The 277,930-nt window shown below is 44.4% G+C and overlaps 2 protein-coding genes and 2 long non-coding RNA genes across 4 annotated transcripts; all 4 read left to right on the top strand.

Annotated features, from left to right (window-relative positions):
• The first annotated feature begins 40,474 nt into the window (after positions 1 to 40,474).
• Positions 40,475 to 95,645, top strand: LOC149456724 (uncharacterized). Its single transcript, XM_089684547.1, has 4 exons — positions 40,475 to 40,668; positions 46,409 to 46,518; positions 75,032 to 75,141; positions 95,625 to 95,645. Exons 1-4 carry the CDS (start codon positions 40,586 to 40,588, stop codon positions 95,643 to 95,645), a joined length of 324 nt encoding a protein of 107 aa, XP_089540673.1. The 5' UTR covers positions 40,475 to 40,585.
• A 2,115-nt stretch (positions 95,646 to 97,760) lies between these two features.
• On the top strand, positions 97,761 to 152,034 carry LOC149456723 (uncharacterized). The gene is made up of 4 exons (XR_016313819.1): positions 97,761 to 97,955; positions 103,668 to 103,777; positions 130,654 to 130,763; positions 152,009 to 152,034. It is a non-coding gene; the product is annotated as an uncharacterized LOC149456723 (long non-coding RNA).
• Positions 152,035 to 154,151: 2,117 nt separating this feature from the next.
• LOC149456722 (uncharacterized) lies at positions 154,152 to 181,361 on the top strand. Its single transcript, XR_016313818.1, has 3 exons — positions 154,152 to 154,343; positions 160,083 to 160,192; positions 181,336 to 181,361. It is a non-coding gene; the product is annotated as an uncharacterized LOC149456722 (long non-coding RNA).
• Positions 181,362 to 182,436: 1,075 nt separating this feature from the next.
• Positions 182,437 to 263,009, top strand: LOC149456721 (uncharacterized). The gene is made up of 4 exons (XM_089684546.1): positions 182,437 to 182,569; positions 188,296 to 188,405; positions 215,591 to 215,700; positions 262,917 to 263,009. The coding sequence occupies exons 1-4, from the start codon at positions 182,487 to 182,489 to the stop codon at positions 262,935 to 262,937; spliced, it is 324 nt and encodes a 107-aa protein (XP_089540672.1). The 5' UTR covers positions 182,437 to 182,486; the 3' UTR covers positions 262,938 to 263,009.
• The last annotated feature ends 14,921 nt before the right edge of the window (positions 263,010 to 277,930 follow it).

Genomic DNA, 277,930 nt, shown 5'->3' with positions numbered 1-277,930 from the left:
AGACAGCAGCAATGGGAGGCCGTACAGGGACCCATGAGAGACTCTGGACCTAGCAGCAGCATGAGGAGGCGGTATATAGGGGCCTATGGCAGATTAGGGGCCTGGCAGCAGCTATAGGAGGCCCGTTATCTTGCAGCACCCTATGTCAAAAAATTCAACACAACAGCAGTGTGAGGAGACCTGAAAGTGGCACATGGCAGAGTGTGGCGATGGAGACAGCAGCAATGGGAGGCCGTACAGGGACCCATGAGAGACTCTGGACCTAGCAGCAGCATGAGGAGGCAGTATATAGGGGCCCATGGCAGATTAGGGGCCTGGCAGCAGCTATAGGAGGCCCGTAATCTGCCAGCACCCTATGTCAAAAAATTCAACACACCAGCAGTGTGAAGAGACCTGAATGTGGCACATGGCAGAGTGTGGCGATGGAGACAGCAGCAATGGGAGGCCGTACAGGGACCCATGAGAGACTCTGGACCTAGCAGCAGCATGAGGAGGCGGTATATAGGGGCCTATGGCAGATTAGGGGCCTGGCAGCAGCTATAGGAGGCCCGTTATCTTGCAGCACCCTATGTCAAAAAATTCAACACAACAGCAGTGTGAGGAGACCTGAAAGTGGCACATGGCAGAGTGTGGCGATGGAGACAGCAGCAATGGGAGGCCGTACAGGGACCCATGAGAGACTCTGGACCTAGCAGCAGCATGAGGAGGCGGTATATAGGGGCCCATGGCAGATTAGGGGCCTGGCAGCAGCTATAGGAGGCCCATAATCTGCCAGCACCCTATGTCAAAAAATTCAACACACCAGCAGTGTGAAGAGACCTGAATGTGGCACATGGCAGAGTGTGGCGATGGAGACAGCAGCAATGGGAGGCCGTACAGGGACCCATGAGAGACTCTGGACCTAGCAGCAGCATGAGGAGGCGGTATATAGGGGCCTATGGCAGATTAGGGGCCTGGCAGCAGCTATAGGAGGCCCGTTATCTTGCAGCACCCTATGTCAAAAAATTCAACACAACAGCAGTGTGAGGAGACCTGAAAGTGGCACATGGCAGAGTGTGGCGATGGAGACAGCAGCAATGGGAGGCCGTACAGGGACCCATGAGAGACTCTGGACCTAGCAGCAGCATGAGGAGGCGGTATATAGGGGCCCATGGCAGATTAGGGGCCTGGCAGCAGCTATAGGAGGCCCGTAATCTGCCAGCACCCTATGTCAAAAAATTCAACACACCAGCAGTGTGAAGAGACCTGAATGTGGCACATGGCAGAGTGTGGCGATGGAGACAGCAGCAATGGGAGGCCGTACAGGGACCCATGAGAGACTCTGGACCTAGCAGCAGCATGAGGAGGCGGTATATAGGGGCCTATGGCAGATTAGGGGCCTGGCAGCAGCTATAGGAGGCCCGTTATCTTGCAGCACCCTATGTCAAAAAATTCAACACAACAGCAGTGTGAGGAGACCTGAAAGTGGCACATGGCAGAGTGTGGCGATGGAGACAGCAGCAATGGGAGGCCGTACAGGGACCCATGAGAGACTCTGGACCTAGCAGCAGCATGAGGAGGCGGTATATAGGGGCCCATGGCAGATTAGGGGCCTGGCAGCAGCTATAGGAGGCCCGTAATCTGCCAGCACCCTATGTCAAAAAATTCAACACACCAGCAGTGTGAAGAGACCTGAATGTGGCACATGGCAGAGTGTGGCGATGGAGACAGCAGCAATGGGAGGCCGTACAGGGACCCATGAGAGACTCTGGACCTAGCAGCAGCATGAGGAGGCGGTATATAGGGGCCTATGGCAGATTAGGGGCCTGGCAGCAGCTATAGGAGGCCCGTTATCTTGCAGCACCCTATGTCAAAAAATTCAACACAACAGCAGTGTGAGGAGACCTGAAAGTGGCACATGGCAGAGTGTGGCGATGGAGACAGCAGCAATGGGAGGCCGTACAGGGACCCATGAGAGACTCTGGACCTAGCAGCAGCATGAGGAGGCGGTATATAGGGGCCCATGGCAGATTAGGGGCCTGGCAGCAGCTATAGGAGGCCCGTAATCTGCCAGCACCCTATGTCAAAAAATTCAACACACCAGCAGTGTGAAGAGACCTGAATGTGGCACATGGCAGAGTGTGGCGATGGAGACAGCAGCAATGGGAGGCCGTACAGGGACCCATGAGAGACTCTGGACCTAGCAGCAGCATGAGGAGGCGGTATATAGGGGCCTATGGCAGATTAGGGGCCTGGCAGCAGCTATAGGAGGCCCGTTATCTTGCAGCACCCTATGTCAAAAAATTCAACACAACAGCAGTGTGAGGAGACCTGAAAGTGGCACATGGCAGAGTGTGGCGATGGAGACAGCAGCAATGGGAGGCCGTACAGGGACCCATGAGAGACTCTGGACCTAGCAGCAGCATGAGGAGGCGGTATATAGGGGCCCATGGCAGATTAGGGGCCTGGCAGCAGCTATAGGAGGCCCGTAATCTGCCAGCACCCTATGTCAAAAAATTCAACACACCAGCAGTGTGAAGAGACCTGAATGTGGCACATGGCAGAGTGTGGCGATGGAGACAGCAGCAATGGGAGGCCGTACAGGGACCCATGAGAGACTCTGGACCTAGCAGCAGCATGAGGAGGCGGTATATAGGGGCCTATGGCAGATTAGGGGCCTGGCAGCAGCTATAGGAGGCCCGTTATCTTGCAGCACCCTATGTCAAAAAATTCAACACAACAGCAGTGTGAGGAGACCTGAAAGTGGCACATGGCAGAGTGTGGCGATGGAGACAGCAGCAATGGGAGGCCGTACAGGGACCCATGAGAGACTCTGGACCTAGCAGCAGCATGAGGAGGCGGTATATAGGGGCCCATGGCAGATTAGGGGCCTGGCAGCAGCTATAGGAGGCCCGTAATCTGCCAGCACCCTATGTCAAAAAATTCAACACACCAGCAGTGTGAAGAGACCTGAATGTGGCACATGGCAGAGTGTGGCGATGGAGACAGCAGCAATGGGAGGCCGTACAGGGACCCATGAGAGACTCTGGACCTAGCAGCAGCATGAGGAGGCGGTATATAGGGGCCTATGGCAGATTAGGGGCCTGGCAGCAGCTATAGGAGGCCCGTTATCTTGCAGCACCCTATGTCAAAAAATTCAACACAACAGCAGTGTGAGGAGACCTGAAAGTGGCACATGGCAGAGTGTGGCGATGGAGACAGCAGCAATGGGAGGCCGTACAGGGACCCATGAGAGACTCTGGACCTAGCAGCAGCATGAGGAGGCGGTATATAGGGGCCCATGGCAGATTAGGGGCCTGGCAGCAGCTATAGGAGGCCCGTAATCTGCCAGCACCCTATGTCAAAAAATTCAACACACCAGCAGTGTGAAGAGACCTGAATGTGGCACATGGCAGAGTGTGGCGATGGAGACAGCAGCAATGGGAGGTCGTACAGGGACCCATGAGAGACTCTGGACCTAGCAGCAGCATGAGGAGGCGGTATATAGGGGCCTATGGCAGATTAGGGGCCTGGCAGCAGCTATAGGAGGCCCGTTATCTTGCAGCACCCTATGTCAAAAAATTCAACACAACAGCAGTGTGAGGAGACCTGAAAGTGGCACATGGCAGAGTGTGGCGATGGAGACAGCAGCAATGGGAGGCCGTACAGGGACCCATGAGAGACTCTGGACCTAGCAGCAGCATGAGGAGGCGGTATATAGGGGCCCATGGCAGATTAGGGGCCTGGCAGCAGCTATAGGAGGCCCGTAATCTGCCAGCACCCTATGTCAAAAAATTCAACACACCAGCAGTGTGAAGAGACCTGAATGTGGCACATGGCAGAGTGTGGCGATGGAGACAGCAGCAATGGGAGGCCGTACAGGGACCCATGAGAGACTCTGGACCTAGCAGCAGCATGAGGAGGCGGTATATAGGGGCCTATGGCAGATTAGGGGCCTGGCAGCAGCTATAGGAGGCCCGTTATCTTGCAGCACCCTATGTCAAAAAATTCAACACAACAGCAGTGTGAGGAGACCTGAAAGTGGCACATGGCAGAGTGTGGCGATGGAGACAGCAGCAATGGGAGGCCGTACAGGGACCCATGAGAGACTCTGGACCTAGCAGCAGCATGAGGAGGCGGTATATAGGGGCCTATGGCAGATTAGGGGCCTGGCAGCAGCTATAGGAGGCCCGTTATCTTGAAGCACCCTATGTCAAAAAATTCAACACAACAGCAGTGTGAGGAGACCTGAAAGTGGCACATGGCAGAGTGTGGCGATGGAGACAGCAGCAATGGGAGGCCGTACAGGGACCCATGAGAGACTCTGGACCTAGCAGCAGCATGAGGAGGCGGTATATAAGGGCCCATGGCAGATTAGGGGCCTGGCAGCAGCTATAGGAGGCCCGTAATCTGCCAGCACCCTATGTCAAAAAATTCAACACAACAGCAGTGTGAGGAGACCTGAAAGTGGCACATGGCAGAGTGTGGCGATGGAGACAGCAGCAATGGGAGGCCGTACAGGGACCCATGAGAGACTCTGGACCTAGCAGCAGCATGAGGAGGCAGTATATAGGGGCCCATGGCAGATTAGGGGCCTGGCAGCAGCTATAGGAGGCCCGTAATCTGCCAGCACCCTATGTCAAAAAATTCAACACACCAGCAGTGTGAAGAGACCTGAATGTGGCACATGGCAGAGTGTGGCGATGGAGACAGCAGCAATGGGAGGCCGTACAGGGACCCATGAGAGACTCTGGACCTAGCAGCAGCATGAGGAGGCGGTATATAGGGGCCTATGGCAGATTAGGGGCCTGGCAGCAGCTATAGGAGGCCCGTTATCTTGCAGCACCCTATGTCAAAAAATTCAACACAACAGCAGTGTGAGGAGACCTGAAAGTGGCACATGGCAGAGTGTGGCGATGGAGACAGCAGCAATGGGAGGCCGTACAGGGACCCATGAGAACCTCTGGACCTAGCAGCAGCATGAGGAGGCGGTATATAGGGGCCCATGGCAGATTAGGGGCCTGGCAGCAGCTATAGGAGGCCCGTAATCTGCCAGCACCCTATGTCAAAAAATTCAACACACCAGCAGTGTGAAGAGACCTGAATGTGGCACATGGCAGAGTGTGGCGATGGAGACAGCAGCAATGGGAGGCCGTACAGGGACCCATGAGAGACTCTGGACCTAGCAGCAGCATGAGGAGGCGGTATATAGGGGCCTATGGCAGATTAGGGGCCTGGCAGCAGCTATAGGAGGCCCGTTATCTTGCAGCACCCTATGTCAAAAAATTCAACACAACAGCAGTGTGAGGAGACCTGAAAGTGGCACATGGCAGAGTGTGGCGATGGAGACAGCAGCAATGGGAGGCCGTACAGGGACCCATGAGAGACTCTGGACCTAGCAGCAGCATGAGGAGGCGGTATATAGGGGCCCATGGCAGATTAGGGGCCTGGCAGCAGCTATAGGAGGCCCGTAATCTGCCAGCACCCTATGTCAAAAAATTCAACACACCAGCAGTGTGAAGAGACCTGAATGTGGCACATGGCAGAGTGTGGCGATGGAGACAGCAGCAATGGGAGGCCGTACAGGGACCCATGAGAGACTCTGGACCTAGCAGCAGCATGAGGAGGCGGTATATAGGGGCCTATGGCAGATTAGGGGCCTGGCAGCAGCTATAGGAGGCCCGTTATCTTGCAGCACCCTATGTCAAAAAATTCAACACAACAGCAGTGTGAGGAGACCTGAAAGTGGCACATGGCAGAGTGTGGCGATGGAGACAGCAGCAATGGGAGGCCGTACAGGGACCCATGAGAGACTCTGGACCTAGCAGCAGCATGAGGAGGCGGTATATAGGGGCCCATGGCAGATTAGGGGCCTGGCAGCAGCTATAGGAGGCCCGTAATCTGCCAGCACCCTATGTCAAAAAATTCAACACACCAGCAGTGTGAAGAGACCTGAATGTGGCACATGGCAGAGTGTGGCGATGGAGACAGCAGCAATGGGAGGCCGTACAGGGACCCATGAGAGACTCTGGACCTAGCAGCAGCATGAGGAGGCGGTATATAGGGGCCTATGGCAGATTAGGGGCCTGGCAGCAGCTATAGGAGGCCCGTTATCTTGCAGCACCCTATGTCAAAAAATTCAACACAACAGCAGTGTGAGGAGACCTGAAAGTGGCACATGGCAGAGTGTGGCGATGGAGACAGCAGCAATGGGAGGCCGTACAGGGACCCATGAGAGACTCTGGACCTAGCAGCAGCATGAGGAGGCGGTATATAGGGGCCCATGGCAGATTAGGGGCCTGGCAGCAGCTATAGGAGGCCCGTAATCTGCCAGCACCCTATGTCAAAAAATTCAACACACCAGCAGTGTGAAGAGACCTGAATGTGGCACATGGCAGAGTGTGGCGATGGAGACAGCAGCAATGGGAGGCCGTACAGGGACCCATGAGAGACTCTGGACCTAGCAGCAGCATGAGGAGGCGGTATATAGGGGCCTATGGCAGATTAGGGGCCTGGCAGCAGCTATAGGAGGCCCGTTATCTTGCAGCACCCTATGTCAAAAAATTCAACACAACAGCAGTGTGAGGAGACCTGAAAGTGGCACATGGCAGAGTGTGGCGATGGAGACAGCAGCAATGGGAGGCCGTACAGGGACCCATGAGAGACTCTGGACCTAGCAGCAGCATGAGGAGGCGGTATATAGGGGCCCATGGCAGATTAGGGGCCTGGCAGCAGCTATAGGAGGCCCGTTATCTTGCAGCACCCTATGTCAAAAAATTCAACACAACAGCAGTGTGAGGAGACCTGAAAGTGGCACATGGCAGAGTGTGGCGATGGAGACAGCAGCAATGGGAGGCCGTACAGGGACCCATGAGAGACTCTGGACCTAGCAGCAGCATGAGGAGGCGGTATATAGGGGCCCATGGCAGATTAGGGGCCTGGCAGCAGCTATAGGAGGCCCGTAATCTGCCAGCACCCTATGTCAAAAAATTCAACACACCAGCAGTGTGAAGAGACCTGAATGTGGCACATGGCAGAGTGTGGCGATGGAGACAGCAGCAATGGGAGGCCGTACAGGGACCCATGAGAGACTCTGGACCTAGCAGCAGCATGAGGAGGCGGTATATAGGGGCCTATGGCAGATTAGGGGCCTGGCAGCAGCTATAGGAGGCCCGTTATCTTGCAGCACCCTATGTCAAAAAATTCAACACAACAGCAGTGTGAGGAGACCTGAAAGTGGCACATGGCAGAGTGTGGCGATGGAGACAGCAGCAATGGGAGGCCGTACAGGGACCCATGAGAGACTCTGGACCTAGCAGCAGCATGAGGAGGCGGTATATAGGGGCCTATGGCAGATTAGGGGCCTGGCAGCAGCTATAGGAGGCCCGTTATCTTGCAGCACCCTATGTCAAAAAATTCAGCACAACAGCAGTGTGAGGAGACCTGAAAGTGGCACATGGCAGAGTGTGGCGATGGAGACAGCAGCAATGGGAGGCCGTACAGGGACCCATGAGAGACTCTGGACCTGGCAGCAGCAGGAGGAGGTGGTATATAGGGGCCTATGGCAGATTAGGGGCCTGGCAGCAGCTATAGGAGGCCCGTAATCTGCCAGCACCCTATGTCAAAAAATTCAACACACCAGCAGTGTGAGGAGACCTGAAAGTGGCACATGTTTGAGGCATGATTCATGGCGGATTTAGTCAGTTGTGTCAGGAACTGGTGGTTTGAAATCCAGACTAATCCACGCCTGATTCATTTTCACAAACGTGAGTCTCTCCACACTTTGGGTGGACAGTCGTGTCCTCCGCGGAGTTACAATACCTCCTGCCGCACTAAACACGCGCTCCGATGCCACGCTACTGGCCGGGCATGACAGCTTTTCAAGGGCAAATTCAGCTAGTTGGGGCCAAAGGTCAAGTTTCGTTGCCCAGTAGTCAAGGGGATTGTCTACCTCGGTTGGCAGGGTGCTGTCCAAGTAGGCCCAAGCCTGTTGTTTGAGCTCCTGCTCCAGGTCCACCTGATGCTGCTGCTGCTGCTGCGGCTGGTTAGTAGTTTCCTCACTGCGCTGGTGAAGAAAGCTACTCATCATCGACTGCAGACTGAGGCAGCCGCTGCTGGTGGAGCTGCCACTGCTCCTACCACCCCACCCCTCCCCTGCTGCCTTGCCAGCAGAACACGAGCGCACAGGGCCCACAGTGTCTGAGGATGGACGTTGGCGCACAAAGGCAGAGACCAACTGACTATATAGGTGGTTTTTATAGTACGTAATTTTGGCCTCCCTCTCAGCAGGTGTGAAAAAGGCCACCATTTTGGACCGGTAGCGAGGGTCCAACAAGGTGGACAGCCAAAAGTCATCCCTCTGTCTAATGGTTATTATTCGGCTGTCGCTACGCAAGCAACCGAGCATGCTATGGGCCATTTGTGCCAAGGAATGCGAGGGACTCCCTGCCTCCATCTCCACAGCATACTGCCACGGTGCGTCTGGGTCCTCTGTCTCCTCCTCCTCCTCCTCTACCAGATGCTCCTGCTCCTCCACTCCTGTCCGCTGAGTGGAAAAACTACCCATTTCACTCAATAATTCCTGAGCACAAATGTCCTCCTCTACCTCCTCCTCTTCTTCCTGTCCTGCCCCCACAGGGGTCATGTGGCGTTGAGATCTGTGCGCCACGTCTACCGCACCCTGACCAGCCATTGTTAACAGCATTTGTTCCAGGACGTGCAACAGAGGAATGACGTCGTTCATCCCATAGTCCTGCCGACTCACGAATAGCGTGGCCTCCTCAAAGGGCCTGAGCAAGCGGCAGGTGTCACGCATGAGCTGCCAATGGCTGACATCTAAGTTACACAGGGGAGTACCTTTATCCGCTTGTAACATCAGGAAATCGGTGATGGCCTTTCGCTGCTCGTAAAGGCGGTCTAACATGTGTAGGGTTGAATTCCACCTTGTTGCAACGTCGCAGATCAGGCGATGCTGTGGAATTCCGTTCTGCCGCTGCAGCTCAATGAGGGTGTTCTTTGCGGTGTAGGAATGGCTGAAATGCATGCACAGTTTACGTGACATTTTAAGGATGTCTTGCAGTGGGATGGTGGATTTTAGGAACCGCTTGACAACCAGATTGAACACGTGAGCCATGCATGGCGCATGGCACAACCTTCCTTGACGCAGAGCAGACACCATGTTCTTTCCGTTGTCGGTCAACATGGTTCCGATTTTCAGTTTGCGCGGAGACAGCCATCTGTCGATTTCTCTGTTCATTACACTCAGAAGTTCCTCCCCTGTGTGACTACGTTCGCCAAGGCATACCAGGTGCAGCACAGCGTGACACCGTTGCGCCCTGCACATGTGATATGCCGGTCGGGTAATGGGACTTGGCACGGGGGTGGCGGCTGAGGACACGGCGGAAAAAGAGGTGGTAGAGGCGGACATGTTTGCTGGACCAAGGACGTGCAAACGTGGAGGCAAAAGCGTCGTGACCTGTCCAAGTTGCTGGTGCGGCTGTGCCGGCACCACGTTCACCCAGTGGGCCGTAAATGACATGTACTGTCCCTGACCGTAGTTACAGCTCCACACGTCGGCGCTGCCGTGCACTTTGGCAGAGACCGACATGCTCAAAGACTGGCCCACCATCTCTTCTACATGTGAATGCAGGGCTGGCACTGCCTTTTGGGCAAAGAAATGACGGCTTGGCACTCTCCACCGCGGCGCGGCACAAGCCATCATTTCTCGGAAAGGTGCTGAGTCCACCAGTTGGAAAGGGAGGGACTGCAGCACCAGCAACTTGGACAGGAGGACGTTCAGCTTTTGCACCGTCGGGTGCGTGCTCGCAAACTGTTGTCTCTTGGAAACGGATTCCAAGAAAGACTGTTGATGGAATCCGAGAAGAGGAGTAGCAGGAGAAGGAGCATCTGAACGAGCGGAAGATGCCAACGAGCGACAACTCCCCTCAGCAGAGGTGTTGGAGCCTTGACTGGCTGATAGAGGGCGATTGACGACGTCGGGTGACGGAGCAAGTAACGGAGCGGGTGATGGAGCGGGGGCTGGGGCAGGCAGAACCGCCGTATCTTTATCACGGTTTTCCCAGGCCACCGAATGGTGACGCTGCATATGCTGACGCAACGCTGTAGTCCCAACATGGGCCCCCTGGCCACGCTTGCATTTCTGGCCACATAGTCGACATACGGCTACGTTTACTTCCTCGGGCGGCTTGACGAAAAATTGCCACACCACCGAGTAGGAAACTTTGCCCCCGCTACTCCTCACTGGCTGACTGCTACTTCCTCCGTGCGCACCGGCACCACTACTGGCCGTGGTGGTAGGCTGCAGTGGAGCTGGTGCTCTACTCCATGGACGTTTGGCTCCACTGACACTGATGCGACCCTGCTGCCTCCTGGGCAACCCACCGACTGTTTCGCTCGCTGCCAAGCTGGCACCCTCTTCTCCTGATGATGCGGAAGATATTGCCTGATGACGACGAGGCAGCCAAGTGCGATCAACCTCCTCATCATCAAGTACGGTCTCCGCCTCACTACTAGCCCCCTCGGCTGCGTCTGGGTCAGGAGACAGACCTGTCTCTAGACCGGCTACAGAGCCACTCTCCTCGCCAGTACTTCTTCGCCTGGCTGCTGAAAAGGCGGATGTCTCCCCCCGTTCCTGACCGCCCTCTGTTAGCTCTTCCTCACTGTACAGTGGGGCTGAGCCCACAGCATGCGATACTTCGCTTGGTGAGGGAACAGCAAAGGACAGGGGCAGGTAGAGGACATGTGATTTCAGTGGGCTTGCTCCCGGGCCATGCCAACTAACGGTTGTGTCTGACGTACCCACCGACCGTTGGCTGTAGGTGTCAGAGGTGACCTGGGAAGAGGAAGACGACCGAGCCAACCAATCAATGACGGCAGGGTTGTCGGTGGAGACACGACCGCTGGATGACACCGGGAGCACTGGCCTCTTGCTGCGAATAGTGCTGCCTCGACCCCTTCCTCTGCTGCCACGTCTGCTCGCTCCTAAAACATTGCCTCCTCTGCCACTCCTCTGCATGTTGTCTGACATACTCTTTAATTCAACGATTATGTGTCCCTGAGTAACAATTCTGTGTCCCTGAGTAACAATTCTGTGTCTGTGCGAGTAACAATTCTGTGGCCCTAAGTAACAGTTCTGTGGCCCTCAGTAACAGTTCTATGTCTGTGCGAGTAACAATTCTGTGTCTGTGTGAGTAACAATTCTGTGGCCCTCAGTAACAGTTCTGTGTCCCTGAGTAACAATTCTGTGTCTGTGCGAGTAACAATTCTGTGGCCCTAAGTAACAGTTCTGTGGCCCTCAGTAACAGTTCTGTGTCTGTGCGAGTAACAATTCTGTGTCTGTGCGAGTAACAATTCTGTGGCCCTAAGTAACAGTTCTGTGGCCCTCAGTAACAGTTCTGTGGCCCTGAGTAACAATTCTGTGTCTGTGCGAGTAACAATTCTGTGGCCCTAAGTAACAGTTCTGTGGCCCTCAGTAACAATTCTGTGTCTGTGCGAGTAACAGTTCTGTGGCCTTCAGTAACAATTCTGTGTCTGTGCGAGTAACAATTCTGTGTCTGTGCGAGTAACAATTCTGTGGCCCTAAGTAAAGTTTCTGTGGCCCTAAGTAACAATTCTCTGGCACTCAGTAACAATTCTGTCTGTCCCTGAGTAACAATTCTCTGGCACTCAGTAACAATTCTGTCTGTCCCTGAGTAACAATTCTCTGGCACTCAGTAACAATTCTGTCTGTCCCTGAGTAACAATTCTCTGGCACTCAGTAACAATTCTGTCTGTCCCTGAGTAACAATTCTCTGGCACTCAGTAACAATTCTGTCTGTCCCTGAGTAACAATTCTCTTGCACTCAGTAACAATTCTGTCTGTCCCTGAGTAACAATTCTCTGGCACTCAGTAACAATTCTGTCTGTCCCTGAGTAACAATTCTGTCTGTCCCTGAGTATGAATTCTGTGGCCCTAACTAGCGTTTCTTTGTCCCTAAGTAACAGTTCTGTGGCCCTGAGTAACAATTCTGTGTCTGTGCGAGTAACAATTCTGTGGCCCTAAGTAACAGTTCTGTGGCCCTCAGTAACAGTTCTGTGTCTGTGCGAGTAACAATTCTGTGTCTGTGCGAGTAACAATTCTGTGGCCCTAAGTAACAGTTCTGTGGCCTTCAGTAACAATTCTGTGTCTGTGCGAGTAACAATTCTGTGTCTGTGCGAGTAACAATTCTGTGGCCCTAAGTAAAGTTTCTGTGGCCCTAAGTAACAATTCTCTGGCACTCAGTAACAATTCTGTCTGTCCCTGAGTAACAATTCTCTGGCACTCAGTAACAATTCTGTCTGTCCCTGAGTAACAATTCTCTGGCACTCAGTAACAATTCTGTCTGTCCCTGAGTAACAATTCTGTCTGTCCCTGAGTATGAATTCTGTGGCCCTAACTAGCGTTTCTTTGTCCCTAAGTAACAGTTCTGTGGCCCTGAGTAACAATTCTGTGTCTGTGCGAGTAACAATTCTGTGGCCCTAAGTAACAGTTCTGTGGCCCTCAGTAACAGTTCTGTGTCTGTGCGAGTAACAATTCTGTGTCTGTGCGAGTAACAATTCTGTGGCCCTAAGTAACAGTTCTGTGGCCCTCAGTAACAGTTCTGTGGCCCTGAGTAACAATTCTGTGTCTGTGCGAGTAACAATTCTGTGGCCCTAAGTAACAGTTCTGTGGCCCTCAGTAACAATTCTGTGTCTGTGCGAGTAACAATTCTGTGTCTGTGCGAGTAACAATTCTGTGGCCCTAAGTAAAGTTTCTGTGGCCCTAAGTAACAATTCTCTGGCACTCAGTAACAATTCTGTCTGTCCCTGAGTAACAATTCTCTGGCACTCAGTAACAATTCTGTCTGTCCCTGAGTAACAATTCTGTGGCCCTAAAAACGTTTCTGTGGCCCTAAGTAACAATTCTCTGGCACTCAGTAACAATTCTGTCTGTCCCTGAGTATGAATTCTGTGGCCCTAACTAGCGTTTCTTTGTCCCTAAGTAACAGTTCTGTGGCCCTGAGTAACAATTCTGTGTCTGTGCGAGTAACAATTCTGTGTCTGTGCGAGTAACAATTCTGTGGCCCTAAGTAAAGTTTCTGTGGCCCTAAGTAACAATTCTCTGGCACTCAGTAACAATTCTGTCTGTCCCTGAGTAACAATTCTCTGGCACTCAGTAACAATTCTGTCTGTCCCTGAGTAACAATTCTGTGGCCCTAATAACGTTTCTGTGGCCCTAATAACGTTTCTGTGGCCCTAAGTAACAATTCTCTGGCACTCAGTAACAATTCTGTCTGTCCCTGAGTAACAATTCTCTGGCACTCAGTAACAATTCTGCCTGTCCCTGAGTAACAATTCTGTCTGTCCCTGAGTATGAATTCTGTGGCCCTAACTAGCGTTTCTTTGTCCCTAAGTAACAGTTCTGTGGCCCTGAGTAACAATTCTGTGTCTGTGCGAGTAACAATTCTGTGGCCCTAAGTAACAGTTCTGTGGCCCTCAGTAACAGTTCTGTGTCTGTGCGAGTAACAATTCTGTGTCTGTGCGAGTAACAATTCTGTGGCCCTAAGTAACAGTTCTGTGGCCCTCAGTAACAGTTCTGTGGCCCTGAGTAACAATTCTGTGTCTGTGCGAGTAACAATTCTGTGGCCCTAAGTAACAGTTCTGTGGCCCTCAGTAACAATTCTGTGTCTGTGCGAGTAACAATTCTGTGTCTGTGCGAGTAACAATTCTGTGGCCCTAAGTAAAGTTTCTGTGGCCCTAAGTAACAATTCTCTGGCACTCAGTAACAATTCTTTCTGTCCCTGAGTAACAATTCTCTGGCACTCAGTAACAATTCTGTCTGTCCCTGAGTAACAATTCTGTGGCCCTAAAAACGTTTCTGTGGCCCTAAGTAACAATTCTCTGGCACTCAGTAACAATTCTGTCTGTCCCTGAGTATGAATTCTGTGGCCCTAACTAGCGTTTCTTTGTCCCTAAGTAACAGTTCTGTGGCCCTGAGTAACAATTCTGTGTCTGTGCGAGTAACAATTCTGTGTCTGTGCGAGTAACAATTCTGTGGCCCTAAGTAAAGTTTCTGTGGCCCTAAGTAACAATTCTCTGGCACTCAGTAACAATTCTGTCTGTCCCTGAGTAACAATTCTCTGGCACTCAGTAACAATTCTGTCTGTCCCTGAGTAACAATTCTGTGGCCCTAATAACGTTTCTGTGGCCCTAAGTAACAATTCTGTGGCACTCAGTAACAATTCTGTCTGTCCCTGAGTAACAATTCTCTGGCACTCAGTAACAATTCTGTCTGTCCCTGAGTAACAATTCTGTCTGTCCCTGAGTATGAATTCTGTGGCCCTAACTAGCGTTTCTTTGTCCCTAAGTAACAGTTCTGTGGCCCTGAGTAACAATTCTGTGTCCGTGCGAGTAACAATTCTGTGGCCCTAAGTAACAGTTCTGTGGCCCTCAGTAACAGTTCTGTGTCTGTGCGAGTAACAATTCTGTGTCTGTGCGAGTAACAATTCTGTGGCCCTAAGTAACAGTTCTGTGGCCCTCAGTAACAGTTCTGTGGCCCTGAGTAACAATTCTGTGTCTGTGCGAGTAACAATTCTGTGGCCCTAAGTAACAGTTCTGTGGCCCTCAGTAACAATTCTGTGTCTGTGCGAGTAACAATTCTGTGGCCCTAAGTAAAGTTTCTGTGGCCCTAAGTAACAATTCTCTGGCACTCAGTAACAATTCTGTCTGTCCCTGAGTAACAATTCTCTGGCACTCAGTAACAATTCTGTCTGTCCCTGAGTAACAATTCTCTGGCACTCAGTAACAATTCTGTCTGTCCCTGAGTATGAATTCTGTGGCCCTAACTAGCGTTTCTTTGTCCCTAAGTAACAGTTCTGTGGCCCTGAGTAACAATTCTGTGTCTGTGCGAGTAACAATTCTGTGTCTGTGCGAGTAACAATTCTGTGGCCCTAAGTAACAGTTCTGTGGCCCTCAGTAACAGTTCTGTGGCCCTGAGTAACAATTCTGTGTCTGTGCGAGTAACAATTCTGTGGCCCTAAGTAACAGTTCTGTGGCCCTCAGTAACAATTCTGTGTCTGTGCGAGTAACAATTCTGTGTCTGTGCGAGTAACAATTCTGTGGCCCTAAGTAAAGTTTCTGTGGCCCTAAGTAACAATTCTCTGGCACTCAGTAACAATTCTGTCTGTCCCTGAGTAACAATTCTGTGGCCCTAAGTAAAGTTTCTGTGGCCCTAAGTAACAATTCTCTGGCACTCAGTAACAATTCTGTCTGTCCCTGAGTAACAATTCTCTGGCACTCAGTAACAATTCTGTCTGTCCCTGAGTAACAATTCTGTGGCCCTAATAACGTTTCTGTGGCCCTAAGTAACAATTCTCTGTCCCTGAGTATGAATTCTGTGGCCCTAACTAGCGTTTCTTTGTCCCTAAATAACGATTCTGTGGCCCTCATTAACAAGTCTGTGTCCCTGAGTAATGGTTCTCTGTCCCTAAGTAACTTTTCTCTGTCCCCAAGTATCGTTTCTGTGGCCCTAACTCTGTCCCTGTCCCTAGTACAGAGCGGTCTGCCGCTGTTCAATGACTGCAGGCAAATGAAGAATTCCAAAATGGCCGCTATTTATAGCTCGACCATTACACAGTGCTGGCTGGCTGGCTGCTGATTGGCTGATGCGATCACATGTCGTTGAGGAATGCATTATGGGTCAGCGCGCCTTGTCTGCGCGCCTTCCCAGACATCCCCGCTCCGTCGCCGCACATGTCAGCCGCCATTTTCTGAAAAATTTCGATTCGCGCGTCCGAATTAGGCTATTTTTCGGATTCGGCACGAATCGAAATTTTTCCGATATTCGACTCGAATTCCACTTCGGATACTTCGATTCGCTCATCTCTAGAAATAATGAGCAAAATCTCTCAGAGCAACACAATTCATTTCCTCGCCGCTCACAGCAATCTCAGCAAATGAGCCACAGCTGCTGGGAGAGCTGACACCTAGTTTACAGTATGCTAATGAGGTCACATGACCTTGTTTTGGCTGTAACCCACAAATTCACAATTTAACTCCTTGCTGCCCAAGGACACTTTGGACATTTCTCACACACTTATTAATATCAGCATTTTTTTGGTAGAATATTTCTTAGAATACTCAAACACGATATATTTTCAGAAAGCAGAGAGCCTGGAGAATAAAATGGTGGTTGTTGCAATTTGTTATGTTGCAGATGTTTATAAAATGCAAATTTTCAGGAAAGAAATACATCCATTAATGCATTAAATGCATTTTAGTGCACACAAACAGAATATAGAACCCATTTTTTTGGTAAAATGTAAAAGATGATGTTGAGTTGAATAAGTGTACACCAAACATGCCAAGATTTAAAACTGTACACACACAAAACAATTTTTGTAAATCTATTTTATTTAAATGTATTTATTACTTTTAATAGTTTTTTTAAATCAACTTTATTGTTGTTGTGACTAGAGATACATTTCATTGATGATACCTAAAGGACCAGTCGGAAAAATCCTAAATTACTAAGACTTGAGAGTATGACATCTGATTGGTGGATGTGTGATGTCTGCAGTCATTATTATTTCCAGATCAGCTCTGTATGGGGGAAGGGGAAGGTCAGAGGGCTCATCAGAACCTCTATATTGTTTTGTATCACATTGGTGTCACTTCATCACAGAACACCTTACCACACCCCCTGCTCCTCCTTCTCTCCACCCCATCACCGCCCACATCCTTTTATCCAGACCTACACTGCACATCTTTCACCCCACCCACTACCTTCTATTTAGTCCTACATTGTACCACACTGCCCTTCTCCTCCCATCCAAACCTGCACAACACATCGTCCGCCCCTCCCTCTACACCACACCACACCACTCGCCTCTTCACATTTAGACCTGCACAGCACATCTTTCACTCAGCTCTGCCCAAAGTTCTTAGGGTAACGGCCCTTCGCTCCCCGCCTACTCACAGATTCTACACAGCAGATAAAAAAAGTGCATTTATTTATTTTTGGAACCTGGAAAGCATTGCACCATCGATCAGCAGATTGCTGGTGCCATGCAAGACTCCTGCAGACTGTTAATGTATCTGTGTGCCCGTACATCCCGTAGAGGCAAGCAGATACAGTCTGACAGGAAGGCTCAATGAACTACCACAGCGCTGCACAGCACCGTGGTAGTCCACTAGAGAACTACAAGCCGACAGCCACAAAGGTTGTCCAGAATTGTAGTTCATTCATTCACAGAACTCTTTGAATGATGCGGTTGTGTGGGCGGAGCCCTGCATTTAAAAAGCGCTGTTTTTAAAAAGTGAATGCTAATATGGGGAACTTCTCCTCCTACTGCTGTCACAGGGAGTGTGGGGATTGGGGAGCAGCTGCAGGATCTGTGGTCCACCTGTGGGCTCTGTAGTCCACCTTAAGCACCACTGATCTCAGCTCTGCTCTCTGCACCAGTATAGAGCGCAGAGTGCCATGGAGACACCTACACAGGGGGCCATTCTCAGCAGTCCACAGCCTTCCTGGGTTGGGTGACAATGGGTATCATTCAACCCAGAAGACTGAGGTCATCTTGTGGCATAAAAGAGGTATAGCAGGGACATTTCAAATTACAATTTCAAATAATCTGAGTATATAATCTTCCTGAACAATTTTATATTTGGATACCCTGGATATTGTACTGTACTACAGCTTCATTCCAAGAGAAGCTCACCCCACAACCCTAGTGGTAGAATCTACTGCTTGATCCCTTCCCCATAGGTGTGTGTTTCCTCTTTGGCCTGGGCGACCCTTCCTTCCCTTCCTGTACACTGTGTGTCCTTTTTGTGTCTCCCCTTTGATCTTTGTCTTTGCTTCTCTGCTCTTTCCTCTGTCACAGGACAGTAGCTGTTGCCTTCAGTACTGGCCCCCAATCACGGTTTATCAATGCACCTTACACATTGGTCCTTTGCTGACTTGCTTGGCCTGTGAGTGCTTAAATAATATGTGGGAGCGTGTATGTCTAAGCTCTGATTATAGGGTGCCACCTGTGTGGTGCTTTGTTAGATTTTCACTATTCTGTATGATACTACTTTAAAATCCCAAATAAGTATAATCTTAAAAGAAAGAAAATATAGCCTGGAAATGGGCTTTAAAGGAGAAGTTCACCTTTTAACAAAAAAATTATAAATGTACTTTTTTTGTAGGTTTTTTGTTGTGTTTTGGGAACCTGGAAAGTATTTCCCCAGCGATCAGCAGATCTCTGCTGCCATGCAGGACTCCTGCAAACCTGTCAGTGTATCTGTGTTCTCGTACCTCATACATGCAGGCTGATACACACTAACAGGAAGAATCAATAAACTACCAGAGTGCTCAACAGCACCGTGGTAGTTCATTGAGAACTACAAGACAACATCTGCAAAGGCTGTGGGAACTTTTAGTTTTCCCATTCACAGAATATTGTGAATGAGTAACATGGATGGGCGGGCGGAACATGTTTGTTTGTTTTTTTTTTTTTAATTGTGACAGCTATCACGGGAATAAGATCTCCTGCTGTCAAAACAGTGTTCGGAGGTGGAGTGGTGGCAGTTCTTTCGTAACACATTACATGTTACACCCTGAATATGGGTGTAACATGTTACAGAAGGTGAATCTATCCTTTAATGTACACCAGTCATATGAAATGTCTAGTACTGCTTCCCTTCTGGAAAAACTATGTGTTGGCCTCTGTCTGGTTTTAATAATTTTGCATCAAAGACCACGTGTGCTGAAAATGGATGACTAAACATGTTCCACGTCAATCAAAAAACTCTGAATTGTTAGCATTCACATAACAGACAAGGAACTGCTGATTCTTATGAAGGGAGCAAATAAGAGAAGGGTTTAGGGGTTTTCATAGACTTTAACAATATTAGATGACATTCATTGGTAGAAGTTAGTACATTGCAGCAACAGGCAAGACAAGAAGCTAAAACAGCAGAAAGAACTTTATTCTGGATCTAAATCCTATAAGGATCAGGGCTACGAGGGGTTTAACCCTGCTACATTCTAATAGGTCCATATAAAGGATTTCAATTTCTCAAGCAATATTTTAAACATGTCTTTGATCCAAACCAATAGGAGCGAGTCAGAGAAGAAATGCAATGAATACTCTGCGACTGACAGTGTCCTGTGTTGGGTTGTCATTCCTGGTCAGAAAGAGATACAGAAAAATGCAGACGGCACTAACGCCTTGTCTACCAAGGTATGTTTATACAGTGGAGGATGGGACTGTAGTAATTGTGCTATTAAGAAAGGGGGGAGATTGATCTCCTCTGCACTTAATGAACCTGGAAGCAACATGCATTATGCAGGAGAAATATTGGGGGTCTAATAGACCCCTGATGTCTACAAATAGAGGACCTTCTAATGCCCCCCAATCCTATCATATAGGGGACTCGTTTAGCCCCCTTGAGAGAGCAATAAAGTTTAGAGAAAAAAATATATAATAGAAAAAATAAAAGTGCCCCCATACACACCTGAATGCAAACATAGGGAACAGGTATGTAGACATAAATTTCTCCACACGTGTGCGGTATCACCAGGAATGTTGGCATAAGAGCAATAATTCTACAGTCATAATTCATGTTTAACTGTAAACTGATAACCTATAAAGGCTTCCAAGGTGTCACTTAAAGACAGTTTGGGGTACTATAGTTTTATCCATGTTATCCACTATAGATTTATCCATGTTATCCACCCTCGATTTCAGTCTATCTATAGCAGCAGTGGCAATTTTCTTGATATACAGTAGGATGCCTCAAGTGTGGCCCCTCGCTTCACTAAAGGGCCGCATGCACCTGCGGGGCCACAGGTTGGGCATCGAGAGACCTTCAACTCACCACACATTACAATCTGAATACACAATCTTGTACAATCTCTCTTTTAAGGTTTACCAATACTTTGTCATATGAGGACAAACTATCCATTCATGTTTTATCCAATCAGGCAGACCCTTGCACTACATAGGTGTTGGAAGATCTATAGGAAATTGTACAATCAGATTGTAATATGTGTTTTAAAGGGTAACTCCACTTTGTGGGGAAAAAAATAACAAATAAAAAAAAATAATAATATAACGTAGAGTTATACATACAATACAATTGCGACACAGGTCATATTGTAATTGAATGATAATAAAATTGACCTTACCTTTTCAATCTGCAGTTCTGTCATTTTCTGTAAATTGCAATATGGTAAACTGGAGGTGTCCTGTACACAGATGGTGTATAGAACGTCCCCCAAAAACATAATTTCCTGCTTGTGTGATTGGCTCACGGATATTCCCAGAAGTCTGCACTAAGATACAAGTCAGATTTTGGACATCCCCTTTACTAATCTTTGCACATTGATTTTGTTCTTTTAGCCTGGCCTGGTACAAGTGGGGAGTTGGAGAAGTTCAGAACGGAGTGTTTGTGCCCAATGTGTGCTATGATAAATCCAGCCAGGCGTCTGCCTTCTGCTACAACAACCTGTAAGTACTACTCATCAGAAACATACTGATTCAAATCCAAAATCAAGGCAATTTCACACTTTTAATATGGCGACACACATTTACTGCTGAATGTTTTCATCGTCTAAGACCCTTACAAACAAGACACTTAAGGTTCCCTTTTTCATGAAAAAGGAAAAGGTGAAGGAACTTCAGGCATCTTGGGCACCCCTCTGGATTTGCTGCACATAGCGCCCAGAGCTGCCAATGTAGCGGTCCATACACCATGGGTGAGTATCCATCATAATGTTAGAAATGGTAAGCATTTGTTAGTCAGTGTGACCATGTGACTGCCCTGACCAATGAGAAGCACTTTTTTCTTCTGGGACACCTTACTAGAAGAAGAAGCCTCAGTTGCACTTCTTATTGGTCAGCACTGTCCATCCATTACTATGGATACATAGTACATGAGCTGTGTATTGTGATATACGGACCGCTACAGGAGCAGCATGGGGGCTGCTATGTGCCACTATGTGCAGTGGGGTCTGGAAAGTTGTCCAGGAAATTTGGATTTAGTCCAATTTTTTCATTTTTCATGAAAAGGTACACTTACTCTCTAAAGAGACCCTGTCACCAACCTAAAAAAAGTAGTAGCACAGAAAAAGGTATTTTTCTTACTCATTGTTTTGTTTGGTTATAATAAAGCTGAACTCCAGGTTTTTGCATAGTAACATTAGTCCAGCTTGGACCAAAGTCAGTATGCATATTCCATACCTGGTTGATCCCTGTGGAAGCAGAAATCACTACAGTAGCTGCCATGATCTTGCTGTCTTCCAGATCCCATGCTGAGCAGCTGCCCTGCTGCATAGTGAACATAGGGGGTCACTTGCTTGGCATGGACACCATTCAGAGAACAGTTTGCACATTCTCAGTGCATGCAATGTGTTCTCTAATTGAACAAGTTGGAGAGGCACCTTTGTGATCTCCACCTCATCTAATTGTGAAATATGCTTCTGAACGTCCTAGAAAATTCCACTACTCCAGGAAGAGTCCATTCCTGAGCTCAGCTCCCTCCTTCCTTACGTGTCATACCCCTCTACTCTATATCTAATTACTGTCTGTGCTGGCCTAGCTCCTCTGGCCCCCTTCCTCAACTTCCTACATAGCCTTTTATGTAGCAGCTAGAGGAAGAATGAAGGGCAATACTATAAATTGTCACTTAGGTGACAGCTCTGACTCTGCTGTGGATGCTGCCATCACATCCAAGAGGGTGGGACCCAGCACTAGTTTCGGGGCTTTTGAATGTCTACACAAGGGAGGCTATTACAGGCAAATAACATGCTTAAAACACGTAAAATAAAAAAAATCCTATGGAAAATATTTTGTTGAAATGAATGGTCTGGTGACAAAGTCTCTTTAAAGTTTATTTCAAGTTAGTTTTGGATAGACTGGGAAGTGGTTTGAGCCTCTGTTAGGCTTTTATTGCTGTGAATCACTGGTAAGATTTTTTACTCGCTTATGGCGGTTCACACCATGAATAACACAGGAACGCACTGTATGCAAAACGCACTCTATTTGCGATCTGCAGCGGGTGTCAGTTCAAAGTTAATGACATCCCAAACGCAGGTTGCAAATGTAGTGTGAAATAAAGATAAATACAGTATTGCGCTCACAACCCTTCAATCTAAACATCTAAACAAATAAAAATGTGTATTGATAAACATAAATGACTGTATTTGTGAATCTTTAAGAGTCCACTTAAATAAACAATATGCATAGGACAGTGAAAAAACTAATAAATAAAATAAAAATGAAAAATATATGATTCTGTATAATAATAATAATGTCCCACAGAAACAGTGACTTTGTGCTGAAAAATCTTCAATATCATTAAATCGGTGACTGCTTGTGCCTCCTCCCTCAAGTGAAGATATGCGCTCACCTCATAGAAAGCCTGCAATTAGGCTATTAAAGCTTGCGGTTCACCTCCTTTGGAACCTACTTGTTTAAGAACTCCTGTTTGTGAGATATCCATGGAATGCGACATGTGCTATGGAAAAAATCTCCTCTCATGGGGTGCCCCTCCAATATCTTCCTGTCTTCATGCGGTTCTCCATAAACAAGAAAAATCCTGACATGGTGCTTTATCGTTTTAAAAGCTTTAATTATGCTGACAGGTGGCACTCACATAAATTCGTATAGTGGTAGTGCAAATATATTCCAGACCGCCGCTGACTACCGGAGCTGTGCGCTCGTGGTCCGATAACCGGACTGACTCCCTCCGAGTGACCGGAGGGAGTCAGTCCGGTTATCGGACCACGAGCTCACAGCTCCGGCAGTCAGCGGCGGTCTGGAATATATTTGCACTACCACTATACGAATTTATGTGAGTGCCACCTGTCAGCATAATTAAAGCTTTTAAAACGATAAAGCACCATGTCAGGATTTTTCTTGTTTATGGAGAACCGCATGAAGACAGGAAGATATTGGAGGGGCACCCCATGAGAGGAGATTTTTTCCATAGCACATGTCGCATTCCATGGATATCTCACAAACAGGAGTTCTTAAACAAGTAGGTTCCAAAGGAGGTGAACCGCAAGCTTTAATAGCCTAATTGCAGGCTTTCTATGAGGTGAGCGCATATCTTCACTTGAGGGAGGAGGCACAAGCAGTCACCGATTTAATGATATTGAAGATTTTTCAGCACAAAGTCACTGTTTCTGTGGGACATTATTATTATTATACAGAATCATATATTTTTCATTTTTATTTTATTTATTAGTTTTTTCACTGTCCTATGCATATTGTTTATTTAAGTGGACTCTTAAAGATTCACAAATACAGTCATTTATGTTTATCAATACACATTTTTATTTGTTTAGATGTTTAGATTGAAGGGTTGTGAGCGCAATACTATATTTATCTTTATTTCACGTTTTTCACATTGGTAGTTATGTGCTAGAGGTTTGCGATCCAACAACAGGAATTTTATTATTTGGCTCGCAAGATTTCTTTCAAATAATGCAAATGTAGTGTGTTTGTCTGAACCGAATCACTTGGTACTTTTGTTTTGTTTGTTGTCCGATTGCAATGTGTTTTAAAAAGCACTACTTTTTGCACTACAGTGCAATTTTAGCCAATTCAAAATGAATCCGATGAAATAGCACAGCACAGAACTGCATGTGAATGCCTTCCTGTACGAATCATATGCAGGCATGGTGTGAACCGGCCCTAATAGAGAAGTATGGGCTTTTTTTCCCCCAATTATACTTACCTAGGTATAATCCGGTATATATTAGTTTATTTTATTATATAGTATTGCGCTGCATTTTTGTATATAATTATTTGTATGTGGGAACACTTTACATGTTAGATGAATAAAAAAACCCAGTGGTGATTAAATACCGCCAAAAGAAAGCTCTATTTGTGTGAAAAAATTATAAAAATGTAATATTGGTACAGTGTTGCATGACCGCGCAATTGTCATTGAAAGTGCGACAGCCCTGAAAATGGGCCTGGGCAGGAAGGGGGTGAAAGTGCCCGGTATTGAAGTGGTTAAACACTCCACAGCTGAGTAATCTCCATTCACACCATGCCTGTTGGGCTTTGTTGTGCAATGCAGCGGCAATCTGAAAACCATTGTTCCCAATAGGCCCAGTTCCCACTAATGCACTTTGGGTGGCTGTGCACCGGGTGACAATGAAACCGGCTGCATTTAGAGGGTTAGCTCAGCTTTACTAAAAATCTGCCTATGCAGATAAGGGGCGTCCGTAGGTAAAAACAAACTGTGTGCCTCTGACTAAAGCTGAATAATGCCCTTGCTATAGGTGTAGGCCATTTACATACCACATGAGGCCTGACTGGAATACTCCCAGGGCGTTGATAGGTGAGGCCTAGTCGTTACCGTGCACCTCCTACATCACAGGAGTGAGGTCTCCAGCACTGAGCTCAGAGCTACTGCATCAGGGAGAGGGAGCGCATGTGAGGGGGTTTGGAAAAGAGAAAAAGCTCATTCCTGTGATGGAGGAGGTGAGAAATAATGACTAGGCCTCGCTTAGCAACGCCCTGGGAGTATTCCAGTCAGGCCTCATGAGGTATGTAAATGGCCTACACCTATAGCAAGGGCATTATTCAGCTTTAGTCAGAGGCACAGTGTTTGTTTTTATCTACAGACGCCCCTTATCTGCGGTAGGCAGGTTTTCCTGTAAGCCCGGTTCACATATATTATTATTATTATTATACAGTATTTATAAAGCGCCAATAGTTCGCTCAGCGCTGTACATTACAAAGGGGGACAGAACATGTGACAGAACAATAACAATACAATGCAGAACATGAGGGGATTGAGGGCCCTGCTCTTTTGGGCTTACAATCTAGGAGGGAGGGGATGCGGACTAGATGCGTTTTGAACCTCATCCGATTTGCATAACGTGAACCAAACCAGTTTTCTATGGAGCCAGTTCACATATGTGAGGGCCGGCCGCAGTGCAATTTTAGAAGGAGTCAGGTACAATTTTCAGTCTTTTTTAACCGTTTCCATACCGGGCACTTTTACCCCCTTCCTGCCCAGGCCATTTTTCAGGTTTCAGCACTCTCACACTTTGAATGACAATTGCGCGGTCATACAACATTGTACCCAAACTAAAATTTTATCATTTTCTTCACACAACTAGAGCTTTCTTCTGGTGGTATTTAATCACCGCTGGGGATTTTATTTTTTGCTAAATTAACAAAAAATTAACAAAAAATTTTTAAAAAAAAACCCCACGTTTTTCTTTGTTTCTGTTTATAAACGTTTGCAATAAATAATTTTTCTTCATAAATTTAGGCCAAAATGTATTCTACTACATGTCTTTGGTGAAAATAACCCAAATTAGGATGTATTATTTAGTTTGTAGCAAAGTTATAGAGTTCACAAACTATGGGATAGATGTGAATATTGATCAGTCCTGAAGTACTGACGGCCAATCTAATTTCTTGAGGTCCAAGAATGTCAGAATAGTAGATATCCCCCAAATGACCCCTTTTGGAAAGTAGACAGTCCGACGTACTTCATAAGAGGCATGGCGAGTTTTTTGAAGTTGTATTTTTTTTTTGTCATAATTTTTCGGAAAATTAAAAAATTTAAATAATTATTTTCACTATTTTTTTTTTTACATACTGTCACCAGTGCAGTACAGCGTCGTCATATAACTGGCATGGCGGTGATCAGGGACACTGGCTGGTGACAGTATGAAAAAAAAATATAGAATTGTTTTTTTTTTTTCATTATTTTTAATTTTTTATTACATTTTTTTCCTTTTATTTACGATTTTTTTCTTCATATTTCACTATGACCAAAGTAGTACAATTTGCATATAGCAAAGAATTACTTTGCTATAAGCAAGCATTTACCTGAATGACATCGATTCATTCAGGGTTTTTTTTTTTTTTTTGTGCTTAGCTGTGATTTGGCCACAGCTAATCACATGACACAGCTGGGCTGTGATTAGCCCAGCTTGTGCATGTGATTGCTGTGACCAATCACAGCTAAACACACTAGTATACAATGGATGGCATGAATGAAGCCATCCATTGTATACAACTGTCATGTGACCTGCTGTGATTGGTCACAGCAGCTCACATGGTACCGGCAACGGGGCTGGTACTCAGATCTGTCATCGTCCGTCTCCAAGGTACACAGCCGGTGACAGATAACACCACTGCGCGGCTCTGCAGGCGCGCAAACTGCGCATGCCCGGGAGGACGTCATATGGCGTCCACCCGGAATGCTAATGGCTTTTGCCGGCCGCCATTCAGCCATTGGCCGGGCAGCTAATGGTTAAAAATCGCACTGAAACCAGCCCCGCACATATGTGAACCCGGTCTAAAGGTGAACTAACCCCTTAAACGCAGCTGCCGCATACTACAATGTGTCACAGCGCCCTGCAGTGTAAGCCCTGGGTAACACTCATGTAATCTGATGCCTTCCAGAACGCATAGATTGGCATGTGAAGGGAGATAACATGGCTTTCTATAGAGGTCGTTCACACCTACACGCTCCAAACGCAATGCAATTTCGAAGGCCTGGTTCACACCTATGCATTTTTCAGTGCGTTTTCAGTTTTTGCAGAAACGCACTGTAGTCCATTTAACATGGTTTCCTATGGGTCATGTTTATTTCTGTGCGCTTTTTGAAAAGAGTCAGGGACTTTTTTCCCCCACGGCAGGTTGCATTTTTGGTTCCATAGACTTCTATAGATACGCATGAAAAACGCTTGCGGTTTTGTTGATTTTTTGTTGGTTTCTGCCACATGACAACATACACCTCCCAAAAATGCATCAAAAACTTGTGTAAAAAAAATGGGAAAATAATCAGCTGCATCCTGCATATGTGTGAACCCTGCCTAAAAGGGTCCTGTGCGTGTTTGGTGCGATGCAGTGCGTTCTTGAGCCCCATAGACTTGAATGGAAAAAGCAGTGAAAACACATAGGTGTGCAAAGCCATGCGATTTCATTGTGAGATACACCTCTTTCTAATGTCACAAAATTAGCCAGAACAGAAAGCGCAGCAGAATTGCTTCTTAAATCGCACTTGAAAACGCATAGAAATCCCACCACATCAGTGTAACCAGGGCTAAAAAAAATATATATATTTTCCCTTGTGTTGCGGAAAACGAGCACATCGGATAAGTGCGTTTAACATGCGTCAGTGTGGGCTAATTACAAAGCAAGCACCCTCTCTATTTTTCTTCAACTTAAATAAGGGCGTGTGCGTTTAGGTGCGTTCTGGTGCGTTTTTAATGCGTTTTACTGTCGAGTTCAGTGCAGAAAAATGCAGCATGTTCTACTTTTTCTTTCTGGAACTGGAGCGCCCTGGAACCGACCTCACTGGTGTGAACGATGCCATTGGAAACCATATAACCTACTATCCATGCGTTTTTGATGCAGAAAAGAATGGACAGCATGTGGTGTGAACTTGGCTCTGACACTAGCTTGACACCTATGCAGGTTGCGATTGCTGCTTTTTTCCTCCATGGTTTGCGCTTTTCACATGCGTTTATGATGCAGTTTGCTTTTTTGGGATGTGTTAATGTTGCTGGGGGGAGGTGTCTGCTGTCATGCAGGAAACTCAGCAAAAACACGCGTACATTGCTTTTGCTTGCGTTTTTGATGCGTTTCCTTTGAAGTCTATAGAACCACAAACACAACCTGCTGGGGGCAAAAAAAGTCCCTGACCCTTTCCAAACAACGCAGCCACTTGAAAATGCACATAGGTGACCCAGACCCATAAGGAATCATTGTAAATGGACTGCAGTGTGTTTCTGAAAAACGGAAAGCGCGTTGGAAACGGCGTCGACGTGAACCTAGCCTCAAGATGATCTGCACAAATCTCGGCACACTTTCAGTCTCCACCCCCCTTCATCTATGTCCAAGCATTACTGATAGCAATATGTGATGACACCAGGGGGCAATGTTGGGTTGGGGGGCCGTGTTTTTTCTTTTCGGCCCCGTGTTTGGCGGCCTCTCACCCTTCCTCTCTCCATAGATGGGCCCAGGGGCGGACTGACAACTCATGGGGCCCCCGGGCAATAGGGGATCATGAGGCCCCTGTGCCCTTGCCCACACTCAAAGCACACTCAAGAAAGCCTATAAAAGGTACCAGGGGCATTTAATGGGGCCCCCTACTGACCCCGGGCCCTTGGGCAGGGCCCGAGTGCTCTAATGGTCAGTCTACCCCTGGATTGGCCGGTTTTCTGGCAGTCTATGAGTGTGAGACACTGCGAGCCAGCAATTAGGGGGGTGTTCAATGGCATTTTCCTGTTCTGTTTGGAGAGGGGGGTTCCCTGTGATTTCTCTCTTTGCCTCTGCATGGCTTCCATCAGTCCAGGAGGAATAGTATCTTAGAATTGACCTTTCATCTCATCTTGTGATGTAACAGGAGCAAAATCTCCCCCCGCCGGGGTCCGATCTAATACTACAAAGGGGCATGTGCAGTTGCTGAAACCTGGGATCGAACCAGGGACCACTAGACCTTCAGTCTAACGTTCTCCCAACTGAGATATTTCAGCTTCTTGATGCCCCAAAGGATTTGTAAGTAGGATCATAATGATGATACCCAGCAGCAGGTACAAGTGGTTTACAACCACTTTAACTATGTCTGTTGGGACGCAGCGTCTGCATGGACACAGCCGCGGTTCCCAATTTTGACATTCATGCAGGGGAAAGGGAATCAAACCCAACCCCAAACGCACCTGCACCAACCCGGATATCAAATTATGAGCAATGGCTGTGTCTGTGCAGCCACTGAGTCCCAATAGACATGAATGGCACTGTGTGGGATGCACAGGTATTTCGTGCATCCGTGTAAGGCAGTGGCATTCATTTCTTATGGGTTTTCTTGTGTTGTTTTGGGGTTTTTTTTATTTCTTGTCTGTTTAATAGTTTTGGATAATCCCTGTGGCTGCAGCGTCCGACTCTTGTTCGATGATGGTAGTTGTCCTTGGTTGTTTAGTTTCCGTAGTGGCCCATGTCTGCTTGATGTCCACGGTTGCTTGGTTTGGGTTGTCCATGCAGCCGCTGCTTCCCAACAGACATGAATGACACTGTGTGGGATGCACAGGTGTTTTGTGCATCTGCGTAAGGCAGTGCCATTCATTTCCTATTTTTGTTTTTCTGTTTTTTGTTCTTTTGTTGCTTCTTTGTGTTGTTTTGTGGTTTTTTGGTTTCTTACCTGTTTAATGGTTTGGATAAGTCCTGCACAGGCTGCAGCTTCTGACTCTTGCTCGATGTTGTTTTGGGTTTTTGTCCATGGTTGTTTGGTTTCATTGTTGTTGTCCATGGATACTTGGTTTTGGTTGTCCACGGTTACTTGGTTTTGGTTGTCCATGGTTGCTTGGTTTGGGTTGTTGTCCATGGTTGCTTGGTTTGGGTTGTTGTCAGTGGCGTCCCTAGGTGGATGTAAGCTGCACCCGCTCATTTTTTTGAGACAGATAGAGCTTTCTTTTGGTGGTATTTAATCACCTCTGGGATTTTTATTTTTTCCTAAACAAACTAAAAACCACTGAAAATTTTGAAAAAAAATGTTTTTTCTTAGCTTTTGTTATACAATTTTGTAAATAAGTGATTTTTCTCCTTCACTGATGTGCGCTAATGAGGCTGCAGTGATGGGCACTGATAGGCTACACTGATAGGTGGCACTGATGGGCACTGATGAGGAGGCGCTGGTAGGTTGCACTGATGGGCATTGACAGGCATCACTGATGAGTACTGAAAGGCAGCACTGATACATGACACTGATACATGACACTGATACATGACACTGATACATGGCACTGATACATGGCACTGATACATGACACTGATACATGACACTGATACATGGCACTGATACATGGCACTGATAGGCGGCGCTGATAGGCAGCACTGACTGGCACTGATAGGTGGCACTGACTGGCACTGATAGGCGGCAGTGACCGGCACTGATTGGCACTGATAGGCGACACTGACTGGCACTAATAGGCGGCACTGATTGGCAGCACTGATAGGTGGCACTGATTGGCATTGATAGGTGGCACTGACTGGCACTGATGGGTGACATTGAAAGGCAGATCAGATAGGCACTAATATGTGGCATTGATGTGCACTGGTATGCACTGATATGTGGCATTGATGTGGCACTGATGTGCACTGGCACTGATGGGCATTGGCACTGATGAGCACTGACAGGTGGCACTTCTGGGGCCACATTGATCATCAGTGCCCTGATGATCAGTGTACATGTCCCCTCCGCCAAAAGCAGATTACCGTCTCTCCTCTCCTCTCGAGCTGTCAGCGTGACAGCTCGAGAGGAGAGAAATGCCGATAACCGGCATTTCCGTGTTTACATGTGATTAGTGGAGATTGGACACAGCTGATCACATGACCGAGCCAACATCTTCGGCTCTTTCCGTGATCCGCTGTGTTCGAGGGACACAGCGGACCGGTGATCGCCGCGCTGCGCGCTCCCTGAGCCGCGCATGCGCAGTGAGAATGGTAGGACGTCATATGACGTCCTATCAGAACGAGAGAACCACCTTGCGCCCGTCATTGTACTATAGGGCGGGCGGAAGGTGGTTAATGGTCTGGATAAGTCCTGCACAGACTGCAGCTTCCGACTCTTGCTCGATGTTGGTTTTGGTTGTTGTCCATGGTTGTTTGGTTTCGGTTGTTGTCCATGGTTACTTGGTTTTGGTTGTCCACGGTTACTTGGTTTTGGTTGTCCATGGTTTGGTTTTGGTTGTTGTCCATGGTTACTTGGTTTTGGTTGTCCACGGTTGCTTGGTTTTGGTTGTCCATGGTTGCTTGGTTTGGGTGGTTGTCCATGGTTGCTTGGTTTGGGTTGTTGTCCATGGTTGCTTGGTTTGGGTTGTTGTCAGTGGCGTCCCTAGGTGGGTGCAAGCCACACCAGGTGACACCAATCGCACAGTGTGACACCCTGGGGCATATCTGCCCCCAGGCAGAAGGGACAAGGGACCAGGGCTTGGCAGGTCAGGAGAGCTTGTCATAGCTCGGGTGGGAGGCAGGGTTTAGGCAGGGGGCGGGCTCAGCAAGTCTTGAGCAGGGAAGGTGGGCTCGGCTTATGCCATCCTGAGTTAATGGCAAGTCGGCTGTTTTACCCTCTCTGATTCCCTGCTGCACCCACTGACATCGATAGGATCTAGCAGGAAGCCGAGACCCGGACTGAGCATTGCAGCTAGGCTCCGCCCACCCGGCCTCTATTCCATTCACTGCATAGGGCCAGAGGACGGAGCCTAGAGGTCAGCTGACCGTGAAGAGGGGGTGCAGGAGAGGAGACCATCACTGCATGTCAAGTATCAGTGCAGTCGCAGACACCACGGACTCAAGATAAGTGCTCCATTAATTGTCAAATAGTCCCCCTTCTCTATCTCTCTCTCCCCCCCTCCCCCCCCCCTTTCTCCTCTCCCCCCTCTCTGGTTGTTGTCCATCGTTGCTTGGTTTCATTTGTCCATGGTTGCTCAGTGTCAGTAGTTTTCCATGGCTGTCCATTGGCTGCAGCTTCTGACTCTTACTCTCATTGTCAGTCAATGAAATAAAGTTTCTTCCTTGCCTCTATTGGTGTTTTATGAGCCTCTTTGTTGGACATTTGCATGGGACCCAATGCGGATGTCGAGTTGAGAGCACCGGATGTGTCCATGCAGCCGCTGCTTCCCAACAGACATGAATGACACTGTGTGGGATGCACAGGTGTTTTGTGCATCTGCGTAAGGCAGTGGCATTCATTTCCTATTTTTGTTTTTCTGTTGATTTTTGTTCTTTTGTTGCTTCTTTGTGTTGTTTTGTGGTTTTTTGGTTTCTTGCCTATTTAATGGTTTGGATAAGTCCTGCACAGGCTGCAGCTTCTGACTCTTGCTCGATGTTGGTTTTGGTTGTTGTCCATGGTTGTTTGGTTTCGGTTGTTTTCCATGGTTACTTGGTTTTGGTTGTTCATGGTTGCTTGGTTTTGGTTGTTGTCCACGTTTACTTGGTTTTGGTTGTTCATGGTTGCTTGGTTTTGGTTGTTGTCCACGTTTACTTGGTTTTGGTTGTTCATGGTTGCTTGGTTTTGGTTGTTGTCCACGTTTACTTGGTTTTGGTTGTTCATGGTTGCTTGGTTTTGGTTGTTGTCCATGGTTACTTGGCTTTGGTTGTTCATGGTTGCTTGGTTGTTGTCCACGTTTACTTGGTTTTGGTTGTCCATGGTTACTTGGTTTTGGTAGTTGTCCATGGTTGTCCATTGAATTGGTGTTCACTGATGGCATCATCAAACTGTCATTTATGTAGGAAAAATTGGTGAAATTCTCCTGTTCTTTTGGTGATATTACATCATTCCGATCCTTGCGGTCGATAATTTTATCTAATTTGACTTGGTTATATGATGAATCCTTGGGATTCTGAAAGAGAAAGAGGCATTAGTCACTATTTCTAATTGATACAGAAAATGGTAACAAAGCATGGTGAACCCCAACTACCCCCCCCCCCCCATTGCAGCAGATAACAGTAAACAGGCTTCTTCCACCCTAGCTCCCTCTAGTGGTCAGAAGAAGCATTACACTTCATTACCCCACATTGTCTAACCGAAAGAATAAATGTAGTATTTTCAAGCTTAGGCCTTGATTGTGGTGGCTGCATTCGTTTTAATTGCATTTTACGGGTTAAGCACATTTTCTGCAAGTATAGGACAATACCTGGTAATCCAGACACAAATCCAGTGTCCTCGTAAGCTCCTGTGCACTGAACTAAGATCTCAAACAATATTATCAGCTTTCTCAGCTATTTTCTGTGAACTACAAACCAACACCCCGGTGTGCAATGGAGATAAAGAGAGGTGCAGGTGTTTGTAGTCCTAATCAGAAAAGCAGGCTAGGGTGACAATGCTGCTTCTCCATAGATACAGTACAGTAAGTGAGTGAACGTTGTCACCCTTGGGCAGGAAGTGTGCAGCAGGAGAGATTTATATGTAAAATAAATCAGGACTAAGCTTTGCACCTGACCTATCCACAATAATCATCTCCAGTAATAAGCAGAATTGATTCAGACCAGGCTGGATGATTGTGTAATGATCACAAATTCATAGACAAGTCTGAAAATTCTGTAACAACAAATGTCTCAGCGCTGAAAAGCCGGCCGCTGAACATCTCCAATCCCTTTAATGTGGTTGAACTCCATTATCTGTATACTTACTGGTTTTGATGGCATGCGTAGCTTTCTTCTATCTAACTCCGCCCAGTTGATGGTGTTGAAGAACTGGCATCTCCTGATGTCACTGACTTGGTATTTTCGCTCATCTTGGTCTTTCCACAGAAGCTGTAAAGAAGAATAAAATATAATGAGACACAGAAGGAGCAAATAATAATAATAATAATAATAATAATAAATAATAAATAACAATCTCTGAGCAATAGAGAAGCTTAGGCTGTGTGTATACTTACTGTAGTATAATAATAATAATAATAATAATAATACTTACTCTCTTTAGGAGGTCACAGAGGTCAGATTCAAAAAATTCCGGATAATCTGGATCCATGGTGATGATCTTATTTTTCACTTTTTTGATGGTGTCTGTGCCCTTGTTGAAGGGGTGTTTGCCAGACGCCATCTCGTACACTATTACTCCAAGGGAGAAATAGTCAACCATGGTGAAGTAATCCATGTGTTGCAAGACCTGTAGAAACACAAGGGAGAAAAAATTGTATGAGACAAAGATGACAACATAGTGACATTTGTGAAGTATGAAGCTCATGGAGGAATGAAATCGTGATCAAACAGCATGAAATTGAGGTGGAGCTTGTGAACATTGGAGGAGAGGGGCTTAAAGTGGATGAAAAGTCAAAATATTATCCCCAGAACAGGTATCCCCATTTCCCCTTTACTCTTGTTCTGGGATGAACTGTAACATCTTACGATTTTTCTCACTGACAATGGTCACCAGTACAAATAGAGGAGTGAATCTACCCAATGGGGACGCAGACAGCAAAAAATGTTTAACAGTCTAAAAACGTTCCCTACTCCTACCAAACAAAAAGCAAAGATTTGCCTAGAGGTACGCTATAACTGTCCATTTTAAAGTAGTTGGATGAAGGTATATGGACTCCAATAGCTCAATAGTCACACTCGCTCTCCGTGTTTAAGAGAAGAAGGAAAACAGCAGGAGAGCAATTACTGAAGGTTTTACCCCATTTGTATGTGTGAATCGGGCTGGACCGATCTATCCATCCACACCGGGCCTCATTGTCCCCTACAAAGAAACTCCAACACTGCTGCAGGTCTCAGAACTCCCCACCTTTTGTTGGGGCTATTGCTCTGTCCTGGAAATCCATTGAAAGCAACTGGGGCACCAGTGGAGACATTCTTCATTTAGTGAAAGTGGAGCATCCATTTATTTCTTCTCTATATCCAATGATGATAAATGGTATATCTTGATAAATATTACAATTAAGTCTGATATTAGACTTATACTTACTTCTGGGGCCATGAAGGCTGGTGTCCCCGCATAACCACTGATTCTCTTCGATTCGGTGACTCCTCTCACTGCTGTTCCAAAATCTGCAATTCTGGCATGGCCGTCGCTGTCTAAGAGGATGTTTTCCGGCTTCAGATCTCTGTGAACGATCTCTTTGGCGTGCAGGAATTGCAGGCCGCATAGAATTTCCGCTGTTAAATTCCTGATAGAGAAAGAAATACATATATTAGCACTGAAAATCTTAACAGACCAGCTAAAGATGAAGTGACTTTTACGTAGAATTCATAGGGGTATTGATGGATGGGCTTAGTTGGAGGGGCCTGGCTAGGTCACATCCTGTCCTCAGTGATCAGCCTCTCCCAACTCCAAAGTGACCCTGACATCAAACTTACCTTAATCTGTTCACTTGTAGTGGAGCTGAAGAATTTATCAGTTGATAGAGATCCCCTTTACTCAGATACTCCATAACAAAGACAAGATGAGTCTGTAAAAAAGATGAAAACAGGTTAGATTATAGACATTCACTTTGTGGAGGAATATATGGAGACACGCACACCGGCATACAGTGCAGCGTGGCATCTTTACTAAGTGCTTCCTGAGGGAATTCTGAAAAACTGCACATAGAAGAAATGTAAGCCGCCATCACTGGACTACTTTTATCACAATATTAATTTTGTCTTGCTGTAAGGGTGATCCAGTGACTTCCATACTTTGGTTCACCATCCTAGAAGATGCATGTAGATCAGGAGTCCTGACTTCTGTCTTGCTAGCTGCAAACTTGTCCTTGCTGAGTGACTCAAGGTTTTGAGGTCAGAGACAGCCAGGCAGCTATCAATGTCTAAAGTCAGTAATGACAGCCTCTCAGTACATGGTTTCTTGAAGGAAAGCCTCTACTCTGTACAGTTTACTTCACTAATCTCCAGCCTTGTAAGAAGCACGCTAGAGTTCCTCTCTTACCTTTACTGCATTCCTCTGATCTACAGCCAGAGCCCCCAGAAAAGCATGGTGTGGGAATCAAGTGAAGTTTCCTTCTGCCTCTTTAAATTTAGCACTTAGTGCCTAGAGGACTAGCTGACAGGTCCAAACACTGTCATCTCATTGGGCAAAGGGATGCTTATCCTTGTGTAAAGTTTTGACTCCCAAAAAAGTCACTATTTACATAACTATTGTAGGGGGTCTGTATCAGTAGTGGAGCACAGTACTGGGAAGAGAAGAAGAAATTAGTAGATGAAAATACTTACCTCTATCTGGAATGTCCCATACAAATGGGTAAGATACGGGTTCTCTCTGCATTCTTCTAGAATGTTTCTTTCATTAAAAGCAGCGCAGGGATTAGAAAGCAGAAGTTTCTTTTTTCTGATGATCTTCACTGCCACCTTTTGGCCAGTGGTGGTATGGGTGGCCAACGCCACTTTTCCATAGCTCCCCTGTCCAATAACCTTATGGAAGGCAAAGCTTTCCACAGATAGTTTGTGTGACTGGCTGTTGCTGACACTGCTGGATGGGACCAGTTCAGTTTTTGCAGCCTCAGTGCTGGATAGGCTGTCTTCACTTTGCCGGTCCTCCTCAGTCATAGATGGTGTTGTTGCCTCCCTGTCACTGGTGGATTGAACCAGTGCAGTATTCTCACCCTCAGTGTTGGAGGTGATGACTGCACTTTGTTGTTCCTCCACAGTCTTAGGTGGTGTTGCATCTCTGTCACTGGTGGATGAAACCAGTGCAGTATTCTCACCCTCAGTGTTAGATTGGGTGACTGCACTTTGTTCCTCCACCTTCGTACGTAGTGCTGTTGCATCTCTGTCACTGGTGGATGAAACCAGTGCAGTGTTCTCACCCTCAATGGTAGATGGGGTGACTGCACTTTGTTGGCCCTCCACAGTCATAGATGATGTTGTTGCATCTCTGTCGCTGGTGGATGAGACCAGTGCAGTGTTCTCACCCTCAATGGTAGATGGGGTGACTGCACTTTGTTGGCCCTCCACAGTCATAGATGATGTTGTTGCATCTCTGTCGCTGGTGGATGAAACCAGTGCAGTGTTCTCACCCTCAATGGTAGATGGGGTGACTGCACTTTGTTGGCCCTCCACAGTCATAGATGATGTTGTTGCATCTCTGACACTGGTGGATGAGACCAGTGCACTGTTCTCACCCTCAATGGTAGATGGGGTGACTGCACTTTGTTGGTCCTCCACAGTCATAGATGATGTTGTTGCATCTCTGTCGCTGGTGGATGAGACCAGTGCAGTGTTCTCACCCTCAATGGTAGATGGGGTGACTGCACTTTGTTGGTCCTCCACAGTCATAGATGATGTTGTTGCATCTCTGTCGCTGGTGGATGAAACCAGTGCAGTGTTCTCACCCTCAATGGTAGATGGGGTGACTGCACTTTGTTGGTCCTCCACAGTCATAGATGATGTTGTTGCATCTCTGTCACTGGTGGATGAAACCAGTGCAGTGTTCTCACCCTCAATGGTAGATGGGGTGACTGCACTTTGTTGGTCCTCCACAGTCATAGATGATGTTGTTGCATCTCTGACACTGGTGGATGAAACCAGTGCAGTGTTCTCACCCTCAATGGTAGATGGGGTGACTGCACTTTGTTGGTCCTCCACAGTCATAGATGATGTTGTTGCATCTCTGTCTCTGGTGGATGAAACCAGTGCAGTGTTCTCACCCTCAATGGTAGATGGGGTGACTGCACTTTGTTGGTCCACAGTCATAGATGATGTTGTTGCATCTCTGTCACTGGTGGATGAAACCAGTGCAGTGTTCTCACCCTCAATGGTAGATGGGGTGACTGCACTTTGTTGGTCCTCCACAGTCATAGATGATGTTGTTGCATCTCTGTCACTGGTGGATGAAACCAGTGCAGTGTTCTCACCCCCAATGGTAGATGGGGTGACTCCACTTTGTTGGTCCTCCACAGTCACAGATGATGTTGTTGCATCTCTGACACTGGTGGATGAAACCAGTGCAGTGTTCTCACCCCCAATGGTAGATGGGGTGACTGCACTTTGTTGGTCCTCCACAGTCACAGATGATGTTGTTGCATCTCTGTCACTGGTGGATGAAACCAGTGCAGTGTTCTCACCCCCAATGGTAGATGGGGTGACTCCACTTTGTTGGTCCTCCACAGTCACAGATGATGTTGTTGCATCTCTGACACTGGTGGATGAAACCAGTGCAGTGTTCTCACCCTCAATGGTAGGTGGGGTGACTGCACTTTGTTGGTCCTCCACAGTCATAGATGATGTTGCATCTCTGGTGAATGGAACCAGTAGATTGTTCTCACCCTCCAGGGTGGTGTTGACGCTCAGAGATAGTGTATTGTTTTCTCCTGGAGAGGGAAAAAAATGTTATTTTCTTTTTGTTATACAAATTTTTGGACATTTAAATGTATTTTCTTTAACATATGTATGTGAGTGTCATCTGTGTCATGAAAATAATTTGTGTTGAACGTTTGAAAAATATACGTTCTATACATATGGACGATATTGTTGTTGTCACCCTGGGAGTCCATTCTCAGCACATGGCTTTTTCTGCCAGAACACGTGTATGCTAGTCTTATGAAGCCCCCATGACATCCGTAACAGCTATTTACCCCCTAAATATCCAGACTTAAACTTTGAGGCCACCAAGAGATAGACATCACAATGTGATCTCTCACAACGCTGAGAGCTTAGTGCCAAAGACCACTGATCTGCTAGAAGGGGGGGGGGGGGGGCGCCATATTGGTTCGATATGTATGCAGGCTGTGCTGTCTGCTTAGTAGTGCTTGTTCTTCAGTGTTGCTTCCTGTCAATGCCATTTCACCATTCTGCTAAATCCTACATAATAATGATCCCAGTATTCTGTTTTTGGTTCAGTTTCAGTAGATATATATATATATATGTTGGCTTTAGAGTCCTAATTCAAAATGGTGATGGGATCCAACTGTCAGTCTGTTGTGTTCACTCCTGGATGCTGGGCAGCCAATCCTGCACACCTGATACACGTCTCCTGCAGACCAACTGTCATCTGTTAGAGTGGGCAGTGACCTCCAGGTATGAACTGTCCCCCACTGGAAGTTCCCTGTATTGGCAGCCCCAAATTTTGGATTTTTCTAACGCTTTCTAACCCGGGGCCAGCAGTCATCAGGGACAAATAAAAAGGTTGAATCTCATTATCGATGACAAAGCATTAAACTCTGACTGAGGCTCTAACCCTTCCCTCTTCTATTCAGTGACCTCTCCATGTGTAAATAGCAGTGACCCCAATAAATCTATGTTTGGGTGACAAAATCTCCCTTCAGTGCCTTGCATTATAGTTAACAAATATACTACTTACTTTCAGCGTCATCCTCTCTGGCTTTCGATTTAAAACAAGGGCAGATGGTGTGTAGAATTGCCCTGAACCCCCGCCTAACTGCCTTACATGCACCCCTACAGGGGGCTTTGTGCTGGTCAAGGGCCTGGCGGTCCCCTGTTAAGGGTTCCACTTTTGATCGCATAACTGAATCTTCTTTGTTGGTATTCAGAAGATCCTTTGACTTTCTAAATGTTCTCTTGCAATGAAAACGCTTCATTATGAAATAATGAGAATCGTCTCTTAGAGCAACAGAATTCGCTTCCTCTCCACTCACAACACTCCCAGCGAATGAGCCTCAGCTGCTGCTAGAGCTTCTACTAGAGTTTCCGCCAGGGTGGTCACATGACCTTTTGGCCACGCCCCCTTTTTCAAAATTTAACCCCTTGCTGCCCAGGTACAATTTTGACATTTTTCACACACTTGTTAATATCAGCATTTTTAGAAATTAGTGTATACATGGATATAGATATAATTTTTTTTTTTTGGGTGACAATATATTTCCGTAAAAGTGGGGACATGATATTGGTTCATTATGTATGCAGGCTGTGCTGTCTTCTTAGTGGTGTTTGTGCTTTAATGTTATAATAATGATCCCAGTATTCTGTTTTTGGTTCAGTTTCAGTAGATATATATATATATATGTTGCCTTTAGTGTCCTAATTCAAAATGGTGATGGGACCCAACTGTCAGTCTGTTGTGTACACTCCTGGATGCTGGGCAGCCAATCCTGCACACCTGATACATGCCTCCTGCAGACCAACTGTCATCTGAAGGAGTTGGCAGTGACCTCCAGGTATGAACTGTCCCCCATTGGAAGTTCCCTTTATTGGCAGCTGCAAATTTTGGATTTTTCTAACGCTTTCTAACCCGGGGGCAGCAGTCATCAGGGACAAATTAAAAGGCCGAATCTCATTACCGGTGACAAAGCATTAAACTCTGACAGAGGCTCTAACCCTTCCCTCTTCTATTCAGTGACCTCTCCATGTGTAAATAGCAGTGACCCCAATAAATCTATGTTTGGGTGACAAACAAAATCTCCCTTCAGTGCCTTGCATTATAGTTAACAAATATACTACTTACTTTCAGCGTCGTCCTCTCTGGCTTTCGATTTAAAACAAGGGCAGATGGTGTGTAGAATTGCCCTGAACCCCCGCCTAACTGCCTTACATGCACCCCTACGGGGGGCTTTGTGCTGGTCAAGGGCCTGGCGGTCCCCTGTTAAGGGTTCCACTTTTGATCGCATAACTGAATCTTCTTTGTTGGTATTCAGAAGATCCTTTGACTTTCTAAATGTTCTCTTGCAATGAAAACGCTTCATTATGAAATAATGAGAATCGTCTCTTAGAGCAACAGAATTCGCTTCCTCTCCACTCACAACACTCCCAGCGAATGAGCCTCAGCTGCTGCTAGAGCTTCTACTAGAGTTTCCGCCAGGGTGGTCACATGACCTTTTGGCCACGCCCCTTTTTCAAAATTTAACCCCTTGCTGCCCAGGTACAATTTTGACATTTTTCACACACTTGTTAATATCAGCATTTTTAGCAATTAGTGTATACATGGATATAGATATAATTTTTTTTTTTTGGGTGACAATATATTTCCCTAAAAGTGGGGACGTGATATTGGTTCATTATGTATGCAGACTGTGCTGTCTTCTTAGTGGTGTTTGTGTTTTAATGTTATAATAATGATCCCAGTATACTGTTTTTGGTTCTGTTCAGTAAATATATATATATATGTTGCCTTTAGAGTCCTAATTCAAAATGGTGATGGGACCCAACTGTCAGTCTGTTGTGTTCACTCCTGGATGCTGGGCAGCCAATCCTGCACACCTGATACATGTCTCCTGCAGACCAACTGTCATCTGAAGGAGTTGGCAGTGACCTCCAGGTATGAACTGTCCCCCATTGGAAGTTCCCTCTATTGGCAGCTCCAAATTTTGGATTTTTCTATCACTTTCTAACCCGGGGACAGCAGTCATCAGGGACAAATTAAAAGGCCGAATCTCATTACCGGTGACACAGAAAGCATTAAACTCTGACAGAGGCTCTAACCCTTCCCTCTTCTATTCAGTGACCTCTCCATGTATATATAGAGCTACTACTAGAGTTTCCTCACTGTGGTCACATGACCTTGTTTTGGCTGTAACTGACAAATGTCATATTTCGGCCACACACCTTTGTCAGAATGTAACCCCTTGCTGCCCAGGGTCAGTTTTGAGATTTTTCACACACATGTATTTTGTTTTAGGGGGGGAACGACAATCCGTATATTTCCCTACAGTTCCGTGCATTATAATTGACTACAATTATTTTATTATTTTACAATAATTGACTAGACAATTATTTATCTACCATCAAGTCACTTGTGGCCTTTTTTCTGTATACTGTGATAGTACTTATTTATATGACGTTGAGATTTTTCACACACGTTAGAAGCAGAATTTGTAGCTATCCTAATGTAATATCTCACTGCGCTAAGATCTTTGTGCCAAAGACCACTGATCTGTGATAGCCCCTAGGGGACGCCATATTGGTTCATTATGTATGCAGGCTGTGCTTCCTGCTTGGTAGTGCTTGTTCTTTAGGCCTCATGCACACAGGTCATTTTTGTAGCCCCTTTTTGTACTGCTTCCAGACGGCCCTCCATGTTACCCCATGTCTCCATGCTCACATAGACTTTTAGAAGCTTTTAGTAGCAGTAACATTTACCCGCAGGAAAAAAACCCAGCACCAGCGCATCCAGGAGCAGCAGCTTTTTAGCAATAAAAACGCTTGGTGCGTGTAAATGCATCTAAATGCTTGTTAACGCTAGGCACGTGTAGCGCTTGAGCATTCATTTATTTCAAAGGCCAGGATAAATTATTATCCTGGCTAATGAAATGAATTAACGCCCAAGTGCTTGACGCTTGTAAACATGCCGAAACGCGTGGAAAAGCGTTAGCCTCTTTGACAAGCATGAGGTTTTTTTCTGCCAAAATGCTGCTGCCAGGAGGAGGAGTGTTTTAAATATGTCCTTTGTACACGAGGCCTTCATGTTGTTTCCCCTCAATACAATTTCACCATTCTGCTAAATCCTGAATAATAATGATCCCAGTATTCTGTATTTGGCTCTATTTCAGTATGCAGCAGTTTGTGTATTTATATACCTTGCTTTCACAGTCATTGTTCAAAATGCTGATGGGACCCATGGGTGTTCCATCAGGGCTCTCAGGGGTCACAATTATGACCCCGCTCATGCTTTAGGGGGGCCCGTGATGTCTCCCTGTCACTATCATGAGCAAAGAGGAATCCAGAGCAAAGCAGAAGCTCCAAGCTTTTGGCTCCATTTTGAAGTCCTGAGCCAGAGAGTAGCGGAGGAAGGGTGGGGTGAGGCCAGCCCTGCTAGGCGGAGAAGTGTCAGTACTGACAACCAGGCGGGGATGGACACCGAGCTATCATCAGGCTGAGCGAGGGGGAAGGAGGAGGAGATCACCGTCCAGGAGCTGGTACTCCTGTCTTTGGGGAGGTAAAAACAATACCACACACCACCCTACCCCTCCCCACAACTCCTGCTGACACTCACACAAAAATTCTCACAAAATCCTGTAACACCTCCTGAGGGGCCCCCGAGGTACTGCGGGCTCCAGGGGCTGCAGATTTGACTGTGACAGTTTGAGCAGGATGAGAAGTGGGGAATCTGGATGGGTTTTCTCCGGGTACTCCGGTTTCCTCCCACACTCCAAAGACATGCTGGTAGGTGAATTGACTCCTGTCTAAATTGGCCCTAGTAAGAGCAGCTGATACACCTGATACATGTCTCCTGCAGACCAGCTGTCATGTGAAGGAGCGGGCAGTGACCTCCAGGTATGAACTGTCCCCCATTTGAAGATTCCCCTCTATTAGCAGCTCCAAATTTTGGATTTTCTCATCACTTTCTAACCCGGGGACAGCAGTCAAGGGTAAACATTGAGAGGCTGAATCTCACTTACAGTGACACATGAAGCATTAAAACCTGACAGGGGCTCTTAATCGTCCTCCTCTATCCAGTGACCCCACAATGTGTATATGCTTCCAAAACTGAAGTGGTCTTTTAACCCCTTTTTTCATGACTTTTTGCTTTTGAAGCCTTGTTGCATCCATTTTGGGGACTTTGATTGGATAGTGGCAGTCAGCAGATCTTCCCCTCATTTACAAAGATCTGGAACAACTGCACTTGCAGAGTGCACAGTCTATTCACCTTTAGTAAATCACCCCCGTTGTGTATATAGCAATGACCCCAATAAATATATATTTGGGTGACATAACAACATATTTCCTTACAGTTCCTTGCATTATAATTGACAAATATTCGATGTCCCCTCTGCGTGTTTCTCTTGGGTTTTGTCGGTGAATTTCAGGGGCAGGTAGTGTGTACAACTGCCCTGAACCCCTGCCTGATGGCCTTACATACACCCCTATGAGGGGCTCTGGACTGTGCGAGGGGCTGGTGGTCCCCTGTTAAGGGTCTCAGTGAATCTTATTTGTTGGTTTTTAAAAGATCCTTTGACTTTTCATCTTTTTTCTTCCAATGAAAGTGCTTTATTATGAAATAATGAGCAAAATCTCTCAGAGCAACACAATTCGTTTCCTCGCCGCTCACAGCAATCTCAGCAAATGAGCCACAGCTGCTGGGAGAGCTGACACCTAGTTTACAATATGCTAATGAGGTCACATGACCTTGTTTTGGCTGTAACCCACAAATTCACAATTTAACTCCTTGCTGCCCAAGGACACTTTGGACATTTCTCACACACTTATTAATATCAGCATTTTTTTGGTAGAATATTACTTCTAATACTCAAACATGATATATTTTCTAAAAGCAGAGAGCCTGGAGAATAAAATGGTGGTTGTTGCAATTTGTTATGTTGCATGATATTTGAGCAGATGTTTATAAAATGAAAATTTTCAGGAAAGAAATACATCCATTAATGCATTAAATGCACTTTAGTGCACACAAACAGAATATAGAACCCATTTTTTTGGTAAAATATAAAAGATGATGTTGAGTTGAATAAGTGTACACCAAACATGCCAAGATTTAAAACTTTACACACACAAAACAATTTTTGTAAATCTATTTTATTTAAATGTATTTATTACTTTTTAATAGTTTTTTTTAAATACACTTCATTGATTATACCTATAGGACCAGTCGGAAAAATCCTAAATTACTAAGACTTGAGAGTATGACATCTGATTGGTGGATGTGTGATGTCTGCAGTCATTATTATTTCCAGATCAGCTCTGTATGGGGGAAGGGTAAGGTCCGAGAGCTCACCAGAACCTCTATATTGTTTTGTATCACATTGGTGTCACTTCATCACAGAACACCTTACCACACCCCCTGCTCCTCCTTCTCTCTACCCCATCACCGCCCACATCCTTATATCCAGACCTACACTGCACATCTTTCACCCCACCCACTACCTTCTATTTAGCCCTACATTGTACCACACTGCCCTTCTCCTCCCATCCAAACCTGCACAACACATCGTCCGCCCCTCCCTCTACACCACACCACTCGCCTCTTCACATTTAGACCTGCACAGCACATCTTTCACTCAGCTCTGCCCAAAGTTCTTAGTGTGATGACCAGGGGTGGACTGACAACTCATGGGGCCCCCGGGCAATAGGAAATAATGGGGCCCCCGTGTCCTTGCCCAAACTCAAAAAAGCCTATGAAAAAGGTACCAGGGGCATCTCATGGGGCCCCTAACTGACCCCAGGCCCTCGGGCAGTGCCCGAGTTTCCAAATGGTCAGTCCGCCTCTGGTAATGACCCTTCGCTCCCCGCCTATTCACAGATTCTACACAGCAGATAAAAAAAAAGTGCATTTATTTATTTATTTTCGGAACCTGGAAAGCAATGCACCATAGATCAGCAGATTGCTGGTGCCATACAAGACTCCTGCAGACTGTTAATGTACATGTTATACCCTGAATATGGATGTAACATGTTACAAAAGGTGAATCTATCCTGACACCAGTCATATGAAAAGTCTGGTACTGCCTCCCTTCTGGAAAAACTATGTGTTTGCCTCTGTCTGGTTTTAATAATTTTGCATCAAAGACCATGTGTGCTGAAAATGGATGACTATACATGTTCCACGTCAATCAAAAAACTCTGAATTGTTAGCATTCACATAAGAAGCTAAAACTGCAGAAAGAACTTTATTCTGGATCTAAATCCTATAAGGATCAGGGCTACGAGGGGTTTAACCCTGCTACATTCTAATAGGTCCATATAAAGGAGTTCAGTTTCTCAAGCAATATTTTAAACATGACTTTGATCCAAACCAAAAGGAGCGAGTCAGAGAGGAAATGCAATGAATACTCTGCGACTGACAGTGTCCTGTGTTGGGTTGTCATTCCTGATCAGAAAGAGATACAGAAAAATGCAGACGGCACTAACGCCTTGTCTACCAAGGTATGTTTATACAGTGGAGGATGGGACTGTAGTAATTGTGCTATTAAGAAAGGGGGGAGATTGATCTCCTCTGCACTTAATGAACCTGGAAGCAACATGCATTATGCAGGAGAGATATTGGGGGTCTAATAGACCCCTGATGTCTCCATATAGAGGACTTGCTATTACCCCCCCCCCCCCCCCCCCAATCCTATCATATAGGGGACTCGTTTAGCCCCCTTGAGAGAGCAATAAAGTTTAGAGAAAAAAATATATAATAGAAAAAATAAAAGTGCCCCCATACACACCTGAATGCAAACATAGGGAACAGGTATGTAGACATAAATTTCTCCACACGTGTGCGGTATCACCAGGAATGTTGGCATAAGAGCAATAATTCTACAGTCATAATTCATGTTTAACTGTAAACTGATAACCTATAAAGGCTTCCAAGGTGTCACTTAAAGACAGTTTGGGGTACTATAGTTTTATCCATGTTATCCACTATAGATTTATCCATGTTATCCACCCTCGATTTCAGTCTATCTACTGTATAGCAGCAGTGGCAATTTTCTTGATATACAGTAGGATGCCTCAAGTGTGACCCCTGGCATCCCCAAAGGGCCGCATGCACCCGCTGGGCCACAGGTTGGGCATCGAGAGACCTTCAACTCACCACACATTACAATCTGAATACACAATCTTTGTACAATCTCTCTTTTAAGGTTTACCAATACTTTGTCATATGAAGACAAACTATCCATTCATGTTTTATCCAATCAGGCAGACTCTTGCACTACATAGGTGTTGGAAGATCTATAGGAAATTGTACAATCAGATTGTAATATGTGTTTTAAAGGGTAACTCAACTTTGTGGGGAAAAAAATAACAAATAAAAAAAAAATAATAATATAACGTACAGTTATACATACAATACAATTTCGACACAGGTCATATTGTAATTGAATGATAATAAAATTGACCTTACCTTTTCAATCTGCAGTTCTATCATTTTCTGTAAATTGCAATATGGTAACCTGGAGGTGTCCTGTACACAGATGGTGTACAGAACGTCCCCAAAAAACATAATTTCCTGCTTGTGTGATTGGCTCACGGATATTCCCAGAAGTCTGCACTAAGATACAAGTCAGATTTTGGTCATCCCCTTTACTAATCTTTGCACATTGATTTTGTTCTTATAGCCTGGCCTGGTACAAGTGGGGAGTTGGAGAAGTTCAGAACGGAGTGTTTGTGCCCAATGTGTGCTATGATAAATCCAGCCAGGCGTCTGCCTTCTGCTACAACCCAAACTGTAAGTACTACTCATCAGAAACATACTGATTCAAATCCAAAATCAAGGCAATTTCACACTTTTAATATGGCGACACACATTTACTGCTGAATGTTTTCATAGTCTAAGACCCTTACAAACAAGACACTTAAGGTTCCCTTTTTGATAAAAAATGAAAAGGTGAAGGAACTTCAGGCATCTTGGGCACCCCTCTGGATTTGCTGCACATAGCGCCCAGAGCTGCCAATGTAGCGGTCCATACACCATGGGTGAGTATCCATCATAATGTTAGAAATGGTAAGCATTTGTTAGTCAGTGTGACCATGTGACTTCCCTGACCAATGAGAAGCACTTTTTTCTTCTGGGACACCTTACTAGAAGAAGAAGCCTCAGTTGCACTTCTTATTGGTCAGCACTGTCCATCCATTACTATGGATACATACTTTGAGCTGTGTATTGTGATATACGGACCGCTACAGGAGCAGCATGGGGGCTGCTATGTGCCACTATGTGCAGTGGGGTCTGGAAAGTTGTCCAGGAAATTTGGATTTAGTCCAATTTTTTCATTTTTCATGAAAAGGTACACTTACTCTCTAAAGAGACCCTGTCACCAACCTAAAAAAAGTAGTAGCACAGAAAAAGGTATTTTTCTTACTCATTGTTTTGTTTGGTTATAATAAATCTGAACTCCAGGTTTTTGCATAGTAACATTAGTCCAGCTTGGACCAAAGTCAGTATGCATATTCCATACCTGGTTGATCCCTGTGGAAGCGGAAATCACTACAGTAGCTTCCATGATCTTGCTGTCTTCCAGATCCCGTGCTGAGCAGCTGCCCTGCTGCATAATGAACATAGGGGGTCACTTGCTTGGCATGGACACCATTCAGAGAACAGTTTGCACATTCTCAGTGCATGCAAAGTGTTCTCTAATTGAACAAGTTGGAGAGGCACCTTTATGATCTCCACCTCATCTAATTGTGCAATATGCTTCTGAACGTCCTAGAAAATTCCACTACTCCAGGAAGAGTCCATTCCTGAGCTCAGCCCCCTCCTTCCTTGCATGTCATACCCTTCTATTCTATATCTAATTACTGTCTGTGCTGGCCTAGCTCCTCTGGCCCCCTTCCTCAACTTCCTACGTAGCCTTTTATGTAGCGGCTAGAGGAAGAATGAAGGGCAATACTATAAATTGTCACTTAGGTGACAGCTCTGACTCTGCTGTGGATGCTGACATCACATCCAAGAGGGTGGGACCCAGCAGTAGTTTCAGGGCTTTTGAATGTCTACACAAGGGAGGCTATTACAGGCAAATAACATGCTTAAAACACGTAAAATAAAAAAAATCCTATGGAAAATATTTTGTTGAAATGAATGGTCTGGTGACAAAGTCTCTTTAAAGTTTATTTCAAGTTAGTTTTGAATAAATTGGGAAGTGGTTTGAGCCTCTGTTAGGCTTTTATTGCTGTGAATCACTGGTAAGATTTTTTAATCGCTTATGGCGGTTCACACCATGAATAACACAGGAACGCACTGCATGCAAAACGCACTCTATTTGCGATCTGCAGCGGGTGTCAGTACAAAGTTAATGACATCCCAAACGCAGTTTGCAAATGTAGTGTGTTTGCACCGAATCACTTGGTACTTTTGTTTTGTTTGTTGTCCGATTGCAATGCGTTTTAAAAAGCACTATATGGGCTTTTTTTCCTCCAATTATACTTACCTAGGTATAATCCGGTATATATTAGTTTAGTTTATTATATAGTATTGCGCTGCATTTTTGTATATAATTATTTGTATGTGGGAACACTTTACATGTTAGCTGCAATATTTGTTTATATTGATTTGGATAGGTCATATTGCACTGTAGGTTTTCACTTATTAGTATTCTATCAGTAAGAGGGGGAAATGTAAGCTCTGCCCATACAGATGCAGAAATTGGCTTCGTTTATTACAGGTATTTATATATCGCCAACCTGTGCTTCCCGGGTGCACGAAAACACCAAGATTGGACGCACGGGCTGGATGCCCAGTGTACATGTAGGGTTCTTACGTATCAATTTGGGGGGACATAAAATGACAGTAACAATGGCTGCTTATACCAGTGAAATTCACTGGTATAAGTAATCAAAGTGAGTCAAAAAATGTATTGCTCCGGTCACAGTATGTTAAACAAAATAATAAAAAAAAAATGTAATAAAAGAATTGAAAAAAAACCTTCTTTTTTGTGTTCATACTGTTACCAGTCAGTGTCCTTGATCAGTACCACACCCGTTAAATGATGACGCTTTACTGCACTGGTGAAGGTGTATATATATATATATTAAAAAAATGTACAACTTCAAAAAACTCACATGCCCGATAGTTTGGACTATGTACTTTACAAGAAGGGTCATTTGGGGAATATTTGTACTGTCTGGAGTTTTGAGATCGTCCGTCAGTACATCAGGATTGATCGATATTCAGATATAGATCCCATAGTTTGTGGACTCTATAGCGTTCCTAAAGACAAAATAATATACACAGATTTGGGTTATTTTCACCAAAGAAATGTAGCAAAATACATTTTGGCCTAAATTTATGAAGAAAGATTATTCATTTGCAGAATTTTATAACAGAAACAAAGAAAAATGTGTTTTTTTTTCATAATTTTTGATCTTTTTTTCATTTATTTTTCATTTATTTAGCAATGAATAAAAAACCCCAGTGGTGATTAAATACCGCCAAAAGAAAGCTCTACTTGTGTGTAAAAATTATAAAAATGTAATATTGGTACAGTGTTGCATGACCGCGCAATTGTCATTGAAAATGCGACTGCCCTGAAAATGGGCCTGGGCAGGAAGGGGGTAAAAGTGCCCGGTATTGAAGTGGTTAAACACTCCACAGCTGAGTAGTCTCCATTCACACCATGCCTGTTGGGCTTTGTTGTGCAATGCAGCGGCAATCTGAAAACCATTGTTCCCAATAGGCCCAGTTCCCACTAACGCACTTTGGGTGGCTGTGCACCGGCTGACAATGAAACCGGCTGCATTTAGAGGGTTAGCTCAGCTTTACTAAAAAACTGCCTATGCAGATAAGGGGCGTCCGTAGGTAAAAACAAACTGTGTGCCTCTGACTAAAGCTGAATAATGCCCTTGCTATAGGTGTAGGCCATTTACATACCACATGAGGCCTGACTGGAATACTCCCAGGGCGTTGCTAGGTGAGGCCTAGTCGTTACCGTGCACCTCCTACATCACAGGAGTGAGGTCTCCAGCACTGAGCTCAGAGCTACTGCATCAGGGAGAGGGAGCGCATGTGAGGGGGTTTGGAAAAGAGAAAAAGCTCATTCCTGTGATGGAGGAGGTGAGAAATAATGACTAGGCCTCGCTTAGCAACGTCCTGGGAGTATTCCAGTCAGGCCTCATGAGGTATGTAAATGGCCTACACCTATAGCAAGGGCATTATTCAGCTTTAGTCAGAGGCACAGTGTTTGTTTTTATCTACAAATGCCCCTTATCTGCGGTAGGCAGGTTTTCCTGTAAGCCCGGTTCACATATATTATTATTATTATTATACAGTATTTATAAAGCGCCCATAGTTCGCTCAGCGCTGTACATTACAAAGGGGGACAGAACATGTGACAGAACAATAACAATACAATGCAAAACATGAGGGGATTGAGGGCCCTGCTCTTTCGAGCTTACAATCTAGGAGGGAGGGGATGCGGACTAGATGCGTTTTGAACCTCATCCGATTTGCATAACGTGAACCAAACCAGTTTTCTATGGAGCCAGTTCACATATGTGAGGGCCGGCCGCAGTGCAATTTTAGAAGGAGTCAGGTACAATTTTCAGTCCGGTTCAGGTGCGATTTCCAGTATCGCACACTTTAAAAATTTGCACCCGAACCCCAGAACGAATTTGCACAAAACTCTTTTTAACCGTTTCCATATCGGGCACTTTTACCCCCTTCCTGCCCAGGCCATTTTTCAGGTTTCAGCACTCTCACACTTTTGAATGACAATTGCGCGGTCATACAACATTGTACCCAAACTAAAATTTTATCATTTTCTTCACACAACTAGAGCTTTCTTTTGGTGGTATTTAATCACCGCTGGGGTTTTTATTTTTTGCTAAATTAACAAAAAAAGGCCAAAAATTTTGAAAAAAAAACACGTTTTTCTTTGTTTCTGTTATAAACGTTTGCAAATAAATAATTTTTCTTCATAAATTTAGGCCAAAATGTATTCTACTACATGTCTTTGGTGAAAATAACCCAAATTAGGATGTGTTATTTAGTTTGTAGCAAAGTTATAGAGTTCACAAACTATGGGATAGATGTGAATATTGATCAGTCCTGAAGTACTGACGGCCAATCTAATTTCTTGAGGTCCAAGAATGTCAGAATAGTAGATATCCCCCAAATGACCCCTTTTGGAAAGTAGACAGTCCGATGTACTTCATAAGAGGCATGGCGAGTTTTTTGAAGTTGTATTTTTTTTTTGTCATAATTTTTCGGAAAATTAAAAAATTTAAATAATTATTTTCACTATTTTTTTTTTTACATACTGTCACCAGTGCAGTACAGCGTCGTCATATAACTGGCATGGCGGTGATCAGGGACACTGGCTGGTGAGAGTATGAAAAAAAAATATAGAATTGTTTTTTTTTTTTCATTATTTTTAATTTTTTATTACATTTTTTTCCTTTTATTTACGATTTTTTTCTTCATATTTCACTATGACCAAAGTAGTACAATTTGCATATAGCAAAGAATTAGTTTGCTATAAGCAAGCATTTACCTGAATGACATCGATTCATTCAGGGTTTTTTTTTTTTTTTTGTGCTTAGCTGTGATTTGGCCACAGCTAATCACATGACACAGCTGGGCTGTGATTAGCCCAGCTTGTGCATGTGATTGCTGTGACCAATTACAGCTAAACACACTAGTATACAATGGATGGCATGAATGAAGCCATCCATTGTATACAACTGTCATGTGACCTGCTGTGATTGGTCACAGCAGCTCACATGGTACGGGCAATGGGGCTGGTACTCAGATCTGTCATCGGCCGTCTCCAAGGTACACAGCCGGTGACAGATCACACCACTGCGCGGCTCTGCAGGCGCGCAAACTGCGCATGCCCGGGAGGACGTCATATGAGGTCCACCCGGAATGCTAATGGCTTTTGCCGGCCGCCATTCAGCCATTGGCCGGGCAGCTAATGGTTAAAAATCGTACTGAAACCAGCCCCGCACATATGTGAACCCGGTCTAAAGGTGAACTAACCCCTTAAACGCAGCTGCCGCATACTACAATGTGTCACAGCGCCCTGCAGTGTAAGCCCTGGGTAACACTCATGTAATCTGATGCCTTCCAGAACGCATAGATTGGCATGTGAAGGGAGATAACATGGCTTTCTATAGAGGTCGTTCACACCTACACGCTCCAAACGCAATGCAATTTCGAAGGCCTGCTTCACACCTATGCATTTTTCAGTGCGTTTTCAGTTTTTGCAGAAACGCACTGCAGTCCATTTAACATGGTTTCCTATGGGTCATGTTCATATCTGTGCGTTTTTTGAAAAGAGTCAGGGACTTTTTTCCCCCACGGCAGGTTGCATTTTTGGTTCCATAGACTTCTATAGATACGCATGAAAAACGCTTGCGGTTTTGTTGATTTTTTGTTGGTTTCTGCCACATGACAACATACACCTCCCAAAAATGCATCAAAAACTTGTGTTAAAAAAAAATGGGAAAATAATCAGCTGCATCCTGCATATGTGTGAACCCTGCCTAAAAGGGTCCTGTGCGTGTTTGGTGCGATGCAGTGCGTTCTTGAGCCCCATAGACTTGAATGGAAAAAGCAGTGAAAACACATAGGTGTGCAAAGCCATGCGATTTCATTGTGAGATACACCTCTTTCTAATGTCACAAAATTAGCCAGAACAGAAAGCGCAGCAGAATTGCTTCTTAAATCGCACTTGAAAACGCATAGAAATCCCACCACATCAGTGTAACCAGGGCTAAAAAAAATATATATATTTTCCCTTGTGTTGCGGAAAACGAGCACATCGGATAAGTGCGTTTAACATGCGTCAGTGTGGGCTAATTACAAAGCATGCATCCTCTCTATTTTTCTTCAACTTAAATAAGGGCGTGTGCGTTTAGGTGTGTTCTGGTGCGTTTTTAATGCGTTTTACTGTCGAGTTCAGTGCAGAAAAATGCAGCATGTTTACTTTTTCTTTCTGGAACTGGAGCGCCCTGGAACCGACCTCACTGGTGTGAACGATGCCATTGGAAACCATATAACCTACTATCCATGCGTTTTTGATGCAGAAAAGAATGGACAGCATGTGGTGTGAACTTGGCTCTGACACTAGCTTGACACCTATGCAGGTTGCGATTGCTGCTTTTTTCCTCCATGGTTTGCGCTTTTCACATGGGTTTATAATGCAGTTTGCTTTTTTTGGGATGTGGTAATGTTGCTGGGGGAGGTGTCTGCTGTCATGCAGGAAACTCGGCAAAAACACGCGTACATTGCTTTTGCTTGCGTTTTTGATGCGTTTCCTTTGAAGTCTATAGAACCACAAACACAACCTGCTGGGGGCAAAAAAAGTCCCTGACCCTTTCCAAACAACGCAGCCACTTGAAAATGCACATAGGTGACCCAGACCCATAAGGAATCATTGTAAATGGACTGCAGTGTGTTTCTGAAAAACGGAAAGCGCGTTGGAAACGGCATCGATGTGAACCTAGCCTCAAGATGATCTGCACAAATCTCGGCACGCTTTCAGTCTCCACCCCCCTTCATCTATGTCCAAGCATTACTGATAGCAATATGTGATGACACCAGGGGGCAATGTTGGGTTGGGGGGCCGTGTTTTTTCTTTTCGGCCCCGTGTTTGGCGGCCTCTCACCCTTCCTCTCTCCATAGATGGGCCCAGGGGCGGACTGACAACTCATGGGGCCCCCGGGCAATAGGGGATCATGAGGCCCCTGTGCCCTTGCCCACACTCAAAGCACACTTAAAAAAGCCTATAAAAGGTACCAGGGGCATTTAATGGGGCCCCCTACTGACCCCGGGCCCTTGGGCAGGGCCCGAGTGCTCTAATGGTCAGTCTACCCCTGGATGGGCCGGTTTTCTGGCAGTCTATGAGTGTGAGACACTGCGAGCCAGCAATTAGGGGGGTGTTCAATGGCATTTTCCTGTTCTGTTTGGAGAGGGGGGTTCCCTGTGATTTCTCTCTTTGCCCCTGCATGGCTTCCATCAGTCCAGGAGGAATAGTATCTTAGAATTGACCTTTCATCTCATCTTGCGATGTAACAGGAGCAAAATCTCCCCCCGCCGGGGTCCGATCTAATACTACAAAGGGGCATGTGCAGTTGCTGAAACCTGGGATTGAACCAGGGACCACTAGACCTTCAGTCTAACGTTCTCCCAACTGAGATATTTCAGCTTCTTGATGCCCCAAAGGATTTGTAAGTAGGATCATAATGATGATACCCAGCAGCAGGTACAAGTGGTTTACAACCACTTTAACTATGTCTATTGGGACGCAGCGTCTGCATGGACACAGCCGCGGTTCCCAATTTTGACATTCATGCAGGGGAAAGGGAATCAAACCCAACCCCAAACGCACCTGCACCAACCCGGATATCAAATTATGAGCAATGGCTGTGTCTGTGCAGCCACTGAGTCCCAATAGACATGAATGGCACTGTGTGGGATGCACAGGTATTTCTTGCATCCGTGTAAGGCAGTGGCATTCATTTCTTATGGGTTTTCTTGTGTTGTTTTGGGGTTTTTTTATTTCTTGTGTGTTTAATAGTTTTGGATAATCCCTGTGGCTGCAGCGTCCGACTCTTGTTCGATGATGGTAGTTGTCCTTGGTTGTTTAGTTTCCGTAGTGGCCCATGTCTGCTTGATGTCCATGGTTGCTTGGTTTGGGTTGTTGTCCACGGTTGCTTGGTTTGGGTTGTCCATGCAGCCGCTGCTTCCCAACAGACATGAATGACACTGTGTGGGATGCACAGGTGTTTTGTGCATCTGCGTAAGGCAGTGCCATTCATTTCCTATTTTTGTTTTTCTGTTTTTTGTTCTTTTGTTGCTTCTTTGTGTTGTTTTGTGGTTTTTTGGTTTCTTGCCTGTTTAATGGTTTGGATAAGTCCTGCACAGGCTGCAGCTTCTGACTCTTGCTCGATGTTGTTTTGGGTTTTTGTCCATGGTTGTTTGGTTTCATTGTTGTTGTCCATGGATACTTGGTTTTGGTTGTCCACGGTTACTTGGTTTTGGTTGTCCATGGTTGCTTGGTTTGGGTTGTTGCCCATGGTTGCTTGGTTTGGGTTGTTGTCAGTGGCGTCCCTAGGTGGGTGCAAGCTGCACCCACTCATTTTTTTGAGACAGATAGAGCTTTCTTTTGGTGGTATTTAATCACCTCTGGGATTTTTATTTTTTCCTAAAAAAACTAAAAACCACTGAAAATTTTGAAAAAAAATGTTTTTTCTTAGTTTTTGTTATACAATTTTGTAAATAAGTGATTTTTCTCCTTCACTGATGTGCGCTAATGAGGCTGCAGTGATGGGCACTGATAGGCTACACTGATAGGTGGCACTGATGGGCACTGATGAGGAGGCACTGGTAGGTTGCACTGATGGGCATTGACAGGCATCACTGATGAGTACTGAAAGGCAGCACTGATACATGACACTGATACATGGCACTGATAGGCGGCGCTGATAGGCAGCACTGACTGGCACTGATAGGTGGCACTGACTGGCACTGATAGGCGGCACTGACTGGCACTGATAGGCGACACTGACTGGCACTAATAGGCGGCACTGATTGGCAGCACTGATAGGTGGCACTGATTGGCATTGATAGGTGGCACTGACTGGCACTGATGGGTGACATTGAAAGGCAGATCAGATAGGCACTGATATGTGGCATTGATGTGCACTGGTATGCACTGATATGTGGCATTGATGTGGAACTGATGTGCACTGGCACTGATGGGCATTGGCACTGATGAGCACTGACAGGTGGCACTTCTGGGGCCACATTGATCATCAGTGCCCTGATGATCAGTGTACATGTCCCCTCCGCCGAAAGCAGATTACCGGCTCTCCTCTCCTCTCGAGCTGTCAGCGTGACAGCTCGAGAGGAGAGAAATGCCGATAACCGGCATTTCCGTGTTTACATGTGATCAGTGGTGATTGGACACAGCTGATCACAGGACCGAGCCAACATCTTCGGCTCTTTCCGTGATCCGCTGTGTTCGAGGGACACAGCGGACCGGTGATCGCCGCGCTGCGCGCTCCCTGAGCCGCGCATGCGCAGTGAGAATGGTAGGACGTCATATGACGTCCTATCAGAACGAGAGAACCACCTTGCGCCCGTCCTTGTACTATAGGGCGGGCGGAAGGTGGTTAATGGTTTGGATAAGTCCTGCACAGACTGCAGCTTCCGACTCTTGCTCGATGTTGGTTTTGGTTGTTGTCCATGGTTGTTTGGTTTCGGTTGTTGTCCATGGTTACTTGGTTTTGGTTGTCCACGGTTACTTGGTTTTGGTTGTCCATGGTTTGGTTTCGGTTGTTGTCCATGGTTACTTGGTTTTGGTTGTCCACGGTTGCTTGGTTTTGGTTGTCCATGGTTGCTTGGTTTGGGTTGTTGTCCATGGTTGCTTGGTTTGGGTTGTTGTCAGTGGCGTCCCTAGGTGGGTGCAAGCCACACCAGGTGACACCAATCGCACAGTGTGACACCCAGGGGCATATCTGCCCCCAGGCAGAAGGGACAAGGGACCAGGGCTTGGCAGGTCAGGAGAGCTTGTCATAGCTCGGGTGGGAGGCAGGGTTTAGGCAGGGGGCGGGCTCAGCAAGTCTTGAGCAGGGAAGGTGGGCTCAACTTATGCCATCCTGAGTTAATGGCAAGTCGGCTGTCTTACCCTCTCTGTGCTTCCCGGAGCGCTGATTCCCTGCTGCACCCACTGACATCGATAGGATCTAGCACAGCAATGGGCAAACTACGGCCCGCGGGCCGTATACGGCCCGGCGGACCTTTTAATCCGGCCCGCGGAGCTAGGCTCCTCTCACAGTCCGCCCTGAAGTCCCCAAGTCCCCCCTGTGTCAATTCACTTACCTTTGCTCCGCGCGCTCCTCTCGCCGTGTCCCGCGCCGTTCCGGTGTAGCATGAAAATCTGTCCTATGAGGATCTGTCCCCCTCGACGTATCTGCGCATGTGCCGGAGATCGCCGATTGGCTGCTAATGCCTGAAACTGGCACATGCGCAGATACGTCGAGGGGGACAGATCCTCATAGGAGACAGATTTTCATGCTGCACCGGAACGGCGCGGGACACGGCGAGAGGAACGCGCGGAGCAAAGGTAAGTGAATTGACACAGGGGGGACTTGGGGACTTAATATGGGGGATGAATTAATATGGGGAATGAATTACTATATGGGGGATGAATTACTATGGGGGATGAATTACTATATGGGGATGAATTACTATGGGGGATGTATTACTATATGGGGGATGAATTACTATGGGGGATGAATTACTATATGGGGGATGAATTACTATGGGGGATGAATTACTATGGGGGATGAATTACTATATGGGGGATGAATTACTATATGGGGGATGAATTACTATGGGGGATGAATTACTATATGGGGAATGAATTACTATATGGGGATGAATTACTATGGGGGATGAATTACAATGGGGGATGTATTACTATGGGGGATGTATTACTATATGGGGGATGAATTACTATATGGGGGATAAATTACTATGGGGGATGAATTACTATGGGGGATGAATTACTATGGGGGATGTATTACTATGGGGGATGTATTACTATATGGGGGATGAATTACTATATGGGGGATAAATTACTATGGGGGATGAATTACTATGGGGGATGAATTACTATATGGGGGATGAATTACTATGGGGGATGAATAACTATGGGGGATGTATTACTATATGGGGGATGAATTACTATGGGGGATGAATTACTATGGGGGATGAATTACTATGGGGGATGAATTAATATGGGGGATGAATTACTATATGGGGATGAATTACTATGGGGGATGAATTATATGGGGGATGTATTACTATATGGGGGATGAATTACTATGGGGGATGAATTACTATGGGGGATGTATTACTATATGGGGGATGAATTACTATGGGGGATGAATTACTATATGGGGGATGAATTACTATATGGGGGATGAATTACTATGGGGGATGAATTACTATATGGGGGATGAATTACTATATGGGGGAAGAATTACTATATGGGGGATGAATTACTATGGGGGATGAATTACTATATGGGGGATGAATTACTATGGGGGATGAATTACTATATGGGGGATGAATTACTATAGGGGGGATGAATAACTATATGGGGGATGAATTGCTATATGGGGGATGAATTGCTATATGGGGGATGAATTACTATGGGAGATGAATTACTATATGGGGGATGAATTACTATAGGGGGGATGAATTACTATAGGGGGGATGAATTACTATTGGGGGGATGAATTACTATATGGGGGATGAATTACTATATGGGGGATGAATTACTATGGGGGATGAATTACTATATGGGGGATTAATTACTATGCTTACTATGGGGGAATATTACTATACTTACTATGGATGACACATACACATAATTCATCTACTCTTGGTCCGGCCCCCGGGTCCAATATATGAACCCATTGCGGCCCTCGAGTCAAAAAGTTTGCCCACCTCTGATCTAGCAGGAAGCCGAGACCCGGACTGAGCATTGCAGCTAGGCTCCGCCCACCCGGCCTCTATTCCATTCACTGCATAGGGCCGGAGGACAGAGCCTAGAGGTCAGCTGACCGTGAAGAGGGGGTGCAGGAGAGGTGACCATCACTGCATGTCAAGTATCAGTGCAGCCGCAGACACCACGGACCCCAGATAAGTGCTCCATTAATTGTCAAATAGTCCCCCTTCTCTATCTCTCTCTCCCCCTCCTCTCCCCCCCCCTCCCCCCCCTTTCTCCTCTCCCCCCTCTTTGGTTGTTGTCCATCGTTGCTTGGTTTCATTTGTCCATGGTTGCTCAGTGTCAGTAGTTTTCCATTGTTGTCCATTGGCTGCAGCTTCTGACTCTTACTCTCATTGTCAGTCAATGAAATAAAGTTTCTTCCTTGCCTCTATTGGTGTTTTATGAGCCTCTTTGTTGGACATTTGCATGGGACCCAATGCGGATGTCGAGTTGAGAGCACCGGATGTGTCCATGCAGCCGCTGCTTCCCAACAGACATGAATGACACTGTGTGGGATGCACAGGTGTTTTGTGCATCTGCGTAAGGCAGTGGCATTCATTTCCTATTTTTGTTTTTCTGTTGATTTTTGTTCTTTTGTTGCTTCTTTGTGTTGTTTTGTGGTTTTTTGGTTTCTTGCCTATTTAATGGTTTGGATAAGTCCTGCACAGGCTGCAGCTTCTGACTCTTGCTCGATGTTGGTTTTGGTTGTTGTCCATGGTTGTTTGGTTTCGGTTGTTGTCCACGTTTACTTGGTTTTGGTTGTTCATGGTTGCTTGGTTTTGGTTGTTGTCCACGTTTACTTGGTTTTGGTTGTTCATGGTTGCTTGGTTTTGGTTGTTGTCCACGTTTACTTGGTTTTGGTTGTTCATGGTTGCTTGGTTTTGGTTGTTTTCCACGTTTACTTGGTTTTGGTTGTTCATGGTTGCTTGGTTTTGGTTGTTGTCCATGGTTACTTGGCTTTGGTTGTTCATGGTTGCTTGGTTGTTGTCCACGTTTACTTGGTTTTGGTTGTCCATGGTTACTTGGTTTTGGTAGTTGTCCACGGTTTCTTGATTTTGGTAGTTGTCCATGGTTGTCCATTGAATTGGTGTTCACTGATGGCATCATCAAACTGTCACTTATGTAGGAAAAATTGGTGAAATTCTCCTGTTCTTTTGGTGATATTACATCATTCCGATCCTTGCGGTCGATAATTTTATCTAATTTGACTTGGTTATATGATGAATCCTTGGGATTCTGAAAGAGAAAGAGGCATTAGTCACTATTTCTAATTGATACAGAAAATGGTAACAAAGCATGGTGAACCCCAACTACCCCCCCCCCCCATTGCAGCAGATAACAGTAAACAGGCTTCTTCCACCCTAGCTCCCTCTAGTGGTCAGAAGAAGCATTACACTTCATTATCCCACATTGTCTAACCCAAAGAACAAATGTAGTATTTTCAAGCTTAGGCCTTGATTGTGGTGGCTGCATTCGTTTTAATTGCATTTTACGGGTTAAGCACATTTTCTGCAAGTATAGGACAATACCTGGTAATCCAGACACAAATCCAGTGTCCTCGTAAGCTCCTGTGCACTGAACTAAGATCTCAAACAATATTATCAGCTTTCTCAGCTATTGTCTGTGAACTACAAACCAACACCCCGGTGTGCAATGGAGATAAAGAGAGGTGCAGATGTTTGTAGTCCTAATCAGAAAAGCAGGCTAGGGTGACAATGCTGCTTCTCCATAGATACAGTACAGTAAGTGAGTGAACGTTGTCACCCTTGGGCAGGAAGTGTGCAGCAGGAGGGATTTATATGTAAAATAAATCAGGTCTTAGCTTTGCACCTGACCTATCCACAATAATCATCTCCAGTAATAAGCAGAATTGATTCAGACCAGGCTGGATGATTGTGTAATGATCACAAATTCATAGACAAGTCTGAAAATTCTGTAAAAACAAATGTCTCAGCGCTGAAGAGCCGGCCGCTGAACATCTCCAATCCCTTTAATGTGGTTGAACTCCATTATCTGTATACTTACTGGTTTTGATGGCATGCGTAGCTTTCTTCTATCTAACTCCACCCAGTTGATGGTGTTGAAGAACTGGCATCTCCTGATGTCACTGACTTGGTATTTTCGCTCATCTTGGTCTTTCCACAGAAGCTGTAAAGAAGAATAAAATATAATGAGACACTGAAGGAGCAAATAAATAATAATAATAATAATAATAAATAATAACCACATGCCGCCCAGCCACTGTATAAATACGGCGGCAGGGCGGCACGGCTGGGAAAAAGCACGTTTTAAAACGTGTGTTTTGTAAACAGGTAGGGGGCGCGCCGCCGCCCTACCTGTCCCGCCGATCACAGCCGCGGATGTCAGTCGCCGGGTCACAGCCAGTCCTTACCGGCTATATCCCGGCGATCGGCGGCAATCGCTGACAGAGCACAGCTGCAGTAGCTGTGTTTTCTGTCAGTTCCCTGACAGCTACAGGACACGCTGAACGGGACAGAAGAGTTTCTCTCTCCCGATCAGCGGTGTTCCCTGCAGTACACACCCCCGCCCCCAGTAAAACACTCCCCTCACACAGTTAACCCTTTCCCTGAAAAATAAAGTGAATCCCTTCCTCCCCAATGCCATTAGTACAGTGTCAGTGTTTTGTTTTTTTTGCACTGATCACTGTATTGGTGTCACTGGGGATGTCAGTGACCCCAAGTCAGTACCCCCCAATGTCAGAATGTCCACCGCAGTCCCGCCATAAGTCACTGATCGCCGCCATAAGTCGATGATCGCCGCCATTATTAGTATAAAAAAAAAACTAAAAATCCCAGTATCTGTCCCGCCATTTGTAAACGCTATAACTTTCATGTAAACCAATTAATTTACACATATTGGGTTTTTTTTTTAGCAAAGACATGTCGCAGAATGCATTTTGGCAGAAATTTATGACTAAATTTGATTTTTACATTTTTTTTTTACTGGACATGTTTTATAGCAAAAAGTCCAAAATATTGTTTTTTTTTTCCTCAAAATTGTCAGTCATTTTTTTTTATAGTGCAAATAATAAAAACCGCACAGGCAATCAAAGACCACCGAAAGAAAGCTCAATTTGTGGGGAAAAAAAAGATGTAAATATCATTTATGTACCGTATTGCATGACCGCGCAATTGTCCGTTAAACTAGCGCAGTGCTGTATAGCAAAAAAAGGGCGTAAATTGCAGTATTTATACCATAGTTTGTAGACGCTATAACTTCCACACAAAGCAATCCATATACACTTATTGGGATTTTTTACCAAAAACATGGAGCAGAATACATTTTGGCCTAAATTTATAACCAACTTTGAGTTTACTATATATTTTTTATAGCTGAAAGTAAAAAATATTGTTTTTCTTCAAAATTTTTGGCCTTTTTTTGTTTATAGCGTGAAAAATAAAAGGCGCACAGGTGATCAAATACCACCGAAAGAAAGCTCTATTTGTGTGAAAAAAAGGACGTAAATTTCGTTTGGGTGCAGCATTGCATGACCGCGCAATTATCAGTTGAATCAGTGCAGTGCCGAGTAGCGAAAAGAGGCCTGGTCATTAAGGGGGGTAAATCCTCTGGAGGTCAAGTGGATAATAAATAACAATCTCTGAGCAATAGAGAAGCTTAGGCTGTGTGTATACTTACTGTAGTATAATAATAATAATAATAATAATAATAATAATAATAATACTTACTCTCTTTAGGAGGTCACAGAGGTCAGATTCAAAAAAGTCCGGATAATCTGGATCCATGGAGATGATCCTATTTTTCACTTTGTTGAAGGGGTGTTTGCCAGACGCCATCTCGTACACTATTACTCCAAGGGAGAAATAGTCAACCATGGTGAAGTAATCCATGTTTTGCAAGACCTGTAGAAACACAAGGGAGAAAAAATTGTATGAGACAAAGATGACAACATAGTGACATTTGTGATGTGTGAAGCTCATGGAGGAATGAAATCGTGATCAAATAGCATGACATTGAGGTGGAGCTTGTGAACATTGGAGGAGAGGGGCTTAAAGTGGATGTAAACTCAAAACGTTTTCTTGGTTTTTTTTTTTGGACGAAGCAGAAAAGTGTCAAATACTCCTTCTAGGTTATTATTTGTTTTTGGGTTTTTTTTGCTGTCTACCACTGGGGACATTTCTTTTCACCTTCTGTTCCAGAAATGCAACAGGAAGTTATTTAGAAATTTCCCTGTGTGGGGAATTCTCTTTTACAGAATTGTCCCCAGAACAGGTATCCCCATTTCCCCTTTACTCTTGTTCTGGGATGAACTGTAACATTTTGGAATTCACTCTTACGATTTTTCTCAATGACAATGGTCACCAGAACAAATAGAGGAGTGAATCTACCCAATGGGGACACAGATAGCAAAAAATGTTTAACAGTCTAAAAACGTTCCCTACTCCTACCAAACAAAAAGCAAAGATTTGCCTAGAGGTACGCTATAACTGTCCATTTTAAAGTAGTTGGATGAAGGTATATGGACTCCAATAGCTCAATAGTCACACTCGCTCTCCGTGTTTAAGAGAAGAAGGAAAACAGCAGGAGAGCAATTACTGAAGGTTTTACCCCATTTGTATGTGTGAATCGGGCTGGACCGATCTATCCATCCACACCGGGCCTCATTGTCCCCTACAAAGAAACTCCAACACTGCTGCAGGTCTCAGAACTCCCCACCTTTTGTTGGGGCTATTGCTCTGTCCTGGAAACCCATTGAAAGCAACTGGGGCACCAGTGGAGACATTCTTCATTTAGTGAAAGTGGAGCATCCATTTATTTCTTCTCTATATCCATTGATGATAAATGGTATATCTTGATAAATATTACAATTAAGTCTGATATTAGACTTATACTTACTTCTGGGGCCATGAAGGCTGGTGTCCCCGCATAACCACTGATTCTCTTCGATTCGGTGACTCCTCTCACTGCTGTTCCAAAATCTGCAATTCTGGCATGGCCGTCGCTGTCTAAGAGGATGTTTTCCGGCTTCAGATCTCTGTGAACGATCTCTTTGGCGTGCAGGAATTGCAGGCCGCATAGAATTTCCGCTGTTAAATTCCTGATAGAGAAAGAAATACATATATTAGCACTGAAAATCTTAACAGACCAGCTAAAGATGAAGTGACTTTTACGTAGAATTCATAGGGGTATTGATGGATGGGCTTAGTTGGAGGGGCCTGGCTAGGTCACATCCTGTCCTCAGTGATCAGCCTCTCCCAACTCCAAAGTGACCCTGACATCAAACTTACCTTAATCTGTTCACTTGTAGTGGAGCTGAAGAATTTATCAGTTGATAGAGATCCCCTTTACTCAGATACTCCATAACAAAGACAAGATGAGTCTGTAAAAAAGATGAAAACAGGTTAGATTATAGACATTCACTTTGTGGAGGAATATATGGAGACACGCACACCGGCATACAGTGCAGCGTGGCATCTTTACTAAGTGCTTCCTGAGGGAATTCTGAAAAACTGCACATAGAAGAAATGTAAGCCGCCATCACTGGACTACTTTTATCACAATATTAATTTTGTCTTGCTGTAAGGGTGATCCAGTGACTTCCATACTTTGGTTCACCATCCTAGAAGATGCATGTAGATCAGGAGTCCTGACTTCTGTCTTGCTAGCTGCAAACTTGTCCTTGCTGAGTGACTCAAGGTTTTGAGGTCAGAGACAGCCAGGCAGCTATCAATGTCTAAAGTCAGTAATGACAGCCTCTCAGTACATGGTTTCTTGAAGGAAAGCCTCTACTCTGTACAGTTTACTTCACTAATCTCCAGCCTTGTAAGAAGCACGCTAGAGTTCCTCTCTTACCTTTACTGCATTCCTCTGATCTACAGCCAGAGCCCCCAGAAAAGCATGGTGTGGGAATCAAGTGAAGTTTCCTTCTGCCTCTTTAAATTTAGCACTTAGTGCCTAGAGGACTAGCTGACAGGTCCAAACACTGTCATCTCATTGGGCAAAGGGATGCTTATCCTTGTGTAAAGTTTTGACTCCCAAAAAAGTCACTATTTACATAACTATTGTAGGGGGTCTGTATCAGTAGTGGAGCACAGTACTGGGAAGAGAAGAAGAAATTAGTAGATGAAAATACTTACCTCTATCTGGAATGTCCCATACAAATGGGTAAGATACGGGTTCTCTCTGCATTCTTCTAGAATGTTTCTTTCATTAAAAGCAGCGCAGGGATTAGAAAGCAGAAGTTTCTTTTTTCTGATGATCTTCACTGCCACCTTTTGGCCAGTGGTGGTATGGGTGGCCAACGCCACTTTTCCATAGCTCCCCTGTCCAATAACCTTATGGAAGGCAAAGCTTTCCACAGATAGTTTGTGTGACTGGCTGTTGCTGACACTGCTGGATGGGACCAGTTCAGTTTTTGCAGCCTCAGTGCTGGATAGGCTGTCTTCACTTTGCCGGTCCTCCTCAGTCATAGATGGTGTTGTTGCCTCCCTGTCACTGGTGGATTGAACCAGTGCAGTATTCTCACCCTCAGTGTTGGAGGTGATGACTGCACTTTGTTGTTCCTCCACAGTCTTAGGTGGTGTTGCATCTCTGTCACTGGTGGATGAAACCAGTGCAGTATTCTCACCCTCAGTGTTAGATTGGGTGACTGCACTTTGTTCCTCCACCTTCGTACGTAGTGCTGTTGCATCTCTGTCACTGGTGGATGAAACCAGTGCAGTGTTCTCACCCTCAATGGTAGATGGGGTGACTGCACTTTGTTGGCCCTCCACAGTCATAGATGATGTTGTTGCATCTCTGACACTGGTGGATGAGACCAGTGCACTGTTCTCACCCTCAATGGTAGATGGGGTGACTGCACTTTGTTGGTCCTCCACAGTCATAGATGATGTTGTTGCATCTCTGTCGCTGGTGGATGAGACCAGTGCAGTGTTCTCACCCTCAATGGTAGATGGGGTGACTGCACTTTGTTGGCCCTCCACAGTCATAGATGATGTTGTTGCATCTCTGTCGCTGGTGGATGAAACCAGTGCAGTGTTCTCACCCTCAATGGTAGATGGGGTGACTGCACTTTGTTGGCCCTCCACAGTCATAGATGATGTTGTTGCATCTCTGACACTGGTGGATGAGACCAGTGCACTGTTCTCACCCTCAATGGTAGATGGGGTGACTGCACTTTGTTGGTCCTCCACAGTCATAGATGATGTTGTTGCATCTCTGTCGCTGGTGGATGAGACCAGTGCAGTGTTCTCACCCTCAATGGTAGATGGGGTGACTGCACTTTGTTGGTCCTCCACAGTCATAGATGATGTTGTTGCATCTCTGTCGCTGGTGGATGAGACCAGTGCAGTGTTCTCACCCTCAATGGTAGATGGGGTGACTGCACTTTGTTGGCCCTCCACAGTCATAGATGATGTTGTTGCATCTCTGTCGCTGGTGGATGAAACCAGTGCAGTGTTCTCACCCTCAATGGTAGATGGGGTGACTGCACTTTGTTGGCCCTCCACAGTCATAGATGATGTTGTTGCATCTCTGACACTGGTGGATGAGACCAGTGCAGTGTTCTCACCCTCAATGGTAGATGGGGTGACTGCACTTTGTTGGTCCTCCACAGTCATAGATGATGTTGTTGCATCTCTGTCGCTGGTGGATGAGACCAGTGCAGTGTTCTCACCCTCAATGGTAGATGGGGTGACTGCACTTTGTTGGTCCTCCACAGTCATAGATGATGTTGTTGCATCTCTGTCACTGGTGGATGAAACCAGTGCAGTGTTCTCACCCTCAATGGTAGATGGGGTGACTGCACTTTGTTGGTCCTCCACAGTCATAGATGATGTTGTTGCATCTCTGTCACTGGTGGATGAAACCAGTGCAGTGTTCTCACCCCCAATGGTAGATGGGGTGACTCCACTTTGTTGGTCCTCCACAGTCACAGATGATGTTGTTGCATCTCTGACACTGGTGGATGAAACCAGTGCAGTGTTCTCACCCTCAATGGTAGGTGGGGTGACTGCACTTTGTTGGTCCTCCACAGTCATAGATGATGTTGCATCTCTGGTGAATGGAACCAGTAGATTGTTCTCACCCTCCAGGGTGGTGTTGACGCTCAGAGATAGTGTATTGTTTTCTCCTGGAGAGGGAAAAAAATGTTATTTTCTTTTTGTTATACAAATCTTTGGACATTTAAATGTATTTTCTTTAACATATGTATGTGAGTGTCATCTGTGTCATGAAAATAATTTGTGTTGAACGTTTGAAAAATATACGTTCTATACATATGGACGATATTGTTGTTGTCACCCTGGGAGTCCATTCTCAGCACATGGCTTTTTCTGCCAGAACACGTGTATGCTAGTCTTATGAAGCCCCCATGACATCCGTAACAGCTATTCACCCCCTAAATATCCAGACTTAAACTTTGAGGCCACCAAGAGATAGACATCACAATGTGATCTCTCACAATGCTGAGAGCTTAGTGCCAAAGACCACTGATCTGCTAGAAGGGGGGGGGGCGCCATATTGGTTCGATATGTATGCAGGCTGTGCTGTCTGCTTAGTAGTGCTTGTGCTTCAGTGTTGCTTCCTGTCAATGCCATTTCACCATTCTGCTAAATCCTACATAATAATGATCCCAGTATTCTGTTTTTGGTTCAGTTTCAGTAGATATATGTATATATATGTTGGCTTTAGAGTCCTAATTCAAAATGGTGATGGGATCCAACTGTCAGTCTGTTGTGTACACTCCTGGATGCTGGGCAGCCAATCCTGCACACCTGATACACGTCTCCTGCAGACCAACTGTCATCTGTTAGAGTGGGCAGTGACCTCCAGGTATGAACTGTCCCCCACTGGAAGTTCCCTGTATTGGCAGCCCCAAATTTTGGATTTTTCTAACGCTTTCTAACCCGGGGCCAGCAGTCATCAGGGACAAATAAAAAGGTCGAATCTCATTATCGATGACAAAGCATTAAACTCTGACTGAGGCTCTAACCCTTCCCTCTTCTATTCAGTGACCTCTCCATGTGTAAATAGCAGTGACCCCAATAAATCTATGTTTGGGTGACAAAATCTCCCTTCAGTGCCTTGCATTATAGTTAACAAATATACTACTTACTTTCAGCGTCATCCTCTCTGGCTTTCGATTTAAAACAAGGGCAGATGGTGTGTAGAATTGCCCTGAACCCCCGCCTAACTGCCTTACATGCACCCCTACAGGGGGCTTTGTGCTGGTCAAGGGCCTGGCGGTCCCCTGTTAAGGGTTCCACTTTTGATCGCATAACTGAATCTTCTTTGTTGGTATTCAGAAGATCCTTTGACTTTCTAAATGTTCTCTTGCAATGAAAACGCTTCATTATGAAATAATGAGAATCGTCTCTTAGAGCAACAGAATTCGCTTCCTCTCCACTCACAACACTCCCAGCGAATGAGCCTCAGCTGCTGCTAGAGCTTCTACTAGAGTTTCCGCCAGGGTGGTCACATGACCTTTTGGCCACGCCCCCTTTTTCAAAATTTAACCCCTTGCTGCCCAGGTACAATTTTGACATTTTTCACACACTTGTTAATATCAGCATTTTTAGAAATTAGTGTATACATGGATATAGATATAATTTTTTTTTTTTGGGTGACAATATATTTCCGTAAAAGTGGGGACATGATATTGGTTCATTATGTATGCAGGCTGTGCTGTCTTCTTAGTGGTGTTTGTGCTTTAATGTTATAATAATGATCCCAGTATTCTGTTTTTGGTTCAGTTTCAGTAGATATATATATATATATGTTGCCTTTAGTGTCCTAATTCAAAATGGTGATGGGACCCAACTGTCAGTCTGTTGTGTACACTCCTGGATGCTGGGCAGCCAATCCTGCACACCTGATACATGCCTCCTGCAGACCAACTGTCATCTGAAGGAGTTGGCAGTGACCTCCAGGTATGAACTGTCCCCCATTGGAAGTTCCCTTTATTGGCAGCTGCAAATTTTGGATTTTTCTAACGCTTTCTAACCCGGGGGCAGCAGTCATCAGGGACAAATTAAAAGGCCGAATCTCATTACCGGTGACAAAGCATTAAACTCTGACAGAGGCTCTAACCCTTCCCTCTTCTATTCAGTGACCTCTCCATGTGTATATAGCAGTGACCCCAATAAATCTATGTTTGGGTGACAAACAAAATCTCCCTTCAGTGCCTTGCATTATAGTTAACAAATATACTACTTACTTTCAGCGTCGTCCTCTCTGGCTTTCGATTTAAAACAAGGGCAGATGGTGTGTAGAATTGCCCTGAACCCCCGCCTAACTGCCTTACATGCACCCCTACGGGGGGCTTTGTGCTGGTCAAGGGCCTGGCGGTCCCCTGTTAAGGGTTCCACTTTTGATCGCATAACTGAATCTTCTTTGTTGGTATTCAGAAGATCCTTTGACTTTTGAAATGTTCTCTTGCAATGAAAACGCTTCATTATGAAATAATGAGAATCGTCTCTTAGAGCAACAGAATTCGCTTCCTCTCCACTCACAACACTCCCAGCGAATGAGCCTCAGCTGCTGCTAGAGCTTCTACTAGAGTTTCCGCCAGGGTGGTCACATGACCTTTTGGCCACGCCCCTTTTTCAAAATTTAACCCCTTGCTGCCCAGGTACAATTTTGACATTTTTCACACACTTGTTAATATCAGCATTTTTAGCAATTAGTGTATACATGGATATAGATATAATTTTTTTTTTTTGGGTGACAATATATTTCCCTAAAAGTGGGGACGTGATATTGGTTCATTATGTATGCAGACTGTGCTGTCTTCTTAGTGGTGTTTGTGTTTTAATGTTATAATAATGATCCCAGTATACTGTTTTTGGTTCTGTTCAGTAAATATATATATATATGTTGCCTTTAGAGTCCTAATTCAAAATGGTGATGGGACCCAACTGTCAGTCTGTTGTGTTCACTCCTGGATGCTGGGCAGCCAATCCTGCACACCTGATACATGTCTCCTGCAGACCAACTGTCATCTGAAGGAGTTGGCAGTGACCTCCAGGTATGAACTGTCCCCCATTGGAAGTTCCCTCTATTGGCAGCTCCAAATTTTGGATTTTTCTATCACTTTCTAACCCGGGGACAGCAGTCATCAGGGACAAATTAAAAGGCCGAATCTCATTACCGGTGACACAGAAAGCATTAAACTCTGACAGAGGCTCTAACCCTTCCCTCTTCTATTCAGTGACCTCTCCATGTATATATAGAGCTACTACTAGAGTTTCCTCACTGTGGTCACATGACCTTGTTTTGGCTGTAACTGACAAATGTCATATTTCGGCCACACACCTTTGTCAGAATGTAACCCCTTGCTGCCCAGGGTCAGTTTTGAGATTTTTCACACACATGTATTTTGTTTTAGGGGGGGAACGACAATCCGTATATTTCCCTACAGTTCCGTGCATTATAATTGACTACAATTATTTTATTATTTTACAATAATTGACTAGACAATTATTTATCTACCATCAAGTCACTTGTGGCCTTTTTTCTGTATACTGTGATAGTACTTATTTATATGACGTTGAGATTTTTCACACACGTTAGAAGCAGAATTTGTAGCTATCCTAATGTAATATCTCACTGCGCTAAGATCTTTGTGCCAAAGACCACTGATCTGTGATAGCCCCTAGGGGACGCCATATTGGTTCATTATGTATGCAGGCTGTGCTTCCTGCTTGGTAGTGCTTGTTCTTTAGGCCTCATGCACACAGGTCATTTTTGTAGCCCCTTTTTGTACTGCTTCCAGACGGCCCTCCATGTTACCCCATGTCTCCATGCTCACATAGACTTTTAGAAGCTTTTAGTAGCAGTAACATTTACCCGCAGGAAAAAAACCCAGCACCAGCGCATCCAGGAGCAGCAGCTTTTTAGCAATAAAAACGCTTGGTGCGTGTAAATGCATCTAAATGCTTGTTAACGCTAGGCACGTGTAGCGCTTGAGCATTCATTTATTTCAAAGGCCAGGATAAATTATTATCCTGGCTAATGAAATGAATTAACGCCCAAGTGCTTGACGCTTGTAAACATGCCGAAACGCGTGGAAAAGCGTTAGCCTCTTTGACAAGCATGAGGTTTTTTTCTGCCAAAATGCTGCTGCCAGGAGGAGGAGTGTTTTAAATATGTCCTTTGTACACGAGGCCTTCATGTTGTTTCCCCTCAATACAATTTCACCATTCTGCTAAATCCTGAATAATAATGATCCCAGTATTCTGTATTTGGCTCTATTTCAGTATGCAGCAGTTTGTGTATTTATATACCTTGCTTTCACAGTCATTGTTCAAAATGCTGATGGGACCCATGGGTGTTCCATCAGGGCTCTCAGGGGTCACAATTATGACCCCGCTCATGCTTTAGGGGGGCCCGTGATGTCTCCCTGTCACTATCATGAGCAAAGAGGAATCCAGAGCAAAGCAGAAGCTCCAAGCTTTTGGCTCCATTTTGAAGTCCTGAGCCAGAGAGTAGCGGAGGAAGGATGGGGTGAGGCCAGCCCTGCTAGGCGGAGAAGTGTCAGTACTGACAACCAGGCGGGGATGGACACCGAGCTATCATCAGGCTGAGCGAGGGGGAAGGAGGAGGAGAGCACCGTCCAGGAGCTGGTACTCCTGTCTTTGGGGAGGTAAAAACAATAGCACACACCACCCTACCCCTCCCCACAACTCCTGCTGACACTCACACAAAAATTCTCACAAAATCCTGTAACACCTCCTGAGGGGCCCCCGAGGTACTGCGGGCTCCAGGGGCTGCAGATTTGACTGTGACAGTTTGAGCAGGATGAGAAGTGGGGAATCTGGATGGGTTTTCTCCGGGTACTCCGGTTTCCTCCCACACTCCAAAGACATGCTGGTAGGTGAATTGACTCCTGTCTAAATTGGCCCTAGTAAGAGCAGCTGATACACCTGATACATGTCTCCTGCAGACCAGCTGTCATGTGAAGGAGCGGGCAGTGACCTCCAGGTATGAACTGTCCCCCATTTGAAGATTCCCCTCTATTAGCAGCTCCAAATTTTGGATTTTCTCATCACTTTCTAACCCGGGGACAGCAGTCAAGGGTAAACATTGAGAGGCTGAATCTCACTTACAGTGACACATGAAGCATTAAAACCTGACAGGGGCTCTTAATCGTCCTCCTCTATCCAGTGACCCCACAATGTGTATATGCTTCCAAAACTGAAGTGGTCTTTTAACCCCTTTTTTCATGACTTTTTGCTTTTGAAGCCTTGTTGCATCCATTTTGGGGACTTTGATTGGATAGTGGCAGTCAGCAGATCTTCCCCTCATTTACAAAGATCTGGAACAACTGCACTTGCAGAGTGCACAGTCTATTCACCTTTAGTAAATCACCCCCGTTGTGTATATAGCAATGACCCCAATAAATATATATTTGGGTGACATAACAACATATTTCCTTACAGTTCCTTGCATTATAATTGACAAATATTCGATGTCCCCTCTGCGTGTTTCTCTTGGGTTTTGTCGGTGAATTTCAGGGGCAGGTAGTGTGTACAACTGCCCTGAACCCCTGCCTGATGGCCTTACATACACCCCTATGAGGGGCTCTGGACTGTGCGAGGGGCTGGTGGTCCCCTGTTAAGGGTCTCAGTGAATCTTATTTGTTGGTTTTTAAAAGATCCTTTGACTTTTCATCTTTTTTCTTCCAATGAAAGTGCTTTATTATGAAATAATGAGCAAAATCTCTCAGAGCAACACAATTCGTTTCCTCGCCGCTCACAGCAATCTCAGCAAATGAGCCACAGCTGCTGGGAGAGCTGACACCTAGTTTACAATATGCTAATGAGGTCACATGACCTTGTTTTGGCTGTAACCCACAAATTCACAATTTAACTCCTTGCTGCCCAAGGACACTTTGGACATTTCTCACACACTTATTAATATCAGCATTTTTTTGGTAGAATATTACTTCTAATACTCAAACATGATATATTTTCTAAAAGCAGAGAGCCTGGAGAATAAAATGGTGGTTGTTGCAATTTGTTACGTTGCATGATATTTGAGCAGATGTTTATAAAATGAAAATTTTCAGGAAAGAAATACATCCATTAATGCATTAAATGCACTTTAGTGCACACAAACAGAATATAGAACCCATTTTTTTGGTAAAATATAAAAGATGATGTTGAGTTGAATAAGTGTACACCAAACATGCCAAGATTTAAAACTTTACACACACAAAACAATTTTTGTAAATCTATTTTATTTAAATGTATTTATTACTTTTTAATAGTTTTTTTTAAATACACTTCATTGATTATACCTATAGGACCAGTCGGAAAAATCCTAAATTACTAAGACTTGAGAGTATGACATCTGATTGGTGGATGTGTGATGTCTGCAGTCATTATTATTTCCAGATCAGCTCTGTATGGGGGAAGGGTAAGGTCCGAGAGCTCACCAGAACCTCTATATTGTTTTGTATCACATTGGTGTCACTTCATCACAGAACACCTTACCACACCCCCTGCTCCTCCTTCTCTCTACCCCATCACCGCCCACATCCTTATATCCAGACCTACGCTGCACATCTTTCACCCCACCCACTACCTTCTATTTAGCCCTACATTGTACCACACTGCCCTTCTCCTCCCATCCAAACCTGCACAACACATCGTCCGCCCCTCCCTCTACACCACACCACACCACTCGCCTCTTCACATTTAGACCTGCACAGCACATCTTTCACTCAGCTCTGCCCAAAGTTCTTAGTGTGATGACCAGGGGTGGACTGACAACTCATGGGGCCCCCGGGCAATAGGAAATAATGGGGCCCCCGTGTCCTTGCCCAAACTCAAAAAAGCCTATGAAAAAGGTACCAGGGGCATCTCATGGGGCCCCTAACTGACCCCAGGCCCTCGGGCAGTGCCCGAGTTTCCAAATGGTCAGTCCGCCTCTGGTAATGACCCTTCGCTCCCCGCCTATTCACAGATTCTACACAGCAGATAAAAAAAAAGTGCATTTATTTATTTATTTTCGGAACCTGGAAAGCAATGCACCATAGATCAGCAGATTGCTGGTGCCATACAAGACTCCTGCAGACTGTTAATGTACATGTTATACCCTGAATATGGATGTAACATGTTACAAAAGGTGAATCTATCCTGACACCAGTCATATGAAAAGTCTGGTACTGCCTCCCTTCTGGAAAAACTATGTGTTTGCCTCTGTCTGGTTTTAATAATTTTGCGTCAAAGACCATGTGTGCTGAAAATGGATGACTATACATGTTCCACGTCAATCAAAAAACTCTGAATTGTTAGCATTCACATAAGAAGCTAAAACTGCAGAAAGAACTTTATTCTGGATCTAAATCCTATAAGGATCAGGGCTACGAGGGGTTTAACCCTGCTACATTCTAATAGGTCCATATAAAGGAGTTCAGTTTCTCAAGCAATATTTTAAACATGACTTTGATCCAAACCAAAAGGAGCGAGTCAGAGAGGAAATGCAATGAATACTCTGCGACTGACAGTGTCCTGTGTTGGGTTGTCATTCCTGATCAGAAAGAGATACAGAAAAATGCAGACGGCACTAACGCCTTGTCTACCAAGGTATGTTTATACAGTGGAGGATGGGACTGTAGTAATTGTGCTATTAAGAAAGGGGGGAGATTGATCTCCTCTGCACTTAATGAACCTGGAAGCAACATGCATTATGCAGGAGAGATATTGGGGGTCTAATAGACCCCTGATGTCTCCATATAGAGGACTTGCTAATACCCCCCCCCCCCCCAATCCTATCATATAGGGGACTCGTTTAGCCCCCTTGAGAGAGCAATAAAGTTTAGAGAAAAAAATATATAATAGAAAAAATAAAAGTGCCCCCATACACACCTGAATGCAAACATAGGGAACAGGTATGTAGACATAAATTTCTCCACACGTGTGCGGTATCACCAGGAATGTTGGCATAAGAGCAATAATTCTACAGTCATAATTCATGTTTAACTGTAAACTGATAACCTATAAAGGCTTCCAAGGTGTCACTTAAAGACAGTTTGGGGTACTATAGTTTTATCCATGTTATCCACTATAGATTTATCCATGTTATCCACCCTCGATTTCAGTCTATCTATAGCAGCAGTGGCAATTTTCTTGATATACAGTAGGATGCCTCAAGTGTGACCCCTGGCATCCCCAAAGGGCCGCATGCACCCGCTGGGCCACAGGTTGGGCATCGAGAGACCTTCAACTCACCACACATTACAATCTGAATACACAATCTTTGTACAATCTCTCTTTTAAGGTTTACCAATACTTTGTCATATGAAGACAAACTATCCATTCATGTTTTATCCAATCAGGCAGACTCTTGCACTACATAGGTGTTGGAAGATCTATAGGAAATTGTACAATCAGATTGTAATATGTGTTTTAAAGGGTAACTCAACTTTGTGGGGAAAAAAATAACAAATAAAAAAAAAATAATAATATAACGTACAGTTATACATACAATACAATTTCGACACAGGTCATATTGTAATTGAATGATAATAAAATTGACCTTACCTTTTCAATCTGCAGTTCTATCATTTTCTGTAAATTGCAATATGGTAACCTGGAGGTGTCCTGTACACAGATGGTGTACAGAACGTCCCCAAAAAACATAATTTCCTGCTTGTGTGATTGGCTCACGGATATTCCCAGAAGTCTGCACTAAGATACAAGTCAGATTTTGGTCATCCCCTTTACTAATCTTTGCACATTGATTTTGTTCTTATAGCCTGGCCTGGTACAAGTGGGGAGTTGGAGAAGTTCAGAACGGAGTGTTTGTGCCCAATGTGTGCTATGATAAATCCAGCCAGGCGTCTGCCTTCTGCTACAACCCAAACTGTAAGTACTACTCATCAGAAACATACTGATTCAAATCCAAAATCAAGGCAATTTCACACTTTTAATATGGCGACACACATTTACTGCTGAATGTTTTCATAGTCTAAGACCCTTACAAACAAGACACTTAAGGTTCCCTTTTTGATAAAAAATGAAAAGGTGAAGGAACTTCAGGCATCTTGGGCACCCCTCTGGATTTGCTGCACATAGCGCCCAGAGCTGCCAATGTAGCGGTCCATACACCATGGGTGAGTATCCATCATAATGTTAGAAATGGTAAGCATTTGTTAGTCAGTGTGACCATGTGACTTCCCTGACCAATGAGAAGCACTTTTTTCTTCTGGGACACCTTACTAGAAGAAGAAGCCTCAGTTGCACTTCTTATTGGTCAGCACTGTCCATCCATTACTATGGATACATACTTTGAGCTGTGTATTGTGATATACGGACCGCTACAGGAGCAGCATGGGGGCTGCTATGTGCCACTATGTGCAGTGGGGTCTGGAAAGTTGTCCAGGAAATTTGGATTTAGTCCAATTTTTTCATTTTTCATGAAAAGGTACACTTACTCTCTAAAGAGACCCTGTCACCAACCTAAAAAAAGTAGTAGCACAGAAAAAGGTATTTTTCTTACTCATTGTTTTGTTTGGTTATAATAAATCTGAACTCCAGGTTTTTGCATAGTAACATTAGTCCAGCTTGGACCAAAGTCAGTATGCATATTCCATACCTGGTTGATCCCTGTGGAAGCGGAAATCACTACAGTAGCTTCCATGATCTTGCTGTCTTCCAGATCCCGTGCTGAGCAGCTGCCCTGCTGCATAGTGAACATAGGGGGTCACTTGCTTGGCATGGACACCATTCAGAGAACAGTTTGCACATTCTCAGTGCATGCAAAGTGTTCTCTAATTGAACAAGTTGGAGAGGCACCTTTATGATCTCCACCTCATCTAATTGTGCAATATGCTTCTGAACGTCCTAGAAAATTCCACTACTCCAGGAAGAGTCCATTCCTGAGCTCAGCCCCCTCCTTCCTTGCATGTCATACCCCTCTATTCTATATCTAATTACTGTCTGTGCTGGCCTAGCTCCTCTGGCCCCCTTCCTCAACTTCCTACGTAGCCTTTTATGTAGCGGCTAGAGGAAGAATGAAGGGCAATACTATAAATTGTCACTTAGGTGACAGCTCTGACTCTGCTGTGGATGCTGACATCACATCCAAGAGGGTGGGACCCAGCAGTAGTTTCAGGGCTTTTGAATGTCTACACAAGGGAGGCTATTACAGGCAAATAACATGCTTAAAACACGTAAAATAAAAAAAATCCTATGGAAAATATTTTGTTGAAATGAATGGTCTGGTGACAAAGTCTCTTTAAAGTTTATTTCAAGTTAGTTTTGAATAAATTGGGAAGTGGTTTGAGCCTCTGTTAGGCTTTTATTGCTGTGAATCACTGGTAAGATTTTTTAATCGCTTATGGCGGTTCACACCATGAATAACACAGGAACGCACTGCATGCAAAACGCACTCTATTTGCGATCTGCAGCGGGTGTCAGTACAAAGTTAATGACATCCCAAACGCAGTTTGCAAATGTAGTGTGTTTGCACCGAATCACTTGGTACTTTTGTTTTGTTTGTTGTCCGATTGCAATGCGTTTTAAAAAGCACTATATGGGCTTTTTTTCCTCCAATTATACTTACCTAGGTATAATCCGGTATATATTAGTTTAGTTTATTATATAGTATTGCGCTGCATTTTTGTATATAATTATTTGTATGTGGGAACACTTTACATGTTAGCTGCAATATTTGTTTATATTGATTTGGATAGGTCATATTGCACTGTAGGTTTTCACTTATTAGTATTCTATCAGTAAGAGGGGGAAATGTAAGCTCTGCCCATACAGATGCAGAAATTGGCTTCGTTTATTACAGGTATTTATATATCGCCAACCTGTGCTTCCCGGGTGCACGAAAACACCAAGATTGGACGCACGGGCTGGATGCCCAGTGTACATGTAGGGTTCTTACGTATCAATTTGGGGGGACATAAAATGACAGTAACAATGGCTGCTTATACCAGTGAAATTCACTGGTATAAGTAATCAAAGTGAGTCAAAAAATGTATTGCTCCGGTCACAGTATGTTAAACAAAATAATAAAAAAAAAATGTAATAAAAGAATTGAAAAAAAACCTTCTTTTTTGTGTTCATACTGTTACCAGTCAGTGTCCTTGATCAGTACCACACCCGTTAAATGATGACGCTTTACTGCACTGGTGAAGGTGTATATATATATATATTAAAAAAATGTACAACTTCAAAAAACTCACATGCCCGATAGTTTGGACTATGTACTTTACAAGAAGGGTCATTTGGGGAATATTTGTACTGTCTGGAGTTTTGAGATCGTCCGTCAGTACATCAGGATTGATCGATATTCAGATATAGATCCCATAGTTTGTGGACTCTATAGCGTTCCTAAAGACAAAATAATATACACAGATTTGGGTTATTTTCACCAAAGAAATGTAGCAAAATACATTTTGGCCTAAATTTATGAAGAAAGATTATTCATTTGCAGAATTTTATAACAGAAACAAAGAAAAATGTGTTTTTTTTTTTCATAATTTTTGGTCTTTTTTTCATTTATTTTTCATTTATTTAGCAATGAATAAAAAACCCCAGTGGTGATTAAATACCGCCAAAAGAAAGCTCTACTTGTGTGTAAAAATTATAAAAATGTAATATTGGTACAGTGTTGCATGACCGCGCAATTGTCATTGAAAATGCGACTGCCCTGAAAATGGGCCTGGGCAGGAAGGGGGTAAAAGTGCCCGGTATTGAAGTGGTTAAACACTCCACAGCTGAGTAGTCTCCATTCACACCATGCCTGTTGGGCTTTGTTGTGCAATGCAGCGGCAATCTGAAAACCATTGTTCCCAATAGGCCCAGTTCCCACTAACGCACTTTGGGTGGCTGTGCACCGGCTGACAATGAAACCGGCTGCATTTAGAGGGTTAGCTCAGCTTTACTAAAAAACTGCCTATGCAGATAAGGGGCGTCTGTAGGTAAAAACAAACTGTGTGCCTCTGACTAAAGCTGAATAATGCCCTTGCTATAGGTGTAGGCCATTTACATACCACATGAGGCCTGACTGGAATACTCCCAGGGCGTTGCTAGGTGAGGCCTAGTCGTTACCGTGCACCTCCTACATCACAGGAGTGAGGTCTCCAGCACTGAGCTCAGAGCTACTGCATCAGGGAGAGGGAGCGCATGTGAGGGGGTTTGGAAAAGAGAAAAAGCTCATTCCTGTGATGGAGGAGGTGAGAAATAATGACTAGGCCTCGCTTAGCAACGTCCTGGGAGTATTCCAGTCAGGCCTCATGAGGTATGTAAATGGCCTACACCTATAGCAAGGGCATTATTCAGCTTTAGTCAGAGGCACAGTGTTTGTTTTTATCTACAAATGCCCCTTATCTGCGGTAGGCAGGTTTTCCTGTAAGCCCGGTTCACATATATTATTATTATTATTATACAGTATTTATAAAGCGCCCATAGTTCGCTCAGCGCTGTACATTACAAAGGGGGACAGAACATGTGACAGAACAATAACAATACAATGCAAAACATGAGGGGATTGAGGGCCCTGCTCTTTCGAGCTTACAATCTAGGAGGGAGGGGATGCGGACTAGATGCGTTTTGAACCTCATCCGATTTGCATAACGTGAACCAAACCAGTTTTCTATGGAGCCAGTTCACATATGTGAGGGCCGGCCGCAGTGCAATTTTAGAAGGAGTCAGGTACAATTTTCAGTCCGGTTCAGGTGCGATTTCCAGTATCGCACACTTTAAAAATTTGCACCCGAACCCCAGAACGAATTTGCACAAAACTCTTTTTAACCGTTTCCATATCGGGCACTTTTACCCCCTTCCTGCCCAGGCCATTTTTCAGGTTTCAGCACTCTCACACTTTTGAATGACAATTGCGCGGTCATACAACATTGTACCCAAACTAAAATTTTATCATTTTCTTCACACAACTAGAGCTTTCTTTTGGTGGTATTTAATCACCGCTGGGGTTTTTATTTTTTGCTAAATTAACAAAAAAAGGCCAAAAATTTTGAAAAAAAAACACGTTTTTCTTTGTTTCTGTTATAAACGTTTGCAAATAAATAATTTTTCTTCATAAATTTAGGCCAAAATGTATTCTACTACATGTCTTTGGTGAAAATAACCCAAATTAGGATGTGTTATTTAGTTTGTAGCAAAGTTATAGAGTTCACAAACTATGGGATAGATGTGAATATTGATCAGTCCTGAAGTACTGACGGCCAATCTAATTTCTTGAGGTCCAAGAATGTCAGAATAGTAGATATCCCCCAAATGACCCCTTTTGGAAAGTAGACAGTCCGATGTACTTCATAAGAGGCATGGCGAGTTTTTTGAAGTTGTATTTTTTTTTTGTCATAATTTTTCGGAAAATTAAAAAATTTAAATAATTATTTTCACTATTTTTTTTTTTACATACTGTCACCAGTGCAGTACAGCGTCGTCATATAACTGGCATGGCGGTGATCAGGGACACTGGCTGGTGAGAGTATGAAAAAAAAATATAGAATTGTTTTTTTTTTTTCATTATTTTTAATTTTTTATTACATTTTTTTCCTTTTATTTACGATTTTTTTCTTCATATTTCACTATGACCAAAGTAGTACAATTTGCATATAGCAAAGAATTAGTTTGCTATAAGCAAGCATTTACCTGAATGACATCGATTCATTCAGGGTTTTTTTTTTTTTTTTGTGCTTAGCTGTGATTTGGCCACAGCTAATCACATGACACAGCTGGGCTGTGATTAGCCCAGCTTGTGCATGTGATTGCTGTGACCAATTACAGCTAAACACACTAGTATACAATGGATGGCATGAATGAAGCCATCCATTGTATACAACTGTCATGTGACCTGCTGTGATTGGTCACAGCAGCTCACATGGTACGGGCAATGGGGCTGGTACTCAGATCTGTCATCGGCCGTCTCCAAGGTACACAGCCGGTGACAGATCACACCACTGCGCGGCTCTGCAGGCGCGCAAACTGCGCATGCCCGGGAGGACGTCATATGAGGTCCACCCGGAATGCTAATGGCTTTTGCCGGCCGCCATTCAGCCATTGGCCGGGCAGCTAATGGTTAAAAATCGTACTGAAACCAGCCCCGCACATATGTGAACCCGGTCTAAAGGTGAACTAACCCCTTAAACGCAGCTGCCGCATACTACAATGTGTCACAGCGCCCTGCAGTGTAAGCCCTGGGTAACACTCATGTAATCTGATGCCTTCCAGAACGCATAGATTGGCATGTGAAGGGAGATAACATGGCTTTCTATAGAGGTCGTTCACACCTACACGCTCCAAACGCAATGCAATTTCGAAGGCCTGCTTCACACCTATGCATTTTTCAGTGCGTTTTCAGTTTTTGCAGAAACGCACTGCAGTCCATTTAACATGGTTTCCTATGGGTCATGTTCATATCTGTGCGTTTTTTGAAAAGAGTCAGGGACTTTTTTCCCCCACGGCAGGTTGCATTTTTGGTTCCATAGACTTCTATAGATACGCATGAAAAACGCTTGCGGTTTTGTTGATTTTTTGTTGGTTTCTGCCACATGACAACATACACCTCCCAAAAATGCATCAAAAACTTGTGTTAAAAAAAAATGGGAAAATAATCAGCTGCATCCTGCATATGTGTGAACCCTGCCTAAAAGGGTCCTGTGCGTGTTTGGTGCGATGCAGTGCGTTCTTGAGCCCCATAGACTTGAATGGAAAAAGCAGTGAAAACACATAGGTGTGCAAAGCCATGCGATTTCATTGTGAGATACACCTCTTTCTAATGTCACAAAATTAGCCAGAACAGAAAGCGCAGCAGAATTGCTTCTTAAATCGCACTTGAAAACGCATAGAAATCCCACCACATCAGTGTAACCAGGGCTAAAAAAAATATATATATTTTCCCTTGTGTTGCGGAAAACGAGCACATCGGATAAGTGCGTTTAACATGCGTCAGTGTGGGCTAATTACAAAGCATGCATCCTCTCTATTTTTCTTCAACTTAAATAAGGGCGTGTGCGTTTAGGTGTGTTCTGGTGCGTTTTTAATGCGTTTTACTGTCGAGTTCAGTGCAGAAAAATGCAGCATGTTTACTTTTTCTTTCTGGAACTGGAGCGCCCTGGAACCGACCTCACTGGTGTGAACGATGCCATTGGAAACCATATAACCTACTATCCATGCGTTTTTGATGCAGAAAAGAATGGACAGCATGTGGTGTGAACTTGGCTCTGACACTAGCTTGACACCTATGCAGGTTGCGATTGCTGCTTTTTTCCTCCATGGTTTGCGCTTTTCACATGGGTTTATAATGCAGTTTGCTTTTTTTGGGATGTGGTAATGTTGCTGGGGGAGGTGTCTGCTGTCATGCAGGAAACTCGGCAAAAACACGCGTACATTGCTTTTGCTTGCGTTTTTGATGCGTTTCCTTTGAAGTCTATAGAACCACAAACACAACCTGCTGGGGGCAAAAAAAGTCCCTGACCCTTTCCAAACAACGCAGCCACTTGAAAATGCACATAGGTGACCCAGACCCATAAGGAATCATTGTAAATGGACTGCAGTGTGTTTCTGAAAAACGGAAAGCGCGTTGGAAACGGCATCGATGTGAACCTAGCCTCAAGATGATCTGCACAAATCTCGGCACGCTTTCAGTCTCCACCCCCCTTCATCTATGTCCAAGCATTACTGATAGCAATATGTGATGACACCAGGGGGCAATGTTGGGTTGGGGGGCCGTGTTTTTTCTTTTCGGCCCCGTGTTTGGCGGCCTCTCACCCTTCCTCTCTCCATAGATGGGCCCAGGGGCGGACTGACAACTCATGGGGCCCCCGGGCAATAGGGGATCATGAGGCCCCTGTGCCCTTGCCCACACTCAAAGCACACTTAAAAAAGCCTATAAAAGGTACCAGGGGCATTTAATGGGGCCCCCTACTGACCCCGGGCCCTTGGGCAGGGCCCGAGTGCTCTAATGGTCAGTCTACCCCTGGATGGGCCGGTTTTCTGGCAGTCTATGAGTGTGAGACACTGCGAGCCAGCAATTAGGGGGGTGTTCAATGGCATTTTCCTGTTCTGTTTGGAGAGGGGGGTTCCCTGTGATTTCTCTCTTTGCCCCTGCATGGCTTCCATCAGTCCAGGAGGAATAGTATCTTAGAATTGACCTTTCATCTCATCTTGCGATGTAACAGGAGCAAAATCTCCCCCCGCCGGGGTCCGATCTAATACTACAAAGGGGCATGTGCAGTTGCTGAAACCTGGGATTGAACCAGGGACCACTAGACCTTCAGTCTAACGTTCTCCCAACTGAGATATTTCAGCTTCTTGATGCCCCAAAGGATTTGTAAGTAGGATCATAATGATGATACCCAGCAGCAGGTACAAGTGGTTTACAACCACTTTAACTATGTCTATTGGGACGCAGCGTCTGCATGGACACAGCCGCGGTTCCCAATTTTGACATTCATGCAGGGGAAAGGGAATCAAACCCAACCCCAAACGCACCTGCACCAACCCGGATATCAAATTATGAGCAATGGCTGTGTCTGTGCAGCCACTGAGTCCCAATAGACATGAATGGCACTGTGTGGGATGCACAGGTATTTCTTGCATCCGTGTAAGGCAGTGGCATTCATTTCTTATGGGTTTTCTTGTGTTGTTTTGGGGTTTTTTTATTTCTTGTGTGTTTAATAGTTTTGGATAATCCCTGTGGCTGCAGCGTCCGACTCTTGTTCGATGATGGTAGTTGTCCTTGGTTGTTTAGTTTCCGTAGTGGCCCATGTCTGCTTGATGTCCATGGTTGCTTGGTTTGGGTTGTTGTCCACGGTTGCTTGGTTTGGGTTGTCCATGCAGCCGCTGCTTCCCAACAGACATGAATGACACTGTGTGGGATGCACAGGTGTTTTGTGCATCTGCGTAAGGCAGTGCCATTCATTTCCTATTTTTGTTTTTCTGTTTTTTGTTCTTTTGTTGCTTCTTTGTGTTGTTTTGTGGTTTTTTGGTTTCTTGCCTGTTTAATGGTTTGGATAAGTCCTGCACAGGCTGCAGCTTCTGACTCTTGCTCGATGTTGTTTTGGGTTTTTGTCCATGGTTGTTTGGTTTCATTGTTGTTGTCCATGGATACTTGGTTTTGGTTGTCCACGGTTACTTGGTTTTGGTTGTCCATGGTTGCTTGGTTTGGGTTGTTGCCCATGGTTGCTTGGTTTGGGTTGTTGTCAGTGGCGTCCCTAGGTGGGTGCAAGCTGCACCCACTCATTTTTTTGAGACAGATAGAGCTTTCTTTTGGTGGTATTTAATCACCTCTGGGATTTTTATTTTTTCCTAAAAAAACTAAAAACCACTGAAAATTTTGAAAAAAAATGTTTTTTCTTAGTTTTTGTTATACAATTTTGTAAATAAGTGATTTTTCTCCTTCACTGATGTGCGCTAATGAGGCTGCAGTGATGGGCACTGATAGGCTACACTGATAGGTGGCACTGATGGGCACTGATGAGGAGGCACTGGTAGGTTGCACTGATGGGCATTGACAGGCATCACTGATGAGTACTGAAAGGCAGCACTGATACATGACACTGATACATGGCACTGATAGGCGGCGCTGATAGGCAGCACTGACTGGCACTGATAGGTGGCACTGACTGGCACTGATAGGCGGCACTGACTGGCACTGATAGGCGACACTGACTGGCACTAATAGGCGGCACTGATTGGCAGCACTGATAGGTGGCACTGATTGGCATTGATAGGTGGCACTGACTGGCACTGATGGGTGACATTGAAAGGCAGATCAGATAGGCACTGATATGTGGCATTGATGTGCACTGGTATGCACTGATATGTGGCATTGATGTGGAACTGATGTGCACTGGCACTGATGGGCATTGGCACTGATGAGCACTGACAGGTGGCACTTCTGGGGCCACATTGATCATCAGTGCCCTGATGATCAGTGTACATGTCCCCTCCGCCGAAAGCAGATTACCGGCTCTCCTCTCCTCTCGAGCTGTCAGCGTGACAGCTCGAGAGGAGAGAAATGCCGATAACCGGCATTTCCGTGTTTACATGTGATCAGTGGTGATTGGACACAGCTGATCACAGGACCGAGCCAACATCTTCGGCTCTTTCCGTGATCCGCTGTGTTCGAGGGACACAGCGGACCGGTGATCGCCGCGCTGCGCGCTCCCTGAGCCGCGCATGCGCAGTGAGAATGGTAGGACGTCATATGACGTCCTATCAGAACGAGAGAACCACCTTGCGCCCGTCCTTGTACTATAGGGCGGGCGGAAGGTGGTTAATGGTTTGGATAAGTCCTGCACAGACTGCAGCTTCCGACTCTTGCTCGATGTTGGTTTTGGTTGTTGTCCATGGTTGTTTGGTTTCGGTTGTTGTCCATGGTTACTTGGTTTTGGTTGTCCACGGTTACTTGGTTTTGGTTGTCCATGGTTTGGTTTCGGTTGTTGTCCATGGTTACTTGGTTTTGGTTGTCCACGGTTGCTTGGTTTTGGTTGTCCATGGTTGCTTGGTTTGGGTTGTTGTCCATGGTTGCTTGGTTTGGGTTGTTGTCAGTGGCGTCCCTAGGTGGGTGCAAGCCACACCAGGTGACACCAATCGCACAGTGTGACACCCAGGGGCATATCTGCCCCCAGGCAGAAGGGACAAGGGACCAGGGCTTGGCAGGTCAGGAGAGCTTGTCATAGCTCGGGTGGGAGGCAGGGTTTAGGCAGGGGGCGGGCTCAGCAAGTCTTGAGCAGGGAAGGTGGGCTCAACTTATGCCATCCTGAGTTAATGGCAAGTCGGCTGTCTTACCCTCTCTGTGCTTCCCGGAGCGCTGATTCCCTGCTGCACCCACTGACATCGATAGGATCTAGCACAGCAATGGGCAAACTACGGCCCGCGGGCCGTATACGGCCCGGCGGACCTTTTAATCCGGCCCGCGGAGCTAGGCTCCTCTCACAGTCCGCCCTGAAGTCCCCAAGTCCCCCCTGTGTCAATTCACTTACCTTTGCTCCGCGCGCTCCTCTCGCCGTGTCCCGCGCCGTTCCGGTGTAGCATGAAAATCTGTCCTATGAGGATCTGTCCCCCTCGACGTATCTGCGCATGTGCCGGAGATCGCCGATTGGCTGCTAATGCCTGAAACTGGCACATGCGCAGATACGTCGAGGGGGACAGATCCTCATAGGAGACAGATTTTCATGCTGCACCGGAACGGCGCGGGACACGGCGAGAGGAACGCGCGGAGCAAAGGTAAGTGAATTGACACAGGGGGGACTTGGGGACTTAATATGGGGGATGAATTAATATGGGGAATGAATTACTATATGGGGGATGAATTACTATGGGGGATGAATTACTATATGGGGATGAATTACTATGGGGGATGTATTACTATATGGGGGATGAATTACTATGGGGGATGAATTACTATATGGGGGATGAATTACTATGGGGGATGAATTACTATGGGGGATGAATTACTATATGGGGGATGAATTACTATATGGGGGATGAATTACTATGGGGGATGAATTACTATATGGGGAATGAATTACTATATGGGGATGAATTACTATGGGGGATGAATTACAATGGGGGATGTATTACTATGGGGGATGTATTACTATATGGGGGATGAATTACTATATGGGGGATAAATTACTATGGGGGATGAATTACTATGGGGGATGAATTACTATGGGGGATGTATTACTATGGGGGATGTATTACTATATGGGGGATGAATTACTATATGGGGGATAAATTACTATGGGGGATGAATTACTATGGGGGATGAATTACTATATGGGGGATGAATTACTATGGGGGATGAATAACTATGGGGGATGTATTACTATATGGGGGATGAATTACTATGGGGGATGAATTACTATGGGGGATGAATTACTATGGGGGATGAATTAATATGGGGGATGAATTACTATATGGGGATGAATTACTATGGGGGATGAATTATATGGGGGATGTATTACTATATGGGGGATGAATTACTATGGGGGATGAATTACTATGGGGGATGTATTACTATATGGGGGATGAATTACTATGGGGGATGAATTACTATATGGGGGATGAATTACTATATGGGGGATGAATTACTATGGGGGATGAATTACTATATGGGGGATGAATTACTATATGGGGGAAGAATTACTATATGGGGGATGAATTACTATGGGGGATGAATTACTATATGGGGGATGAATTACTATGGGGGATGAATTACTATATGGGGGATGAATTACTATAGGGGGGATGAATAACTATATGGGGGATGAATTGCTATATGGGGGATGAATTGCTATATGGGGGATGAATTACTATGGGAGATGAATTACTATATGGGGGATGAATTACTATAGGGGGGATGAATTACTATAGGGGGGATGAATTACTATTGGGGGGATGAATTACTATATGGGGGATGAATTACTATATGGGGGATGAATTACTATATGGGGGATGAATTACTATATGGGGGATGAATTACTATGGGGGATGAATTACTATATGGGGGATTAATTACTATGCTTACTATGGGGGAATATTACTATACTTACTATGGATGACACATACACATAATTCATCTACTCTTGGTCCGGCCCCCGGGTCCAATATATGAACCCATTGCGGCCCTCGAGTCAAAAAGTTTGCCCACCTCTGATCTAGCAGGAAGCCGAGACCCGGACTGAGCATTGCAGCTAGGCTCCGCCCACCCGGCCTCTATTCCATTCACTGCATAGGGCCGGAGGACAGAGCCTAGAGGTCAGCTGACCGTGAAGAGGGGGTGCAGGAGAGGTGACCATCACTGCATGTCAAGTATCAGTGCAGCCGCAGACACCACGGACCCCAGATAAGTGCTCCATTAATTGTCAAATAGTCCCCCTTCTCTATCTCTCTCTCCCCCTCCTCTCCCCCCCCCTCCCCCCCCTTTCTCCTCTCCCCCCTCTTTGGTTGTTGTCCATCGTTGCTTGGTTTCATTTGTCCATGGTTGCTCAGTGTCAGTAGTTTTCCATTGTTGTCCATTGGCTGCAGCTTCTGACTCTTACTCTCATTGTCAGTCAATGAAATAAAGTTTCTTCCTTGCCTCTATTGGTGTTTTATGAGCCTCTTTGTTGGACATTTGCATGGGACCCAATGCGGATGTCGAGTTGAGAGCACCGGATGTGTCCATGCAGCCGCTGCTTCCCAACAGACATGAATGACACTGTGTGGGATGCACAGGTGTTTTGTGCATCTGCGTAAGGCAGTGGCATTCATTTCCTATTTTTGTTTTTCTGTTGATTTTTGTTCTTTTGTTGCTTCTTTGTGTTGTTTTGTGGTTTTTTGGTTTCTTGCCTATTTAATGGTTTGGATAAGTCCTGCACAGGCTGCAGCTTCTGACTCTTGCTCGATGTTGGTTTTGGTTGTTGTCCATGGTTGTTTGGTTTCGGTTGTTGTCCACGTTTACTTGGTTTTGGTTGTTCATGGTTGCTTGGTTTTGGTTGTTGTCCACGTTTACTTGGTTTTGGTTGTTCATGGTTGCTTGGTTTTGGTTGTTGTCCACGTTTACTTGGTTTTGGTTGTTCATGGTTGCTTGGTTTTGGTTGTTTTCCACGTTTACTTGGTTTTGGTTGTTCATGGTTGCTTGGTTTTGGTTGTTGTCCATGGTTACTTGGCTTTGGTTGTTCATGGTTGCTTGGTTGTTGTCCACGTTTACTTGGTTTTGGTTGTCCATGGTTACTTGGTTTTGGTAGTTGTCCACGGTTTCTTGATTTTGGTAGTTGTCCATGGTTGTCCATTGAATTGGTGTTCACTGATGGCATCATCAAACTGTCACTTATGTAGGAAAAATTGGTGAAATTCTCCTGTTCTTTTGGTGATATTACATCATTCCGATCCTTGCGGTCGATAATTTTATCTAATTTGACTTGGTTATATGATGAATCCTTGGGATTCTGAAAGAGAAAGAGGCATTAGTCACTATTTCTAATTGATACAGAAAATGGTAACAAAGCATGGTGAACCCCAACTACCCCCCCCCCCCATTGCAGCAGATAACAGTAAACAGGCTTCTTCCACCCTAGCTCCCTCTAGTGGTCAGAAGAAGCATTACACTTCATTATCCCACATTGTCTAACCCAAAGAACAAATGTAGTATTTTCAAGCTTAGGCCTTGATTGTGGTGGCTGCATTCGTTTTAATTGCATTTTACGGGTTAAGCACATTTTCTGCAAGTATAGGACAATACCTGGTAATCCAGACACAAATCCAGTGTCCTCGTAAGCTCCTGTGCACTGAACTAAGATCTCAAACAATATTATCAGCTTTCTCAGCTATTGTCTGTGAACTACAAACCAACACCCCGGTGTGCAATGGAGATAAAGAGAGGTGCAGATGTTTGTAGTCCTAATCAGAAAAGCAGGCTAGGGTGACAATGCTGCTTCTCCATAGATACAGTACAGTAAGTGAGTGAACGTTGTCACCCTTGGGCAGGAAGTGTGCAGCAGGAGGGATTTATATGTAAAATAAATCAGGTCTTAGCTTTGCACCTGACCTATCCACAATAATCATCTCCAGTAATAAGCAGAATTGATTCAGACCAGGCTGGATGATTGTGTAATGATCACAAATTCATAGACAAGTCTGAAAATTCTGTAAAAACAAATGTCTCAGCGCTGAAGAGCCGGCCGCTGAACATCTCCAATCCCTTTAATGTGGTTGAACTCCATTATCTGTATACTTACTGGTTTTGATGGCATGCGTAGCTTTCTTCTATCTAACTCCACCCAGTTGATGGTGTTGAAGAACTGGCATCTCCTGATGTCACTGACTTGGTATTTTCGCTCATCTTGGTCTTTCCACAGAAGCTGTAAAGAAGAATAAAATATAATGAGACACTGAAGGAGCAAATAAATAATAATAATAATAATAATAAATAATAACCACATGCCGCCCAGCCACTGTATAAATACGGCGGCAGGGCGGCACGGCTGGGAAAAAGCACGTTTTAAAACGTGTGTTTTGTAAACAGGTAGGGGGCGCGCCGCCGCCCTACCTGTCCCGCCGATCACAGCCGCGGATGTCAGTCGCCGGGTCACAGCCAGTCCTTACCGGCTATATCCCGGCGATCGGCGGCAATCGCTGACAGAGCACAGCTGCAGTAGCTGTGTTTTCTGTCAGTTCCCTGACAGCTACAGGACACGCTGAACGGGACAGAAGAGTTTCTCTCTCCCGATCAGCGGTGTTCCCTGCAGTACACACCCCCGCCCCCAGTAAAACACTCCCCTCACACAGTTAACCCTTTCCCTGAAAAATAAAGTGAATCCCTTCCTCCCCAATGCCATTAGTACAGTGTCAGTGTTTTGTTTTTTTTGCACTGATCACTGTATTGGTGTCACTGGGGATGTCAGTGACCCCAAGTCAGTACCCCCCAATGTCAGAATGTCCACCGCAGTCCCGCCATAAGTCACTGATCGCCGCCATAAGTCGATGATCGCCGCCATTATTAGTATAAAAAAAAAACTAAAAATCCCAGTATCTGTCCCGCCATTTGTAAACGCTATAACTTTCATGTAAACCAATTAATTTACACATATTGGGTTTTTTTTTTAGCAAAGACATGTCGCAGAATGCATTTTGGCAGAAATTTATGACTAAATTTGATTTTTACATTTTTTTTTTACTGGACATGTTTTATAGCAAAAAGTCCAAAATATTGTTTTTTTTTTCCTCAAAATTGTCAGTCATTTTTTTTTATAGTGCAAATAATAAAAACCGCACAGGCAATCAAAGACCACCGAAAGAAAGCTCAATTTGTGGGGAAAAAAAAGATGTAAATATCATTTATGTACCGTATTGCATGACCGCGCAATTGTCCGTTAAACTAGCGCAGTGCTGTATAGCAAAAAAAGGGCGTAAATTGCAGTATTTATACCATAGTTTGTAGACGCTATAACTTCCACACAAAGCAATCCATATACACTTATTGGGATTTTTTACCAAAAACATGGAGCAGAATACATTTTGGCCTAAATTTATAACCAACTTTGAGTTTACTATATATTTTTTATAGCTGAAAGTAAAAAATATTGTTTTTCTTCAAAATTTTTGGCCTTTTTTTGTTTATAGCGTGAAAAATAAAAGGCGCACAGGTGATCAAATACCACCGAAAGAAAGCTCTATTTGTGTGAAAAAAAGGACGTAAATTTCGTTTGGGTGCAGCATTGCATGACCGCGCAATTATCAGTTGAATCAGTGCAGTGCCGAGTAGCGAAAAGAGGCCTGGTCATTAAGGGGGGTAAATCCTCTGGAGGTCAAGTGGATAATAAATAACAATCTCTGAGCAATAGAGAAGCTTAGGCTGTGTGTATACTTACTGTAGTATAATAATAATAATAATAATAATAATAATAATAATAATACTTACTCTCTTTAGGAGGTCACAGAGGTCAGATTCAAAAAAGTCCGGATAATCTGGATCCATGGAGATGATCCTATTTTTCACTTTGTTGAAGGGGTGTTTGCCAGACGCCATCTCGTACACTATTACTCCAAGGGAGAAATAGTCAACCATGGTGAAGTAATCCATGTTTTGCAAGACCTGTAGAAACACAAGGGAGAAAAAATTGTATGAGACAAAGATGACAACATAGTGACATTTGTGATGTGTGAAGCTCATGGAGGAATGAAATCGTGATCAAATAGCATGACATTGAGGTGGAGCTTGTGAACATTGGAGGAGAGGGGCTTAAAGTGGATGTAAACTCAAAACGTTTTCTTGGTTTTTTTTTTTGGACGAAGCAGAAAAGTGTCAAATACTCCTTCTAGGTTATTATTTGTTTTTGGGTTTTTTTTGCTGTCTACCACTGGGGACATTTCTTTTCACCTTCTGTTCCAGAAATGCAACAGGAAGTTATTTAGAAATTTCCCTGTGTGGGGAATTCTCTTTTACAGAATTGTCCCCAGAACAGGTATCCCCATTTCCCCTTTACTCTTGTTCTGGGATGAACTGTAACATTTTGGAATTCACTCTTACGATTTTTCTCAATGACAATGGTCACCAGAACAAATAGAGGAGTGAATCTACCCAATGGGGACACAGATAGCAAAAAATGTTTAACAGTCTAAAAACGTTCCCTACTCCTACCAAACAAAAAGCAAAGATTTGCCTAGAGGTACGCTATAACTGTCCATTTTAAAGTAGTTGGATGAAGGTATATGGACTCCAATAGCTCAATAGTCACACTCGCTCTCCGTGTTTAAGAGAAGAAGGAAAACAGCAGGAGAGCAATTACTGAAGGTTTTACCCCATTTGTATGTGTGAATCGGGCTGGACCGATCTATCCATCCACACCGGGCCTCATTGTCCCCTACAAAGAAACTCCAACACTGCTGCAGGTCTCAGAACTCCCCACCTTTTGTTGGGGCTATTGCTCTGTCCTGGAAACCCATTGAAAGCAACTGGGGCACCAGTGGAGACATTCTTCATTTAGTGAAAGTGGAGCATCCATTTATTTCTTCTCTATATCCATTGATGATAAATGGTATATCTTGATAAATATTACAATTAAGTCTGATATTAGACTTATACTTACTTCTGGGGCCATGAAGGCTGGTGTCCCCGCATAACCACTGATTCTCTTCGATTCGGTGACTCCTCTCACTGCTGTTCCAAAATCTGCAATTCTGGCATGGCCGTCGCTGTCTAAGAGGATGTTTTCCGGCTTCAGATCTCTGTGAACGATCTCTTTGGCGTGCAGGAATTGCAGGCCGCATAGAATTTCCGCTGTTAAATTCCTGATAGAGAAAGAAATACATATATTAGCACTGAAAATCTTAACAGACCAGCTAAAGATGAAGTGACTTTTACGTAGAATTCATAGGGGTATTGATGGATGGGCTTAGTTGGAGGGGCCTGGCTAGGTCACATCCTGTCCTCAGTGATCAGCCTCTCCCAACTCCAAAGTGACCCTGACATCAAACTTACCTTAATCTGTTCACTTGTAGTGGAGCTGAAGAATTTATCAGTTGATAGAGATCCCCTTTACTCAGATACTCCATAACAAAGACAAGATGAGTCTGTAAAAAAGATGAAAACAGGTTAGATTATAGACATTCACTTTGTGGAGGAATATATGGAGACACGCACACCGGCATACAGTGCAGCGTGGCATCTTTACTAAGTGCTTCCTGAGGGAATTCTGAAAAACTGCACATAGAAGAAATGTAAGCCGCCATCACTGGACTACTTTTATCACAATATTAATTTTGTCTTGCTGTAAGGGTGATCCAGTGACTTCCATACTTTGGTTCACCATCCTAGAAGATGCATGTAGATCAGGAGTCCTGACTTCTGTCTTGCTAGCTGCAAACTTGTCCTTGCTGAGTGACTCAAGGTTTTGAGGTCAGAGACAGCCAGGCAGCTATCAATGTCTAAAGTCAGTAATGACAGCCTCTCAGTACATGGTTTCTTGAAGGAAAGCCTCTACTCTGTACAGTTTACTTCACTAATCTCCAGCCTTGTAAGAAGCACGCTAGAGTTCCTCTCTTACCTTTACTGCATTCCTCTGATCTACAGCCAGAGCCCCCAGAAAAGCATGGTGTGGGAATCAAGTGAAGTTTCCTTCTGCCTCTTTAAATTTAGCACTTAGTGCCTAGAGGACTAGCTGACAGGTCCAAACACTGTCATCTCATTGGGCAAAGGGATGCTTATCCTTGTGTAAAGTTTTGACTCCCAAAAAAGTCACTATTTACATAACTATTGTAGGGGGTCTGTATCAGTAGTGGAGCACAGTACTGGGAAGAGAAGAAGAAATTAGTAGATGAAAATACTTACCTCTATCTGGAATGTCCCATACAAATGGGTAAGATACGGGTTCTCTCTGCATTCTTCTAGAATGTTTCTTTCATTAAAAGCAGCGCAGGGATTAGAAAGCAGAAGTTTCTTTTTTCTGATGATCTTCACTGCCACCTTTTGGCCAGTGGTGGTATGGGTGGCCAACGCCACTTTTCCATAGCTCCCCTGTCCAATAACCTTATGGAAGGCAAAGCTTTCCACAGATAGTTTGTGTGACTGGCTGTTGCTGACACTGCTGGATGGGACCAGTTCAGTTTTTGCAGCCTCAGTGCTGGATAGGCTGTCTTCACTTTGCCGGTCCTCCTCAGTCATAGATGGTGTTGTTGCCTCCCTGTCACTGGTGGATTGAACCAGTGCAGTATTCTCACCCTCAGTGTTGGAGGTGATGACTGCACTTTGTTGTTCCTCCACAGTCTTAGGTGGTGTTGCATCTCTGTCACTGGTGGATGAAACCAGTGCAGTATTCTCACCCTCAGTGTTAGATTGGGTGACTGCACTTTGTTCCTCCACCTTCGTACGTAGTGCTGTTGCATCTCTGTCACTGGTGGATGAAACCAGTGCAGTGTTCTCACCCTCAATGGTAGATGGGGTGACTGCACTTTGTTGGCCCTCCACAGTCATAGATGATGTTGTTGCATCTCTGACACTGGTGGATGAGACCAGTGCACTGTTCTCACCCTCAATGGTAGATGGGGTGACTGCACTTTGTTGGTCCTCCACAGTCATAGATGATGTTGTTGCATCTCTGTCGCTGGTGGATGAGACCAGTGCAGTGTTCTCACCCTCAATGGTAGATGGGGTGACTGCACTTTGTTGGCCCTCCACAGTCATAGATGATGTTGTTGCATCTCTGTCGCTGGTGGATGAAACCAGTGCAGTGTTCTCACCCTCAATGGTAGATGGGGTGACTGCACTTTGTTGGCCCTCCACAGTCATAGATGATGTTGTTGCATCTCTGACACTGGTGGATGAGACCAGTGCACTGTTCTCACCCTCAATGGTAGATGGGGTGACTGCACTTTGTTGGTCCTCCACAGTCATAGATGATGTTGTTGCATCTCTGTCGCTGGTGGATGAGACCAGTGCAGTGTTCTCACCCTCAATGGTAGATGGGGTGACTGCACTTTGTTGGTCCTCCACAGTCATAGATGATGTTGTTGCATCTCTGTCGCTGGTGGATGAGACCAGTGCAGTGTTCTCACCCTCAATGGTAGATGGGGTGACTGCACTTTGTTGGCCCTCCACAGTCATAGATGATGTTGTTGCATCTCTGTCGCTGGTGGATGAAACCAGTGCAGTGTTCTCACCCTCAATGGTAGATGGGGTGACTGCACTTTGTTGGCCCTCCACAGTCATAGATGATGTTGTTGCATCTCTGACACTGGTGGATGAGACCAGTGCACTGTTCTCACCCTCAATGGTAGATGGGGTGACTGCACTTTGTTGGTCCTCCACAGTCATAGATGATGTTGTTGCATCTCTGTCGCTGGTGGATGAGACCAGTGCAGTGTTCTCACCCTCAATGGTAGATGGGGTGACTGCACTTTGTTGGTCCTCCACAGTCATAGATGATGTTGTTGCATCTCTGTCACTGGTGGATGAAACCAGTGCAGTGTTCTCACCCTCAATGGTAGATGGGGTGACTGCACTTTGTTGGTCCTCCACAGTCATAGATGATGTTGTTGCATCTCTGTCACTGGTGGATGAAACCAGTGCAGTGTTCTCACCCCCAATGGTAGATGGGGTGACTCCACTTTGTTGGTCCTCCACAGTCACAGATGATGTTGTTGCATCTCTGACACTGGTGGATGAAACCAGTGCAGTGTTCTCACCCTCAATGGTAGGTGGGGTGACTGCACTTTGTTGGTCCTCCACAGTCATAGATGATGTTGCATCTCTGGTGAATGGAACCAGTAGATTGTTCTCACCCTCCAGGGTGGTGTTGACGCTCAGAGATAGTGTATTGTTTTCTCCTGGAGAGGGAAAAAAATGTTATTTTCTTTTTGTTATACAAATCTTTGGACATTTAAATGTATTTTCTTTAACATATGTATGTGAGTGTCATCTGTGTCATGAAAATAATTTGTGTTGAACGTTTGAAAAATATACGTTCTATACATATGGACGATATTGTTGTTGTCACCCTGGGAGTCCATTCTCAGCACATGGCTTTTTCTGCCAGAACACGTGTATGCTAGTCTTATGAAGCCCCCATGACATCCGTAACAGCTATTCACCCCCTAAATATCCAGACTTAAACTTTGAGGCCACCAAGAGATAGACATCACAATGTGATCTCTCACAATGCTGAGAGCTTAGTGCCAAAGACCACTGATCTGCTAGAAGGGGGGGGGGCGCCATATTGGTTCGATATGTATGCAGGCTGTGCTGTCTGCTTAGTAGTGCTTGTGCTTCAGTGTTGCTTCCTGTCAATGCCATTTCACCATTCTGCTAAATCCTACATAATAATGATCCCAGTATTCTGTTTTTGGTTCAGTTTCAGTAGATATATGTATATATATGTTGGCTTTAGAGTCCTAATTCAAAATGGTGATGGGATCCAACTGTCAGTCTGTTGTGTACACTCCTGGATGCTGGGCAGCCAATCCTGCACACCTGATACACGTCTCCTGCAGACCAACTGTCATCTGTTAGAGTGGGCAGTGACCTCCAGGTATGAACTGTCCCCCACTGGAAGTTCCCTGTATTGGCAGCCCCAAATTTTGGATTTTTCTAACGCTTTCTAACCCGGGGCCAGCAGTCATCAGGGACAAATAAAAAGGTCGAATCTCATTATCGATGACAAAGCATTAAACTCTGACTGAGGCTCTAACCCTTCCCTCTTCTATTCAGTGACCTCTCCATGTGTAAATAGCAGTGACCCCAATAAATCTATGTTTGGGTGACAAAATCTCCCTTCAGTGCCTTGCATTATAGTTAACAAATATACTACTTACTTTCAGCGTCATCCTCTCTGGCTTTCGATTTAAAACAAGGGCAGATGGTGTGTAGAATTGCCCTGAACCCCCGCCTAACTGCCTTACATGCACCCCTACGGGGGGCTTTGTGCTGGTCAAGGGCCTGGCGGTCCCCTGTTAAGGGTTCCACTTTTGATCGCATAACTGAATCTTCTTTGTTGGTATTCAGAAGATCCTTTGACTTTCTAAATGTTCTCTTGCAATGAAAACGCTTCATTATGAAATAATGAGAATCGTCTCTTAGAGCAACAGAATTCGCTTCCTCTCCACTCACAACACTCCCAGCGAATGAGCCTCAGCTGCTGCTAGAGCTTCTACTAGAGTTTCCGCCAGGGTGGTCACATGACCTTTTGGCCACGCCCCCTTTTTCAAAATTTAACCCCTTGCTGCCCAGGTACAATTTTGACATTTTTCACACACTTGTTAATATCAGCATTTTTAGAAATTAGTGTATACATGGATATAGATATAATTTTTTTTTTTTGGGTGACAATATATTTCCGTAAAAGTGGGGACATGATATTGGTTCATTATGTATGCAGGCTGTGCTGTCTTCTTAGTGGTGTTTGTGCTTTAATGTTATAATAATGATCCCAGTATACTGTTTTTGGTTCAGTTTCAGTAGATATATATATATATATGTTGCCTTTAGTGTCCTAATTCAAAATGGTGATGGGACCCAACTGTCAGTCTGTTGTGTACACTCCTGGATGCTGGGCAGCCAATCCTGCACACCTGATACACGTCTCCTGCAGACCAACTGTCATCTGTTAGAGTGGGCAGTGACCTCCAGGTATGAACTGTCCCCCACTGGAAGTTCCCTGTATTGGCAGCCCCAAATTTTGGATTTTTCTAACGCTTTCTAACCCGGGGCCAGCAGTCATCAGGGACAAATAAAAAGGTCGAATCTCATTATCGATGACAAAGCATTAAACTCTGACTGAGGCTCTAACCCTTCCCTCTTCTATTCAGTGACCTCTCCATGTGTAAATAGCAGTGACCCCAATAAATCTATGTTTGGGTGACAAAATCTCCCTTCAGTGCCTTGCATTATAGTTAACAAATATACTACTTACTTTCAGCGTCGTCCTCTCTGGCTTTCGATTTAAAACAAGGGCAGATGGTGTGTAGAATTGCCCTGAACCCCCGCCTAACTGCCTTACATGCACCCCTACGGGGGGCTTTGTGCTGGTCAAGGGCCTGGCGGTCCCCTGTTAAGGGTTCCACTTTTGATCGCATAACTGAATCTTCTTTGTTGGTATTCAGAAGATCCTTTGACTTTTGAAATGTTCTCTTGCAATGAAAACGCTTCATTATGAAATAATGAGAATCGTCTCTTAGAGCAACAGAATTCGCTTCCTCTCCACTCACAACACTCCCAGCGAATGAGCCTCAGCTGCTGCTAGAGCTTCTACTAGAGTTTCCGCCAGGGTGGTCACATGACCTTTTGGCCACGCCCCTTTTTCAAAATTTAACCCCTTGCTGCCCAGGTACAATTTTGACATTTTTCACACACTTGTTAATATCAGCATTTTTAGCAATTAGTGTATACATGGATATAGATATAATTTTTTTTTTTTGGGTGACAATATATTTCCCTAAAAGTGGGGACGTGATATTGGTTCATTATGTATGCAGACTGTGCTGTCTTCTTAGTGGTGTTTGTGTTTTAATGTTATAATAATGATCCCAGTATACTGTTTTTGGTTCTGTTCAGTAAATATATATATATATGTTGCCTTTAGAGTCCTAATTCAAAATGGTGATGGGACCCAACTGTCAGTCTGTTGTGTTCACTCCTGGATGCTGGGCAGCCAATCCTGCACACCTGATACATGTCTCCTGCAGACCAACTGTCATCTGAAGGAGTTGGCAGTGACCTCCAGGTATGAACTGTCCCCCATTGGAAGTTCCCTCTATTGGCAGCTCCAAATTTTGGATTTTTCTATCACTTTCTAACCCGGGGACAGCAGTCATCAGGGACAAATTAAAAGGCCGAATCTCATTACCGGTGACACAGAAAGCATTAAACTCTGACAGAGGCTCTAACCCTTCCCTCTTCTATTCAGTGACCTCTCCATGTATATATAGAGCTACTACTAGAGTTTCCTCACTGTGGTCACATGACCTTGTTTTGGCTGTAACTGACAAATGTCATATTTCGGCCACACACCTTTGTCAGAATGTAACCCCTTGCTGCCCAGGGTCAGTTTTGAGATTTTTCACACACATGTATTTTGTTTTAGGGGGGGAACGACAATCCGTATATTTCCCTACAGTTCCGTGCATTATAATTGACTACAATTATTTTATTATTTTACAATAATTGACTAGACAATTATTTATCTACCATCAAGTCACTTGTGGCCTTTTTTCTGTATACTGTGATAGTACTTATTTATATGACGTTGAGATTTTTCACACACGTTAGAAGCAGAATTTGTAGCTATCCTAATGTAATATCTCACTGCGCTAAGATCTTTGTGCCAAAGACCACTGATCTGTGATAGCCCCTAGGGGACGCCATATTGGTTCATTATGTATGCAGGCTGTGCTTCCTGCTTGGTAGTGCTTGTTCTTTAGGCCTCATGCACACAGGTCATTTTTGTAGCCCCTTTTTGTACTGCTTCCAGACGGCCCTCCATGTTACCCCATGTCTCCATGCTCACATAGACTTTTAGAAGCTTTTAGTAGCAGTAACATTTACCCGCAGGAAAAAAACCCAGCACCAGCGCATCCAGGAGCAGCAGCTTTTTAGCAATAAAAACGCTTGGTGCGTGTAAATGCATCTAAATGCTTGTTAACGCTAGGCACGTGTAGCGCTTGAGCATTCATTTATTTCAAAGGCCAGGATAAATTATTATCCTGGCTAATGAAATGAATTAACGCCCAAGTGCTTGACGCTTGTAAACATGCCGAAACGCGTGGAAAAGCGTTAGCCTCTTTGACAAGCATGAGGTTTTTTTCTGCCAAAATGCTGCTGCCAGGAGGAGGAGTGTTTTAAATATGTCCTTTGTACACGAGGCCTTCATGTTGTTTCCCCTCAATACAATTTCACCATTCTGCTAAATCCTGAATAATAATGATCCCAGTATTCTGTATTTGGCTCTATTTCAGTATGCAGCAGTTTGTGTATTTATATACCTTGCTTTCACAGTCATTGTTCAAAATGCTGATGGGACCCATGGGTGTTCCATCAGGGCTCTCAGGGGTCACAATTATGACCCCGCTCATGCTTTAGGGGGGCCCGTGATGTCTCCCTGTCACTATCATGAGCAAAGAGGAATCCAGAGCAAAGCAGAAGCTCCAAGCTTTTGGCTCCATTTTGAAGTCCTGAGCCAGAGAGTAGCGGAGGAAGGATGGGGTGAGGCCAGCCCTGCTAGGCGGAGAAGTGTCAGTACTGACAACCAGGCGGGGATGGACACCGAGCTATCATCAGGCTGAGCGAGGGGGAAGGAGGAGGAGAGCACCGTCCAGGAGCTGGTACTCCTGTCTTTGGGGAGGTAAAAACAATAGCACACACCACCCTACCCCTCCCCACAACTCCTGCTGACACTCACACAAAAATTCTCACAAAATCCTGTAACACCTCCTGAGGGGCCCCCGAGGTACTGCGGGCTCCAGGGGCTGCAGATTTGACTGTGACAGTTTGAGCAGGATGAGAAGTGGGGAATCTGGATGGGTTTTCTCCGGGTACTCCGGTTTCCTCCCACACTCCAAAGACATGCTGGTAGGTGAATTGACTCCTGTCTAAATTGGCCCTAGTAAGAGCAGCTGATACACCTGATACATGTCTCCTGCAGACCAGCTGTCATGTGAAGGAGCGGGCAGTGACCTCCAGGTATGAACTGTCCCCCATTTGAAGATTCCCCTCTATTAGCAGCTCCAAATTTTGGATTTTCTCATCACTTTCTAACCCGGGGACAGCAGTCAAGGGTAAACATTGAGAGGCTGAATCTCACTTACAGTGACACATGAAGCATTAAAACCTGACAGGGGCTCTTAATCGTCCTCCTCTATCCAGTGACCCCACAATGTGTATATGCTTCCAAAACTGAAGTGGTCTTTTAACCCCTTTTTTCATGACTTTTTGCTTTTGAAGCCTTGTTGCATCCATTTTGGGGACTTTGATTGGATAGTGGCAGTCAGCAGATCTTCCCCTCATTTACAAAGATCTGGAACAACTGCACTTGCAGAGTGCACAGTCTATTCACCTTTAGTAAATCACCCCCGTTGTGTATATAGCAATGACCCCAATAAATATATATTTGGGTGACATAACAACATATTTCCTTACAGTTCCTTGCATTATAATTGACAAATATTCGATGTCCCCTCTGCGTGTTTCTCTTGGGTTTTGTCGGTGAATTTCAGGGGCAGGTAGTGTGTACAACTGCCCTGAACCCCTGCCTGATGGCCTTACATACACCCCTATGAGGGGCTCTGGACTGTGCGAGGGGCTGGTGGTCCCCTGTTAAGGGTCTCAGTGAATCTTATTTGTTGGTTTTTAAAAGATCCTTTGACTTTTCATCTTTTTTCTTCCAATGAAAGTGCTTTATTATGAAATAATGAGCAAAATCTCTCAGAGCAACACAATTCGTTTCCTCGCCGCTCACAGCAATCTCAGCAAATGAGCCACAGCTGCTGGGAGAGCTGACACCTAGTTTACAATATGCTAATGAGGTCACATGACCTTGTTTTGGCTGTAACCCACAAATTCACAATTTAACTCCTTGCTGCCCAAGGACACTTTGGACATTTCTCACACACTTATTAATATCAGCATTTTTTTGGTAGAATATTACTTCTAATACTCAAACATGATATATTTTCTAAAAGCAGAGAGCCTGGAGAATAAAATGGTGGTTGTTGCAATTTGTTACGTTGCATGATATTTGAGCAGATGTTTATAAAATGAAAATTTTCAGGAAAGAAATACATCCATTAATGCATTAAATGCACTTTAGTGCACACAAACAGAATATAGAACCCATTTTTTTGGTAAAATATAAAAGATGATGTTGAGTTGAATAAGTGTACACCAAACATGCCAAGATTTAAAACTTTACACACACAAAACAATTTTTGTAAATCTATTTTATTTAAATGTATTTATTACTTTTTAATAGTTTTTTTTAAATACACTTCATTGATTATACCTATAGGACCAGTCGGAAAAATCCTAAATTACTAAGACTTGAGAGTATGACATCTGATTGGTGGATGTGTGATGTCTGCAGTCATTATTATTTCCAGATCAGCTCTGTATGGGGGAAGGGTAAGGTCCGAGAGCTCACCAGAACCTCTATATTGTTTTGTATCACATTGGTGTCACTTCATCACAGAACACCTTACCACACCCCCTGCTCCTCCTTCTCTCTACCCCATCACCGCCCACATCCTTATATCCAGACCTACGCTGCACATCTTTCACCCCACCCACTACCTTCTATTTAGCCCTACATTGTACCACACTGCCCTTCTCCTCCCATCCAAACCTGCACAACACATCGTCCGCCCCTCCCTCTACACCACACCATACCACTCGCCTCTTCACATTTAGACCTGCACAGCACATCTTTCACTCAGCTCTGCCCAAAGTTCTTAGTGTGATGACCAGGGGTGGACTGACAACTCATGGGGCCCCCGGGCAATAGGAAATAATGGGGCCCCCGTGTCCTTGCCCAAACTCAAAAAAGCCTATGAAAAAGGTACCAGGGGCATCTCATGGGGCCCCTAACTGACCCCAGGCCCTCGGGCAGTGCCCGAGTTTCCAAATGGTCAGTCCGCCTCTGGTAATGACCCTTCGCTCCCCGCCTATTCACAGATTCTACACAGCAGATAAAAAAAAAGTGCATTTATTTATTTATTTTCGGAACCTGGAAAGCAATGCACCATAGATCAGCAGATTGCTGGTGCCATACAAGACTCCTGCAGACTGTTAATGTACATGTTATACCCTGAATATGGATGTAACATGTTACAAAAGGTGAATCTATCCTGACACCAGTCATATGAAAAGTCTGGTACTGCCTCCCTTCTGGAAAAACTATGTGTTTGCCTCTGTCTGGTTTTAATAATTTTGCGTCAAAGACCATGTGTGCTGAAAATGGATGACTATACATGTTCCACGTCAATCAAAAAACTCTGAATTGTTAGCATTCACATAAGAAGCTAAAACTGCAGAAAGAACTTTATTCTGGATCTAAATCCTATAAGGATCAGGGCTACGAGGGGTTTAACCCTGCTACATTCTAATAGGTCCATATAAAGGAGTTCAGTTTCTCAAGCAATATTTTAAACATGACTTTGATCCAAACCAAAAGGAGCGAGTCAGAGAGGAAATGCAATGAATACTCTGCGACTGACAGTGTCCTGTGTTGGGTTGTCATTCCTGATCAGAAAGAGATACAGAAAAATGCAGACGGCACTAACGCCTTGTCTACCAAGGTATGTTTATACAGTGGAGGATGGGACTGTAGTAATTGTGCTATTAAGAAAGGGGGGAGATTGATCTCCTCTGCACTTAATGAACCTGGAAGCAACATGCATTATGCAGGAGAGATATTGGGGGTCTAATAGACCCCTGATGTCTCCATATAGAGGACTTGCTAATACCCCCCCCCCCCCCCAATCCTATCATATAGGGGACTCGTTTAGCCCCCTTGAGAGAGCAATAAAGTTTAGAGAAAAAAATATATAATAGAAAAAATAAAAGTGCCCCCATACACACCTGAATGCAAACATAGGGAACAGGTATGTAGACATAAATTTCTCCACACGTGTGCGGTATCACCAGGAATGTTGGCATAAGAGCAATAATTCTACAGTCATAATTCATGTTTAACTGTAAACTGATAACCTATAAAGGCTTCCAAGGTGTCACTTAAAGACAGTTTGGGGTACTATAGATTTATCCATGTTATCCACCCTCGATTTCAGTCTATCTATAGCAGCAGTGGCAATTTTCTTGATATACAGTAGGATGCCTCAAGTGTGACCCCTGGCATCCCCAAAGGGCCGCATGCACCCGCTGGGCCACAGGTTGGGCATCGAGAGACCTTCAACTCACCACACATTACAATCTGAATACACAATCTTTGTACAATCTCTCTTTTAAGGTTTACCAATACTTTGTCATATGAAGACAAACTATCCATTCATGTTTTATCCAATCAGGCAGACTCTTGCACTACATAGGTGTTGGAAGATCTATAGGAAATTGTACAATCAGATTGTAATATGTGTTTTAAAGGGTAACTCAACTTTGTGGGGAAAAAAATAACAAATAAAAAAAAAATAATAATATAACGTACAGTTATACATACAATACAATTTCGACACAGGTCATATTGTAATTGAATGATAATAAAATTGACCTTACCTTTTCAATCTGCAGTTCTATCATTTTCTGTAAATTGCAATATGGTAACCTGGAGGTGTCCTGTACACAGATGGTGTACAGAACGTCCCCAAAAAACATAATTTCCTGCTTGTGTGATTGGCTCACGGATATTCCCAGAAGTCTGCACTAAGATACAAGTCAGATTTTGGTCATCCCCTTTACTAATCTTTGCACATTGATTTTGTTCTTATAGCCTGGCCTGGTACAAGTGGGGAGTTGGAGAAGTTCAGAACGGAGTGTTTGTGCCCAATGTGTGCTATGATAAATCCAGCCAGGCGTCTGCCTTCTGCTACAACCCAAACTGTAAGTACTACTCATCAGAAACATACTGATTCAAATCCAAAATCAAGGCAATTTCACACTTTTAATATGGCGACACACATTTACTGCTGAATGTTTTCATAGTCTAAGACCCTTACAAACAAGACACTTAAGGTTCCCTTTTTGATAAAAAATGAAAAGGTGAAGGAACTTCAGGCATCTTGGGCACCCCTCTGGATTTGCTGCACATAGCGCCCAGAGCTGCCAATGTAGCGGTCCATACACCATGGGTGAGTATCCATCATAATGTTAGAAATGGTAAGCATTTGTTAGTCAGTGTGACCATGTGACTTCCCTGACCAATGAGAAGCACTTTTTTCTTCTGGGACACCTTACTAGAAGAAGAAGCCTCAGTTGCACTTCTTATTGGTCAGCACTGTCCATCCATTACTATGGATACATACTTTGAGCTGTGTATTGTGATATACGGACCGCTACAGGAGCAGCATGGGGGCTGCTATGTGCCACTATGTGCAGTGGGGTCTGGAAAGTTGTCCAGGAAATTTGGATTTAGTCCAATTTTTTCATTTTTCATGAAAAGGTACACTTACTCTCTAAAGAGACCCTGTCACCAACCTAAAAAAAGTAGTAGCACAGAAAAAGGTATTTTTCTTACTCATTGTTTGGTTTGGTTATAATAAATCTGAACTCCAGGTTTTTGCATAGTAACATTAGTCCAGCTTGGACCAAAGTCAGTATGCATATTCCATACCTGGTTGATCCCTGTGGAAGCGGAAATCACTACAGTAGCTTCCATGATCTTGCTGTCTTCCAGATCCCGTGCTGAGCAGCTGCCCTGCTGCATAGTGAACATAGGGGGTCACTTGCTTGGCATGGACACCATTCAGAGAACAGTTTGCACATTCTCAGTGCATGCAAAGTGTTCTCTAATTGAACAAGTTGGAGAGGCACCTTTATGATCTCCACCTCATCTAATTGTGCAATATGCTTCTGAACGTCCTAGAAAATTCCACTACTCCAGGAAGAGTCCATTCCTGAGCTCAGCCCCCTCCTTCCTTGCATGTCATACCCCTCTATTCTATATCTAATTACTGTCTGTGCTGGCCTAGCTCCTCTGGCCCCCTTCCTCAACTTCCTACGTAGCCTTTTATGTAGCGGCTAGAGGAAGAATGAAGGGCAATACTATAAATTGTCACTTAGGTGACAGCTCTGACTCTGCTGTGGATGCTGACATCACATCCAAGAGGGTGGGACCCAGCAGTAGTTTCAGGGCTTTTGAATGTCTACACAAGGGAGGCTATTACAGGCAAATAACATGCTTAAAACACGTAAAATAAAAAAAATCCTATGGAAAATATTTTGTTGAAATGAATGGTCTGGTGACAAAGTCTCTTTAAAGTTTATTTCAAGTTAGTTTTGAATAAATTGGGAAGTGGTTTGAGCCTCTGTTAGGCTTTTATTGCTGTGAATCACTGGTAAGATTTTTTAATCGCTTATGGCGGTTCACACCATGAATAACACAGGAACGCACTGCATGCAAAACGCACTCTATTTGCGATCTGCAGCGGGTGTCAGTACAAAGTTAATGACATCCCAAACGCAGTTTGCAAATGTAGTGTGTTTGCACCGAATCACTTGGTACTTTTGTTTTGTTTGTTGTCCGATTGCAATGCGTTTTAAAAAGCACTATATGGGCTTTTTTTCCTCCAATTATACTTACCTAGGTATAATCCGGTATATATTAGTTTAGTTTATTATATAGTATTGCGCTGCATTTTTGTATATAATTATTTGTATGTGGGAACACTTTACATGTTAGCTGCAATATTTGTTTATATTGATTTGGATAGGTCATATTGCACTGTAGGTTTTCACTTATTAGTATTCTATCAGTAAGAGGGGGAAATGTAAGCTCTGCCCATACAGATGCAGAAATTGGCTTCGTTTATTACAGGTATTTATATATCGCCAACCTGTGCTTCCCGGGTGCACGAAAACACCAAGATTGGACGCACGGGCTGGATGCCCAGTGTACATGTAGGGTTCTTACGTATCAATTTGGGGGGACATAAAATGACAGTAACAATGGCTGCTTATACCAGTGAAATTCACTGGTATAAGTAATCAAAGTGAGTCAAAAAATGTATTGCTCCGGTCACAGTATGTTAAACAAAATAATAAAAAAAAATGTAATAAAAGAATTGAAAAAAAACCTTCTTTTTTGTGTTCATACTGTTACCAGTCAGTGTCCTTGATCAGTACCACACCCGTTAAATGATGACGCTTTACTGCACTGGTGAAGGTGTATATATATATATATTAAAAAAATGTACAACTTCAAAAAACTCACATGCCCGATAGTTTGGACTATGTACTTTACAAGAAGGGTCATTTGGGGAATATTTGTACTGTCTGGAGTTTTGAGATCGTCCGTCAGTACATCAGGATTGATCGATATTCAGATATAGATCCCATAGTTTGTGGACTCTATAGCGTTCCTAAAGACAAAATAATATACACAGATTTGGGTTATTTTCACCAAAGAAATGTAGCAAAATACATTTTGGCCTAAATTTATGAAGAAAGATTATTCATTTGCAGAATTTTATAACAGAAACAAAGAAAAATGTGTTTTTTTTTCATAATTTTTGGTCTTTTTTTCATTTATTTTTCATTTATTTAGCAATGAATAAAAAACCCCAGTGGTGATTAAATACCGCCAAAAGAAAGCTCTACTTGTGTGTAAAAATTATAAAAATGTAATATTGGTACAGTGTTGCATGACCGCGCAATTGTCATTGAAAATGCGACTGCCCTGAAAATGGGCCTGGGCAGGAAGGGGGTAAAAGTGCCCGGTATTGAAGTGGTTAAACACTCCACAGCTGAGTAGGTTCCATTCACACCATGCCTGTTGGGCTTTGTTGTGCAATGCAGCGGCAATCTGAAAACCATTGTTCCCAATAGGCCCAGTTCCCACTAACGCACTTTGGGTGGCTGTGCACCGGCTGACAATGAAACCGGCTGCATTTAGAGGGTTAGCTCAGCTTTACTAAAAAACTGCCTATGCAGATAAGGGGCGTCCGTAGGTAAAAACAAACTGTGTGCCTCTGACTAAAGCTGAATAATGCCCTTGCTATAGGTGTAGGCCATTTACATACCACATGAGGCCTGACTGGAATACTCCCAGGGCGTTGCTAGGTGAGGCCTAGTCGTTACCGTGCACCTCCTACATCACAGGAGTGAGGTCTCCAGCACTGAGCTCAGAGCTACTGCATCAGGGAGAGGGAGCGCATGTGAGGGGGTTTGGAAAAGAGAAAAAGCTCATTCCTGTGATGGAGGAGGTGAGAAATAATGACTAGGCCTCGCTTAGCAACGTCCTGGGAGTATTCCAGTCAGGCCTCATGAGGTATGTAAATGGCCTACACCTATAGCAAGGGCATTATTCAGCTTTAGTCAGAGGCACAGTGTTTGTTTTTATCTACAAATGCCCCTTATCTGCGGTAGGCAGGTTTTCCTGTAAGCCCGGTTCACATATATTATTATTATTATTATACAGTATTTATAAAGCGCCCATAGTTCGCTCAGCGCTGTACATTACAAAGGGGGACAGAACATGTGACAGAACAATAACAATACAATGCAAAACATGAGGGGATTGAGGGCCCTGCTCTTTCGAGCTTACAATCTAGGAGGGAGGGGATGCGGACTAGATGCGTTTTGAACCTCATCCGATTTGCATAACGTGAACCAAACCAGTTTTCTATGGAGCCAGTTCACATATGTGAGGGCCGGCCGCAGTGCAATTTTAGAAGGAGTCAGGTACAATTTTCAGTCCGGTTCAGGTGCGATTTCCAGTATCGCACACTTTAAAAATTTGCACCCGAACCCCAGAACGAATTTGCACAAAACTCTTTTTAACCGTTTCCATATCGGGCACTTTTACCCCCTTCCTGCCCAGGCCATTTTTCAGGTTTCAGCACTCTCACACTTTTGAATGACAATTGCGCGGTCATACAACATTGTACCCAAACTAAAATTTTATCATTTTCTTCACACAACTAGAGCTTTCTTTTGGTGGTATTTAATCACCGCTGGGGTTTTTATTTTTTGCTAAATTAACAAAAAAAGGCCAAAAATTTTGAAAAAAAAACACGTTTTTCTTTGTTTCTGTTATAAACGTTTGCAAATAAATAATTTTTCTTCATAAATTTAGGCCAAAATGTATTCTACTACATGTCTTTGGTGAAAATAACCCAAATTAGGATGTGTTATTTAGTTTGTAGCAAAGTTATAGAGTTCACAAACTATGGGATAGATGTGAATATTGATCAGTCCTGAAGTACTGACGGCCAATCTAATTTCTTGAGGTCCAAGAATGTCAGAATAGTAGATATCCCCCAAATGACCCCTTTTGGAAAGTAGACAGTCCGATGTACTTCATAAGAGGCATGGCGAGTTTTTTGAAGTTGTATTTTTTTTTTGTCATAATTTTTCGGAAAATTAAAAAATTTAAATAATTATTTTCACTATTTTTTTTTTTACATACTGTCACCAGTGCAGTACAGCGTCGTCATATAACTGGCATGGCGGTGATCAGGGACACTGGCTGGTGACAGTATGAAAAAAAAATATAGAATTGTTTTTTTTTTTTCATTATTTTTAATTTTTTATTACATTTTTTTCCTTTTATTTACGATTTTTTTCTTCATATTTCACTATGACCAAAGTAGTACAATTTGCATATAGCAAAGAATTAGTTTGCTATAAGCAAGCATTTACCTGAATGACATCGATTCATTCAGGGTTTTTTTTTTTTTTTTGTGCTTAGCTGTGATTTGGCCACAGCTAATCACATGACACAGCTGGGCTGTGATTAGCCCAGCTTGTGCATGTGATTGCTGTGACCAATTACAGCTAAACACACTAGTATACAATGGATGGCATGAATGAAGCCATCCATTGTATACAACTGTCATGTGACCTGCTGTGATTGGTCACAGCAGCTCACATGGTACGGGCAATGGGGCTGGTACTCAGATCTGTCATCGGCCGTCTCCAAGGTACACAGCCGGTGACAGATCACACCACTGCGCGGCTCTGCAGGCGCGCAAACTGCGCATGCCCGGGAGGACGTCATATGAGGTCCACCCGGAATGCTAATGGCTTTTGCCGGCCGCCATTCAGCCATTGGCCGGGCAGCTAATGGTTAAAAATCGTACTGAAACCAGCCCCGCACATATGTGAACCCGGTCTAAAGGTGAACTAACCCCTTAAACGCAGCTGCCGCATACTACAATGTGTCACAGCGCCCTGCAGTGTAAGCCCTGGGTAACACTCATGTAATCTGATGCCTTCCAGAACGCATAGATTGGCATGTGAAGGGAGATAACATGGCTTTCTATAGAGGTCGTTCACACCTACACGCTCCAAACGCAATGCAATTTCGAAGGCCTGGTTCACACCTATGCATTTTTCAGTGCGTTTTCAGTTTTTGCAGAAACGCACTGCAGTCCATTTAACATGGTTTCCTATGGGTCATGTTCATATCTGTGCGTTTTTTGAAAAGAGTCAGGGACTTTTTTCCCCCACGGCAGGTTGCATTTTTGGTTCCATAGACTTCTATAGATACGCATGAAAAACGCTTGCGGTTTTGTTGATTTTTTGTTGGTTTCTGCCACATGACAACATACACCTCCCAAAAATGCATCAAAAACTTGTGTTAAAAAAAAATGGGAAAATAATCAGCTGCATCCTGCATATGTGTGAACCCTGCCTAAAAGGGTCCTGTGCGTGTTTGGTGCGATGCAGTGCGTTCTTGAGCCCCATAGACTTGAATGGAAAAAGCAGTGAAAACACATAGGTGTGCAAAGCCATGCGATTTCATTGTGAGATACACCTCTTTCTAATGTCACAAAATTAGCCAGAACAGAAAGCGCAGCAGAATTGCTTCTTAAATCGCACTTGAAAACGCATAGAAATCCCACCACATCAGTGTAACCAGGGCTAAAAAAAATATATATATTTTCCCTTGTGTTGCGGAAAACGAGCACATCGGATAAGTGCGTTTAACATGCGTCAGTGTGGGCTAATTACAAAGCATGCATCCTCTCTATTTTTCTTCAACTTAAATAAGGGCGTGTGCGTTTAGGTGTGTTCTGGTGCGTTTTTAATGCGTTTTACTGTCGAGTTCAGTGCAGAAAAATGCAGCATGTTTACTTTTTCTTTCTGGAACTGGAGCGCCCTGGAACCGACCTCACTGGTGTGAACGATGCCATTGGAAACCATATAACCTACTATCCATGCGTTTTTGATGCAGAAAAGAATGGACAGCATGTGGTGTGAACTTGGCTCTGACACTAGCTTGACACCTATGCAGGTTGCGATTGCTGCTTTTTTCCTCCATGGTTTGCGCTTTTCACATGGGTTTATAATGCAGTTTGCTTTTTTTGGGATGTGGTAATGTTGCTGGGGGGAGGTGTCTGCTGTCATGCAGGAAACTCGGCAAAAACACGCGTACATTGCTTTTGCTTGCGTTTTTGATGCGTTTCCTTTGAAGTCTATAGAACCACAAACACAACCTGCTGGGGGCAAAAAAAGTCCCTGACCCTTTCCAAACAACGCAGCCACTTGAAAATGCACATAGGTGACCCAGACCCATAAGGAATCATTGTAAATGGACTGCAGTGTGTTTCTGAAAAACGGAAAGCGCGTTGGAAACGGCGTCGATGTGAACCTAGCCTCAAGATGATCTGCACAAATCTCGGCACGCTTTCAGTCTCCACCCCCCTTCATCTATGTCCAAGCATTACTGATAGCAATATGTGATGACACCAGGGGGCAATGTTGGGTTGGGGGGCCGTGTTTTTTCTTTTCGGCCCCGTGTTTGGCGGCCTCTCACCCTTCCTCTCTCCATAGATGGGCCCAGGGGCGGACTGACAACTCATGGGGCCCCCGGGCAATAGGGGATCATGAGGCCCCTGTGCCCTTGCCCACACTCAAAGCACACTCAAAAAAGCCTATAAAAGGTACCAGGGGCATTTAATGGGGCCCCCTACTGACCCCGGGCCCTTGGGCAGGGCCCGAGTGCTCTAATGGTCAGTCTACCCCTGGATGGGCCGGTTTTCTGGCAGTCTATGAGTGTGAGACACTGCGAGCCAGCAATTAGGGGGGTGTTCAATGGCATTTTCCTGTTCTGTTTGGAGAGGGGGGTTCCCTGTGATTTCTCTCTTTGCCCCTGCATGGCTTCCATCAGTCCAGGAGGAATAGTATCTTAGAATTGACCTTTCATCTCATCTTGCGATGTAACAGGAGCAAAATCTCCCCCCGCCGGGGTCCGATCTAATACTACAAAGGGGCATGTGCAGTTGCTGAAACCTGGGATTGAACCAGGGACCACTAGACCTTCAGTCTAACGTTCTCCCAACTGAGATATTTCAGCTTCTTGATGCCCCAAAGGATTTGTAAGTAGGATCATAATGATGATACCCAGCAGCAGGTACAAGTGGTTTACAACCACTTTAACTATGTCTATTGGGACGCAGCGTCTGCATGGACACAGCCGCGGTTCCCAATTTTGACATTCATGCAGGGGAAAGGGAATCAAACCCAACCCCAAACGCACCTGCACCAACCCGGATATCAAATTATGAGCAATGGCTGTGTCTGTGCAGCCACTGAGTCCCAATAGACATGAATGGCACTGTGTGGGATGCACAGGTATTTCTTGCATCCGTGTAAGGCAGTGGCATTCATTTCTTATGGGTTTTCTTGTGTTGTTTTGGGGTTTTTTTATTTCTTGTGTGTTTAATAGTTTTGGATAATCCCTGTGGCTGCAGCGTCCGACTCTTGTTCGATGATGGTAGTTGTCCTTGGTTGTTTAGTTTCCGTAGTGGCCCATGTCTGCTTGATGTCCATGGTTGCTTGGTTTGGGTTGTTGTCCACGGTTGCTTGGTTTGGGTTGTCCATGCAGCCGCTGCTTCCCAACAGACATGAATGACACTGTGTGGGATGCACAGGTGTTTTGTGCATCTGCGTAAGGCAGTGCCATTCATTTCCTATTTTTGTTTTTCTGTTTTTTGTTCTTTTGTTGCTTCTTTGTGTTGTTTTGTGGTTTTTTGGTTTCTTGCCTGTTTAATGGTTTGGATAAGTCCTGCACAGGCTGCAGCTTCTGACTCTTGCTCGATGTTGTTTTGGGTTTTTGTCCATGGTTGTTTGGTTTCATTGTTGTTGTCCATGGATACTTGGTTTTGGTTGTCCACGGTTACTTGGTTTTGGTTGCCCATGGTTGCTTGGTTTGGTTGTTGCCCATGGTTGCTTGGTTTGGGTTGTTGTCAGTGGCGTCCCTAGGTGGGTGCAAGCTGCACCCACTCATTTTTTTGAGACAGATAGAGCTTTCTTTTGGTGGTATTTAATCACCTCTGGGATTTTTATTTTTTCCTAAAAAAACTAAAAACCACTGAAAATTTTGAAAAAAAATGTTTTTTCTTAGTTTTTGTTATACAATTTTGTAAATAAGTGATTTTTCTCCTTCACTGATGTGCGCTAATGAGGCTGCAGTGATGGGCACTGATAGGCTACACTGATAGGTGGCACTGATGGGCACTGATGAGGAGGCACTGGTAGGTTGCACTGATGGGCATTGACAGGCATCACTGATGAGTACTGAAAGGCAGCACTGATACATGACACTGATACATGGCACTGATAGGCGGCGCTGATAGGCAGCACTGACTGGCACTGATAGGTGGCACTGACTGGCACTGATAGGCGGCACTGACTGGCACTGATAGGCGACACTGACTGGCACTAATAGGCGGCACTGATTGGCAGCACTGATAGGTGGCACTGATTGGCATTGATAGGTGGCACTGACTGGCACTGATGGGTGACATTGAAAGGCAGATCAGATAGGCACTGATATGTGGCATTGATGTGCACTGGTATGCACTGATATGTGGCATTGATGTGGAACTGATGTGCACTGGCACTGATGGGCATTGGCACTGATGAGCACTGACAGGTGGCACTTCTGGGGCCACATTGATCATCAGTGCCCTGATGATCAATGTACATGTCCCCTCCGCCGAAAGCAGATTACCGGCTCTCCTCTCCTCTCGAGCTGTCAGCGTGACAGCTCGAGAGGAGAGAAATGCCGATAACCGGCATTTCCGTGTTTACATGTGATCAGTGGTGATTGGACACAGCTGATCACAGGACCGAGCCAACATCTTCGGCTCTTTCCGTGATCCGCTGTGTTCGAGGGACACAGCGGACCGGTGATCGCCGCGCTGCGCGCTCCCTGAGCCGCGCATGCGCAGTGAGAATGGTAGGACGTCATATGACGTCCTATCAGAACGAGAGAACCACCTTGCGCCCGTCCTTGTACTATAGGGCGGGCGGAAGGTGGTTAATGGTTTGGATAAGTCCTGCACAGACTGCAGCTTCCGACTCTTGCTCGATGTTGGTTTTGGTTGTTGTCCATGGTTGTTTGGTTTCGGTTGTTGTCCATGGTTACTTGGTTTTGGTTGTCCACGGTTACTTGGTTTTGGTTGTCCATGGTTTGGTTTCGGTTGTTGTCCATGGTTACTTGGTTTTGGTTGTCCACGGTTGCTTGGTTTTGGTTGTCCATGGTTGCTTGGTTTGGGTTGTTGTCCATGGTTGCTTGGTTTGGGTTGTTGTCAGTGGCGTCCCTAGGTGGGTGCAAGCCACACCAGGTGACACCAATCGCACAGTGTGACACCCAGGGGCATATCTGCCCCCAGGCAGAAGGGACAAGGGACCAGGGCTTGGCAGGTCAGGAGAGCTTGTCATAGCTCGGGTGGGAGGCAGGGTTTAGGCAGGGGGCGGGCTCAGCAAGTCTTGAGCAGGGAAGGTGGGCTCAACTTATGCCATCCTGAGTTAATGGCAAGTAGGCTGTCTTACCCTCTCTGTGCTTCCCGGAGCGCTGATTCCCTGCTGCACCCACTGACATCGATAGGATCTAGCACAGCAATGGGCAAACTACGGCCCGCGGGCCGTATACGGCCCGGCGGACCTTTTAATCCGGCCCGCGGAGCTAGGCTCCTCTCACAGTCCGCCCTGAAGTCCCCAAGTCCCCCCTGTGTCAATTCACTTACCTTTGCTCCGCGCGCTCCTCTCGCCGTGTCCCGCGCCGTTCCGGTGTAGCATGAAAATCTGTCCTATGAGGATCTGTCCCCCTCGACGTATCTGCGCATGTGCCGGAGATCGCCGATTGGCTGCTAATGCCTGAAACTGGCACATGCGCAGATACGTCGAGGGGGACAGATCCTCATAGGAGACAGATTTTCATGCTGCACCGGAACGGCGCGGGACACGGCGAGAGGAACGCGCGGAGCAAAGGTAAGTGAATTGACACAGGGGGGACTTGGGGACTTAATATGGGGGATGAATTAATATGGGGAATGAATTACTCTATGGGGGATGAATTACTATATGGGGATGAATTACTATGGGGGATGTATTACTATATGGGGGATGTATTACTATATGGGGGATGAATTACTATGGGGGATGAATTACTATGGGGGATGAATTACTATGGGGGATGAATTACTATATGGGGGATGAATTACTATATGGGGATGAATTACTATGGGGGATGAATTACTATGGGGGATGTATTACTATATGGGGGATGAATTACTATGGGGGATGAATTACTATATGGGGGATGAATTACTATATGGGGGATGAATTACTATGGGGGATGAATTACTATGGGGGATGAATTACTATGGGGGATGAATTACTATATGGGGGATGAATTACTATATGGGGGATGAATTACTATATGGGGGATGAATTACTATATGGGGATGAATTACTATGGGGGATGAATTACTATATGGGGATGAATTACTATGGGGGATGAATTACTATGGGGGATGTATTACTATGGGGGATGTATTACTATATGGGGGATGAATTACTATATGGGGGATGAATTACTATGGGGGATGAATTACTATGGGGGATGAATTACTATATGGGGGATGAATTACTATGGGGGATGAATAACTATGGGGGATGTATTACTATATGGGGGATGAATTACTATGGGGGATGAATTACTATGGGGGATGAATTACTATGGGGGATGAATTAATATGGGGGATGAATTACTATATGGGGATGAATTACTATGGGGGATGAATTATATGGGGGATGTATTACTATATGGGGGATGAATTACTATGGGGGATGAATTACTATATGGGGGATGTATTACTATATGGGGGATGAATTACTATGGGGGATGAATTACTATATGGGGGATGAATTACTATATGGGGATGAATTACTATGGGGGATGTATTACTATGGGGGATGTATTACTATATGGGGGATGAATTACTATATGGGGGATGAATTACTATGGGGAATGAATTACTATGGGGGATGAATTACTATATGGGGGATGAATTACTATGGGGGATGAATAACTATGGGGGATGTATTACTATATGGGGGATGAATTACTATGGGGGATGAATTACTATGGGGGATGAATTACTATGGGGGATGAATTAATATGGGGGATGAATTACTATATGGGGATGAATTACTATGGGGGATGAATTATATGGGGGATGTATTACTATATGGGGGATGAATTACTATGGGGGATGAATTACTATATGGGGGATGAATTACTATATGGGGGATGAATTTATATGGGGGATGAATTACTATATGGGGGATGAATTACTATATGGGGGATGAATTACTATGGGGGATGAATTACTATATGGGGGATGAATTACTATGGGGGATGAATTACTATATGGGGGATGAATTACTATATGGGGGATGAATTGCTATATGGGGGATCAATTGCTATGGGGGATGAATTACTATGGGGGATGAATTACTATATGGGGGATGTAAAAACAATCAATAGTGTTTTGTGCATCTGCGTAAGGCAGTGGCATTCATTTCCTATTTTTGTTTTTCTGTTGATTTTTGTTCTTTTGTTGCTTCTTTGTGTTGTTTTGTGGTTTTTTGGTTTCTTGCCTATTTAATGGTTTGGATAAGTCCTGCACAGGCTGCAGCTTCTGACTCTTGCTCGATGTTGGTTTTGGTTGTTGTCCATGGTTGTTTGGTTTCGGTTGTTGTCCACGTTTACTTGGTTTTGGTTGTTCATGGTTGCTTGGTTTTGGTTGTTGTCCACGTTTACTTGGTTTTGGTTGTTCATGGTTGCTTGGTTTTGGTTGTTGTCCACGTTTACTTGGTTTTGGTTGTTCATGGTTGCTTGGTTTTGGTTGTTTTCCACGTTTACTTGGTGTTGGTTGTTCATGGTTGCTTGGTTTTGGTTGTTGTCCATGGTTACTTGGCTTTGGTTGTTCATGGTTGCTTGGTTGTTGTCCACGTTTACTTGGTTTTGGTTGTCCATGGTTACTTGGTTTTGGTAGTTGTCCACGGTTTCTTGATTTTGGTAGTTGTCCATGGTTGTCCATTGAATTGGTGTTCACTGATGGCATCATCAAACTGTCACTTATGTAGGAAAAATTGGTGAAATTCTCCTGTTCTTTTGGTGATATTACATCATTCCGATCCTTGCGGTCGATAATTTTATCTAATTTGACTTGGTTATATGATGAATCCTTGGGATTCTGAAAGAGAAAGAGGCATTAGTCACTATTTCTAATTGATACAGAAAATGGTAACAAAGCATGGTGAACCCCAACTACCCCCCCCCCCCCATTGCAGCAGATAACAGTAAACAGGCTTCTTCCACCCTAGCTCCCTCTAGTGGTCAGAAGAAGCATTACACTTCATTATCCCACATTGTCTAACCCAAAGAACAAATGTAGTATTTTCAAGCTTAGGCCTTGATTGTGGTGGCTGCATTCGTTTTAATTGCATTTTACGGGTTAAGCACATTTTCTGCAAGTATAGGACAATACCTGGTAATCCAGACACAAATCCAGTGTCCTCGTAAGCTCCTGTGCACTGAACTAAGATCTCAAACAATATTATCAGCTTTCTCAGCTATTGTCTGTGAACTACAAACCAACACCCCGGTGTGCAATGGAGATAAAGAGAGGTGCAGATGTTTGTAGTCCTAATCAGAAAAGCAGGCTAGGGTGACAATGCTGCTTCTCCATAGATACAGTACAGTAAGTGAGTGAACGTTGTCACCCTTGGGCAGGAAGTGTGCAGCAGGAGGGATTTATATGTAAAATAAATCAGGTCTTAGCTTTGCACCTGACCTATCCACAATAATCATCTCCAGTAATAAGCAGAATTGATTCAGACCAGGCTGGATGATTGTGTAATGATCACAAATTCATAGACAAGTCTGAAAATTCTGTAAAAACAAATGTCTCAGCGCTGAAGAGCCGGCCGCTGAACATCTCCAATCCCTTTAATGTGGTTGAACTCCATTATCTGTATACTTACTGGTTTTGATGGCATGCGTAGCTTTCTTCTATCTAACTCCACCCAGTTGATGGTGTTGAAGAACTGGCATCTCCTGATGTCACTGACTTGGTATTTTCGCTCATCTTGGTCTTTCCACAGAAGCTGTAAAGAAGAATAAAATATAATGAGACACTGAAGGAGCAAATAAATAATAATAATAATAATAATAATAAATAATAACCACATGCCGCCCAGCCACTGTATAAATACGGCGGCAGGGCGGCACGGCTGGGAAAAAGCACGTTTTAAAACGTGTGTTTTGTAAACAGGTAGGGGGCGCGCCGCCGCCCTACCTGTCCCGCCGATCACAGCCGCGGATGTCAGTCGCCGGGTCACAGCCAGTCCTTACCGGCTATATCCCGGCGATCGGCGGCAATCGCTGACAGAGCACAGCTGCAGTAGCTGTGTTTTCTGTCAGTTCCCTGACAGCTACAGGACACGCTGAACGGGACAGAAGAGTTTCTCTCTCCCGATCAGCGGTGTTCCCTGCAGTACACACCCCCGCCCCCAGTAAAACACTCCTCTCACACAGTTAACCCTTTCCCTGAAAAATAAAGTGAATCCCTTCCTCCCCAATGCCATTAGTACAGTGTCAGTGTTTTGTTTTTTTTGCACTGATCACTGTATTGGTGTCACTGGGGATGTCAGTGACCCCAAGTCAGTACCCCCCAATGTCAGAATGTCCACCGCAGTCCCGCCATAAGTCACTGATCGCCGCCATAAGTCGATGATCGCCGCCATTATTAGTATAAAAAAAAAACTAAAAATCCCAGTATCTGTCCCGCCATTTGTAAACGCTATAACTTTCATGTAAACCAATTAATTTACACATATTGGGTTTTTTTTTTAGCAAAGACATGTCGCAGAATGCATTTTGGCAGAAATTTATGACTAAATTTGATTTTTACATTTTTTTTTTACTGGACATGTTTTATAGCAAAAAGTCCAAAATATTGTTTTTTTTTTCCTCAAAATTGTCAGTCATTTTTTTTTATAGTGCAAATAATAAAAACCGCACAGGCAATCAAAGACCACCGAAAGAAAGCTCAATTTGTGGGGAAAAAAAAGATGTAAATATCATTTATGTACCGTATTGCATGACCGCGCAATTGTCCGTTAAACTAGCGCAGTGCTGTATAGCAAAAAAAGGGCGTAAATTGCAGTATTTATACCATAGTTTGTAGACGCTATAACTTCCACACAAAGCAATCCATATACACTTATTGGGATTTTTTACCAAAAACATGGAGCAGAATACATTTTGGCCTAAATTTATAACCAACTTTGAGTTTACTATATATTTTTTATAGCTGAAAGTAAAAAATATTGTTTTTCTTCAAAATTTTTGGCCTTTTTTTGTTTATAGCGTGAAAAATAAAAGGCGCACAGGTGATCAAATACCACCGAAAGAAAGCTCTATTTGTGTGAAAAAAAGGACGTAAATTTCGTTTGGGTGCAGCATTGCATGACCGCGCAATTATCAGTTGAATCAGTGCAGTGCCGAGTAGCGAAAAGAGGCCTGGTCATTAAGGGGGGTAAATCCTCTGGAGGTCAAGTGGATAATAAATAACAATCTCTGAGCAATAGAGAAGCTTAGGCTGTGTGTATACTTACTGTAGTATAATAATAATAATAATAATAATAATACTTACTCTCTTTAGGAGGTCACAGAGGTCAGATTCAAAAAAGTCCGGATAATCTGGATCCATGGAGATGATCCTATTTTTCACTTTGTTGAAGGGGTGTTTGCCAGACGCCATCTCGTACACTATTACTCCAAGGGAGAAATAGTCAACCATGGTGAAGTAATCCATGTTTTGCAAGACCTGTAGAAACACAAGGGAGAAAAAATTGTATGAGACAAAGATGACAACATAGTGACATTTGTGATGTGTGAAGCTCATGGAGGAATGAAATCGTGATCAAATAAGCATGACATTGAGGTGGAGCTTGTGAACATTGGAGGAGAGGGGCTTAAAGTGGATGTAAACTCAAAACGTTTTCTTGGTTTTTTTTTTTGGACGAAGCAGAAAAGTGTCAAATACTCCTTCTAGGTTATTATTTGTTTTGGGGTTTTTTTTGCTGTCTACCACTGGGGACATTTCTTTTCACCTTCTGTTCCAGAAATGCAACAGGAAGTTATTTAGAAATTTCCCTGTGTGGGGAATTCTCTTTTACAGAATTGTCCCCAGAACAGGTATCCCCATTTCCCCTTTACTCTTGTTCTGGGATGAACTGTAACATTTTGGAATTCACTCTTACGATTTTTCTCAATGACAATGGTCACCAGAACAAATAGAGGAGTGAATCTACCCAATGGGGACACAGATAGCAAAAAATGTTTAACAGTCTAAAAACGTTCCCTACTCCTACCAAACAAAAAGCAAAGATTTGCCTAGAGGTACGCTATAACTGTCCATTTTAAAGTAGTTGGATGAAGGTATATGGACTCCAATAGCTCAATAGTCACACTCGCTCTCCGTGTTTAAGAGAAGAAGGAAAACAGCAGGAGAGCAATTACTGAAGGTTTTACCCCATTTGTATGTGTGAATCGGGCTGGACCGATCTATCCATCCACACCGGGCCTCATTGTCCCCTACAAAGAAACTCCAACACTGCTGCAGGTCTCAGAACTCCCCACCTTTTGTTGGGGCTATTGCTCTGTCCTGGAAACCCATTGAAAGCAACTGGGGCACCAGTGGAGACATTCTTCATTTAGTGAAAGTGGAGCATCCATTTATTTCTTCTCTATATCCAATGATGATAAATGGTATATCTTGATAAATATTACAATTAAGTCTGATATTAGACTTATACTTACTTCTGGGGCCATGAAGGCTGGTGTCCCCGCATAACCACTGATTCTCTTCGATTCGGTGACTCCTCTCACTGCTGTTCCAAAATCTGCAATTCTGGCATGGCCGTCGCTGTCTAAGAGGATGTTTTCCGGCTTCAGATCTCTGTGAACGATCTCTTTGGCGTGCAGGAATTGCAGGCCGCATAGAATTTCCGCTGTTAAATTCCTGATAGAGAAAGAAATACATATATTAGCACTGAAAATCTTAACAGACCAGCTAAAGATGAAGTGACTTTTACGTAGAATTCATAGGGGTATTGATGGATGGGCTTAGTTGGAGGGGCCTGGCTAGGTCACATCCTGTCCTCAGTGATCAGCCTCTCCCAACTCCAAAGTGACCCTGACATCAAACTTACCTTAATCTGTTCACTTGTAGTGGAGCTGAAGAATTTATCAGTTGATAGAGATCCCCTTTACTCAGATACTCCATAACAAAGACAAGATGAGTCTGTAAAAAAGATGAAAACAGGTTAGATTATAGACATTCACTTTGTGGAGGAATATATGGAGACACGCACACCGGCATACAGTGCAGCGTGGCATCTTTACTAAGTGCTTCCTGAGGGAATTCTGAAAAACTGCACATAGAAGAAATGTAAGCCGCCATCACTGGACTACTTTTATCACAATATTAATTTTGTCTTGCTGTAAGGGTGATCCAGTGACTTCCATACTTTGGTTCACCATCCTAGAAGATGCATGTAGATCAGGAGTCCTGACTTCTGTCTTGCTAGCTGCAAACTTGTCCTTGCTGAGTGACTCAAGGTTTTGAGGTCAGAGACAGCCAGGCAGCTATCAATGTCTAAAGTCAGTAATGACAGCCTCTCAGTACATGGTTTCTTGAAGGAAAGCCTCTACTCTGTACAGTTTACTTCACTAATCTCCAGCCTTGTAAGAAGCACGCTAGAGTTCCTCTCTTACCTTTACTGCATTCCTCTGATCTACAGCCAGAGCCCCCAGAAAAGCATGGTGTGGGAATCAAGTGAAGTTTCCTTCTGCCTCTTTAAATTTAGCACTTAGTGCCTAGAGGACTAGCTGACAGGTCCAAACACTGTCATCTCATTGGGCAAAGGGATGCTTATCCTTGTGTAAAGTTTTGACTCCCAAAAAAGTCACTATTTACATAACTATTGTAGGGGGTCTGTATCAGTAGTGGAGCACAGTACTGGGAAGAGAAGAAGAAATTAGTAGATGAAAATACTTACCTCTATCTGGAATGTCCCATACAAATGGGTAAGATACGGGTTCTCTCTGCATTCTTCTAGAATGTTTCTTTCATTAAAAGCAGCGCAGGGATTAGAAAGCAGAAGTTTCTTTTTTCTGATGATCTTCACTGCCACCTTTTGGCCAGTGGTGGTATGGGTGGCCAACGCCACTTTTCCATAGCTCCCCTGTCCAATAACCTTATGGAAGGCAAAGCTTTCCACAGATAGTTTGTGTGACTGGCTGTTGCTGACACTGCTGGATGGGACCAGTTCAGTTTTTGCAGCCTCAGTGCTGGATAGGCTGTCTTCACTTTGCCGGTCCTCCTCAGTCATAGATGGTGTTGTTGCCTCCCTGTCACTGGTGGATTGAACCAGTGCAGTATTCTCACCCTCAGTGTTGGAGGTGATGACTGCACTTTGTTGTTCCTCCACAGTCTTAGGTGGTGTTGCATCTCTGTCACTGGTGGATGAAACCAGTGCAGTATTCTCACCCTCAGTGTTAGATTGGGTGACTGCACTTTGTTCCTCCACCTTCGTACGTAGTGCTGTTGCATCTCTGTCACTGGTGGATGAAACCAGTGCAGTGTTCTCACCCTCAATGGTAGATGGGGTGACTGCACTTTGTTGGCCCTCCACAGTCATAGATGATGTTGTTGCATCTCTGACACTGGTGGATGAGACCAGTGCACTGTTCTCACCCTCAATGGTAGATGGGGTGACTGCACTTTGTTGGTCCTCCACAGTCATAGATGATGTTGTTGCATCTCTGTCGCTGGTGGATGAGACCAGTGCAGTGTTCTCACCCTCAATGGTAGATGGGGTGACTGCACTTTGTTGGCCCTCCACAGTCATAGATGATGTTGTTGCATCTCTGTCGCTGGTGGATGAAACCAGTGCAGTGTTCTCACCCTCAATGGTAGATGGGGTGACTGCACTTTGTTGGCCCTCCACAGTCATAGATGATGTTGTTGCATCTCTGACACTGGTGGATGAGACCAGTGCACTGTTCTCACCCTCAATGGTAGATGGGGTGACTGCACTTTGTTGGTCCTCCACAGTCATAGATGATGTTGTTGCATCTCTGTCGCTGGTGGATGAGACCAGTGCAGTGTTCTCACCCTCAATGGTAGATGGGGTGACTGCACTTTGTTGGTCCTCCACAGTCATAGATGATGTTGTTGCATCTCTGTCGCTGGTGGATGAAACCAGTGCAGTGTTCTCACCCTCAATGGTAGATGGGGTGACTGCACTTTGTTGGTCCTCCACAGTCATAGATGATGTTGTTGCATCTCTGTCACTGGTGGATGAAACCAGTGCAGTGTTCTCACCCTCAATGGTAGATGGGGTGACTGCACTTTGTTGGTCCTCCACAGTCATAGATGATGTTGTTGCATCTCTGACACTGGTGGATGAAACCAGTGCAGTGTTCTCACCCTCAATGGTAGATGGGGTGACTGCACTTTGTTGGTCCTCCACAGTCATAGATGATGTTGTTGCATCTCTGTCTCTGGTGGATGAAACCAGTGCAGTGTTCTCACCCTCAATGGTAGATGGGGTGACTGCACTTTGTTGGTCCTCCACAGTCATAGATGATGTTGTTGCATCTCTGTCACTGGTGGATGAAACCAGTGCAGTGTTCTCACCCTCAATGGTAGATGGGGTGACTGCACTTTGTTGGTCCTCCACAGTCATAGATGATGTTGTTGCATCTCTGTCACTGGTGGATGAAACCAGTGCAGTGTTCTCACCCTCAATGGTAGGTGGGGTGACTGCACTTTGTTGGTCCTCCACAGTCATAGATGATGTTGCATCTCTGGTGAATGGAACCAGTAGATTGTTCTCACCCTCCAGGGTGGTGTTGACGCTCAGAGATAGTGTATTGTTTTCTCCTGGAGAGGGAAAAAAATGTTATTTTCTTTTTGTTATACAAATCTTTGGACATTTAAATGTATTTTCTTTAACATATGTATGTGAGTGTCATCTGTGTCATGAAAATAATTTGTGTTGAACGTTTGAAAAATATACGTTCTATACATATGGACGATATTGTTGTTGTCACCCTGGGAGTCCATTCTCAGCACATGGCTTTTTCTGCCAGAACACGTGTATGCTAGTCTTATGAAGCCCCCATGACATCCGTAACAGCTATTCACCCCCTAAATATCCAGACTTAAACTTTGAGGCCACCAAGAGATAGACATCACAATGTGATCTCTCACAACGCTGAGAGCTTAGTGCCAAAGACCACTGATCTGCTAGAAGGGGGGGGGGCGCCATATTGGTTCGATATGTATGCAGGCTGTGCTGTCTGCTTAGTAGTGCTTGTGCTTCAGTGTTGCTTCCTGTCAATGCCATTTCACCATTCTGCTAAATCCTACATAATAATGATCCCAGTATTCTGTTTTTGGTTCAGTTTCAGTAGATATATATATATATATGTTGGCTTTAGAGTCCTAATTCAAAATGGTGATGGGATCCAACTGTCAGTCTGTTGTGTACACTCCTGGATGCTGGGCAGCCAATCCTGCACACCTGATACACGTCTCCTGCAGACCAACTGTCATCTGTTAGAGTGGGCAGTGACCTCCAGGTATGAACTGTCCCCCATTGGAAGTTCCCTCTATTGGCAGCCCCAAATTTTGGATTTTTCTAACGCTTTCTAACCCGGGGCCAGCAGTCATCAGGGACAAATAAAAAGGTCGAATCTCATTATCGATGACAAAGCATTAAACTCTGACTGAGGCTCTAACCCTTCCCTCTTCTATTCAGTGACCTCTCCATGTGTAAATAGCAGTGACCCCAATAAATCTATGTTTGGGTGACAAAATCTCCCTTCAGTGCCTTGCATTATAGTTAACAAATATACTACTTACTTTCAGCGTCGTCCTCTCTGGCTTTCGATTTAAAACAAGGGCAGATGGTGTGTAGAATTGCCCTGAACCCCCGCCTAACTGCCTTACATGCACCCCTACGGGGGGCTTTGTGCTGGTCAAGGGCCTGGCGGTCCCCTGTTAAGGGTTCCACTTTTGATCGCATAACTGAATCTTCTTTGTTGGTATTCAGAAGATCCTTTGACTTTTGAAATGTTCTCTTGCAATGAAAACGCTTCATTATGAAATAATGAGAATCGTCTCTTAGAGCAACAGAATTCGCTTCCTCTCCACTCACAACACTCCCAGCGAATGAGCCTCAGCTGCTGCTAGAGCTTCTACTAGAGTTTCCGCCAGGGTGGTCACATGACCTTTTGGCCACGCCCCTTTTTCAAAATTTAACCCCTTGCTGCCCAGGTACAATTTTGACATTTTTCACACACTTGTTAATATCAGCATTTTTAGCAATTAGTGTATACATGGATATAGATATAATTTTTTTTTTTTGGGTGACAATATATTTCCCTAAAAGTGGGGACGTGATATTGGTTCATTATGTATGCAGACTGTGCTGTCTTCTTAGTGGTGTTTGTGTTTTAATGTTATAATAATGATCCCAGTATACTGTTTTTGGTTCTGTTCAGTAAATATATATATATATGTTGCCTTTAGAGTCCTAATTCAAAATGGTGATGGGACCCAACTGTCAGTCTGTTGTGTTCACTCCTGGATGCTGGGCAGCCAATCCTGCACACCTGATACATGTCTCCTGCAGACCAACTGTCATCTGAAGGAGTGGGCAGTGACCTCCAGGTATGAACTGTCCCCCATTGGAAGTTCCCTCTATTGGCAGCTCCAAATTTTGGATTTTTCTATCACTTTCTAACCCGGGGACAGCAGTCATCAGGGACAAATTAAAAGGCCGAATCTCATTACCGGTGACACAGAAAGCATTAAACTCTGACAGAGGCTCTAACCCTTCCCTCTTCTATTCAGTGACCTCTCCATGTATATATAGAGCTACTACTAGAGTTTCCTCACTGTGGTCACATGACCTTGTTTTGGCTGTAACTGACAAATGTCATATTTCGGCCACACACCTTTGTCAGAATGTAACCCCTTGCTGCCCAGGGTCAGTTTTGAGATTTTTCACACACATGTATTTTGTGTTAGGGGGGGAACGACAATCCGTATATTTCCCTACAGTTCCGTGCATTATAATTGACTACAATTATTTTATTATTTTACAATAATTGACTAGACAATTATTTATCTACCATCAAGTCACTTGTGGCCTTTTTTCTGTATACTGTGATAGTACTTATTTATATGACGTTGAGATTTTTCACACACGTTAGAAGCAGAATTTGTAGCTATCCTAATGTAATATCTCACTGCGCTAAGATCTTTGTGCCAAAGACCACTGATCTGTGATAGCCCCTAGGGGACGCCATATTGGTTCATTATGTATGCAGGCTGTGCTTCCTGCTTGGTAGTGCTTGTTCTTTAGGCCTCATGCACACAGGTCATTTTTGTAGCCCCTTTTTGTACTGCTTCCAGACGGCCCTCCATGTTACCCCATGTCTCCATGCTCACATAGACTTTTAGAAGCTTTTAGTAGCAGTAACATTTACCCGCAGGAAAAAAACCCAGCACCAGCGCATCCAGGAGCAGCAGCTTTTTAGCAATAAAAACGCTTGGTGCGTGTAAATGCATCTAAATGCTTGTTAACGCTAGGCACGTGTAGCGCTTGAGCATTCATTTATTTCAAAGGCCAGGATAAATTATTATCCTGGCTAATGAAATGAATTAACGCCCAAGTGCTTGACGCTTGTAAACATGCCGAAACGCGTGGAAAAGCGTTAGCCTCTTTGACAAGCATGAGGTTTTTTTCTGCCAAAATGCTGCTGCCAGGAGGAGGAGTGTTTTAAATATGTCCTTTGTACACGAGGCCTTCATGTTGTTTCCCCTCAATACAATTTCACCATTCTGCTAAATCCTGAATAATAATGATCCCAGTATTCTGTATTTGGCTCTATTTCAGTATGCAGCAGTTTGTGTATTTATATACCTTGCTTTCACAGTCATTGTTCAAAATGCTGATGGGACCCATGGGTGTTCCATCAGGGCTCTCAGGGGTCACAATTATGACCCCGCTCATGCTTTAGGGGGGCCCGTGATGTCTCCCTGTCACTATCATGAGCAAAGAGGAATCCAGAGCAAAGCAGAAGCTCCAAGCTTTTGGCTCCATTTTGAAGTCCTGAGCCAGAGAGTAGCGGAGGAAGGATGGGGTGAGGCCAGCCCTGCTAGGCGGAGAAGTGTCAGTACTGACAACCAGGCGGGGATGGACACCGAGCTATCATCAGGCTGAGCGAGGGGGAAGGAGGAGGAGAGCACCGTCCAGGAGCTGGTACTCCTGTCTTTGGGGAGGTAAAAACAATACCACACACCACCCTACCCCTCCCCACAACTCCTGCTGACACTCACACAAAAATTCTCACAAAATCCTGTAACACCTCCTGAGGGGCCCCCGAGGTACTGCGAGCTCCAGGGGCTGCAGATTTGACTGTGACAGTTTGAGCAGGATGAGAAGTGGGGAATCTGGATGGGTTTTCTCCGGGTACTCCGGTTTCCTCCCACACTCCAAAGACATGCTGGTAGGTGAATTGACTCCTGTCTAAATTGGCCCTAGTAAGAGCAGCTGATACACCTGATACATGTCTCCTGCAGACCAGCTGTCATGTGAAGGAGCGGGCAGTGACCTCCAGGTATGAACTGTCCCCCATTTGAAGATTCCCCTCTATTAGCAGCTCCAAATTTTGGATTTTCTCATCACTTTCTAACCCGGGGACAGCAGTCAGGGGGAAACATTGAGAGGCTGAATCTCACTTACAGTGACACATGAAGCATTAAAACCTGACAGGGGCTCTTAATCGTCCTCCTCTATCCAGTGACCCCACAATGTGTATATGCTTCCAAAACTGAAGTGGTCTTTTAACCCCTTTTTTCATGACTTTTTGCTTTTGAAGCCTTGTTGCATCCATTTTGGGGACTTTGATTGGATAGTGGCAGTCAGCAGATCTTCCCCTCATTTACAAAGATCTGGAACAACTGCACTTGCAGAGTGCACAGTCTATTCACCTTTAGTAAATCACCCCCGTTGTGTATATAGCAATGACCCCAATAAATATATATTTGGGTGACATAACAACATATTTCCTTACAGTTCCTTGCATTATAATTGACAAATATTCAATGTCCCCTCTGCGTGTTTCTCTTGGGTTTTGTCGGTGAATTTCAGGGGCAGGTAGTGTGTACAACTGCCCTGAACCCCTGCCTGATGGCCTTACATACACCCCTATGAGGGGCTCTGGACTGTGCGAGGGGCTGGTGGTCCCCTGTTAAGGGTCTCAGTGAATCTTATTTGTTGGTTTTTAAAAGATCCTTTGACTTTTCATCTTTTTTCTTCCAATGAAAGTGCTTTATTATGAAATAATGAGCAAAATCTCTCAGAGCAACACAATTCGTTTCCTCGCCGCTCACAGCAATCTCAGCAAATGAGCCACAGCTGCTGGGAGAGCTGACACCTAGTTTACAATATGCTAATGAGGTCACATGACCTTGTTTTGGCTGTAACCCACAAATTCACAATTTAACTCCTTGCTGCCCAAGGACACTTTGGACATTTCTCACACACTTATTAATATCAGCATTTTTTTGGTAGAATATTACTTCTAATACTCAAACATGATATATTTTCTAAAAGCAGAGAGCCTGGAGAATAAAATGGTGGTTGTTGCAATTTGTTATGTTGCATGATATTTGAGCAGATGTTTATAAAATGAAAATTTTCAGGAAAGAAATACATCCATTAATGCATTAAATGCACTTTAGTGCACACAAACAGAATATAGAACCCATTTTTTTGGTAAAATATAAAAGATGATGTTGAGTTGAATAAGTGTACACCAAACATGCCAAGATTTAAAACTTTACACACACAAAACAATTTTTGTAAATCTATTTTATTTAAATGTATTTATTACTTTTTAATAGTTTTTTTTAAATACACTTCATTGATTATACCTATAGGACCAGTCGGAAAAATCCTAAATTACTAAGACTTGAGAGTATGACATCTGATTGGTGGATGTGTGATGTCTGCAGTCATTATTATTTCCAGATCAGCTCTGTATGGGGGAAGGGTAAGGTCCGAGAGCTCACCAGAACCTCTATATTGTTTTGTATCACATTGGTGTCACTTCATCACAGAACACCTTACCACACCCCCTGCTCCTCCTTCTCTCTACCCCATCACCGCCCACATCCTTATATCCAGACCTACAGTGCACATCTTTCACCCCACCCACTACCTTCTATTTAGCCCTACATTGTACCACACTGCCCTTCTCCTCCCATCCAAACCTGCACAACACATCGTCCGCCCCTCCCTCTACACCACACCACACCACTCGCCTCTTCACATTTAGACCTGCACAGCACATCTTTCACTCAGCTCTGCCCAAAGTTCTTAGTGTGATGACCAGGGGTGGACTGACAACTCATGGGGCCCCCGGGCAATAGGAAATAATGGGGCCCCCGTGTCCTTGCCCAAACTCAAAAAAGCCTATGAAAAAGGTACCAGGGGCATCTCATGGGGCCCCTAACTGACCCCAGGCCCTCGGGCAGTGCCCGAGTTTCCAAATGGTCAGTCCGCCTCTGGTAATGACCCTTCGCTCCCCGCCTATTCACAGATTCTACACAGCAGATAAAAAAAAAGTGCATTTATTTATTTATTTTCGGAACCTGGAAAGCAATGCACCATAGATCAGCAGATTGCTGGTGCCATACAAGACTCCTGCAGACTGTTAATGTACATGTTATACCCTGAATATGGATGTAACATGTTACAAAAGGTGAATCTATCCTGACACCAGTCATATGAAAAGTCTGGTACTGCCTCCCTTCTGGAAAAACTATGTGTTTGCCTCTGTCTGGTTTTAATAATTTTGCGTCAAAGACCATGTGTGCTGAAAATGGATGACTATACATGTTCCACGTCAATCAAAAAACTCTGAATTGTTAGCATTCACATAAGAAGCTAAAACTGCAGAAAGAACTTTATTCTGGATCTAAATCCTATAAGGATCAGGGCTACGAGGGGTTTAACCCTGCTACATTCTAATAGGTCCATATAAAGGAGTTCAGTTTCTCAAGCAATATTTTAAACATGACTTTGATCCAAACCAAAAGGAGCGAGTCAGAGAGGAAATGCAATGAATACTCTGCGACTGACAGTGTCCTGTGTTGGGTTGTCATTCCTGATCAGAAAGAGATACAGAAAAATGCAGACGGCACTAACGCCTTGTCTACCAAGGTATGTTTATACAGTGGAGGATGGGACTGTAGTAATTGTGCTATTAAGAAAGGGGGGAGATTGATCTCCTCTGCACTTAATGAACCTGGAAGCAACATGCATTATGCAGGAGAGATATTGGGGGTCTAATAGACCCCTGATGTCTCCATATAGAGGACTTGCTAATACCCCCCCCCCCCAATCCTATCATATAGGGGACTCGTTTAGCCCCCTTGAGAGAGCAATAAAGTTTAGAGAAAAAAATATATAATAGAAAAAATAAAAGTGCCCCCATACACACCTGAATGCAAACATAGGGAACAGGTATGTAGACATAAATTTCTCCACACGTGTGCGGTATCACCAGGAATGTTGGCATAAGAGCAATAATTCTACAGTCATAATTCATGTTTAACTGTAAACTGATAACCTATAAAGGCTTCCAAGGTGTCACTTAAAGACAGTTTGGGGTACTATAGATTTATCCATGTTATCCACCCTCGATTTCAGTCTATCTATAGCAGCAGTGGCAATTTTCTTGATATACAGTAGGATGCCTCAAGTGTGACCCCTGGCATCCCCAAAGGGCCGCATGCACCCGCTGGGCCACAGGTTGGGCATCGAGAGACCTTCAACTCACCACACATTACAATCTGAATACACAATCTTTGTACAATCTCTCTTTTAAGGTTTACCAATACTTTGTCATATGAAGACAAACTATCCATTCATGTTTTATCCAATCAGGCAGACTCTTGCACTACATAGGTGTTGGAAGATCTATAGGAAATTGTACAATCAGATTGTAATATGTGTTTTAAAGGGTAACTCAACTTTGTGGGGAAAAAAATAACAAATAAAAAAAAAATAATAATATAACGTACAGTTATACATACAATACAATTTCGACACAGGTCATATTGTAATTGAATGATAATAAAATTGACCTTACCTTTTCAATCTGCAGTTCCATCATTTTCTGTAAATTGCAATATGGTAACCTGGAGGTGTCCTGTACACAGATGGTGTACAGAACGTCCCCAAAAAACATAATTTCCTGCTTGTGTGATTGGCTCACGGATATTCCCAGAAGTCTGCACTAAGATACAAGTCAGATTTTGGTCATCCCCTTTACTAATCTTTGCACATTGATTTTGTTCTTATAGCCTGGCCTGGTACAAGTGGGGAGTTGGAGAAGTTCAGAACGGAGTGTTTGTGCCCAATGTGTGCTATGATAAATCCAGCCAGGCGTCTGCCTTCTGCTACAACCCAAACTGTAAGTACTACTCATCAGAAACATACTGATTCAAATCCAAAATCAAGGCAATTTCACACTTTTAATATGGCGACACACATTTACTGCTGAATGTTTTCATAGTCTAAGACCCTTACAAACAAGACACTTAAGGTTCCCTTTTTGATAAAAAATGAAAAGGTGAAGGAACTTCAGGCATCTTGGGCACCCCTCTGGATTTGCTGCACATAGCGCCCAGAGCTGCCAATGTAGCGGTCCATACACCATGGGTGAGTATCCATCATAATGTTAGAAATGGTAAGCATTTGTTAGTCAGTGTGACCATGTGACTTCCCTGACCAATGAGAAGCACTTTTTTCTTCTGGGACACCTTACTAGAAGAAGAAGCCTCAGTTGCACTTCTTATTGGTCAGCACTGTCCATCCATTACTATGGATACATACTTTGAGCTGTGTATTGTGATATACGGACCGCTACAGGAGCAGCATGGGGGCTGCTATGTGCCACTATGTGCAGTGGGGTCTGGAAAGTTGTCCAGGAAATTTGGATTTAGTCCAATTTTTTCATTTTTCATGAAAAGGTACACTTACTCTCTAAAGAGACCCTGTCACCAACCTAAAAAAAGTAGTAGCACAGAAAAAGGTATTTTTCTTACTCATTGTTTGGTTTGGTTATAATAAATCTGAACTCCAGGTTTTTGCATAGTAACATTAGTCCAGCTTGGACCAAAGTCAGTATGCATATTCCATACCTGGTTGATCCCTGTGGAAGCGGAAATCACTACAGTAGCTTCCATGATCTTGCTGTCTTCCAGATCCCGTGCTGAGCAGCTGCCCTGCTGCATAGTGAACATAGGGGGTCACTTGCTTGGCATGGACACCATTCAGAGAACAGTTTGCACATTCTCAGTGCATGCAAAGTGTTCTCTAATTGAACAAGTTGGAGAGGCACCTTTATGATCTCCACCTCATCTAATTGTGCAATATGCTTCTGAACGTCCTAGAAAATTCCACTACTCCAGGAAGAGTCCATTCCTGAGCTCAGCCCCCTCCTTCCTTGCATGTCATACCCCTCTATTCTATATCTAATTACTGTCTGTGCTGGCCTAGCTCCTCTGGCCCCCTTCCTCAACTTCCTACGTAGCCTTTTATGTAGCGGCTAGAGGAAGAATGAAGGGCAATACTATAAATTGTCACTTAGGTGACAGCTCTGACTCTGCTGTGGATGCTGACATCACATCCAAGAGGGTGGGACCCAGCAGTAGTTTCAGGGCTTTTGAATGTCTACACAAGGGAGGCTATTACAGGCAAATAACATGCTTAAAACACGTAAAATAAAAAAAAATCCTATGGAAAATATTTTGTTGAAATGAATGGTCTGGTGACAAAGTCTCTTTAAAGTTTATTTCAAGTTAGTTTTGAATAAATTGGGAAGTGGTTTGAGCCTCTGTTAGGCTTTTATTGCTGTGAATCACTGGTAAGATTTTTTAATCGCTTATGGCGGTTCACACCATGAATAACACAGGAACGCACTGCATGCAAAACGCACTCTATTTGCGATCTGCAGCGGGTGTCAGTACAAAGTTAATGACATCCCAAACGCAGTTTGCAAATGTAGTGTGTTTGCACCGAATCACTTGGTACTTTTGTTTTGTTTGTTGTCCGATTGCAATGCGTTTTAAAAAGCACTATATGGGCTTTTTTTCCTCCAATTATACTTACCTAGGTATAATCCGGTATATATTAGTTTAGTTTATTATATAGTATTGCGCTGCATTTTTGTATATAATTATTTGTATGTGGGAACACTTTACATGTTAGCTGCAATATTTGTTTATATTGATTTGGATAGGTCATATTGCACTGTAGGTTTTCACTTATTAGTATTCTATCAGTAAGAGGGGGAAATGTAAGCTCTGCCCATACAGATGCAGAAATTGGCTTCGTTTATTACAGGTATTTATATATCGCCAACCTGTGCTTCCCGGGTGCACGAAAACACCAAGATTGGACGCACGGGCTGGATGCCCAGTGTACATGTAGGGTTCTTACGTATCAATTTGGGGGGACATAAAATGACAGTAACAATGGCTGCTTATACCAGTGAAATTCACTGGTATAAGTAATCAAAGTGAGTCAAAAAATGTATTGCTCCGGTCACAGTATGTTAAACAAAATAATAAAAAAAAATGTAATAAAAGAATTGAAAAAAAACCTTCTTTTTTGTGTTCATACTGTTACCAGTCAGTGTCCTTGATCAGTACCACACCCGTTAAATGATGACGCTTTACTGCACTGGTGAAGGTGTATATATATATATATTAAAAAAATGTACAACTTCAAAAAACTCACATGCCCGATAGTTTGGACTATGTACTTTACAAGAAGGGTCATTTGGGGAATATTTGTACTGTCTGGAGTTTTGAGATCGTCCGTCAGTACATCAGGATTGATCGATATTCAGATATAGATCCCATAGTTTGTGGACTCTATAGCGTTCCTAAAGACAAAATAATATACACAGATTTGGGTTATTTTCACCAAAGAAATGTAGCAAAATACATTTTGGCCTAAATTTATGAAGAAAGATTATTCATTTGCAGAATTTTATAACAGAAACAAAGAAAAATGTGTTTTTTTTTCATAATTTTTGGTCTTTTTTTCATTTATTTTTCATTTATTTAGCAATGAATAAAAAACCCCAGTGGTGATTAAATACCGCCAAAAGAAAGCTCTACTTGTGTGTAAAAATTATAAAAATGTAATATTGGTACAGTGTTGCATGACCGCGCAATTGTCATTGAAAATGCGACTGCCCTGAAAATGGGCCTGGGCAGGAAGGGGGTAAAAGTGCCCGGTATTGAAGTGGTTAAACACTCCACAGCTGAGTAGGTTCCATTCACACCATGCCTGTTGGGCTTTGTTGTGCAATGCAGCGGCAATCTGAAAACCATTGTTCCCAATAGGCCCAGTTCCCACTAACGCACTTTGGGTGGCTGTGCACCGGCTGACAATGAAACCGGCTGCATTTAGAGGGTTAGCTCAGCTTTACTAAAAAACTGCCTATGCAGATAAGGGGCGTCCGTAGGTAAAAACAAACTGTGTGCCTCTGACTAAAGCTGAATAATGCCCTTGCTATAGGTGTAGGCCATTTACATACCACATGAGGCCTGACTGGAATACTCCCAGGGCGTTGCTAGGTGAGGCCTAGTCGTTACCGTGCACCTCCTACATCACAGGAGTGAGGTCTCCAGCACTGAGCTCAGAGCTACTGCATCAGGGAGAGGGAGCGCATGTGAGGGGGTTTGGAAAAGAGAAAAAGCTCATTCCTGTGATGGAGGAGGTGAGAAATAATGACTAGGCCTCGCTTAGCAACGTCCTGGGAGTATTCCAGTCAGGCCTCATGAGGTATGTAAATGGCCTACACCTATAGCAAGGGCATTATTCAGCTTTAGTCAGAGGCACAGTGTTTGTTTTTATCTACAAATGCCCCTTATCTGCGGTAGGCAGGTTTTCCTGTAAGCCCGGTTCACATATATTATTATTATTATTATACAGTATTTATAAAGCGCCCATAGTTCGCTCAGCGCTGTACATTACAAAGGGGGACAGAACATGTGACAGAACAATACCAATACAATGCAAAACATGAGGGGATTGAGGGCCCTGCTCTTTCGAGCTTACAATCTAGGAGGGAGGGGATGCGGACTAGATGCGTTTTGAACCTCATCCGATTTGCATAACGTGAACCAAACCAGTTTTCTATGGAGCCAGTTCACATATGTGAGGGCCGGCCGCAGTGCAATTTTAGAAGGAGTCAGGTACAATTTTCAGTCCGGTTCAGGTGCGATTTCCAGTATCGCACACTTTAAAAATTTGCACCCGAACCCCAGAACGAATTTGCACAAAACTCTTTTTAACCGTTTCCATATCGGGCACTTTTACCCCCTTCCTGCCCAGGCCATTTTTCAGGTTTCAGCACTCTCACACTTTTGAATGACAATTGCGCGGTCATACAACATTGTACCCAAACTAAAATTTTATCATTTTCTTCACACAACTAGAGCTTTCTTTTGGTGGTATTTAATCACCGCTGGGGTTTTTATTTTTTGCTAAATTAACAAAAAAAGGCCAAAAATTTTGAAAAAAAAACACGTTTTTCTTTGTTTCTGTTATAAACGTTTGCAAATAAATAATTTTTCTTCATAAATTTAGGCCAAAATGTATTCTACTACATGTCTTTGGTGAAAATAACCCAAATTAGGATGTGTTATTTAGTTTGTAGCAAAGTTATAGAGTTCACAAACTATGGGATAGATGTGAATATTGATCAGTCCTGAAGTACTGACGGCCAATCTAATTTCTTGAGGTCCAAGAATGTCAGAATAGTAGATATCCCCCAAATGACCCCTTTTGGAAAGTAGACAGTCCGATGTACTTCATAAGAGGCATGGCGAGTTTTTTGAAGTTGTATTTTTTTTTTGTCATAATTTTTCGGAAAATTAAAAAATTTAAATAATTATTTTCACTATTTTTTTTTTTACATACTGTCACCAGTGCAGTACAGCGTCGTCATATAACTGGCATGGCGGTGATCAGGGACACTGGCTGGTGACAGTATGAAAAAAAAATATAGAATTGTTTTTTTTTTTTCATTATTTTTAATTTTTTATTACATTTTTTTCCTTTTATTTACGATTTTTTTCTTCATATTTCACTATGACCAAAGTAGTACAATTTGCATATAGCAAAGAATTAGTTTGCTATAAGCAAGCATTTACCTGAATGACATCGATTCATTCAGGGTTTTTTTTTTTTTTTTGTGCTTAGCTGTGATTTGGCCACAGCTAATCACATGACACAGCTGGGCTGTGATTAGCCCAGCTTGTGCATGTGATTGCTGTGACCAATTACAGCTAAACACACTAGTATACAATGGATGGCATGAATGAAGCCATCCATTGTATACAACTGTCATGTGACCTGCTGTGATTGGTCACAGCAGCTCACATGGTACGGGCAATGGGGCTGGTACTCAGATCTGTCATCGGCCGTCTCCAAGGTACACAGCCGGTGACAGATCACACCACTGCGCGGCTCTGCAGGCGCGCAAACTGCGCATGCCCGGGAGGACGTCATATGAGGTCCACCCGGAATGCTAATGGCTTTTGCCGGCCGCCATTCAGCCATTGGCCGGGCAGCTAATGGTTAAAAATCGTACTGAAACCAGCCCCGCACATATGTGAACCCGGTCTAAAGGTGAACTAACCCCTTAAACGCAGCTGCCGCATACTACAATGTGTCACAGCGCCCTGCAGTGTAAGCCCTGGGTAACACTCATGTAATCTGATGCCTTCCAGAACGCATAGATTGGCATGTGAAGGGAGATAACATGGCTTTCTATAGAGGTCGTTCACACCTACACGCTCCAAACGCAATGCAATTTCGAAGGCCTGGTTCACACCTATGCATTTTTCAGTGCGTTTTCAGTTTTTGCAGAAACGCACTGCAGTCCATTTAACATGGTTTCCTATGGGTCATGTTCATATCTGTGCGTTTTTTGAAAAGAGTCAGGGACTTTTTTCCCCCACGGCAGGTTGCATTTTTGGTTCCATAGACTTCTATAGATACGCATGAAAAACGCTTGCGGTTTTGTTGATTTTTTGTTGGTTTCTGCCACATGACAACATACACCTCCCAAAAATGCATCAAAAACTTGTGTTAAAAAAAAATGGGAAAATAATCAGCTGCATCCTGCATATGTGTGAACCCTGCCTAAAAGGGTCCTGTGCGTGTTTGGTGCGATGCAGTGCGTTCTTGAGCCCCATAGACTTGAATGGAAAAAGCAGTGAAAACACATAGGTGTGCAAAGCCATGCGATTTCATTGTGAGATACACCTCTTTCTAATGTCACAAAATTAGCCAGAACAGAAAGCGCAGCAGAATTGCTTCTTAAATCGCACTTGAAAACGCATAGAAATCCCACCACATCAGTGTAACCAGGGCTAAAAAAAATATATATATTTTCCCTTGTGTTGCGGAAAACGAGCACATCGGATAAGTGCGTTTAACATGCGTCAGTGTGGGCTAATTACAAAGCATGCATCCTCTCTATTTTTCTTCAACTTAAATAAGGGCGTGTGCGTTTAGGTGTGTTCTGGTGCGTTTTTAATGCGTTTTACTGTCGAGTTCAGTGCAGAAAAATGCAGCATGTTTACTTTTTCTTTCTGGAACTGGAGCGCCCTGGAACCGACCTCACTGGTGTGAACGATGCCATTGGAAACCATATAACCTACTATCCATGCGTTTTTGATGCAGAAAAGAATGGACAGCATGTGGTGTGAACTTGGCTCTGACACTAGCTTGACACCTATGCAGGTTGCGATTGCTGCTTTTTTCCTCCATGGTTTGCGCTTTTCACATGGGTTTATAATGCAGTTTGCTTTTTTTGGGATGTGGTAATGTTGCTGGGGGGAGGTGTCTGCTGTCATGCAGGAAACTCGGCAAAAACACGCGTACATTGCTTTTGCTTGCGTTTTTGATGCGTTTCCTTTGAAGTCTATAGAACCACAAACACAACCTGCTGGGGGCAAAAAAAGTCCCTGACCCTTTCCAAACAACGCAGCCACTTGAAAATGCACATAGGTGACCCAGACCCATAAGGAATCATTGTAAATGGACTGCAGTGTGTTTCTGAAAAACGGAAAGCGCGTTGGAAACGCGTCGATGTGAACCTAGCCTCAAGATGATCTGCACAAATCTCAGTCTCCACCCCCCTTCATCTATGTCCAAGCATTACTGATAGCAATATGTGATGACACCAGGGGGCAATGTTGGGTTGGGGGGCCGTGTTTTTTCTTTTCGGCCCCGTGTTTGGCGGCCTCTCACCCTTCCTCTCTCCATAGATGGGCCCAGGGGCGGACTGACAACTCATGGGGCCCCCGGGCAATAGGGGATCATGAGGCCCCTGTGCCCTTGCCCACACTCAAAGCACACTCAAAAAAGCCTATAAAAGGTACCAGGGGCATTTAATGGGGCCCCCTACTGACCCCGGGCCCTTGGGCAGGGCCCGAGTGCTCTAATGGTCAGTCTACCCCTGGATGGGCCGGTTTTCTGGCAGTCTATGAGTGTGAGACACTGCGAGCCAGCAATTAGGGGGGTGTTCAATGGCATTTTCCTGTTCTGTTTGGAGAGGGGGGTTCCCTGTGATTTCTCTCTTTGCCCCTGCATGGCTTCCATCAGTCCAGGAGGAATAGTATCTTAGAATTGACCTTTCATCTCATCTTGCGATGTAACAGGAGCAAAATCTCCCCCCGCCGGGGTCCGATCTAATACTACAAAGGGGCATGTGCAGTTGCTGAAACCTGGGATTGAACCAGGGACCACTAGACCTTCAGTCTAACGTTCTCCCAACTGAGATATTTCAGCTTCTTGATGCCCCAAAGGATTTGTAAGTAGGATCATAATGATGATACCCAGCAGCAGGTACAAGTGGTTTACAACCACTTTAACTATGTCTATTGGGACGCAGCGTCTGCATGGACACAGCCGCGGTTCCCAATTTTGACATTCATGCAGGGGAAAGGGAATCAAACCCAACCCCAAACGCACCTGCACCAACCCGGATATCAAATTATGAGCAATGGCTGTGTCTGTGCAGCCACTGAGTCCCAATAGACATGAATGGCACTGTGTGGGATGCACAGGTATTTCTTGCATCCGTGTAAGGCAGTGGCATTCATTTCTTATGGGTTTTCTTGTGTTGTTTTGGGGTTTTTTTATTTCTTGTGTGTTTAATAGTTTTGGATAATCCCTGTGGCTGCAGCGTCCGACTCTTGTTCGATGATGGTAGTTGTCCTTGGTTGTTTAGTTTCCGTAGTGGCCCATGTCTGCTTGATGTCCATGGTTGCTTGGTTTGGGTTGTTGTCCACGGTTGCTTGGTTTGGGTTGTCCATGCAGCCGCTGCTTCCCAACAGACATGAATGACACTGTGTGGGATGCACAGGTGTTTTGTGCATCTGCGTAAGGCAGTGCCATTCATTTCCTATTTTTGTTTTTCTGTTTTTTGTTCTTTTGTTGCTTCTTTGTGTTGTTTTGTGGTTTTTTGGTTTCTTGCCTGTTTAATGGTTTGGATAAGTCCTGCACAGGCTGCAGCTTCTGACTCTTGCTCGATGTTGTTTTGGGTTTTTGTCCATGGTTGTTTGGTTTCATTGTTGTTGTCCATGGATACTTGGTTTTGGTTGTCCACGGTTACTTGGTTTTGGTTGTCCATGGTTGCTTGGTTTGGGTTGTTGCCCATGGTTGCTTGGTTTGGGTTGTTGTCAGTGGCGTCCCTAGGTGGGTGCAAGCTGCACCCACTCATTTTTTTGAGACAGATAGAGCTTTCTTTTGGTGGTATTTAATCACCTCTGGGATTTTTATTTTTTCCTAAAAAAACTAAAAACCACTGAAAATTTTGAAAAAAAATGTTTTTTCTTAGTTTTTGTTATACAATTTTGTAAATAAGTGATTTTTCTCCTTCACTGATGTGCGCTAATGAGGCTGCAGTGATGGGCACTGATAGGCTACACTGATAGGTGGCACTGATGGGCACTGATGAGGAGGCACTGGTAGGTTGCACTGATGGGCATTGACAGGCATCACTGATGAGTACTGAAAGGCAGCACTGATACATGACACTGATACATGGCACTGATAGGCGGCGCTGATAGGCAGCACTGACTGGCACTGATAGGTGGCACTGACTGGCACTGATAGGCGGCACTGACTGGCACTGATAGGCGACACTGACTGGCACTAATAGGCGGCACTGATTGGCAGCACTGATAGGTGGCACTGATTGGCATTGATAGGTGGCACTGACTGGCACTGATGGGTGACATTGAAAGGCAGATCAGATAGGCACTGATATGTGGCATTGATGTGCACTGGTATGCACTGATATGTGGCATTGATGTGGAACTGATGTGCACTGGCACTGATGGGCATTGGCACTGATGAGCACTGACAGGTGGCACTTCTGGGGCCACATTGATCATCAGTGCCCTGATGATCAATGTACATGTCCCCTCCGCCGAAAGCAGATTACCGGCTCTCCTCTCCTCTCGAGCTGTCAGCGTGACAGCTCGAGAGGAGAGAAATGCCGATAACCGGCATTTCCGTGTTTACATGTGATCAGTGGTGATTGGACACAGCTGATCACAGGACCGAGCCAACATCTTCGGCTCTTTCCGTGATCCGCTGTGTTCGAGGGACACAGCGGACCGGTGATCGCCGCGCTGCGCGCTCCCTGAGCCGCGCATGCGCAGTGAGAATGGTAGGACGTCATATGACGTCCTATCAGAACGAGAGAACCACCTTGCGCCCGTCCTTGTACTATAGGGCGGGCGGAAGGTGGTTAATGGTTTGGATAAGTCCTGCACAGACTGCAGCTTCCGACTCTTGCTCGATGTTGGTTTTGGTTGTTGTCCATGGTTGTTTGGTTTCGGTTGTTGTCCATGGTTACTTGGTTTTGGTTGTCCACGGTTACTTGGTTTTGGTTGTCCATGGTTTGGTTTCGGTTGTTGTCCATGGTTACTTGGTTTTGGTTGTCCACGGTTGCTTGGTTTTGGTTGTCCATGGTTGCTTGGTTTGGGTTGTTGTCCATGGTTGCTTGGTTTGGGTTGTTGTCAGTGGCGTCCCTAGGTGGGTGCAAGCCACACCAGGTGACACCAATCGCACAGTGTGACACCCAGGGGCATATCTGCCCCCAGGCAGAAGGGACAAGGGACCAGGGCTTGGCAGGTCAGGAGAGCTTGTCATAGCTCGGGTGGGAGGCAGGGTTTAGGCAGGGGGCGGGCTCAGCAAGTCTTGAGCAGGGAAGGTGGGCTCAACTTATGCCATCCTGAGTTAATGGCAAGTAGGCTGTCTTACCCTCTCTGTGCTTCCCGGAGCGCTGATTCCCTGCTGCACCCACTGACATCGATAGGATCTAGCACAGCAATGGGCAAACTACGGCCCGCGGGCCGTATACGGCCCGGCGGACCTTTTAATCCGGCCCGCGGAGCTAGGCTCCTCTCACAGTCCGCCCTGAAGTCCCCAAGTCCCCCCTGTGTCAATTCACTTACCTTTGCTCCGCGCGCTCCTCTCGCCGTGTCCCGCGCCGTTCCGGTGTAGCATGAAAATCTGTCCTATGAGGATCTGTCCCCCTCGACGTATCTGCGCATGTGCCGGAGATCGCCGATTGGCTGCTAATGCCTGAAACTGGCACATGCGCAGATACGTCGAGGGGGACAGATCCTCATAGGAGACAGATTTTCATGCTGCACCGGAACGGCGCGGGACACGGCGAGAGGAACGCGCGGAGCAAAGGTAAGTGAATTGACACAGGGGGGACTTGGGGACTTAATATGGGGGATGAATTAATATGGGGAATGAATTACTATATGGGGGATGAATTACTATGGGGGATGAATTACTATATGGGGATGAATTACTATGGGGGATGTATTACTATATGGGGGATGTATTACTATATGGGGGATGAATTACTATGGGGGATGAATTACTATGGGGGATGAATTACTATGGGGGATGAATTACTATATGGGGGATGAATTACTATATGGGGATGAATTACTATGGGGGATGAATTACTATGGGGGATGTATTACTATATGGGGGATGAATTACTATGGGGGATGAATTACTATATGGGGGATGAATTACTATGGGGGATGAATTACTATGGGGGATGAATTACTATGGGGGATGAATTACTATATGGGGGATGAATTACTATATGGGGGATGAATTACTATATGGGGGATGAATTACTATATGGGGATGAATTACTATGGGGGATGAATTACTATATGGGGATGAATTACTATGGGGGATGAATTACTATGGGGGATGTATTACTATGGGGGATGTATTACTATATGGGGGATGAATTACTATATGGGGGATGAATTACTATGGGGGATGAATTACTATGGGGGATGAATTACTATATGGGGGATGAATTACTATGGGGGATGAATAACTATGGGGGATGTATTACTATATGGGGGATGAATTACTATGGGGGATGAATTACTATGGGGGATGAATTACTATGGGGGATGAATTAATATGGGGGATGAATTACTATATGGGGATGAATTACTATGGGGGATGAATTATATGGGGGATGTATTACTATATGGGGGATGAATTACTATATGGGGGATGAATTACTATGGGGGATGAATTACAATATGGGGGATGAATTACTATGGGGGATGAATTACTATATGGGGGATGAATTACTATAGGGGGGATGAATTACTATATGGGGGATGAATTGCTATATGGGGGATGAATTGCTATATGGGGGATGAATTGCTATGGGGGATGAATTACTATAGGGGGGATGAATTACTATGGGGGATGAATTACTATATGGGGGATGAATTACTATATGGGGGATGAATTACTATATGGGGGATGAATTACTATGGGGGATGAATTACTATATGGGGGCTGAATTACTATGGGGGATGAATTACTATATGGGGGATGAATTACTATATGGGGGATGAATTACTATGGGGGATGAATTACTATATGGGGGATGAATTACTATAGGGGGGATGAATTACTATAGGGGGGATGAATTACTATTGGGGGGATGAATTACTATTGGGGGGATGAATTACTATTGGGGGGATGAATTACTATATGGGGGATGAATTACTATATGGGGGATGAATTACTATGGGGGATGAATTACTATATGGGGGATTAATTACTATGCTTACTATGGGGGAATATTACTATACTTACTATGGATTACACATACACATAATTCATCTACTCTTGGTCCGGCCCCCGGGTCCAATATATGAACCCATTGCGGCCCTCGAGTCAAAAAGTTTGCCCACCTCTGATCTAGCAGGAAGCCGAGACCCGGACTGAGCATTGCAGCTAGGCTCCGCCCACCCGGCCTCTATTCCATTCACTGCATAGGGCCGGAGGACAGAGCCTAGAGGTCAGCTGACCGTGAAGAGGGGGTGCAGGAGAGGAGACCATCACTGCATGTCAAGTATCAGTGCAGCCGCAGACACCACGGACCCCAGATAAGTGCTCCATTAATTGTCAAATAGTCCCCCTTCTCTATCTCTCTCTCCCCCTCCTCTCCCCCCCCCCTCCCCCCCCTTTCTCCTCTCCCCCCTCTTTGGTTGTTGTCCATCGTTGCTTGGTTTCATTTGTCCATGGTTGCTCAGTGTCAGTAGTTTTCCATTGTTGTCCATTGGCTGCAGCTTCTGACTCTTACTCTCATTGTCAGTCAATGAAATAAAGTTTCTTCCTTGCCTCTATTGGTGTTTTATGAGCCTCTTTGTTGGACATTTGCATGGGACCCAATGCGGATGTCGAGTTGAGAGCACCGGATGTGTCCATGCAGCCGCTGCTTCCCAACAGACATGAATGACACTGTGTGGGATGCACAGGTGTTTTGTGCATCTGCGTAAGGCAGTGGCATTCATTTCCTATTTTTGTTTTTCTGTTGATTTTTGTTCTTTTGTTGCTTCTTTGTGTTGTTTTGTGGTTTTTTGGTTTCTTGCCTATTTAATGGTTTGGATAAGTCCTGCACAGGCTGCAGCTTCTGACTCTTGCTCGATGTTGGTTTTGGTTGTTGTCCATGGTTGTTTGGTTTCGGTTGTTGTCCACGTTTACTTGGTTTTGGTTGTTCATGGTTGCTTGGTTTTGGTTGTTCATGGTTGCTTGGTTTTGGTTGTTGTCCACGTTTACTTGGTTTTGGTTGTTCATGGTTGCTTGGTTTTGGTTGTTGTCCACGTTTACTTGGTTTTGGTTGTTCATGGTTGCTTGGTTTTGGTTGTTTTCCACGTTTACTTGGTTTTGGTTGTTCATGGTTGCTTGGTTTTGGTTGTTGTCCATGGTTACTTGGCTTTGGTTGTTCATGGTTGCTTGGTTGTTGTCCACGTTTACTTGGTTTTGGTTGTCCATGGTTACTTGGTTTTGGTAGTTGTCCACGGTTTCTTGATTTTGGTAGTTGTCCATGGTTGTCCATTGAATTGGTGTTCACTGATGGCATCATCAAACTGTCACTTATGTAGGAAAAATTGGTGAAATTCTCCTGTTCTTTTGGTGATATTACATCATTCCGATCCTTGCGGTCGATAATTTTATCTAATTTGACTTGGTTATATGATGAATCCTTGGGATTCTGAAAGAGAAAGAGGCATTAGTCACTATTTCTAATTGATACAGAAAATGGTAACAAAGCATGGTGAACCCCAACTACCCCCCCCCCCCCCATTGCAGCAGATAACAGTAAACAGGCTTCTTCCACCCTAGCTCCCTCTAGTGGTCAGAAGAAGCATTACACTTCATTATCTCACATTGTCTAACCCAAAGAACAAATGTAGTATTTTCAAGCTTAGGCCTTGATTGTGGTGGCTGCATTCGTTTTAATTGCATTTTACGGGTTAAGCACATTTTCTGCAAGTATAGGACAATACCTGGTAATCCAGACACAAATCCAGTGTCCTCGTAAGCTCCTGTGCACTGAACTAAGATCTCAAACAATATTATCAGCTTTCTCAGCTATTGTCTGTGAACTACAAACCAACACCCCGGTGTGCAATGGAGATAAAGAGAGGTGCAGATGTTTGTAGTCCTAATCAGAAAAGCAGGCTAGGGTGACAATGCTGCTTCTCCATAGATACAGTACAGTAAGTGAGTGAACGTTGTCACCCTTGGGCAGGAAGTGTGCAGCAGGAGGGATTTATATGTAAAATAAATCAGGTCTTAGCTTTGCACCTGACCTATCCACAATAATCATCTCCAGTAATAAGCAGAATTGATTCAGACCAGGCTGGATGATTGTGTAATGATCACAAATTCATAGACAAGTCTGAAAATTCTGTAAAAACAAATGTCTAAGCGCTGAAGAGCCGGCCGCTGAACATCTCCAATCCCTTTAATGTGGTTGAACTCCATTATCTGTATACTTACTGGTTTTGATGGCATGCGTAGCTTTCTTCTATCTAACTCCACCCAGTTGATGGTGTTGAAGAACTGGCATCTCCTGATGTCACTGACTTGGTATTTTCGCTCATCTTGGTCTTTCCACAGAAGCTGTAAAGAAGAATAAAATATAATGAGACACTGAAGGAGCAAATAAATAATAATAATAATAATAATAAATAATAACCACATGCCGCCCAGCCACTGTATAAATACGGCAGCAGGGCGGCACGGCTGGGAAAAAGCACGTTTTAAAACGTGTGTTTTGTAAACAGGTAGGGGGCGCGCCGCCGCCCTACCTGTCCCGCCGATCACAGCCGCGGATGTCAGTCGCCGGGTCACAGCCAGTCCTTACCGGCTATATCCCGGCGATCGGCGGCAATCGCTGACAGAGCACAGCTGCAGTAGCTGTGTTTTCTGTCAGTTCCCTGACAGCTACAGGACACGCTGAACGGGACAGAAGAGTTTCTCTCTCCCGATCAGCGGTGTTCCCTGCAGTACACACCCCCGCCCCCAGTAAAACACTCCCCTCACACAGTTAACCCTTTCCCTGAAAAATAAAGTGAATCCCTTCCTCCCCAATGCCATTAGTACAGTGTCAGTGTTTTGTTTTTTTTGCACTGATCACTGTATTGGTGTCACTGGGGATGTCAGTGACCCCAAGTCAGTACCCCCCAATGTCAGAATGTCCACCGCAGTCCCGCCATAAGTCACTGATCGCCGCCATAAGTCGATGATCGCCGCCATTATTAGTATAAAAAAAAAACTAAAAATCCCAGTATCTGTCCCGCCATTTGTAAACGCTATAACTTTCATGTAAACCAATTAATTTACACATATTGGGTTTTTTTTTTAGCAAAGACATGTCGCAGAATGCATTTTGGCAGAAATTTATGACTAAATTTGATTTTTACATTTTTTTTTACTGGACATGTTTTATAGCAAAAAGTCCAAAATATTGTTTTTTTTTTCCTCAAAATTGTCAGTCATTTTTTTTTATAGTGCAAATAATAAAAACCGCACAGGCAATCAAAGACCACCGAAAGAAAGCTCAATTTGTGGGGAAAAAAAAGATGTAAATATCATTTATGTACCGTATTGCATGACCGCGCAATTGTCCATTAAACTAGCGCAGTGCTGTATAGCAAAAAAAGGGCGTAAATTGCAGTATTTATACCATAGTTTGTAGACGCTATAACTTCCACACAAAGCAATCCATATACACTTATTGGGATTTTTTACCAAAAACATGGAGCAGAATACATTTTGGCCTAAATTTATAACCAACTTTGAGTTTACTATATATTTTTTATAGCTGAAAGTAAAAAATATTGTTTTTCTTCAAAATTTTTGGCCTTTTTTTGTTTATAGCGTGAAAAATAAAAGGCGCACAGGTGATCAAATACCACCGAAAGAAAGCTCTATTTGTGTGAAAAAAAGGACGTAAATTTCGTTTGGGTGCAGCATTGCATGACCGCGCAATTATCAGTTGAATCAGTGCAGTGCCGAGTAGCGAAAAGAGGCCTGGTCATTAAGGGGGGTAAATCCTCTGGAGGTCAAGTGGATAATAAATAACAATCTCTGAGCAATAGAGAAGCTTAGGCTGTGTGTATACTTACTGTAGTATAATAATAATAATAATAATAATAATAATAATACTTACTCTCTTTAGGAGGTCACAGAGGTCAGATTCAAAAAAGTCCGGATAATCTGGATCCATGGAGATGATCCTATTTTTCACTTTGTTGAAGGGGTGTTTGCCAGACGCCATCTCGTACACTATTACTCCAAGGGAGAAATAGTCAACCATGGTGAAGTAATCCATGTTTTGCAAGACCTGTAGAAACACAAGGGAGAAAAAATTGTATGAGACAAAGATGACAACATAGTGACATTTGTGATGTGTGAAGCTCATGGAGGAATGAAATCGTGATCAAATAGCATGACATTGAGGTGGAGCTTGTGAACATTGGAGGAGAGGGGCTTAAAGTGGATGTAAACTCAAAACGTTTTCTTGGTTTTTTTTTTTGGACGAAGCAGAAAAGTGTCAAATACTCCTTCTAGGTTATTATTTGTTTTTGGGTTTTTTTTGCTGTCTACCACTGGGGACATTTCTTTTCACCTTCTGTTCCAGAAATGCAACAGGAAGTTATTTAGAAATTTCCCTGTGTGGGGAATTCTCTTTTACAGAATTGTCCCCAGAACAGGTATCCCCATTTCCCCTTTACTCTTGTTCTGGGATGAACTGTAACATTTTGGAATTCACTCTTACGATTTTTCTCAATGACAATGGTCACCAGAACAAATAGAGGAGTGAATCTACCCAATGGGGACACAGATAGCAAAAAATGTTTAACAGTCTAAAAACGTTCCCTACTCCTACCAAACAAAAAGCAAAGATTTGCCTAGAGGTACGCTATAACTGTCCATTTTAAAGTAGTTGGATGAAGGTATATGGACTCCAATAGCTCAATAGTCACACTCGCTCTCCGTGTTTAAGAGAAGAAGGAAAACAGCAGGAGAGCAATTACTGAAGGTTTTACCCCATTTGTATGTGTGAATCGGGCTGGACCGATCTATCCATCCACACCGGGCCTCATTGTCCCCTACAAAGAAACTCCAACACTGCTGCAGGTCTCAGAACTCCCCACCTTTTGTTGGGGCTATTGCTCTGTCCTGGAAACCCATTGAAAGCAACTGGGGCACCAGTGGAGACATTCTTCATTTAGTGAAAGTGGAGCATCCATTTATTTCTTCTCTATATCCAATGATGATAAATGGTATATCTTGATAAATATTACAATTAAGTCTGATATTAGACTTATACTTACTTCTGGGGCCATGAAGGCTGGTGTCCCCGCATAACCACTGATTCTCTTCGATTCGGTGACTCCTCTCACTGCTGTTCCAAAATCTGCAATTCTGGCATGGCCGTCGCTGTCTAAGAGGATGTTTTCCGGCTTCAGATCTCTGTGAACGATCTCTTTGGCGTGCAGGAATTGCAGGCCGCATAGAATTTCCGCTGTTAAATTCCTGATAGAGAAAGAAATACATATATTAGCACTGAAAATCTTAACAGACCAGCTAAAGATGAAGTGACTTTTACGTAGAATTCATAGGGGTATTGATGGATGGGCTTAGTTGGAGGGGCCTGGCTAGGTCACATCCTGTCCTCAGTGATCAGCCTCTCCCAACTCCAAAGTGACCCTGACATCAAACTTACCTTAATCTGTTCACTTGTAGTGGAGCTGAAGAATTTATCAGTTGATAGAGATCCCCTTTACTCAGATACTCCATAACAAAGACAAGATGAGTCTGTAAAAAAGATGAAAACAGGTTAGATTATAGACATTCACTTTGTGGAGGAATATATGGAGACACGCACACCGGCATACAGTGCAGCGTGGCATCTTTACTAAGTGCTTCCTGAGGGAATTCTGAAAAACTGCACATAGAAGAAATGTAAGCCGCCATCACTGGACTACTTTTATCACAATATTAATTTTGTCTTGCTGTAAGGGTGATCCAGTGACTTCCATACTTTGGTTCACCATCCTAGAAGATGCATGTAGATCAGGAGTCCTGACTTCTGTCTTGCTAGCTGCAAACTTGTCCTTGCTGAGTGACTCAAGGTTTTGAGGTCAGAGACAGCCAGGCAGCTATCAATGTCTAAAGTCAGTAATGACAGCCTCTCAGTACATGGTTTCTTGAAGGAAAGCCTCTACTCTGTACAGTTTACTTCACTAATCTCCAGCCTTGTAAGAAGCACGCTAGAGTTCCTCTCTTACCTTTACTGCATTCCTCTGATCTACAGCCAGAGCCCCCAGAAAAGCATGGTGTGGGAATCAAGTGAAGTTTCCTTCTGCCTCTTTAAATTTAGCACTTAGTGCCTAGAGGACTAGCTGACAGGTCCAAACACTGTCATCTCATTGGGCAAAGGGATGCTTATCCTTGTGTAAAGTTTTGACTCCCAAAAAAGTCACTATTTACATAACTATTGTAGGGGGTCTGTATCAGTAGTGGAGCACAGTACTGGGAAGAGAAGAAGAAATTAGTAGATGAAAATACTTACCTCTATCTGGAATGTCCCATACAAATGGGTAAGATACGGGTTCTCTCTGCATTCTTCTAGAATGTTTCTTTCATTAAAAGCAGCGCAGGGATTAGAAAGCAGAAGTTTCTTTTTTCTGATGATCTTCACTGCCACCTTTTGGCCAGTGGTGGTATGGGTGGCCAACGCCACTTTTCCATAGCTCCCCTGTCCAATAACCTTATGGAAGGCAAAGCTTTCCACAGATAGTTTGTGTGACTGGCTGTTGCTGACACTGCTGGATGGGACCAGTTCAGTTTTTGCAGCCTCAGTGCTGGATAGGCTGTCTTCACTTTGCCGGTCCTCCTCAGTCATAGATGGTGTTGTTGCCTCCCTGTCACTGGTGGATTGAACCAGTGCAGTATTCTCACCCTCAGTGTTGGAGGTGATGACTGCACTTTGTTGTTCCTCCACAGTCTTAGGTGGTGTTGCATCTCTGTCACTGGTGGATGAAACCAGTGCAGTATTCTCACCCTCAGTGTTAGATTGGGTGACTGCACTTTGTTCCTCCACCTTCGTACGTAGTGCTGTTGCATCTCTGTCACTGGTGGATGAAACCAGTGCAGTGTTCTCACCCTCAATGGTAGATGGGGTGACTGCACTTTGTTGGCCCTCCACAGTCATAGATGATGTTGTTGCATCTCTGACACTGGTGGATGAGACCAGTGCACTGTTCTCACCCTCAATGGTAGATGGGGTGACTGCACTTTGTTGGTCCTCCACAGTCATAGATGATGTTGTTGCATCTCTGTCGCTGGTGGATGAGACCAGTGCAGTGTTCTCACCCTCAATGGTAGATGGGGTGACTGCACTTTGTTGGTCCTCCACAGTCATAGATGATGTTGTTGCATCTCTGTCGCTGGTGGATGAAACCAGTGCAGTGTTCTCACCCTCAATGGTAGATGGGGTGACTGCACTTTGTTGGTCCTCCACAGTCATAGATGATGTTGTTGCATCTCTGACACTGGTGGATGAAACCAGTGCAGTGTTCTCACCCTCAATGGTAGATGGGGTGACTGCACTTTGTTGGTCCTCCACAGTCATAGATGATGTTGTTGCATCTCTGTCTCTGGTGGATGAAACCAGTGCAGTGTTCTCACCCTCAATGGTAGATGGGGTGACTGCACTTTGTTGGTCCTCCACAGTCATAGATGATGTTGTTGCATCTCTGTCACTGGTGGATGAAACCAGTGCAGTGTTCTCACCCTCAATGGTAGATGGGGTGACTGCACTTTGTTGGTCCTCCACAGTCATAGATGATGTTGTTGCATCTCTGACACTGGTGGATGAAACCAGTGCAGTGTTCTCACCCTCAATGGTAGATGGGGTGACTGCACTTTGTTGGTCCTCCACAGTCATAGATGATGTTGTTGCATCTCTGTCTCTGGTGGATGAAACCAGTGCAGTGTTCTCACCCTCAATGGTAGATGGGGTGACTGCACTTTGTTGGTCCTCCACAGTCATAGATGATGTTGTTGCATCTCTGTCACTGGTGGATGAAACCAGTGCAGTGTTCTCACCCTCAATGGTAGATGGGGTGACTGCACTTTGTTGGTCCTCCACAGTCATAGATGATGTTGTTGCATCTCTGTCACTGGTGGATGAAACCAGTGCAGTGTTCTCACCCTCAATGGTAGATGGGGTGACTGCACTTTGTTGGTCCTCCACAGTCATAGATGATGTTGTTGCATCTCTGTCACTGGTGGATGAAACCAGTGCAGTGTTCTCACCCCCAATGGTAGATGGGGTGACTGCACTTTGTTGGTCCTCCACAGTCATAGATGATGTTGTTGCATCTCTGTCACTGGTGGATGAAACCAGTGCAGTGTTCTCACCCCCAATGGTAGATGGGGTGACTCCACTTTGTTGATCCTCCACAGTCACAGATGATGTTGTTGCATCTCTGACACTGGTGGATGAAACCAGTGCAGTGTTCTCACCCCCAATGGTAGATGGGGTGACTGCACTTTGTTGGTCCTCCACAGTCATAGATGATGTTGTTGCATCTCTGTCACTGGTGGATGAAACCAGTGCAGTGTTCTCACCCCCAATGGTAGATGGGGTGACTGCACTTTGTTGGTCCTCCACAGTCATAGATGATGTTGTTGCATCTCTGTCACTGGTGGATGAAACCAGTGCAGTGTTCTCACCCCCAATGGTAGATGGGGTGACTCCACTTTGTTGATCCTCCACAGTCACAGATGATGTTGTTGCATCTCTGACACTGGTGGATGAAACCAGTGCAGTGTTCTCACCCCCAATGGTAGATGGGGTGACTGCACTTTGTTGGTCCTCCACAGTCACAGATGATGTTGTTGCATCTCTGTCACTGGTGGATGAAACCAGTGCAGTGTTCTCACCCCCAATGGTAGATGGGGTGACTCCACTTTGTTGGTCCTCCACAGTCACAGATGATGTTGTTGCATCTCTGACACTGGTGGATGAAACCAGTGCAGTGTTCTCACCCTCAATGGTAGGTGGGGTGACTGCACTTTGTTGGTCCTCCACAGTCATAGATGATGTTGCATCTCTGGTGAATGGAACCAGTAGATTGTTCTCACCCTCCAGGGTGGTGTTGACGCTCAGAGATAGTGTATTGTTTTCTCCTGGAGAGGGAAAAAAATGTTATTTTCTTTTTGTTATACAAATCTTTGGACATTTAAATGTATTTTCTTTAACATATGTATGTGAGTGTCATCTGTGTCATGAAAATAATTTGTGTTGAACGTTTGAAAAATATACGTTCTATACATATGGACGATATTGTTGTTGTCACCCTGGGAGTCCATTCTCAGCACATGGCTTTTTCTGCCAGAACACGTGTATGCTAGTCTTATGAAGCCCCCATGACATCCGTAACAGCTATTCACCCCCTAAATATCCAGACTTAAACTTTGAGGCCACCAAGAGATAGACATCACAATGTGATCTCTCACAACGCTGAGAGCTTAGTGCCAAAGACCACTGATCTGCTAGAAGGGGGGGGTGCCATATTGGTTCGATATGTATGCAGGCTGTGCTGTCTGCTTAGTAGTGCTTGTGCTTCAGTGTTGCTTCCTGTCAATGCCATTTCACCATTCTGCTAAATCCTACATAATAATGATCCCAGTATTCTGTTTTTGGTTCAGTTTCAGTAGATATATATATATATATGTTGGCTTTAGAGTCCTAATTCAAAATGGTGATGGGATCCAACTGTCAGTCTGTTGTGTACACTCCTGGATGCTGGGCAGCCAATCCTGCACACCTGATACATGTCTCCTGCAGACCAACTGTCATCTGTTAGAGTGGGCAGTGACCTCCAGGTATGAACTGTCCCCCACTGGAAGTTCCCTGTATTGGCAGCCCCAAATTTTGGATTTTTCTAACGCTTTCTAACCCGGGGCCAGCAGTCATCAGGGACAAATAAAAAGGTCGAATCTCATTATCGATGACAAAGCATTAAACTCTGACTGAGGCTCTAACCCTTCCCTCTTCTATTCAGTGACCTCTCCATGTGTAAATAGCAGTGACCCCAATAAATCTATGTTTGGGTGACAAAATCTCCCTTCAGTGCCTTGCATTATAGTTAACAAATATACTACTTACTTTCAGCGTCATCCTCTCTGGCTTTCGATTTAAAACAAGGGCAGATGGTGTGTAGAATTGCCCTGAACCCCCGCCTAACTGCCTTACATGCACCCCTACGGGGGGCTTTGTGCTGGTCAAGGGCCTGGCGGTCCCCTGTTAAGGGTTCCACTTTTGATCGCATAACTGAATCTTCTTTGTTGGTATTCAGAAGATCCTTTGACTTTCTAAATGTTCTCTTGCAATGAAAACGCTTCATTATGAAATAATGAGAATCGTCTCTTAGAGCAACAGAATTCGCTTCCTCTCCACTCACAACACTCCCAGCGAATGAGCCTCAGCTGCTGCTAGAGCTTCTACTAGAGTTTCCGCCAGGGTGGTCACATGACCTTTTGGCCACGCCCCCTTTTTCAAAATTTAACCCCTTGCTGCCCAGGTACAATTTTGACATTTTTCACACACTTGTTAATATCAGCATTTTTAGAAATTAGTGTATACATGGATATAGATATAATTTTTTTTTTTTGGGTGACAATATATTTCCGTAAAAGTGGGGACATGATATTGGTTCATTATGTATGCAGGCTGTGCTGTCTTCTTAGTGGTGTTTGTGCTTTAATGTTATAATAATGATCCCAGTATTCTGTTTTTGGTTCAGTTTCAGTAGATATATATATATATATGTTGCCTTTAGAGTCCTAATTCAAAATGGTGATGGGACCCAACTGTCAGTCTGTTGTGTACACTCCTGGATGCTGGGCAGCCAATCCTGCACACCTGATACATGCCTCCTGCAGACCAACTGTCATCTGAAGGAGTTGGCAGTGACCTCCAGGTATGAACTGTCCCCCATTGGAAGTTCCCTTTATTGGCAGCTGCAAATTTTGGATTTTTCTAACGCTTTCTAACCCGGGGGCAGCAGTCATCAGGGACAAATTAAAAGGCCGAATCTCATTACCGGTGACAAAGCATTAAACTCTGACAGAGGCTCTAACCCTTCCCTCTTCTATTCAGTGACCTCTCCATGTGTATATAGCAGTGACCCCAATAAATCTATGTTTGGGTGACAAACAAAATCTCCCTTCAGTGCCTTGCATTATAGTTAACAAATATACTACTTACTTTCAGCGTCGTCCTCTCTGGCTTTCGATTTAAAACAAGGGCAGATGGTGTGTAGAATTGCCCTGAACCCCCGCCTAACTGCCTTACATGCACCCCTACGGGGGGCTTTGTGCTGGTCAAGGGCCTGGCGGTCCCCTGTTAAGGGTTCCACTTTTGATCGCATAACTGAATCTTCTTTGTTGGTATTCAGAAGATCCTTTGACTTTTGAAATGTTCTCTTGCAATGAAAACGCTTCATTATGAAATAATGAGAATCGTCTCTTAGAGCAACAGAATTCGCTTCCTCTCCACTCACAACACTCCCAGCGAATGAGCCTCAGCTGCTGCTAGAGCTTCTACTAGAGTTTCCGCCAGGGTGGTCACATGACCTTTTGGCCACGCCCCTTTTTCAAAATTTAACCCCTTGCTGCCCAGGTACAATTTTGACATTTTTCACACACTTGTTAATATCAGCATTTTTAGCAATTAGTGTATACATGGATATAGATATAATTTTTTTTTTTTGGGTGACAATATATTTCCCTAAAAGTGGGGACGTGATATTGGTTCATTATGTATGCAGACTGTGCTGTCTTCTTAGTGGTGTTTGTGTTTTAATGTTATAATAATGATCCCAGTATACTGTTTTTGGTTCTGTTCAGTAAATATATATATATATGTTGCCTTTAGAGTCCTAATTCAAAATGGTGATGGGACCCAACTGTCAGTCTGTTGTGTTCACTCCTGGATGCTGGGCAGCCAATCCTGCACACCTGATACATGTCTCCTGCAGACCAACTGTCATCTGAAGGAGTTGGCAGTGACCTCCAGGTATGAACTGTCCCCCATTGGAAGTTCCCTCTATTGGCAGCTCCAAATTTTGGATTTTTCTATCACTTTCTAACCCGGGGACAGCAGTCATCAGGGACAAATTAAAAGGCCGAATCTCATTACCGGTGACACAGAAAGCATTAAACTCTGACAGAGGCTCTAACCCTTCCCTCTTCTATTCAGTGACCTCTCCATGTATATATAGAGCTACTACTAGAGTTTCCTCACTGTGGTCACATGACCTTGTTTTGGCTGTAACTGACAAATGTCATATTTCGGCCACACACCTTTGTCAGAATGTAACCCCTTGCTGCCCAGGGTCAGTTTTGAGATTTTTCACACACATGTATTTTGTTTTAGGGGGGGAACGACAATCCGTATATTTCCCTACAGTTCCGTGCATTATAATTGACTACAATTATTTTATTATTTTACAATAATTGACTAGACAATTATTTATCTACCATCAAGTCACTTGTGGCCTTTTTTCTGTATACTGTGATAGTACTTATTTATATGACGTTGAGATTTTTCACACACGTTAGAAGCAGAATTTGTAGCTATCCTAATGTAATATCTCACTGCGCTAAGATCTTTGTGCCAAAGACCACTGATCTGTGATAGCCCCTAGGGGACGCCATATTGGTTCATTATGTATGCAGGCTGTGCTTCCTGCTTGGTAGTGCTTGTTCTTTAGGCCTCATGCACACAGGTCATTTTTGTAGCCCCTTTTTGTACTGCTTCCAGACGGCCCTCCATGTTACCCCATGTCTCCATGCTCACATAGACTTTTAGAAGCTTTTAGTAGCAGTAACATTTACCCGCAGGAAAAAAACCCAGCACCAGCGCATCCAGGAGCAGCAGCTTTTTAGCAATAAAAACGCTTGGTGCGTGTAAATGCATCTAAATGCTTGTTAACGCTAGGCACGTGTAGCGCTTGAGCATTCATTTATTTCAAAGGCCAGGATAAATTATTATCCTGGCTAATGAAATGAATTAACGCCCAAGTGCTTGACGCTTGTAAACATGCCGAAACGCGTGGAAAAGCGTTAGCCTCTTTGACAAGCATGAGGTTTTTTTCTGCCAAAATGCTGCTGCCAGGAGGAGGAGTGTTTTAAATATGTCCTTTGTACACGAGGCCTTCATGTTGTTTCCCCTCAATACAATTTCACCATTCTGCTAAATCCTGAATAATAATGATCCCAGTATTCTGTATTTGGCTCTATTTCAGTATGCAGCAGTTTGTGTATTTATATACCTTGCTTTCACAGTCATTGTTCAAAATGCTGATGGGACCCATGGGTGTTCCATCAGGGCTCTCATGGGTCACAATTATGACCCCGCTCATGCTTTAGGGGGGGCCCGTGATGTCTCCCTGTCACTATCATGAGCAAAGAGGAATCCAGAGCAAAGCAGAAGCTCCAAGCTTTTGGCTCCATTTTGAAGTCCTGAGCCAGAGAGTAGCGGAGGAAGGATGGGGTGAGGCCAGCCCTGCTAGGCGGAGAAGTGTCAGTACTGACAACCAGGCGGGGATGGACACCGAGCTATCATCAGGCTGAGCGAGGGGGAAGGAGGAGGAGAGCACCGTCCAGGAGCTGGTACTCCTGTCTTTGGGGAGGTAAAAACAATAGCACACACCACCCTACCCCTCCCCACAACTCCTGCTGACACTCACACAAAAATTCTCACAAAATCCTGTAACACCTCCTGAGGGGCCCCCGAGGTACTGCGGGCTCCAGGGGCTGCAGATTTGACTGTGACAGTTTGAGCAGGATGAGAAGTGGGGAATCTGGATGGGTTTTCTCCGGGTACTCCGGTTTCCTCCCACACTCCAAAGACATGCTGGTAGGTGAATTGACTCCTGTCTAAATTGGCCCTAGTAAGAGCAGCTGATACACCTGATACATGTCTCCTGCAGACCAGCTGTCATGTGAAGGAGCGGGCAGTGACCTCCAGGTATGAACTGTCCCCCATTTGAAGATTCCCCTCTATTAGCAGCTCCAAATTTTGGATTTTCTCATCACTTTCTAACCCGGGGACAGCAGTCAAGGGTAAACATTGAGAGGCTGAATCTCACTTACAGTGACACATGAAGCATTAAAACCTGACAGGGGCTCTTAATCGTCCTCCTCTATCCAGTGACCCCACAATGTGTATATGCTTCCAAAACTGAAGTGGTCTTTTAACCCCTTTTTTCATGACTTTTTGCTTTTGAAGCCTTGTTGCATCCATTTTGGGGACTTTGATTGGATAGTGGCAGTCAGCAGATCTTCCCCTCATTTACAAAGATCTGGAACAACTGCACTTGCAGAGTGCACAGTCTATTCACCTTTAGTAAATCACCCCCGTTGTGTATATAGCAATGACCCCAATAAATATATATTTGGGTGACATAACAACATATTTCCTTACAGTTCCTTGCATTATAATTGACAAATATTCGATGTCCCCTCTGCGTGTTTCTCTTGGGTTTTGTCTGTGAATTTCAGGGGCAGGTAGTGTGTACAACTGCCCTGAACCCCTGCCTGATGGCCTTACATACACCCCTATGAGGGGCTCTGGACTGTGCGAGGGGCTGGTGGTCCCCTGTTAAGGGTCTCAGTGAATCTTATTTGTTGGTTTTTAAAAGATCCTTTGACTTTTCATCTTTTTTCTTCCAATGAAAGTGCTTTATTATGAAATAATGAGCAAAATCTCTCAGAGCAACACAATTCGTTTCCTCGCCGCTCACAGCAATCTCAGCAAATGAGCCACAGCTGCTGGGAGAGCTGACACCTAGTTTACAATATGCTAATGAGGTCACATGACCTTGTTTTGGCTGTAACCCACAAATTCACAATTTAACTCCTTGCTGCCCAAGGACACTTTGGACATTTCTCACACACTTATTAATATCAGCATTTTTTTGGTAGAATATTACTTCTAATACTCAAACACGATATATTTTCTAAAAGCAGAGAGCCTGGAGAATAAAATGGTGGTTGTTGCAATTTGTTACGTTGCATGATATTTGAGCAGATGTTTATAAAATGAAAATTTTCAGGAAAGAAATACATCCATTAATGCATTAAATGCACTTTAGTGCACACAAACAGAATATAGAACCCATTTTTTTGGTAAAATATAAAAGATGATGTTGAGTTGAATAAGTGTACACCAAACATGCCAAGATTTAAAACTTTACACACACAAAACAATTTTTGTAAATCTATTTTATTTAAATGTATTTATTACTTTTTAATAGTTTTTTTTAAATACACTTCATTGATTATACCTATAGGACCAGTCGGAAAAATCCTAAATTACTAAGACTTGAGAGTATGACATCTGATTGGTGGATGTGTGATGTCTGCAGTCATTATTATTTCCAGATCAGCTCTGTATGGGGGAAGGGTAAGGTCCGAGAGCTCACCAGAACCTCTATATTGTTTTGTATCACATTGGTGTCACTTCATCACAGAACACCTTACCACACCCCCTGCTCCTCCTTCTCTCTACCCCATCACCGCCCACATCCTTATATCCAGACCTACGCTGCACATCTTTCACCCCACCCACTACCTTCTATTTAGCCCTACATTGTACCACACTGCCCTTCTCCTCCCATCCAAACCTGCACAACACATCGTCCGCCCCTCCCTCTACACCACACCACACCACTCGCCTCTTCACATTTAGACCTGCACAGCACATCTTTCACTCAGCTCTGCCCAAAGTTCTTAGTGTGATGACCAGGGGTGGACTGACAACTCATGGGGCCCCCGGGCAATAGGAAATAATGGGGCCCCCGTGTCCTTGCCCAAACTCAAAAAAGCCTATGAAAAAGGTACCAGGGGCATCTCATGGGGCCCCTAACTGACCCCAGGCCCTCGGGCAGTGCCCGAGTTTCCAAATGGTCAGTCCGCCTCTGGTAATGACCCTTCGCTCCCCGCCTATTCACAGATTCTACACAGCAGATAAAAAAAAAGTGCATTTATTTATTTATTTTCGGAACCTGGAAAGCAATGCACCATAGATCAGCAGATTGCTGGTGCCATACAAGACTCCTGCAGACTGTTAATGTACATGTTATACCCTGAATATGGATGTAACATGTTACAAAAGGTGAATCTATCCTGACACCAGTCATATGAAAAGTCTGGTACTGCCTCCCTTCTGGAAAAACTATGTGTTTGCCTCTGTCTGGTTTTAATAATTTTGCGTCAAAGACCATGTGTGCTGAAAATGGATGACTATACATGTTCCACGTCAATCAAAAAACTCTGAATTGTTAGCATTCACATAAGAAGCTAAAACTGCAGAAAGAACTTTATTCTGGATCTAAATCCTATAAGGATCAGGGCTACGAGGGGTTTAACCCTGCTACATTCTAATAGGTCCATATAAAGGAGTTCAGTTTCTCAAGCAATATTTTAAACATGACTTTGATCCAAACCAAAAGGAGCGAGTCAGAGAGGAAATGCAATGAATACTCTGCGACTGACAGTGGCCTGTGTTGGGTTGTCATTCCTGATCAGAAAGAGATACAGAAAAATGCAGACGGCACTAACGCCTTGTCTACCAAGGTATGTTTATACAGTGGAGGATGGGACTGTAGTAATTGTGCTATTAAGAAAGGGGGGAGATTGATCTCCTCTGCACTTAATGAACCTGGAAGCAACATGCATTATGCAGGAGAGATATTGGGGGTCTAATAGACCCCTGATGTCTCCATATAGAGGACTTGCTAATACCCCCCCCCCCCCCCCCAATCCTATCATATAGGGGACTCGTTTAGCCCCCTTGAGAGAGCAATAAAGTTTAGAGAAAAAAATATATAATAGAAAAAATAAAAGTGCCCCCATACACACCTGAATGCAAACATAGGGAACAGGTATGTAGACATAAATTTCTCCACACGTGTGCGGTATCACCAGGAATGTTGGCATAAGAGCAATAATTCTACAGTCATAATTCATGTTTAACTGTAAACTGATAACCTATAAAGGCTTCCAAGGTGTCACTTAAAGACAGTTTGGGGTACTATAGTTTTATCCATGTTATCCACTATAGATTTATCCATGTTATCCACCCTCGATTTCAGTCTATCTATAGCAGCAGTGGCAATTTTCTTGATATACAGTAGGATGCCTCAAGTGTGACCCCTGGCATCCCCAAAGGGCCGCATGCACCCGCTGGGCCACAGGTTGGGCATCGAGAGACCTTCAACTCACCACACATTACAATCTGAATACACAATCTTTGTACAATCTCTCTTTTAAGGTTTACCAATACTTTGTCATATGAAGACAAACTATCCATTCATGTTTTATCCAATCAGGCAGACTCTTGCACTACATAGGTGTTGGAAGATCTATAGGAAATTGTACAATCAGATTGTAATATGTGTTTTAAAGGGTAACTCAACTTTGTGGGGAAAAAAATAACAAATAAAAAAAAAATAATAATATAACGTACAGTTATACATACAATACAATTTCGACACAGGTCATATTGTAATTGAATGATAATAAAATTGACCTTACCTTTTCAATCTGCAGTTCCATCATTTTCTGTAAATTGCAATATGGTAACCTGGAGGTGTCCTGTACACAGATGGTGTACAGAACGTCCCCAAAAAACATAATTTCCTGCTTGTGTGATTGGCTCACGGATATTCCCAGAAGTCTGCACTAAGATACAAGTCAGATTTTGGTCATCCCCTTTACTAATCTTTGCACATTGATTTTGTTCTTATAGCCTGGCCTGGTACAAGTGGGGAGTTGGAGAAGTTCAGAACGGAGTGTTTGTGCCCAATGTGTGCTATGATAAATCCAGCCAGGCGTCTGCCTTCTGCTACAACCCAAACTGTAAGTACTACTCATCAGAAACGTACTGATTCAAATCCAAAATCAAGGCAATTTCACACTTTTAATATGGCGACACACATTTACTGCTGAATGTTTTCATAGTCTAAGACCCTTACAAACAAGACACTTAAGGTTCCCTTTTTGATAAAAAATGAAAAGGTGAAGGAACTTCAGGCATCTTGGGCACCCCTCTGGATTTGCTGCACATAGCGCCCAGAGCTGCCAATGTAGCGGTCCATACACCATGGGTGAGTATCCATCATAATGTTAGAAATGGTAAGCATTTGTTAGTCAGTGTGACCATGTGACTTCCCTGACCAATGAGAAGCACTTTTTTCTTCTGGGACACCTTACTAGAAGAAGAAGCCTCAGTTGCACTTCTTATTGGTCAGCACTGTCCATCCATTACTATGGATACATACTTTGAGCTGTGTATTGTGATATACGGACCGCTACAGGAGCAGCATGGGGGCTGCTATGTGCCACTATGTGCAGTGGGGTCTGGAAAGTTGTCCAGGAAATTTGGATTTAGTCCAATTTTTTCATTTTTCATGAAAAGGTACACTTACTCTCTAAAGAGACCCTGTCACCAACCTAAAAAAAGTAGTAGCACAGAAAAAGGTATTTTTCTTACTCATTGTTTTGTTTGGTTATAATAAATCTGAACTCCAGGTTTTTGCATAGTAACATTAGTCCAGCTTGGACCAAAGTCAGTATGCATATTCCATACCTGGTTGATCCCTGTGGAAGCGGAAATCACTACAGTAGCTTCCATGATCTTGCTGTCTTCCAGATCCCGTGCTGAGCAGCTGCCCTGCTGCATAGTGAACATAGGGGGTCACTTGCTTGGCATGGACACCATTCAGAGAACAGTTTGCACATTCTCAGTGCATGCAAAGTGTTCTCTAATTGAACAAGTTGGAGAGGCACCTTTATGATCTCCACCTCATCTAATTGTGCAATATGCTTCTGAACGTCCTAGAAAATTCCACTACTCCAGGAAGAGTCCATTCCTGAGCTCAGCCCCCTCCTTCCTTGCATGTCATACCCCTCTATTCTATATCTAATTACTGTCTGTGCTGGCCTAGCTCCTCTGGCCCCCTTCCTCAACTTCCTACGTAGCCTTTTATGTAGCGGCTAGAGGAAGAATGAAGGGCAATACTATAAATTGTCACTTAGGTGACAGCTCTGACTCTGCTGTGGATGCTGACATCACATCCAAGAGGGTGGGACCCAGCAGTAGTTTCAGGGCTTTTGAATGTCTACACAAGGGAGGCTATTACAGGCAAATAACATGCTTAAAACACGTAAAATAAAAAAAATCCTATGGAAAATATTTTGTTGAAATGAATGGTCTGGTGACAAAGTCTCTTTAAAGTTTATTTCAAGTTAGTTTTGAATAAATTGGGAAGTGGTTTGAGCCTCTGTTAGGCTTTTATTGCTGTGAATCACTGGTAAGATTTTTTAATCGCTTATGGCGGTTCACACCATGAATAACACAGGAACGCACTGCATGCAAAACGCACTCTATTTGCGATCTGCAGCGGGTGTCAGTACAAAGTTAATGACATCCCAAACGCAGTTTGCAAATGTAGTGTGTTTGCACCGAATCACTTGGTACTTTTGTTTTGTTTGTTGTCCGATTGCAATGCGTTTTAAAAAGCACTATATGGGCTTTTTTTCCTCCAATTATACTTACCTAGGTATAATCCGGTATATATTAGTTTAGTTTATTATATAGTATTGCGCTGCATTTTTGTATATAATTATTTGTATGTGGGAACACTTTACATGTTAGCTGCAATATTTGTTTATATTGATTTGGATAGGTCATATTGCACTGTAGGTTTTCACTTATTAGTATTCTATCAGTAAGAGGGGGAAATGTAAGCTCTGCCCATACAGATGCAGAAATTGGCTTCGTTTATTACAGGTATTTATATATCGCCAACCTGTGCTTCCCGGGTGCACGAAAACACCAAGATTGGACGCACGGGCTGGATGCCCAGTGTACATGTAGGGTTCTTACGTATCAATTTGGGGGGACATAAAATGACAGTAACAATGGCTGCTTATACCAGTGAAATTCACTGGTATAAGTAATCAAAGTGAGTCAAAAAATGTATTGCTCCGGTCACAGTATGTTAAACAAAATAATAAAAAAAAAATGTAATAAAAGAATTGAAAAAAACCTTCTTTTTTGTGTTCATACTGTTACCAGTCAGTGTCCTTGATCAGTACCACACCCGTTAAATGATGACGCTTTACTGCACTGGTGAAGGTGTATATATATATATATTAAAAAAATGTACAACTTCAAAAAACTCACATGCCCGATAGTTTGGACTATGTACTTTACAAGAAGGGTCATTTGGGGAATATTTGTACTGTCTGGAGTTTTGAGATCGTCCGTCAGTACATCAGGATTGATCGATATTCAGATATAGATCCCATAGTTTGTGGACTCTATAGCGTTCCTAAAGACAAAATAATATACACAGATTTGGGTTATTTTCACCAAAGAAATGTAGCAAAATACATTTTGGCCTAAATTTATGAAGAAAGATTATTCATTTGCAGAATTTTATAACAGAAACAAAGAAAAATGTGTTTTTTTTTCATAATTTTTGGTCTTTTTTTCATTTATTTTTCATTTATTTAGCAATGAATAAAAAACCCCAGTGGTGATTAAATACCGCCAAAAGAAAGCTCTACTTGTGTGTAAAAATTATAAAAATGTAATATTGGTACAGTGTTGCATGACCGCGCAATTGTCATTGAAAATGCGACTGCCCTGAAAATGGGCCTGGGCAGGAAGGGGGTAAAAGTGCCCGGTATTGAAGTGGTTAAACACTCCACAGCTGAGTAGTCTCCATTCACACCATGCCTGTTGGGCTTTGTTGTGCAATGCAGCGGCAATCTGAAAACCATTGTTCCCAATAGGCCCAGTTCCCACTAACGCACTTTGGGTGGCTGTGCACCGGCTGACAATGAAACCGGCTGCATTTAGAGGGTTAGCTCAGCTTTACTAAAAAACTGCCTATGCAGATAAGGGGCGTCCGTAGGTAAAAACAAACTGTGTGCCTCTGACTAAAGCTGAATAATGCCCTTGCTATAGGTGTAGGCCATTTACATACCACATGAGGCCTGACTGGAATACTCCCAGGGCGTTGCTAGGTGAGGCCTAGTCGTTACCGTGCACCTCCTACATCACAGGAGTGAGGTCTCCAGCACTGAGCTCAGAGCTACTGCATCAGGGAGAGGGAGCGCATGTGAGGGGGTTTGGAAAAGAGAAAAAGCTCATTCCTGTGATGGAGGAGGTGAGAAATAATGACTAGGCCTCGCTTAGCAACGTCCTGGGAGTATTCCAGTCAGGCCTCATGAGGTATGTAAATGGCCTACACCTATAGCAAGGGCATTATTCAGCTTTAGTCAGAGGCACAGTGTTTGTTTTTATCTACAAATGCCCCTTATCTGCGGTAGGCAGGTTTTCCTGTAAGCCCGGTTCACATATATTATTATTATTATTATACAGTATTTATAAAGCGCCCATAGTTCGCTCAGCGCTGTACATTACAAAGGGGGACAGAACATGTGACAGAACAATAACAATACAATGCAAAACATGAGGGGATTGAGGGCCCTGCTCTTTCGAGCTTACAATCTAGGAGGGAGGGGATGCGGACTAGATGCGTTTTGAACCTCATCCGATTTGCATAACGTGAACCAAACCAGTTTTCTATGGAGCCAGTTCACATATGTGAGGGCCGGCCGCAGTGCAATTTTAGAAGGAGTCAGGTACAATTTTCAGTCCGGTTCAGGTGCGATTTCCAGTATCGCACACTTTAAAAATTTGCACCCGAACCCCAGAACGAATTTGCACAAAACTCTTTTTAACCGTTTCCATATCGGGCACTTTTACCCCCTTCCTGCCCAGGCCATTTTTCAGGTTTCAGCACTCTCACACTTTTGAATGACAATTGCGCGGTCATACAACATTGTACCCAAACTAAAATTTTATCATTTTCTTCACACAACTAGAGCTTTCTTTTGGTGGTATTTAATCACCGCTGGGGTTTTTATTTTTTGCTAAATTAACAAAAAAAGGCCAAAAATTTTGAAAAAAAACCACGTTTTTCTTTGTTTCTGTTATAAATGTTTGCAAATAAATAATTTTTCTTCATAAATTTAGGCCAAAATGTATTCTACTACATGTCTTTGGTGAAAATAACCCAAATTAGGATGTGTTATTTAGTTTGTAGCAAAGTTATAGAGTTCACAAACTATGGGATAGATGTGAATATTGATCAGTCCTGAAGTACTGACGGCCAATCTAATTTCTTGAGGTCCAAGAATGTCAGAATAGTAGATATCCCCCAAATGACCCCTTTTGGAAAGTAGACAGTCCGATGTACTTCATAAGAGGCATGGCGAGTTTTTTGAAGTTGTATTTTTTTTTTGTCATAATTTTTCGGAAAATTAAAAAATTTAAATAATTATTTTCACTATTTTTTTTTTTACATACTGTCACCAGTGCAGTACAGCGTCGTCATATAACTGGCATGGCGGTGATCAGGGACACTGGCTGGTGACAGTATGAAAAAAAAATATAGAATTGTTTTTTTTTTTTCATTATTTTTAATTTTTTATTACATTTTTTTCCTTTTATTTACGATTTTTTTCTTCATATTTCACTATGACCAAAGTAGTACAATTTGCATATAGCAAAGAATTAGTTTGCTATAAGCAAGCATTTACCTGAATGACATCGATTCATTCAGGGTTTTTTTTTTTCTTTTGTGCTTAGCTGTGATTTGGCCACAGCTAATCACATGACACAGCTGGGCTGTGATTAGCCCAGCTTGTGCATGTGATTGCTGTGACCAATCACAGCTAAACACACTAGTATACAATGGATGGCATGAATGAAGCCATCCATTGTATACAACTGTCATGTGACCTGCTGTGATTGGTCACAGCAGCTCACATGGTACGGGCAATGGGGCTGGTACTCAGATCTGTCATCGGCCGTCTCCAAGGTACACAGCCGGTGACAGATCACACCACTGCGCGGCTCTGCAGGCGCGCAAACTGCGCATGCCCGGGAGGACGTCATATGAGGTCCACCCGGAATGCTAATGGCTTTTGCCGGCCGCCATTCAGCCATTGGCCGGGCAGCTAATGGTTAAAAATCGTACTGAAACCAGCCCCGCACATATGTGAACCCGGTCTAAAGGTGAACTAACCCCTTAAACGCAGCTGCCGCATACTACAATGTGTCACAGCGCCCTGCAGTGTAAGCCCTGGGTAACACTCATGTAATCTGATGCCTTCCAGAACGCATAGATTGGCATGTGAAGGGAGATAACATGGCTTTCTATAGAGGTCGTTCACACCTACACGCTCCAAACGCAATGCAATTTCGAAGGCCTGGTTCACACCTATGCATTTTGCAGTGCGTTTTCAGTTTTTGCAGAAACGCACTGCAGTCCATTTAACATGGTTTCCTATGGGTCATGTTCATATCTGTGCGTTTTTTGAAAAGAGTCAGGGACTTTTTTCCCCCACGGCAGGTTGCATTTTTGGTTCCATAGACTTCTATAGATACGCATGAAAAACGCTTGCGGTTTTGTTGATTTTTTGTTGGTTTCTGCCACATGACAACATACACCTCCCAAAAATGCATCAAAAACTTGTGTTAAAAAAAAATGGGAAAATAATCAGCTGCATCCTGCATATGTGTGAACCCTGCCTAAAAGGGTCCTGTGCGTGTTTGGTGCGATGCAGTGCGTTCTTGAGCCCCATAGACTTGAATGGAAAAAGCAGTGAAAACACATAGGTGTGCAAAGCCATGCGATTTCATTGTGAGATACACCTCTTTCTAATGTCACAAAATTAGCCAGAACAGAAAGCGCAGCAGAATTGCTTCTTAAATCGCACTTGAAAACGCATAGAAATCCCACCACATCAGTGTAACCAGGGCTAAAAAAAATATATATATTTTCCCTTGTGTTGCGGAAAACGAGCACATCGGATAAGTGCGTTTAACATGCGTCAGTGTGGGCTAATTACAAAGCATGCATCCTCTCTATTTTTCTTCAACTTAAATAAGGGCGTGTGCGTTTAGGTGTGTTCTGGTGCGTTTTTAATGCGTTTTACTGTCGAGTTCAGTGCAGAAAAATGCAGCATGTTTACTTTTTCTTTCTGGAACTGGAGCGCCCTGGAACCGACCTCACTGGTGTGAACGATGCCATTGGAAACCATATAACCTACTATCCATGCGTTTTTGATGCAGAAAAGAATGGACAGCATGTGGTGTGAACTTGGCTCTGACACTAGCTTGACACCTATGCAGGTTGCGATTGCTGCTTTTTTCCTCCATGGTTTGCGCTTTTCACATGGGTTTATAATGCAGTTTGCTTTTTTTGGGATGTGGTAATGTTGCTGGGGGGAGGTGTCTGCTGTCATGCAGGAAACTCGGCAAAAACACGCGTACATTGCTTTTGCTTGCGTTTTTGATGCGTTTCCTTTGAAGTCTATAGAACCACAAACACAACCTGCTGGGGGCAAAAAAAGTCCCTGACCCTTTCCAAACAACGCAGCCACTTTAAAATGCACATAGGTGACCCAGACCCATAAGGAATCATTGTAAATGGACTGCAGTGTGTTTCTGAAAAACGGAAAGCGCGTTGGAAACGGCATCGATGTGAACCTAGCCTCAAGATGATCTGCACAAATCTCGGCACGCTTTCAGTCTCCACCCCCCTTCATCTATGTCCAAGCATTACTGATAGCAATATGTGATGACACCAGGGGGCAATGTTGGGTTGGGGGGCCGTGTTTTTTCTTTTCGGCCCCGTGTTTGGCGGCCTCTCACCCTTCCTCTCTCCATAGATGGGCCCAGGGGCGGACTGACAACTCATGGGGCCCCCGGGCAATAGGGGATCATGAGGCCCCTGTGCCCTTGCCCACACTCAAAGCACACTTAAAAAAGCCTATAAAAGGTACCAGGGGCATTTAATGGGGCCCCCTACTGACCCCGGGCCCTTGGGCAGGGCCCGAGTGCTCTAATGGTCAGTCTACCCCTGGATGGGCCGGTTTTCTGGCAGTCTATGAGTGTGAGACACTGCGAGCCAGCAATTAGGGGGGTGTTCAATGGCATTTTCCTGTTCTGTTTGGAGAGGGGGGTTCCCTGTGATTTCTCTCTTTGCCCCTGCATGGCTTCCATCAGTCCAGGAGGAATAGTATCTTAGAATTGACCTTTCATCTCATCTTGCGATGTAACAGGAGCAAAATCTCCCCCCGCCGGGGTCCGATCTAATACTACAAAGGGGCATGTGCAGTTGCTGAAACCTGGGATTGAACCAGGGACCACTAGACCTTCAGTCTAACGTTCTCCCAACTGAGATATTTCAGCTTCTTGATGCCCCAAAGGATTTGTAAGTAGGATCATAATGATGATACCCAGCAGCAGGTACAAGTGGTTTACAACCACTTTAACTATGTCTATTGGGACGCAGCGTCTGCATGGACACAGCCGCGGTTCCCAATTTTGACATTCATGCAGGGGAAAGGGAATCAAACCCAACCCCAAACGCACCTGCACCAACCCGGATATCAAATTATGAGCAATGGCTGTGTCTGTGCAGCCACTGAGTCCCAATAGACATGAATGGCACTGTGTGGGATGCACAGGTATTTCTTGCATCCGTGTAAGGCAGTGGCATTCATTTCTTATGGGTTTTCTTGTGTTGTTTTGGGGTTTTTTTATTTCTTGTGTGTTTAATAGTTTTGGATAATCCCTGTGGCTGCAGCGTCCGACTCTTGTTCGATGATGGTAGTTGTCCTTGGTTGTTTAGTTTCCGTAGTGGCCCATGTCTGCTTGATGTCCATGGTTGCTTGGTTTGGGTTGTTGTCCACGGTTGCTTGGTTTGGGTTGTCCATGCAGCCGCTGCTTCCCAACAGACATGAATGACACTGTGTGGGATGCACAGGTGTTTTGTGCATCTGCGTAAGGCAGTGCCATTCATTTCCTATTTTTGTTTTTCTGTTTTTTGTTCTTTTGTTGCTTCTTTGTGTTGTTTTGTGGTTTTTTGGTTTCTTGCCTGTTTAATGGTTTGGATAAGTCCTGCACAGGCTGCAGCTTCTGACTCTTGCTCGATGTTGTTTTGGGTTTTTGTCCATGGTTGTTTGGTTTCATTGTTGTTGTCCATGGATACTTGGTTTTGGTTGTCCACGGTTACTTGGTTTTGGTTGTCCATGGTTGCTTGGTTTGGGTTGTTGCCCATGGTTGCTTGGTTTGGGTTGTTGTCAGTGGCGTCCCTAGGTGGGTGCAAGCTGCACCCACTCATTTTTTTGAGACAGATAGAGCTTTCTTTTGGTGGTATTTAATCACCTCTGGGATTTTTATTTTTTCCTAAAAAAACTAAAAACCACTGAAAATTTTGAAAAAAAATGTTTTTTCTTAGTTTTTGTTATACAATTTTGTAAATAAGTGATTTTTCTCCTTCACTGATGTGCGCTAATGAGGCTGCAGTGATGGGCACTGATAGGCTACACTGATAGGTGGCACTGATGGGCACTGATGAGGAGGCACTGGTAGGTTGCACTGATGGGCATTGACAGGCATCACTGATGAGTACTGAAAGGCAGCACTGATACATGACACTGATACATGGCACTGATAGGCGGCGCTGATAGGCAGCACTGACTGGCACTGATAGGTGGCACTGACTGGCACTGATAGGCGGCACTGACTGGCACTGATAGGCGACACTGACTGGCACTAATAGGCGGCACTGATTGGCAGCACTGATAGGTGGCACTGATTGGCATTGATAGGTGGCACTGACTGGCACTGATGGGTGACATTGAAAGGCAGATCAGATAGGCACTGATATGTGGCATTGATGTGCACTGGTATGCACTGATATGTGGCATTGATGTGGAACTGATGTGCACTGGCACTGATGGGCATTGGCACTGATGAGCACTGACAGGTGGCACTTCTGGGGCCACATTGATCATCAGTGCCCTGATGATCAGTGTACATGTCCCCTCCGCCGAAAGCAGATTACCGGCTCTCCTCTCCTCTCGAGCTGTCAGCGTGACAGCTCGAGAGGAGAGAAATGCCGATAACCGGCATTTCCGTGTTTACATGTGATCAGTGGTGATTGGACACAGCTGATCACAGGACCGAGCCAACATCTTCGGCTCTTTCCGTGATCCGCTGTGTTCGAGGGACACAGCGGACCGGTGATCGCCGCGCTGCGCGCTCCCTGAGCCGCGCATGCGCAGTGAGAATGGTAGGACGTCATATGACGTCCTATCAGAACGAGAGAACCACCTTGCGCCCGTCCTTGTACTATAGGGCGGGCGGAAGGTGGTTAATGGTTTGGATAAGTCCTGCACAGACTGCAGCTTCCGACTCTTGCTCGATGTTGGTTTTGGTTGTTGTCCATGGTTGTTTGGTTTCGGTTGTTGTCCATGGTTACTTGGTTTTGGTTGTCCACGGTTACTTGGTTTTGGTTGTCCATGGTTTGGTTTCGGTTGTTGTCCATGGTTACTTGGTTTTGGTTGTCCACGGTTGCTTGGTTTTGGTTGTCCATGGTTGCTTGGTTTGGGTTGTTGTCCATGGTTGCTTGGTTTGGGTTGTTGTCAGTGGCGTCCCTAGGTGGGTGCAAGCCACACCAGGTGACACCAATCGCACAGTGTGACACCCAGGGGCATATCTGCCCCCAGGCAGAAGGGACAAGGGACCAGGGCTTGGCAGGTCAGGAGAGCTTGTCATAGCTCGGGTGGGAGGCAGGGTTTAGGCAGGGGGCGGGCTCAGCAAGTCTTGAGCAGGGAAGGTGGGCTCAACTTATGCCATCCTGAGTTAATGGCAAGTCGGCTGTCTTACCCTCTCTGTGCTTCCCGGAGCGCTGATTCCCTGCTGCACCCACTGACATCGATAGGATCTAGCACAGCAATGGGCAAACTACGGCCCGCGGGCCGTATACGGCCCGGCGGACCTTTTAATCCGGCCCGCGGAGCTAGGCTCCTCTCACAGTCCGCCCTGAAGTCCCCAAGTCCCCCCTGTGTCAATTCACTTACCTTTGCTCCGCGCGCTCCTCTCGCCGTGTCCCGCGCCGTTCCGGTGTAGCATGAAAATCTGTCCTATGAGGATCTGTCCCCCTCGACGTATCTGCGCATGTGCCGGAGATCGCCGATTGGCTGCTAATGCCTGAAACTGGCACATGCGCAGATACGTCGAGGGGGACAGATCCTCATAGGAGACAGATTTTCATGCTGCACCGGAACGGCGCGGGACACGGCGAGAGGAACGCGCGGAGCAAAGGTAAGTGAATTGACACAGGGGGGACTTGGGGACTTAATATGGGGGATGAATTAATATGGGGAATGAATTACTATATGGGGGATGAATTACTATGGGGGATGAATTACTATATGGGGATGAATTACTATGGGGGATGTATTACTATATGGGGGATGTATTACTATATGGGGGATGAATTACTATGGGGGATGAATTACTATGGGGGATGAATTACTATGGGGGATGAATTACTATATGGGGGATGAATTACTATATGGGGATGAATTACTATGGGGGATGTATTACTATATGGGGGATGAATTACTATGGGGGATGAATTACTATATGGGGGATGAATTACTATGGGGGATGAATTACTATGGGGGATGAATTACTATGGGGGATGAATTACTATATGGGGGATGAATTACTATATGGGGGATGAATTACTATGGGGGATGAATTACTATATGGGGGATGAATTACTATATGGGGATGAATTACTATGGGGGATGAATTACTATGGGGGATGTATTACTATGGGGGATGTATTACTATATGGGGGATGAATTACTATATGGGGGATGAATTACTATGGGGGATGAATTACTATGGGGGATGAATTACTATATGGGGGATGAATTACTATGGGGGATGAATAACTATGGGGGATGTATTACTATATGGGGGATGAATTAATATGGGGGATGAATTACTATGGGGGATGAATTACTATGGGGGATGAATTACTATGGGGGATGAATTAATATGGGGGATGAATTACTATATGGGGATGAATTACTATGGGGGATGAATTATATGGGGGATGTATTACTATATGGGGGATGAATTACTATGGGGGATGAATTACTATATGGGGGCTGTATTACTATATGGGGGATGAATTACTATGGGGGATGAATTACTATATGGGGGATGAATTACTATATGGGGGATGAATTACTATATGGGGGATGAATTACTATGGGGGATGAATTACTATATGGGGGATGAATTACTATATGGGGGATGAATTACTATGGGGGATGAATTACTATATGGGGGATGAATTACTATGGGGGATGAATTACTATATGGGGGATGAATTACTATAGGGGGGATGAATTACTATATGGGGGATGAATTGCTATATGGGGGATGAATTGCTATATGGGGGATGAATTGCTATGGGGGATGAATTACTATAGGGGGGATGAATTACTATGGGGATGAATTACTATGGGGGATGAATTACTATATGGGGGATGAATTACTATATGGGGGATGAATTACTATGGGGGATGAATTACTATATGGGGGCTGAATTACTATGGGGGATGAATTACTATATGGGGGATGAATTACTATATGGGGGATGAATTACTATGGGGGATGAATTACTATATGGGGGATGAATTACTATAGGGGGGATGAATTACTATTGGGGGGATGAATTACTATTGGGGGGATAAATTACTATATGGGGGATGAATTACTATATGGGGGATGAATTACTATATGGGGGATGAATTACTATGGGGGATGAATTACTATATGGGGGATTAATTACTATGCTTACTATGGGGGAATATTACTATACTTACTATGGATGACACATACACATAATTCATCTACTCTTGGTCCGGCCCCCGGGTCCAATATATGAACCCATTGCGGCCCTCGAGTCAAAAAGTTTGCCCACCTCTGATCTAGCAGGAAGCCGAGACCCGGACTGAGCATTGCAGCTAGGCTCCGCCCACCCGGCCTCTATTCCATTCACTGCATAGGGCCGGAGGACAGAGCCTAGAGGTCAGCTGACCGTGAAGAGGGGGTGCAGGAGAGGAGACCATCACTGCATGTCAAGTATCAGTGCAGCCGCAGACACCACGGACCCCAGATAAGTGCTCCATTAATTGTCAAATAGTCCCCCTTCTCTATCTCTCTCTCCCCCTCCTCTCTCCCCCCCCCTCCCCCCCCTTTCTCCTCTCCCCCCTCTTTGGTTGTTGTCCATCGTTGCTTGGTTTCATTTGTCCATGGTTGCTCAGTGTCAGTAGTTTTCCATTGTTGTCCATTGGCTGCAGCTTCTGACTCTTACTCTCATTGTCAGTCAATGAAATAAAGTTTCTTCCTTGCCTCTATTGGTGTTTTATGAGCCTCTTTGTTGGACATTTGCATGGGACCCAATGCGGATGTCGAGTTGAGAGCACCGGATGTGTCCATGCAGCCGCTGCTTCCCAACAGACATGAATGACACTGTGTGGGATGCACAGGTGTTTTGTGCATCTGCGTAAGGCAGTGGCATTCATTTCCTATTTTTGTTTTTCTGTTGATTTTTGTTCTTTTGTTGCTTCTTTGTGTTGTTTTGTGGTTTTTTGGTTTCTTGCCTATTTAATGGTTTGGATAAGTCCTGCACAGGCTGCAGCTTCTGACTCTTGCTCGATGTTGGTTTTGGTTGTTGTCCATGGTTGTTTGGTTTCGGTTGTTGTCCACGTTTACTTGGTTTTGGTTGTTCATGGTTGCTTGGTTTTGGTTGTTGTCCACGTTTACTTGGTTTTGGTTGTTCATGGTTGCTTGGTTTTGGTTGTTGTCCACGTTTACTTGGTTTTGGTTGTTCATGGTTGCTTGGTTTTGGTTGTTTTCCACGTTTACTTGGTTTTGGTTGTTCATGGTTGCTTGGTTTTGGTTGTTGTCCATGGTTACTTGGCTTTGGTTGTTCATGGTTGCTTGGTTGTTGTCCACGTTTACTTGGTTTTGGTTGTCCATGGTTACTTGGTTTTGGTAGTTGTCCACGGTTTCTTGATTTTGGTAGTTGTCCATGGTTGTCCATTGAATTGGTGTTCACTGATGGCATCATCAAACTGTCACTTATGTAGGAAAAATTGGTGAAATTCTCCTGTTCTTTTGGTGATATTACATCATTCCGATCCTTGCGGTCGATAATTTTATCTAACTTGACTTGGTTATATGATGAATCCTTGGGATTCTGAAAGAGAAAGAGGCATTAGTCACTATTTCTAATTGATACAGAAAATGGTAACAAAGCATGGTGAGCCCCAACTACCCCCCCCCCCATTGCAGCAGATAACAGTAAACAGGCTTCTTCCACCCTAGCTCCCTCTAGTGGTCAGAAGAAGCATTACACTTCATTATCCCACATTGTCTAACCCAAAGAACAAATGTAGTATTTTCAAGCTTAGGCCTTGATTGTGGTGGCTGCATTCGTTTTAATTGCATTTTACGGGTTAAGCACATTTTCTGCAAGTATAGGACAATACCTGGTAATCCAGACACAAATCCAGTGTCCTCGTAAGCTCCTGTGCACTGAACTAAGATCTCAAACAATATTATCAGCTTTCTCAGCTATTGTCTGTGAACTACAAACCAACACCCCGGTGTGCAATGGAGATAAAGAGAGGTGCAGATGTTTGTAGTCCTAATCAGAAAAGCAGGCTAGGGTGACAATGCTGCTTCTCCATAGATACAGTACAGTAAGTGAGTGAACGTTGTCACCCTTGGGCAGGAAGTGTGCAGCAGGAGGGATTTATATGTAAAATAAATCAGGTCTTAGCTTTGCACCTGACCTATCCACAATAATCATCTCCAGTAATAAGCAGAATTGATTCAGACCAGGCTGGATGATTGTGTAATGATCACAAATTCATAGACAAGTCTGAAAATTCTGTAAAAACAAATGTCTCAGCGCTGAAGAGCCGGCCGCTGAACATCTCCAATCCCTTTAATGTGGTTGAACTCCATTATCTGTATACTTACTGGTTTTGATGGCATGCGTAGCTTTCTTCTATCTAACTCCACCCAGTTGATGGTGTTGAAGAACTGGCATCTCCTGATGTCACTGACTTGGTATTTTCGCTCATCTTGGTCTTTCCACAGAAGCTGTAAAGAAGAATAAAATATAATGAGACACTGAAGGAGCAAATAAATAATAATAATAATAATAATAATAAATAATAACCACATGCCGCCCAGCCACTGTATAAATACGGCGGCAGGGCGGCACGGCTGGGAAAAAGCACGTTTTAAAACGTGTGTTTTGTAAACAGGTAGGGGGCGCGCCGCCGCCCTACCTGTCCCGCCGATCACAGCCGCGGATGTCAGTCGCCGGGTCACAGCCAGTCCTTACCGGCTATATCCCGGCGATCGGCGGCAATCTCTGACAGAGCACAGCTGCAGTAGCTGTGTTTTCTGTCAGTTCCCTGACAGCTACAGGACACGCTGAACGGGACAGAAGAGTTTCTCTCTCCCGATCAGCGGTGTTCCCTGCAGTACACACCCCCGCCCCCAGTAAAACATTCCCCTCACACAGTTAACCCTTTCCCTGAAAAATAAAGTGAATCCCTTCCTCCCCAATGCCATTAATACAGTGTCAGTGTTTTGTTTTTTTTGCACTGATCACTGTATTGGTGTCACTGGGGATGTCAGTGACCCCAAGTCAGTACCCCCCAATGTCAGAATGTCCACCGCAGTCCCGCCATAAGTCACTGATCGCCGCCATAAGTCGATGATCGCCGCCATTATTAGTATAAAAAAAAAACTAAAAATCCCAGTATCTGTCCCGCCATTTGTAAACGCTATAACTTTCATGTAAACCAATTAATTTACACATATTGGGTTTTTTTTTTAGCAAAGACATGTCGCAGAATGCATTTTGGCAGAAATTTATGACTAAATTTGATTTTTACATTTTTTTTTACTGGACATGTTTTATAGCAAAAAGTCCAAAATATTGTTTTTTTTTTCCTCAAAATTGTCAGTCATTTTTTTTTATAGTGCAAATAATAAAAACCGCACAGGCAATCAAAGACCACCGAAAGAAAGCTCAATTTCTGGGGAAAAAAAAGATGTAAATATCATTTATGTACCGTATTGCATGACCGCGCAATTGTCCGTTAAACTAGCGCAGTGCTGTATAGCAAAAAAAGGGCGTAAATTGCAGTATTTATACCATAGTTTGTAGACGCTATAACTTCCACACAAAGCAATCCATATACACTTATTGGGATTTTTTACCAAAAACATGGAGCAGAATACATTTTGGCCTAAATTTATAACCAACTTTGAGTTTACTATATATTTTTTATAGCTGAAAGTAAAAAATATTGTTTTTCTTCAAAATTTTTGGCCTTTTTTTGTTTATAGCGTGAAAAATAAAAGGCGCACAGGTGATCAAATACCACCGAAAGAAAGCTCTATTTGTGTGAAAAAAAGGACGTAAATTTCGTTTGGGTGCAGCATTGCATGACCGCGCAATTATCAGTTGAATCAGTGCAGTGCCGAGTAGCGAAAAGAGGCCTGGTCATTAAGGGGGGTAAATCCTCTGGAGGTCAAGTGGATAATAAATAACAATCTCTGAGCAATAGAGAAGCTTAGGCTGTGTGTATACTTACTGTAGTATAATAATAATAATAATAATAATAATACTTACTCTCTTTAGGAGGTCACAGAGGTCAGATTCAAAAAAGTCCGGATAATCTGGATCCATGGAGATGATCCTATTTTTCACTTTGTTGAAGGGGTGTTTGCCAGACGCCATCTCGTACACTATTACTCCAAGGGAGAAATAGTCAACCATGGTGAAGTAATCCATGTTTTGCAAGACCTGTAGAAACACAAGGGAGAAAAAATTGTATGAGACAAAGATGACAACATAGTGACATTTGTGATGTGTGAAGCTCATGGAGGAATGAAATCGTGATCAAATAGCATGACATTGAGGTGGAGCTTGTGAACATTGGAGGAGAGGGGCTTAAAGTGGATGTAAACTCAAAACGTTTTCTTGGTTTTTTTTTTTGGACGAAGCAGAAAAGTGTCAAATACTCCTTCTAGGTTATTATTTGTTTTTGGGTTTTTTTTGCTGTCTACCACTGGGGACATTTCTTTTCACCTTCTGTTCCAGAAATGCAACAGGAAGTTATTTAGAAATTTCCCTGTGTGGGGAATTCTCTTTTACAGAATTGTCCCCAGAACAGGTATCCCCATTTCCCCTTTACTCTTGTTCTGGGATGAACTGTAACATTTTGGAATTCACTCTTACGATTTTTCTCAATGACAATGGTCACCAGAACAAATAGAGGAGTGAATCTACCCAATGGGGACACAGATAGCAAAAAATGTTTAACAGTCTAAAAACGTTCCCTACTCCTACCAAACAAAAAGCAAAGATTTGCCTAGAGGTACGCTATAACTGTCCATTTTAAAGTAGTTGGATGAAGGTATATGGACTCCAATAGCTCAATAGTCACACTCGCTCTCCGTGTTTAAGAGAAGAAGGAAAACAGCAGGAGAGCAATTACTGAAGGTTTTACCCCATTTGTATGTGTGAATCGGGCTGGACCGATCTATCCATCCACACCGGGCCTCATTGTCCCCTACAAAGAAACTCCAACACTGCTGCAGGTCTCAGAACTCCCCACCTTTTGTTGGGGCTATTGATCTGTCCTGGAAACCCATTGAAAGCAACTGGGGCACCAGTGGAGACATTCTTCATTTAGTGAAAGTGGAGCATCCATTTATTTCTTCTCTATATCCAATGATGATAAATGGTATATCTTGATAAATATTACAATTAAGTCTGATATTAGACTTATACTTACTTCTGGGGCCATGAAGGCTGGTGTCCCCGCATAACCACTGATTCTCTTCGATTCGGTGACTCCTCTCACTGCTGTTCCAAAATCTGCAATTCTGGCATGGCCGTCGCTGTCTAAGAGGATGTTTTCCGGCTTCAGATCTCTGTGAACAATCTCTTTGGCGTGCAGGAATTGCAGGCCGCATAGAATTTCCGCTGTTAAATTCCTGATAGAGAAAGAAATACATATATTAGCACTGAAAATCTTAACAGACCAGCTAAAGATGAAGTGACTTTTACGTAGAATTCATAGGGGTATTGATGGATGGGCTTAGTTGGAGGGGCCTGGCTAGGTCACATCCTGTCCTCAGTGATCAGCCTCTCCCAACTCCAAAGTGACCCTGACATCAAACTTACCTTAATCTGTTCACTTGTAGTGGAGCTGAAGAATTTATCAGTTGATAGAGATCCCCTTTACTCAGATACTCCATAACAAAGACAAGATGAGTCTGTAAAAAAGATGAAAACAGGTTAGATTATAGACATTCACTTTGTGGAGGAATATATGGAGACACGCACACCGGCATACAGTGCAGCGTGGCATCTTTACTAAGTGCTTCCTGAGGGAATTCTGAAAAACTGCACATAGAAGAAATGTAAGCCGCCATCACTGGACTACTTTTATCACAATATTAATTTTGTCTTGCTGTAAGGGTGATCCAGTGACTTCCATACTTTGGTTCACCATCCTAGAAGATGCATGTAGATCAGGAGTCCTGACTTCTGTCTTGCTAGCTGCAAACTTGTCCTTGCTGAGTGACTCAAGGTTTTGAGGTCAGAGACAGCCAGGCAGCTATCAATGTCTAAAGTCAGTAATGACAGCCTCTCAGTACATGGTTTCTTGAAGGAAAGCCTCTACTCTGTACAGTTTACTTCACTAATCTCCAGCCTTGTAAGAAGCACGCTAGAGTTCCTCTCTTACCTTTACTGCATTCCTCTGATCTACAGCCAGAGCCCCCAGAAAAGCATGGTGTGGGAATCAAGTGAAGTTTCCTTCTGCCTCTTTAAATTTAGCACTTAGTGCCTAGAGGACTAGCTGACAGGTCCAAACACTGTCATCTCATTGGGCAAAGGGATGCTTATCCTTGTGTAAAGTTTTGACTCCCAAAAAAGTCACTATTTACATAACTATTGTAGGGGGTCTGTATCAGTAGTGGAGCACAGTACTGGGAAGAGAAGAAGAAATTAGTAGATGAAAATACTTACCTCTATCTGGAATGTCCCATACAAATGGGTAAGATACGTGTTCTCTCTGCATTCTTCTAGAATGTTTCTTTCATTAAAAGCAGCGCAGGGATTAGAAAGCAGAAGTTTCTTTTTTCTGATGATCTTCACTGCCACCTTTTGGCCAGTGGTGGTATGGGTGGCCAACGCCACTTTTCCATAGCTCCCCTGTCCAATAACCTTATGGAAGGCAAAGCTTTCCACAGATAGTTTGTGTGACTGGCTGTTGCTGACACTGCTGGATGGGACCAGTTCAGTTTTTGCAGCCTCAGTGCTGGATAGGCTGTCTTCACTTTGCCGGTCCTCCTCAGTCATAGATGGTGTTGTTGCCTCCCTGTCACTGGTGGATTGAACCAGTGCAGTATTCTCACCCTCAGTGTTGGAGGTGATGACTGCACTTTGTTGTTCCTCCACAGTCTTAGGTGGTGTTGCATCTCTGTCACTGGTGGATGAAACCAGTGCAGTATTCTCACCCTCAGTGTTAGATTGGGTGACTGCACTTTGTTCCTCCACCTTCGTACGTAGTGCTGTTGCATCTCTGTCACTGGTGGATGAAACCAGTGCAGTGTTCTCACCCTCAATGGTAGATGGGGTGACTGCACTTTGTTGGCCCTCCACAGTCATAGATGATGTTGTTGCATCTCTGACACTGGTGGATGAGACCAGTGCACTGTTCTCACCCTCAATGGTAGATGGGGTGACTGCACTTTGTTGGTCCTCCACAGTCATAGATGATGTTGTTGCATCTCTGTCGCTGGTGGATGAGACCAGTGCAGTGTTCTCACCCTCAATGGTAGATGGGGTGACTGCACTTTGTTGGCCCTCCACAGTCATAGATGATGTTGTTGCATCTCTGTCGCTGGTGGATGAAACCAGTGCAGTGTTCTCACCCTCAATGGTAGATGGGGTGACTGCACTTTGTTGGCCCTCCACAGTCATAGATGATGTTGTTGCATCTCTGACACTGGTGGATGAGACCAGTGCACTGTTCTCACCCTCAATGGTAGATGGGGTGACTGCACTTTGTTGGCCCTCCACAGTCATAGATGATGTTGTTGCATCTCTGACACTGGTGGATGAGACCAGTGCAGTGTTCTCACCCTCAATGGTAGATGGGGTGACTGCACTTTGTTGGTCCTCCACAGTCATAGATGATGTTGTTGCATCTCTGTCGCTGGTGGATGAGACCAGTGCAGTGTTCTCACCCTCAATGGTAGATGGGGTGACTGCACTTTGTTGGTCCTCCACAGTCATAGATGATGTTGTTGCATCTCTGTCGCTGGTGGATGAAACCAGTGCAGTGTTCTCACCCTCAATGGTAGATGGGGTGACTGCACTTTGTTGGTCCTCCACAGTCATAGATGATGTTGTTGCATCTCTGTCACTGGTGGATGAAACCAGTGCAGTGTTCTCACCCTCAATGGTAGATGGGGTGACTGCACTTTGTTGGTCCTCCACAGTCATAGATGATGTTGTTGCATCTCTGACACTGGTGGATGAAACCAGTGCAGTGTTCTCACCCTCAATGGTAGATGGGGTGACTGCACTTTGTTGGTCCTCCACAGTCATAGATGATGTTGTTGCATCTCTGACACTGGTGGATGAAACCAGTGCAGTGTTCTCACCCTCAATGGTAGATGGGGTGACTGCACTTTGTTGGTCCTCCACAGTCATAGATGATGTTGTTGCATCTCTGTCTCTGGTGGATGAAACCAGTGCAGTGTTCTCACCCTCAATGGTAGATGGGGTGACTGCACTTTGTTGGTCCTCCACAGTCATAGATGATGTTGTTGCATCTCTGTCACTGGTGGATGAAACCAGTGCAGTGTTCTCACCCCCAATGGTAGATGGGGTGACTGCACTTTGTTGGTCCTCCACAGTCATAGATGATGTTGTTGCATCTCTGTCACTGGTGGATGAAACCAGTGCAGTGTTCTCACCCCCAATGGTAGATGGGGTGACTCCACTTTGTTGGTCCTCCACAGTCACAGATGATGTTGTTGCATCTCTGACACTGGTGGATGAAACCAGTGCAGTGTTCTCACCCCCAATGGTAGATGGGGTGACTGCACTTTGTTGGTCCTCCACAGTCATAGATGATGTTGTTGCATCTCTGTCACTGGTGGATGAAACCAGTGCAGTGTTCTCACCCCCAATGGTAGATGGGGTGACTCCACTTTGTTGGTCCTCCACAGTCACAGATGATGTTGTTGCATCTCTGACACTGGTGGATGAAACCAGTGCAGTGTTCTCACCCTCAATGGTAGGTGGGGTGACTGCACTTTGTTGGTCCTCCACAGTCATAGATGATGTTGCATCTCTGGTGAATGGAACCAGTAGATTGTTCTCACCCTCCAGGGTGGTGTTGACGCTCAGAGATAGTGTATTGTTTTCTCCTGGAGAGGGAAAAAAATGTTATTTTCTTTTTGTTATACAAATCTTTGGACATTTAAATGTATTTTCTTTAACATATGTATGTGAGTGTCATCTGTGTCATGAAAATAATTTGTGTTGAACGTTTGAAAAATATACGTTCTATACATATGGACGATATTGTTGTTGTCACCCTGGGAGTCCATTCTCAGCACATGGCTTTTTCTGCCAGAACACGTGTATGCTAGTCTTATGAAGCCCCCATGACATCCGTAACAGCTATTCACCCCCTAAATATCCAGACTTAAACTTTGAGGCCACCAAGAGATAGACATCACAATGTGATCTCTCACAACGCTGAGAGCTTAGTGCCAAAGACCACTGATCTGCTAGAAGGGGGGGGGCGCCATATTGGTTCGATATGTATGCAGGCTGTGCTGTCTGCTTAGTAGTGCTTGTGCTTCAGTGTTGCTTCCTGTCAATGCCATTTCACCATTCTGCTAAATCCTACATAATAATGATCCCAGTATTCTGTTTTTGGTTCAGTTTCAGTAGATATATATATATATATGTTGGCTTTAGAGTCCTAATTCAAAATGGTGATGGGATCCAACTGTCAGTCTGTTGTGTACACTCCTGGATGCTGGGCAGCCAATCCTGCACACCTGATACACGTCTCCTGCAGACCAACTGTCATCTGTTAGAGTGGGCAGTGACCTCCAGGTATGAACTGTCCCCCACTGGAAGTTCCCTGTATTGGCAGCCCCAAATTTTGGATTTTTCTAACACTTTCTAACCCGGGGCCAGCAGTCATCAGGGACAAATAAAAAGGTCGAATCTCATTATCGATGACAAAGCATTAAACTCTGACTGAGGCTCTAACCCTTCCCTCTTCTATTCAGTGACCTCTCCATGTGTAAATAGCAGTGACCCCAATAAATCTATGTTTGGGTGACAAAATCTCCCTTCAGTGCCTTGCATTATAGTTAACAAATATACTACTTACTTTCAGCGTCGTCCTCTCTGGCTTTCGATTTAAAACAAGGGCAGATGGTGTGTAGAATTGCCCTGAACCCCCGCCTAACTGCCTTACATGCACCCCTACGGGGGGCTTTGTGCTGGTCAAGGGCCTGGCGGTCCCCTGTTAAGGGTTCCACTTTTGATCGCATAACTGAATCTTCTTTGTTGGTATTCAGAAGATCCTTTGACTTTTGAAATGTTCTCTTGCAATGAAAACGCTTCATTATGAAATAATGAGAATCGTCTCTTAGAGCAACAGAATTCGCTTCCTCTCCACTCACAACACTCCCAGCGAATGAGCCTCAGCTGCTGCTAGAGCTTCTACTAGAGTTTCCGCCAGGGTGGTCACATGACCTTTTGGCCACGCCCCTTTTTCAAAATTTAACCCCTTGCTGCCCAGGTACAATTTTGACATTTTTCACACACTTGTTAATATCAGCATTTTTAGCAATTAGTGTATACATGGATATAGATATAATTTTTTTTTTTTGGGTGACAATATATTTCCCTAAAAGTGGGGACGTGATATTGGTTCATTATGTATGCAGACTGTGCTGTCTTCTTAGTGGTGTTTGTGTTTTAATGTTATAATAATGATCCCAGTATACTGTTTTTGGTTCTGTTCAGTAAATATATATATATATGTTGCCTTTAGTGTCCTAATTCAAAATGGTGATGGGACCCAACTGTCAGTCTGTTGTGTTCACTCCTGGATGCTGGGCAGCCAATCCTGCACACCTGATACATGTCTCCTGCAGACCAACTGTCATCTGAAGGAGTTGGCAGTGACCTCCAGGTATGAACTGTCCCCCATTGGAAGTTCCCTCTATTGGCAGCTCCAAATTTTGGATTTTTCTATCACTTTCTAACCCGGGGACAGCAGTCATCAGGGACAAATTAAAAGGCCGAATCTCATTACCGGTGACACAGAAAGCATTAAACTCTGACAGAGGCTCTAACCCTTCCCTCTTCTATTCAGTGACCTCTCCATGTATATATAGAGCTACTACTAGAGTTTCCTCACTGTGGTCACATGACCTTGTTTTGGCTGTAACTGACAAATGTCATATTTCGGCCACACACCTTTGTCAGAATGTAACCCCTTGCTGCCCAGGGTCAGTTTTGAGATTTTTCACACACATGTATTTTGTTTTAGGGGGGGAACGACAATCCGTATATTTCCCTACAGTTCCGTGCATTATAATTGACTACAATTATTTTATTATTTTACAATAATTGACTAGACAATTATTTATCTACCATCAAGTCACTTGTGGCCTTTTTTCTGTATACTGTGATAGTACTTATTTATATGACGTTGAGATTTTTCACACACGTTAGAAGCAGAATTTGTAGCTATCCTAATGTAATATCTCACTGCGCTAAGATCTTTGTGCCAAAGACCACTGATCTGTGATAGCCCCTAGGGGACGCCATATTGGTTCATTATGTATGCAGGCTGTGCTTCCTGCTTGGTAGTGCTTGTTCTTTAGGCCTCATGCACACAGGTCATTTTTGTAGCCCCTTTTTGTACTGCTTCCAGACGGCCCTCCATGTTACCCCATGTCTCCATGCTCACATAGACTTTTAGAAGCTTTTAGTAGCAGTAACATTTACCCGCAGGAAAAAAACCCAGCACCAGCGCATCCAGGAGCAGCAGCTTTTTAGCAATAAAAACGCTTGGTGCGTGTAAATGCATCTAAATGCTTGTTAACGCTAGGCACGTGTAGCGCTTGAGCATTCATTTATTTCAAAGGCCAGGATAAATTATTATCCTGGCTAATGAAATGAATTAACGCCCAAGTGCTTGACGCTTGTAAACATGCCGAAACGCGTGGAAAAGCGTTAGCCTCTTTGACAAGCATGAGGTTTTTTTCTGCCAAAATGCTGCTGCCAGGAGGAGGAGTGTTTTAAATATGTCCTTTGTACACGAGGCCTTCATGTTGTTTCCCCTCAATACAATTTCACCATTCTGCTAAATCCTGAATAATAATGATCCCAGTATTCTGTATTTGGCTCTATTTCAGTATGCAGCAGTTTGTGTATTTATATACCTTGCTTTCACAGTCATTGTTCAAAATGCTGATGGGACCCATGGGTGTTCCATCAGGGCTCTCAGGGGTCACAATTATGACCCCGCTCATGCTTTAGGGGGGCCCGTGATGTCTCCCTGTCACTATCATGAGCAAAGAGGAATCCAGAGCAAAGCAGAAGCTCCAAGCTTTTGGCTCCATTTTGAAGTCCTGAGCCAGAGAGAAGGATGGGGTGAGGCCAGCCCTGCTAGGCGGAGAAGTGTCAGTACTGACAACCAGGCGGGGATGGACACCGAGCTATCATCAGGCTGAGCGAGGGGGAAGGAGGAGGAGAGCACCGTCCAGGAGCTGGTACTCCTGTCTTTGGGGAGGTAAAAACAATACCACACACCACCCTACCCCTCCCCACAACTCCTGCTGACACTCACACAAAAATTCTCACAAAATCCTGTAACACCTCCTGAGGGGCCCCCGAGGTACTGCGGGCTCCAGGGGCTGCAGATTTGACTGTGACAGTTTGAGCAGGATGAGAAGTGGGGAATCTGGATGGGTTTTCTCCGGGTACTCCGGTTTCCTCCCACACTCCAAAGACATGCTGGTAGGTGAATTGACTCCTGTCTAAATTGGCCCTAGTAAGAGCAGCTGATACACCTGATACATGTCTCCTGCAGACCAGCTGTCATGTGAAGGAGCGGGCAGTGACCTCCAGGTATGAACTGTCCCCCATTTGAAGATTCCCCTCTATTAGCAGCTCCAAATTTTGGATTTTCTCATCACTTTCTAACCCGGGGACAGCAGTCAAGGGTAAACATTGAGAGGCTGAATCTCACTTACAGTGACACATGAAGCATTAAAACCTGACAGGGGCTCTTAATCGTCCTCCTCTATCCAGTGACCCCACAATGTGTATATGCTTCCAAAACTGAAGTGGTCTTTTAACCCCTTTTTTCATGACTTTTTGCTTTTGAAGCCTTGTTGCATCCATTTTGGGGACTTTGATTGGATAGTGGCAGTCAGCAGATCTTCCCCTCATTTACAAAGATCTGGAACAACTGCACTTGCAGAGTGCACAGTCTATTCACCTTTAGTAAATCACCCCCGTTGTGTATATAGCAATGACCCCAATAAATATATATTTGGGTGACATAACAACATATTTCCTTACAGTTCCTTGCATTATAATTGACAAATATTCGATGTCCCCTCTGCGTGTTTCTCTTGGGTTTTGTCGGTGAATTTCAGGGGCAGGTAGTGTGTACAACTGCCCTGAACCCCTGCCTGATGGCCTTACATACACCCCTATGAGGGGCTCTGGACTGTGCGAGGGGCTGGTGGTCCCCTGTTAAGGGTCTCAGTGAATCTTATTTGTTGGTTTTTAAAAGATCCTTTGACTTTTCATCTTTTTTCTTCCAATGAAAGTGCTTTATTATGAAATAATGAGCAAAATCTCTCAGAGCAACACAATTCGTTTCCTCGCCGCTCACAGCAATCTCAGCAAATGAGCCACAGCTGCTGGGAGAGCTGACACCTAGTTTACAATATGCTAATGAGGTCACATGACCTTGTTTTGGCTGTAACCCACAAATTCACAATTTAACTCCTTGCTGCCCAAGGACACTTTGGACATTTCTCACACACTTATTAATATCAGCATTTTTTTGGTAGAATATTACTTCTAATACTCAAACATGATATATTTTCTAAAAGCAGAGAGCCTGGAGAATAAAATGGTGGTTGTTGCAATTTGTTATGTTGCATGATATTTGAGCAGATGTTTATAAAATGAAAATTTTCAGGAAAGAAATACATCCATTAATGCATTAAATGCACTTTAGTGCACACAAACAGAATATAGAACCCATTTTTTTGGTAAAATATAAAAGATGATGTTGAGTTGAATAAGTGTACACCAAACATGCCAAGATTTAAAACTTTACACACACAAAACAATTTTTGTAAATCTATTTTATTTAAATGTATTTATTAATTTTTAATAGTTTTTTTTAAATACACTTCATTGATTATACCTATAGGACCAGTCGGAAAAATCCTAAATTACTAAGACTTGAGAGTATGACATCTGATTGGTGGATGTGTGATGTCTGCAGTCATTATTATTTCCAGATCAGCTCTGTATGGGGGAAGGGTAAGGTCCGAGAGCTCACCAGAACCTCTATATTGTTTTGTATCACATTGGTGTCACTTCATCACAGAACACCTTACCACACCCCCTGCTCCTCCTTCTCTCTACCCCATCACCGCCCACATCCTTATATCCAGACCTACAGTGCACATCTTTCACCCCACCCACTACCTTCTATTTAGCCCTACATTGTACCACACTGCCCTTCTCCTCCCATCCAAACCTGCACAACACATCGTCCGCCCCTCCCTCTACACCACACCACACCACTCGCCTCTTCACATTTAGACCTGCACAGCACATCTTTCACTCAGCTCTGCCCAAAGTTCTTAGTGTGATGACCAGGGGTGGACTGACAACTCATGGGGCCCCCGGGCAATAGGAAATAATGGGGCCCCCGTGTCCTTGCCCAAACTCAAAAAAGCCTATGAAAAAGGTACCAGGGGCATCTCATGGGGCCCCTAACTGACCCCAGGCCCTCGGGCAGTGCCCGAGTTTCCAAATGGTCAGTCCGCCTCTGGTAATGACCCTTCGCTCCCCGCCTATTCACAGATTCTACACAGCAGATAAAAAAAAAGTGCATTTATTTATTTATTTTCGGAACCTGGAAAGCAATGCACCATAGATCAGCAGATTGCTGGTGCCATACAAGACTCCTGCAGACTGTTAATGTACATGTTATACCCTGAATATGGATGTAACATGTTACAAAAGGTGAATCTATCCTGACACCAGTCATATGAAAAGTCTGGTACTGCCTCCCTTCTGGAAAAACTATGTGTTTGCCTCTGTCTGGTTTTAATAATTTTGCGTCAAAGACCATGTGTGCTGAAAATGGATGACTATACATGTTCCACGTCAATCAAAAAACTCTGAATTGTTAGCATTCACATAAGAAGCTAAAACTGCAGAAAGAACTTTATTCTGGATCTAAATCCTATAAGGATCAGGGCTACGAGGGGTTTAACCCTGCTACATTCTAATAGGTCCATATAAAGGAGTTCAGTTTCTCAAGCAATATTTTAAACATGACATTGATCCAAACCAAAAGGAGCGAGTCAGAGAGGAAATGCAATGAATACTCTGCGACTGACAGTGTCCTGTGTTGGGTTGTCATTCCTGATCAGAAAGAGATACAGAAAAATGCAGACGGCACTAACGCCTTGTCTACCAAGGTATGTTTATACAGTGGAGGATGGGACTGTAGTAATTGTGCTATTAAGAAAGGGGGGAGATTGATCTCCTCTGCACTTAATGAACCTGGAAGCAACATGCATTATGCAGGAGAGATATTGGGGGTCTAATAGACCCCTGATGTCTCCATATAGAGGACTTGCTAATACCCCCCCCCCCCCCAATCCTATCATATAGGGGACTCGTTTAGCCCCCTTGAGAGAGCAATAAAGTTTAGAGAAAAAAATATATAATAGAAAAAATAAAAGTGCCCCCATACACACCTGAATGCAAACATAGGGAACAGGTATGTAGACATAAATTTCTCCACACGTGTGCGGTATCACCAGGAATGTTGGCATAAGAGCAATAATTCTACAGTCATAATTCATGTTTAACTGTAAACTGATAACCTATAAAGGCTTCCAAGGTGTCACTTAAAGACAGTTTGGGGTACTATAGTTTTATCCATGTTATCCACTATAGATTTATCCATGTTATCCACCCTCGATTTCAGTCTATCTATAGCAGCAGTGGCAATTTTCTTGATATACAGTAGGATGCCTCAAGTGTGACCCCTGGCATCCCCAAAGGGCCGCATGCACCCGCTGGGCCACAGGTTGGGCATCGAGAGACCTTCAACTCACCACACATTACAATCTGAATACACAATCTTTGTACAATCTCTCTTTTAAGGTTTACCAATACTTTGTCATATGAAGACAAACTATCCATTCATGTTTTATCCAATCAGGCAGACTCTTGCACTACATAGGTGTTGGAAGATCTATAGGAAATTGTACAATCAGATTGTAATATGTGTTTTAAAGGGTAACTCAACTTTGTGGGGAAAAAAATAACAAATAAAAAAAAAATAATAATATAACGTACAGTTATACATACAATACAATTTCGACACAGGTCATATTGTAATTGAATGATAATAAAATTGACCTTACCTTTTCAATCTGCAGTTCTATCATTTTCTGTAAATTGCAATATGGTAACCTGGAGGTGTCCTGTACACAGATGGTGTACAGAACGTCCCCAAAAAACATAATTTCCTGCTTGTGTGATTGGCTCACGGATATTCCCAGAAGTCTGCACTAAGATACAAGTCAGATTTTGGTCATCCCCTTTACTAATCTTTGCACATTGATTTTGTTCTTATAGCCTGGCCTGGTACAAGTGGGGAGTTGGAGAAGTTCAGAACGGAGTGTTTGTGCCCAATGTGTGCTATGATAAATCCAGCCAGGCGTCTGCCTTCTGCTACAACCCAAACTGTAAGTACTACTCATCAGAAACGTACTGATTCAAATCCAAAATCAAGGCAATTTCACACTTTTAATATGGCGACACACATTTACTGCTGAATGTTTTCATAGTCTAAGACCCTTACAAACAAGACACTTAAGGTTCCCTTTTTGATAAAAAATGAAAAGGTGAAGGAACTTCAGGCATCTTGGGCACCCCTCTGGATTTGCTGCACATAGCGCCCAGAGCTGCCAATGTAGCGGTCCATACACCATGGGTGAGTATCCATCATAATGTTAGAAATGGTAAGCATTTGTTAGTCAGTGTGACCATGTGACTTCCCTGACCAATGAGAAGCACTTTTTTCTTCTGGGACACCTTACTAGAAGAAGAAGCCTCAGTTGCACTTCTTATTGGTCAGCACTGTCCATCCATTACTATGGATACATACTTTGAGCTGTGTATTGTGATATACGGACCGCTACAGGAGCAGCATGGGGGCTGCTATGTGCCACTATGTGCAGTGGGGTCTGGAAAGTTGTCCAGGAAATTTGGATTTAGTCCAATTTTTTCATTTTTCATGAAAAGGTACACTTACTCTCTAAAGAGACCCTGTCACCAACCTAAAAAAAGTAGTAGCACAGAAAAAGGTATTTTTCTTACTCATTGTTTTGTTTGGTTATAATAAATCTGAACTCCAGGTTTTTGCATAGTAACATTAGTCCAGCTTGGACCAAAGTCAGTATGCATATTCCATACCTGGTTGATCCCTGTGGAAGCGGAAATCACTACAGTAGCTTCCATGATCTTGCTGTCTTCCAGATCCCGTGCTGAGCAGCTGCCCTGCTGCATAGTGAACATAGGGGGTCACTTGCTTGGCATGGACACCATTCAGAGAACAGTTTGCACATTCTCAGTGCATGCAAAGTGTTCTCTAATTGAACAAGTTGGAGAGGCACCTTTATGATCTCCACCTCATCTAATTGTGCAATATGCTTCTGAACGTCCTAGAAAATTCCACTACTCCAGGAAGAGTCCATTCCTGAGCTCAGCCCCCTCCTTCCTTGCATGTCATACCCCTCTATTCTATATCTAATTACTGTCTGTGCTGGCCTAGCTCCTCTGGCCCCCTTCCTCAACTTCCTACGTAGCCTTTTATGTAGCGGCTAGAGGAAGAATGAAGGGCAATACTATAAATTGTCACTTAGGTGACAGCTCTGACTCTGCTGTGGATGCTGACATCACATCCAAGAGGGTGGGACCCAGCAGTAGTTTCAGGGCTTTTGAATGTCTACACAAGGGAGGCTATTACAGGCAAATAACATGCTTAAAACACGTAAAATAAAAAAAATCCTATGGAAAATATTTTGTTGAAATGAATGGTCTGGTGACAAAGTCTCTTTAAAGTTTATTTCAAGTTAGTTTTGAATAAATTGGGAAGTGGTTTGAGCCTCTGTTAGGCTTTTATTGCTGTGAATCACTGGTAAGATTTTTTAATCGCTTATGGCGGTTCACACCATGAATAACACAGGAACGCACTGCATGCAAAACGCACTCTATTTGCGATCTGCAGCGGGTGTCAGTACAAAGTTAATGACATCCCAAACGCAGTTTGCAAATGTAGTGTGTTTGCACCGAATCACTTGGTACTTTTGTTTTGTTTGTTGTCCGATTGCAATGCGTTTTAAAAAGCACTATATGGGCTTTTTTTCCTCCAATTATACTTACCTAGGTATAATCCGGTATATATTAGTTTAGTTTATTATATAGTATTGCGCTGCATTTTTGTATATAATTATTTGTATGTGGGAACACTTTACATGTTAGCTGCAATATTTGTTTATATTGATTTGGATAGGTCATATTGCACTGTAGGTTTTCACTTATTAGTATTCTATCAGTAAGAGGGGGAAATGTAAGCTCTGCCCATACAGATGCAGAAATTGGCTTCGTTTATTACAGGTATTTATATATCGCCAACCTGTGCTTCCCGGGTGCACGAAAACACCAAGATTGGACGCACGGGCTGGATGCCCAGTGTACATGTAGGGTTCTTACGTATCAATTTGGGGGGACATAAAATGACAGTAACAATGGCTGCTTATACCAGTGAAATTCACTGGTATAAGTAATCAAAGTGAGTCAAAAAATGTATTGCTCCGGTCACAGTATGTTAAACAAAATAATAAAAAAAAAATGTAATAAAAGAATTGAAAAAAAACCTTCTTTTTTGTGATCATACTGTTACCAGTCAGTGTCCTTGATCAGTACCACACCCGTTAAATGATGACGCTTTACTGCACTGGTGAAGGTGTATATATATATATATTAAAAAAATGTACAACTTCAAAAAACTCACATGCCCGATAGTTTGGACTATGTACTTTACAAGAAGGGTCATTTGGGGAATATTTGTACTGTCTGGAGTTTTGAGATCGTCCGTCAGTACATCAGGATTGATCGATATTCAGATATAGATCCCATAGTTTGTGGACTCTATAGCGTTCCTAAAGACAAAATAATATACACAGATTTGGGTTATTTTCACCAAAGAAATGTAGCAAAATACATTTTGGCCTAAATTTATGAAGAAAGATTATTCATTTGCAGAATTTTATAACAGAAACAAAGAAAAATGTGTTTTTTTTTCATAATTTTTGGTCTTTTTTTCATTTATTTTTCATTTATTTAGCAATGAATAAAAAACCCCAGTGGTGATTAAATACCGCCAAAAGAAAGCTCTACTTGTGTGTAAAAATTATAAAAATGTAATATTGGTACAGTGTTGCATGACCGCGCAATTGTCATTGAAAATGCGACTGCCCTGAAAATGGGCCTGGGCAGGAAGGGGGTAAAAGTGCCCGGTATTGAAGTGGTTAAACACTCCACAGCTGAGTAGTCTCCATTCACACCATGCCTGTTGGGCTTTGTTGTGCAATGCAGCGGCAATCTGAAAACCATTGTTCCCAATAGGCCCAGTTCCCACTAACGCACTTTGGGTGGCTGTGCACCGGCTGACAATGAAACCGGCTGCATTTAGAGGGTTAGCTCAGCTTTACTAAAAAACTGCCTATGCAGATAAGGGGCGTCCGTAGGTAAAAACAAACTGTGTGCCTCTGACTAAAGCTGAATAATGCCCTTGCTATAGGTGTAGGCCATTTACATACCACATGAGGCCTGACTGGAATACTCCCAGGGCGTTGCTAGGTGAGGCCTAGTCGTTACCGTGCACCTCCTACATCACAGGAGTGAGGTCTCCAGCACTGAGCTCAGAGCTACTGCATCAGGGAGAGGGAGCGCATGTGAGGGGGTTTGGAAAAGAGAAAAAGCTCATTCCTGTGATGGAGGAGGTGAGAAATAATGACTAGGCCTCGCTTAGCAACGTCCTGGGAGTATTCCAGTCAGGCCTCATGAGGTATGTAAATGGCCTACACCTATAGCAAGGGCATTATTCAGCTTTAGTCAGAGGCACAGTGTTTGTTTTTATCTACAAATGCCCCTTATCTGCGGTAGGCAGGTTTTCCTGTAAGCCCGGTTCACATATATTATTATTATTATTATACAGTATTTATAAAGCGCCCATAGTTCGCTCAGCGCTGTACATTACAAAGGGGGACAGAACATGTGACAGAACAATAACAATACAATGCAAAACATGAGGGGATTGAGGGCCCTGCTCTTTCGAGCTTACAATCTAGGAGGGAGGGGATGCGGACTAGATGCGTTTTGAACCTCATCCGATTTGCATAACGTGAACCAAACCAGTTTTCTATGGAGCCAGTTCACATATGTGAGGGCCGGCCGCAGTGCAATTTTAGAAGGAGTCAGGTACAATTTTCAGTCCGGTTCAGGTGCGATTTCCAGTATCGCACACTTTAAAAATTTGCACCCGAACCCCAGAACGAATTTGCACAAAACTCTTTTTAACCGTTTCCATATCGGGCACTTTTACCCCCTTCCTGCCCAGGCCATTTTTCAGGTTTCAGCACTCTCACACTTTTGAATGACAATTGCGCGGTCATACAACATTGTACCCAAACTAAAATTTTATCATTTTCTTCACACAACTAGAGCTTTCTTTTGGTGGTATTTAATCACCGCTGGGGTTTTTATTTTTTGCTAAATTAACAAAAAAAGGCCAAAAATTTTGAAAAAAAAACACGTTTTTCTTTGTTTCTGTTATAAACGTTTGCAAATAAATAATTTTTCTTCATAAATTTAGGCCAAAATGTATTCTACTACATGTCTTTGGTGAAAATAACCCAAATTAGGATGTGTTATTTAGTTTGTAGCAAAGTTATAGAGTTCACAAACTATGGGATAGATGTGAATATTGATCAGTCCTGAAGTACTGACGGCCAATCTAATTTCTTGAGGTCCAAGAATGTCAGAATAGTAGATATCCCCCAAATGACCCCTTTTGGAAAGTAGACAGTCCGATGTACTTCATAAGAGGCATGGCGAGTTTTTTGAAGTTGTATTTTTTTTTTGTCATAATTTTTCGGAAAATTAAAAAATTAAAATAATTATTTTCACTATTTTTTTTTTTACATACTGTCACCAGTGCAGTACAGCGTCGTCATATAACTGGCATGGCGGTGATCAGGGACACTGGCTGGTGAGAGTATGAAAAAAAAATATAGAATTGTTTTTTTTTTTTCATTATTTTTAATTTTTTATTACATTTTTTTCCTTTTATTTACGATTTTTTTCTTCATATTTCACTATGACCAAAGTAGTACAATTTGCATATAGCAAAGAATTAGTTTGCTATAAGCAAGCATTTACCTGAATGACATCGATTCATTCAGGGTTTTTTTTTTTTTTTTGTGCTTAGCTGTGATTTGGCCACAGCTAATCACATGACACAGCTGGGCTGTGATTAGCCCAGCTTGTGCATGTGATTGCTGTGACCAATCACAGCTAAACACACTAGTATACAATGGATGGCATGAATGAAGCCATTCATTGTATACAACTGTCATGTGACCTGCTGTGATTGGTCACAGCAGCTCACATGGTACGGGCAATGGGGCTGGTACTCAGATCTGTCATCGGCCGTCTCCAAGGTACACAGCCGGTGACAGATCACACCACTGCGCGGCTCTGCAGGCGCGCAAACTGCGCATGCCCGGGAGGACGTCATATGAGGTCCACCCGGAATGCTAATGGCTTTTGCCGGCCGCCATTCAGCCATTGGCCGGGCAGCTAATGGTTAAAAATCGTACTGAAACCAGCCCCGCACATATGTGAACCCGGTCTAAAGGTGAACTAACCCCTTAAACGCAGCTGCCGCATACTACAATGTGTCACAGCGCCCTGCAGTGTAAGCCCTGGGTAACACTCATGTAATCTGATGCCTTCCAGAACGCATAGATTGGCATGTGAAGGGAGATAACATGGCTTTCTATAGAGGTCGTTCACACCTACACGCTCCAAACGCAATGCAATTTCGAAGGCCTGCTTCACACCTATGCATTTTTCAGTGCGTTTTCAGTTTTTGCAGAAACGCACTGCAGTCCATTTAACATGGTTTCCTATGGGTCATGTTCATATCTGTGCGTTTTTTGAAAAGAGTCAGGGACTTTTTTCCCCCACGGCAGGTTGCATTTTTGGTTCCATAGACTTCTATAGATACGCATGAAAAACGCTTGCGGTTTTGTTGATTTTTTGTTGGTTTCTGCCACATGACAACATACACCTCCCAAAAATGCATCAAAAACTTGTGTTAAAAAAAAATGGGAAAATAATCAGCTGCATCCTGCAAATGTGTGAACCCTGCCTAAAAGGGTCCTGTGCGTGTTTGGTGCGATGCAGTGCGTTCTTGAGCCCCATAGACTTGAATGGAAAAAGCAGTGAAAACACATAGGTGTGCAAAGCCATGCGATTTCATTGTGAGATACACCTCTTTCTAATGTCACAAAATTAGCCAGAACAGAAAGCGCAGCAGAATTGCTTCTTAAATCGCACTTGAAAACGCATTGAAATCCCACCACATCAGTGTAACCAGGGCTAAAAAAAAAATATATATTTTCCCTTGTGTTGCGGAAAACGAGCACATCGGATAAGTGCGTTTAACATGCGTCAGTGTGGGCTAATTACAAAGCATGCATCCTCTCTATTTTTCTTCAACTTAAATAAGGGCGTGTGCGTTTAGGTGTGTTCTGGTGCGTTTTTAATGCGTTTTACTGTCGAGTTCAGTGCAGAAAAATGCAGCATGTTTACTTTTTCTTTCTGGAACTGGAGCGCCCTGGAACCGACCTCACTGGTGTGAACGATGCCATTGGAAACCATATAACCTACTATCCATGCGTTTTTGATGCAGAAAAGAATGGACAGCATGTGGTGTGAACTTGGCTCTGACACTAGCTTGACACCTATGCAGGTTGCGATTGCTGCTTTTTTCCTCCATGGTTTGCGCTTTTCACATGGGTTTATAATGCAGTTTGCTTTTTTTGGGATGTGGTAATGTTGCTGGGGGGAGGTGTCTGCTGTCATGCAGGAAACTCGGCAAAAACACGCGTACATTGCTTTTGCTTGCGTTTTTGATGCGTTTCCTTTGAAGTCTATAGAACCACAAACACAACCTGCTGGGGGCAAAAAAAGTCCCTGACCCTTTCCAAACAACGCAGCCACTTGAAAATGCACATAGGTGACCCAGACCCATAAGGAATCATTGTAAATGGACTGCAGTGTGTTTCTGAAAAACGGAAAGCGCGTTGGAAACGGCGTCGATGTGAACCTAGCCTCAAGATGATCTGCACAAATCTCGGCACACTTTCAGTCTCCACCCCCCTTCATCTATGTCCAAGCATTACTGATAGCAATATGTGATGACACCAGGGGGCAATGTTGGGTTGGGGGGCCGTGTTTTTTCTTTTCGGCCCCGTGTTTGGCGGCCTCTCACCCTTCCTCTCTCCATAGATGGGCCCAGGGGCGGACTGACAACTCATGGGGCCCCCGGGCAATAGGGGATCATGAGGCCCCTGTGCCCTTGCCCACACTCAAAGCACACTTAAAAAAGCCTATAAAAGGTACCAGGGGCATTTAATGGGGCCCCCTACTGACCCCGGGCCCTTGGGCAGGGCCCGAGTGCTCTAATGGTCAGTCTACCCCTGGATGGGCCGGTTTTCTGGCAGTCTATGAGTGTGAGACACTGCGAGCCAGCAATTAGGGGGGTGTTCAATGGCATTTTCCTGTTCTGTTTGGAGAGGGGGGTTCCCTGTGATTTCTCTCTTTGCCCCTGCATGGCTTCCATCAGTCCAGGAGGAATAGTATCTTAGAATTGACCTTTCATCTCATCTTGCGATGTAACAGGAGCAAAATCTCCCCCCGCCGGGGTCCGATCTAATACTACAAAGGGGCATGTGCAGTTGCTGAAACCTGGGATTGAACCAGGGACCACTAGACCTTCAGTCTAACGTTCTCCCAACTGAGATATTTCAGCTTCTTGATGCCCCAAAGGATTTGTAAGTAGGATCATAATGATGATACCCAGCAGCAGGTACAAGTGGTTTACAACCACTTTAACTATGTCTATTGGGACGCAGCGTCTGCATGGACACAGCCGCGGTTCCCAATTTTGACATTCATGCAGGGGAAAGGGAATCAAACCCAACCCCAAACGCACCTGCACCAACCCGGATATCAAATTATGAGCAATGGCTGTGTCTGTGCAGCCACTGAGTCCCAATAGACATGAATGGCACTGTGTGGGATGCACAGGTATTTCTTGCATCCGTGTAAGGCAGTGGCATTCATTTCTTATGGGTTTTCTTGTGTTGTTTTGGGGTTTTTTTATTTCTTGTGTGTTTAATAGTTTTGGATAATCCCTGTGGCTGCAGCGTCCGACTCTTGTTCGATGATGGTAGTTGTCCTTGGTTGTTTAGTTTCCGTAGTGGCCCATGTCTGCTTGATGTCCATGGTTGCTTGGTTTGGGTTGTTGTCCACGGTTGCTTGGTTTGGGTTGTCCATGCAGCCGCTGCTTCCCAACAGACATGAATGACACTGTGTGGGATGCACAGGTGTTTTGTGCATCTGCGTAAGGCAGTGCCATTCATTTCCTATTTTTGTTTTTCTGTTTTTTGTTCTTTTGTTGCTTCTTTGTGTTGTTTTGTGGTTTTTTGGTTTCTTGCCTGTTTAATGGTTTGGATAAGTCCTGCACAGGCTGCAGCTTCTGACTCTTGCTCGATGTTGTTTTGGGTTTTTGTCCATGGTTGTTTGGTTTCATTGTTGTTGTCCATGGATACTTGGTTTTGGTTGTCCACGGTTACTTGGTTTTGGTTGTCCATGGTTGCTTGGTTTGGGTTGTTGCCCATGGTTGCTTGGTTTGGGTTGTTGTCAGTGGCGTCCCTAGGTGGGTGCAAGCTGCACCCACTCATTTTTTTGAGACAGATAGAGCTTTCTTTTGGTGGTATTTAATCACCTCTGGGATTTTTATTTTTTCCTAAAAAAACTAAAAACCACTGAAAATTTTGAAAAAAAATGTTTTTTCTTAGTTTTTGTTATACAATTTTGTAAATAAGTGATTTTTCTCCTTCACTGATGTGCGCTAATGAGGCTGCAGTGATGGGCACTGATAGGCTACACTGATAGGTGGCACTGATGGGCACTGATGAGGAGGCACTGGTAGGTTGCACTGATGGGCATTGACAGGCATCACTGATGAGTACTGAAAGGCAGCACTGATACATGACACTGATACATGGCACTGATAGGCGGCGCTGATAGGCAGCACTGACTGGCACTGATAGGTGGCACTGACTGGCACTGATAGGCGGCACTGACTGGCACTGATAGGCGACACTGACTGGCACTAATAGGCGGCACTGATTGGCAGCACTGATAGGTGGCACTGATTGGCATTGATAGGTGGCACTGACTGGCACTGATGGGTGACATTGAAAGGCAGATCAGATAGGCACTGATATGTGGCATTGATGTGCACTGGTATGCACTGATATGTGGCATTGATGTGGAACTGATGTGCACTGGCACTGATGGGCATTGGCACTGATGAGCACTGACAGGTGGCACTTCTGGGGCCACATTGATCATCAGTGCCCTGATGATCAGTGTACATGTCCCCTCCGCCGAAAGCAGATTACCGGCTCTCCTCTCCTCTCGAGCTGTCAGCGTGACAGCTCGAGAGGAGAGAAATGCCGATAACCGGCATTTCCGTGTTTACATGTGATCAGTGGTGATTGGACACAGCTGATCACAGGACCGAGCCAACATCTTCGGCTCTTTCCGTGATCCGCTGTGTTCGAGGGACACAGCGGACCGGTGATCGCCGCGCTGCGCGCTCCCTGAGCCGCGCATGCGCAGTGAGAATGGTAGGACGTCATATGACGTCCTATCAGAACGAGAGAACCACCTTGCGCCCGTCCTTGTACTATAGGGCGGGCGGAAGGTGGTTAATGGTTTGGATAAGTCCTGCACAGACTGCAGCTTCCGACTCTTGCTCGATGTTGGTTTTGGTTGTTGTCCATGGTTGTTTGGTTTCGGTTGTTGTCCATGGTTACTTGGTTTTGGTTGTCCACGGTTACTTGGTTTTGGTTGTCCATGGTTTGGTTTCGGTTGTTGTCCATGGTTACTTGGTTTTGGTTGTCCACGGTTGCTTGGTTTTGGTTGTCCATGGTTGCTTGGTTTGGGTTGTTGTCAGTGGCGTCCCTAGGTGGGTGCAAGCCACACCAGGTGACACCAATCGCACAGTGTGACACCCAGGGGCATATCTGCCCCCAGGCAGAAGGGACAAGGGACCAGGGCTTGGCAGGTCAGGAGAGCTTGTCATAGCTCGGGTGGGAGGCAGGGTTTAGGCAGGGGGCGGGCTCAGCAAGTCTTGAGCAGGGAAGGTGGGCTCAACTTATGCCATCCTGAGTTAATGGCAAGTCGGCTGTCTTACCCTCTCTGTGCTTCCCGGAGCGCTGATTCCCTGCTGCACCCACTGACATCGATAGGATCTAGCACAGCAATGGGCAAACTACGGCCCGCGGGCCGTATACGGCCCGGCGGACCTTTTAATCCGGCCCGCGGAGCTAGGCTCCTCTCACAGTCCGCCCTGAAGTCCCCAAGTCCCCCCTGTGTCAATTCACTTACCTTTGCTCCGCGCGCTCCTCTCGCCGTGTCCCGCGCCGTTCCGGTGTAGCATGAAAATCTGTCCTATGAGGATCTGTCCCCCTCGACGTATCTGCGCATGTGCCGGAGATCGCCGATTGGCTGCTAATGCCTGAAACTGGCACATGCGCAGATACGTCGAGGGGGACAGATCCTCATAGGAGACAGATTTTCATGCTGCACCGGAACGGCGCGGGACACGGCGAGAGGAACGCGCGGAGCAAAGGTAAGTGAATTGACACAGGGGGGACTTGGGGACTTAATATGGGGGATGAATTAATATGGGGAATGAATTACTATATGGGGGATGAATTACTATGGGGGATGAATTACTATATGGGGATGAATTACTATGGGGGATGTATTACTATATGGGGGATGAATTACTATGGGGGATGAATTACTATGGGGGATGAATTACTATGGGGGATGAATTACTATATGGGGGATGAATTACTATATGGGGATGAATTACTATGGGGGATGTATTACTATATGGGGGATGAATTACTATGGGGGATGAATTACTATATGGGGGATGAATTACTATGGGGGATGAATTACTATGGGGGATGAATTACTATGGGGGATGAATTACTATATGGGGGATGAATTACTATATGGGGGATGAATTACTATGGGGGATGAATTACTATATGGGGGATGAATTACTATATGGGGATGAATTACTATGGGGGATGAATTACTATGGGGGATGTATTACTATGGGGGATGTATTACTATATGGGGGATGAATTACTATATGGGGGATGAATTACTATGGGGGATGAATTACTATGGGGGATGAATTACTATGGGGGATGAATAACTATGGGGGATGTATTACTATATGGGGGATGAATTACTATGGGGGATGAATTACTATGGGGGATGAATTAATATGGGGGATGAATTACTATATGGGGATGAATTACTATGGGGGATGAATTATATGGGGGATGTATTACTATATGGGGGATGAATTACTATGGGGGATGAATTACTATATGGGGGATGTATTACTATATGGGGGATGAATTACTATGGGGGATGAATTACTATATGGGGGATGAATTACTATATGGGGGATGAATTACTATATGGGGGATGAATTACTATGGGGGATGAATTACTATATGGGGGATGAATTACTATATGGGGGATGAATTACTATATGGGGGATGAATTACTATGGGGGATGAATTACTATATGGGGGATGAATTACTATGGGGGATGAATTACTATATGGGGGATGAATTACTATAGGGGGGATGAATTACTATATGGGGGATGAATTGCTATATGGGGGATGAATTGCTATATGGGGGATGAATTGCTATGGGGGATGAATTACTATAGGGGGGATGAATTACTATGGGGGATGAATTACTATGGGGGATGAATTACTATATGGGGGATGAATTACTATATGGGGGATGAATTACTATATGGGGGATGAATTACTATGGGGGATGAATTACTATATGGGGGCTGAATTACTATGGGGGATGAATTACTATATGGGGGATGAATTACTATATGGGGGATGAATTACTATGGGGGATGAATTACTATATGGGGGATGAATTACTATAGGGGGGATGAATTACTATAGGGGGGATGAATTACTATTGGGGGGATGCATTACTATTGGGGGGATGAATTACTATATGGGGGATGAATTACTATATGGGGGATGAATTACTATGGGGGATGAATTACTATATGGGGGATTAATTACTATGCTTACTATGGGGGAATATTACTATACTTACTATGGATGACACATACACATAATTCATCTACTCTTGGTCCGGCCCCCGGGTCCAATATATGAACCCATTGCGGCCCTCGAGTCAAAAAGTTTGCCCACCTCTGATCTAGCAGGAAGCCGAGACCCGGACTGAGGATTGCAGCTAGGCTCCGCCCACCCGGCCTCTATTCCATTCACTGCATAGGGCCGGAGGACAGAGCCTAGAGGTCAGCTGACCGTGAAGAGGGGGTGCAGGAGAGGAGACCATCACTGCATGTCAAGTATCAGTGCAGCCGCAGACACCACGGACCCCAGATAAGTGCTCCATTAATTGTCAAATAGTCCCCCTTCTCTATCTCTCTCTCCCCCTCCTCTCTCCCCCCCCCTCCCCCCCCTTTCTCCTCTCCCCCCTCTTTGGTTGTTGTCCATCGTTGCTTGGTTTCATTTGTCCATGGTTGCTCAGTGTCAGTAGTTTTCCATTGTTGTCCATTGGCTGCAGCTTCTGACTCTTACTCTCATTGTCAGTCAATGAAATAAAGTTTCTTCCTTGCCTCTATTGGTGTTTTATGAGCCTCTTTGTTGGACATTTGCATGGGACCCAATGCGGATGTCGAGTTGAGAGCACCGGATGTGTCCATGCAGCCGCTGCTTCCCAACAGACATGAATGACACTGTGTGGGATGCACAGGTGTTTTGTGCATCTGCGTAAGGCAGTGGCATTCATTTCCTATTTTTGTTTTTCTGTTGATTTTTGTTCTTTTGTTGCTTCTTTGTGTTGTTTTGTGGTTTTTTGGTTTCTTGCCTATTTAATGGTTTGGATAAGTCCTGCACAGGCTGCAGCTTCTGACTCTTGCTCGATGTTGGTTTTGGTTGTTGTCCATGGTTGTTTGGTTTCGGTTGTTGTCCACGTTTACTTGGTTTTGGTTGTTCATGGTTGCTTGGTTTTGGTTGTTGTCCACGTTTACTTGGTTTTGGTTGTTCATGGTTGCTTGGTTTTGGTTGTTGTCCACGTTTACTTGGTTTTGGTTGTTCATGGTTGCTTGGTTTTGGTTGTTGTCCACGTTTACTTGGTTTTGGTTGTTCATGGTTGCTTGGTTTTGGTTGTTGTCCATGGTTACTTGGCTTTGGTTGTTCATGGTTGCTTGGTTGTTGTCCACGTTTACTTGGTTTTGGTTGTCCATGGTTACTTGGTTTTGGTAGTTGTCCACGGTTTCTTGATTTTGGTAGTTGTCCATGGTTGTCCATTGAATTGGTGTTCACTGATGGCATCATCAAACTGTCACTTATGTAGGAAAAATTGGTGAAATTCTCCTGTTCTTCTGGTGATATTACATCATTCCGATCCTTGCGGTCGATAATTTTATCTAATTTGACTTGGTTATATGATGAATCCTTGGGATTCTGAAAGAGAAAGAGGCATTAGTCACTATTTCTAATTGATACAGAAAATGGTAACAAAGCATGGTGAACCCCAACTACCCCCCCCCCCCCCATTGCAGCAGATAACAGTAAACAGGCTTCTTCCACCCTAGCTCCCTCTAGTGGTCAGAAGAAGCATTACACTTCATTATCCCACATTGTCTAACCCAAAGAACAAATGTAGTATTTTCAAGCTTAGGCCTTGATTGTGGTGGCTGCATTCGTTTTAATTGCATTTTACGGGTTAAGCACATTTTCTGCAAGTATAGGACAATACCTGGTAATCCAGACACAAATCCAGTGTCCTCGTAAGCTCCTGTGCACTGAACTAAGATCTCAAACAATATTATCGGCTTTCTCAGCTATTGTCTGTGAACTACAAACCAACACCCCGGTGTGCAATGGAGATAAAGAGAGGTGCAGGTGTTTGTAGTCCTAATCAGAAAAGCAGGCTAGGGTGACAATGCTGCTTCTCCATAGATACAGTACAGTAAGTGAGTGAACGTTGTCACCCTTGGGCAGGAAGTGTGCAGCAGGAGGGATTTATATGTAAAATAAATCAGGTCTTAGCTTTGCACCTGACCTATCCACAATAATCATCTCCAGTAATAAGCAGAATTGATTCAGACCAGGCTGGATGATTGTGTAATGATCACAAATTCATAGACAAGTCTGAAAATTCTGTAAAAACAAATGTCTCAGCGCTGAAGAGCCGGCCGCTGAACATCTCCAATCCCTTTAATGTGGTTGAACTCCATTATCTGTATACTTACTGGTTTTGATGGCATGCGTAGCTTTCTTCTATCTAACTCCACCCAGTTGATGGTGTTGAAGAACTGGCATCTCCTGATGTCACTGACTTGGTATTTTCGCTCATCTTGGTCTTTCCACAGAAGCTGTAAAGAAGAATAAAATATAATGAGACACTGAAGGAGCAAATAAATAATAATAATAATAATAATAAATAATAACCACATGCCGCCCAGCCACTGTATAAATACGGCGGCAGGGCGGCACGGCTGGGAAAAAGCACGTTTTAAAACGTGTGTTTTGTAAACAGGTAGGGGGCGCGCCGCCGCCCTACCTGTCCCGCCGATCACAGCCGCGGATGTCAGTCGCCGGGTCACAGCCAGTCCTTACCGGCTATATCCCGGCGATCGGCGGCAATCGCTGACAGAGCACAGCTGCAGTAGCTGTGTTTTCTGTCAGTTCCCTGACAGCTACAGGACACGCTGAACGGGACAGAAGAGTTTCTCTCTCCCGATCAGCGGTGTTCCCTGCAGTACACACCCCCGCCCCCAGTAAAACACTCCCCTCACACAGTTAACCCTTTCCCTGAAAAATAAAGTGAATCCCTTCCTCCCCAATGCCATTAGTACAGTGTCAGTGTTTTGTTTTTTTTGCACTGATCACTGTATTGGTGTCACTGGGGATGTCAGTGACCCCAAGTCAGTACCCCCCAATGTCAGAATGTCCACCGCAGTCCCGCCATAAGTCACTGATCGCCGCCATAAGTCGATGATCGCCGCCATTATTAGTATAAAAAAAAACTAAAAATCCCAGTATCTGTCCCGCCATTTGTAAACGCTATAACTTTCATGTAAACCAATTAATTTACACATATTGGGTTTTTTTTTTAGCAAAGACATGTCGCAGAATGCATTTTGGCAGAAATTTATGACTAAATTTGATTTTTACATTTTTTTTTACTGGACATGTTTTATAGCAAAAAGTCCAAAATATTGTTTTTTTTTTACTCAAAATTGTCAGTCATTTTTTTTTATAGTGCAAATAATAAAAACCGCACAGGCAATCAAAGACCACCGAAAGAAAGCTCAATTTGTGGGGAAAAAAAAGATGTAAATATCATTTATGTACCGTATTGCATGACCGCGCAATTGTCCGTTAAACTAGCGCAGCGCTGTATAGCAAAAAAATGGCGTAAATTGCAGTATTTATACCATAGTTTTTAGACGCTATAACTTCCACACAAAGCAATCCATATACACTTATTGGGATTTTTTACCAAAAACATGGAGCAGAATACATTTTGGCCTAAATTTATAACCAACTTTGAGTTTACTATATATTTTTTATAGCTGAAAGTAAAAAATATTGTTTTTCTTCAAAATTTTTGGCCTTTTTTTGTTTATAGCGTGAAAAATAAAAGGCGCACAGGTGATCAAATACCACCGAAAGAAAGCTCTATTTGTGTGAAAAAAAGGACGTAAATTTCGTTTGGGTGCAGCATTGCATGACCGCGCAATTATCAGTTGAATCAGTGCAGTGCCGAGTAGCGAAAAGAGGCGTGGTCATTAAGGGGGGTAAATCCTCTGGAGCTCAAGTGGATAATAAATAACAATCTCTGAGCAATAGAGAAGCTTAGGCTGTGTGTATACTTACTGTAGTATAATAATAATAATAATACTTACTCTCTTTAGGAGGTCACAGAGGTCAGATTCAAAAAAGTCCGGATAATCTGGATCCATGGAGATGATCCTATTTTTCACTTTGTTGAAGGGGTGTTTGCCAGACGCCATCTCGTACACTATTACTCCAAGGGAGAAATAGTCAACCATGGTGAAGTAATCCATGTTTTGCAAGACCTGTAGAAACACAAGGGAGAAAAAATTGTATGAGACAAAGATGACAACATAGTGACATTTGTGATGTGTGAAGCTCATGGAGGAATGAAATCGTGATCAAATAGCATGACATTGAGGTGGAGCTTGTGAACATTGGAGGAGAGGGGCTTAAAGTGGATGTAAACTCAAAACGTTTTCTTGGTTTTTTTTTTTGGACGAAGCAGAAAAGTGTCAAATACTCCTTCTAGGTTATTATTTGTTTTTGGGTTTTTTTTGCTGTCTACCACTGGGGACATTTCTTTTCACCTTCTGTTCCAGAAATGCAACAGGAAGTTATTTAGAAATTTCCCTGTGTGGGGAATTCTCTTTTACAGAATTGTCCTCAGAACAGGTATCCCCATTTCCCCTTTACTCTTGTTCTGGGATGAACTGTAACATTTTGGAATTCACTCTTACGATTTTTCTCAATGACAATGGTCACCAGAACAAATAGAGGAGTGAAACTACCCAATGGGGACACAGATAGCAAAAAATGTTTAACAGTCTAAAAACGTTCCCTACTCCTACCAAACAAGAAGCAAAGATTTGCCTAGAGGTACGCTATAACTGTCCATTTTAAAGTAGTTGGATGAAGGTATATGGACTCCAATAGCTCAATAGTCACACTCGCTCTCCGTGTTTAAGAGAAGAAGGAAAACAGCAGGAGAGCAATTACTGAAGGTTTTACCCCATTTGTATGTGTGAATCGGGCTGGACAGATCTATCCATCCACACCGGGCCTCATTGTCCCCTACAAAGAAACTCCAACACTGCTGCAGGTCTCAGAACTCCCCACCTTTTGTTGGGGCTATTGCTCTGTCCTGGAAACCCATTGAAAGCAACTGGGGCACCAGTGGAGACATTCTTCATTTAGTGAAAGTGGAGCATCCATTTATTTCTTCTCTATATCCAATGATGATAAATGGTATATCTTGATAAATATTACAATTAAGTCTGATATTAGACTTATACTTACTTCTGGGGCCATGAAGGCTGGTGTCCCCGCATAACCACTGATTCTCTTCGATTCGGTGACTCCTCTCACTGCTGTTCCAAAATCTGCAATTCTGGCATGGCCGTCGCTGTCTAAGAGGATGTTTTCCGGCTTCAGATCTCTGTGAACGATCTCTTTGGCGTGCAGGAATTGCAGGCCGCATAGAATTTCCGCTGTTAAATTCCTGATAGAGAAAGAAATACATATATTAGCACTGAAAATCATACCAGACCAGCTAAAGATGAAGTGACTTTTACGTAGAATTCATAGGGGTATTGATGGATGGGCTTAGTTGGAGGGGCCTGGCTAGGTCACATCCTGTCCTCAGTGATCAGCCTCTCCCAACTCCAAAGTGACCCTGACATCAAACTTACCTTAATCTGTTCACTTGTAGTGGAGCTGAAGAATTTATCAGTTGATAGAGATCCCCTTTACTCAGATACTCCATAACAAAGACAAGATGAGTCTGTAAAAAAGATGAAAACAGGTTAGATTATAGACATTCACTTTGTGGAGGAATATATGGAGACACGCACACCGGCATACAGTGCAGCGTGGCATCTTTACTAAGTGCTTCCTGAGGGAATTCTGAAAAACTGCACATAGAAGAAATGTAAGCCGCCATCACTGGACTACTTTTATCACAATATTAATTTTGTCTTGCTGTAAGGGTGATCCAGTGACTTCCATACTTTGGTTCACCATCCTAGAAGATGCATGTAGATCAGGAGTCCTGACTTCTGTCTTGCTAGCTGCAAACTTGTCCTTGCTGAGTGACTCAAGGTTTTGAGGTCAGAGACAGCCAGGCAGCTATCAATGTCTAAAGTCAGTAATGACAGCCTCTCAGTACATGGTTTCTTGAAGGAAAGCCTCTACTCTGTACAGTTTACTTCACTAATCTCCAGCCTTGTAAGAAGCACGCTAGAGTTCCTCTCTTACCTTTACTGCATTCCTCTGATCTACAGCCAGAGCCCCCAGAAAAGCATGGTGTGGGAATCAAGTGAAGTTTCCTTCTGCCTCTTTAAATTTAGCACTTAGTGCCTAGAGGACTAGCTGACAGGTCCAAACACTGTCATCTCATTGGGCAAAGGGATGCTTATCCTTGTGTAAAGTTTTGACTCCCAAAAAAGTCACTATTTACATAACTATTGTAGGGGGTCTGTATCAGTAGTGGAGCACAGTACTGGGAAGAGAAGAAGAAATTAGTAGATGAAAATACTTACCTCTATCTGGAATGTCCCATACAAATGGGTAAGATACGGGTTCTCTCTGCATTCTTCTAGAATGTTTCTTTCATTAAAAGCAGCGCAGGGATTAGAAAGCAGAAGTTTCTTTTTTCTGATGATCTTCACTGCCACCTTTTGGCCAGTGGTGGTATGGGTGGCCAACGCCACTTTTCCATAGCTCCCCTGTCCAATAACCTTATGGAAGGCAAAGCTTTCCACAGATAGTTTGTGTGACTGGCTGTTGCTGACACTGCTGGATGGGACCAGTTCAGTTTTTGCAGCCTCAGTGCTGGATAGGCTGTCTTCACTTTGCCGGTCCTCCTCAGTCATAGATGGTGTTGTTGCCTCCCTGTCACTGGTGGATTGAACCAGTGCAGTATTCTCACCCTCAGTGTTGGAGGTGATGACTGCACTTTGTTGTTCCTCCACAGTCTTAGGTGGTGTTGCATCTCTGTCACTGGTGGATGAAACCAGTGCAGTATTCTCACCCTCAGTGTTAGATTGGGTGACTGCACTTTGTTCCTCCACCTTCGTACGTAGTGCTGTTGCATCTCTGTCACTGGTGGATGAAACCAGTGCAGTGTTCTCACCCTCAATGGTAGATGGGGTGACTGCACTTTGTTGGCCCTCCACAGTCATAGATGATGTTGTTGCATCTCTGACACTGGTGGATGAGACCAGTGCACTGTTCTCACCCTCAATGGTAGATGGGGTGACTGCACTTTGTTGGTCCTCCACAGTCATAGATGATGTTGTTGCATCTCTGTCGCTGGTGGATGAGACCAGTGCAGTGTTCTCACCCTCAATGGTAGATGGGGTGACTGCACTTTGTTGGTCCTCCACAGTCATAGATGATGTTGTTGCATCTCTGTCGCTGGTGGATGAAACCAGTGCAGTGTTCTCACCCTCAATGGTAGATGGGGTGACTGCACTTTGTTGGCCCTCCACAGTCATAGATGATGTTGTTGCATCTCTGACACTGGTGGATGAGACCAGTGCAGTGTTCTCACCCTCAATGGTAGATGGGGTGACTGCACTTTGTTGGTCCTCCACAGTCATAGATGATGTTGTTGCATCTCTGTCGCTGGTGGATGAGACCAGTGCAGTGTTCTCACCCTCAATGGTAGATGGGGTGACTGCACTTTGTTGGTCCTCCACAGTCATAGATGATGTTGTTGCATCTCTGTCACTGGTGGATGAAACCAGTGCAGTGTTCTCACCCTCAATGGTAGATGGGGTGACTGCACTTTGTTGGTCCTCCACAGTCATAGATGATGTTGTTGCATCTCTGACACTGGTGGATGAAACCAGTGCACTGTTCTCACCCTCAATGGTAGATGGGGTGACTGCACTTTGTTGGTCCTCCACAGTCATAGATGATGTTGTTGCATCTCTGACACTGGTGGATGAAACCAGTGCAGTGTTCTCACCCTCAATGGTAGATGGGGTGACTGCACTTTGTTGGTCCTCCACAGTCATAGATGATGTTGTTGCATCTCTGTCTCTGGTGGATGAAACCAGTGCAGTGTTCTCACCCTCAATGGTAGATGGGGTGACTGCACTTTGTTGGTCCTCCACAGTCATAGATGATGTTGTTGCATCTCTGTCACTGGTGGATGAAACCAGTGCAGTGTTCTCACCCCCAATGGTAGATGGGGTGACTCCACTTTGTTGGTCCTCCACAGTCACAGATGATGTTGTTGCATCTCTGACACTGGTGGATGAAACCAGTGCAGTGTTCTCACCCTCAATGGTAGGTGGGGTGACTGCACTTTGTTGGTCCTCCACAGTCATAGATGATGTTGCATCTCTGGTGAATGGAACCAGTAGATTGTTCTCACCCTCCAGGGTGGTGTTGACGCTCAGAGATAGTGTATTGTTTTCTCCTGGAGAGGGAAAAAAATGTTATTTTCTTTTTGTTATACAAATCTTTGGACATTTAAATGTATTTTCTTTAACATATGTATGTGAGTGTCATCTGTGTCATGAAAATAATTTGTGTTGAACGTTTGAAAAATATACGTTCTATACATATGGACGATATTGTTGTTGTCACCCTGGGAGTCCATTCTCAGCACATGGCTTTTTCTGCCAGAACACGTGTATGCTAGTCTTATGAAGCCCCCATGACATCCGTAACAGCTATTCACCCCCTAAATATCCAGACTTAAACTTTGAGGCCACCAAGAGATAGACATCACAATGTGATCTCTCACAACGCTGAGAGCTTAGTGCCAAAGACCACTGATCTGCTAGAAGGGGGGGGGCGCCATATTGGTTCGATATGTATGCAGGCTGTGCTGTCTGCTTAGTAGTGCTTGTGCTTCAGTGTTGCTTCCTGTCAATGCCATTTCACCATTCTGCTAAATCCTACATAATAATGATCCCAGTATTCTGTTTTTGGTTCAGTTTCAGTAGATATATATATATATATGTTGGCTTTAGAGTCCTAATTCAAAATGGTGATGGGATCCAACTGTCAGTCTGTTGTGTACACTCCTGGATGCTGGGCAGCCAATCCTGCACACCTGATACACGTCTCCTGCAGACCAACTGTCATCTGTTAGAGTGGGCAGTGACCTCCAGGTATGAACTGTCCCCCACTGGAAGTTCCCTGTATTGGCAGCCCCAAATTTTGGATTTTTCTAACGCTTTCTAACCCGGGGCCAGCAGTCATCAGGGACAAATAAAAAGGTCGAATCTCATTATCGATGACAAAGCATTAAACTCTGACTGAGGCTCTAACCCTTCCCTCTTCTATTCAGTGACCTCTCCATGTGTAAATAGCAGTGACCCCAATAAATCTATGTTTGGGTGACAAAATCTCCCTTCAGTGCCTTGCATTATAGTTAACAAATATACTACTTACTTTCAGCGTCATCCTCTCTGGCTTTCGATTTAAAACAAGGGCAGATGGTGTGTAGAATTGCCCTGAACCCCCGCCTAACTGCCTTACATGCACCCCTACGGGGGGCTTTGTGCTGGTCAAGGGCCTGGCGGTCCCCTGTTAAGGGTTCCACTTTTGATCGCATAACTGAATCTTCTTTGTTGGTATTCAGAAGATCCTTTGACTTTTGAAATGTTCTCTTGCAATGAAAACGCTTCATTATGAAATAATGAGAATCGTCTCTTAGAGCAACAGAATTCGCTTCCTCTCCACTCACAACACTCCCAGCGAATGAGCCTCAGCTGCTGCTAGAGCTTCTACTAGAGTTTCCGCCAGGGTGGTCACATGACCTTTTGGCCACGCCCCTTTTTCAAAATTTAACCCCTTGCTGCCCAGGTACAATTTTGACATTTTTCACACACTTGTTAATATCAGCATTTTTAGAAATTAGTGTATACATGGATATAGATATAATTTTTTTTTTTTGGGTGACAATATATTTCCGTAAAAGTGGGGACATGATATTGGTTCAATATGTATGCAGGCTGTGCTGTCTTCTTAGTGGTGTTTGTGCTTTAATGTTATAATAATGATCCCAGTATTCTGTTTTTGGTTCAGTTTCAGTAGATATATATATATATATGTTGCCTTTAGAGTCCTAATTCAAAATGGTGATGGGACCCAACTGTCAGTCTGTTGTGTTCACTCCTGGATGCTGGGCAGCCAATCCTGCACACCTGATACATGTCTCCTGCAGACCAACTGTCATCTGAAGGAGTTGGCAGTGACCTCCAGGTATGAACTGTCCCCCATTGGAAGTTCCCTCTATTGGCAGCTCCAAATTTTGGATTTTTCTATCACTTTCTAACCCGGGGACAGCAGTCATCAGGGACAAATTAAAAGGCCGAATCTCATTACCGGTGACACAGAAAGCATTAAACTCTGACAGAGGCTCTAACCCTTCCCTCTTCTATTCAGTGACCTCTCCATGTATATATAGAGCTACTACTAGAGTTTCCTCACTGTGGTCACATGACCTTGTTTTGGCTGTAACTGACAAATGTCATATTTCGGCCACACACCTTTGTCAGAATGTAACCCCTTGCTGCCCAGGGTCAGTTTTGAGATTTTTCACACACATGTATTTTGTTTTAGGGGGGGAACGACAATCCGTATATTTCCCTACAGTTCCGTGCATTATAATTGACTACAATTATTTTATTATTTTACAATAATTGACTAGACAATTATTTATCTACCATCAAGTCACTTGTGGCCTTTTTTCTGTATACTGTGATAGTACTTATTTATATGACGTTGAGATTTTTCACACACGTTAGAAGCAGAATTTGTAGCTATCCTAATGTAATATCTCACTGCGCTAAGATCTTTGTGCCAAAGACCACTGATCTGTGATAGCCCCTAGGGGACGCCATATTGGTTCATTATGTATGCAGGCTGTGCTTCCTGCTTGGTAGTGCTTGTTCTTTAGGCCTCATGCACACAGGTCATTTTTGTAGCCCCTTTTTGTACTGCTTCCAGACGGCCCTCCATGTTACCCCATGTCTCCATGCTCACATAGACTTTTAGAAGCTTTTAGTAGCAGTAACATTTACCCGCAGGAAAAAAACCCAGCACCAGCGCATCCAGGAGCAGCAGCTTTTTAGCAATAAAAACGCTTGGTGCGTGTAAATGCATCTAAATGCTTGTTAACGCTAGGCACGTGTAGCGCTTGAGCATTCATTTATTTCAAAGGCCAGGATAAATTATTATCCTGGCTAATGAATTAATTAACGCCCAAGTGCTTGACGCTTGTAAACATGCCGAAACGCGTGGAAAAGCGTTAGCCTCTTTGACAAGCATGAGGTTTTTTTCTGCCAAAATGCTGCTGCCAGGAGGAGGAGTGTTTTAAATATGTCCTTTGTACACGAGGCCTTCATGTTGTTTCCCCTCAATACAATTTCACCATTCTGCTAAATCCTGAATAATAATGATCCCAGTATTCTGTATTTGGCTCTATTTCAGTATGCAGCAGTTTGTGTATTTATATACCTTGCTTTCACAGTCATTGTTCAAAATGCTGATGGGACCCATGGGTGTTCCATCAGGGCTCTCAGGGGTCACAATTATGACCCCGCTCATGCTTTAGGGGGGCCCGTGATGTCTCCCTGTCACTATCATGAGCAAAGAGGAATCCAGAGCAAAGCAGAAGCTCCAAGCTTTTGGCTCCATTTTGAAGTCCTGAGCCAGAGAGTAGCGGAGGAAGGATGGGGTGAGGCCAGCCCTGCTAGGCGGAGAAGTGTCAGTACTGACAACCAGGCGGGGATGGACACCGAGCTATCATCAGGCTGAGCGAGGGGGAAGGAGGAGGAGAGCACCGTCCAGGAGCTGGTACTCCTGTCTTTGGGGAGGTAAAAACAATACCACACACCACCCTACCCCTCCCCACAACTCCTGCTGACACTCACACAAAAATTCTCACAAAATCCTGTAACACCTCCTGAGGGGCCCCCGAGGTACTGCGGGCTCCAGGGGCTGCAGATTTGACTGTGACAGTTTGAGCAGGATGAGAAGTGGGGAATCTGGATGGGTTTTCTCCGGGTACTCCGGTTTCCTTCCACACTCCAAAGACATGCTGGTAGGTGAATTGACTCCTGTCTAAATTGGCCCTAGTAAGAGCAGCTGATACACCTGATACATGTCTCCTGCAGACCAGCTGTCATGTGAAGGAGCGGGCAGTGACCTCCAGGTATGAACTGTCCCCCATTTGAAGATTCCCCTCTATTAGCAGCTCCAAATTTTGGATTTTCTCATCACTTTCTAACCCGGGGACAGCAGTCAGGGGGAAACATTGAGAGGCTGAATCTCACTTACAGTGACACATGAAGCATTAAAACCTGACAGGGGCTCTTAATCGTCCTCCTCTATCCAGTGACCCCACAATGTGTATATGCTTCCAAAACTGAAGTGGTCTTTTAACCCCTTTTTTCATGACTTTTTGCTTTTGAAGCCTTGTTGCATCCATTTTGGGGACTTTGATTGGATAGTGGCAGTCAGCAGATCTTCCCCTCATTTACAAAGATCTGGAACAACTGCACTTGCAGAGTGCACAGTCTATTCACCTTTAGTAAATCACCCCCGTTGTGTATATAGCAATGACCCCAATAAATATATATTTGGGTGACATAACAACATATTTCCTTACAGTTCCTTGCATTATAATTGACAAATATTCGATGTCCCCTCTGCGTGTTTCTCTTGGGTTTTGTCGGTGAATTTCAGGGGCAGGTAGTGTGTACAACTGCCCTGAACCCCTGCCTGATGGCCTTACATACACCCCTATGAGGGGCTCTGGACTGTGCGAGGGGCTGGTGGTCCCCTGTTAAGGGTCTCAGTGAATCTTATTTGTTGGTTTTTAAAAGATCCTTTGACTTTTCATCTTTTTTCTTCCAATGAAAGTGCTTTATTATGAAATAATGAGCAAAATCTCTCAGAGCAACACAATTCGTTTCCTCGCCGCTCACAGCAATCTCAGCAAATGAGCCACAGCTGCTGGGAGAGCTGACACCTAGTTTACAATATGCTAATGAGGTCACATGACCCTGTTTTGGCTGTAACCCACAAATTCACAATTTAACTCCTTGCTGCCCAAGGACACTTTGGACATTTCTCACACACTTATTAATATCAGCATTTTTTTGGTAGAATATTACTTATAATACTCAAACATGATATATTTTCTAAAAGCAGAGAGCCTGGAGAATAAAATGGTGGTTGTTGCAATTTGTTATGTTGCATGATATTTGAGCAGATGTTTATAAAATGAAAATTTTCAGGAAAGAAATACATCCATTAATGCATTAAATGCACTTTAGTGCACACAAACAGAATATAGAACCCATTTTTTTGGTAAAATATAAAAGATGATGTTGAGTTGAATAAGTGTACACCAAACATGCCAAGATTTAAAACTGTACACACACAAAACAATTTTTGTAAATCTATTTTATTTAAATGTATTTATTACTTTTTAATAGTTTTTTTTAAATACACTTCATTGATTATACCTATAGGACCAGTCGGAAAAATCCTAAATTACTAAGACTTGAGAGTATGACATCTGATTGGTGGATGTGTGATGTCTGCAGTCATTATTATTTCCAGATCAGCTCTGTATGGGGGAAGGGTAAGGTCCGAGAGCTCACCAGAACCTCTATATTGTTTTGTATCACATTGGTGTCACTTCATCACAGAACACCTTACCACACCCCCTGCTCCTCCTTCTCTCTACCCCATCACCGCCCACATCCTTATATCCAGACCTACGCTGCACATCTTTCACCCCACCCACTACCTTCTATTTAGCCCTACATTGTACCACACTGCCCTTCTCCTCCCATCCAAACCTGCACAACACATCGTCCGCCCCTCCCTCTACACCACACCACACCACTCGCCTCTTCACATTTAGACCTGCACAGCACATCTTTCACTCAGCTCTGCCCAAAGTTCTTAGTGTGATGACCAGGGGTGGACTGACAACTCATGGGGCCCCCGGGCAATAGGAAATAATGGGGCCCCCGTGTCCTTGCCCAAACTCAAAAAAGCCTATGAAAAAGGTACCAGGGGCATCTCATGGGGCCCCTAACTGACCCCAGGCCCTCGGGCAGTGCCCGAGTTTCCAAATGGTCAGTCCGCCTCTGGTAATGACCCTTCGCTCCCCGCCTATTCACAGATTCTACACAGCAGATAAAAAAAAAGTGCATTTATTTATTTATTTTCGGAACCTGGAAAGCAATGCACCATAGATCAGCAGATTGCTGGTGCCATACAAGACTCCTGCAGACTGTTAATGTACATGTTATACCCTGAATATGGATGTAACATGTTACAAAAGGTGAATCTATCCTGACACCAGTCATATGAAAAGTCTGGTACTGCCTCCCTTCTGGAAAAACTATGTGTTTGCCTCTGTCTGGTTTTAATAATTTTGCGTCAAAGACCATGTGTGCTGAAAATGGATGACTATACATGTTCCACGTCAATCAAAAAACTCTGAATTGTTAGCATTCACATAAGAAGCTAAAACTGCAGAAAGAACTTTATTCTGGATCTAAATCCTATAAGGATCAGGGCTACGAGGGGTTTAACCCTGCTACATTCTAATAGGTCCATATAAAGGAGTTCAGTTTCTCAAGCAATATTTTAAACATGACTTTGATCCAAACCAAAAGGAGCGAGTCAGAGAGGAAATGCAATGAATACTCTGCGACTGACAGTGTCCTGTGTTGGGTTGTCATTCCTGATCAGAAAGAGATACAGAAAAATGCAGACGGCACTAACGCCTTGTCTACGTGTGCGGTATCACCAGGAATGTTGGCATAAGAGCAATAATTCTACAGTCATAATTCATGTTTAACTGTAAACTGATAACCTATAAAGGCTTCCAAGGTGTCACTTAAAGACAGTTTGGGGTACTATAGATTTATCCATGTTATCCACTATAGATTTATCCATGTTATCCACCCTCGATTTCAGTCTATCTATAGCAGCAGTGGCAATTTTCTTGATATACAGTAGGATGCCTCAAGTGTGACCCCTGGCATCCCCAAAGGGCCGCATGCACCCGCTGGGCCACAGGTTGGGCATCGAGAGACCTTCAACTCACCACACATTACAATCTGAATACACAATCTTTGTACAATCTCTCTTTTAAGGTTTACCAATACTTTGTCATATGAAGACAAACTATCCATTCATGTTTTATCCAATCAGGCAGACTCTTGCACTACATAGGTGTTGGAAGATCTATAGGAAATTGTACAATCAGATTGTAATATGTGTTTTAAAGGGTAACTCAACTTTGTGGGGAAAAAAATAACAAATAAAAAAAAAATAATAATATAACGTACAGTTATACATACAATACAATTTCGACACAGGTCATATTGTAATTGAATGATAATAAAATTGACCTTACCTTTTCAATCTGCAGTTCTATCATTTTCTGTAAATTGCAATATGGTAACCTGGAGGTGTCCTGTACACAGATGGTGTACAGAACGTCCCCAAAAAACATAATTTCCTGCTTGTGTGATTGGCTCACGGATATTCCCAGAAGTCTGCACTAAGATACAAGTCAGATTTTGGTCATCCCCTTTACTAATCTTTGCACATTGATTTTGTTCTTATAGCCTGGCCTGGTACAAGTGGGGAGTTGGAGAAGTTCAGAACGGAGTGTTTGTGCCCAATGTGTGCTATGATAAATCCAGCCAGGCGTCTGCCTTCTGCTACAACCCAAACTGTAAGTACTACTCATCAGAAACATACTGATTCAAATCCAAAATCAAGGCAATTTCACACTTTTAATATGGCGACACACATTTACTGCTGAATGTTTTCATAGTCTTAGACCCTTACAAACAAGACACTTAAGGTTCCCTTTTTGATAAAAAATGAAAAGGTGAAGGAACTTCAGGCATCTTGGGCACCCCTCTGGATTTGCTGCACATAGCGCCCAGAGCTGCCAATGTAGCGGTCCATACACCATGGGTGAGTATCCATCATAATGTTAGAAATGGTAAGCATTTGTTAGTCAGTGTGACCATGTGACTTCCCTGACCAATGAGAAGCACTTTTTTCTTCTGGGACACCTTACTAGAAGAAGAAGCCTCAGTTGCACTTCTTATTGGTCAGCACTGTCCATCCATTACTATGGATACATACTTTGAGCTGTGTATTGTGGTGGTTTATGTAAGGATATATATTATTTATAAAGGGCGTGTCCCTTTCCCTTAGATGAAATATTACAGTGCCTCCAGCCGTTAAAATACGGCAAATATTTAGTAAACCAATAATTTGGACACCTTGATAATTTGATCACCACTTATTATTATACCTTGAATTCTTTTAGCCAATATGATTTCGTACCATACACACAAAATTTGCCTTATAATAGATAAATATAAAAATTTATTTATGTACAAAAATATATATATATTAACACAAAACGCAAAAGACTGGTGATAAATGAATACTGGTACACACAATCAAAAATATATCCTACCAATGTAAGACACAATGATAAGGTTTCTAACTAATTACATCAATATCACAATTTTAAATGATCTGATTATTTATTAAATTTATTAATAATTAATAATTTTGAATATCTCAAAGGTTATATTCTCACAAGCCGTGGCCATAGGATTGCAAGAAGCAAGCCCTTGATATATGATACTCTAGTTATTAATATTCAATAAATTATGAAATATGAAAAAAAAATTATAATATGGCAATAAACAATTTTTAACAGTAAAACAGGATCTCTCTACATATATCTAACTACCCAATATTGTTGTGATACACTAAGGTAATTTTATGATTCCACACAACAGAGAAAATAGGTAATACAAAATCAAATAAACATCTCACCACACCCGGAATTCAGACTAGGCAACTCTCCCGTGGATTTAGCTGGCAGTGGAACGCCTTTAGACTGATATTATAGGGCAAGTGATAGATATTCAGTAGGGGAGAATGTAGGAAGTTATAAGATTAGAGGTTTAGAAATTTAGTTAAAGTTTTAGGAAGTTTTAAAGGGTCTCTTCTTTTTGAGGTTTTTCTTGATGAGCTTTTTTTTTTTTTAAAGGTACAAGGGCTTTTATATCCACTAATCCATTGTTCTAAGATACCTTCCCACCAGGCTTCCTGATTGGCTAGTTGAGAAATGTGTGTACATGAGCTATTTCTCACCTGCCCGCCAGGTGGCGGTCATGTATCATAGAACAATTTGAGCATTTGAGATGACTCACCTTGGGTGGAATCTTAAGGTAATTTCAGGAATTAAATATACGGCTTTTTCCAGATATAGCAGTGATCATACCTATAATATTCTAAATAGGGACCATGGAATATAGGTGTATATTCAGTTATTCCTTCTTGAAGTACCATCCTGTTTGTTTCCTGATAAGACATGTAACTAATGCTAGTTTATAATACATCTTACTTCCCATCATCTCAATACTCAAGTTAGTGATAAATAGTTCCCATTCCTGAATATTTAGTGGTGTGTAAAATCCATAACATCTCATTTATAATATTTTTTTGTAATATATTTTTGTAATTATATACAGTCAACTTTTAGACTTAAATGTCCTGAATTTCACCTCTTTGTTTTAGAATCAACATTTTCTCTGTGTAGGAAAAAAACTCTCTGTTTGCCTGGCCCTTGTATTGGACTCATGGTAAACAACTGTTAATGCTTTCACCCTTGGTGAACAATAGTATATTGTAATAGTTTCAGAGGTCTGTTAGTTCATCACACTCTGCAGGTTTTGGTTAAGCTTTCAACCAGTTGAGTTCCCGTCTCATTATTGTTAAAATGTTTGAAAGTCGAAGTCCTATCTGGCTATTTGTTTGACTTTCTGTATATGCATTCTTCTCAACCTCAATATACAAATAGTCCTTGTTGACAGTTCAAACAGTCTTATTGTCTTGGAAAAGTCTTACTTCCCCCATTCTCTCCATTTCTTTAACTAGAATCCTTGATGGTTCAACCAAGACAAAATTAACTCTTAGCATCCGGCTATACTGAGCTGTTTGCCATATAATATTATGTCTTGATAAAGTCATATTTTTGAGACATAATTCAAAAGGTCCACAACAAATCCCCCTTTTTTTGGGGTACAGGCACGTGTAGAGGGGTGTCTGTATCGAAAAACATGAGTGGGACTTTTGGTTAGAGTGATCGTTCGTCTTCTCCGGTGAAGTGAATGAAATTATAAAGAAAAAATTTTTTTTTTTTTTTTTTAATAATAAAATGGCAGCGGTGATGCTGGTTGGTCCTCAACTTGACTCGGCGTCTTTAGATGGACACTTCTGATGACGATCCTGGTCTTGTGATGAGGCCGGCCTGGCCTGGCACATCCACCTTGGGGTCCATGGGTCCTCCGCACGACAGGTCTCGTAGACGGTCTCCTAGGCGGGTCATTTCCTCTGGACTGGCCCTTGGTGGCCTGGGACATCAGGTTATCGTCTCCGGATCGATCTCTGGCATCTGGTCTTTCCCACAGGACATTATAGCTTCCTTCTAGGGTCTGGTCATTGACACCTCCGATCGCCGGTCTGATCACAGTCTGGGCCTTCCTTTCTAAATTATCAAAATGAACAGTTTAAGTATTGGATATACATAAAATTATATTGCTGGATCCTGTAAGGCAAAGGATGAATTATATGTTCAAAGGAAATTTAATAATGATCTCAATATCTCCAGATAGGAACTGGTGGGTTAGTCTTCCAACAACTGCAATTGAGACTTTGGATGGCAAGCACGTAATTGGTTGATGTGCACCCATCTATCACTGATTACACCATACCGGGTAACCTGCAATTTATATGCGACCGGAGAGATTTTATCAATGATAGAGAACGGACCTTTCCAAGATGGAAGGAATTTCCGTTCCTTGATCTGGTCTCTTGCAAAGTTGTATAGATAGACCTTGTCACCAATCTCATATTCCTTCTTGGAGGTTTTGAGATCATAGTATGTCTTAGCACTAGTTGCAGCTCTTTCCAAATTTCGCTGGGCAAAGGCAAAAGCATATTGCAGATGTTTACGTAAATCCTCTATGTACTGGTGTGTGGTGGTGGCATTGATCAAATTTTGATCTGTAGTGCGATACAATAAGTGCTGGGGCAGTACCATCCGTCTACCTGTCATCAGTTCAAAAGATGACATTTTTGTAACTGTATTCGGAGTAGCCCTCAACGCCATCAGGACCAGCGGGAGTTTGACATCCCAATCTTTGCCTGTTTCCTTAACAAATTTCTTAAGGACGTTAACGATGGTCTGATTGTATCGTTCTACACCACCACTAGAGGCTGGCCGATAAGCGATATGCAATTTCCTTTTAACCCCCAAAATTTTCCACAATTTGGCCATCACTTCGCTAGTGAAGTGCGATCCTCTATCAGACTCTATCCTCTGTGGGAGACCAAAACGAGAAAATACATGATTTATTAGCAATGCAGCACATGTCTCGGAGCTATTATTTGGTGCTGGTATACATTCGACATACTTGGTGAATAAACATGTAACTGTTAACATATACCGATTTCCTCCTGAAGATTTTGTTACGGGCCCAATAAAATCCATTTGAAGGTCTGACCAAGGCATACATATCCCCCTCTTCTGGAGAGGTGCTCTGTGAGTTGGCTTGGTAGGTTGAAATTGGGGACATATTAGGCAACCTTGGCAGTATTCCTTCACATCACGTAACAGATGAGGCCAGTAGGCATAATCCCGCAGGATCTCATACGTGATCTTCTCTCCACGATGACCGGAAGTGGGAGCATCATGGGCATGCTGTAGCATCAAACCTCTAAATTTAAGTGGGACGACCCATTGTTGTACGCCACCCTTTGAGGTTCGTATCAACAATCCCTGGTATAAAGAGAATTGGGATTTGGATTTCATTAAGATACGTAAATCCTCCTTCCCACTACATACTTCCTTATTTATGGGATTTTGGTTGGGATCTTCTATATGACTATAAAATAAGCCAATTATTGGGTCTTCTTTTTGGGCAGTAATTAAATCCTCACTAGGAGAATCGTGACTCCACTGTAATGCATTTGGATCACCAGCTGTTCTGGCCTGTTGCCTGGTGACCGCTTCAACCTGTACGGTACCTACAAATTGGTCAATGTCTAACAGTTCACCGGTGATTGCCCCTTCCTTGGCTAGAGAATCGGCCAGATCGTTCCCTTCTTTCTCGGCACCTAGAACCTTGGAGTGGCCTTTGGTCTTCTTGAAGTGCAGGGTGAGATCATTGGACCTTACCAGTTCATCGATGTGACAAAAGAGCTTACCATGTTTCACGGGTTTGTGATTACTCTTGTTCATGTTGTTTCGCTTCCACCTAGGGAAATACTCCACAAAACTATTCCTGACATAATTGGAATCGGTTATGATGGCACACTCTCTGATGTTGAACTCTATAGCCATCTCAACTGCTCTAAGGATTGCAGTAAGTTCAGCAACCTGACTGCTTTTTGGTCCAAGTTTGTATCCCACAGAAATTGGCGTGACACCTTGGGTCCAAACGATTCCAATACCTGCCACTAGTTGGAGCTGTTCCCCATCCTTGTGATGAAAAGCACAACCATCCACATATACACACGGCAGCTGTTTACAGTATTCTTCATCGTAAACCTTGTAGGGGGAGAACAGTTGTTCTTCCAGAAAGTCAGTGTCCGGGGCCTCCATAGCAGGCGTAGTTGCGGAACAATCATGGAGCTCGGCTAGGCCCTGGGCTACTGGACTTTCCTTGTTCTGTTTGTACCGAATTTCAAGAGGCCACCCTTGCAAAGACAAAGTCCAAGCAGTGATGCGGCTATTAGACACATTTCCTCCCTTGATACGTTCACTCTTTAAATACTGTAAAGGCTGGTGTGCCGTTTCAACAATGATCCTCTCTCCCTGAATGTAACTGCGGAAATTCTGTAATGCCCACACGGTAGACAATAGAGCTTTTTCACAGTCACTGAACTTTACTTCAACCGGGGACAAAGTTTTACTGGCATAGGCAATCACCTTACTGACATCATCACGTTTCTGGTAAAGAACGGAACTCATACTTACCTGCGTAAACCCTGTCTCTAGATAGAAATTTTTACCCCCTTCGGGATATCCGAGACACGGGGCTTGTGTGAGACGTTCCTTTAATTCCTTCATGGCGTCCTCCTGTTTCTTACCCCACGACCATCTGACATCCTTCTTCAGTAGGTGAAGCAACGGCTTGCTTATCTCGGCGTAATTATCAATAAACTTACGCGAGTAGTTTACCATACCTAGGAATGATCTCAATTCTTTAAGGTTAGTAGGGACTTTACAGTTCAGAACCGCCTCAACCTTCTTCTTTTGTGGGTTCAAACCTTCAGCAGTAACTTCATGGCCTAGGAAGTTTACCTTCGTGCGACACCACTGGGCTTTTTGTAAAGACAGTTTAACTCCTGCTGCTTTTAATTGGCCCAGGACATGCCGAAGTTCTGTAATGTGTTTGGCCATATCAGTACTTTTGATCAGGATATCGTCCACATATGCCAACGTCCCCCTTTCGAAGGCGTCTGGCATGGCCTTGTGCATGAACACAGCAAATTCATGTCCGGAATTTATGAATCCGAAAGGCATTCGCACCCAACAATATTGTCGATTCCCAAAACTGAAGGCCAGTTTGTATTGGTCTTCCTCACTCACCTTTATGGTCCAATACCCCTGTGCACAATCCAAGGCTGTGAAAACTTGGGATCCTTGGAGCTGGGCGAGACATTGGTCTATGTATGGGACAGGCCATCCTGACATGTACACACGTTTGTTTAGCTGACGGAGGTCAGCGCACAGACGCCATTGTCCATTGGGTTTTAAGATACCCAGGATCGGGTGGTTGTAGGAGCTGTGGATGGGCCTAATTATACCCCTTTCATGTAACTTCCTGATAATCTCAGCTAGAGATTCATAGGAAGCTAATGGTAACCTATACTGTCTTACGAATACTGGTGGGGCATCTGGATCTGTTTGGATCCTAGCGATGTGTAGGTCAGTAGTCCCACAATCGTAAGAATCCTTGGCAAAGATCTCTTGGAATTCAAGGAGAAGCTCTCGGAGCAATTGTCGGTCGAGATCACTGGCACATGCATCGGCGAGGGCCACCATCTCTTCCACCAACTCCTTGAATCCAGGAAAGCTTTCCGGCTGACCTATCTCATATGCCTCTTCAAGTTTCGTGGTGAGGTCATTGGGTATGTGATGTGTGTGTGTGTTCTCCTGCCATCCAGGTTCTTTGGGGTACTCTTGTTCTTTGATTGGGTGATCAAAGACAATTGATGTCTCTTCGATTCGACAGGTGCCATCTTTAGAATCGAATGGATAAATGGACTCTATGGTGAAAATACCCTCTGGTAATGAATGGAATGTTTGTTCAATTAATTGTTCCTCCGACAAATATTCATCGGGGAGGAGTCCAATCACCTGGTTAGTGACCCCAAAGGTATAATATTCAGTCTCTACCGCTAGACCAATAAGGGTCTCTTTGGGTAAGACGATGTCCTGATTGGACAGATTATGTATGTAAATGTACATCGGGGATTGATGTGTGTTGACTAGGGGCGTGTGTGTAATGTTCAGTCCTTCCCCCTGCATTTTATGGGAGAGGCATACTAATGCATCTGACCCCTTCAGTCTATGTCCCTTTTTAACTTGGATGGGGAGTATGAAATTATTTATGCCCTTAGGAATTGTAATCTTTTGGGCTACCTGGACTTCAACAGCATAAGGCATCTGTTGCTGGGATTTTAAAGCTAAGTCCAGATTTTGGTATTTTTCGGGGTCCCCCTTTAGTCGACTCCATAAACAGTCATTAATTAGGTCGACTTGCATTGCAAAGCGATGTAATATATCGTTGCCAAAATAAATTTTAGTTTGGGGATTATCCAAGACTAGGAACACATGGGTGGCTGTTTTGTTTCCTACAGTGACGTTTAAGAGACACCTAGCCATTGAATTGTGATCATCAGAGTCATCAAGGGAGTCTGAAATCCAATGACGCTGAGGTGTGGAGAAACGGATCATTTCCATTTCGGTCAGGTGTTTTATCAGCCCATGGCTTACAAAGCTGTGTTCCTGTCTCAAATCTAGTTTGGCATATTTTGACCTATTAAGACCATTTATCCGGATGGGGATAAACAAGTCGCTGTTAACCCTTTCAATACCTGTCAAGAATTGGGTATGATCTCCCCCTTTTCTTGGTTTATCCTCCTGATGAAAAGATATCGTAAGGATGTCATCTTGGAGGGAAATATCTTTTATTTTCTCTTGGGGAATTCTAAAAATGTGTTCCTCATCTCTTCTGATAGGGTTATGGTCATCAGGTTTGATCACCGTTACATCAGGAAGTTGGCTGTTCCTGAAATGGATTTCTAATGATCCAGGCCTTTCTTCCACCAGGTGGCAGTGTTGTCGGGAATGGGGAGTTTTAAGTTTCCCATATTTAATTGGGGTATTTACCTGTGACCACAGTACTTGGTTCACACAGTCAACTATCGTGTTCAGCCTTTTTAGGAAGTCCATCCCAATTATCATGTGGTGCTGGGATATGCTAGCAATGATGATGGGGTGTCTCAGTTCCTTATTACTCAGTTTCAGTTTAAGCCAGGCGGTACCCATGACTTGTAACGGGTCTCCACCTACACCAATCAATGAGCTGTCAAAGCTTTTAAGTCTCGGCTTGGTGGGCATGACATTCGCCACTTTATCAAAATGTTCCTGTGACATGATGGTTGCTTGGGATCCAGTGTCTATTAGGCCGACAACAGGAAGATCACTGGCATCCTGCACCTGTACTGTGGCATAATATCTCCCATCAGATTCAGTCAGCTCACACATGAAATTAGTGTGGTTGAAGATCTGTGGGCCCTTCAATAACATATGACTAGCTCTTATCTCACCGCATGTGGTGGACACATTACCCTTATCCTCCCTGGTGGGATTCTTGGACTGTCTCAAGACAGAAGCACAACTGGAAGTTGGTGCTCCGTCTGGCTTGTCAATCCCGACGACTTCCGATGCCGCGACTATATTAGGGGCAATAGATGGACACTGAAAAACAGGAGAATCGTTAATAACCAACAACTGGTCCCCCTTTGCCTGAGAACTAGATTCTCTATTAGTAGGCGTGTCAGGGACGGTACACACATCTCCTGTCATTCGATTCAGTGTTCTCCCCTGTTGGTTTAAGGCTTGGTTGCCTATTAATTCTGTGACCCTTGGTTGGTCACAGGAGCTGCTCCTAAAAAAGGATTGGATGGAAATTGAGTGACAAGCCTGTCCATTTGTTCAGCCATTTTGCTGACCTGTGCCTCTATTTGCCCAATACGCTCAGAGGAGTCATTCTGTTGATTCTCCCTTTTCCTATACTTGCGCTTGTATTTTGGACGAGACTGGTAATGAGACTCAGAGTCAGAACTACTGCTCTGGTCCCGACGCCATTGTTCTCTCTGAGGTTTTGGGGTCTCCCTGTTATTAAAGGGAGCCTGGGGTACTGTATCCCCCCTTTGAGCCTGAGGGTGTTCTTGGCGTGGAGGAAATCTTTGGAAATCGGAGTTCTTATTAAAATTGGGATTCTTATTGTAATTATGGTTCCTGTTGAAATTGGGGTTCCCATAAAAATTCCCATGTTGGTTTTGGCGAGGATAATAGAACCTCCGAGGATACCATTGACTCCTTTGATTCTCATCACTGTACTGACCCTTACCATACTTTTTATTCTTCTCACTTCCACTACCGTAGTTCCCTGGCTTTTGTCTATCCTTTCTTACCCACTGGTTTTGGGGTGCAAAGTTATGGACCTCCTTCACTTGCTGGGTTTGAGGTACAAATCTAGGGGAACCATTGGTTTTACCCCCACGGACTACTTCCGCATATGATTTTTTTTCTGCCTGCAAATTTGGATTTGGAGGGGAAACGGTAGTGGCTGCTACTATCTTGGGGCTATTTTTAGGTTCTCTTTTTATCCCGCCCTCACTGGACTGTTGGATCGAGAATAAATAGTCACTCTCTCTCACCAACCAATCAAGAGAGCATCCCTTTCTGTAATCCTTTGCAAGTCCCAATTTTATGTAAGCAGGTAATGCTTCATAGAATAGTGTCTTGAATTCTGGCTGGTTAGGATTGGGATCCTTTTCAGCCAGGAAATAGGCATTTCTGAGGACAGCCATAAATTCTGCAGGGCTTTGGTGAGGACCACACTTTAAATTGTAGGCCGCAGCCTTGGCAGAGGTTACAGTTTTATAAGGCCCAAATTCCATGTGGCACTTATGTTTAACCTCTCTCCAGGACTGATTGGAATAGGCCCTCAAGGTCTCAAAGAATTGCCGGTATTTCTCTTCAAACACCCATGGCAGCAATTCTATTTTGGTGTGGTCATCTCTAATGCCCAGAATCTCTAACGTCTGTTCATATGTTTTCATGTGTTCGGTGATCTTAAGGGACCCTTTCTTAGAAAACATAGGAACAGTGTCCTTCAGGAACTTAATGACCTTTGGGGTGTCATATCTCCTGAATGACCCCTGGGATTTCCCTTCCTGCCTATATGAAACCTCATACTTTCCTTCTGAGCGCTCTGGAGTGTATCTTAAAAGCTTAGGAGGTGACCTATATTCTGACCCTGCCTCACTATCAGATACTTCGCTGTGATGCGGGTATCTCCGCTCATCAGCCTCCTGCTTGCCTGGGTTGGTCCGGTTTTGGACCCCAGAATTTATTTGGGCCGTCAACCTCATGATCTGCTCCTCCAGAGTTTTCTGCTCAGATTTTATCAATGTAAGTTCTGACTGGTCATGCTTATCCCCTGGGTGAACTTTAATTTTGACAGGAGATAACCTCTCTGATCTGAAGTACTCCACTTCATCTTTTAAGTCCTGATACTTCTCTTGAAGTTGTTTTAATTCCTGAAAGTTTCTTTCATACAGGTCCTGAGCACTTCGAAAGTCTCTGACCAATCTACCATAATCTTTCTGGGATTCGTCTAAACGAATACCGGCATGACCAAGCTTCCCTTTCAAAGACTCAATGTCCTGATTTTTGCTTTCTAACAAGAGGCGGGCCTCTGACAACTCTTCCCTTAGAGTCATGGTCCGCTGGGCAGCTCCAGTGGTCATAAACCATAACATGGGCCAAGCTTCTAGGAGAAGTCTGTCACGGCTTTTATCACTTTCTGCTCCAGCAAATGCTATTAAAAACCCAACAACCTGGCCCTTTTGGTTGAACAGGTCCTCAAAGGTACTCATAGCCTGCTTTTTCTCTTCATCCACAAATTCATTATTGCTATCCCCCAGACCTAATCTCTTGCGGAGATAATCTATTACTCCACACTCAACATACTTCTGCCAAGCACCGACAGCTTTCCGGGCTGGCTTCAGAGTTTCTTCCTCAATGCCTTGGGCCGCCATATTTTCCTCGTTATGATTGGAAGAGGTGGATCCGTGATTACTGGATGCCATTTTGATACAAAATATATGTTTGACAACGTGTACAAATATACAATCACCAGTGCGTTTTGTATTATGGTACGATTTCTATGAATCTCAGCAGTGCCTCCAAATTTATCCTGTGGTGGTTTATGTAAGGATATATATTATTTATAAAGGGCGTGTCCCTTTCCCTTAGATGAAATATTACAGTGCCTCCAGCCGTTAAAATACGGCAAATATTTAGTAAACCAATAATTTGGACACCTTGATAATTTGATCACCACTTATTATTATACCTTGAATTCTTTTAGCCAATATGATTTCGTACCATACACACAAAATTTGCCTTATAATAGATAAATATAAAAATTTATTTATGTACAAAAATTATATATATATTAACACAAAACGCAAAAGACTGGTGATAAATGAATACTGGTACACACAATCAAAAATATATCCTACCAATGTAAGACACAATGATAAGGTTTCTAACTAATTACATCAATATCACAATTTTAAATGATCTGATTATTTATTAAATTTATTAATAATTAATAATTTCGAATATCTCAAAGGTTATATTCTCACAAGCCGTGGCCATAGGATTGCAAGAAGCAAGCCCTTGATATATGATACTCTGGTTATTAATATTCAATAAATTATGAAATATGAAAAAAAAAATTATAATATGGCAATAAACAATTTTTAACAGTAAAACAGGATCTCTCTACATATATCTAACTACCCAATATTGTTGTGATACACTAAGGTAATTTTATGATTCCACACAACAGAGAAAATAGGTAATACAAAATCAAATAAACATCTCACCACACCCGGAATTCAGACTAGGCAACTCTCCCGTGGATTTAGCTGGCAGTGGAACGCCTTTAGACTGATATTATAGGGCAAGTGATAGATATTCAGTAGGGGAGAATGTAGGAAGTTATAAGATTAGAGGTTTAGAAATTTAGTTAAAGTTTTAGGAAGTTTTAAAGGATGGAAGAGTAGTTATTCAGCAGAGATCTTCTTCAGATGTCAGGGTCTTCTTTTGATGAGGTCTCTTCTTTTTGAGGTTTTTCTTGATGAGCTTTTTTTTTTTTTAAAGGTACAAGGGCTTTTATATCCACTAATCCATTGTTCTAAGATACCTTCCCACCAGGCTTCCTGATTGGCTAGTTGAGAAATGTGTGTACATGAGCTATTTCTCACCTGCCCGCCAGGTGGCGGTCATGTATCATAGAACAATTTGAGCATTTGAGATGACTCACCTTGGGTGGAATCTTAAGGTAATTTCAGGAATTAAATATACGGCTTTTTCCAGATATAGCAGTGATCATACCTATAATATTCTAAATAGGGACCATGGAATATAGGTGTATATTCAGTTATTCCTTCTTGAAGTACCATCCTGTTTGTTTCCTGATAAGACATGTAACTAATGCTAGTTTATAATACATCTTACTTCCCATCATCTCAATACTCAAGTTAGTGATAAATAGTTCCCATTCCTGAATATTTAGTGGTGTGTAAAATCCATAACATCTCATTTATAATATGTTTTTGTAATATATTTTTGTAATTATATACAGTCAACTTTTAGACTTAAATGTCCTGAATTTCACCTCTTTGTTTTAGAATCAACATTTTCTCTGTGTAGGAAAAAAACTCTCTGTTTGCCTGGCCCTTGTATTGGACTCATGGTAAACAACTGTTAATGCTTTCACCCTTGGTGAACAATAGTATATTGTAATAGTTTCAGAGGTCTGTTAGTTCATCACACTCTGCAGGTTTTGGTTAAGCTTTCAACCAGTTGAGTTCCCGTCTCATTATTGTTAAAATGTTTGAAAGTCGAAGTCCTATCTGGCTATTTGTTTGACTTTCTGTATATGCATTCTTCTCAACCTCAATATACAAATAGTCCTTGTTGACAGTTCAAACAGTCTTATTGTCTTGGAAAAGTCTTACTTCCCCCATTCTCTCCATTTCTTTAACTAGAATCCTTGATGGTTCAACCAAGACAAAATTAACTCTTAGCATCCGGCTATACTGAGCTGTTTGCCATATAATATTATGTCTTGATAAAGTCATATTTTTGAGACATAATTCAAAAGGTCCACAACAGTATTGTGATATACGGACCGCTACAGGAGCAGCATGGGGGCTGCTATGTGCCACTATGTGCAGTGGGGTCTGGAAAGTTGTCCAGGAAATTTGGATTTAGTCCAATTTTTTCATTTTTCATGAAAAGGTACACTTACTCTCTAAAGAGACCCTGTCACCAACCTAAAAAAAGTAGTAGCACAGAAAAAGGTATTTTTCTTACTCATTGTTTTGTTTGGTTATAATAAATCTGAACTCCAGGTTTTTGCATAGTAACATTAGTCCAGCTTGGACCAAAGTCAGTATGCATATTCCATACCTGGTTGATCCCTGTGGAAGCGGAAATCACTACAGTAGCTTCCATGATCTTGCTGTCTTCCAGATCCCGTGCTGAGCAGCTGCCCTGCTGCATAGTGAACATAGGGGGTCACTTGCTTGGCATGGACACCATTCAGAGAACAGTTTGCACATTCTCAGTGCATGCAAAGTGTTCTCTAATTGAACAAGTTGGAGAGGCACCTTTATGATCTCCACCTCATCTAATTGTGCAATATGCTTCTGAACGTCCTAGAAAATTCCACTACTCCAGGAAGAGTCCATTCCTGAGCTCAGCCCCCTCCTTCCTTGCATGTCATACCCCTCTATTCTATATCTAATTACTGTCTGTGCTGGCCTAGCTCCTCTGGCCCTCTTCCTCAACTTCCTACGTAGCCTTTTATGTAGCGGCTAGAGGAAGAATGAAGGGCAATACTATAAATTGTCACTTAGGTAACAGCTCTGACTCTGCTGTGGATGCTGACATCACATCCAAGAGGGTGGGACCCAGCAGTAGTTTCAGGGCTTTTGAATGTCTACACAAGGGAGGCTATTACAGGCAAATAACATGCTTAAAACACGTAAAATAAAAAAAATCCTATGGAAAATATTTTGTTGAAATGAATGGTCTGGTGACAAAGTCTCTTTAAAGTTTATTTCAAGTTAGTTTTGAATAAATTGGGAAGTGGTTTGAGCCTCTGTTAGGCTTTTATTGCTGTGAATCACTGGTAAGATTTTTTAATCGCTTATGGCGGTTCACACCATGAATAACACAGGAACGCACTGCATGCAAAACGCACTCTATTTGCGATCTGCAGCGGGTGTCAGTACAAAGTTAATGACATCCCAAACGCAGTTTGCAAATGTAGTGTGTTTGCACCGAATCACTTGGTACTTTTGTTTTGTTTGTTGTCCGATTGCAATGCGTTTTAAAAAGCACTATATGGGCTTTTTTTCCTCCAATTATACTTACCTAGGTATAATCCGGTATATATTAGTTTAGTTTATTATATAGTATTGCGCTGCATTTTTGTATATAATTATTTGTATGTGGGAACACTTTACATGTTAGCTGCAATATTTGTTTATATTGATTTGGATAGGTCATATTGCACTGTAGGTTTTCACTTATTAGTATTCTATCAGTAAGAGGGGGAAATGTAAGCTCTGCCCATACAGATGCAGAAATTGGCTTCGTTTATTACAGGTATTTATATATCGCCAACCTGTGCTTCCCGGGTGCACGAAAACACCAAGATTGGACGCACGGGCTGGATGCCCAGTGTACATGTAGGGTTCTTACGTATCAATTTGGGGGGACATAAAATGACAGTAACAATGGCTGCTTATACCAGTGAAATTCACTGGTATAAGTAATCAAAGTGAGTCAAAAAATGTATTGCTCCGGTCACAGTATGTTAAACAAAATAATAAAAAAAAAATGTAATAAAAGAATTGAAAAAAAACCTTCTTTTTTGTGTTCATACTGTTACCAGTCAGTGTCCTTGATCAGTACCACACCCGTTAAATGATGAATGATGATTATATATATATATATATAAAAAAAATGTACAACTTCAAAAAACTCACATGCCCGATAGTTTGGACTATGTACTTTACAAGAAGGGTCATTTGGGGAATATTTGTACTGTCCTGGAGTTTTGAGATCGTCCGTCAGTACATCAGGATTGATCGATATTCAGATATAGATCCCATAGTTTGTGGACTCTATAGCGTTCCTAAAGACAAAATAATATACACAGATTTGGGTTATTTTCACCAAAGAAATGTAGCAAAATACATTTTGGCCTAAATTTATGAAGAAAGATTATTCATTTGCAAAATTTTATAACAGAAACAAAGAAAAATGTGTTTTTTTTTCATAATTTTTGGTCTTTTTTTCATTTATTTTTCATTTATTTAGCAATGAATAAAAAACCCCAGTGGTGATTAAATACCGCCAAAAGAAAGCTCTACTTGTGTGTAAAAATTATAAAAATGTAATATTGGTACAGTGTTGCATGACCGCGCAATTGTCATTGAAAATGCGACTGCCCTGAAAATGGGCCTGGGCAGGAAGGGGGTAAAAGTGCCCGGTATTGAAGTGGTTAAACACTCCACAGCTGAGTAGTCTCCATTCACACCATGCCTGTTGAGCTTTGTTGTGCAATGCAGCGGCAATCTGAAAACCATTGTTCCCAATAGGCCCAGTTCCCACTAACGCACTTTGGGTGGCTGTGCACCGGGTGACAATGAAACCGGCTGCATTTAGAGGGTTAGCTCAGCTTTACTAAAAAACTGCCTATGCAGATAAGGGGCGTCCGTAGGTAAAAACAAACTGTGTGCCTCTGACTAAAGCTGAATAATGCCCTTGCTATAGGTGTAGGCCATTTACATACCACATGAGGCCTGACTGGAATACTCCCAGGGCGTTGCTAGGTGAGGCCTAGTCGTTACCGTGCACCTCCTACATCACAGGAGTGAGGTCTCCAGCACTGAGCTCAGAGCTACTGCATCAGGGAGAGGGAGCGCATGTGAGGGGGTTTGGAAAAGAGAAAAAGCTCATTCCTGTGATGGAGGAGGTGAGAAATAATGACTAGGCCTCGCTTAGCAACGTCCTGGGAGTATTCCAGTCAGGCCTCATGAGGTATGTAAATGGCCTACACCTATAGCAAGGGCATTATTCAGCTTTAGTCAGAGGCACAGTGTTTGTTTTTATCTACAAATGCCCCTTATCTGCGGTAGGCAGGTTTTCCTGTAAGCCCGGTTCACATATATTATTATTATACAGTATTTATAAAGCGCCCATAGTTCGCTCAGCGCTGTACATTACAAAGGGGGACAGAACATGTGACAGAACAATAACAATACAATGCAAAACATGAGGGGATTGAGGGCCCTGCTCTTTCGAGCTTACAATCTAGGAGGGAGGGGATGCGGACTAGATGCGTTTTGAACCTCATCCGATTTGCATAACGTGAACCAAACCAGTTTTCTATGGAGCCAGTTCACATATGTGAGGGCCGGCCGCAGTGCAATTTTAGAAGGAGTCAGGTACAATTTTCAGTCCGGTTCAGGTGCGATTTCCAGTATCGCACACTTTAAAAATTTGCACCCGAACCCCAGAACGAATTTGCACAAAACTCTTTTTAACCGTTTCCATATCGGGCACTTTTACCCCCTTCCTGCCCAGGCCATTTTTCAGGTTTCAGCACTCTCACACTTTTGAATGACAATTGCGCGGTCATACAACATTGTACCCAAACTAAAATTTTATCATTTTCTTCACACAACTAGAGCTTTCTTTTGGTGGTATTTAATCACCGCTGGGGTTTTTATTTTTTGCTAAATTAACAAAAAAAGGCCAAAAATTTTGAAAAAAAAACACGTTTTTCTATGTTTCTGTTATAAACGTTTGCAAATAAATAATTTTTCTTCATAAATTTAGGCCAAAATGTATTCTACTACATGTCTTTGGTGAAAATAACCCAAATTAGGATGTGTTATTTAGTTTGTAGCAAAGTTATAGAGTTCACAAACTATGGGATAGATGTGAATATTGATCAGTCCTGAAGTACTGACGGCCAATCTAATTTCTTGAGGTCCAAGAATGTCAGAATAGTAGATATCCCCCAAATGACCCCTTTTGGAAAGTAGACAGTCCGATGTACTTCATAAGAGGCATGGCGAGTTTTTTGAAGTTGTATTTTTTTTTTGTCATAATTTTTCGGAAAATTAAAAAATTAAAATAATTATTTTCACTATTTTTTTTTTTACATACTGTCACCAGTGCAGTACAGCGTCGTCATATAACTGGCATGGCGGTGATCAGGGACACTGGCTGGTGAGAGTATGAAAAAAAAATATAGAATTGTTTTTTTTTTTTTCATTATTTTTAATTTTTTATTACATTTTTTTCCTTTTATTTACGATTTTTTTCTTCATATTTCACTATGACCAAAGTAGTACAATTTGCATATAGCAAAGAATTAGTTTGCTATAAGCAAGCATTTACCTGAATGACATCGATTCATTCAGGGTTTTTTTTTTTTTTTGTGCTTAGCTGTGATTTGGCCACAGCTAATCACATGACACAGCTGGGCTGTGATTAGCCCAGCTTGTGCATGTGATTGCTGTGACCAATCACAGCTAAACACACTAGTATACAATGGATGGCATGAATGAAGCCATCCATTGTATACAACTGTCATGTGACCTGCTGTGATTGGTCACAGCAGCTCACATGGTACGGGCAATGGGGCTGGTACTCAGATCTGTCATCGGCCGTCTCCAAGGTACACAGCCGGTGACAGATCACACCACTGCGCGGCTCTGCAGGCGCGCAAACTGCGCATGCCCGGGAGGACGTCATATGAGGTCCACCCGGAATGCTAATGGCTTTTGCCGGCCGCCATTCAGCCATTGGCCGGGCAGCTAATGGTTAAAAATCGTACTGAAACCAGCCCCGCACATATGTGAACCCGGTCTAAAGGTGAACTAACCCCTTAAACGCAGCTGCCGCATACTACAATGTGTCACAGCGCCCTGCAGTGTAAGCCCTGGGTAACACTCATGTAATCTGATGCCTTCCAGAACGCATAGATTGGCATGTGAAGGGAGATAACATGGCTTTCTATAGAGGTCGTTCACACCTACACGCTCCAAACGCAATGCAATTTCGAAGGCCTGGTTCACACCTATGCATTTTTCAGTGCGTTTTCAGTTTTTGCAGAAACGCACTGCAGTCCATTTAACATGGTTTCCTATGGGTCATGTTCATATCTGTGCGTTTTTTGAAAAGAGTCAGGGACTTTTTTCCCCCACGGCAGGTTGCATTTTTGGTTCCATAGACTTCTATAGATACGCATGAAAAACGCTTGCGGGTTTGTTGATTTTTTGTTGGTTTCTGCCACATGACAACATACACCTCCCAAAAATGCATCAAAAACTTGTGTTAAAAAAAAATGGGAAAATAATCAGCTGCATCCTGCATATGTGTGAACCCTGCCTAAAAGGGTCCTGTGCGTGTTTGGTGCGATGCAGTGCGTTCTTGAGCCCCATAGACTTGAATGGAAAAAGCAGTGAAAACACATAGGTGTGCAAAGCCATGCGATTTCATTGTGAGATACACCTCTTTCTAATGTCACAAAATTAGCCAGAACAGAAAGCGCAGCAGAATTGCTTCTTAAATCGCACTTGAAAACGCATAGAAATCCCACCACATCAGTGTAACCAGGGCTAAAAAAAATATATATATTTTCCCTTGTGTTGCGGAAAACGAGCACATCGGATAAGTGCGTTTAACATGCGTCAGTGTGGGCTAATTACAAAGCATGCATCCTCTCTATTTTTCTTCAACTTAAATAAGGGCGTGTGCGTTTAGGTGTGTTCTGGTGCGTTTTTAATGCGTTTTACTGTCGAGTTCAGTGCAGAAAAATGCAGCATGTTTACTTTTTCTTTCTGGAACTGGAGCGCCCTGCAACCGACCTCACTGGTGTGAACGATGCCATTGGAAACCATATAACCTACTATCCATGCGTTTTTGATGCAGAAAAGAATGGACAGCATGTGGTGTGAACTTGGCTCTGACACTAGCTTGACACCTATGCAGGTTGCGATTGCTGCTTTTTTCCTCCATGGTTTGCGCTTTTCACATGGGTTTATAATGCAGTTTGCTTTTTTTGGGATGTGGTAATGTTGCTGGGGGGAGGTGTCTGCTGTCATGCAGGAAACTCGGCAAAAACACGCGTACATTGCTTTTGCTTGCGTTTTTGATGCGTTTCCTTTGAAGTCTATAGAACCACAAACACAACCTGCTGGGGGCAAAAAAAGTCCCTGACCCTTTCCAAACAACGCAGCCACTTGAAAATGCACATAGGTGACCCAGACCCATAAGGAATCATTGTAAATGGACTGCAGTGTGTTTCTGAAAAACGGAAAGCGCGTTGGAAACGGCGTCGATGTGAACCTAGCCTCAAGATGATCTGCACAAATCTCGGCACGCTTTCAGTCTCCACCCCCCTTCATCTATGTCCAAGCATTACTGATAGCAATTAGAGATGAGCGAAGAAATGAAAAATTCGATTCGACTGATTCGGCGAATTCGTGGACAATATTCGATTCGAGTCGAATAAATTCGCTGTGAATTTAACTTAAAAAAGGGTGTTTCTAGGCTTCAGAGAGACTTAATATTAGTGCAGAACACTGTACCTTTAATTTAAATGCCCTTGGAGTCTGCTGGGGAAGAGAAATAATACTGTCTGTCAGTATGACATGCAGATGAGTGCCGTCGATCTTAGAATCACTGCACACTTCACTCCTTTGGCCAGTCACGGGGCCAAAACCAGTGTTTGGAGCCACAGTGTGGCGGTGGAGGCAGCAGCAATGGGAGGCCATACAGCAACCTATGACAAAATGGAAACCAGCAGGAGCGTGAGGAGACCTGAAAGTGGCACATGGCAGAGTGGGAGCAATGGGAGGCGGTACAGGGACCCAGGTCACACTGTGGGCCCAGCAGCAGCGTGACCAGGCGGTACGGGGGCCCATGGCCGATATGGGGCTTGGTGGCACCTATGGAAGGCCTGTAATCTGCCAGCAACCTATGACAAAATGGAACCCTGGGCTGGGGCAGGCAGAACCGCCGTATCTTTATCACGTTTTTCACAGGCCACCGAATGGCGACGCTGCATATGCTGACGCAACGCTGTAGTCCCAACATGGGCCCCCTGGCCACGCTTGACTTTCTGGCCACATAGTCGACATACGGCTACGTTTACTTCCTCGGGCGGCTTGACGAAAACTTGCCACACCGCCGAGTAGGAAACTTTGCACCCGCTACTCCTCACTGGCTGACTGCTACTTCCTCCGTGCACACCGGCACCACTACTGGCTGTGGTGGTAGGCTGCAGTGGAGCTGCTGCTCTACTCCGTGGCCGTTTGCCTCCACTGACACAGCTGCGACCCTGCTGCCTCCTGGCAGCAGCAATGGGAGGCCGTACAGGGACCCAGGTCACACTGTGGGCCCAGCAGCAGCGTGACCAGGCGGTACGGGGGCCCATGGCCGATATGGGGCCTGGCGGCACCTATGGGAGGCCGCTAATCTGCCAGCAACCTATGACAAAATGGACAACCGCAGGAGTGTGAGGAGATTTCAAAGAGGTACATGGCAGAGTGGAAGCAATGGGAGGCCGTACAGGGACCCAGGTCACACTGTGGGACCAGCATCAGCGTGAACAGGCGGTACGGGGGCCCATGGCCGATTTGACCTCATTCATCCCATAGTCCTGCCGACTCACGAATAGCGTGGCCTCCTCAAAGGGCCTGAGCAAGCGCAGGTGTCACACATGAGCTGACAATGGCTGACATCTAAGTTACACAGGGAATACCTTTATCCGCTTTTAACATCAGGAAATCTGTGATGGCCTTTAGCTGTTCGTAAAGGCGGTCTAACATATGTAGGGTTGAATTACACCTTGTTGCAACGTCACAGCATGAGGAGTCGGTACGGGGGCCCATGGCAGATTACATGTCTGGCAGCAGCAATGGGAGGCCCGTAATCTGCCAGCACCCTATGTCAAAAAATTCAACACACCAGCAGTGTGAGGAGACCTGAAAGTGGCACATGGCAGAGTGTGGCGATGGAGACAGCAGCAATGGGAGGCCGTACAGGGACCCATGAGAGACTCTGGACCTAGCAGCAGCATGAGGAGGCGGTATATAGGGGCCTATGGCAGATTAGGGGCCTGGCAGCAGCTATGGGAGGCCCGTAATCTGCCAGCACCCTATGTCAAAAAATTAAACACACCAGCAGTGTGAGGAGACCTGAAAGTGGCACATGGCAGAGTGTGGCGATGGAGACAGCAGCAATGGGAGGCCGTACAGGGACCCATGAGAGACTCTGGACCTAGCAGCAGCATGAGGAGGCGGTATATAGGGGCCTATGGCAGATTAGGGGCCTGGCAGCAGCTATGGGAGGCCCGTAATCTGCCTGCACCCTATGTCAAAAAATTTAACACACCAGCAGTGTGAAGAGACCTGAAAGTGGCACATGGCAGCAGAGTGTGGCGATGGAGACAGCAGCAATGGGAGGCCGTACAGGGACCCATGAGAGACTCTGGACTTGGCAGCAGCATGAGGAGGCGGTATATAGGGGCCCATGGCAGATTAGGGGCCTGGCAGCAGCTATGTGAGGCCCGTAATCTGCCTGCACCCTATGTCAAAAAATTTAACACACCAGCAGTGTGAAGAGACCTGAAAGTGGCACATGGCAGCAGAGTGTGGCGATGGAGACAGCAGCAATGGGAGGCCGTACAGGGACCCATGAGAGACTCTGGACTTGGCAGCAGCATGAGGAGGCGGTATATAGGGGCCCATGGCAGATTAGGGGCCTGGCAGCAGCTATGTGAGGCCCGTTATCTTGCAGCACCCTATGTCAAAAAATTAAACACACCAGCAGTGTGAAGAGACCTGAAAGTGGCACATGGCAGCAGAGTGTGGCGATGGAGACAGCAGCAATGGGAGGCCGTACAGGGACCCATGAGAGACTCTAGACTTGGCAGCAGCATGAGGAGGCGGTATATAGGGGCCCATGGCAGATTAGGGGCCTGGCAGCAGCTATGTGAGGCCCGTAATCTGCCTGCACCCTATGTCAAAAAATTTAACACACCAGCAGTGTGAAGAGACCTGAAAGTGGCACATGGCAGCAGAGTGTGGCGATGGAGACAGCAGCAATGGGAGGCCATACAGGGACCCATGAGAGACTCTAGACTTGGCAGCAGCATGAGGAGGCGGTATATAGGGGCCCATGGCAGATTAGGGGCCTGGCAGCAGCTATGTGAGGCCCGTAATCTGCCTGCACCCTATGTCAAAAAATTTAACACACCAGCAGTGTGAAGAGACCTGAAAGTGGCACATGGCAGCAGAGTGTGGCGATGGAGACAGCAGCAATGGGAGGCCGTACAGGGACCCATGAGAGACTCTAGACTTGGCAGCAGCATGAGGAGGCGGTATATAGGGGCCCATGGCAGATTAGGGGCCTGGCAGCAGCTATGTGAGGCCCGTAATCTGCCTGCACCCTATGTCAAAAAATTTAACACACCAGCAGTGTGAAGAGACCTGAAAGTGGCACATGGCAGCAGAGTGTGGCGATGGAGACAGCAGCAATGGGAGGCCGTACAGGGACCCATGAGAGACTCTAGACTTGGCAGCAGCATGAGGAGGCGGTATATAGGGGCCCATGGCAGATTAGGGGCCTGGCAGCAGCTATGTGAGGCCCGTTATCTTGCAGCACCCTATGTCAAAAAATTAAACACACCAGCAGTGTGAAGAGACCTGAAAGTGGCACATGGCAGCAGAGTGTGGCGATGGAGACAGCAGCAATGGGAGGCCGTACAGGGACCCATGAGAGACTCTAGACTTGGCAGCAGCATGAGGAGGCGGTATATAGGGGCCCATGGCAGATTAGGGGCCTGGCAGCAGCTATGTGAGGCCCGTAATCTGCCTGCACCCTATGTCAAAAAATTTAACACACCAGCAGTGTGAAGAGACCTGAAAGTGGCACATGGCAGCAGAGTGTGGCGATGGAGACAGCAGCAATGGGAGGCCGTACAGGGACCCATGAGAGACTCTGGACTTGGCAGCAGCATGAGGAGGCGGTATATAGGGGCCCATGGCAGATTAGGGGCCTGGCAGCAGCTATGTGAGGCCCGTTATCTTGCAGCACCCTATGTCAAAAAATTAAACACACCAGCAGTGTGAAGAGACCTGAAAGTGGCACATGGCAGCAGAGTGTGGCGATGGAGACAGCAGCAATGGGAGGCCGTACAGGGACCCATGAGAGACTCTAGACTTGGCAGCAGCATGAGGAGGCGGTATATAGGGGCCCATGGCAGATTAGGGGCCTGGCAGCAGCTATGTGAGGCCCGTAATCTGCCTGCACCCTATGTCAAAAAATTTAACACACCAGCAGTGTGAAGAGACCTGAAAGTGGCACATGGCAGCAGAGTGTGGCGATGGAGACAGCAGCAATGGGAGGCCATACAGGGACCCATGAGAGACTCTAGACTTGGCAGCAGCATGAGGAGGCGGTATATAGGGGCCCATGGCAGATTAGGGGCCTGGCAGCAGCTATGTGAGGCCCGTAATCTGCCTGCACCCTATGTCAAAAAATTTAACACACCAGCAGTGTGAAGAGACCTGAAAGTGGCACATGGCAGCAGAGTGTGGCGATGGAGACAGCAGCAATGGGAGGCCATACAGGGACCCATGAGAGACTCTAGACTTGGCAGCAGCATGAGGAGGCAGTATATAGGGGCCCATGGCAGATTAGGGGCCTGGCAGCAGCTATGTGAGGCCCGTAATCTGCCTGCACCCTATGTCAAAAAATTTAACACACCAGCAGTGTGAAGAGACCTGAAAGTGGCACATGGCAGCAGAGTGTGGCGATGGAGACAGCAGCAATGGGAGGCCGTACAGGGACCCATGAGAGACTCTAGACTTGGCAGCAGCATGAGGAGGCGGTATATAGGGGCCCATGGCAGATTAGGGGCCTGGCAGCAGCTATGTGAGGCCCGTAATCTGCCTGCACCCTATGTCAAAAAATTTAACACACCAGCAGTGTGAAGAGACCTGAAAGTGGCACATGGCAGCAGAGTGTGGCGATGGAGACAGCAGCAATGGGAGGCCGTACAGGGACCCATGAGAGACTCTGGACTTGGCAGCAGCATGAGGAGGCGGTATATAGGGGCCCATGGCAGATTAGGGGCCTGGCAGCAGCTATGTGAGGCCCGTAATCTGCCTGCACCCTATGTCAAAAAATTAAACACACCAGCAGTGTGAAGAGACCTGAAAGTGGCACATGGCAGCAGAGTGTGGCGATGGAGACAGCAGCAATGGGAGGCCGTACAGGGACCCATGAGAGACTCTAGACTTGGCAGCAGCATGAGGAGGCGGTATATAGGGGCCCATGGCAGATTAGGGGCCTGGCAGCAGCTGTGTGAGGCCCGTAATCTGCCTGCACCCTATGTCAAAAAATTTAACACACCAGCAGTGTGAAGAGACCTGAAAGTGGCACATGGCAGCAGAGTGTGGCGATGGAGACAGCAGCAATGGGAGGCCATACAGGGACCCATGAGAGACTCTAGACTTGGCAGCAGCATGAGGAGGCGGTATATAGGGGCCCATGGCAGATTAGGGGCCTGGCAGCAGCTATGTGAGGCCCGTAATCTGCCTGCACCCTATGTCAAAAAATTTAACACACCAGCAGTGTGAAGAGACCTGAAAGTGGCACATGGCAGCAGAGTGTGGCGATGGAGACAGCAGCAATGGGAGGCCGTACAGGGACCCATGAGAGACTCTAGACTTGGCAGCAGCATGAGGAGGCGGTATATAGGGGCCCATGGCAGATTAGGGGCCTGGCAGCAGCTATGTGAGGCCCGTAATCTGCCTGCACCCTATGTCAAAAAATTTAACACACCAGCAGTGTGAAGAGACCTGAAAGTGGCACATGGCAGCAGAGTGTGGCGATGGAGACAGCAGCAATGGGAGGCCGTACAGGGACCCATGAGAGACTCTAGACTTGGCAGCAGCATGAGGAGGCGGTATATAGGGGCCCATGGCAGATTAGGGGCCTGGCAGCAGCTATGTGAGGCCCGTTATCTTGCAGCACCCTATGTCAAAAAATTAAACACACCAGCAGTGTGAAGAGACCTGAAAGTGGCACATGGCAGCAGAGTGTGGCGATGGAGACAGCAGCAATGGGAGGCCGTACAGGGACCCATGAGAGACTCTAGACTTGGCAGCAGCATGAGGAGGCGGTATATAGGGGCCCATGGCAGATTAGGGGCCTGGCAGCAGCTATGTGAGGCCCGTAATCTGCCTGCACCCTATGTCAAAAAATTTAACACACCAGCAGTGTGAAGAGACCTGAAAGTGGCACATGGCAGCAGAGTGTGGCGATGGAGACAGCAGCAATGGGAGGCCGTACAGGGACCCATGAGAGACTCTGGACTTGGCAGCAGCATGAGGAGGCGGTATATAGGGGCCCATGGCAGATTAGGGGCCTGGCAGCAGCTATGTGAGGCCCGTTATCTTGCAGCACCCTATGTCAAAAAATTAAACACACCAGCAGTGTGAAGAGACCTGAAAGTGGCACATGGCAGCAGAGTGTGGCGATGGAGACAGCAGCAATGGGAGGCCATACAGGGACCCATGAGAGACTCTAGACTTGGCAGCAGCATGAGGAGGCGGTATATAGGGGCCCATGGCAGATTAGGGGCCTGGCAGCAGCTATGTGAGGCCCGTAATCTGCCTGCACCCTATGTCAAAAAATTTAACACACCAGCAGTGTGAAGAGACCTGAAAGTGGCACATGGCAGCAGAGTGTGGCGATGGAGACAGCAGCAATGGGAGGCCGTACAGGGACCCATGAGAGACTCTGGACTTGGCAGCAGCATGAGGAGGCGGTATATAGGGGCCCATGGCAGATTAGGGGCCTGGCAGCAGCTATGTGAGGCCCGTAATCTGCCTGCACCCTATGTCAAAAAATTAAACACACCAGCAGTGTGAAGAGACCTGAAAGTGGCACATGGCAGCAGAGTGTGGCGATGGAGACAGCAGCAATGGGAGGCCGTACAGGGACCCATGAGAGACTCTGGACTTGGCAGCAGCATGAGGAGGCGGTATATAGGGGCCTATGGCAGATTAGGGGCCTGGCAGCAGCTATGTGAGGCCCGTAATCTGCCTGCACCCTATGTCAAAAAATTAAACACACCAGCAGTGTGAAGAGACCTGAAAGTGGCACATGGCAGCAGAGTGTGGCGATGGAGACAGCAGCAATGGGAGGCCGTACAGGGACCCATGAGAGACTCTGGACCTAGCAGCAGCATGAGGAGGCGGTATATAGGGGCCTATGGCAGATTAGGGGCCTGGCAGCAGCTATAGGAGGCCCGTAATCTGCCAGCACCCTATGTCAAAAAATTAAACACACCAGCAGTGTGAGGAGACCTGAAAGTGGCACATGTTTGAGGCATGATTCATGGCGGATTTAGTCAGTTGTGTCAGGAACTGGTGGTTTGAAATCCAGACTAATCCACGCCTGATTCATTTTCACAAACGTGAGTCTCTCCACACTTTGGGTGGACAGTCGTGTCCTCCGCGGAGTTACAATACCTCCTGCCGCACTAAACACGCGCTCCGATGCCACGCTACTGGCCGGGCATGACAGCCTTTCAAGGGCAAATTCAGCTAGTTGGGGCCAAAGGTCAAGTTTCGTTGCCCAGTAGTCAAGGGGATTGTCTACCTCGGTTGGCAGGGTGCTGTCCAAGTAGGCCCAAGCCTGTTGTTTGAGCTCCTGCTCCAGGTCCACCTGATGCTGCTGCTGCTGCTGCGGCTGGTTAGTAGTTTCCTCACTGCGCTGGTGAAGAAAGCTACTCATCATCGACTGCAGACTGAGGCAGCCGCTGCTGGTGGAGCTGCCACTGCTCCTACCACCCCACCCCTCCCCTGCTGCCATGCCAGCGGAACGCGAGCGCACAGGGCCCACAGTGTCTGAGGATGGACGTTGGCGCACAAAGGCAGAGACCAACTGACTACATAGGTGGTTTTTATAGTACGTAATTTTGGCCTCCCTCTCAGCAGGTGTGAAAAAGGCCACCATTTTGGACCGGTAGCGAGGGTCCAACAAGGTGGACAGCCAAAAGTCATCCCTCTGTCTGATGGTTATTATTCGGCTGTCGCTACGCAAGCAACCGAGCATGCTATGGGCCATTTGTGCCAAGGAATGCGAGGGACTCCCTGCCTCCATCTCCACAGCATACTGCCACGGTGCGTCTGGGTCCTCTGTCTCCTCCTCCTCCTCCTCTACCAGATGCTCCTGCTCCTCCACTGCTGTCCGCTGAGTGGAAAAACCACCCATTTCACTCAATAATTCCTGAGCACAAATGTCCTCCTCTACCTCCTCCTCTTCTTCCTGTCCTGCCCCCACAGGGGTCATGTGGCGTTGACATCTGTGCGCCACGTCTACCGCACCCTGACCAGCCATTGTTAACAGCATTTGTTCCAGGACGTGCAACAGAGGAATGACGTCGTTCATCCCATAGTCCTGCCGACTCACGAATAGCGTGGCCTCCTCAAAGGGCCTGAGCAAGCGGCAGGTGTCACGCATGAGCTGCCAATGGCTGACATCTAAGTTACACAGGGGAGTACCTTTATCCGCTTGTAACATCAGGAAATCGGTGATGGCCTTTCGCTGCTCGTAAAGGCGGTCTAACATGTGTAGGGTTGAATTCCACCTTGTTGCAACATCGCAGATCAGGCGATGCTGTGGAATTCCGTTCTGCCGCTGCAGCTCAATGAGGGTGTTCTTTGCGGTGTAGGAATGGCTGAAATGCATGCACAGTTTACGTGACATTTTAAGGATGTCTTGCAGTGGGATGGTGGATTTTAGGAACCGCTTGACAACCAGATTGAACACGTGAGCCATGCATGGCGCATGGCACAACCTTCCTTGATGCAGAGCAGACACCATGTTCTTTCCGTTGTCAGTCAACATGGTTCCGATTTTTAGTTTGCGCGGAGACAGCCATCTGTCGATTTCTCTGTTCATTACACTCAGCAGTTCCTCCCCTGTGTGACTACGTTCGCCAAGGCATACCAGGTGCAGCACAGCGTGACACCGTTGCGCCCTGCACATGTGATATGCCGGTCGGGTAATGGGACTTGGCACGGGGGTGGCGGCTGAGGACACGGCGGAAAAAGAGGTGGTAGAGGCGGACATGCTTGCTGGACCAAGGACGTGCAAACGTGGAGGCAAAAGCGTCGTGACCTGTCCAAGTTGCTGGTGCGGCTGTGCCGGCACCACGTTCACCCAGTGGGCCGTAAATGACATGTACTGTCCCTGACCGTAGTTACAGCTCCACACGTCGGCGCTGCCGTGCACTTTGGCAGAGACCGACATGCTCAAAGACTGGCCCACCATCTCTTCTACATGTGAATGCAGGGCTGGCACTGCCTTTTGGGCAAAGAAATGACGGCTTGGCACTCTCCACCGCGGCGCGGCACAAGCCATCATTTCTCGGAAAGGTGCTGAGTCCACCAGTTGGAAAGGGAGGGACTGCAGCACCAGCAACTTGGACAGGAGGACGTTCAGCTTTTGCACCGTCGGGTGCGTGCTCGCAAACTGTTGTCTCTTGGATACGGATTCCAAGAAAGACTGTTGACGGAATCCGAGAAGAGGAGTAGCAGGAGAAGGAGCATCTGAACGAGCGGAAGATGCCAACGAGCGACAACTCCCCTCAGCAGAGGTGTTGGAGCCTTGACTGGCTGATAGAGGGCGATTGACGACGTCGGGTGACGGAGCAAGTAACGGAGCGGGTGATGGAGCGGGGGCTGGGGCAGGCAGAACCGCCGTATGTTTATCACGGTTTTCCCAGGCCACCGAATGGTGACGCTGCATATGCTGACGCAACGCTGTAGTCCCAACATGGGCCCCCTGGCCACGCTTGCATTTCTGGCCACATAGTCGACATACGGCTACGTTTACTTCCTCGGGCGGCTTGAGGAAAAATTGCCACACCACCGAGTAGGAAACTTTGCCCCCGCTACTCTTCACTGGCTGACTGCTACTTCCTCCGTGCGCACCGGCACCACTACTGGCCGTGGTGGTAGGCTGCAGTGGAGCTGGTGCTCTACTCCGTGGACGTTTGGCTCCACTGACACTGATGCGACCCTGCTGCTGTCTCCTGGGCAACCCACCGACTGTTTTGCTCGCTGCCAAGCTGCCACCCTCTTCTCCTGATGATGCGGAAGAAATTGCCTGATGACGACGAGGCTGCCAAGTGCGATCAACCTCCTCATCATCAAGTAGGGTCTCCGCCTCACTACTAGCCCCCTCGGCTGCGTCTGGGTCAGGAGACAGACCTGTCTCTAGACCGGCTACCGAGCCACTCTCCTCGCCAGTACTTGTTCGCTTGGCTGCTGAAAAGGCCGATGTCTCCCCCCGTTCCTGACCGCCCTCTGTTAGCTCTTCCTCACTGTACAGTGGGGCTGAGCCCACAGCATGCGATACTTCGCTTGGTGAGGGAACAGCAAAGGACAGGGGCAGGTAGAGGACACGTGATTTCAGTGGGCTTGCTCCCGGGCCATGCCAACTAACGGTTGTGTCTGACGTACCCACCGACCGTTGGCTGTAGGTGTCAGAGGTGACCTGGGAAGAGGAAGACGACCGAGCCAACCAATCAATGACGGCAGGGTTGTCGGTGGAGACACGACCGCTGGATGACACCGGGAGCACTGGCCTCTGGCTGCGAATACTGCTGCCTCGACCCCTTCCTCTGCTGCCACGTCTGCTCGCTCCTAAAACATTGCCTCCTCTGCCACTCCTCTGCATGTTGTCTGACATACTATTTAATTCAACGATTAGGTGTCCCTGAGTAACAATTCTCTGGCACTCAGTAACAATTCTGTCTGTCCCTGAGTATGAATTCTGTGGCCCTGAGTAACAATTCTGTGTCTGTGCGAGTAACAATTCTGTGTCTGTGCGAGTAACAATTCTGTGTCTGTGCAAGTAACAATTTTGTGTCTGTGCGAGTAACAATTCTCTGGCACTCAGTAACAATTCTGTCTGTCCCTGAGTAACAATTCTCTGGCACTCAGTAACAATTCTGTCTGTCCCTGAGTAACAATTCTCTGGCACTCAGTAACAATTCTGTCTGTCCCTGAGTATGAATTCTGTGGCCCTGAGTAACAATTCTGTGTCTGTGCGAGTAACAATTCTGTGTCTGTGCAAGTAACAATTTTGTGTCTGTGCGAGTAACAATTCTCTGGCACTCAGTAACAATTCTGTCTGTCCCTGAGTAACAATTCTCTGGCACTCAGTAACAATTCTGTCTGTCCCTGAGTAACAATTCTCTGGCACTCAGTAACAATTCTGTCTGTCCCTGAGTATGAATTCTGTGGCCCTGAGTAACAATTCTGTGTCTGTGCGAGTAACAATTCTGTGTCTGTGCAAGTAACAATTTTGTGTCTGTGCGAGTAACAATTCTCTGGCACTCAGTAACAATTCTGTCTGTCCCTGAGTAACAATTCTCTGGCACTCAGTAACAATTCTGTCTGTCCCTGAGTAACAATTCTCTGGCACTCAGTAACAATTCTGTCTGTCCCTGAGTAACAATTCTCTGGCACTCAGTAACAATTCTGTCTGTCCCTGAGTATGAATTCTGTGGCCCTGAGTAACAATTCTGTGTCTGTGCGAGTAACAATTCTGTGTCTGTGCAAGTAACAATTTTGTGTCTGTGCGAGTAACAATTCTCTGGCACTCAGTAACAATTCTGTCTGTCCCTGAGTAACAATTCTCTGGCACTCAGTAACAATTCTGTCTGTCCCTGAGTAACAATTCTCTGGCACTCAGTAACAATTCTGTCTGTCCCTGAGTATGAATTCTGTGGCCCTGAGTAACAATTCTGTGTCTGTGCGAGTAACAATTCTGTGTCTGTGCAAGTAACAATTTTGTGTCTGTGCGAGTAACAATTCTCTGGCACTCAGTAACAATTCTGTCTGTCCCTGAGTAACAATTCTCTGGCACTCAGTAACAATTCTGTCTGTCCCTGAGTAACAATTCTCTGGCACTCAGTAACAATTCTGTCTGTCCCTGAGTAACAATTCTCTGGCACTCAGTAACAATTCTGTGTCTGTGCGAGTAACAATTCTCTGGCACTCAGTAACAATTCTGTCTGTCCCTGAGTAACAATTCTCTGGCACTCAGTAACAACTCTGTCTGTCCCTGAGTATGAATTCTGTGGCCCTGAGTAACAATTCTGTGTCTGTGCGAGTAACAATTCTGTGTCTGTGCAAGTAACAATTTTGTGTCTGTGCGAGTAACAATTCTCTGGCACTCAGTAACAATTCTGTCTGTCTCTGAGTAACAATTCTCTGGCACTCAGTAACAATTCTGTCTGTCCCTGAGTAACAATTCTCTGGCACTCAGTAACAATTCTGTCTGTCCCTGAGTATGAATTCTGTGGCCCTGAGTAACAATTCTGTGTCTGTGCGAGTAACAATTCTGTGTCTGTGCAAGTAACAATTTTGTGTCTGTGCGAGTAACAATTCTCTGGCACTCAGTAACAATTCTGTCTGTCCCTGAGTAACAATTCTCTGGCACTCAGTAACAATTCTGTCTGTCCCTGAGTAACAATTCTCTGGCACTCAGTAACAATTCTGTCTGTCCCTGAGTATGAATTCTGTGGCCCTGAGTAACAATTCTGTGTCTGTGCGAGTAACAATTCTGTGTCTGTGCAAGTAACAATTTTGTGTCTGTGCGAGTAACAATTCTCTGGCACTCAGTAACAATTCTGTCTGTCCCTGAGTAACAATTCTCTGGCACTCAGTAACAATTCTGTCTGTCCCTGAGTAACAATTCTCTGGCACTCAGTAACAATTCTGTGTCTGTGCGAGTAACAATTCTGTGTCTGTGCAAGTAACAATTTTGTGTCTGTGCGAGTAACAATTCTCTGGCACTCAGTAACAATTCTGTCTGTCCCTGAGTAACAATTCTCTGGCACTCAGTAACAATTCTGTCTGTCCCTGAGTAACAATTCTCTGGCACTCAGTAACAATTCTGTCTGTCCCTGAGTATGAATTCTGTGGCCCTGAGTAACAATTCTGTGTCTGTGCGAGTAACAATTCTGTGTCTGTGCAAGTAACAATTTTGTGTCTGTGCGAGTAACAATTCTCTGGCACTCAGTAACAATTCTGTCTGTCCCTGAGTAACAATTCTCTGGCACTCAGTAACAATTCTGTCTGTCCCTGAGTAACAATTCTCTGGCACTCAGTAACAATTCTGTCTGTCCCTGAGTAACAATTCTCTGGCACTCAGTAACAATTCTGTCTGTCCCTGAGTAACAATTCTCTGGCACTCAGTAACAATTCTGTGTCTGTGCGAGTAACAATTCTGTGTATGTGCAAGTAACAATTTTGTGTCTGTGCGAGTAACAATTCTCTGGCACTCAGTAACAATTCTGTCTGTCCCTGAGTAACAATTCTCTGGCACTCAGTAACAATTCTGTCTGTCCCTGAGTAACAATTCTCTGGCACTCAGTAACAATTCTGTCTGTCCCTGAGTATGAATTCTGTGGCCCTGAGTAACAATTCTGTGTCTGTGCGAGTAACAATTCTGTGTCTGTGCAAGTAACAATTTTGTGTCTGTGCGAGTAACAATTCTCTGGCACTCAGTAACAATTCTGTCTGTCCCTGAGTAACAATTCTCTGGCACTCAGTAACAATTCTGTCTGTCCCTGAGTAACAATTCTCTGGCACTCAGTAACAATTCTGTCTGTCCCTGAGTAACAATTCTCTGGCACTCAGTAACAATTCTGTCTGTCCCTGAGTAACAATTCTGTCTGTCCCTGAGTATGAATTCTGTGGCCCTGAGTAAGAATTCTCTGGCACTCAGTAACAATTCTGTCTGTCCCTGAGTAACAATTCTCTGGCACTCAGTAACAATTCTGTCTGTCCCTGAGTAAAAATTCTGTGGCCCTAATAACGTTTCTGTGGCCCTAAGTAACAATTCTCTGGCACTGAGTGAAAATTCTGTCTGTCCCTGAGTATGAATTCTGTGGCCCTAACTAGCGTTTCTTTGTCCCTAAATAACGATTCTGTGGCCCTCATTAACAAGTCTGTGTCCCTGAGTAATGGTTCTCTGTCCCTAAGTAACTTCTCTCTGTCCCCAATTCTCGTTTCTGTGGCCCTAACTCTGTCCCTGTCCCTAGTACAGAGCGGTCTGCCTCTGTTCAATGACTGCAGGCAAATGAAGATTTCCAAAATGGCCGCTATATATACCTCGACCATTACACAGTGCTGGCTGGCTGGCTGCTGATTGGCTGATGCGATCACATGTCGTTGAGGAATGCATTATGGGGCAGCGCGCCTTGTCTGCGCGCCTTCCCCGACATCCCCGCTCCGTCGCCGCACATGTCAGCCGCCATTTTCGGAAAAATCGAAATTTTTCCGATATTCGACTCGAATTCCACTTCGGATACTTCGATTCGCTCATCTCTAATAGCAATATGTGATGACACCAGGGGGCAATGTTGGGTTGGGGGGCCGTGTTTTTTCTTTTCGGCCCCGTGTTTGGCGGCCTCTCACCCTTCCTCTCTCCATAGATGGGCCCAGGGGCGGACTGACAACTCATGGGGCCCCCGGGCAATAGGGGATCATGAGGCCCCTGTGCCCTTGCCCACACTCAAAGCACACTTAAAAAAGCCTATAAAAGGTACCAGGGGCATTTAATGGGGCCCCCTACTGACCCCGGGCCCTTGGGCAGGGCCCGAGTGCTCTAATGGTCAGTCTACCCCTGGATGGGCCGGTTTTCTGGCAGTCTATGAGTGTGAGACACTGCGAGCCAGCAATTAGGGGGGTGTTCAATGGCATTTTCCTGTTCTGTTTGGAGAGGGGGGTTCCCTGTGATTTCTCTCTTTGCCCCTGCATGGCTTCCATCAGTCCAGGAGGAATAGTATCTTAGAATTGACCTTTCATCTCATCTTGCGATGTAACAGGAGCAAAATCTCCCCCCGCCGGGGTCCGATCTAATACTACAAAGGGGCATGTGCAGTTGCTGAAACCTGGGATTGAACCAGGGACCACTAGACCTTCAGTCTAACGTTCTCCCAACTGAGATATTTCAGCTTCTTGATGCCCCAAAGGATTTGTAAGTAGGATCATAATGATGATACCCAGCAGCAGGTACAAGTGGTTTACAACCACTTTAACTATGTCTATTGGGACGCAGCGTCTGCATGGACACAGCCGCGGTTCCCAATTTTGACATTCATGCAGGGGAAAGGGAATCAAACCCAACCCCAAACGCACCTGCACCAACCCGGATATCAAATTATGAGCAATGGCTGTGTCTGTGCAGCCACTGAGTCCCAATAGACATGAATGGCACTGTGTGGGATGCACAGGTATTTCTTGCATCCGTGTAAGGCAGTGGCATTCATTTCTTATGGGTTTTCTTGTGTTGTTTTGGGGTTTTTTTATTTCTTGTGTGTTTAATAGTTTTGGATAATCCCTGTGGCTGCAGCGTCCGACTCTTGTTCGATGATGGTAGTTGTCCTTGGTTGTTTAGTTTCCGTAGTGGCCCATGTCTGCTTGATGTCCATGGTTGCTTGGTTTGGGTTGTTGTCCACGGTTGCTTGGTTTGGGTTGTCCATGCAGCCGCTGCTTCCCAACAGACATGAATGACACTGTGTGGGATGCACAGGTGTTTTGTGCATCTGCGTAAGGCAGTGCCATTCATTTCCTATTTTTGTTTTTCTGTTTTTTGTTCTTTTGTTGCTTCTTTGTGTTGTTTTGTGGTTTTTTGGTTTCTTGCCTGTTTAATGGTTTGGATAAGTCCTGCACAGGCTGCAGCTTCTGACTCTTGCTCGATGTTGTTTTGGGTTTTTGTCCATGGTTGTTTGGTTTCATTGTTGTTGTCCATGGATACTTGGTTTTGGTTGTCCACGGTTACTTGGTTTTGGTTGTCCACGGTTACTTGGTTTTGGTTGTCCATGGTTGCTTGGTTTGGGTTGTTGCCCATGGTTGCTTGGTTTGGGTTGTTGTCAGTGGCGTCCCTAGGTGGGTGCAAGCTGCACCCACTCATTTTTTTGAGACAGATAGAGCTTTCTTTTGGTGGTATTTAATCACCTCTGGGATTTTTATTTTTTCCTAAAAAAACTAAAAACCACTGAAAATTTTGAAAAAAAATGTTTTTTCTTAGTTTTTGTTATACAATTTTGTAAATAAGTGATTTTTCTCCTTCACTGATGTGCGCTAATGAGGCTGCAGTGATGGGCACTGATAGGCTACACTGATAGGTGGCACTGATGGGCACTGATGAGGAGGCACTGGTAGGTTGCACTGATGGGCATTGACAGGCATCACTGATGAGTACTGAAAGGCAGCACTGATACATGACACTGATACATGGCACTGATAGGCGGCGCTGATAGGCAGCACTGACTGGCACTGATAGGTGGCACTGACTGGCACTGATAGGCGGCACTGACTGGCACTGATAGGCGACACTGACTGGCACTAATAGGCGGCACTGATTGGCAGCACTGATAGGTGGCACTGATTGGCATTGATAGGTGGCACTGACTGGCACTGATGGGTGACATTGAAAGGCAGATCAGATAGGCACTGATATGTGGCATTGATGTGCACTGGTATGCACTGATATGTGGCATTGATGTGGAACTGATGTGCACTGGCACTGATGGGCATTGGCACTGATGAGCACTGACAGGTGGCACTTCTGGGGCCACATTGATCATCAGTGCCCTGATGATCAGTGTACATGTCCCCTCCGCCGAAAGCAGATTACCGGCTCTCCTCTCCTCTCGAGCTGTCAGCGTGACAGCTCGAGAGGAGAGAAATGCCGATAACCGGCATTTCCGTGTTTACATGTGATCAGTGGTGATTGGACACAGCTGATCACAGGACCGAGCCAACATCTTCGGCTCTTTCCGTGATCCGCTGTGTTCGAGGGACACAGCGGACCGGTGATCGCCGCGCTGCGCGCTCCCTGAGCCGCGCATGCGCAGTGAGAATGGTAGGACGTCATATGACGTCCTATCAGAACGAGAGAACCACCTTGCGCCCGTCCTTGTACTATAGGGCGGGCGGAAGGTGGTTAATGGTTTGGATAAGTCCTGCACAGACTGCAGCTTCCGACTCTTGCTCGATGTTGGTTTCGGTTGTTGTCCATGGTTGTTTGGTTTCGGTTGTTGTCCATGGTTACTTGGTTTTGGTTGTCCACGGTTACTTGGTTTTGGTTGTCCATGGTTTGGTTTCGGTTGTTGTCCATGGTTACTTGGTTTTGGTTGTCCACGGTTGCTTGGTTTTGGTTGTCCATGGTTGCTTGGTTTGGGTTGTTGTCAGTGGCGTCCCTAGGTGGGTGCAAGCCACACCAGGTGACACCAATCGCACAGTGTGACACCCAGGGGCATATCTGCCCCCAGGCAGAAGGGACAAGGGACCAGGGCTTGGCAGGTCAGGAGAGCTTGTCATAGCTCGGGTGGGAGGCAGGGTTTAGGCAGGGGGCGGGCTCAGCAAGTCTTGAGCAGGGAAGGTGGGCTCAACTTATGCCATCCTGAGTTAATGGCAAGTCGGCTGTCTTACCCTCTCTGTGCTTCCCGGAGCGCTGATTCCCTGCTGCACCCACTGACATCGATAGGATCTAGCACAGCAATGGGCAAACTACGGCCCGCGGGCCGTATACGGCCCGGCGGACCTTTTAATCCGGCCCGCGGAGCTAGGCTCCTCTCACAGTCCGCCCTGAAGTCCCCAAGTCCCCCCTGTGTCAATTCACTTACCTTTGCTCCGCGCGCTCCTCTCGCCGTGTCCCGCGCCGTTCCGGTGTAGCATGAAAATCTGTCCTATGAGGATCTGTCCCCCTCGACGTATCTGCGCATGTGCCGGAGATCGCCGATTGGCTGCTAATGCCTGAAACTGGCACATGCGCAGATACGTCGAGGGGGACAGATCCTCATAGGAGACAGATTTTCATGCTGCACCGGAACGGCGCGGGACACGGCGAGAGGAACGCGCGGAGCAAAGGTAAGTGAATTGACACAGGGGGGACTTGGGGACTTAATATGGGGGATGAATTAATATGGGGAATGAATTACTATATGGGGGATGAATTACTATGGGGGATGAATTACTATATGGGGATGAATTACTATGGGGGATGTATTACTATATGGGGGATGTATTACTATATGGGGGATGAATTACTATGGGGGATGAATTACTATGGGGGATGAATTACTATGGGGGATGAATTACTATATGGGGGATGAATTACTATATGGGGATGAATTACTATGGGGGATGTATTACTATATGGGGGATGAATTACTATGGGGGATGAATTACTATATGGGGGATGAATTACTATGGGGGATGAATTACTATGGGGGATGAATTACTATGGGGGATGAATTACTATATGGGGGATGAATTACTATATGGGGGATGAATTACTATGGGGGATGAATTACTATATGGGGGATGAATTACTATATGGGGATGAATTACTATGGGGGATGAATTACTATGGGGGATGTATTACTATGGGGGATGTATTACTATATGGGGGATGAATTACTATATGGGGGATGAATTACTATGGGGGATGAATTACTATGGGGGATGAATTACTATATGGGGGATGAATTACTATGGGGGATGAATAACTATGGGGGATGTATTACTATATGGGGGATGAATTACTATGGGGGATGAATTACTATGGGGGATGAATTACTATGGGGGATGAATTAATATGGGGGATGAATTACTATATGGGGATGAATTACTATGGGGGATGAATTATATGGGGGATGTATTACTATATGGGGGATGAATTACTATGGGGGATGAATTACTATATGGGGGATGTATTACTATATGGGGGATGAATTACTATGGGGGATGAATTACTATATGGGGGATGAATTACTATATGGGGGATGAATTACTATGGGGGATGAATTACTATATGGGGGATGAATTACTATATGGGGGATGAATTACTATATGGGGGATGAATTACTATGGGGGATGAATTACTATATGGGGGATGAATTACTATGGGGATGAATTACTATATGGGGGATGAATTACTATAGGGGGATGAATTACTATATGGGGGATGAATTGCTATATGGGGGATGAATTGCTATATGGGGGATGAATTGCTATGGGGGATGAATTACTATAGGGGGGATGAATTACTATGGGGGATGAATTACTATGGGGGATGAATTACTATATGGGGGATGAATTACTATGGGGGATGAATTACTATATGGGGGCTGAATTACTATGGGGGATGAATTACTATATGGGGGATGAATTACTATATGGGGGATGAATTACTATGGGGGATGAATTACTATATGGGGGATGAATTACTATAGGGGGGATGAATTACTATAGGGGGGATGAATTACAATTGGGGGGATGAATTACTATTGCGGGGATGAATTACTATATGGGGGATGAATTACTATATGGGGGATGAATTACTATGGGGGATGAATTACTATATGGGGGATTAATTACTTTGCTTACTATGGGGGAATATTACTATACTTACTATGGATGACACATACACATAATTCATCTACTCTTGGTCCGGCCCCCGGGTCCAATATATGAACCCATTGCGGCCCTCGAGTCAAAAAGTTTGCCCACCTCTGATCTAGCAGGAAGCCGAGACCCGGACTGAGCATTGCAGCTAGGCTCCGCCCACCCGGCCTCTATTCCATTCACTGCATAGGGCCGGAGGACAGAGCCTAGAGGTCAGCTGACCGTGAAGAGGGGGTGCAGGAGAGGAGACCATCACTGCATGTCAAGTATCAGTGCAGCCGCAGACACCACGGACCCCAGATAAGTGCTCCATTAATTGTCAAATAGTCCCCCTTCTCTATCTCTCTCTCCCCCTCCTCTCTCCCCCCCCCTCCCCCCCCTTTCTCCTCTCCCCCCTCTTTGGTTGTTGTCCATCGTTGCTTGGTTTCATTTGTCCATGGTTGCTCAGTGTCAGTAGTTTTCCATTGTTGTCCATTGGCTGCAGCTTCTGACTCTTACTCTCATTGTCAGTCAATGAAATAAAGTTTCTTCCTTGCCTCTATTGGTGTTTTATGAGCCTCTTTGTTGGACATTTGCATGGGACCCAATGCGGATGTCGAGTTGAGAGCACCGGATGTGTCCATGCAGCCGCTGCTTCCCAACAGACATGAATGACACTGTGTGGGATGCACAGGTGTTTTGTGCATCTGCGTAAGGCAGTGGCATTCATTTCCTATTTTTGTTTTTCTGTTGATTTTTGTTCTTTTGTTGCTTCTTTGTGTTGTTTTGTGGTTTTTTGGTTTCTTGCCTATTTAATGGTTTGGATAAGTCCTGCACAGGCTGCAGCTTCTGACTCTTGCTCGATGTTGGTTTTGGTTGTTGTCCATGGTTGTTTGGTTTCGGTTGTTGTCCACGTTTACTTGGTTTTGGTTGTTCATGGTTGCTTGGTTTTGGTTGTTGTCCACGTTTACTTGGTTTTGGTTGTTCATGGTTGCTTGGTTTTGGTTGTTGTCCACGTTTACTTGGTTTTGGTTGTTCATGGTTGCTTGGTTTTGGTTGTTTTCCACGTTTACTTGGTTTTGGTTGTTCATGGTTGCTTGGTTTTGGTTGTTGTCCATGGTTACTTGGCTTTGGTTGTTCATGGTTGCTTGGTTGTTGTCCACGTTTACTTGGTTTTGGTTGTCCATGGTTACTTGGTTTTGGTAGTTGTCCACGGTTTCTTGATTTTGGTAGTTGTCCATGGTTGTCCATTGAATTGGTGTTCACTGATGGCATCATCAAACTGTCACTTATGTAGGAAAAATTGGTGAAATTCTCCTGTTCTTTTGGTGATATTACATCATTCCGATCCTTGCGGTCGATAATTTTATCTAATTTGACTTGGTTATATGATGAATCCTTGGGATTCTGAAAGAGAAAGAGGCATTAGTCACTATTTCTAATTGATACAGAAAATGGTAACAAAGCATGGTGAACCCCAACTACCCCCCCCCCCATTGCAGCAGATAACAGTAAACAGGCTTCTTCCACCCTAGCTCCCTCTAGTGGTCAGAAGAAGCATTACACTTCATTATCCCACATTGTCTAACCCAAAGAACAAATGTAGTATTTTCAAGCTTAGGCCTTGATTGTGGTGGCTGCATTCGTTTTAATTGCATTTTACGGGTTAAGCACATTTTCTGCAAGTATAGGACAATACCTGGTAATCCAGACACAAATCCAGTGTCCTCGTAAGCTCCTGTGCACTGAACTAAGATCTCAAACAATATTATCAGCTTTCTCAGCTATTGTCTGTGAACTACAAACCAACACCCCGGTGTGCAATGGAGATAAAGAGAGGTGCAGATGTTTGTAGTCCTAATCAGAAAAGCAGGCTAGGGTGACAATGCTGCTTCTCCATAGATACAGTACAGTAAGTGAGTGAACGTTGTCACCCTTGGGCAGGAAGTGTGCAGCAGGAGGGATTTATATGTAAAATAAATCAGGTCTTAGCTTTGCACCTGACCTATCCACAATAATTATCTCCAGTAATAAGCAGAATTGATTCAGACCAGGCTGGATGATTGTGTAATGATTACAAATTCATAGACAAGTCTGAAAATTCTGTAAAAACAAATGTCTCAGCGCTGAAGAGCCGGCCGCTGAACATCTCCAATCCCTTTAATGTGGTTGAACTCCATTATCTGTATACTTACTGGTTTTGATGGCATGCGTAGCTTTCTTCTATCTAACTCCACCCAGTTGATGGTGTTGAAGAACTGGCATCTCCTGATGTCACTGACTTGGTATTTTCGCTCATCTTGGTCTTTCCACAGAAGCTGTAAAGAAGAATAAAATATAATGAGACACTGAAGGAGCAAATAAATAATAATATTAATAATAATAAATAATAACCACATGCCGCCCAGCCACTGTATAAATACGGCGGCAGGGCGGCACGGCTGGGAAAAAGCACGTTTTAAAACGTGTGTTTTGTAAACAGGTAGGGGGCGCGCCGCCGCCCTACCTGTCCCGCCGATCACAGCCACGGATGTCAGTCGCCGGGTCACAGCCAGTCCTTACCGGCTATATCCCGGCGATCGGCGGCAATCGCTGACAGAGCACAGCTGCAGTAGCTGTGTTTTCTGTCAGTTCCCTGACAGCTACAGGACACGCTGAACGGGACAGAAGAGTTTCTCTCTCCCGATCAGCGGTGTTCCCTGCAGTACACACCCCCGCCCCCAGTAAAACACTCCCCTCACACAGTTAACCCTTTCCCTGAAAAATAAAGTGAATCCCTTCCTCCCCAATGCCATTAGTACAGTGTCAGTGTTTTGTTTTTTTTGCACTGATCACTGTATTGGTGTCACTGGGGATGTCAGTGACCCCAAGTCAGTACCCCCCAATGTCAGAATGTCCACCGCAGTCCCGCCATAAGTCACTGATCGCCGCCATAAGTCGATGATCGCCGCCATTATTAGTATAAAAAAAAAACTAAAAATCCCAGTATCTGTCCCGCCATTTGTAAACGCTATAACTTTCATGTAAACCAATTAATTTACACATATTGGGTTTTTTTTTTAGCAAAGACATGTTGCAGAATGCATTTTGGCAGAAATTTATGACTAAATTTAATTTTTACATTTTTTTTTACTGGACATGTTTTATAGCAAAAAGTCCAAAATATTGTTTTTTTTTTCCTCAAAATTGTCAGTCATTTTTTTTTATAGTGCAAATAATAAAAACCGCACAGGCAATCAAAGACCACCGAAAGAAAGCTCAATTGTGGGGAAAAAAAAGATGTAAATATCATTTATGTACCGTATTGCATGACCGCGCAATTGTCCGTTAAACTAGCGCAGTGCTGTATAGCAAAAAAAGGGCATAAATTGCAGTATTTATACCATAGTTTGTAGACGCTATAACTTCCACACAAAGCAATCCATATACACTTATTGGGATTTTTTACCAAAAACATGGAGCAGAATACATTTTGGCCTAAATTTATAACCAACTTTGAGTTTACTATATATTTTTTATAGCTGAAAGTAAAAAATATTGTTTTTCTTCAAAAAAGTAAAAAATATTGTTTTTCTTCAAAATTTTTGGCCTTTTTTTGTTTATAGCGTGAAAAATAAAAGGCGCACAGGTGATCAAATACCACCGAAAGAAAGCTCTATTTGTGTGAAAAAAAGGACGTAAATTTCGTTTGGGTGCAGCATTGCATGACCGCGCAATTATCAGTTGAATCAGTGCAGTGCCGAGTAGCGAAAAGAGGCCTGGTCATTAAGGGGGGTAAATCCTCTGGAGGTCAAGTGGATAATAAATAACAATCTCTGAGCAATAGAGAAGCTTAGGCTGTGTGTATACTTACTGTAGTATAATAATAATAATAATAATAATAATACTTACTCTCTTTAGGAGGTCACAGAGGTCAGATTCAAAAAAGTCCAGATAATCTGGATCCATGGAGATGATCCTATTTTTCACTTTGTTGAAGGGGTGTTTGCCAGACGCCATCTCGTACACTATTACTCCAAGGGAGAAATAGTCAACCATGGTGAAGTAATCCATGTTTTGCAAGACCTGTAGAAACACAAGGGAGAAAAAATTGTATGAGACAAAGATGACAACATAGTGACATTTGTGATGTGTGAAGCTCATGGAGGAATGAAATCGTGATCAAATAGCATGACATTGAGGTGGAGCTTGTGAACATTGGAGGAGAGGGGCTTAAAGTGGATGTAAACTCAAAACGTTTTCTTGGTTTTTTTTTTTGGACGAAGCAGAAAAGTGTCAAATACTCCTTCTAGGTTATTATTTGTTTTTGGGTTTTTTTTGCTGTCTACCACTGGGGACATTTCTTTTCACCTTCTGTTCCAGAAATGCAACAGGAAGTTATTTAGAAATTTCCCTGTGTGGGGAATTCTCTTTTACAGAATTGTCCCCAGAACAGGTATCCCCATTTCCCCTTTACTCTTGTTCTGGGATGAACTGTAACATTTTGGAATTCACTCTTACGATTTTTCTCACTGACAATGGTCACCAGAACAAATAGAGGAGTGAATCTACCCAATGGGGACACAGATAGCAAAAAATGTTTAACAGTCTAAAAACGTTCCCTACTCCTACCAAACAAAAAGCAAAGTTTTGCCTAGAGGTACGCTATAACTGTCCATTTTAAAGTAGTTGGATGAAGGTATATGGACTCCAATAGCTCAATAGTCACACTCGCTCTCCGTGTTTAAGAGAAGAAGGAAAACAGCAGGAGAGCAATTACTGAAGGTTTTACCCCATTTGTATGTGTGAATCGGGCTGGACCGATCTATCCATCCACACCGGGCCTCATTGTCCCCTACAAAGAAACTCCAACACTGCTGCAGGTCTCAGAACTCCCCACCTTTTGTTGGGGCTATTGCTCTGTCCTGGAAACCCATTGAAAGCAACTGGGGCACCAGTGGAGACATTCTTCATTTAGTGAAAGTGGAGCATCCATTTATTTCTTCTCTATATCCAATGATGATAAATGGTATATCTTGATAAATATTACAATTAAGTCTGATATTAGACTTATACTTACTTCTGGGGCCATGAAGGCTGGTGTCCCCGCATAACCACTGATTCTCTTCGATTCGGTGACTCCTCTCACTGCTGTTCCAAAATCTGCAATTCTGGCATGGCCGTCGCTGTCTAACAGGATGTTTTCCGGCTTCAGATCTCTGTGAACGATCTCTTTGGCGTGCAGGAATTGCAGGCCGCATAGAATTTCCGCTGTTAAATTCCTGATAGAGAAAGAAATACATATATTAGCACTGAAAATCTTAACAGACCAGCTAAAGATGAAGTGACTTTTACCTAGAGTTCATAGGGGTATTGATGGATGGGCTTAGTTGGAGGGGCCTGGCTAGGTCACATCCTGTCCTCAGTGATCAGCCTCTCCCAACTCCAAAGTGACCCTGACATCAAACTTACCTTAATCTGTTCACTTGTAGTGGAGCTGAAGAATTTATCAGTTGATGGAGATCCCCTTTACTCAGATACTCCATAACAAAGACAAGATGAGTCTGTAAAAAAGATGAAAACAGGTTAGATTATAGACATTCACTTTGTGGAGGAATATATGGAGACACGCACACCGGCATACAGTGCAGCGTGGCATCTTTACTAAGTGCTTCCTGAGGGAATTCTGAAAAACTGCACATAGAAGAAATGTAAGCCGCCATCACTGGACTACTTTTATCACAATATTAATTTTGTCTTGCTGTAAGGGTGATCCAGTGACTTCCATACTTTGGTTCACCATCCTAGAAGATGCATGTAGATCAGGAGTCCTGACTTCTGTCTTGCTAGCTGCAAACTTGTCCTTGCTGAGTGACTCAAGGTTTTGAGGTCAGAGACAGCCAGGCAGCTATCAATGTCTAAAGTCAGTAATGACAGCCTCTCAGTACATGGTTTCTTGAAGGAAAGCCTCTACTCTGTACAGTTTACTTCACTAATCTCCAGCCTTGTAAGAAGCACGCTAGAGTTCCTCTCTTACCTTTACTGCATTCCTCTGATCTACAGCCAGAGCCCCCAGAAAAGCATGGTGTGGGAAACAAGTGAAATTTCCTTTTGCCTCTTTAAATTTAGCACTTAGTGCCTAGAGGACTAGCTGACAGGTCCAAACACTGTCATCTCATGGGGCAAAGGGATGCTTATCCTTGTGTAAGTTTTGACTCCCAAAAAAAAGTCACTATTTGCATAACTATTGTAGGGGGTCTGTATCAGTAGTGGAGCACAGTACTGGGAAGAGAAGAAGAAATTAGTAGATGAAAATACTTACCTCTATCTGGAATGTCCCATACAAATGGGTAAGATACGGGTTCTCTCTGCATTCTTCTAGAATGTTTCTTTCATTAAAAGCAGCGCAGGGATTAGAAAGCAGAAGTTTCTTTTTTCTGATGATCTTCACTGCCACCTTTTGGCCAGTGGTGGTATGGGTGGCCAACGCCACTTTTCCATAGCTCCCCTGTCCAATAACCTTATGGAAGGCAAAGCTTTCCACAGATAGTTTGTGTGACTGGCTGTTGCTGACACTGCTGGATGGGACCAGTTCAGTTTTTGCAGCCTCAGTGCTGGATAGGCTGTCTTCACTTTGCTGGTCCTCCTCAGTCATAGATGGTGTTGTTGCCTCCCTGTCACTGGTGGATTGAACCAGTGCAGTATTCTCACCCTCAGTGTTGGAGGTGATGACTGCACTTTGTTGTTCCTCCACAGTCTTAGGTGGTGTTGCATCTCTGTCACTGGTGGATGAAACCAGTGCAGTATTCTCACCCTCAGTGTTAGATTGGGTGACTGCACTTTGTTCCTCCACCTTCGTACGTAGTGCTGTTGCATCTCTGTCACTGGTGGATGAAACCAGTGCAGTATTCTCACCCTCAATGGTAGATTGGGTGACTGCACTTTGTTGGGCCTCTACAGTCATAGATGGTGCTGTTGCCTCTGTTTCATTGGTGGATGAAACCAGTGCAGTGTTCTCACCCTCAATGGTAGATGGGGTGACTGCACTTTGTTGGGCCTCTACAGTCATAGATAGTGCTGTTGCCTCTGTTTCATTGGTGGATAGAACAGGTGCAGTACTCTCACCATCAATGGTAGATGAGTTGACTGCACTTTCTTGTTCCTCCACAGTCGCAAATGATGTTGATTCCTCTCTGACACTGTTGGATGAAACCAGTGCAGTGTTCTCACCCTCAATGGTAGATGGGGTGACTGCACTTTCCTGTTCCTCCACCGTCGCGGATGATGTTGATGCTTCTCTGTCACTGGTGGATGAAACCAGTGCAGTGTTCTCACCCTCAATGGTAGATGGGGTGACTGCACTTTTTTTGTCCTCCACAGTCGCGGATGATGTTGTTGCATCTCTGTCACTGGTGGATGAAACCAGTGCAGTGTTCTCACCCCCAATGGTAGATGGGGTGACTGCACTTTGTTGGTCCTCCACAGTCATAGATGATGTTGTTGCATCTCTTACACTGGTGGATGAAACCAGTGCAGTGTTCTCACCCTCAATGGTAGATGGGGTGACTGCACTTTGTTGGTCCTCCACAGTCATAGATGATGTTGTTGCATCTCTGTCACTGGTGGATGAAACCAGTGCAGTGTTCTCACCCTCAATGGTAGATGGGGTGACTCCACTTTGTTGGTCCTCCACAGTCACAGATGATGTTGTTGCATCTCTGACACTGGTGGATGAAACCAGTGCAGTGTTCTCACCCTCAATGGTAGATGGGGTGACTGCACTTTGTTGGTCCTCCACAGTCACAGATGATGTTGTTGCATCTCTGTCACTGGTGGATGAAACCAGTGCAGTGTTCTCACCCTCAATGGTAGATGGGGTGACTGCACTTTGTTGGTCCTCCACAGTCACAGATGATGTTGTTGCATCTCTGTCACTGGTGGATGAAACCAGTGCAGTGTTCTCACCCTCAATGGTAGATGGGGTGACTGCACTTTGTTGGTCCTCCACAGTCACAGATGATGTTGTTGCATCTCTGACACTGGTGGATGAAACCAGTGCAGTGTTCTCACCCTCAATGGTAGATGGGGTGACTGCACTTTGTTGGTCCTCCACAGTCACAGATGATGTTGTTGCATCTCTGTCACTGGTGGATGAAACCAGTGCAGTGTTCTCACCCCCAATGGTAGATGGGGTGACTGCACTTTGTTGGTCCTCCACAGTCATAGATGATGTTGTTGCATCTCTGACACTGGTGGATGAAACCAGTGCAGTGTTCTCACCCTCAATGGTAGGTGGGGTGACTGCACTTTGTTGGTCCTCCACAGTCATAGATGATGTTGCATCTCTGGTGAATGGAACCAGTAGATTGTTCTCACCCTCCAGGGTGGTGTTGACGCTCAGAGATAGTGTATTGTTTTCTCCTGGAGAGGGAAAAAAATGTTATTTTCTTTTTGTTATACAAATCTTTGGACATTTAAATGTATTTTCTTTAACATATGTATGTGAGTGTCATCTGTGTCATGAAAATAATTTGTGTTGAACGTTTGAAAAATATACGTTCTATACATATGGACGATATTGTTGTTGTCACCCTGGGAGTCCATTCTCAGCACATGGCTTTTTCTGCCAGAACACGTGTATGCTAGTCTTATGAAGCCCCCATGACATCCGTAACAGCTATTCACCCCCTAAATATCCAGACTTAAACTTTGAGGCCACCAAGAGATTGACATCACAATGTGATCTCTCACAACGCTGAGAGCTTAGTGCCAAAGACCACTGATCTGCTAGAAGGGGGAGGCGCCATATTGGTTTGATATGTATGCAGGCTGTGCTGTCTGCTTAGTAGTGCTTGTGCTTCAGTGTTGCTTCCTGTCAATGCCATTTCACCATTCTGCTAAATCCTACATAATAATGATCCCAGTATTCTGTTTTTGGTTCAGTTTCAGTAGATATATATATATATATGTTGGCTTTAGAGTCCTAATTCAAAATGGTGATGGGACCCAACTGTCAGTCTGTTGTGTTCACTCCTGGATGCTGGGCAGCCAATCCTGCACACCTGATACATGTCTCCTGCAGACCAACTGTCATCTGAAGGAGTGGGCAGTGACCTCCAGGTATGAACTGTCCCCCACTGGAAGTTCCCTGTATTGGCAGCTGCAAATTTTGGATTTTTCTAACGCTTTCTAACCTGGGGGCAGCAGTCATCAGGGACAAATAAAACGGCTGAATCTCATTATCGATGACAAAGCATTAAACTCTGACTGAGGCTCTAACCCTTCCCTCTTCTATTCAGTGACCTCTCCATGTGTAAATAGCAGTGACCCCAATAAATCTATGTTTGGGTGACAAAATCTCCCTTCAGTGCCTTGCATTATAGTTAACAAATATACTACTTACTTTCAGCGTCGTCCTCTCTGGCTTTCGATTTAAAACAAGGGCAGATGGTGTGTAGAATTGCCCTGAACCCCCGCCTAACTGCCTTACATGCACCCCTACGGGGGGCTTTGTGCTGGTCAAGGGCCTGGCGGTCCCCTGTTAAGGGTTTCACTTTTGATCGCATAACTGAATCTTCTTTGTTGGTATTCAGAAGATCCTTTGACTTTCTAAATGTTCTCTTGCAATGAAAACGCTTCATTATGAAATAATGAGAATCGTCTCTTAGAGCAACAGAATTCGCTTCCTCTCCACTCACAACACTCCCAGCGAATGAGCCTCAGCTGCTGCTAGAGCTTCTACTAGAGTTTCCGCCAGGGTGGTCACATGACCTTTTGGCCACGCCCCTTTTCCAAAATTTAACCCCTTGCTGCCCAGGTACAATTTTGACATTTTTCACACACTTGTTAATATCAGCATTTTTAGAAATTAGTGTATACATGGATATAGATATAATTTTTTTTTTTTGGGTGACTATATTTCCGTAAAAGTAGGGACATGATATTGGTTCATTATGTATGCAGGCTGTGCTGTCTTCTTAGTGGTGTTTGTGCTTTAATGTTATAATAATGATCCCAGTATTCTGTTTTTGGTTCAGTTTCAGTAGATATATATATATATGTTGCCTTTAGAGTCCTAATTAAAAATGGTGATGGGACCCAACTTTCAGTCTGTTGTGTTCACTCCTGGATGCTGGGCAGCCAATCCTGCACACCTGATACATGTCTCCTGCAGACCAACTGTCATCTGAAGGAGTGGGCAGTGACCTCCAGGTATGAACTGTCCCCCATTGGAAGTTCCCTCTATTGGCAGCTCCAAATTTTGGATTTTTCTATCACTTCTAACCCGGGGGCAGCAGTCATCAGGGACAATTTAAAAGGCTGAATCTCATTACCGGTGACACAGAAAGCATTAAACTTTGACAGAGGCTCTAACCCTTCCCTCTTCTATTCAGTGACCTCTCCATGTATATATAGAGCTACTACTAGAGTTTCCTCACTGTGGTCACATGACCTTGTTTTGGCTGTAACTGACAAATGTCATATTTCGGCCACACACCTTTGTCAGAATGTAACCCCTTGCTGCCCAGGGTCAATGTTGAGATTTTTCACACACATGTATTTTGTTTTAGGGAGGGAACAACAATCCGTATATTTCCCTACAGTTCCGTGCATTATAATTGACTACAATTATTTTATTATTTTACAATAATTGACTAGACAATTATTTATCTACCATCAAGTCACTTGTGGCCTATTTTCTGTATACGGTGATAGTACTTATTTATATGATGTTGAGATTTTTCACACACGTTAGAAGCAGAATTTGTAGCTATCCTAATGTAATATCTCACTGCGCTGAGATCTTTGTGCCAAAGACCACTGATCTGTGATAGCCCCTAGGGGACGCCATATTGCCTCATTATGTATGCAGGCTGTGCTTCCTTCTTGGTAGTGCTTGTTCTTTAGGCCTCATGCACACAGGGCATTTTTGCAGCCCCTTTTAGGGTGTTTTTTTTGTACTGCTTCCAGACGGCCCTCCATGTTACCCCATGTCTCTATGCTTACATAGACTTTTAGAAGCTTTTATTAGCAGTAGCGTTTACCAGCAGGAAAAAAACCCAGCACCAGCGCATCCAGGAGCAGCAGCTTTTTAGCAATAAAAACGCTTGGTGAGTGTAAATGCATCTAAACGCTTGTTAACGCTAGGCACGTGTAGCGCTTGAGCATTCATTTATTTCAAAGGCCAGGATAAATGATTATTCTGGCCAATTAAATGAATTAACACCCCAGCGCTTGACGCTTGTAAACGTGCCGAAACGCGTTGAAAAGCGTTAGCCTCTTTGACAAGCATGAGGTTTTTTTCCTGCCAAAATGCTGCTGCCAGGAGGAGGAGTGTTTTAAATATGTCCTTTGTACACGAGGCCTTCATGTTGTTTCCCCTCAATACAATTTCACCATTCTGCTAAATCCTGAATAATAATGATCCCAGTATTCTGTATTTGGCTCTGTTTCAGTAGTTATGCAGCAGTTTGTGTATTTATATATCTTGCTTTCACAGTCATTGTTCAAAATGCTGATGGGACCCATGGGTGTTCCATCAGGGCTCTCAGGGGTCACAATTATGACCCCGCTCATGCTTCAGGGGGGCCCGTGATGTCTCCCTGTCACTATCATGAGCAAAGAGGAATCCAGAGCAAAGCAGAAGCTCCGAGCTTTGCCTCCATTTTGAAGTCCTGAGCCAGAGAGTAGCGGAGGAAGGATGGGGTGAGGCCAGCCCTGCTAGGCGGAGAAGTGTCAGTACTGACAACCAGGCGGGGATGGACACCGAGCTATCATCAGGCTGAGCGAGGGGGAAGGAGGAGGAGAGCACCGTCCAGGAGCTGGTACTCCTGTCTTTGGGGAGGTAAAAACAATAGCACACACCACCCTACCCCTCCCCACAACTCCTGCTGACACTCACACAAAAATTCTCACAAAATCCTGTAACACCTCCTGAGGGGCCCCCGAGGTACTGCGGGCTCCAGGGGCTGCAGATTTGACTGTGACAGTTTGAGCAGGATGAGAAGTGGGGAATCTGGATGGGTTTTCTCCGGGTACTCCGGTTTCCTCCCACACTCCAAAGACATGCTGGTAGGTGAATTGACTCCTGTCTAAATTGGCCCTAGTAAGAGCAGCTGATACACCTGATACATGTCTCCTGCAGACCAGCTGTCATGTGAAGGAGCGGGCAGTGACCTCCAGGTATGAACTGTCCCCCATTTGAAGATTCCCCTCTATTAGCAGCTCCAAATTTTGGATTTTCTCATCACTTTCTAACCCGGGGACAGCAGTCAAGGGGAAACATTGAGAGGCTGAATCTCACTTACAGTGACACATGAAGCAATAAAACCTGACAGGGGCTCTTAATCTTCCTCCTCTATCCAGTGACCCCACAATGTGTATATGTGTCCAAAACTGAAGTGGTCTTTAAACCCCTTTTTTCATGACTTTTTGCTTTTGAAGCCTTGGTGCATCCATTTTGGGGACTTTGATTGGATAGTGGCAGTCAGCAGATCTTCCCCTCATTTACAAAGATCTGGAACAACTGCACTTGCAGAGTGCACAGTCTATTCGCCTTTAGTAAATCACCCCCGTTGTGTATATAGCAATGACCCCACTAAATATATATTTGGGTGACATATTTCCTTACAGTTCCTTGCATTATAATTGACAAATATTCGATGTCCCCTCTGCGTGTTTCTCTCTGGTTTTTCGGTGAATTTCAGGGGCAGGTAGTGTGTACAACTGCCCTGAACCCCTGCCTGATGGCCTTACATACACCCCTACGAGGGGCTTTGGACTGTGCGAGGGGCTGGTGGTCCCCTGTTAAGGGTCCCAGTGAATCTTCTTTTTTGGTTTTTAAGAGATCCTTTGACTTTTCATCTTTTTTCTTCCAATGAAAGTGCTTTATTATGAGATAATGAGCAAAATCTCTCAGAGCAACACAATTAGTTTCCTCGCCGCTCACAGCAATCTCAGCAAATGAGCCACAGCTGCTGGGAGAGCTGACACCTAGTTTACAGTATGCTAATGAGGTCACATGACCCTGTTTTGGCTGTAACCCACAAATTCACAATTTAACTCCTTGCTGCCCAAGGACACTTTGGACATTTCTCACACACTTATTAATATCAGCATTTGTTTGGTAGAATATTACTTCTAATACTCAAACATGATATATTTTCTAAAAGCAGAGAGCCTGGAGAATAAAATGGTGGTTGTTGCAATTTGTTATGTTGCATGATATTTGAGCAGATGTTTATAAAATGCAAATTTTCAGGAAAGAAATACATACATTAATGCATTAAATGCACTTTAGTGCACACAAACAGAAAATAGAACGTATTTTTATGGTAAAATATAAAAGATGATGTTGAGTTGAATAAGTGTACACCAAACATGCCAAGATTTAAAACTGTACACACACAAAACAATTTTTGTAAATCTATTTTATTTAAATGTATTTATTACTTTTTATTAGTTTTTTTAAATCAACTTTATTGTTGTTGTGACTAGAGATACACTTCATTGATTATACCTAAAGGACCAGTCGGAAAAATCCTAAATCATTAAGACTTGAGAGTATGACATCTGATTGGTGGATGTGTGATGTCTGCAGTCATTATTATTTCCAGATCAGCTCTGTATGGGGGAAGGGGAAGGTCCGATGGCTCACCAGAACCTCTTAATTGTTTTGTATCACATTGGTGTCACTTCATCACAGAACACCTTACCACACCCCCTGCTCCTCCTTCTCTCCACCCCATCACTGCCCACATCCTTATATCCAGACCTACGCTGCACATCTTTCACCCCACCCACTACCTTCTATTTAGCCCTACATTGTACCACACTGCCCTTCTCCTCCCATCCAAACCTGCACAACACATCGTCCGCCCCTCCCTCTACACCACACCACACCACTCGCCTCTTCACATTTAGACCTGCACAGCACATCTTTCACTCAGCTCTGCCCAAAGTTCTTAGGGTAATGGCCCTTCGCTCCCCGCCTACTCACAGATTAAAGCAGCAGATAAAAAAAAGTGCAGTTATTTATTTATTTTTGGAACCTGGAAAGCATTGCACCATCGATCAGCAGATTGCTGGTGCCATGCAAGACTGCAGACTGTTAATGTATCTGTGTGCCCGTACATCCCGTAGAGGCAAGCAGATACAGTCTGACAGGAAGGCTCAATGAACTACCACAGCACTGCACAGCACCGTGGTAGTCCACTAGAGAACTACAAGCCGACAGCCACAAAGGTTGTCCGGAATTGTAGTTCATTCATTCACAGAACTCTTTGAATGATGCGGCAGTGTGGGCGGAGCCCTGCATGGAAGCGCTGTTTTTAAAAAGTGAATGCTAATACGGGGAACTTCTCCTCGTACTGCTATCACAGGGAGTGCGGGGATCGGCTGCAGGATCGAGAACATGTTACAAGTTCCACCAAGAAAACAGGTAGAACACGTAACATGTTCCCAAAGGAGGACTTATCCTTTAAATGGATAAATTATATTACTGGTGTATGGAATAGTCTTAATGAGGACAAGACCTTTATCTTTCAGGTTAATTTATTATTATTATTATACAGTATTTATATAGCGCTAAAAAGGTTTGCTCAGCGCTGTACATTATAGTGGGGGACAGAACATGAGACAGTACAGCAACAAACAGTACACGAGGGGTTCAAGGGCCCTGCTCTTTCGAGCTCACAATCTAGGAGGGAGGGGATGGTGGCACAGGAGGAAGTGGCTGTGGGGGATGGAGTCCTGCAGTCGGGCGTGGAAGGTGGAGACCAGGGAGCTAGAAAGTAGTAGGTCTTGTGAGGAGCAAAGATTACGGGTTGGGTGGTATTTGGGTATCAGGTCGGTGAGGTAGTTTGGGGCAGCGTTATGAATGGCTTTGTACGTCAGTGTTAGTAGTTTGAATTTAATGCATTGGGTAATCGGGAGCCAATGGAAGGAATGACAGAGGGGGGGTGGCAGAAGAGGAGCAGTTGGTAAGTTGGATGAGTCTGGCTGCTGAGTTCAGGATAGACTGAAGCGGGGATAGCCTGTGTTGGCCGATGAGGAGGGAGTTGTAGTAGTCCAGACGTGAGATAATAAGGGAGTGAACGAGTTGTTTAGTAGTGTCTGGGGTTAGGAACGTATGTATTTTGGAGATGTTGCGGAGGTGGAGCCTGCATGAGTTTACTAACGATTGGACATGGGGTTGGAAGGACAGGTTTGAATCTAGAGTGACACCTAGGACTTTGGCTTGTGGGGTGGGACTGATGGTGGCGTTGTTGGTCGTGATGGAGAGAGTGGGGGGGGGGGCACGGGCTGGGGGGAAAATTAGGAGCTTGGTTTTTGGAGAGGTTCAGTTTGAGGAATTGGAGCGACATCCAGTTTGATATGTTGATATGTCGTTCAGCAGGTGGGTGATACGGGCGGAGACTGAAGGGGTGAGTTGAGGGGTGGAGAGGTAAATTTGCATGTCATTAGCGTAGAGTTGATAGTTGAAGCCGTGGGAGTTTTGCCGAGGGAGGAGGTGTAGATGGAGAAGAGAAGGGGCCCGAGGACAGAGCCTTGGGGGACCCCAACAGAGAGGGGGAGAGAGGGGGAGGTCATAGCATTATAGGTAACGCTGAAGGAGCGTTGGGAGAGATAGGAAGAGAGCTAGGAGAGAGCAGAGACGAGGGAGTGTAGTTTATCAAGGAGGAGGGGATGGCCAACTGTGTCAATTCTAATGTTACTTAATACAGTCAGTCACCATTGGAACATGACTTTAAATGTGTATGTCAGATATTTATTCCTAGTTAACAAAAAAATATTCCAACCTTTTGTATTCTTCTTGTTCAGACCAATAAAAATGTATTGAACTAAAAAAATGTGCAAATCCAGAGCTGGCTTCTCTGATGCTTGCTTTGCTAGTGAGGCAGTAACCCGGATTGATGTATGCAGTCAACAAATTCCGAAACTTGAGCTCCCTTCTTGCAAGCATGTCAGTGACTCACAGGATAGTGGAGGTTAGATCAAGTGGTCAGCTCCCAACCCGTCTACAAACAACTCATCAGTGGCAGATTGTATGTCCCCACAGACTTATTTTAGTCATGTAAGCTGTAAAGCTTACAGTGATGTCAGCAGGGCATTTTACATACACTCCTGGTGGCTGTATACATTCCACAAGTCAACTTTCATCTTTCTAACGAAAGAGATCCGGCAGCTGTGAAGCCACCTGATCACTTTCTGTGACTACCGAAGTGTGACCCCCCTGAGCAATGTCTCCCTGCCATGCTTCCCAGGCTCCATGGTCCTACCTGTGCGCCTTGGACCCGTATGGTGGGTGTCCCTGGGTGGAGGAGGGAGACCAATAAACATCCATTTTCTGATCTCCCCTAGCTATGAATAAACCAGAAGCAACACAGTAAACATCACTTCCTGTTACTGTTGTCACTTTCCCTGACCCTTATGGCCAGGGAAGGAGCTAATGCAGTGTGATCTACACTCTTATTAGCTTCAATGGAAAGCAGGTGAGCCATCAGTGGTTTAAAATGTGTCATTAAAGAGAACTGGCCTCAACAATATTTTATATCACATAGGGGACTTTTTGTGCTCATAAGTGATATGAGTAAAGTTTTGGTAAAAAAAAAAAAGTAAAAAAGTTAGGTTACACCCAAGCACTTAACCCCCCCCCAAAAAAAACAAAGTGTTGAGCCCATTCACCCCCACATGCACGCACTTGCAAAACACATGTCACATATTGCCATGCATGCCAGAGTGAGAACAATCATTCTAACACCATTATTTACAGTTAACTCAAAACTGATGACCTGTAGGGGTTTAAAGCATTGACTATTGAAAATACAGGGTTCCAAAGTTTGTCACCATTTTGCCGGCACCTGCAAATATAAAGCTTGTAGGATATTTGTTTACTCGGCGTAACCTTATATTTTACCAAAATGTTGTGCAATAGATTGAATTTTTATTCCCTAAAATTAACTTGATTGTATTTTTACTGAAATTTTGGTCTTGGTAAACCATTGTACAAATACTGCATGGCATAAACAATTGGAACTACCACAATTTTTTCTACAGGGTCTCTGCTTTTAGAAAATCTATAATATTTGGGAATTTTAACTAATCTTCAATCCTGAAGATTTTTTAAACGTGTGCACAAAAACACAAAACACTCTGAAAGCAAAAGGTTTAATGCCCCACTGTGGGCTCTGTGGTCCACCTGAAGCGCCACTGATCTCAGCTCTGCTCTCTGCACCAGTATAGAGCGCAGAGTGCCATGGAGACACCTACACAGGGGGCCATTCTCAGCAGTCCACAGCCTTCCTGGGTTGGGTGACAATGGGTATCATTCAACCCAGAAGACTGAGGTCATCTTGTGGCATAAAAGAGGTATAGCAGGGATATTTCAAATTACAATTTCAAATAATCTGAGTATATAATCGTCATGAACAATTTTATATTTGGATACCCTGGATATTGTACTGTACTACAGCTTCATTCCAAGAGAAGCTCACCCCACAACCCTAGTGGTAGAATCTACTGCTTGATCCCTTCCCCATAGGTGTGTGTTTCCTCTTTGGCCTGGGAGACCCTTCCTTCCCTTCCTGTACATTGTGTGTCCTTTTTGTGTCTCCCCTTTGATCTTTGTCTTTGCTTCTCTGCTCTTTCCTCCATCACAGGACAGTAGTTGCTGCCTTCAGTACTGGCCCCCAATCACAGTTTATCAATGCCCTCTACACATTGGTCCTTTGCTGACTTGCTGGGCCTGTGAGTGCTTAAATAATATGTGGGAGCGTGTATGTCTAAGCTCTGATTATAGGGTGCCACCTGTGTGGTGCTTTGTTAGATTTTCACTGTTCTGTATGATACAACTTTAAAATCCCAAATAAGTATAATGTTAAAAAAAAATAAAATATAGCCTGGAAATGGGCTTTAAAGGAGAAGTTCACCTTTTAACAAACAAACTATAAATGCACATTTTTTGTAGGTTTTTTTGCATTTTGGGAACCTGGAAAGTATTTCCCCAGTGATCAGCAGATCTCTGGTGCCATGCAGGACTCCTGCAAACCTGTCAGTGTATCTGTGTTCTCGTACCTCATACATGCAGGCTGATACACACTAACAGGAAGAATCAATAAACTACCAGAGCACTCAACAGCACCGTGGTAGTTCATTGAGAACTACAAGACGACATCTGCAAAGGCTGTCGGAACTCTTAATTTTCCCATTCACAGAATACTGTGAATGAGTGACATGGATGGGCGGGCGGAGCCCCACACAGCCATGTTTGTTTGTTGTTTTTTTTTAAATTGTGACAGCTATCACGGGAATAAGATCTCCTGCTAGCTGTCAAAACAGTGTTCGGAGGTGGAGTGGTGGCAGTCCTTTCATAACATATTACATGTTACACCCTGAATATGGGTGTAACATGTTACAAAAGGTGAATCTATCCTTTAATGTACACCAGTCATATGAAATGTCTAGTACTGCCTCCCTTCTGGAAAAACTAGGTGTTTGCCTCTGTCTGGCTTTAATAATTTTGCATCAAAGACCATGTGTGCTGAAAATGGATGACTATACATGTTCCACGTCAATCAAAAAACTGAATTGTTAGCATTCAGATAACAGACAAGGAACTGCTGATTCTTATGAAGGGAGCAAATAAGAGAAGGGTTTAGGGGTTTTCATAGACTTTAACAATATTAGATGACATTCATTGGTAGAAGTTAGTACATTGCAGCAACAGGCAAGACAAGAAGCTAAAACTGCAGAAAGAACTTTATTCTGGATCTAAATCCTATAAGGATCAGGGCTACGAGGGGTTTAACCCTGCTACATTCTAATAGGTCCATATAAAGGAGTTCAGTTTCTCAAGCAATATTTTAAACATGTCTTTGATCCAAACCAAAAGGAGCGAGTCAGAGAAGAAATGCAATGAATACTCTGCGACTGACAGTGTCCTGTGTTGGGTTGTCATTCCTGATCAGAAAGAGATACAGAAAAATGAAGACGGCACTAACGCCTTGTCTACCAAGGTATGTTAATAAACATCCTGGTGTTCAGAGAGCTAAACCAAGCTAATGTAGCTGATGAGCTTCCTATTGGCTTTCAAGTAAAAGTGACCACTTTTACAGGACTCTAAAGGTTCCAACTACCCCTACCCCCCTTCCACCACTTAAGGAGGAGGATGGAACTGTAGTAATTGTACTATTAAAAAAGGGGGGAGATTGATCTACTCTGCACTTAATGAACCTGGAAACAGCATGCATTATGTAGGAGAGATATTGGGGGTCCAATAGACCGCTAATGTCTCTACAAAGAGGACCTGTAACCCCCCCCCCCACTTCCCCATGCTATCACAGAGGACTTGTTTAGCCCCCTTGTGATGGCAATAAAGTTTAAAGAAAAAAAAATATAATAGAAAAAAAATAAAAGTGCCCCCATACACACCTGGATGCCAACTCAAACATAGGGCACAGGTATGTAGACATAAATTGCTCCACACATGTGAAGTATCACCACGAAAGTTGGCGTAAGAGCAATAATTCTTTAGCCATAATTCATGTTTAGCTCTAAACTGATAACCTATCAAAGCTTTCACATGTTTATGAACACCTAATTTAATTCTATAGTCTCTGCTTTCAGAAATGATACAATAGTTTGGGGGTTTAACTGAATTATGGCTACAGCATGATTGCCCAGTTCTTGGAGGGTGTCAGAACGTGCTACCCGCGTGCCCCCAGCAGCGCGCACCCGGCGCTGTCAGTGATCTCCGTGTCCTATGGACACAGCTGATCACATGACTAGGTAAAAGGCCAATCACAGCAGCCTTTTACCACGTGATCAGCTGTGTCCAATGACACAGCAGATCACAAAGTAAAGTGCAGATCTGCACAGATTATCAGTACAGGTCTGCTCTGTGACAGTTGTCCGTTATTGGCAGCACTTTCCTCACACTGCCACAGCGTGAGGAAAGTACTGCCGATAACCGGCAAATGTCACAGAGCAGATCTGCACTGATCATCAGGGCACTGATGATCAGTGCCGCCCATCAGTGTCCAGCAGTGCATCATATGACACCCTCCCAGCAGTGCCACCCATCAGTGCTGCCCAGCAGATGCGCCCATCAGTGCCCAGTAGTGCCGCCCAGCAGTGCCAGGAATAAGTGCTGCCTATCATTGCCGCCTATCAGTGCCGCCTATCAGTGCCCATCACTGCTGCCTATCAGTGCCCATCACTGCTGCCTATCAGTGCAAAATCATCAGTGCCTGCTCATCAATGCCCACCAGTGCTGTCTCATCAGTGCAGCCTATCAGTGCTGCCTAGCCATGCCACCTCATCAGTGCTGCCTATCAGTGCATCCTCATCAACGCACATCAGTGAAGGAGAAAAATTACCTGTTTGCTAAATTTTATAATGAAAATAAAGAAAAAGTTTTTTTTTTTCAAATGTTTTGCTCTTTTTTTGTTTATAGTGCAAAAAATAAAAACCCCAGTGGTGATTACATACCACCAAAGGAAAGCTCTATTTGTGTGAAAAAAAATTATAAAAATATCATATGGGTACAATGTTGCACAACCGCACAATTGTCATTCAAAGTGCAACAGCACTGAAAGCTGAAAATTGGCCTGTGCAGGAAGGGGGTAAAAGTGCCCGGTAGGCAAGTGGTTAACATGTGTGAGAAAAATTGCCCTGGTAGAAAATCAGTTAAACTTTTAGTTTAGATTATACGAAACGCATGTGGCAGTGTGCTCTGGAATGCAGAATAGTTGTGTGGATATCTAGCATAGGAGGCAGAATATTAATAGATGGCAGTGTGTTGTAGAGTAAACCAGATAAATATCAATCGTATAGCAGATAAATTACATTCTTATAGTGCTGTGTTACAAAATCAAATCAATAGTGGGCAATGATAAAATGGTAAATGCTAATAAATGCAAGATGTCCGGCAAATAAAACGGAGGAGCTAGAACTTCTGTTACTTGAGGAGCCTTTAGACTTGGTGGGAGTATCAGGACAGCTCAGTTGACTGGGCTGTTAATATCCGGGGGTGCACTTTGTTTCGGAGGGACAGGTTTAGTAGACGAGGTGGTGGGTCATACCTTGAACTTATTACAGGGCAATGCATGGTTCATGGATCCATGGGTTAGGTCAGCAATTCTCAACCAGGGTTCCTACAAACTTTGCTAGGGGTCCTTAATCAGTGGTTAATTGACCTTCCATCTGATGGCACCTGCATAGTTTAGGGTCTATTGCCACTTGGCAGAACTGATAGCATGATACCTATGATCTTTTTTAGTTTACTGTAATGATGGTATCCTGATCACCACAGTATGGGGCATTCTTTCCACTGACCACCAATGCAAGTGGCATTTTCTCAATGACCTAGATGGATTAATCTTAGCAGGGGTTACCTGAGACCTGAAAATTATTTCAAGGGTTCCTGTGGGGTAAAAAGGCTGGGAAAGACTGAGTTAGATGGTGGAAGCCCCAGAAAAAAATGGTCTGTTGGATATGTTATCTGTCAAATAACACAGAACTCATTACAGACATGCAAATTAGAGACACTGTGGGTAATAGTGAACATAATGTAATTACATTTGCCTTAAGCTACAGGAAAGAGAGGCATATTTTGTATGGCAAAAACACAACATTTCAAAAAGGCTGCCTTTAGGAAGCTGCAATCCCTACTGTATGATTCTTAAACATTCTTATCCAATGGGGTTGTTTTAAGGGCATTTAAACCACTGTATTCCAATGGGTAATAAATCTAAAAGAATCAAATAAAAATTCTGGTACATAAAAGCAAATCAATGACAAAAAAAATGGCCATGAAAAAATTGGCCACCTGCATCCTAGCAACCGATGGACAGTAGGTGGCATCACTGAGAAGTTACTGGCATCCTAGTGATGGAGGGATGCTAGACAGCTTCAGTGAGGAACAACAATGCAAGGAGCACGCAGAACACTTTTTATGAAGGATCTTGCTGACAACTTCTGCCAGCAAGATTCTTTGTACTAACTGCCAGATTTTTGCATGGCATTATGGATGTACATTTACTGTCAACACTTGGCCTTCAGGAACATCCCTCTCTCACTATTGCACCTGCACATTCCTTCAGGCTAAACACTCTTCCCGCATCCACCAACCTCACCAGCACACCAGAAGTAACAAGAAAAAAACTAGGACAACAACGTTGGTATGGAGGTTGGTGTAGGGGACTAATGAGTGTCTGTTTCTTAAAAGTCAGCAACTACAGTATTTGTAATGGCTGATTTAGTTTAAAAATTGCATACAAGGGAGAGGTGCAGCGCTAGCTGAATAAATATGCACTTAAATGCTTATTAAATATACACTAATATAAATCAATAAAAGTGCTATTAAAGTGCAAAACGGTGACTAAATGGTAAGTATAGTCCATAGCGTGCTCAAAAATCCAAGAGAGTCCTTAAAGAGCTCCAATCCCTGGATTCGTGGATGAGGTGATAAAGATAAGAATTGCGCACTCACCAGATACGCAATTCAAGTGCGCATTTAAAGCTGACAATCTCAGGGTCCTCATATGGATCTGGTCAGATCTGGTCACAAAAGCCTCTCATCACCTGGTAGTGTTTTCCACACACGGAAGAAAGGGCCGCTCTGCAGATGTAAAGGACTCCCACCAGATTTAGTTTAGTTTTTCTAAAAATGACCATAGTTGTTTAAATTGGTTGTTTACCTGTTAATAATTTGTGGCAGCCAAGTCAAAATTCTCACTTAAACTAGGATCACACCTATGCAGGTTGCGATTGAGCCATTTCTGCATTGCGTTTTTGCACCTGCGTTTTTTATGCGTTTTTTTTTCCTTTTTTTTTCTTGTTGCTAGGCTGATTTAAAACGCAAAACGCATCAAAAATGTGGCTAAAACACATAAGAAAATGCAGCAAAAACACACTACATTTTTTTGCAGCATTTCCATGAAAGCCTATAGAACCAAAAACACAACTTTTTGCGTTTAAAAAAGTCCCTGACCCTTTCCATAAAACTCACCGGGTGAAAACGTGCAGATGTGAACATGTCCCATAGGAAATCATGTTAAACGGGCTGTACTGCATTTCTGCAAAACACTGCGGAGAACGCTTAGGTGTGAACCTAGGGTTGGAAAGGCAATTACTCGCTTTTACACACTTCATTTCTTTCTTCCATCACCCATTATACCTGCAACCTGCCACCAATCCTGCACCCCCTTCCACCAGTCTACCCTGCTTCTTACCACTGCACCTGTGAATGCTTTCCCCCATCCCACCCACTTCATTTCTTTATTCCATCACCCATTATGCCTGCAACCTGCCACCAATCCTGCACCCCCTTCCACCAGTATGCCCTGCCTCTTACCACTGCACCTGTGAATGCTTTCCCCCATCCCACCCACTTCATTTCTTTATTCTGTCACCCTTTATGCCTGCAACCTGCCACCAATCCTGCACCCCCTTCCACCAGTGTGCCCTGCCTCTTACCACTGCACCTGTGAATGCTTTCCCCCATCCCACCCACTTAATTTCTTTATTCCGTCACCCATTATGCCTGCAACCTGCCACCAATCCTGCACCCCCTTCCACCAGTGTACCCTGCCTCTTACCACTGCACCTGTGAATGCTTTCTCCCATCCCACCATCATGTCTGGACCCCACCTCTCTCTCAAAACTGCACCTGTAAATGCTTGCTCTGCCATGGTCTGCTGGTGGAGAACCACTGGAATAGACAACTATGAGAGAGGCTCTGGTGCTCAAAAAGAAAGAGACTAAGCATTGCTTTTGAAGGAAAAGTGAGGCCCCTTTCACACAAACTTTCCGATCAGGTCCGACTATTCGTTTTTCAGGCAGACCCAGTCGGAACCTCCATTCTCTTCTATAGAGAGGCGGGTGTACGTTTACACCCACCTACACCTAATCCGATCTGCTAAAAACAGACTGGTCTGTTTATATCCATCCGACTGCCCATAGAGGAGAGCGGGCTGTGTCCATGTCCACTT

The sequence above is a fragment of the Staurois parvus genome, unplaced genomic scaffold, assembly GCF_062004578.1.
Source record: "Staurois parvus isolate SC_StPar_1 unplaced genomic scaffold, SC_StPar_1.0 ptg000350l, whole genome shotgun sequence".
Lineage (NCBI taxonomy): Eukaryota > Metazoa > Chordata > Amphibia > Anura > Ranidae > Staurois > Staurois parvus.
The sequence above is the reverse complement of the archived record's forward strand: the minus strand, read 5'-3'. Positions and strand labels throughout refer to the sequence as shown.

What these genes read in the sequence shown, in the direction of transcription:
- LOC149456724 (XM_089684547.1), top strand. Translation starts at nt 40,586, where the DNA reads ATGCTGGGCAGCCAATCCTGCACACCTGATACATGTCTCCTGCAGACC. An exon ending in GAGTTGGCAGTGACCTCCAG is followed by an intron (nt 40,669 to 46,408) that starts GTATGAACTGTC and finishes TTGTTCTTATAG; the next exon opens with CCTGGCCTGGTACAAGTGGG. An exon ending in CTTCTGCTACAACCCAAACT is followed by an intron (nt 75,142 to 95,624) that starts GTAAGTACTACT and finishes TGTTGGCTTTAG; the next exon opens with AGTCCTAATTCAAAATGGTG.
- LOC149456721 (XM_089684546.1), top strand. Translation starts at nt 182,487, where the DNA reads ATGCTGGGCAGCCAATCCTGCACACCTGATACATGTCTCCTGCAGACC. An exon ending in CTTCTGCTACAACCCAAACT is followed by an intron (nt 188,406 to 215,590) that starts GTAAGTACTACT and finishes TTGTTCTTATAG; the next exon opens with CCTGGCCTGGTACAAGTGGG. An exon ending in CTTCTGCTACAACCCAAACT is followed by an intron (nt 215,701 to 262,916) that starts GTAAGTACTACT and finishes TGTTGGCTTTAG; the next exon opens with AGTCCTAATTCAAAATGGTG.